Source organism: Dasypus novemcinctus, chromosome 3 (genome assembly GCF_030445035.2).
Source record: "Dasypus novemcinctus isolate mDasNov1 chromosome 3, mDasNov1.1.hap2, whole genome shotgun sequence".
NCBI lineage: Eukaryota > Metazoa > Chordata > Mammalia > Cingulata > Dasypodidae > Dasypus > Dasypus novemcinctus.
The window spans coordinates 19,894,430-20,182,787 of record NC_080675.1 but is presented as its reverse complement, the minus strand read 5'-3'; the positions used below and the strand labels follow the sequence as shown (position 1 = coordinate 20,182,787).

General features: G+C 38.8%; 1 long non-coding RNA gene across 1 annotated transcript; it reads right to left on the bottom strand.

The window, feature by feature from the left end:
• Positions 1-92,786: 92,786 nt before the first annotated feature.
• On the bottom strand, positions 92,787-247,672 carry LOC139438637 (uncharacterized). The gene is made up of 3 exons (XR_011648284.1): positions 247,592-247,672; positions 103,733-103,829; positions 92,787-92,922 (listed from the first exon to the last, which is right to left on the bottom strand). It is a non-coding gene; the product is annotated as an uncharacterized lncRNA (long non-coding RNA).
• Positions 247,673-288,358: the final 40,686 nt, after the last annotated feature.

The window sequence follows — 288,358 nt, the reverse complement described above, 5'->3', positions numbered from 1 at the left end:
GAGAACTGGATATCCGTATCCAAAAGAATGAGAGAGGATTACCATCTCATGCCCTATACAAAAATTAACTCAAGATGAATCAAAGATCTAAATTTAAGAGCCAAGACAATAAAGCTTCTAGAAGATAAGGTAGGGAAGTATGTATGAGATCTTGTAGAAGGAAATGGTTTCAGAACTTTACACCAAAGTGCAAGCAATAACTGAAAAAAGAGATAAATGGGACCTCCTCAATATTAAAAACTTTTGTGCTTTGAAGAAGTTTGTCAAGAAACAGAAAAGGCAGCCTACTCAATGGGAGAAAATATTTGGTAATTTATCTGATAAGGGTCTAATATCCAGTATATATAAAGAAAACCTACATCTCAAAAATAATAAGACAAACGACCCCTTTAAAAATGGGCAAGAGATTTGAATAAACACTTTTCCAAAGAAGAAATATAAATGGCTAAAAAGCACATAGAAAGATTCTCAACATCACTAGCTATTAGAGAAATGCAAATCAAAACTAGAATGAGATATTATCTTACATCTGTTAGACTGGTGGATATTAAAACAAAAAACATGATAGAGAACTACCAGTGTTGGAGAGGATTTGGATGAAAGGGAACCATTATCCACTGCTGGTTGGAATGTAGACTGGTGCAGCCATTGTGGAGGACAGTTTGGCATTCCTCAGGAAATTAACTATAGATATGCTATATGATTCAGCCTTTCCACTGCTGGGCATATACCAAGAAGAACTGAAAGCAGTTCAGACATTTGCACACCAATATTCGTGGTGGCATTATTCACTATTGTCAAAAGTTAAGCATATTGAGCAGACGCACAGAGCTAGAATCTGGAATATAGGTTATCAGGAGAGAGAAAGGGAGTAGAGTGTAGTGAGCTGATACTCAATATGGGCAAAACCTATGATAAAGTGGAAAGGGATGGTTTATCAGTGGATGGGGTGATAGTGGTACAGGGATGTGAATGGGGCCAATGGTGCTGAAATGTGAGGGGTAGTAGAGTGGTGGGTTTGGATAGGACTATTCAAGGAACTAGAGGGAGGGCTGGCAGAAAGAACATGTGAATTCTGGGGATCTATATATCTGTAGTTGAATTTACAATGGTGGAAATGTTCTTCCACTAAATATGGCAGGGAAGGGTTGCTGGCGCATGGTGTCGGGAGGGTGGATATGTGGGATAGGGCACAACTGGGACTTCCTTCTATGGAATAAGAAAGGATCTCATCTTGTCATAGGGTGTTAGGTCAGTGAGTGGAGTCCCACACAAAAAAACAAGAAAATATTAAACACTAATCCTGAGCAGTCCTACTACGAGGGTCAAGAATCTCTTGAGAAAATTGCCAGTACCTAATAAAAGAAAACAGACAAATATGTCAAGCCCTCAATATGAATGCATGTAACTATGAACCTTACTCTCCAAAAATGTTTACCATAGTTTCTGAAGGGAGGAGGAGGGAAGAATAGATGGAACATAGGGTAATTTTAGGGTACTGGAATTGTTCAGCATGATCTTGCAATAGAGGTCTTTATACATTTTGTCAAAACCTATAAACGTGTACAGTGCAAAATGTAAACCACTGACCATGGTTAGCAACAACGCTTTTATATTTGTTCATCAACTGTAGCAAATATACCCTACTCATGTAAGATGTTATTATTAGAGGAAAATGGGAGATGGGGAGAGGTGTCATTTATGGGAAATCCCTATATTTTCTATGTGAGTTTTCTGTAACCTAAAGCTCCTTTGAAAATACAGTGAAAAAAATAAGACACTGGGGGAATATACAGAAGAAATTGTCACTGTACATAAAAGATAACAGATCTTACAATGATGAAAGACAAAATGCAAAATATGTATTTTGATATTTTATTATTATTATTTTTACTATTAATTTTTGGCTTTGTTTTTGGGGATGTTTTGGATGGCAGAAGGATTGCAACTGTTGCAAGGGAGGATTTTTGGTGTGGGGTGTTGATGGTAGGGGAATGTGTGGGGAGGGGTACACCTAGGGCTTGCCTCTCTTGAATATGAATGTGTTCAAGTGGTCATGGAGTATTGTCTCAGTGGGTGGAGAACCACACGGTACCTGAAAGAATATTAAATTACCATCCTGGGAGTTGTTCCAGCCCACTGTTTAGGAAGAGAGAGAGCTCCATACACACAGAAGAGAAGAAACCTCTGTCATGTTTGATCCTGGGGCCCAGAGGAGAGATGAGCCATTCACCTGATAGGTGGCAGCTGAAGAGAACAGAGCAGGAGTATCTGATAAGGCCCAGAAGGAAATGAGCCCTATGCCAGCCTGTAGCTGACAGAGAGGAAGGCTGAACTCTTTCAGAGATCGGCAAACATCTTTGGTAAGAAAGTAACCTTGAATAAGACTCTTTAGGGCCTTGTAACTGTATGCTTTTAACCCCAGATAAATACCCTTTATAAAAGCCAACAGATTTCTGATACTTTACATCAGCACCCCTTTGGCTGACTAACACAGAAGCCCTGCTACATTCTCTAATAGAATGACAAGAATCCTTACAGTACATGGGCAAAGGAGGACAGATCAATATGCCAGGACCTGATATTGATGCTTGTACTTAAGAACCTCATTCTTGTGAAATTGAAACTTAGCTTAGCATTACATATGGCCTAAGAGTTACCTCCTTCCTCCTTATTGTTCAAATGTGCCCTCTCTCTAAGCCAAACTCAGTGTATAAACTCATTGCCTCCCACCAGCATGGGACATGACTCCTGGGGATGAGCCTCCCTGGCTTGGCTCCAAGGGATTATTACCAAGCACCAACTAGCACTATATTTGGAAAAAGACCTTGACCAAAAGGAGGACGTAGTAAATACAAATGAGTTTTTATGACTAAGAGATTTCAAAGTGAGTTGAAAGATCATTCCAGAGGTTATACTTATGCATGCCTCAGGAGGATTTCACTTACTGCCACAGTAAACAGTGCCTCAAACAGAGGGCCTCCTGAGGGCTCTAGTGACATCTAGACACAATAGGCAGGGCAGACAATCCCTGGTCTTCGACACCCTGTCAGGGGACCTTATTGCTTATTTAGCCCCTTCTCAATTCAAAGCAGAGTGGGCATCATCATCCTAAAATCCTCAATATTGAGGAATGAACCAACTTACATGGGGGATGCAACTATGGACTAAAGCAGAATTATTATTTTTCTAATAATGGAAGAACTTGCAATATTGATATAAAGGCAGTGATTGCTAGAGTTTCTGAGGGGAAGGAGAGGGAAGAATAGGTGTAACATGGGGCATTTTGGGGACATTGGAATTGTCTTGCATGGCATTGTGATGATGGACACAGGCTATTAAACATTTTGTCAAAACCTATAAGATTGTGCAGTGCAAAGTGTAAACTATAATGTAAACTATAGACCATGCTTAGTAGCAATGTTTCAATATGTGTTCATCAATCTTAACAAATGTATCACACTAATGAAAGATGTTGTCAATGGGGAAAAGTGTAGGAGGGGGAGGGGATAGGGGATATGGGAATCCTCTATATTTTCATTGTAACAGTTATTCAATCTAGAGCTTCTTTAAACATAAAAAATTAAAAACAAATTAACAAAAAAATAAATAAAACAAACATACCATAAATAAAAGCATTTTATCAAGTAAAAAAAATTGTGTTAGGAAAGATGTAATGAAATGAACAGTAATATTCCATTTCTCAACTTATTATAGATATGTTAGGTTAAGCAAGGTATTTCTAGATGAAAGACTCAGATATAATTTTCATGTCATAAATCTTGGTAAAGTCTTCTTGATACAAAGTAACAAATCCTTTTTAAAGTCAAATAGTTTGTAACTTTTTGCATTCAATATCTGTAGACATAATTGAGTAATTATAACATGGAAGAAGTTCAAAGATTTGAATGACATTACTGTAATGAAACACTTTTCCTTCCTTCTACTTATTTCTAGGAATAAAATTAGACTGTGATTTCATCCAAAAAACATAAAATAAAATTTTTAAAATGATGCAGAACCTATGTCCTTCTAGTACTCAATAAAATGTATCAGTGAAAACAAAAAAATAATTTTAAATCTCATTTGTTTATTATGAGATGCATGTCTAGTATTCATTTATTATTTAATGCTTAAATTTTGGATCAAATGTGTTTTAATAATAATTGCAATAATACCCAGGACAGAGTACTTTTTAACATAGAACTTCATGGTCACAGGATATTAAAAAAAAGAAAATACTTTTCTAAATGATAGTTACTTATTTATTAGTTTAAGGAAACTTTTAAGCATAAAAATATATAATTTAGGATGAAATTCCTGGGGGTGGTGGTAATGGAAATACAAATTTAAAAAGAAAGAACTGAGATGTAAAATTTACAAATGCTAAGAATAGTTCATTCACGTATTTTTAAACAGATTATTGTAAGATAAAGTAATTATGGGTAAATTTCATTGGATATATTTTTAAAATAATATAGCAATTCTTTTAAAAATATTAATAATTATGATATAATAGAAATCACATATTTTCCAAATATTTGAACTAAGAATGAAAAGTCATAGGTATCAACTTAAAAATATGACAGGGCTACTTTAATTTTCAAAATTCTTCTAAGGATTATTGGGGCAGAAAAGCAGATGGTCACCAGTTGACAGCACTGGGTACACAAGTGGTTGTCTACCTCATTAGCCTTTTTCTAAAGAAGGACTCCATGACATCCAACCATATTCATCATCTCCTGGCTCAGAGAAAGATCTGCAATATCCAGAATGATATCGTGAGCCTCTCCCCCATTTTCAGGCTTTGTCGTTATTATTGTTGTTTTTCTGTATTCTTACTCCCAGAGTCTCAGTCAGCACAGTGAATTGAAACCTCAACTCAGTCAAACATTTAATTCCACCTAAATTCATGGTAAAGAATTGTCATCTACACAAATGAGATTATGTCACTACCTGTTTCAATGCCTTCAAATGATCTTTTTCCCTTTTAATGAAATCTGAAGTAGGTAGAATAATGGCCTCAGAAGATGTCCATGACCTAAGGTTGTTGCCTATGAATTTGTTATGTGAAAAAAGGGACTTTGAAGATTTGATGGCCACAGACTTTAAGATAAGGCAATGATCCTGGATTATCTGGGTTGACCCAATCTAATCCCATGAGCTCTTAAAAACAGAGAATTTTTCACAGATGTTAAGTGGCAAGAGATGCAGTGCAAAGGGAAGCCAGGGAGATTCCAGGCATGAGAAAGATTTGCCATGCCATTGCTGTTCCTGAGATTTATGGACCCACATGCAATGACTGGAGAGCAGCTTCTTTTAGCAAATGAAGACTCTCAGATGAGAGTGAGCAAGGAAAAAGGTACTTTAGTGCTACAGCCAGAAGGAACTTGATTCTGCCAACAACATGAACTAGTTTGGAAGCAGATTCTCACCAGTCTTTTGACAAGGGCCCATGCAGCAGATACTTTTATTTAGATCTGTGATACCTAAAGCAGAGGGTCCAGATGAGCCCAGATTTATGACCCAGGAAACACTATGAGATAACAAATGGGTGTTGTTTTAAGCCTTTTAGATGGTGTTAACTTGTTACACAGCAATAGAAAATTAATACAAAATCCAAACTTTCTGCAGAGCCCTGCATTAATGAGCCCTTGCCTACCTCTCCAATTCCATCTTTTGCTATTTCTCTCTTGCTGCTTTGTGTTACTCCTATTTCTTCTTTCTGGAAATTGCCTTCTGACAGTTTCCAGAGCTCCCTGAATCTCCCTTACCCCAGGGTGTCTACATTCACTACTCCCTCTGACTCTGAGATGCTTTCATCCCCATTCCACACTTTTTCATGGTTCGCCCCTTCTCATACTATAACCTAAATGCCCTCCCACAAGACAGCACCCATCTAGTCCCATTTAAAGTAGGACATTTCTTTTCCACTAGATTAGAAGCTTCTGAAAACAGTTAATCATAAGTACCTAATGGATTAATTGGCATGTAATAGTTGATCAATAAATATTGATTCATCAAACAAGTGAATTAAACCATAAACTATATTATCGGTAAGACTACCAATAGCTTTAGTCTCTTGGGAAAAAGGATTCATGACAGAGCGTATGAGACAGATCTTAACATGGGAACAATTCTACCAATTATTTTTTCCATATATCTATTTGCACAGAAGAACAAACCAATATTATATTATTATTTTTGCTTGTATATTTTGTATGGTTGTAAAGCAATTTGACCTTTTAGATTTTCATAAACATCTCATACGAAGAGGTCTAATATTTTTAGCCCTACTTTATTTTTAAGGGCATGAGTCATGCCCTAGGTCATAACAGTAAGTAGGTGACAAAGATGCTTTTATTTCATTAGCATTTTCTCCCAACCCGGGAATTGCAAATGCCTTTGAAGCCCAGGAGAGCCCCATAAGAGATCCACACGTAAGGCAAGGGGAGTGATGAGAACTGTACTATTCTGTAGAGTGAGTGTCCTGACTAAAGGCATTCAAATGTTGTTTTAAAATAAGCATGCTCTGATGCAGGGCGTCCTTTTCAATACACTCTGTCTGCTTCCTGGAAATTTCCCAAGTTGCTATTAAAGCCCCCATGCTGCTTCATCAATAGCACCTTGTATCTCCACATTGATTAAAATAATGGCTGTGGAGAAATAAAATTTGTATGGTATAGATTGTAAGCACTTAGACTGGGTTGACAACTTCAGAATGCTTTCCATTTGCAATAATAATAAATACTAAGTCTCAATAAAGAGAAACACTACTTATTTACTCAAGAGCAAAGAATAAAAGAGAGAATCAACAAGGAGTCCTATACCAAAAATATGTCATACCAGTGGATATGTTGGAAAAGTCAACCAAACAATAATAGTTTGGCATTCTCAGCGATTTTCAATTTATAAAAATTTGGGTTTAAATTTTTTTAAAAATCCCGACAAGAACATGCTAGGCATTTTACTACATAATGTATATTTTAGATGGGACTTCAATTCCCAGTTTAGCAAACCAAGCATGTTTTAACCAGGCTGTTAACAAATAGAGGGATGTCATTCCACCACACTATGAGTTGAACAGGTGTTGTTGGGTGGGACTAGGAAATAGTCAACTATTGATTTTTTTAGAAAAATACACTGCAAATTCTACTGCAGAACTAACAAATATATCGTCACTAACTATTGATTGAGTTGAGTGGAATTTGCAATTGTGTTCAATTGTTTGAACACAGAACAATTTTTATTGAAGTATAATGTTCTGGTAGAACACCAGCAAGAATAATGTCAAATGTCAGCTAGTCACTCCCCAACAAAACCACTGAAAAATCTGTTGCTGAAGTAAAGCAAAGTTTGTGAAGTTTGCTACAGTATGGGAGAACACTACTGAAAGAAGAAATTATGAGAGGGTATCTGTAGGGTTAGTCCTGAGTGGGTGAGATGGTTTTATAAGACAGAGAACTAACTGGTTGGAATTGGGCAGAATTTGTGATCTACTAGCTTTGGATTGATTGGAACAGCAAGGGGAAGGTCTAAAAGTAATCACTGACACCCTACTTGTTACTCTTGATAAGTAGACTATTTAAATTGGTTCATAGTCATATCTTTCAGGAGCAAGCTTTTACTGGAAAAGTATCTAAATTGTTTTTTCCAGATCCCAGTATTTTTTTCTCACAAGAGCAGGAAAGTTGTTTGACCCAATTTGTTCAATTCAGGAAACACAAAATTAATTTTGTGTTAGTTCCCAGAGGTAATACATGCTGAGATTAGACAGCAAATAATCCTTCACTGATTTGTTGCTATAAGAAATTATCAAAATCTAATATCTATTTTATCCTATGATTAAAAAATATCAAAATACAATTTAATTAAGAACCTTCTAAAAATTCATTTCATGAGACTACCTTGCAATCCTACTTGTGACATACAATTTTTAAAAAGGCAAATTACTATATGGTATACTAATAAGAATCATTGTATAAAAATATAATTGTTTTGATATATAACCAAAATACCTTGAAGAATGAAAAATTTTGTTAACAGGGATCTTTTTTTTTCTTCTTCATAAAACAGTCAACATTTCACAAGCTGCTTATGTGTGTTTCATAGAACAATGTCTGAAAGATGGTTAGACAAGAACTCCATCTCTCTGGGGGTTGTGAGCATCACTAACAACTTGTTCAGAAGAGATGGTAAAGCACAACCAGGATGCATGGCAGCCAAATCCCATATCTCAATTTCCTGGATTACCATGGAAGTGCCTAGCCAACTCCCCCCGGTATTAAATATTCTTCAACTGGGAAAACCTCTCCTATATCACCTGCTTCATCTTCCCCCATGCCCCTCCCTTAAACTCTCTCTTGCAAGCATGTTGTGCAAAAAATGCTGTGTTGTGATTTATTTATTATTAATAAGAACAAGCAATTATGCAGTGCTGTGTAATTTACAAAGCATTTTAAGAGAATGCTCTTAAATTCCTTAATGTTTGACAACCTCTCAGAGAGTGGCATAGAGCAGATGCAGAAATACCCCCTGACTTTCTGATGCCTGTGTTCTTGGCACCCAATATAGTGTCACACACCCTAGGGCTGTATTTGCCTCCTCCATACAGGGGACTGTATGTAGGCCTGTATGTAGGCCTAGATCATACACCCAGATATACATGTTGGAGTTCACAAAGGCACCTCAAATATAATATGTCTTAAGCACAATTTTTAACACCTGAGCAAACCTTCTACTCCTCCAGTTTTCTCTAGTTGGGGAATGGCAGGAATGATCCTTGGCACATTCCTCTCCTCAACTCCATATCCAGTCCATCTCCGGGTCCTATTGATTTTGCCTCCTAAACATTTCTTAAATGCATTTATTTCTTTTCTTCCTTGAAAATATCAAGGAAAGTATTTTTTAATATGCAAATTGCTACTACCTTTTTCATCAACAAAACAACAACACAGGTCTCTCTTCCACTCCAGGGAACAGAAATTGACCACAGCCACATGACTTGTTACACCAGTATCCATAGGAAGGGTGCAGCTAGGAATTACTAAAGGAGATCCCTCTTTTGAGAGCTTCGTAGGACTGGAACACAAATCAGCACAGTGCCGTATGTACCGTGTCTTAAGAAGGGCGAAGACAAGGATGCCCACTTTCTCCCCTTCTATTTAACATTGCCTTAGAAGTACTTGCTTGAGCATTGAGGCAAGAACCAGATATAAAAGGCATTCAGATTGGAAAGGAAGAAGTCAAAATTTCATTATTTGCAGATGACATGATCTTATGCATAGAAAACCCTGAGAGGTCTACAACAAAGCTTCTAGAACTCATAAATGAGTTTAGTAAAGTCGCAGGTTATAAGATCAATGCACAAAAATCAGTAGCATTTCTGTACACCAATAATGAGCAAGATCAGGAGGAAATCAAGAAACAAATACCATTTACAATAGTAAATTAAAAAATCAAATATTTAGGGATAAATTTAACTAAAGATGTAAAAAACTTATACACCGAGAACTACACAACACTGTTCAAGGAAATAAAAGGAGACCTAAATAAATGGAAGAATATTCCCTGTTCATGGATAGGAAGACTAAATATTATTAAGATGTCTATCCTACCAAAACTGATCTACACATTCAATGCAATCCCAATAAAAATCAACACAGCCTTCTTTAAGGAACTAGAAAAACTAACTATAAAATTTATTTGGAAAGAAAAGAGGCCCCGAATAGCCAAAGACATATTGAAAAAGAAAAATGAAATTGAAGGAATCACACTACCTGACTTCAAAACATACTACAAAGCTACAGTAGTGAAAACAGCATAGTATTGGCATGAGGAGAGACACACAGACCAATGGAATGGAATTGAAAGTTCTGATATAGAAACTCATATATATAGCCATATAATATTCGATAAAGCCACCAAACCCTCTCAACTGGGAGAGAATGGCCTATTCAACAAATGGTGCCTGGAGAACTGGATATCCATATGTAGAAGAATGAAAGAGGATTACCATCTCACACCTTATACAAAGATCAACTCAAGATGGATCAAAGACCTAAATATAAGAGCCAAGACCATAAAAACTTTGGAAAGCAGTGTAGGGAAACATCTACAAGACCTTGTAATAGGAAATGGCTTCATGAACATCATACCAAAAGCATGAGCAGCAAAAGAACAAATAGATAAATGGGACTTCCTCAAAATTAAAGCCTTCTGCACCTCAAAGGAGTTTGTCAAGAAAGTAAAAAGGGAGCCTACACAATGGGAGAAAATATTTGGCAACCATATATCCGATAAGAGACTTATAACTTGCATACATAAAGAACTCCTTTATCTTGAAAATAAAAAGATAAGCAACCCATTTAAAAAATGGGAAAAAGATTTAAACAGGCACTTCTCCAAAGAAGAAATACAAATGGCTAAAATGCACATGAAAAAATGCTCCAAATCTTTAGCTATCAGGGAAATGCAAATCAACACTACAATGAGATACCATCTTACTCCCATAAGATTGGCAGCTATGAAAAAAACAGAAGAATACAAATGCTGGAGAGGATGTGAAGAAATGGGAACACTCATCCACTGGTTGTGGGAATGCAAAAGGATCCAACCATTCTGGAGGACAGTTTGGCGGTTTCTCAAAAAATTAACCATAGATTTGCCATATGACCCAGCAATTCCACTGCTGGGTATATACCCAGCAGAACTGAAAACAAGGACACAAACCCATATATGCACACCAATGTTCATAGCAGCATTGTTCACTACCGCCAAAAGTTGGAATCAACCCAAATGCCCATTAACAGATGAATGGATCAATAAAATGTGGTATATACGTACAGTGGAATACTACTTGTCTTTAAGAACAAATACACTACAAACACACGTGACAACATGGCTGAATCTTGAGAACCTTATGTTGAGTGAAGCAACCCAGGCATTGAAGGGCAAATATTACATGACTTCAATGATACGAAATGAGTAAACCAAGCTGCCTCAGAAAGCTAGAGACTGGAAGATAGGCTTACAGGAAATTGGGGGGTAGAGGAAGGATGTAGGCTGACATCTACATGGGTGGAATCTATGATAAGCTGGAGGTAAGTATGTGTACAAGGAAGGGATAAAATGGGGGCACAGGGTTACCTTTGGGTGGGGCTTTGCGGGCTTGAGGGGGGCTAGGGATGGGTGGATGGGTAATATTGCCCAAGAAATTGGGGGGAGGGAGGTGGGGCAACATATGAACATAGGAGATTGTCAGGTGTTGGTTGAGAGTAAGATGTTGAGAAAACCTTTTCAAAATATAGTTACCTGTTTAAGATACTCAAAGGGGATAATCTGATGTAGGACAGACTCCTAGGGAATATGTGAATGTTCATTTTGCCAGAGTGGGTTATATCATTGGGTAGAGACCCATATAATGAGAGGGAAGGTAGACCCACATCCTGGGGAGGACTAATGCCATCAAATAGAGGGAACTGTATCTCTCAAGAGAAAGGGTGGCTCCCAGGGCATTAGGGCAGTTGAGCAAGTCAAGCCCTCAACACTGTTGCAAGTATCTCTGAACATGGCTCCTCAAGAAATGAAGATTGACTGCCACTGTGGGCCCCAAGGGGAGGGGGAAATAGATATTGAATAGATGGAACCAATGTAACTGTGAGGGCAAAAGAAGTGTTTCACAAGAGTACACAAGGATGGATATAAAACATGTAATATTACAACAAAAACATATAGGGGCCGACAGACTAATAATGTAAATCATAATGTAAAACATAGGATAACTAAAAATTTAGAAAATTGTATAGCCAAAGTATAAACCACAATGTAAACACAAATGTTACCTTGTTTGAAAGCAATTGCCTCAATATCTGTACATCAGTTTCAGTAAATATGGTATGAATATGTTAAAAGATTATCGCTGTGGAAGGGAAAAGGTTTTATATTGGATATGTGGGAGTACTGTATATTGTATATATGAATTACTATGATCTATAGCTCTTGTAAAGAGAAGTTTAATAATTAGGAAAAAAGAAAAGAAAAAGATAGGATATAGAATTTTTCCATATCAACATATATTCTATATCTAACCTTTAAACTCATCACTATATTCCATTTTACTATTAAAGGAACCTGGCATTATATTGAGCTTCACTTTTTGGGAAGTTTTGGATTACAGAGTGGTTCAACAATGGCAGTGGAGGAATACTGGTATGGGATGTTATTGACAGGGGACATATGGTTGACAGGGAGTTATACAGGGCATGTGTCCGGGGTGCATGGAAATGTTTGGATATACTTATAGTGGAAACAATTAAAAACAACAGTTGGGGGGGTGCTGGGTTCCTGGCCGGGGGGGGGGGCTCTGTCGTGGTCCCTAGGGGAGCAGCGGCAGTCCCCCGGGTGCAATGGCAAAGACCAGGAAGGAATGAGTGTCCAACAGTGAGCCCCTGATACTAATGACTATGCTTGTGAGCCTATACACCTGATATAAGAACAAGGCCTAGAGCAGCACTGTGCCTAAGAGTTCCCTCCTGACAGCCTCCGTGTTACTCAAATGTGGCCAGTAGCGAAGCCAAACTCAGCATATCCCCAGCATGGGACATGACACCCGGGTATGAGCCTCCCTGGCACCAAGGGAGCACTACCAAGTACCAGCTGATGACGTAACTAGAAAATGACCTTGAATAAAAGGTTCAACGCAGAACAGCAGAATATCCCTGTCTACATATAATAACAGGAGTTAAAAATGCTGTTTGACCTAAATTAAGGGGGAAATGGAAAGGATAAATGAGTGTATATGGCTGCGAGTCTCTAAAAAAGAGTCTGGAGGTTGTCAGAAGGATTGCCCTTATTTACACCTGAGCAGAGTCTCAGAGACAGATAAAGTAGATACAACCCCAGGTATTGGTTCTTCTGAGGGCTAAAGAGACCCACAGGTTTTATGGTCATGGCAGATGGAGTTCACAGCCATGTCAGTTGGCCCTTCTTTGGAGTTGGTGTCTCTGTGAGATGGAGCTGGACTCAGATGTGATCTCTTTTCACAAACCTTCCCTGTTACTTTACTGGAATTGTAGTTGGTGCTGGGGTTTAAGATATATTTAGGGGATCTGAATCTCTGGACTGACAATATGATAGCCAGACCCTGAGCCTCAACAGACTTCAGGTTTATTGGACTTACCCCACTCAGCTAACATGGAGTTGAAGAATGTCAACCACCACACCATGGAGCCAGGAGTGCCTACAACTGAAAGCAGGAGGATGGCATCCAGTATCCATGTGGAATCTAAGCCCCCTCTTGCCGTAGATGTGAAATGGACACAACAAATCCAAGGTCCACAGAGAAAATGTGGCATTGGTGTGGAAAAAGTGGTCATGGTGGCTGCAGGGTGTGGGGAATGGGAGGAAGAGATGAGATGTGGAGGCGTTTTCGGGACTTGGAGTTGTCCTGGGTGGTGCTGCAGGGACAATTACCAGACATTGCAGATCCTCCCATGGCCCACTGGATGGAACGTGGGAGAGTATGGGCTATGATGTGGACCATTGACCATGAGGTGCAGCACTGCCCAGAGACGTACTCACCCAATGCAATGGATGTGTCATGACGATGGGGGAGAGTGTTGCTGTGGGGGGAGTGGTAGGGTGGGGGCGGTGGGGGTGAATGGGGAACTCATATTTTTTGAATGTAGTATTTTTTAAAAATGAATAAATAAATAAAAAAAAAAGAAGGGCAAGGTAGGTACTTCTTTCATCGCTCTCCATCACATTCTTCCCAAATCTACCCCTTCAGGATGCTGGTATCTAATATTTTACCACCTGAAACACATTCCTTTACTTAAGCCTTCATCACCTGTTAAAGGCAATAATCCAGAAAAAAAAAAAAAGTAGTAACTTAACTTTTGTTAATTATATATGCCTTAGAACCAACTTGTGAATAATTTGTTCTCTTAGTTTAAATGATCGTGATTTTAGTCCAGCTCTCCCACTTGAGTATGTGATTTCTGTAATAATTTCTCAGTTGGAAAATGGGGTAACATTCGTACCTAATTGCTGAAAATTTTACATGAGAATATATATTTAAAGCCCTAACCAGTAGGCCTGATTCATGGTCTACTTCCAATTAATTCACAATAGGCAAAATTTTGTCTATTTGATTCATTCCTGTTTCTTGATGACAAATATAGTTCCTGACACATAGAAGGCACTCAGAACAATCAAGAATGAGTAAATGACTGAATAATATCATCATATAATTTCCAGACACTGGCTTTGTATAGAGAAAAAAGACAATCCAGTGAGCATGGTTGCACCTAGAGAGTATGCAAAGAAGCAAAGAGCAGAGGCAAGAGGAAGGGGCCACACACAGCTGCACACATACCACTTATTTCTCAAAGCTTCCAAGGCTTGCCTCCAGCAGTGTCATCAGTAGTGTCTTACATTTACTCCAAGCAGGATCTCTTCCTGTTAATCTCGCCTGCATTGGAGTTTTCTCTTGTTGTTTATTTATTTTGACATAAACTGGAGCAATCTTGGAAGATAAATATTGTACCAAACAGCCAGAAGGCTGTTAAATAAGAAAAGACACCTCTGAAGAGTCCACAGCTCCCAACTCGGCAGCTCCTCTGTGAAACAGGCACCTTGATCGCCATGCACTGCTCCTCACTCTGCACGTCTTTCTCATTTAGTTGTTTTGCCTACCAAGAGGGAAATGTGAGAGTTAAGATCAAATTGTGTATACCAGGGAGTGGTTACTATGCTGAGCAAACCATGAGAACCACCTAATGTTGTGCTGGTTACATTGTTTCAGACAGGGAGGTGTGGGTCAGTAGGGCACTGTGTTTCCCTATCTGGGAATAGAAAAAATAGAGGTGATTTTTCATTATCATGGCAAAAGCATGCCTCATTGAAAAAATTTCAAGTGGCTATTGGAGTCAATAGGGTTAGATGCTTCCCACTTTGAAGAAGAAAACTGGCGGAGGCAGGGCTGGGAGGGAAGTGTACACCTAACTTTGCACAAATACTGTTGAACAGTTTTAAAGCTGTAAAAAGAGCAAAACGTAGTAAGTGTTTCTCAGAGTGTGTGGTATACAGTCCACCTGCATGAGAATCACTTGTTTGTTAAAACACAGATTCCTGGGTCCCATTTTAGCCATAATGTATCAGTATATATGGGATTGATCCTAGGAATTTATATTTCAACAACCTCCCCAGGGGATTCCTTAGTATTCTAATATATATATATATATATAATAACTCAGACTTAAGAAAATAGAACAAGGGTCGAAACGTTATAGGACAGAGGCTCTCAAATTTTCACAATTTATGGTATCTTTAGTGTCCAGAAGATTTTTCAATACCAAAAGAAAGACTTGGTTCCATTTATTAAGTAGTTAGGTACAAACAACCTAAAAATTATTTACATCCAAACAACTTAGCTGTTTGAAAAAATAATAAGATAAAGTAAAAGAAAAAAAACTTATTTCATACTTATCCATAATTACTGACTTATGAGATGTGTGCCTCTGTTGGGGACTGCACAATTTCCCAGCTTTGGATTGGATACCTCCACTCTCATTTCCTGTGACATATTAATTTTGTTTCACACATTTCCTGGCTTTTTAATCACAGCAACCACCAAAAATTAGTTTCACAAAGAAAGAATGTCACTGACTAGAATTTATTGCAATCTAATTTTAATACTATAAACTACCTTGAAGTAGTTTTCACACAATGTCTGACAAATATTAAGAATCCATATTTCCCTGAAATATTTAAACTATCCCAGCAACACCTTTATGAGTTTATCTGCACCCCAGTGTGCCTTGATACACAGTTTGAGAATCAAGACTACAGAAATCAGTAAGTTGGGTTTTAGTCAATGAGAAGACTTGTGTGGGCTTAACAAAGTATTTTACATTCTCAGATGGCAATTTCTTTAATTCCAACTCTATCAAGCCAGTAATGAAAATCAATTGGATGACTTCCTAAATCCTAATAAGTCATACTTTTTCTGGAGTGTACTCCTGGGTTCTGTGTTTTATGACCCTGCAACTCTAATCATAGCTCATTGACATCACCTCAACCCAAGGCAATGAGATTATATCTCTAGGGAATCTGTAAATGAAAATAGACACAGAGCAAAGGCTAATGAACCAGGTCAGCTATTTTTCTCATAGTCACAATGTTCAGGTGAAGGGGAAGGAACCAAGGGATGAAAGTAGAAGTGGCCCCTTTTTGGTAACATTTAACAAACCATTTTCAAATTTTCACTTTCTGTTTTCATCATCTTAACTTTGCTCACATAGAGGTGCTAGTGGATATTGGAGGAATGTTTTCACCAAAATGGCCTGATAAAGAGTCCACTAATTTAAACAGCGACTGTTTGCGGTATCCCTATATCCACTACAAAATATCTTACTTTAGAATCCCTCATAAAGACCACCAAAGAAACCTGAGGATCAGGTACAGAAAATTTTAAACTCAGAACTGCAAAAGAGATCTTCACAGAGTCTCTGGAGAGTCAAAGAAGGGGAGATTTTGTCTAGGATCTAGATAGGGTTTATGATTTGGGCCCAAGGAGTATAAGGCAAATCTCTCAAAGAGGACGTCTGGTTGGAACTGGGCAAAATTCATCACCTCATAGTTTAGTACTGGTAAACCCAATGAGGTGAAGATTTTGAGACAAGTCTCAAGAAGCAACTTCTGTGTGGGTAAGAGCTGTTTGCTAAGCTGAGCAAGCTGTTGCCCCAGGTATTTGGTTTGCAAGAATTTTCTGAAGTATCAGAGTTATTATTTGTTGGTAGACAGCTTTATCTTCCTGGACAAGGATTGCCTGGGAAAACAGTTAAAACATATTGACGTAAGTGGCATTAATCTTCAGAACCAAGTTTAAGGAAAAAACATTTCACAGCATTGACTAGTGTGGTAGATCCTGAGTATCAAAGGCAGATAATGTTGCCACTATACAATTAAGAGGGAAGTCTATGGGTAGAACCCAGCAGGAACCCTTGTTATAGTAAGTCCTGTTTTAAAGCATAATGAGAATTACTATTAGCCCAACTGGATTACTAAGACCTCAGACTCCTTAAAAGAGTAACTATGGGTCACACCACTAGGAAGACTCCCAACCAGCAGAAATGCTTGGCAAAAAGATGAGAAAAAAATAGGTTGTAAATGAAGAAAGGCATTATAGGCTGCAAAAATAAAGACTGTAACCTATGCTATGGTTTATTTGATTGTTACAGTATCATTTAAAATCTTCCCTCTTTCCTTATGCCATCTCTCTTTTTGGTATATAAGGTGTGTTTTGGGTGCTTAAATTTACCATTTTATAAACAGAATGTTGTGATGGGAGATTGTCAGTAAACATTAGACAAAAATCCTGGACTCAGAGAACAGAAGCTACTGAACCTTATTCAACAATTATTCATTGAGCTCATACTCTGTGCTAGGCAAGAACTAGGAAATGTAGTTGATAACTTCTCTTGTAGAATAATGCAAGCCTCCAGAAGTAGCATTTAAGATTCTACTAGAGACCAATTTTGTGTTTGAAACCATATCCCGAAGGACTGCCTCTGATCAGATAACTCTTCTCAAAAACTCACCTTATCTCAGTGTGGTTTTCCACCACTGATATCCCTTAACCACAGATTCCACCTCCAGATCACTGAGGGCTTATGTTTTCCATAAATCCTTGGGCAATGCTTAGAAATCTTCAGGTGAAGTAAGGGTTATGCATAGGCAGTCACAAATTTCTGGGTATTCCCTTGGGTTTCCTGGCATTTCACAAGAAGACTGCTGATTCTGCATCTCACTTTATAATTTCACTGAATCATTGGAGACTTGGTTCCAAATGGCTCCCTCTTTTAGCCTCTTCTGAAAACTTCACCCAGAGTAATCAACCCATAACAGCAATAAAAGTAAATTGACTACTCCCCGGGGCATGTATTTGTAGTGGATTCCAGTAATACAATGACAAGAACATTCCTTAACTCTAATGTTTTGCTTTTATATGCTTTTATACGTTCTGTTATTGATTTGTTTATATTCCATTTGCTTGTTAATGGTTTAGAAATGCACCATACAGTATCTAGCACACCATTATCATACTTAACTCTTCTCTTTTTTTCTAAGTTTATATTTATAGTCATATCTGGGATTTCTTATGAAGAATAAGATGGGGATACAAGTAGTTTATCTTCAGCAGTGATGAAGATGGATATTCACCGGAGTATGTCAATGAACAGACAGGGAAACTAAAATGTTGAGATAAACTAGGATTTAAGCCATAGCTTCACACTGGCTATAAAAATGTTATTAGGGATTTGCTATAGAAACAAAAGAAAACTGCTGTTTCTAATTTTTTTCTTGGCTTAATCATCCCAAAGTTTAATAAGCAGTGTATGTAAATGGGAGATAGATTTTACAATTTTGGGGTAACAGTATATTTTTATATCCCTTTTTGTACTTCCTTTGCAACCAAAGCAATAGATCTATCATTTTAATTGGGTTTAAACTGGACATACATTCTTACTTTCTTTACAAATTCATTTATTTAAGGAACCACAGGTGAAACAGTCACTATGTCTATGTGGTCATATTTTTATTTACTCAAGGATTTGTAATGTTAAGGACCAGGAGCATGTCTAATAGTCTTTTCATTCTTCACAGATCCAACCATGATGCCTTAACCAAAGTTGGGGGAATTTAATTTAAGGCTCAGAGTTAAGTTTCCCTATGTGCCCAGTTCCAAGATGCATGCACATTCATATTTTAGCACTTTTATACTGAATCCCTACATTTATTTTTTATGAGTTTTTTCCTTCCAAAATCTATGCTTCTACTGACTGATAACTTAAAATTCAGGGAATATGAAATCTGGAAAGATAAAAATTCTTTCAGACATCCCTCTATAATCTCTGGATCACATTGAGACATTTCTCCTCTACACACCAATAAAATTACTATTTATTTAGCTCTTTTCATTTGTCAGACTCTGTTTCAGATTTGTTCTTGATTGGGTATTTTATTTTATTCTATGTTTTTGCCTTTTCAAATACCTAACTGGAATGATTAGGTTTGGGTTTTCTGCTTGTTTTCCTTTTTTTAAATTGAGGTGTCAAACTACTTCTCACAGAACCAGTTTCTTTCTCTAAGAAAGAACATACTCCAGAATTAGCAAACACTGGCCCTTTCAACGCTAGATTTTCTCCACCTTTGATGGGTATGAGTCAGAGCGTGGATTCTTTCATGGCCCAGCCTCAAAGATTTTGCTTTCTTTCTTCCTCCCTCTCTCCCTTCCTTCCTTTCTCCTTCCAGTTGTGCAAGACCCAACTGGAAAGCATTCAATCTAAAGCTACATTATTGTGGGCAGGATCCATTACATAATACACGACCAGTATTGAGCTTGATCCTAGAGCTTGGCAAATGAAGGGGAGGGCTTGGGTTCTTGTCTTGCAATCACCGTTCATCCACATTTCTGAGCGGTTGGCTTTGTGGCACCTTGTGCTGCCCCAAATAGGAAGCAAACAGTAGCTTTGAAACATTTTTGCTTAAAATAATCTGAAACACATAGATAGGAATTTTTTAGTATTCATCCCACCCAACCTCCAACTTAGGTTTTTTTATATTCTCTTAGCTTTGCTGTACCGGTATATAAATGTTATAAGAGGGAAGGAATACAAAGTAAAGAGGCAAGTGCTTCTCAAATGAATGACTTCCTTTCAAAGATGTGAAACCATTATGATACTGCACTTTCAAGTTATTACTTCAGAGTCAGGTGGCTGGGATTTGAGCCCCAGTTCTACTACTTACTAAATGTGTGACCATGTTCAAGTTACTCAATCTCTCTGTATCTCAGTTTTAATATGAACAATGATTTTTTTGTGGCAGAATGGCTGTGAGGATGAGATATGATATTGCATACAAGAAGTTTAACACAATGCCTGGCACATAGCAGATATCCAATATATGTGATTACTATTTTTAATATTGAGTTTTAGCTAATTCATCTATTTCTTCTAAAGGTTCATGTCAATAAGTTGCTATCCAAAGGAGTTTAAGTTTACGATAATTACAGCAGTTTGAGATTATTTTATGAATACCAAAAAAACGATTGCTTATAAACTAATCTATTCTTCTGGGTGTAATAGCCTTTGATTGTGTTAAATTAAAATGAGGGACCATTGATTAGATTACCTGTTAAGATTGCTCTGGGCTTTTGATTTGACTATGTCGATAAGCATAACTCAGGTTGAGTATCTGCCCTTGCTGGGTCTGATATAAATGAACATACGTTTACACAGACAGACAGACACATGGGAAGAGAGCTTTGTCAATTTTGATCCTGACATGTTACAGAAATGAGAAGGCCCAAACACCTAAAGCCCAGGGGGAGAGATGATAGCTTAAAGCTGACTTTAGGAAGAGAGCGGAGACTGATTTTGGAAGCCCTGAGAGACAATCCCTATGTCAGCCTGTAGCTGAGAAAGGATTAGCTGAGCCTGAGAGAGGAAACCCAGAGGGAAAGGCTGAAACCTCATAGGGACTGCCGCCATCTTGCTTCAACACGTGGCAACTGACTTTTGTGCTAATGTACGTCTTATGGTACCTTGAGTTAGACTTTCCATGGCCTTGTGACTTTAACCTTTTATCCCAAATAAATACCCTTTATAAAAGCCAATAGATTTCTGGTACTTTGCATTGGCACCCCTTTGGCGGACTAATACCATAAACAATGAGAGTGATTCGCTGATTGCCAATATTAAGTTGTCACAGATCTCTGTCTTATTGGCTAGGATTGCTTTAACAAAGTACCACAGACTACTTGGCTTAAACAACAGGAATTTATTGTCTCACAGTTTGAGGTTAGAAGTTGAAATTTAAGGTTTCAGCAGGATCATGCCTTCTCTGAAGTCTTTAGTGTTATGGGGATAGCTTGCCAGCCAGCCATAACTCATTGCCTGCCTCTGTCACATGGCCATCTTTCTCCCCATCTATCTTCTCCTAAGGTGTCCAAATTCCCACTGCTTGTGAGGACTCCAATCATGTTGGACTAAGGGCTTCCCTGATCATGTTGGACCTTATCTTACCTAAGAACATATTCACAGGGAAGCAGACTTGGCCCAGTGGTTAGGGCATCCATCTACCACATGGAAGGTCTGCGGTTCAAACCCCGGGCCTCCTTGACCCATGTGGAGCTGGCCCACACGCAGTGCTGATATGTGCAAGGAGTGCCCCCCCATGCAGGGGTGTCCCCCACGTAGGGGAGCCCCATGCACAAGGAGTATGCCCCATAAGGAGAGCCGCCCAATGCGAAAGAAAGTGCAGCCTGCCCAGGAATGGCGCCACACACATGGAGAGCTGACACAACAAGATGACGCAACAAAAAAAGAAACATAGATTCCCGTGCTGCTGACAACAACAGAAGCAGACAAAGAAGAACATGCAGCAAATAGACACACAGAACAGACAACGGGGTGGGGGGGAGAGAAATAAAAAAATTTAAAAAAAGAACATATTCACAGATCCTACTAACACATGAGTTCACATCCGCAGGACCAGGGGTTAGGACTTGAAAATGTCTCTGTGTGGGACATGATTGAATCCTTAACACCATCTCCATATATGCACACATACAAATACATGGATATGAGAAGACAATATGCCACAGGATTTGAGAAGGATAATGACAGTACTTACACTAAAATTTAATTTTGCAATGCAAGAAATTTTTTTTGCAAAAACCTGACCTAACATAATCAATAAATGATATTCAAAAGTATTATTGCACTATATTATAATTAAGCATTTTATAAGTAGTTGACCTGCCTTTGATTTTGACCTATGTCTGAAATTCCCTTACTTCTTCAGCTATTCCTCAAACCATTATTTCATCCAACTTCTCATTTACACAATAATACATTCAAACATCTCGAGCACATAATTCTATGGAAGCACAGTTCTTTTCATCAAGGAGCTCATAGTCTCTTATTCATCATTCTAGGTTTCCTTAAATTGTCATCATCCTTCAAAAACTTCCCTAATCCCCTACCACTAAAAATAAGCCACCTTCATTTGTACTCCACAGTATTTTATCTGCAATTTTCTTATAAAATTTATATCAACTGTCTACACTGTGATGTAGCTTTTAAGTTCCACTGTTTATTTCCTTTTTTATATAGAAAATCCCATGAGTACTTGTCAGGCCTGATTGGTTGTGTTTTCCTCCTATAGAATTTTTATTAAAATGCCTTGAATATTATAGTTATTCTATAAAGATTTACATACATTTATGTATTTTTATATTATATAGATTTTTACTCCCAAGCAATTTTTTTAACATTTCCCCCTTTTATTCATCTTCAGATTTTATTTCAGTGTTCTTTTTTTTTTTCCAAATTCTACTCAATTTATTCATTTTTTAAAAAATATTACATTCAAAAAATATGAGGTCCCCATTTACCCCCACCGCCCCTGCCGGCGGGTGGAGAGGAGCCGCTGGAGGCCTCTGCGACTTCTCTCGGTGGCTCCGAGGCGTGGAGGGCGCGTGGGATCCGGAAAGAAACCCCGGAGACAGGCTGATGGCACAATTCTGGTTTATTCTGGAAGGGTACACACTTTTATAGGGTTTAGGGTGGCGTAGAGGGTTCTGATTGGCTTAAGCTAAAGGCGACTTGTGGTTGGTTGCCATAAGCAGTTACTAGGGACGGGGGCAGATATCAGGTTAGCTCTGCTATCTATAGGGACGGGGATTGGTTGGGGACTGCATGGAGAGATTTGATAGGTGCAGGCGGGTACTGCTTTCTGATAGGTGGTTGTAGGCAGTTGCTAGGCAGAGGGCAGGCAGAGAAGTTAGGAATGGGGGAGGGGAAAGGGGAAGTGAGAGCCGACCAGATGTTAGGCTAGGCGGGAGACAGTGGGAGGCGACCGTTATTGATGTATCTTGCCCGGGTAGGCTGAGGGTGCTTCGCCCGTACCAGGCTGAGGGCGTGATCGCCCATTCCAGCCACCCTGAACTGCGGCTTCAGGCTGTGCCCACGCCTGTTGCTGGGTCGGCTTAGCAACGGTGGCTTGCACTCCCACACACCCCCACCCCACCACTCCCCCCCACAGTAACACTCTCCCCCATCATCATGACACATCCATTGCATCTGGTGAGTACATCCCTGGGCATCGCTGCACCCCATGGCCTGTGCTCCACACCACAGTCCACACTCTCCCATGTTCCATCCAGTGGGCCATGGGGGGACATACAATGTCCGGCAATTGTCCCTGGAGCACCACCCAGGACAACTCCAAGTCCCGAAAATGCCTCCACATCTCATCTCTTCCTCCCATTCCCCACACCCAGCAGACACCATGGCCACTTTTTCCCACCAATGCCACATTTTCTCGATTATTAACCACAATAGTTCATGAATAGGATATCATTAAGTCCACTCTAATCATTACTGTATTCATCCTTCCTGTGGACCTTGGCTTGGTTGTGTCCATTCCATGTCTATGTCAAGAGGGGGCTTAGATTCCACATGGATACTGGATACAATCCTCCTGCTTTCAGTTGTAGGCACTCTAGGCTCCATGGTGTGGTGGTTGACATTCTTCAACTCCATGTTAGCTGAGTGGGGTAAGTCCAATAAACCAGAGTGTAGGAGCTGAAGTCTGTTGAGGCTCAGGGTCTGGCTATCATATTGTCAGTCCAGAGATTCCCCTAGATATATCTTAAACCCCAGCACCAACTACAATTCCAATAAAACAGCATGAAAGGCTTGTGAAAGAGATCCCACCTGAGTCCAGCTCCATCACGCAAAAACACCAGCTCCAAAGAAGGGCCAACTGACATGCCAGTGAACCCCATCTTCCATCACCATAGAACCTGTGGGTCTCTTTAGCCCTCAAAAGGACCAAAACCTGGGGTTGTATCTACTTTATCTGTCTCTGAGACTCTGCTCAGGTGTAAATAAGGGCAATCCTTCTGACAACCTCCAGACTCTTTTTTAGAGACTCATAGCCATATGAACTCATTTGTCCTTCCCATTTCCCCCTTACTTTAGGTCAAACAGCATTTTTAACTCCTGTTATTATATGTAGACAGGGATATTCTGCTGGTCCGTGTTGAACCTTTAATTCAAGGTCATTTTCTAGTTACGTCATCAGCTGGTACTTGGTAGTGATCCCTCGGTGCCAGGGAGGCTCATCCCTGGGTGTCATGTCCCACGCTGGGGGGAAGGCATTGCATTTACATGTTGAGTTTGGCTTCGAGACTGGCCACATTTAAGTAACACGGAAGCTGTCAGGAGGGAATTCTTAGGCACAGTGCTGCTCTAGGCCTTGTTCTTATTTCAGGTGTATAGGCTCACAAGTATAGTCATTAGTATCAGGGGCTCACTGTTGGACCCTCATTCCTTCCTGGTCCTTATCATTGCATCTGGGGGACTACCGCTGCTCCCCTAGGGACCACGACAAAGCACCCCCTCCCCGGCCAGGAACCCAGTACCCCCCCAGCTGATGTTTTTAATTGTTTCCACTATGAGTGTATCCAAACATTTCCATGCACCCTGGACACATACCCTGTATAACTCCCTGTCAACCATATGTCCCCTGTCAATAACATCCCATACCAGTATTCCTCCACTGCCATTGTTGAACCACTCTGTAATCCAAAACTTCCTGAAGTGAAGCCCAATATAATGTCAGGTTCCCTTAATAGTAAAATGGAAGATAGCGAAGAGTTTAAAGGTTAGATATAGAATACATATTGATTTGGAAAAATTCTACATCCTATCTTTTTCTTTTCTTTTTTACTAATTATTAAGTGTCTCATTACAAGAGCTATAGATCACAGTAATTCATATATACAATATACAGTTCTCCCACATATCCAATATAAAACCTTTTCCCTTCTACAGCGATAATCTTTTAACTTATTCATTTCATATTTACTGAAACTGATGTACAGATATTGAGACAATAGCTTTCAAACAAGGTAACATTTGTGTTTACATTGTGGTTTATATTTTAGGCTATACAGTTTTCTAAATTTTTTAGTTATCCTATGTTTTACATTATGATTTACATTATTAGTCTGTCGGCCCCTATATGATTTGTTGTAATATTACATGTTTTATATCCATCCTTGTGTACTCTTGTGAAACACTTCTTTTGCCCTCATATTTACTTTGGTTCCATCTATTCAATATCTATTTCCCCCTCCCCTTGGGGCCCACAGTGGCAGTCAATCTTCATTTCTTGAGGAGCCATGTTCAGAGATACTTGCAACAGTGTTGAGGGCTTGACTTGCTCAACTGCCCTAATGCCCTGGGAGCCACCCTTTCTCTTGAGAGATACAGTTCCCTCTATTTGATGGCATTAGTCCTCCCCAGGATGTGGGTCTACCTTCCCTCTCATTATATGGGTCTCTACCCAATGGTATACCTCACTCTGGCAAAATGAGCATTCAGATATTCCCTAGGAGTCTGTCCTGCATCAGATTATCCCCTTTGAGTATCTTAAACAGGTAACTCCTAATTATATTTTGAAAAGGTTTTCTCAGCATTTTAATTCCAACCAACACCTGACAATCTCTGATGTTCATATGTTGCCCCTCCCTCCCCCCAATTTCTTGGGTAATATTACCCATCTGCCCATCCCTAGCCCCCCTCAAACCCGCAAAGCCACACCCAAAGGTAACCCTGTGCCCCCATTTTATCCCTTCCTTGTACACATACTTACCTCCAGCTTATCATAGATTCCACCCATGTAGATGTCAGCCTACATCCTTCCTCTACCCCCCAATTTCCTGTAAGCCTATCTTCCAGTCTCTAGCTCTCTGAGGCAGTTTGCTTATTTCATATCATTGAGGTCATGTAGTATTTGTCCTTCACTGCCTGGGTTGCTTCTCTCAACATAAGGTTCTCAAGATTCAGCCATGTTATCACGTGTGTTTGCAGTGTATTTGTTCTTAAAGCTGAGTAGTATTCCATTGTATGCATATACCACAATTTATTGATCCACTCATCTGTTGATGGGCATTTGGGTTGATTCCAACTTTTGGCGATAGTGAACAATGCTGCTATGAACATTGGTGTGCATATATTGATTTGTGTCCTTGTTTTCAGTTCTGAAAACTGTCAGTTCGCCAAACTGTCCTCCAGAATGGTTGGATCCTTCTGCATTCCCACCACCAGTGGATGAGTGTTCCCATTTCTTCACATCCTCTCCAGCATTTGTATTCTTCTGTTTTTTTCATAGCTGCCAATCTTATGGGAGTAAGATGGTATCTCATTGTAGTGTTGATTTGCATTTCCCTGATAGCTAAAGATTTGGAGCATTTTTTCATGTGCTTTTTAGCCATTTGTATTTCTTCTTTGGAGAAGTGCCTGTTTAAATCTTTTTCCCATTTTTTAAATGGGTTGCTTATCTTTTTATTTTCAATATAGGAGTTCTTTATGTATGCAAGTTATAAGTCTCTTATCGGATATATGGTTGCCAAATATTTTCTCCCATTGTGTAGGCTCCCTTTTTACTTTCTTGACAAACTCCTTTGAGGTGCAGAAGGCTTTAATTTTGAGGAAGTCCCATTTATCTATTTGTTCTTTTGCTGCTCATGCTTTTGGTATGATGTTCATGAAGCCATTTCCTATTACAAGGTCTTGTAGATGTTTCCCTACACTGCTTTCCAAAGTTTTTATGGTCTTGGCTCTTATATTTAGGTCTTTGATCCATCTTGAGTTGATCTTTGTATAAGGTGTGAGATGGTAAACCTCTTTCATTCTTCTACATATGGATATCCAGTTCTCCAGGCACCATTTGTTGAATAGGCCATTCTCTCCCAGTTGAGAGGGTTTGGTGGCTTTATCAAATATTATATGGCTATATATATGAGGTTCTATATCAGAACTTTCAATTCAAATCCATTGGTCTGTGTGCCTCTCCTTATGCCAATACTATGCTCTTTTCAATACTGTAGCTTTGTAGTATGTTTTGAAGTCAGGTAGTGTGATTCCTCCAATTTCATTTTTCTTTTTCAATATGTCTTTGGCTATTCGGGGCCTCTTTTCTTTCCAAATAAATTTTATAGTTAGTTTTTCTAGTTTCTTAAAGAAGGCTGTGTTGATTTTTATTGGGATTGCATTGAATGTGTAGATCAGTTTTGGTAGGATAGACATCTTAATAATATTTAGTCTTCCTATCCATGAACAGGGAATATTCTTCCATTTATTTAGGTCTCCTTTTATTTCCTTGAACAGTGTTGTGTAGTTCTCGGTGTATAAGTTTTTTACATCTTTAGTTAAATTTATCCCTAAATATTTGATTTTTTAATTTACTATTGTAAATGGTATTTGTTTCTTGATTTCCTCCTGATCTTGCTCATTATTGGTGTACAGAAATGCTACTGATTTTTGTGCATTGATCTTATAACCTGCGACTTTACTAAACTCATTTATGAGTTCTAGAAGCTTTGTTGTAGACCTCTCAGGGTTTTCTATTTATAGGATCATGTCATCTGCAAATAATGAAATTTTGAGTTCTTCCTTTCCAATTTGAATGCCTTTATATCTGGTTCTTGCCTCAGTGTTCTAGCAAGTACTTCTAAGACAATGTTAAATAGAAGGGGAGACAGTGGGCATCCTTGTCTTGTTCCTGACTTTAGAGGGAAGGATTTTAGGATTTCTCCATTGTAAATGATGTTGGCTGTAGGTTTTTCATATATGCTCTTTATCATGTTCAAAAAATTTCCTTGTATTCTGATCTTTTGGAGTGTTTTTATCAAGAAAGGGTGCTGTATTTTGTCAAATGCTTTTTCTGCATCTATAGATATAATCATGTGATTTTTTTTCCCTTCAATCTGTTTATATGGTGTATTACATTGATTGATTTGTTGAACCATCCTTGCATACCTGGAATGAATCCCACTTGGTCATGGTGTATAATTCATTTAATGTGTTGTTGAATATGATTAGCAAGTATTTTGTTAAGTATTTTTGCATCTAGTTTCATTAGAGAAATTGGTCTGTAATTTTCCTTTCTTGTGGTGTCTTGGTTTGGCTTTGGTACTAGGGTAATGTTGGCATCATAGAAGGAGTTAGGCAATGTTCCTTCTGTTTTGGTTTTTTGGAAGAGTTTCAGCAGGACTAGTGTTAGTTCTTTCCGGAATGTTTTGTAGAATTAACCTGTGAATTTGTCTGGCCCTGGGCTCATCTAAGTTGGGAGGTTTTTAATGACTGATTCTATCTCTTTCCTTGTGATTGGTTTGTTGAGATCATCAATTTCTTCTTTCCTCAATATAGGCTGCTTATGTGTTTCTAGGAATTTGTTCATTTCCTCTGAATTGTCATTTTTGTTGGAATATAGTTTTTCAAAGTATCCTCTTATGATAGTCTTTATTTCTGTGGGGTCAGTGGTGATATCTCCTTTCTCATTTCTTATTTTGTGTATTTGCATCTTCTCTTTTTTTTTTCTTTGTTAGTCTCACTAAAGGTTTGTCAATTTTATTGATCGTCTCAAAAAACCAGCTCTTGGTCTTGTTTATCTCTTCAAGTGCTTCCTTATTTTCTATTTCATTAGTTCTGCTCTTATGTTTGTTATTTCCTTCCTTCTTCTTCCTGTTGGATTACTTTGTTTTTGTTTTTTTTTTCCTAATTCCTCCAAATGTGCAGTTAGTTCTTCAATTTTTGCTCTTTCTTCTTTTTTGATGTATGAATTTATGGCTATAAATTTCCCTCTCAGTACTGCTTTTGCTGCATCCCATAAGTTTTGGTATGTTGTGTTATCATTATCTTTTGTTTCAAGGTAGTCATTGATTTCTTTTGAGATTTCCTCTTTGATCCACTGTTTTTGTAAGAGTGTGCTGTTTAATTTCCATATCTTGGTGTGAAATCTGGGCCTCTGGCCCTTGCAGATTTCCAGCTTCACTCCACTGTGGTCAGAGATATTATTTTGTATGATTTCGATCTTTCTGAATTCATTAAGCCTTTCTTTGTGGCCTAGCATATGGTCTATCTTGGAGAATGATCCATGTGCACTTGAGAAAAATGTATATCCTGCTGGGTTTGGGTATAATGATTTGTATATGTCTATTAGATCCAGCTCCTCTAATATACTGTTCAAGTATTTCATTTCTTTAGTGATTCTCTTTTGAGATGTTCTGTCCAGAGTTGATAGTGGTGTATTAAAATCTCCCACTATAATTGTAGATGCATCTATTCTTTCACTTAGTTTTTCCAGCATTTGCCTCACATATTTAGAGGTGCCCTTGTTAGGCGCATAAATATTTATGATTGTTCATTCTTCTTGACAGATTGTCCCTTTCACTAATATGTAGTATCCTTCTTTGTATCTCACAATTGTTTTGCATTTAAAGTCTATTTTGTCTGATATTAATATAGCTACTCATGCCTTTTTTTGGTTATTGTTTGCTTGTAAGATTGTTTTCCAACCATTCACTTTCAGCCTCCGTGATTCTCTGGGTCTAAGATGTGTCTCTTGTAGACAGCATATAGATGGGTCATATTTCCTTATCCAATGTCCCAGTCTGAATCTTTTGATAAGTGAGTTTAACCCATTGACATTCAGTCTTATTACTTTCAAGGAATTATTTAAGTTAGCCATATTTTGATTGGACTTGTGTTTGTCATATTTTGTTTGTTTGTTTTTTCTTCTCTTTTTGTCTTTTTGTTGCTCTTACACTCTCCTCCAACTCTGCCTGTCCTGTTTTTTCCTTTCTTCCTGCAGAACTCCCTTTAGAATTTCTTGAAGGGGAGGTTTCTTGTTGGCATTCTCTTTCAATTTCTGTTTATCTGTGAATATTTTGAACTCTCCATCATTTTTTAATGCTAGTTTAGCTGGATAGAGTATTCTTGGTTGGAATTTTTTTTCTTTTAGTACCTTGGCTATATCATACCATTGCCTTCTTGCCTCCATGGTTTCAGATGAGAAATCAGCACTTAATCTTATGGAGCTTCCCTTGTATGTGATGGTTTTCTTTTCTCTTGCTGCTTTTAGAATTTTCTCTTTGTCTTAAGCACTGGACAATTTGACAAGTATATGTCTTGGGGTTTATGATGTTTGGGGTGTGCTGTGCTTCTTGGATATGTACATCTGTCTCTTTCAGTACATTTGGGAAGTTTTCAGCCATTATTTTCTACAACACACCTTCTGACCCCTTTCCCTTCTCTTCTCCATCTGGGATGCCTATAATATGTATGTTTGTGCATTTTGCGTTGTCATTCAGGTCCCTAATTCCTAACTGGATTTTTTCTATCTTTTTATCAATCAATTCTACTATCTGTTTGATTTCCGATGTACTGTCTTTCACATCACTTATTCTCTGCTCTGCCTATTCTAATCTGCTGTTATTTGCTGTGAGTTTATTTTTGATTTCTTGAACTGTGGTGTTCATTCCCATCATATCTGTTATCTTTTTGCATATGTCTGCAATTTCCCCTCCAAGTGTTGTCTTCATATTTTTAACCTCTTCCTTTACTTCATTAAATTTGTCTGTGATATATGTTCTGAGATCTTTAACTACTTGTGGGAAGTTCTGCTCCCTTTCCTGGTTTTTAGTTTGTTCATTGGATTCAGCCATGTTTTCCTGATTACTGGTTTCGTTTGTAGATTTTTGTTGCTGTCTGGTCATCATTTTATCTTGATGGGTTTAATCAGTTCCTTAGCTTCTTTGTCTACTCTTGGGGATTAATTAGCTGTTGTTTTTGCGTAAGTGTTATATCTTCTCTTTGTCACTTTGTTCTTCTTATTCTAATTTCTTATTGCTGGCTGAGTTCACTTTGAAGGAAAGTATTAGGGCCAGGTAAAGGCAATTGTGTAAGCAAGGAAAATGTGTAAAGTAGTATTGGTAATAAATATTAACAGAGCAACAATATGAGATCTGGGAGGATGGATATTAGATTCATCTAAGTTGTGTAGAGTTATAGCAGTAGGTACAGTACCTATAATGAGGTAGTCAACTGAATATGGGAGGAATATGATATGAATTAAAAAGCTAGTGTTTTCATGAGAGAGGGAAAGAGAAAAGAAAGGCAATAGTTTCAAGAGTGGATAAAAGATAGAAAACAAAACAAAGGTATTAGAAATTAAGAGTTAGACAATTTGGGGATCAAAGAAAGGGAGGTGGAATGTAGGAGAGACAGTAGATGATGGAGGATATCAAGATGTGGGGTAAAGGGGATAGTGTAAGTAGCCAAAATCAATTCACACAGAAATGAGGCAACAGAGGATGAGGAAACCCAGCAAATGTGAGGTGTTCCCTGCAGCACCTTCCCACCAAAGCGATGTCCAGACACCTCCTGCCCTGCAAAATCCTGAAACAGCCTGGTTCCGAAGAATTTCCAATGCTGCCCATCCACTTCTTTGCAGGAGAGATTATCAGGTGTGCTCACTCAGCCACCATCTTGCCCCGCCCCCCCAAGCAATTTTTAAATAAAAATTCTCAACTCATCTATTTATGGTCTAATGTTTAGCTTTTATCATTACCAAATTTTTATGGCATCACATATACAGAGAAATTAAAATTCCATATATACTTTTATATCCTAAATGCAATACCACTATAACTGAGGTTCCTTAAACTTTGTGTGATTAAAAGTCTGAGGTTTTTAGGAGGCTTGACCCCACCAGTTTTATTGTCCGTTTAGTAATTCTTATCTCCCCTTTGCTTAATGGACCTATTGAAGAAATGCCACCTACTTTCTCCTTGGGTATCCTGGATGCCAGGGAACTTGCAGTTCAGGAATTCCAACTCATTTAGATGTGGAGAGTTTATCCTTGGGTCTATAATATAATCTCTTCAATCATATCTCATGAACAAGGTAGAAGATAACATATTTTGACTCAGTATTAGGAAGAACATCATAAAGAGTTGAACACCACTAGAGTAGATTTTTTAAGGTGGCAAAATCCCTCCTAATGAACAGGTTCAAGAAGGACATAGAATAGTATCCATCAGGGGTGTTCAGGGTGAACTGGAGAGACTGAATAAACTGGACTGTAACTATAGCTAAGATATAGTTTACTCAGATGTTTTTGTTATTTTGCTTCAATTATGTCCATGTGTGGAAACTTAGTATATATAACGGGAAGATCTGGATCTAAGACGTGTTTTGATTTGGGGTTAGAGAAGAGAAGAGAAGGGAAGAAAATCTTTTAGGTTGAGGACAATATGGATTTGACGCATTCAAAATAGGATGAAAGGTAAGGGAGATAGCACCAAAGCATGTTAAGGATGGCTCGCGGTGGACGAAGCTAATGAGATGCTTCCTCTCCACTGTGCTGCTGTGCCCTAAACAACCATTACACATGTCCAGCTAAGTGCTTTGCAAGGCACTGCCCTCGGGTTTGCTATATCCCTGAAGCACTACCCAGAGAGAAACAAAAGGAGTAAAACGTTTTGACATGAAAGTGAAACTTTGATTTTCTTTTCTTTTTTTAAGAAAAATGTTGTGGTTTTCCTCAAGTTCATCAAATAATCAGCTTCAGCATTCTTTCCCTGAGTGAAATGTATTTTGAGGTTCTCCTGCACCCTATCATCACTTTCCAGGTAAGATGTGATGCTTCATTCAGCTGGACAGCATTCATTGATCCCCAACAATGTGTCAAGCACATCTCTATATGCTGAGGATAAGATAAGTCAGACATGGTTTCTGACTTCTGGAACCAAGTTCTCAGACTTATGAAAGAGTTAGCCATGTAATAAAAAGAAGATGAATAGCAATGTAGCATGATAAGTACTGTAATTAAACTATAGAGAAAAATGGAAAGTCTAAGGAATCAATTCTTCATCTACTAGCTACTTCCCAAGAAAAAAATATTACTCTACATAGATATTTAAATTTCCTAACTTACAAAAGGAGTTCTGGGGTCAGGGAATATGAAAACTACCTTATATTTTTGGAATAAATCTGAATTGCTTACTGTTAAGACTTTTTAAATTATTTTAAGATAGAAACACCTCCCCATTAGGGTAATGACTTCATTGAAGTAAAAGAATCATACCTAGTTGAGGGTGAATGAGTTTGTTTTTTGTAATAATTCATAATTACTAGTTATTTTCCCAGTTACATGAAACTGAAACTAACTCTTACATGATTCTGAAGCACTCTCCATGTATTCTTTCTAATAAATTACTTACAAAAATACAATAAACTTATTTTCAAGTACAAGTGCATCTGCCAAAATCTAGGTGCTATAATTTCCAAATTTCTAAAAGTAAAGATTGTGAAGGACAAGAAGACAGCTTTGGCAGTGTTATTAAGGCAATACCAAAAGAAAAATTTTAAATGTAAAAGTGAAAATCAGTTAAGGATATTTTTAAATCCCTTGAATTAGTAACTTTAAAGGTAAAATTAACATTTGTTAATATTATTAAAACAAATTAAGAATTGATTTCTCAGACATCCAACCTAGGTACACGATCTTAGATTTAGCTGACAGAGTATTGCTTGACTTCTAATGGAAACATTATGTTGGGTTGTCTTCTTGGTTCCCTTTCATTAACTTAAAATATTCATTCAGTCGTTCTATGACAATTATCACCAGATTAGAGTTGTGAAATTTTTTAAAAATTAGGACCCACTTATGATGAATTTGAGAAAAAATGCCAGGGAATGCCTTTTGACTGAAGTGGGAAATAGATGCACTTCTTGAGTCTTTAAAAGTCAGAGTAAGCACCAAGATGTTTTATGCAAATGCAAACAAAGGAAAACATTTCCTTAATGTCACCCCAAAATTTTATCTGGTTAAAATTTTGTTTAAGATTAAATAATGGCTACTTTATTTAGATTAATTAGCAAGAAGATCGCAGTAGGCAATAGGTACCTGAAAAATTGCCATCTGTTCCCTTTTCCAATTGTATCTCTGGGCTTTGCATTGTTATACCAGGGAACATGGGAGAATTAATTAGGCAGCAAATGAAATCTTCTCACAGATGGCACCCATTTACTTCTTGCAAATGCTTACCATCCCATTTGTGTGCTTTTGCTTTAGTCTCGTTTAGTCTCATTTGCCTCCTTGAAAGTTCTAAAGGACCACTGGAGGATGACAGTCATTTGCCCGTTTGTGAAAAAGTACAAAAATATAGAAATGCAGTGAAGATGTTAACTTTGAAAGAAAATGCCTGTTTGAAAATAGTACCATGGGAATTTCACAAAGACTTACTCAAATTATTTATGTTTAACACCAGATTGATATCTGTCTTTTTGTTTTTATCATTGTGTGGCTTTAAATGCACAAGGATTCTTTCTCTAATGTCTTTGCATTTTGATACAATGATTTGACTTATCTTCTAAAAACTGTCCTACAAAGTTTGTATAAATATAATTTATATAATACACATTTTAATGTGGCTTTAGATATTTGTGAATCCCTGGATGTAACAGTATAACAAGACTTCTGGATTCAGTTTTATCTTAAAAGCTGTTTCATCAGGGCAAAAGTTTCTGTGATTTGAAAAAATATACATTGTTCCAACAATTATCCCCTCTGGAATAGCACTGTCACCTCATTATTGTTCTCTTTTTTCCCCTTAAGTCTTCTGAAAATAACACTCTAAACTCCCCTCCTCCACCTCATGATATTCCTTCATCTACTACAATAGGGCTTCTGTGCATTCCACTCTTTTGAAATTGCTCTTTCAAAGACATGACTGACTTTTTAACTTCTAAATGCAATGGTTTCCTCTTTGTAGTATCTTTTTCTTTCTTTTTTTTTCTTTATTTATTTTTTTAATATTACATTAAAAAAATATGAGGTTCCCATGTACCCCCTACCTGCCTCGCCCCACTCCTCCCCCCATAACAACAACCTCATCCATCATCATGAGACATTCATTGCATTTGGTGAATACATCTCAGAGCACTGCTGCACCTCATGGTCAATGGTCCACATCATAATCCACACTCTACCACGTTTCACCCAGGGGGCCATGGGAGGACATACAATGTCCGGTAACTGTCCCTACAGCATCACCCAGGACAACTCCAAGTCCCGAAAATGCCTCCACATCTCATCGTTTCCTCCCATTCCCTACCCCCAGCAGCCACCATGGACACTTTCTCCACACCAATGCCACATTTTCTTTGATTACTAATTACAATAGTTCATGAATAAATATCTTAACATATAGGCCCACTCTCTGTTCTAACTTAAAGTCATCATTATCCTCTAGTAGGTATCATAAAAATCCAAGTGTTCTTTGATCATCTTTCTAATGGGTCCATTACTTTCAACAGTCCCTTAAATGTGGATACTCTGTGGGAATTTTATCACACTCCATGTGAGAGGCAGAATTCTAAAAATGTCTCCCCAAGACTCCTGTCCCTTGTTATTCAATGAAATACTAATCTAGCTTTTGCTGTGAAGAGATTCTGCAGATATAACTAAGGTTATTAATCTCTTGACCTTAAATAAAAAGGGAGATGATCCTGAATTATCTGGGTGGGCCTAATGTAATTGCAATGAAAGGCAGAAGTTTCTATGGAAGAGTAGATAAGGGCAGTCCTATAGCAGAATGGAAAGTCAGAAGGATTTCAGGTGTGAGAAGGATTCAACATAGTGTTGCTAGCTCTAAAATGTTGGTGACCCATGTGCAAGGATTGGAGAGAGACCTCAATATCTAGGGAAACCCCCATCTGAGAGACAGCAAAAAGACTGGGGCTTCAGTTTTACAACTGCAAGGAACTGGATTCTGCCCATGACCTGAATGAGCTAAGAAATGGATATTTCACAGAGCATCCCAATAAGAGATCAGACAACTGACACCCTGATTTTGTCCTCATAAAACTCAGAACTAGTCAAGTTCTTCCCAAACTTCTGACCTTTAGAACTATGAGATCATAAATTTTCATTGTTCTGAGCCAAACAATGTGTGGTCATTTGTTATAGCAGCAATGGAATACTAATGCACTCTCAATGATATAGATATATACTTCATGATCCCACATCTATATCTCTACCTTCTGAGACCTAATGAGCTCCAGAAGCATATATGTGATCTCCACCTATTTTAGTTTGCTGAAGTCTGCCAAGGCAGATTGGGTTGGTTTTTACAGTGGGGATTTATTAATTTATAGCTTAAGTTCTGAAGCCTTAAAAGTATCCAAATTAAGGCATCATCAGGAAATGTCTTCTCCTCCAGCTGCATCTGTGGGCAATCAGGCATATGGTGGTGTCTGCTCAACTCTCCCCTCTTTTCTTGGTCTTGTTGCTTTCAGCTTCTGGCTTCAGTGGCCACCTCTCAGCTTCTGAGTTCCATTGATATTAGTTTCTGGCTCCTGAGGCCTTCTCTCTCAGCTTTTTGGGGTTTCTCTCTGTTTCTGTGGACCCTCTTTCCATATTCATAAATTTATAAAGGACTGCAGTAAGAGCATTAAAGACCCACCCTGGGTCACACCTCACTGAAGTAATCTAATCAAACAGTCCCATTTAAAATGGGTTCATACCCACAGGAATGTACCAGTCCAAGAATATAATTTTCTGGGGTCCACAAAAGACTCAAACCATCCCACAATCCTAATGTCCTGCAGACAATGCAAACTCATTGGCTTTAAAATAATACATTATTTATACTCCAAGACTCATGCTTTATCTGGTATTTCCTGTGTAGATTAGTGTGTCACAACCACAAACCCTGTCTTATAAATCATTCTCAATCCCATACACTTCCTCGGAGACTTCATCCAATTGGCCACCGCTCATTCATCACTAAGAATTTGTTATGTGCTGGAGTTACAGACAGACCAGATCTCTTTTCTACAGGAGCTTTTATTGTCATGAAGAATAAAGTTATATAAATAGATAAGATAATTTCAGAATATTATAATTGCTAGAAAAGTTTAAAATAAAAGGTGATGTGTTTAAGAATAACTAAAGGAGCAAACTTCTGATTGGCAGTTAAAGTCAGATCTCTGTGGAAAAGATATAACTTAGACTTCAAAAAAATAATGGGACTGGAATCTTTGCAGAGAGTGGCCACATTTTCCTGCTTCAACAGTACTTGATCCAAAAGAGTGCTTCCCTCACTCTGCTGGTGGATCAGAACCAGACTCCTCACCCCCACTCCCACAGCACCTTTGGACAATCCCAAGGCCCAGCTACAGCCTCTTCTCAGCAGCCCCCAATGACAATCATGTCTTGTTGAAGAGGTGCCAGAACTACTTTGACCTTAACAATGTGGCTTTGAGGAACTTTGCCAAATACTTCCTTCATCAGTATCGTGAGAAGAAGGAATATGCTGAGAAATTTACAAAACTGCAGAACCAAGAAGTTGGCCTAATCTTCCTTCAGAACATCAAGAAACCAGAAAAGGACAATTGGAAGAGTGAGCTGAATGCAATGAAGTATGCATTAATGCATTCCCTGAATCAGCAAGTGAAATCATTCAAGGAAGTAGGTGACTTAGTTTACCAAAGGGCTGCTGATGCAAAGTACCAGAAATGGGTTGACTTTTACAATTGAGATTTTATTTAGGTTAAAAGCTTATAGTTCTGAGGCTGTGAAGTGTCTAAATCAAAGCACCATCATAGGCACTTTCTCACCAAAGTCAGCTAATGGTGGTCTTGGTGTCCTGCTAGATCTCTGCCAAGGTTATAGCCCTCCCCTCCAGAATTTACCGTCTCCCAGAGCTTGGCTGTGGGTAACCAGGTATAGGGCTTGTCTCTATCCAAGCATCCTCCTTCAGTCTCGGATGCTCCACTTTCTTCCCAAGTTCAGCTATGGGTGATCAGGCATATGGTCATCTCTTCAGCCTTTTGGGGGCTTTGTGCTTAAGATTTGGCAGCTAGCGATCCTTGAGTCCTCTCATGTGACAGGGTTAAAAATGGAGGCTTCCTTCCTCTGTGTCCCTCTCTCTGTGTCTCCATTTATATAAAGCTCCAGTAAGATGGAGGAGACCCAACCAGAGTCATGCCTCACTGACATAGTCCAATCAAAAGGATCCTACACCCATAGGAATGGATTAGTTCAGAACACAGTCTTTTTTATCTTTGGTATTCATAAAATAAATTCAAACGATCACAGTAACCAACTTGTGCAAGATAGGAGCCCTGGAATCGGGCCTGGCTATCTCTTTGAAAAGCAAAACAGTGATAACAAGAGCTGACTCTTATGCTGGCTTCCCCATAGTCATGGGAATGGCTTCCATGGTCATGAAAGCAGTGCATGCATGTTGGGTTTTCCTTTACCTTTTCTATAAGCTGTATCAACATCCACCAAGTTCTTTCATTTGTACCACTCGTTTAAATAAAGTAATTTGGTGTCTGCTCAGGAAGTAACAGGTATACTTAGCAGCCTCCCAGTCCTAGCCTACCCCTGCTTCCCTTTCAGCTGTGTGCAAATGTATCCACTCCCCAACACAGGAGTGATGTTGGGTCTAATGAGAAGTCCTGACCATACCTTAAACTTGGAAATCTGGAAAAATCAGCTCCGGTGCTTGTCAGGCAGGCATTCTCAGTGGCAGGGGCTCCTCATCCTGTGGGGTATAAATACCCCACCCTTGGCAGCACTGATTTGTCTCTTCCTTCCAAGGTAAAGTAGGATGTCAGAGCTGCTACTCACCAACCTGAGCCGGTCACTATGGAATCTTTCCCTGCTCTTTGGGTTCTTTATGCTACTTAAGTAATAAAGTCCTCATTTGCTGGAAGATTCTGTGTACCTGAGCCTGTGTTCCCATGACATATCATATAGCAACTCATTCCACAATACCCTCCCCCCCGAATATAATAAAATAAGAATGAGCCAACCATTCAAAAATGGGAAAAGTATTTCAGTTAGAAGAAGCTGCAAGTCCAAAGACCTTAAAGCAGGAAGAGTTTGGCAAGTTTGAGGAGGGGAAGAAGTCTGGGTGTTTTCAGAATAGAAGGCAAGAACAGGAGAAAGGCATGAGATGATAAGAGAATGGGGAGGTGAGCAGGAAATAGAACATGTGAAGCTATGTAGATGAGAGGAATGAGTGTAATTTTTTACCAAGAGCTGAATAGGAAGTTATGAAATATCTTTTAGCAGAGATGGGACATCATCTGATCTGTCTTTCAGACTGGTGGGGAATGGGCTATAAAGATAAAGATGGGGAAGGACAAATCCAAAACCAGTAATATTTATTCATTCAACAGATTTTTATGAAAGTCTTAGTATATTCCATACTCTTTTCAAACTTTCTTGGACTAGGGTGTTGGTGATGGAGCTAGGGATAAGTGGAAAGACACCAGTCATATTCTGAAGCTAAATCAGTTAGAAATATGTTATGCATTATAATGGTAGGAAGGAAATGTATTAGTCAAGCAAAGGGATGCTGATACAAAATACCAGAAATCTGTTGCCTTTTATAAATGGTATTTATCTAGGTAGAAGATTACAGTTACTAAGTCATAAAGTATAAGTTACTTTTCTCATCAAAGTCTGTTGCCATGTGTTGGAGCAAGATACTGCTGACATCTGCAAGGGTTCAGGCTTCCTCTTCCTCTTAAGGCTCTGTGGTCCCAGTTTCTTCCAATATCAGCTGTAGGCTGGGATAAATCTCATCTCTCTCCCAGATCTCGTTCCTCTCCCAGCTCAGCTGCTCTCTACTTTCCACAAGGAGAGCAGTAAACTCTCAGGCAATGGCTCATCTCTCTTCCTAGGACCTCTGCTGTGTCTAATAGAATCTTTTATCCTTCCTCATGTATATGCTTCTCTGTTTATTTTCTTCCTGGGACTCCAGCATTAAAACTTCAACATCAAACTCAAAATTCCACTCTGCTCTGCCATGTGGTTTTCTCTGTGAGTGCTACTGATGTGGACCAATCAAAGCTATAATCATAACTTAATCAAGTAAAAGTGAAAGCTCTGAATCCAATACAATCTAATATGCTCAGAGGAACATAATCCCATATCTATTTTTGGAATTCATAAATAATGCCAAACTGCTACAGGAAAGAAAGAAGGAATCAATAATGATTACTATTTTTATTTGTTTGTTGACTTGTTTGTTTGAGCATCTACTATCTTTTTGCTGTCTTTCTACCAAGATAGGGAATACATGGAGTGGGTTAGGTTGGAGTCTGAAGCAAATAATCAAGGGCTTTGTTTAGATATAACAAGTACGAGATGTTTATTAGTTCTACTTGCTTATTCCTAGATGCTTTATTCTTGTTTCTGTTGAAATTGTGAAAACATTTTTACTGTAGACTTGCCATGTTATCCTGTAATACCATTACTAGGTATATACCCAGAAGAACTGAGAGGAGAAACATGAACAGACATCTGCACACTGATGTTATAATGGTGTTATTCACAATTGCCGAAAGTTGGAAACAACCCAGGTATCCATCGACAGGTGAATGAATAAACAGATTGTGGTATATACACATGATGGAATATTATGCAGCAGTAAGAAGAAATGAAGTCGTGAAGCATATGACAATGAGGATGAAGCTGGAGGACATGATGTTGAGTGAAACAAGCTAGACACAAAAGGGCAAATACTGTATGATTGTGCTATTATGAACTAAATATATTGTGTAAACTCATGGAATTAATAACTAGAATATAGATCACCAGAAAATAGAAGGTAGGTAGAGAATGGAAAGCTGAGGGTTAATCTGTGCAGAATTGGTAAAAAGGTTGTTTGTAAATCTTTGGAAATGAAGAGAAATGGTGAAAGCATATCATCGTGTTTGAAACTGGCAGAGCTATTATATGGGCATGAAAGTGGTTGAAAGGGAAAGTCTAAGGTCATGTATATTACTAGAAGGAGAGCTAAAAGCTGTTAAAGGATAGTAAAAACTCATGTAAAACATGAATATGGGTGATATTGCATATATGACTGTTTTTACAAAACATAAATACCGATATACTAGAGAGAAAGAAACAGAATATGTAGGTACATAGGGCAGGGGAAACAGAGAAAGATTGAGAGGTGATGTGTTTTGTTTGTTTTTTGTTTATTATTATTATTGGAATAATGAAAGTGGTCTAAGAATGACTGAAGTTATGAATACACAAAATGTGATTATACCGAATACTATTGATTATACACTTTGTATGGATTTATGCTTTATTAATATGTATCAATAAAATTGATTTGTTTCAAAAAAATTAAGAACAATTGAAAGCAATGTAGTGTTACTTTTTACCTTAATTAATGAGAAAAAAGGAAAGAAATATCAAAATTAAATTGCAAATTTAAGTTTTTAAGCAAGCTCTCATGTAGTTAAACCTCCTGACTTATTTTTCTAAGGTGGATGAATTTAACTTTTGTGTTAACCATTAATAAGTCCCCAATCAAAAGAGCCTGCATGATTGGAGCACAGTAATCAAAATCCATTAAAGTTTTTAAAAAAATTAAATGTTTTTCACTATCTCTGAAACCGAGTTAACTGGTGATTAGAATAGATATTTCTTGGGTAGCAGACGTGGCTCAACTGATAGGCATCCACCTACCATATGGAGGGTCCAGGGTTTGATCCTCAGGCCCTACTGACCCATGTGGTGAGCTGGCCCATGCACAGTGCTGCCATGTACAAGGAGGGCTGTGCCATGCAGGGGTGCCCCCACGTAGGGATGTCCCACGCACAAGGAGTGCACCCTGCAAGGAAAGCTGCCCAACATGAAAAAAGTGCAGTCTGCCCAGGAGTGGCACCACACACATGGAGAGCTGATGCAGCAAGATGACGCAACAAGAAGAGACGCAGTTTCCTGGTGCCACCTGATGATGCAATAGGATGCAGAAGAACCCACAGCAAATGGACACAGAAAGCAGACAACAGAGGGAAGGGGAGAGAAATAAATCAAATAAATCTTTAAAAAAGATTTTTCTTGAAATTTGCTGAGAAGAAATCTAATAGGATGCAGAGAATGTTTCAGATGTTAGAGAATATCCAGGATTTTTTTGCAATAATACATGTATGAAATGTGTAAACTTTATTTCATGTAGTAGAAATTTCCTGGACAATTTTATTATTTTCAGCATTCTGTAGGTCTATTAGTTATTGTGATGGTTAGACTATTGTGTCAACTCAGCCAGGTAACTGTGCCCAATTGTTCGGTCAAGTAAGCACTGGGCTAACTCTAATACATGGGCATTTGTGGACTTTAGTCACCATTATCTTTACTGCAGTAAATCATAGATAGCTGATTACAATTACATCAGTCAGGGAGATTGCCATCAGCAATGAGTGACCTTTATCCAATCAGTTGAATGCCTTATAAGGGGAAGTGATTCCAGCATAAATAGAGAATTTCCCAGCTCATCTTTGGACAGCCAAGATCTCCCAGAACTCGTCAAGAACCTTCACTGGATTTTCATAAGAGCTCCTGGTTGCAGCCTGCCTGCAGAAACTGGACTTATGTATCCCCACGGCTGCATGAGAGACTCATAAAATCACATATTATTTACAGATATTTCTTGTTAATTCCGTTTCCCTAGAGAACCCTAACTAATATAGTTATTAACATGTTCAGCCCATTCTTTTTTGATCTGGTGAAAAAACTTATTGTACTAAACCAAGAAACTTCATTTTCAGACTACACTAATTCAGTTTATTTTTATGTTTACGTTTTGTAAAATTAGCATCAGCTCACCCAATGCATCACTCTCCAAGTTTTTCTTGTGAAGGAAAACAGACATTTTCCACAGTTGAGAGCACTTTTCCCCCCAAATATTATACAGAGCTTTTATGTTTTCTTTGACAAGTAAAGGTTCATGATAGATGGATGTATCTTATCTGGTAAATTTCTGGAGACTAGTATATATCCAGCCTACATCAAATAAAATATTCTTGGTATAATTTGTCTCCATAAGTTTTCAAAAACAAATTTTGAAAAATCTTCCATAAAACTATATCTCTTGTAAGCTGATAAACAAATGTCATTTCCATCCCCCTCCTCCCCCCATTCTTCTTCTTCTTATGTTGCAATTATTATAGACAGGATATAATTGTTTGTAAACAATGATTAAGGTTCTGTATACCAGTAATTAATTTTGCTGCAATAAGGACCAAAAATAAATTAGTCTTTAATGATTCCATTAAGGAAGGGAATATATCTAATTCATGCGAGTATATTTAATAATATATTTAATAAATATCTAACATGCAATAAATATATATAAATAATAATTATACTCTAGTTAACAATTATAATGGCCCTATTTAATAATGACATCTTTCATAATATAATATTTAGTAAGATGCATAACTGTTTTTCAGGGAAAGTGAACATTTTCTACACACTATCTTTAAAATATATCTCCTAAATGGACCTTTATACAGATCCACTGAATGATGTATTATTGAAAAAGTAGAATAATTGTAGTTTTTTTGCATATTATAGGCAGGACAAAATGTCTATACTAAACATTTTATACCATAATGCCATTAAAATGTGCTTATTGACATGTCCTCTTTAACATCTGGGATCAACTTATAGGTCCTTTTAACTTCATGGATGAAAAAGAAACACCTAAAACATAATTTGTCTTGGGTTACTGCCAAAATAATGTTTCATCTTGTGAGTTCGTTCTTTTGATATGGTTCTCTCTCTCTCAAAACTTGAAATTTTAACATATAGCCAAATCGTGTTGTATTTTTTTATAACATATAGCTAATTATATGATTTTGGAACATAATTTTGTTTTTAAAACCATACAGCTAGGGAAAATATATTAAATTGCTCTTTACCCACCAGATGAAGCAGAAATAGAAAATGAGCCTCCTAATTCCACTTTTGCCAATTTACTTATAATATCATTTAATAACTCATTTATATAATATCTGCTTTTTTCATATTCCAAGTTGAAATAACTTCACACAACAATGTATACATTGAATGCCCATATTTAAAAACAATTCAACACAATTAAATAGTTAAATAATGAATTCTATGAACACAGAATTGTTTCAAAAGTACATCTTTAAGAAGACAAAATATATATACTTAAATTGATCTATCTCTTTCCCCAAGAAGATAGGGCCTATGTTTTTTGTTTTTTATTTATTTCCACTGTATTAAGAGCAGAACCTGGCACCTAGTAAATATATGTTACATGGATAATGAATGAATAACTAGCTATAATTTGCTGATCATTTCTATTTTGATGCATTAACTCTCTTAAGATTATGTGAACTTTTTAGCTTTTTCTCCGCTAGACTATAAAGAGGGTCCTTGAGGTCAGAGACCACATTTTACTTATCTTTGCTTTCTCAGTGCTTTGCACATAGAGAATACTCAAGAACTGGTTGTCAAATAAATGATGATTTTCAACAAACATAGCTTACAAAACAATGGCAGGCATATATCAATGGATTTCACAATAGAAAATGAGAAAAAGAAAGCTTGTGGCAGCTCTAGGCTTTATATGAGATCCACTGGTGTGTTTGCATGAGTGTGTAAATGTGCATTAACACACTGTTTATCAGATGATTGATGTAAGCCAGAGTATCTACTGATTTGTTTTTTTATTCTTTTGCTAAATGAGTAATCTGAGATAAGAAATTTATTTGCCAAATTAAGTATCACTATGATTCAGGAGATAAAAAGAAAAAAAAATTAAATGAACAGTGCCAATGCTTACTCTCAGAAAAACAATGTACCTATTGTGTATCTGTCTCCTCATAATAAATGGTAAACATTTTGAGAAGAGGAGGTACAAGCTTATTCATCTTTATAACTCTAGTTCTGAGTCTGGTAACCACTAAGTACTTGCACAAATAAACATTAGAAAAATAAGTTGTTATAGTGTAAGATCTCTCTTGGGTATCTAGATTGATGACTTTTTAACCCATGGAAACAATATCATGTTTCCCTTGATTACAAAAGTAAGACCTTTGGGAAAGAGCAAAACTGCCATACATAGATATGTAAATTACTATAACTTTTCTGGTTCAATCTGCAAGTATCAATCAAATGACTTAAAATTATACACACTTTTAAAAATATCAACCCTACTAACAGAATTTTCTTTTTGGTATATCATGTATTATATTTGTGAATGTATTTAGCTACAGATTTATTCTGGCAATATTATTGCAATAATAAATTTTAGTTATCAACTGGTATATCCAATATTATATCCTGGTTACAGTTAAAATAAAGCAATCCACATAATGGAGCAAAACTTCTTATTAAATATTACATAAAAATAAAGGAATGCATGTTGACATGTATATGTTATTCATGATACATTGGTTAGTGTTAAAAAAAGTATATACCTTATAATATGACCCCTACCAAAAATATAATAATAATAAATTTTAAAGGAACATATGCAAACTATTAAATAGCACTCACCTCTGCTTAGCTGTATTTTGTAATGTTTTTAAAATTAACACATCTTGTATAATAAAATATATTTATTTTAATGATAAAATAAAGTATGGCTTTTACAGAACACTTGGAATATACTGAAGAAAAAAAAAATAGGAAAAAAAACAAAACAATCCATAATGTAATTATCTAAGGATAAACATTATAAAGCTTCATATGTATCCCTGTAGTTTTTCTCTTGTTAAATATATTTCAACATAATTGAAGTCATACTGTGTCCTAGATTACAATTTGCATTGTAACATTGTACTTTGATGTCACTGGTATACACATCTTTTTCAACATGATTTTGACTGACTGCATCTTATTTTACCATATTATTTCATAAATCTTTAAGTAATCCCTAGGATAGGACATTATGATTGCTTCCAAGTTTTCACTATTATAAATAATATTAAAATGAGCTTTTGTGTAGCTAATTTTTGCTGATATTTTCTAAAAATAATTATCCAGGAGAAGTTCTGCTAGTTCAAAGAATAAAGACATTTTAAGACATTCGAAATGCATTACCAAGTTATCTGGCAGAAAGCTTGTAGTGTACAAGATTAGTACATGAGAGATAGAACCTCTTCATCTGCATTTAAAAACACCACTTCCTTAAAATGTCCTTAAAGTAAAATTATTTCTATAAAATAATGCATTATCTTGATTTAGAATGAAATTTGAACAGAGTGAGCTTTCTACCCATTTCATACCACCAGTCTGTATCAATGTCAAAAATTACTTAAACATTCATCAAGGAATTTTCTATACAAATACATGCATCTATTTAAGTACAGATATACACATAAATGTGTATGCATATGTATATATGTATGCATGTATGTGTGCATGCATGAATATGCATATATATGTAGATGTGTATCTGTTACACATACACACACATATACATTCATTTTACCAAAATGCAAGTATGCTACCTCCTATTCTGAGCTTTACTTCTATCACTTAACAATGTGTTACCAATCTCTCTATGTTGGCATATAGTTCTGCTTCATTCTTTTTAATGGCTTTTTAGTGCTACACAAGAAATTTTAATCTTTTTTATGCGGTACTTCACAGGATAGACATACATAATATATTTAACATTTTCTTATTTATGAGAATTCAGGATGCTTCTAGAAATCATTATTGTTTGAATATTTTATATGACAGACAAAAAGGGGGTCATGATTTTTTACTTAACTTGGTAGTGGACTGTGTTTGTTGTTACTTGTCATTTAACTCCTTTTATATGTGTGTTAATTACCTGTTCTCATAGAACCTCTTTTTTTTTTTTAGGGTATGAATCTTTCCCTTTATTTTTTATAAGTTATTCTATATATTTAGAATAACTTTTTATCACATAACTCACACTTTTTCCATTTGTATTTTGTTTTTCTTTTAAAATATATTTTGAATTTTTCTTTTATCAAATGTATAAATAATTTCCATTAAAATTTTTGCCTTTAGTATTATGCTTATAAGGACCTTCTCCACCCAAAAGATTAATCAGTCACGTGTATTTTGCTGTAGTCCTTTTGTAAATTATTTAAACAATTAATTAAGTTTAAGTGTAAAGCTACTTTTCTAGGCTTCCAGATCATGATATAGCAATGGCTTTAATATCCTAGCAACACATCATCTAAAAGGTGACCACACATATGATGCCATTTCTCTGTTGTGCATTGAAGAAAGTCACCCTAATTTTCTCGTCCTTGCTGATGTTAAAAAAAGTGGATATAGTCATCAAAAGGGTCATGTAATTTTTAATGGGGTAGCCTATAGTCATATCCAAATGCCAGCTGAGGTAATTACATTCTACCTATAAGTAGTAGCAGTATAATTTCAATTAGAATAGCATAAAATGGACTGACATAAACCTAGGGATTTGCAACTCATTCAAGTCACCAGAAGATAAATTAAGACATATGACTTGGGGTATGTCCTGAGGTGAAATTAATTTTTAGGCTGTTTCTAATGGTCAAAAGTTATGGCCTAGTTCCAAGACCTACCGATATGGGAATGGACAAAAGGAAAGGGAAATAGAAGAATATAAAAAATATGAGTCATACTTGTAAAGGTCTTTTCCATTCCAGACATTGTTCTGAGCGCTTCACATACGGTAAATGCTGGAATGCCCATAACAACCTACCTGTAAATACTGTTATTATTTCCATAATACAGATGAAGAAAAGAAAGTTCAGAAAGACTAAATGATCAGTCACTAAGAGGCAGAAATGACATTTGAACCTGGATATACCAGCTCTAGTGTCTGCTGCTCACTGCCTCCTCATCTCTCTGAATATCTCCCTCAGACAGAAGTTTTTGGCTGTCAGTAATAATTCTCCAATCTACTTCTGGCTTATTGCATTCCCCCCTCAATTACTAAGCAAGTTATTATTTATTAAGTACTCAAAACTTTGCTTGGCACATAGTAAGCAGCGTAAAATTTCTATTAATAAATAAAATTAAAATAATTAGATTTTTCAAATGCTTATTATGCTGCAGACACTCTGCCAGGGCCTGGAAATAAAAAATGGAACAACAAAAAATGACAAATTCTCTTTGATCTACAATACAGTTAGAAAAATACACCGACATTTAAAATAGAATTTCATAAATACATGTTTCATCACTCTTGTGAGAAGTGCAATGTAAAAGAAGTACAATCCACCATGAAAGTAAACGACAGGGAAACCTAACTTTGAATGGGAGGTTAGACATGATCCTAAGGTGCTGACAATCGATCTAAGATGAGAGGAGGATGAAGGGAAAAAAAAAAAAAAAAGCAGGGGTAAGAGCCCTCTGGACAGCCGGAAACAGCTGCAGAGATCCTGAGGCAGTAGGGAGTAAGGCAAAGGCAAATTGGAGGAACTGGAAGAGGATTACTGAAGAAGGTTCATACGAAACAAGAAAAAGAGAGGCATACTGGAAAACTTCAGATAAGACTTCCACTCTCCCAGGGCCTGTATCTGCCGGTGCCTCAGCACTTATTCAGCTATGCCTAAGCCTGTGGACCTCTCCCTCTAGCATCCGATTTCCTTGTCACTGCTCTTTCAGGGTTCTATAGGTGGAGCTCTGACTGCAACTTCTCCTCTCCCTTTCTGTGTTGGGCATTCCAAGGTTTGAATATGATGATTGGACAGTCTCATTTAGTTTCACTACAGTTGCATGTTTCAACTATTTCATTCATTCAACATTGAGTTACTGCTATATCCTGTAGGCATCCAAACTACCTAAATAAGGAAGACATTCAAGACACTTTGAATACTCATGGATTAGCTGGATTGAAGTAGAATTTTTTGCCTTGTTCTTCCAGGTCAAAATAGACAGTGTTGGCCCCATTCACCTGTACCCACGTCAGTGTGAGACAAGAGAAGAAACAAAAGAGAAGGAAGTGTAACTGGAGCGCTACCCAGTCGTGATTCAGGATGTTTTCAACTCAAAAATCTCCTTTTGTCTCCCATTCTGCCTTTAAATTGTTTTCCCATGACTGAGTTTCACTGTCCCTAGATGAAAATACAGTCAGGATTTATGATTATCTTGTCACTCATAGGTCACATAATATTCTATGGTCACTCTAAGTCACATAATATTCTATGGTCACTTTAAGTCACAAAATATAATCAAGAATTATAATATCCAGCGTAATACATGTCAATTTTTTCAATTTCATTCAAAGCCAAGATTTCATATTTTAACCAACTGGCCTATGGTAGATTTGATATTTGCCCTTGAGGAAGGGATTCTAACTGGCTTCTTCATCCATATATACTTTCTTCCCATAGACTGCCCAATCCACATCTTACTGCTCTAACTGACCGCTCCTGGGTGGTAGAATGGGGAGAAAAAAGAGGAAAGGGAAGTAGGGCGTTTTTATTTAAATCCTATAAACAAAACAAAATAAAAACAACTCTTATAGTTGAGGACTGGTAACTGGCCTGGCATCTAACTTTGTACATAAGCATAAACAATTTCATACATAGCAACATCAGAAAAAGGTTTCTCTGTGATTTTAATGCACGGGTTCTTAACCTTTTGTGTTCCATGGACCCCTTTGCCAGTCAGGTGAAAACCACAGACCCCTTACTACGTCCACACTATACTATGTATTATTTAATAAATATATCACACCCGCACCAATACGTCCCCACAAGAATAAGGTTTTTTTTTCTCATTTCAGTTTAAGTTCATGTATTCCTTGTTAAGAACTCCTGTTTTAATGGAATGACATACTAACAAGAACAAAACTAGGCAACCACAAAAAAAGACCAAACATCTGCCTCCCATATCTAACATCAGTGACTGTGCTTCTTTATCAGTGACAACTCTATCCCACTTTGTGACTCCCACCCCATTACAAAAACTTCCAAGAGTCCCATTCATCAAACTACCCCTACTTTCTGACAGTTCCTAATCTACGAAAATCCTCACTTTCTTAAGCCTTCCCCAAAGCTACCCAGCACAAGCCCAAACCCTATCATAAGCACTTCCTAAATCCCTTTTATTGATTGACCGACCCCACAGTCCTCCATTGCATGAGGTTTCCCTTGCTGCAGCAAGTCAAGAAATCTAATTTTGTTTGACTACAAATGTGCTCTTCCCTGAACTTTATATGTGTTATATGATTTTGCACTCTCTGAGCCTGGCAAATATTAAGAGCTGACTCTCTTGTGAGCAGGTCCATGGCTTCCTTGGAGTATCTCATGCCACATTCCTCTGGATACCACACTTGTTCCTTGGGATGGGTATTCTGTACTTCACCTGACATTCCCCCACCCTCAGCACCTGTGTTTTCTTCAGAGTTCCACTCCCAGGGAGCCCCATGGGTAGAAGTTGAAAGACTTTAAGCTCATTAAAAGTGAGCTCTCTGGGAATCGGACTTGGCCCAGTGGATAGGGTGTCCATCTATCACATGGGAGGTCCGTGGTTCAAATCCCGGGCCTCCTTGATCCGTGTGCAGCTGGCCCACTCACAATGCTGATGCGCACAAGGAGTGCCCTGCCACGCAGGGGTGCCCCTCGCATAGGGGAGCCCTCGTGCAAGGAGTGCGCCCCATTGCCACCCGGCGTGAAAGAAAGTGCAGCCTGCCTAAGAATGGCGCCGCCCACATGGAGAGCTGACACAAGATGACGCAACAAAAAGAAACACAGATTCCCGTGCCTCTGACAACAACAGAAGCGGACAAAGAACACGCAGCAAATGGACACAGAGAACAGACAACTGGGGTGGGGTGGGGGGAAGGGGAGAGAAATAAATAAAATAAATCTTTAAAAAAAAAAAGTGAGCTTTCTCTCCTCAGTGCATCTCAACTTCTTATGGGAAAGAGCCATAAGGACTGTCTCCCTCATACACTTTGGCAGTGCAGGCAAATCCCAATGCAGTATCAGCTCTCACTCACTCTGCCAGCAAAGAGGTTATAATGGATTGAATTATGTCCCCTCCCACCCCTCCAAAAAAATATATTCAAATCCTATCCTTGGTCTTGTGAATATATTTGGAAATAGGATCTGGATGATGTTATTAGTTAAGATGAGAGTTAACTGGATTAGAGTGGGCCCTAATCCAATATACCTAACATCTTTATAAGAAGAGGAAATTTGGGCACAAAGATAGCAACTGAGAGGAGAGCAGTGGCCTTGTGATGGAGGCAGAGATTGAGTTACGCCACAACAAGCCAAGGAAAGGCTATGGATTTCCAGGCACCCACCACAAGCCAGAGAAGCATCTTGGGTTGTTCTTTCCCTTTGAGTGAGCATAACCCTGCCAATACCTTGATTTTGGATTCTGAAGTCTGTTGTCCCTTTTATGACTGTCTGCTTGTTCTCAGGAACCTACTTGGACATTTCCACTTGTTCGTCATTGATATTGATGTCCCTTTGGAATTTTCACTTCTTTTGTATATAGTGGCTGGAGCCTCAGTCAACATGTCTAATATAATATCTTATCTTTTCCTTTGATGCTATAGTCATGTTTATGGTTTATCTTTTCCATAGTGTATAGAACTCAGAGATTCAAAAATAGAACTTTTGAAAAAATTCTATCCCTAATCTTACATTTTAACATTGATCCCTCACTTCTAACAACAGCACAAATTTTAAGCACTATGCTTTCAAAGAAATGTAATGTCATATACAGAGAATATTTTCAGTCAAATCAAGATCATTATTTCAACCACAGTCAGGATCATAGGTGCCATTTAGGCTTTCCTTCTTTCACCCCCTTCCTCACTATCCTTTCCCTCCAAAAAAAACATGCCTTTTGACCACTACCCATTTATGTCTATGAACACGATAGTCTGTACATGGGCCAGCAAGTTTCCTTCTGGTATCCTGAGCTTCTTTATAGCCTTGGAGTGAATCTTGCTTCTCTCTTGCTTTCCCGTTGCTGATGTGTTCACCTGGTCTGGCTCCTAATGTAGCTGTTTCTCCTCTCTCCATTGGCAGCGGTCAGTATGACCCTTCTGAACTCCTTCCTTTAGGCTGATTAGTAGTGTCTTCAGCCTAGAGCTTAACCTGAGTTTCAACTCTGGAATTAAAGGAAAATTATAGCTCCTTTGACTTCAGTCACTTTTGCCAGGATAGGAATGGGATGGAGAGGAGGGAGGTTCTCCATTATGGTTTACCTTTAAAATCTATTCCTCCACTTTTATGTTCTATCTTAATGAGTGGCCTCCCCGCCCAGTCACCCCAGGCAGAACGATTTCTTTTCACTCAGTGGCCATCTCCAAATTCTCAGATCCTATCTTTATATGTTTATCTCATCTCTGCTGTTATTTCACTTCTCATCATTTCTCCAGTCTTGCCCATTTCCAATCCAACCTCCACTCTTAGCCCTGAATCTTCTTTATTTAAGTATTTATAAAATGCAATTCTATCTTATTATCTACATGTTTTAAATCTTTAAATCTCTCCCTGTTGGTTTTGAGGAAATTCAAAACACTTACCATAAAGTTTCTTCCTTGTTCTGGCTTCTACTTCCCTCTCTGTCTTATTTACTTCCCGTCTTCCATAGGTACCCCATACCGCAGTCTCTTAAATATGCCAAGTTCTTTCATACCCCCTTGCTTTTATTATTATTGCTCTTGCTGGAGTGTATTTTATCTTTTTTTTTCTCCCTAACATAAAGGTGGCTTTTATAAATAGGAAAGGATATTTAGGTGGGTTTTTTTTGCAAAATTAATGCTAGATTTATTAAAGTTTCCAGTTCAAATTCTTAGTTCCTCATCAAGTGTGTAGGTTCAGTTTGTACAGTCAATTCTAGCTGATTGTGGCATTAATTTTAAAGGACCATTTGAATAATTTTTGTTCTATTTTCAAACTTTAAAAATTAAGTACTTTCAAATACTTGAGGATTTTTTTAACTTTTAATATTCTTTAGTTCCTTTTTAACTATTTTCCCTGAACTAATAATTACAAAGAGTATTACCATTTTCAATCTAAAATGGTGTTGGTTAAAGGAAGCAGCATCATTTTATATGCCTCTAAAAATTGAAAGCTGCCTATTAAACCATGACATACCATTGACTAAAAAATACATCAACAATAAACGCTTCTTAAAATATATGAAAACTCTCTCAGAATTGATAAAATGTGATAAATAATGCTTATAAATCTATTAAGTTAAACTTATAATTGGGGTGACCCTTAAATATTCTTGGATCCTCCATCAGTGAGCACAAATTTCAAACTGTTTTCAACTTGAATTCATGAGTCTAAATAGACCATTTAATTACACAATTTTATTTGGAGAGTGTAGCAGTTTGATATAATAGATGAATTCCAAAAAAGAAATATTAGATTATGCCTATAATCTAATCTGTACCTGGGCATGATTGATTTATGATTAGGGCATTGTGTCCCCACCCCTTGGTGGGTGGGGACTCACAGATAAAAGGCATGGCAAAGAACAGAGTTGGGGATTCCTAATGTTAGAGTTTGATGCTGAAGACCAAGGAAGTCAGCACCCAGAGGAAAGAGAAGCCAGCACCAGGAAGAAGGGAGCCTTGAACCCAGAGAAAAGCAAGCCCCAGGAACGTAGGAACCCAGGAAGCCTGAACCCTCACAGACATCGGCAGCCATCTTGCTCCAAATAGACTGTGGTGAGGGGAGTAACTTATGCATTATGGCCTGGTATCTGTAAGCTCCTACCCCCAAAAAATACCCTTTATAACACCCAGGAGATTTCTGGTATTTTGCATCAGCACCCCTTTGGCTGACTAATACAGAGAGTTTATTAGGCCAAATTCTATTAAAAGTATAAGAAGAAGAAATGTCAAATATACTTAAATTCTTCATAACACACCTTTATTTTAATTGTGTGGTTTGCAATAGAAGGTGTCTTAGATTTGGTGAAATCTTTATTGACCCAACTGTCTGGAAAAGGCCCTGCTCCCTTGTCCCTAAAACACTTTCACAACTCCTTCAAGGCTTTAGATAAACTCTACTTGTGTCTTTGGTCTTTTCTGATACCTTCGAACAGAGTTAGACACTGTCTCCTTTCTTTCATCCCCATAAATCCATTGCATTTGATTTGAGTCTTCAAAGTCATATTCATGTATAATTATCTACTTACATGTCTTTCCTTCCCATTGTATGAATGTTCCTAGGGAAAAATCTTTCCTTGGCTTTGAATCATCAGTATCTCACATAGTGGAGCTACACAATAGATACTCACAACCTAATCCTTCATTCTCACAACAATAATTTGGCACCTGCCACGTACCAGGGCCCTGTAGGCAAAATGTCACTGAGCCTGGCTCTGACCTATAAGGGATTTCAGTTTAGTAGGACAGAACAGTTGCCACATGTGAACATATCAGGGGGTCCAAATCAGATTGGGGTGGAGAGGGATAACAGGAGTGTACAGGTGAAAAAAATTATCTGGGACAACTGAGTTGCATGTGAGTTAACTTGCTCAAGAAGATGTCAATAAAATAAACTCATTAGTTGTGGCTACAAGTCAGGAAAATTTTCATGCAGTATCGAGCATTCAATCACATAGTCTAAAAATAAGAGAGATCTGCTCTAAATTCATGAAAAAAAAGCAAGCTTTCATGAAACTAAAGTTTGTACTGTTAGAAATATAAGTGAGGAAAAGAGTAATACTTGATTAGGAAAAAATTGGTAGAGAATGATGCCTAGGCTTCTGGCACAAATGCCTCATTGAGGTAATTAATTTTTAAAAATCTAAAAAGAGAAGCAAAATTAATTGTTGTTGGTTTGTTTTTCAGGGCAGATGGAGAAGTCACTGGCAAAGGCAATCGGGAAACTTGGAGGCAACAGAGAACACACAAAGCAGTTTAGAGAGCAATTCATAACGTCATCCTAAAAGAAAATGCATTAACTTTTATTTGGGGCTAAAACATCGATTAGAGTTAAGAACTGAACAACTGCTGTGTCCTTGCTTCTGACTCTCAGTGTGCAGTTCACATTGAAGAATGATGCCCCAGGGAAGATTGGTGCACTGGCAACATTTGTATGCAGTGACACTCCCCACCTTCAGAAAAGGGAAAGGCTTAACTACTTGAAATGGCTGAGTTTCCCTCTTGACAGTTTTAGGATCTTCCCAGCTACCCAGCCGCTGAAGAAGGGTTAGGGCCAAAAGAAAATGTTCCATAGCATTCGTGATATCTGCCCAGTTTTGGGGTTTTTTTTTTTTTCACTTGTTTATTCATATCTTAACTCGCAAATATTTATAGAGGTCCTACTATGTGTCAGGTGCTCTAGCAGGCTCTTGAAAAAGAAGCCTGAAAAATATCACCCTTTAATTCTTAGGCTACTGCAACACAGACATGCCAACAGTTGTAGTAAAAATAGGTAATTACAGTAAGGGAGGTAGGTTTAAAGTGAGGTGAGGCATACAGGATCATTTCACTTGGTCTGTAGCCCTTAATGTAGGTTAAACAGGGGAGAGATTTAGAAAATAGGGCTTATTAATGAATTCCCATTTTCCCCTCCCTTTGGTAATTTTGGGTTTATAACTTTTCCTTGTCTCTTCTTATATATAAGTTTCGAAAATGTGGTCTGGGGAGTCCTGGGGGTCACATCCCCAACAGACTCAACAGACCCCACCGAGGGAAGGTAGGACTAAGTAGCACTTCAACCTGAAGAGACCCACTTTTATATGGTTTAGGTTTCATTGGAACATTTCACTGGAACAGATAGTCCCATGGTAAAAACATGGGAATGATTATTTTCAGCCCAGCACCATGGAGTAAGTCAGACTCCAGGCTAGCCTGAGAGGACCGTGCTATGAGGAAGACCTAGCCAGTTCCATCGAGGGCCATGGGGAGAGAGACAGCTGCCCAGCAAGCCCCAGCTAGTCCGGCCATCACACTGAGGTAGCAGACAGATGAGTGAAGACATCATCTTAGACATCCAGCCCAGTCAAGACTCCAGCCACCTCCAGCCCCACCCACCATTTGACTGCAAAGCTCTAAGAGACAACTGCCCAGTTAAGCCCAGTCAACTCATAGGATCATGAGTGAAAATGAAACACTCTTGTTCTAAGCCATTAAGTTTGTGGTATGATTTCCATAGCAATAGATAATTGAAACAATTGGTAATTTAGTACCACAGCCCTCTGTAGTAGGCATTAGCCTCACCATTTAATAGATGAGGAAATGAAGTTCAGGGAGGGAATGTGGCTCAGCCAGGTTCACATAGCCAGCTGGAGGCAGCAGGTGGGGTCTGAACATAGGCAAACTGATACTGCAGCCTAAGAATAAAAAAGTATTAAGAGTATAAATTATTATTTATATTCACTCTTAATAAAGTAATAAAGGGCCATGATTTTCATTTAGGAGATAACAATGACAAATATCTCTATCAGGTTTAGATTTGTTTATAGTCATCTATGATGACTATTCAACACATATTTAAAGAATTTGTAAGTCTTACAGGTCCTGTATTAGTCAGCCAAAGGGGTACTGATGCAAAATACCAGAAATCTGTTTGGCTTTTATAAAGGGTATTTATTTGAGGCAGAAGCTTACAGGTACCAGGCCATAAAATGTAAGTTACTTCCCTCCCCAAAGTCTATTACCACATGTTAGAGCAAGATGGCTGCCAATACCTACAAAGGTCCAAGCTTCCTCTTCCTCTTAAGGTTCTGTGGTCCCAACTTCTTCCAGTATCAGCTCTAGGTTGGGATAAGTCTCATCTCTCTCCTGGGGCTCATTCCTTTTAGGGTTCCTTTTAGGGCTCAGGGAACAGCTTCTCTGTTCTCTCTGCAAGATCATCTGTAGATTATCAGGGTCTCTCTCAGTTCTCGGGGCCTCTGCTGTGTCTATGGAGCCATCTCTATTCCTCTGTGTTCTTCTCCTGTGTGTTTAGTTCTGAGGGACTCCAGCATCCAAAACTCTAACCTCCCTTCTCTGCTGTGTGGTTTTTCTGTGAGTCCTCACCCTCCAAGGGGGCAGAGACCCAACGTCCTGCTCACATGGCCCAATCAAAGCCATAATCATTATTTAATCAAGTAAAAGTAAAACCTCTGAATCCAATATAATCTAATTGCCCAGAGAAGCAGACCAGTTCACAAACATAATCTAATATCTATTTTTGGAATTCATAAACAATATCAAACTACTATAGGTCCCAAATGGTTTCTACCTAGGATTAATGATGTGGACAGGTCTTAGAATTTAAAAAAAAGAAACCAATACCAGAAAAATCAAATATATTTCACAGACATGGAGAAGCAAACAATTTTGGAGTACTTTTCTGTTTTTGCTTTTTAACAGAAGAAAAAAGTTTGACAATTCTGCATTATGTATATTAATTAATTGTCACAACTGTGACTCATTAATATACCTGGCTAAATATAAAAATCAAACAAGAGTTAAAAAAAAAACCCTCCACACTATATTTGCAGAGGGGATAAAAGGTATAGGACTTAGAACATGTCTGCATATTAAAATTTAATTTAAAGAGTAGATGAGTTAAGAAAGTGCTTTAAAAATAGTCACAATAAATTAAGTTGTTAAATTTAACTGTGACCTGGACAACCTCACTCCTTCCCAGAATTGACATCCACTTTCTCTCTATTGTGCCTGTGATTAATGTAACATTTATAATACATGCAGAAACTGTGGAGGTACAGCAGTATAATGAGCTGAGGTGCCTAAATCTTGTAGAGATTCTATAACTAGCAGCTAGAAACTAAAATTAGAATAAAGTCATTTAAGTCCAAATAATGTAACTTCCCCTAGCATCTGTCAAAAATGTGGCCTTTACTCTGATGATTGGAAATGGATATTGCCTCTTGAGCTGAATCTTCCAGGTGAACTCAGTCATTGTCAGCGTTAAAGTGAATTTTATTGTGACTTAATGGTAGAATTTCAGCTAGCTCTCTGCAGTTTCCACCACATGGGGACAGAGGAGGTATGTGAAGGCAAGATTTTTATGTTTTGTTTTATTTATTTTCTTTATTTTAGTGCTATGTTCTATTATCTCTGGTGAATTCTTAAAAAGGGAGAAGTTATTTCTGCCAGTTATGATTGTTGCTCTGAGTAAACTAGAGAGGGTCAAGCAGAGGTTCTTTAAGATACCGTGGATGTCTTCATGAGGTTCCTTACTTTCCCTTCACCTATATCTGCATCTCCTAAAAACCTTCTGGAGATGAGTGGCACCAATTAGATGGAGGCACATTAAGCATTTCTTCCAAAGGATGTGAGATTAAATACAGGATGCCCAGTTAAATGTAAATTTCAGATAAACAAGGAATAATTTTTACCATTAAGTATGTCACGTGCAATATTGAAAACAAACATATTTTAAAAGTTATTTGCTATTTTTCTGAAATTAAAATTTAACTGGATATTAGTATTTACTAAATCTGGCAATCCTACTGTTTACATTGCTGGTAACATGCATTTGCACTTTTGGCAGCATGATACTCTGAGTTTTACCCATGATATGCTTAAACCCGATTACATTACTGAGATAACTATATTACTTTCCTCATCAAAAAAACATAGTGATTTTTATATTATTGTCCAAACTATAAGTAATTTTTAAATTATTGTCCAATTTCATATCATCCATATGATTTTGCCCTTTAGTATTTCAGAAAGCAAAGCAGTTTAGTTCTGACTTCTTTGATATGATTTGGTACAACTAGAAATAAAACACTGACAATAACTCACTGAGATTACAATTTATATTTGCAAATGCTTCAAGATTCATAGATGGAAAATATTCTAGAAATCTCTGGTATTTACATTATAGTTTTTCCATTTCCTTACAAATGTCAACATCCCATCTTAGCTCAGAGAGAAAGATGATGGTCTCAAGCTTGGGGGCTGCAAAACTTTTAATTTCCCAACAGTAAATTCAGCTATAAATCATTTATTAATCTTTAATAAATCTCTTTTCCACAAGCACACACTGCTCCACTGGGTATCAACATCATGTAACAGCTAATTATGGAATGTGAAGGGTACATATTTTTCAGTCCAATAATTTTAAGATGCTAAACAAAAGATCAAAAGATTAATTTCAGTAAAACTCAGTAAACCAAAAAGTGTAAATAATGTGGGTGAAGAAGCCTTGAAATGTCAATATGTTTTTTTCATATGAGATTTTAAGTCTGTTGTAAGTAAAGAAGAAAAAGAATTTAGACAATACCAATTTTTATTAGAATTCACTAAAACTACTCAGATTTAAACAGTGGAATATAGTATCTGATAATAACATAGTTAAAAATACAACCTATATTAATATATTAATAGTAGTGCATAATTTTGGAAGTTCTTAAATGATTGTCCTTATATAAATTTAAATATTTTGCATATATAAAGTATAAAATATATAAAAATTCCATGCCCTCATATTTATCTGATAAAATAAAAAGTAAATTAGATTTTAGCAATGAATAGGAGAAAGTAAATTAATTTACACAAACCTACATTAATTTTACTAATTACAGAACTGGAATTTAAAAAGAAAATATCCTGAGTTTGATCTTAGATAGACTAGACAAAAATAATCCATAGTACTCTATAAAATGCCTAGCATGCTAAGGGCAGCTTTATGCCATACTGATCCAAGCTTCATAAGAGAGCAGGCTAAGCTACACTTATCTGGTGGCAGGTCACACTTTGAAGTCTATTGGATCCTTGCTGATACAGAATACACACCTCCAGCTGGGACCAAGAACAATCTGGACTCAAAGAGAGAGTTTAGTTCCAGGGAAGAGCCACCACCCTCATGATTACAGCTATCCATGAAAACAGAAGGAATGATCTCCTTCCTAGTACAACATGAATTTTTCACATCTATTTATTGTTATGTGGAGGAATTCATTGTCTCATTATCTCAGCTCTAGAATTATCGGTCTCATTTGACTGTGCAAATGCTTCTAAACTTATCTGGGAAATTAAATTGAGTGTAACTTGCATAGGAGGAGTGGATGTAGGTCAGCTGGTGAAGATTTTGAAGCAAGGACTCAGCCATGTATTTAAAAAGGTTCTCACTATTTGAAACGCTTTCTTCCTTCTAAAATTCCTGTGAGTAAATGGCACCCTCTCTGATATCCACATCTAAAGTGGATAGCTGAGAAGACACATTAGTCACTGAAATCAAAGTTTTTAAAAATCCTTTTAAAATGTATCTGGTACTTTTAAAGGAATGGGGTTTTACGATATATGGAAATTGTGTGTTTAATTTTTCAAAACCACAGTGTCTTAACAGAGGGCAACATTTTTTGTTTGTTCTAATAAAATCTTATTGACAAGTTTTAATTTCTCTCCCTGTAGATTCTATAGAAACAACTAATAAAAATGGAATTATTTTACAGTCAACTAACAGCTTCTTTTTTTCCTAATTAAAATTTTAAAGTGTTCATATATATAATTTAAGGTTTTGTGAAATATTATCCTTTTGAAGATAAAACAGGAAAGGACCAAAGTAATTAAATAAAAACATGTACTGGGAAGCAGCTGTGGCTCAATCAGTTGGGCTCCCATCTACCATATGAGAGGCCCTGGGTTGGCGTCCTGGGGTCTCTTGGTGAAGGTGGGCTCGCCCACAGGCCACAGAGAGCCGCTGGCCTGCAGACACCACAGAGAGCTGACTCAGCAAGTGACACAACATAAAAGGGAGACAAGTGAAAACACAGAAGAGTGCACAGCAAATGGACACAGAGAACAGACAACAAGCAAACTGCAAGGGGGTTGGGGAAATTAAAAAAATCTATATTTTTATTTTATTATAGATAGCATTAAATACATCCTTTCAAAATGATTAACAGTGATTAGAGGTTAATAATAGATAAATATAGAGGTGTAATTCACTACAATGTAAATAGGAGTGCTAAGTAATTCTAAATACATCAAGGAAAGACAAGAAGAAAACTCTTGGGGTAAAATGATACCAGACCTTCAGCAGCAATTTGTACTTGGGGATGATGCTCTGAGAAGATATTACCTCACCACTATATGGTGGATCGATTAAGCAGAGAGTTCAAATAAACTGAGAGGGTTTCTGGAGACACTGGAATCAGAAGGAGATGGGAGCATTGCACAAATGAGAGAGCTGCAGTTAACACCTGCCTCAAAAAGTCCAAAAAGCATCTAAATCTGGTTTTCTTTCTCCAACTGTCCCCTCTATCTTTGATTAATTCCTAACCCACATCTCTAGGCCCCATTCCTCCTTGATGACTCACACAAATTCTTTCTTTTTCACTTCATGAAGAATTCAGCTGTATTACTAGCTGGAATGAATTATTTTTCTTACAGGATTCCCTTCTCATAATATATGTTAACCTATGCTAATACTGTTAAGGGTAAAGTTTATATTTTTGTCATCTTTCAATGCCCCATGGTCCCATTTCACAAAAACCTGTGCATAGTATATGATAAAATGGTAAAACTTTGGAATTTAGAAATTTAAAATGCCTTGTTCCATCTATTCATAAAGTATCCCAAAAGACTATGACTCACAATAATGTGCTATTTTGATGGGGTTCAAATTTGAAGATGATTTTTGTTTGGATCACTTAGCCAATGAGTGGAATTAGACAACTAAATAGCTACTATAGCTCAGCCTTACGGTGAAATGTCTACTCTTCACAGTAAAACTAGTTAATGGCACTCAGATAAATTATTATGCAAACTTATAGGGCATCATGAATATTGAAAAATCCTTAAAGTTCCAGGAGGTACCCTTTACAAAAGCCAAGAACCCACTAGAAGGACACTCACAGTTAAACTGAGTGTTTATTAAGTATATTAAAGAGAGAATATTGAATAACTACACTTATTCCAAGTGATCAGAAAATGTATGTAAGTTGAGTCTGTTCAGATTGTTCATATATTAATTTTTTCAGGTTTCACTGAATCAGACTTCAAATCCAGCTGATTTCTAATACATAATCCAAAAACAATAATGAAAAATACTTTAAAAAATTTCCTCAGTGCATCAAAGTATACTAAAATTTTTGCTTTAAAACAAATAATTGGTTAAATTCAATAAAATTTATTAAGAACCTGTTGAATGCAGTATTCTGAAATAGATACTCTGGCAAATTAAAAAAATAAGTACTTGAATGAGACACGATTATTTTCTCAAGGGTATGACAAACATTGGAAAATAAGACAATCACAAAAAGAAATAATGTGAATAAAATATTCAAAATGGTAAATATCCTTTATTTTTTTATTGTTTTTCTTTCTCTCCCCACCCCCACCCCCACCCCACCCCATCCCAGTTGTCTGTTCTCTGTGTCTATTTGCTGCCTGTTCTTCTTTTTCCGCCTCTGTTGTTGTCAGCAGCACATAATCTGTGTTTCTTTTTGTTGTCTCATCTTGTTGTGTCAGCTCTCCATGTGTGCAGTGCCATTCTTGGGCAGGCTGCACTTTCTTTCACGCTGGGCGGCTCTCCTTACGGGGCACACTCCTTGAGCATGGGGCTCCCCTACACGGGGGACACCCCTGCGTGGCTCGGCACTCCTTGCGCGCATCAGCACTGCACGTGGGACAGCTCCACACGGGTCAAGGAGGCCCGGGGATGTGGTAGACGGACGCCCTATCCACTGGGCCAAGTCTGCTTCCCTAAATATCCTTTAAGAAGTAGATACAAATTAATGGGTTTTCAGGGAGAACTTGTAGAAGAAGATTTTGAAGAAAAATGTGACTTTGAAGGATAAGTGTGGTGGTTTGAAGCTGTACGCTCCCCAGAAAACATGTTCTTACATTTAGTCCATTTCTGTGTGTATAAACCCATTGTAAGGAGGAACATTTGATGAGATTACTTCAGGTAAGGTGTGGGTGACATTAATCAGGATGGGTCTTAATCTTATTACTGGAGACCTTTATAAGTGGAGTGAAATTCACACAGAGAAAGGCACAGAGAACAACCAGAAGCAGAAATTTAATGGAACCCCATACCTGGAAGAGAATGGAGAGACCAGGCCCCCTACCGTGTACTCTGTCATGTGACAAGCTCAGGACTGAGAATTGCAGGCAGCCAGCCCCAGTATGCCACAGTATTCAGGAAGAAAGCAGCACCTTTATGACTCCTTGATTTGAATTATCCCCTAGCCTCAAACCATGAGTGAATAAATGCCCATTATTTAACCCAACCCCTTTCATGGTATTAGCTTAAGCAGCCCAAGAAACCAAAACAATAAGTAAAAACAAACACAGAGGAGATGGCATAAGCAAAGGTAGAGAGGCAGGGAAAAAACGTACTCAAGGAAGAACATGTTGCTTTCTTTGGCCAAATTTGGAGTATGTGTCAGGTAGTGAGTGGTGCCTCCCCCTACCATGCCAATTTGGATGGGACCATACCAATTTCGATTCAATAATACTTTAAAACAGGCATCTGATATGAGGCATGTCATCTGTCTTGGTTTGCCTGAACTGCTATCACAAATACCACCGAGTGGGTTGGCTTAAACAGCAAAGATTAATTAACTCACAGTTTCAGGGGCCAGTAGACCAACATCAAGATAGCAACAAGTCCTGCTTTCTCCCCAAAGACTGTAGCATTCTGGTGATGGCTGCCAGTGATCCATGGGGTTTCTTGGCTTGTTTCCCTCTGCTTCCTGTCACGTGGCAATAAGCTCTTCTTTCTTATGTCTGCTCTTCTGGTTTTCATGGACTTCTAGCTTCTGGCTCTTTATAATATTTCCAATAATCTGGATTAAGACCCAACCTTTTTCAGTTGAAACCACAATAACTAAAAATAACATCTCCAAGAGGATCTATTTATAATGGATTCGCATTTCACAGGAATAAGTATTAAGATGAAGAACATGTCTAATTTGGGGTACATAATTCAGTCTACCTCAGTTCATCCTCTGTACCCCAGAAAGACATGTTCTTCCCACATGTCAAATACGTTCACTCATCCTAGTATTGCAAAAGTCTTAAGTCAACTCGGAAACAACCCTAAAACCAAAGATTCATCAAAATCAGTTACGGGTGTGCTCATCACACAACTTCAACACTTAGCTGGGATATCTTCTCAGCTAAATATCCAAGTTCATCACTTCAAAGTTCTGTCTTCCATCCAACATCAGAGCACACTTTTACCACGTTCTCTGACATTTTATAACAAGGATCACCTTTCTTCCAGTTTCCAATAATACACTCGTCATTTCCTTTAAGGACTCCCTGGAAGTACTTCAATGTCCATATTTCTACAAACAGTCTCTCCAAAGGAATCTAGGCTTTTCCTATAAAATGCTTCAAAATCTTTCCAGTCTTTTCCCATTACCCTATTCCAAAGCCAATTCCACAATTTTAGGTATTTGCAAAATCAACACTCCACTTTCCAATAACAAAAACTGTATTAGTTTGCCTGTGCTGTTAACACAAATACCACCCTTTGGGTTGATTTAAACAAGCATTTATTGACTCATGGTTTCAGAGGTCAGAAGTCAAACATTAAGATCTCAAAAAGGCCTGCTTTCTTCCAGAAGACCATAGAGTGGTGGTGCCGGCTGCCAGCACTCCTTGGGATTCCTTGACTTGTATCCCATCACATGACAGTGCTCTCTCCTTTTTAATGTCTGCTCTTCTGGTTTTTGTCAACTTTTGGCTTCTGGCATTTTATAAAGGTCTCTAGTAATCTGTATGAAAAAAAACAAAACAAAACACAAAACACATCATTCCATGGGGCCACAACTTAACTAAAAATTTACATTTTCAAGAAGTACTATTTATAATAGTTTCACAGCCACAGGAATGTGGATTAAGATGAAGAATATGTCTAAATTGGAGCATATAGTTCAATCTAACATGTACTCCTTACAGATATACAAATTTGTGTGTTTTCTCTCTCACTGGGTATTTTCCTTTGCATCTTTATTTCCAGATGTAGAATGAAAGGCTTAGTTACATCTTATAGGCCATTGCAACTAAAACTGGCAACTAAAACTGGCAACAGTTTCTGGGAAGGAAGAGTTTCTTCTAGGACACCAAAATTATGACATTATATCTCATAGGTAGGTGTCTGTCATTTTTTATTCCAATTCAGAGACAAACAAGGGAGGAATAGGGAAGGGTTTAAGACAAAAAGAGCCATTGGAAAGAAAATGACAAAGGCAAGCTGACCTGTATATATGCATAGAAATTATGGGAACAACTTCATCTCTTCTTTGACTGACCCTGAAAAAATAATGTCCCCAAACAATATATTCCCAATGTGAAAAATCAATACAGCTCCATCTTCAGTGAAGCTGCAAGGGTTGGACATCATGTGAATATCTCAAGGGTGCACCATATTGGTGACTGGTGGAGTACCTACATCCCTGAACTTAGTTCTGTGCATTCATTGACAGTGGGTATGGGAATCTATCCTACGTGTCATTTTACACAGTAAGCTATAGGTGTTTACCAGACAAGAATGCCTATGATATGAAAGCAAACTATTATTTAAAAAAAAAAACAACCAGGAATGTAATGGCATTAGGGAAGCTTCACAACTCAGGAAACACTGTGCTATTAGGTATCATTTTAAATTCAGTGAAATGTCACAATTGTCCCCACCCACCATATGTCAATAAAAACTATCTTTAAATGTAAAGTTTGAATTAATCTGATTATGAAGAGGCATTGACAGGAAATGTAGTCTTCAGTATTAAAAAGACCTGAATTCTGCTCCTCAATAAGTTATTTTAGGTAAAACAGGTAACCTCACTGAGCTGCAATTTTGTCATCTGTAAAATGGGGGAAATAATACATACATAATAGGCCCATGGTTTATTATTATGCTGTGTAGCTTAAAATGCTATACGTTAACATTTTATGACTATATTATTTATTATTAAGGGAACATATTTGAATTATAGTCATCATGTTATTTTAAGAAAATAATCTTTAAAAATTATTTTTATGAGAAAAGGAAAGCATCATTATTACCGTGTTCAGAAAGGACAAATTATGCTGCTTTTGCCAGGTAACTATTGCAATATATTACCACAAATATTCAAACAAATGTCTTAGGTGGCCTAAATTTCAGTTTCTGACCCATCTCTGGAAAGCCCAGTCTTCCTATTCTACTGAAGTTGAAAGGAAACTTTCAGATGAAAGACGTCTTATACTGGCTCAGAGAATGGACTCCTGGCTTTTCAAAAAACAAACTAAAACTGGATTTTCTGTATCCCAGCCTCTGAGTACTAGCTTTAACGGTTAAGCTGCCCAGTTCAAAGACAATTAAAATTTATCTCCTCTCCACCGATTTCCAAATTGGAAAACATACGTGGCAATACTTAGTAACACAACCTATGTCAGAAGTTTCAAAAAATATATAATACAAAAAGCCAGCTGGATTTTGTTGGTTACAATAAAGTTTTGATGCCATAAAATGCACTGATATTAGCCTTTAACTCAGCAGGATAGAAAACGTCTCGAGAGAGAACACGAATGAAAGAGAGAATGCAATACAATGGTAAATCAAGGTCAAGAAAAGAGGTGCAGAAAAGAAAGTGAAAAGAATTTACTGTTGTATCAAAATTTGGTTTCATTTCTTAAAGTTGGTAGTTAGTATAATTCCCAGGAGTGAAGGGAATGGCATTATTCCTTCATTCATTTGTTCATCCATTCATGCCTTTGAAATAATGCAATGGGGAAGCGGACTTGGCCCAACGGATAGGGTGTCCGCCTACCACATGGGAGGTCTGAGGTTCAAACCCCAGGCCTCCTTGACCCGTGTGGAGCTGGCCCACGTGTAGTGCTGATGTGTGCAAGGAGTGCTGTGCCACACAGGGGTGTCCCCCGCATAGGGGAGCCCCATGCTCAAGGAGTGTGCCCCATAAGGAGAGCCGCCCAGAGTGAAAGAATGTGCAGGCTGCCCAAGAATGACACCACACACACGAAGAGGTGACACAACAAGATGAAGCAACAAAAAGAAACAGACTCCCAGTGTCGCTGATAAGAATAGAAGCGGTCACAGAAGAACACAGAGCAAATGGACACAGAGCAGACAATGGGGGAGGGGCAGGGGGGGAGGGGAGAGAAATGAATAAAAAAACAAATCTTTAAAAAAAAGAAATGGCAGCAGACTTGGCCCAGTGGTTAGGGTGTCCGCCTGCCACATGGGGGTTCTGCGGTTCAAACCCCAGGCCTCCTTGACCCGTGTGCAGCTGGCCCGCGCGCAGCGCTAATGCGTGCGGGGAGTGCCGTGCCAAGCAGGAGTGTCCCCCCCGTGGGGGAGCCCCACGTGCAAGGAGTGCGCCCCATAAGGAGAGCCGCCCAGTGAGAAAGAAAGTGCAGCCTGCCCAGGAATGGCGCTGCACACACGGAGAGCTGATGCGGCAGGTTGACGCAACAAAAAGAAAACACAGATTCCCATGCTGCTGACAACAACAGAAGTGGGCAAAGAAGACACGGCAAATGGACACAGAGAACAGACAACGGGGGTGGTGGGGGAGGGGAGAGAAATAAATAAATAAATCTTAAAAAAAAATTTAAAAAAATAAAAAATAAAAAAAGGAAATAACGCAATACCTTCTTTGTGAAGGGTCCTCTGCTAGTCCCTGAGGATACAGGATGACTAAAACAGGATCCCAGGATTGGATGAGAGCATATAAGACCACATGGCCAAGTTCCCCAGCAGAGTGTATTACGTTTATGAGTTCATCATAGAGAAAGACCTGCCTGGGGGAGACAGAGACTTTAAAACAGCTCATGTAAAATTTAGGATGCTAATCTTATTCCAGATCATGTAGCTATTTACTTAGTAAGAATATCAAACAATAATTAAAGCTTTTCACTGGCCACATGGTCTTCTTATGCCCTGTTGCAAAAATTAAGGAGATAAATGACCCATTATAACATCAAGTTCATGACCATTCCCCCCACCTAATCTATGAACAATGGGTCCCTAGAGTACTTTCTAACCTGTTGTTCGTGGAGTCTTAATAGCTCAGAGGATGAGGTTTCTACCACTTCCCTTGGATGATAAGTCCAAGAAATAATAAATTTTGAAGTCAGGAAGTATATCCTGATATAAATCTTCATTTGGATTTCTTTGCATTACATGAACTTGTGAGCATATGAATAATGAATTCATTTGCTAAGGGACACATAAGTCACAACATACTTTTTTTTTAATGGGACAATACTACTCTACTTTTATGCAGGGATTATGGGGAATAACATAGAGGCACTGTATACACAGCATGATTCACAGGTAAGGCGCATTTCTCCTGGAGAACCTAATACACAAATCTGCTGACTTCATAGGAATCTATCTGGATAGTTTAAAACAGTACCTGTCAGATGTAGAGCCTGAAAACCACAAGCCTTCCAGATGGAAGGGACTGTGCTCTTTTGAATCATCACTATAGTTATAAGGGCCTTCGTTACCCGACGATACTTTTTATTAACTATTGATTCTGATATTTTCAAGTAATAGTTATTAATTCAATGGATATATATTGAACATAAGTAGTCCCCACAATCATGGAGTTTCTGTTCTAAAAAGAGAATCATCAGTGAAGATGCACATAAATGTATGTAAAATTACAATTATGGTTAATGTTTCAAAAAAGAGGTAAATAGTAATGAGTAAGAGTAAGGTAAACTAAAGAGGATTTCATCAGGTCCAGGATGTCTAGGGAATGTTGCTAAGGCAAGTGAGATAAGAAGTGTAAATAGGAGCTTTTTAGGGAAACTGAGAAAAGGGAAAGCATCCCAATGACCAGAACATTCAAAAGCCTTTAAGAAGAAAGAAGAAGTCACAATCCTGAAACCTGAAGTGTGTCTGGGGTGCAGACAGCACTGTGTGAGATTGGCGATAGTGCAGCAATCACACCAGGTGGGCTGTTTAAAAGGGAGGCAGCACAATCAGGTTTGTATCTTAAAGAGGCCATTTAGCTATTCTAATGAAAGGAGTTTGGGTGTGTGGAGGAATTTTTATATAGAAAACAATTTTAGGAGGTATTACAATAATTTCAGCTAGCAATGATTGGTGACTGTGAGGAATAACCACAAGAGAAACAATAATAATAATTGTAGAAAAGATTTATTGATTCATTTGAGCCTTTAATTAGTACTATGCTCATTAAATATATATCCCAGAGACTTAAATCTTCAGTCTGTTCATTTGCTGGTTGAGCCCTGAATCTCAGCAGAGTTGCAATACCTACTCTTCAGTCCACTGGACTCGCCCAGGACAGCTAACAAAAGGAAGATGATGGACAACATGCATCCCAAAAAACAGAGAGTATCTACAAATGCAAGCAAGACAGTTCTATCCATGTGCCCCATGGGATCTGTGCCCCCTCTCAATCTGAAACAGAGTGGGTGACACCATCTCAAAATCCTCAAGGTTAAGGAACGAACAAACATAAAGGAAAAATGCAAATACGGACTAAAATAGACATTATTATTATAGCGATGGAAGAACTTGTATCATCGATATAAAGACAGTATCCACCAGAGATTCTGGAAGGAGGGAAAGGGAAGAACAGGTGTAACATGGGGCATTTTGGGGACATTGGAATTATCCTTCATGATGTTGCAATGACAGATGCAGGCCATTATACATGGGAGGGGGAGGGGATGGGTATATGGGAATCCCCTATAGTTTTGATATAACACTTATGTAACCTAAAGGTTCTTTAAAATAAAATTTTAAAAATTAAATTTAAAAAAATATTTACTGAGCACTTACTTTGTATCTGGGAGAGAAATGAGATGCTTTAAGAATTTTTTAGAAGATAAGATTGGCAGACTTACTGGTGGATTGCAAAGGGGTGGTCAGGGAGAGGAAGGCGTTCAGAACATTACTAGGCATGCTGTTTGCAGGCCTATAGAATGAGTTGGTACCATTCACTAAACTAGGAACCAGTATGATGGATCTTCTGTCCACCTCAATAATAATAATCCTTAACATCAAACAAAATTACATTTTTTAATATGTCAATAAAAGGATCTGGTGCTTTGTCAATCCATCAGTATCAAAGAATCACTGGTGACTTCGACGAACAGTGTCACTGGTGTGATGTGGAATTTCTGGACAGCTATCATTCAAGACTTTCCTAAATATCATTAGCATTAATTACATTGTTAATCCTTCCCCAAAGGCAATGAGTACATAAGGCATGCATCTTTTCTTAGACTTCTTGACACAAGGACAAGGTGGATATTCTTTTTAATGTTCTAGGTAAGACGTTTTTCTAAAGTTTATATTGCTTTTGCTTAAAATCTGTCTTTGAGCTCAGTGAGAATAAATATATGACAATTCTTTCCATGAGTTCAGTGTGCAATTCCCACATTATTCCAGGTGCTAGGCTAAGTCCATGGAAATAAGGTACTGATAAACCCAATTGGGATGCCAGTCTTCCCCTGCTGGGTTGACAGTGTGCCTGCAGATCCAGAAGAGCACAGGCTGCGGATTAGACAGTCCTGGGTACAAATCTGGGTATCCTTGGGGTTAGTTATTTATATCCACATAACAAGTTCCTCATCTATGAAACAGAATGGTAGGCTATACTATTAGAAAGTAGATTCTACTTCTAAGGGTTGCTGCAAGAAATGCCTGCAAAAAAATTTCAAAATTCTAACACGGTATCTACTCAAAAATAAGCAGTTGTCATTATGATAGTAAATGCCATAAGGTGTAAGGAAGAAGTATGTCATAGAGAAGAACTAATGAGAAGCCATATCTGTCACCCAGAATATTTTGAACAAGTTGAGAGAGAAAATGTCTTACTCATAGCAGTATCTAGAATCCAAGCAGTACCTTCTGCAGTGAAGATAGTTAATGACTATATGTTAAATTGAAACAATCGACTTCAGTCGTTGCATATTTTCATATTTTAAAATATTTTCTTCTTAAAATTGAGTAATCTGGAAAAAGAGCCTGTATTTTAAGCAGCAAAGTGCCAATAAGTAGAAGCTGCTAGTCTCTCATTCATACTTCTTGGGAAAGCTTAGCATGGACAGACTTACCTAATATAAACTGTCTGCCTCTGCTCAGTCTGTGTGGAGGAACTGGCTACTATTTCTAGAAAAACTTTACTTCAGGACATAAATATCTAGAATAGAAGTTAAGGACTGGTGGTTTGAAGATAAAGTTTGTTTATCTCACACACAGTTTGAAAAACTTGTAATTAGTTGCCAATTTCAGTTAAGAGACTTCACATCATAAACTTGGATTTCTGGCTTCTCTGGAAAAAGGAAGATCTGGCAACATTGGGACCAGATTGAGGATTCCCCCAACATCTGGTATTGAACTCTGGCTACAATCCTTTAAAAAAGCCATGCACCCTCCAGTGTTCTACAGACAATAGCTGAGCACCTGGCAGCTCTAGGAATATGAAACTGAGATCCCTAACCCAAAAAGTCATGTCTATACCAGGCATTATGAGAATGAGAGATAAGTAATGTAGAGAGGAGAAGTGTTTTCTTATAGAATTTACAAAATGATGAAATGAAGATAATTAGTTTGAGTTACAGGATATTAGGTTAGACACTAAAACACAACATGAACCTGATGATCTAAGGTTCCTTCTAGTTTTAAAATTCAATGATTTTACACTATGTGAGAAATAGTGTACATTTAATAAGGTAAGTTATAAAAATTATTAAAACACGTTTTCTTAAATATGTGCCATCTTCCATTTACTGTGTCATAAACAACTTATATTGCCCAATCAACATTATGACTTAACTTACGGATTTGAGAAGCAGAAAATGTGCACACAATGATTTTTGTGAGATTTTATGCTTAAAGTGATAAAATAGACTAATAAGAGTGCCTCCATTTCACTCATCTAATAGGAGCTCCCTCACAACCATTTCTTTATGTACAGAGGGAATATGTGATAGTGAAGATACTGCCAATGAATTTGCAAATGGCACTATTGAGTATTGCTAGAAATACGTACTACAAACTGATGGGATACATTTAGAAAATATTATTCAGGATCTGACACTTGCTTTATTGAAATGACATAATTATCCACATGACATTCTTGGGTTGTCTTGGCCTCAGGTACAACTAGAGTGCTAAACTATTACCTGACAAACACCATTTTTTGAAGAAATCTTCCACATGACTACTGTGCGGAAAGAAGTTTGACTCTGGAACTTTCAAAATGTTACTTTCAAAAATTTAAGCTATAAAAGTGAACTTTTGTAGTCAACACTCCCAAATATCAGAAAACACCCAAAACACGCCTGAATCATTTGAGCTGGAGTATTAATAACTACTGCTATATCATTAAATCTAAAATAAAATCAATAGTAAGATACATCACTATTGTATGCACTACAAATTTTAAAAACACTGCCAGAAATAAACTATGATATAATGCATTTGTTATTTAGAATCTTGTTTTTATAGATATTGAAAGAGATCTTTTAGATATGGATTTTGATCACACAGCATGACTATACGCACTTTAAAAATGCAAGCATAATAAATTATTTCAAGTTTTCCTAATCTTCCTCGTGTTCAGGATCTACCTCTTCCAAGTCATATTTAAACCGAGAGTCTTTACTCCATATCTTTTTCCACAAAAGTTGGTCCTCTATGCCATCAAGAACTCGTCATCAAACATTCCCTGAAAGAATGTGTAAAAGAAGTAAATTTCTCTGATACTGAATTCTTCAGTAAGGCATGCAATTATGTAAAGTAAAACCTAACTTTGACTCCAGCTTTGGGATGTGGCTGAAATTATAAAAAATTCATATCTTTTCCTGTCTTTTCTCCAACTCTTCATTTCCAAGGAATTAAAAAATTATTCCATGAGTGTTTCATCAAACTGCTGACACCTAGTCTGCAAGATTCAATGCTAACACTTTGGGGGGTTGTGGATTTCCTGACTGACAATGACTATAAGATGTTACCTATTTCAAAAACATTTTCTCATTTCTAAGATGTTAAAATGTGGGAACATCTGGATGAAATGCAGTACTTGCTAACAATACTAAACACTTTTATGAACCTATTTAATAACCAAAACAATACTACAAAATTAATAATTTCATTGTCATGATTTTATATGCTAGAAATAATGGTGGTTTAGAGAGGTTAAGTAAGTTGCCCAGAGGAGCAGTTGTGACTAAGTCCCTAGACTTGTCACTGCATTTGTCTGACAGTGTTGTCCATACTTTGTGGTTTCTGGTCTGCTGTGCCATTCTAAGTCTGAGAGCCATGCTCATTATTTGCCCCACGAGCTTCAGTGACCTACTCTGCTCCTGGAACTGATGTCTACAAGCTGCATCACCCAGGCAAGTGGGAGGAAACAGCAGAAGGTAGAAGTTTGGGAGCAAAGGCAAAGCAGTGTATATATTTCCTAGGTTTTTTCCCAGCCAGGCCACAGGTTGGCATTGGCTACACATGTCTCCTTAAATTTCCCATTGGGCGGCCTACCTCCAAGTGCTGCAGCTCTTGGAGCACTTCTCGGTTCCCATACCTTGATGCTATCTTTGTAAATAATCCTTTGATTAAACTTTCCTCAGTTGTTACTTGAAGTCACTATCTGTTTCCTAACAGAGGAACCAGACTACATAGTTTTTCACAGACTGGCAGGCTTTGCCACAGGCTCTTTCAGTTGCTTAGAGCACCTGACAGTCTTACCGTCTTTAGGGGAAACTACAAGGCAGAAATACTATGGCAAAAGTAGATTGGCTAATAAGCAGTAGTCAGACTTATTGGGTGAAAAATTGAGTCTAAGTTTCAAACAGATGTTTAAGAATTCTTCATATTAGAACAGTATTTCCTAATCTTTTCACCTTTTATGAAATTTAACTCCCATGCCTCAAGGCCCAAGATTTTGAAGGTTTTTATTTCAAGACTATTAATAACATAATTAATATTATCCAATCAATATAACCAAGCCCAGTTTTTATAGTGCAAGGCAAAAGCAAATTAAATAAGTAGATAAATAGTATTTTAAACAGACTCAAAAGCCTAGTAGAAGGAAAAGACTTGATAGAAACACTATCTCTTCAACCCACCACTCTTCCTACCCTTGTCTTAATTCAATCTTAATTGGCTCTTTGGGATCTGCAGTTCCTTTTGGGAACCATGGAACCAATTCTTTAGACACCTGCAGAAGTTTTGAATGCATGGCTATATAGTCAGGAAATATTAAGAATTAGTATGTAAATTACACATTGAATATTAGAGACACCTTTATAAGGAATATCAAAACTGGCCTTACAGTGATTGTCACTAAGAAATGGACATGGAGTTTAAATTTTTTCAATATATACCCTTTCTCCAAAACTTTGGACTCTTTCTGCATTGCTAGGTCAAAGACCATTGCTTAAATTGATACCAGTTACATATCCAATAAAACATTCTGCCCAAAGTAGATAATATGTCTCCATGGACAGTGAGATGAAGCAACAATTTCCGAGAAAAATAATTTTATTGCTATATTTTCAAGAGAAAATTTAGAATGGTCTTCTAATGAAAGTTTTATTTCAGAAATTATCTTATTGTTTTGTCCTCAGAGCAAATTGCCTTCCTTACCAATTCCTTCTGCTGAAGGAATTGTTAAAATGTATTTGAATTTTAGAGAAAGATTCAGGGGAAATTCAATCTTTATTGCTAACATTTGGGTAAAATTCCATTTAGTTTCAACTTGCAAGAAGTTTGATTGATTAGATATCACTTGAAACCAATGTATGAATATCACACATCTGTTAAAAAAATTCAATGCCAGATACAATTAAAACAAAACAGATTGTATAAAAACAAACAAACAGACACTCTTTGCAGGTGTTAGAAAGTATCTAAATTCACTTATATATTCTCCAGAGGGATTTAAGTTAAATTCTTTAAATGTTTATCCTTTGCAGAACAATTTGAATACTTCAAATTAAGCTGAGAAACTTTACACAATGCTTCACCATTGGTCCATGTGTCTGAAGGAATATTCATCGGAGGTAGTCCAATTCAGAGCATGAGATGGGAAACAGTATCTCTAACCAAACAGCATAATGCCTTCCATATTTCTGCACAGGTCTCTTATACTCCAGAGGTCACACCAAGTTCTCACAATGACCTTCTTTCCTGTGACAGCACTGTCTAAATTGACCTAGCTTCCAAGATGACCTACATCAAATTTACCAGTCATCAGAGACTGACCCCTGGGCCAGATCCACACTGGGCATCTTATCAAGCCCTGGGATTTAAAGAAGCCTATATCTCTCCTCAAATTCTGGTTGACAAGACATGTTAAATGGCAAGTTACCCCCCAATTCATTTATCAAACAAAGGGACATTTGTCCATTTATTCAGTGATTGCTTCTATCACTGAATAAGGGACTCTAAGGGATAAACCTCAAAGAAGGAGGAATCCTATAGCTTTTGCCACCTAAGAACTGGCACCTAAGAATGGTCCATATTCTTTCTTTGTTTAGGACCCATAACTCATGATCATTTTAACCATTTCTATAAAAATAAAGTAGCAAGATGAGGTAGCCTGACATGACCAAGAGTACGTACCTTTTTTCCCTCCAAGGCAGAGCAGAGATACCCTGAAGCCACAAAAATGGAGCAATCTTATACTTCTCCTATTTCAGCCTAAATGTGAGTTTCAGAAACATTCACCTTGGAAATATTCCTCTTTGTATCTTTCCACAGCTTGCTTGAGCACCCATCTGCTATGTTTCAGCTGGTTTTAGTGTGCTGACTACAAAGGAAATCATTGTCTATCTCACCAGACACATTGGAACATGAAAAACGTGTCCCAGTAACAAAACATGAGTAGAAGATAAAAACCCGTTAAGATTCTTTATTATTTTAGCATTTGCTTGGCCATTGCTGCATGCAAAATTGCAAATGAAATCTACGCAGAACATGATTTTACTCAAGAAATAAACTTCTGGAAAGATAACTGTTCTCTATTGTATAAGCAACTTGCGCCAGCTGTTTATGAGAAATTATACCTACAGTGAGGGACACATATATCCTAGTTGGAACATTCAATCCTGAGTGATAGGAAAGCTAAGAGGAGAACCTTATTACAGCACCAAGAGTAATGTAATACTAAAGTGGTAGAATAGGACTGCAAACCCTTTTCCAAAACTTTTGGGAAAGATGTGTTTCAGAATTCAGATTTTTGTTTTGTTTATTGTTGTTTTTTGGGGATTTAAACTAAAGCAATATGGTGTATATATAGGATATTAAATATCACCCCAAAAAGGGGCTAGGATAAAAACCCATGAATGAACACATTAGTATTTCTGCAATTTTATGTATGACTCTTCCCACTACAGAGAGCTTCACATCAGTTCAATCAGTTTTGCTACAAAAACAGTCAAGGGAAAAACAAAGTCCTGTCTCAGTCCTTGGTGAAATTTGAAATTGTGAATGAGGAGGGATGCTGGACATGTAATATTGTAATGTTAGCATCAGCAGCAGCAAAATAGTAATGGTAGCACTGTAACTGCCATATTGAACATTTATTTCATGCCAAGCAATTATAATAAGCACTATGGGTACAGTATCACTAATTCTTATAACATAGTAAAAGATTACTATTATGTCCGTTGTACAAATGAGAAAATTGAGAATCAGACAAATCAACTTATTCTTACAAAGTCAGCTATATTGATTCTAATTCAACCTAGGTCCTTATTACAGCACCTATCAATTCCACAGCAATTTATAAAAGTCACATTTGCAACCTTGTCCTCTCATTCCATGCATTGAAAGTGTAACATAGTATCAAGGAGTAAGCTTAAATTAGTTCTATCTAAAGAAGTCCCAAGAACATGGCCTGGCATATAATAGACACTCAGGTTTGTTGAATTTATTTATTAACCAATTAGCTAACATTATTTCATAAATTATTATTAAAGAAAACTCCCTTTTCAGTAGTTTCCATTCATTAATGTAAACAAGATGTATCGCCAAGCTTCAGAGTGCCTACTCCAAAACATCCTACATTCCTCTTTTGTGCCTGTGACTAGCCAAGTGCCAACTGTGCCATCAAGGCAAGGGAACCCTAAGCCCAGAATGAGAGTTATGGATCCTATTGTCTATTTCTTTCCAATGGAATGCCCTACAACCTTGGTGCAGGGGTTGACCAAAAGCCCTGGGAGCTCTGGGATTTGTGCTTATGGGACCATTCCAGGACCTTACCGTCAGGCCCCAGGTCCAGGTAAGCAGCCTTACCTGGACCTGGTAAGTGGGCTGCTCCCACTGGCTGGTGCAGTATTTTTTTCACAGGATTATGTAGGATTGGGCCAACCAGATTGACATGCTGATTTTCAGTGACTCTCACTCATATTGGATATAGGAGCTCTGGGTTACCCACAGTCCACCAGGAACCTTTGCGCTCAAGTCACAGGTGTGGGCACATTCATTGAACTTGCTTGTCCATGTTTCTATTACAGTGCTGTCTCTAATCTATAGTATCTGAGGAAAGTGAGAGTACAGTGCTCATCTCCTCCAAGGACTTTCTGTACCATTATTCTGTAGTGCCAATGAGTCCTGCCAATCAATGTCCTCTCTTTCCTCCAATAACATGGTGGTGCCATTCTTTCCCATGCCAGTCTTTAGCTTTTCAGGGTGAGTGACAGGTTCTCCTTGTTCAAATGGAATCTCTCTACTCTTTTGCCCAAGGACCTTCACTCCTCCTTCCTGTTGGTGAAGACAAGGGGTGTGGTCAATAGTGAAAGAGATCACACTGTACGAATGTAGTGAGTATACCCTAAAGAGTTAGAGAGATGACAGAGTTGGAAGATACATTGTTCTGTATTTATGTCCTAAAATTCCTAATAGTAAATTTAACATGACCATAAAATAAATTATAGTTTACATTTCCCTGCACATTCTGGGTAAGACTTGCATTTATGGGCATCATCAGTGAAGTGCAGTAACAACCTTTTCATTGGAAATTAGTATTCAAGGAAGGCACAATAGATGATGCAGTTTCATGAGTAAAGATATAGCTAGTTTTAGCTATATGGTCTTAGGGAACTACGGAGGCAAGATCGATACTGTTTCAGTAGAAATAGATTCTGAAAATCCACAGCACTGTGAGTAATAAGAGTGTTGCTTCCTTTATGTGTTGTGTGCTGGAAGAAAGGAAATTAGCCAGAAATTGAGCATTTAACATTAAAACACACAAAGAGATGGTTCCTGGACCTGAACAGGAAGAGAGGTTGCCTAGAAACTACAAAGAATTTTCATGTGCACTGACTGGATAATAAACAAATATGTAAGTACCCATTCTCTATTATTCTGATCTTCATCAGTAAATCACCTTACCTCACATAAGTCTATGAAATTTTGGAATAAAAATTATTATAAAATTATACACAAAGATAGGGGCCCTGAATAAAATATTTCTCCAGGGCTTTACATACCATGCGACAGCCTCAATTATCACCCTCTACCATATCCAAAATGATCTGGGAGCAGAGGATACAAAGATGAATAATGCAGAGACCCTACCATATAATTACTCTTGGTCACAAGGAACAGACATAAGGCAACTAAGTGGTTCTAGCAGTGTTAAAACACAGCTTAGAGAATGCAGGGTCATAGGGAATCCACACCCTTTTCTAAACCCATGCCATATTTATAGACTTGGCTACAATTTGATAGCACGTAGAACTGATACATCAGGCAAATGCCAGACTATCTTATTCAAGAAACTTTTAAGGAAATCCTGCATGCTCATTCAACATTTGTAATTGATTTCCTCCTACGGTAGATTACAAAAATGGTTGTAATCCTATCGCCTATACCGCATCTTCTTCTAGAATCTTTTTACTCCCCCATCAAGAGGTTGAGTTATGTTCTCTTTTCTTGAGCCTAAACAGGCCCTTGAAACTGCCTAATGCGTGAAAGTGCTGTACAGCTTGCAATGCTAGATCACAAAAATGTGGTGCACTTCTGCGTGATTTCTTTAACTGCTCACTGAACCCAGCCATCATTCTGTAAGGGAGCCCAAACAGCCATGGAGAAGCTGGCCTGGAGAGGAAGTAAGATTTCTGTTCCATAACCTATAAGCTCCGGTCAGCTAAGAGCCAGTATCAATTCATCACCCATATGAATTAGTCATCTTGGAAATGTATCCTTGAGCACCCAGTTGAGTTGTTCCTGCTGACTCTTCATAGAGTAGATACAAGTCTTTTCTGCGGAGCTCTGCCCAAATTTCAGATTCATTAGGAAAACAAATGATTTCTTTTTGTTTTAGTCATTAAATTCTGGGGTTGTTTGTTACGCATCACTAATAACAGACACACCTACTATTTTCAAAGCACTGTATTTACATGAAGGAGAGCAAAAGAAGTAAAAGATCTAGAAAAAGTCACTTTCTATAACTGAGTCAAGCAGTAATATTAAATGACTTGTCCACATTTTCTGAGGCTAAAAACTAAAACTAAGGTCTTCTAATACCTAGTTTGTGTATGGTATAGTGTTTCCATTAAATTACAAGCAAGTAAATAAGAGGGGGTGTTTAATCTTGCTTTGCATATATTCTAACCACTTTTCTCACTTATGGCACAGTAGCATAAACCAGTATTTTACAAAAGGTAGCTTGCAAATTCTCATTGATTAACTGAGAGTTTCCAGGAAGTTCACATGGTTAAAGACTACCATGATTGTATTTCTCTTTTTATTTTTTTAACATCAATGTGTAAGATCATTATTTTGTTTTTTTCCTATAAAATATTAAGACAATGACTATATTTCAGGAAGGATGATGTTTTGAGGAAATTAGATGAGCAAGCTTATGACTCAGTAATTCAGTTTGTTACAAAAATTTCTTCAAATACAACCACCCTACAAGTTGGCTCTAACCATTGCACAAATATAAATTATTTTTATTTCAAGCCATAATCTATTTATTTCAATTATGGATGCTTGATTTAAGACAGGAGATGTAAGGAACATTGGTATTAAATAAAACATAGTAACGAAAACAAAAGAAAATCATTTTGCAAATGTGCTTCAAGATTAACTTTATCATATTTGTATTTAAATAATTGAAATTGTCATCTAACATAGCAACACATTTCTAGTACTTCAGTAATTTTTTTGAAAGAGGAAAATGTTGACAATTAAGTTTTTTAATCCTGGAAATAAAGACTATCCATATTTGAGGATTAATTAGCTAATGCCACCACCACCTCCTCCCCCAAAAAAACAAAAACAGCTTGGAATATTGTCTCTAATTTCATGATTTAAAAACAGAACACAACTAGTAACACTAATCTGATTGTGTTTCTAAAGAGGAAAATAGAGAAAATCCAAATAAATGAAATCAGATTTTTAAATATTTTAATACTGAAATAAGTCATTAAATTTCAAACTATATATTAATAAATGTTTAGTCATAAAATCAAAGCTGATATAATGTAATTAAAATATTTGTTGACAAATCATGCTTGCTCTTATACATTAAAGGTAAACCAAATAGAATGTGTCAGAGTTGAATGGAGAAAACAATTAACTATGTCTACATAAGATAAATATTATTAAATATTATTTTAAAATGAATTTTACAGGATTATTTTAATACTGTACTAATTTTTTTAATTAATCTTATTTCTTTATGAAAAACAATGGAAAATGTATATCCTAAAGATGGTAATGAGATTGTTACTTACAATGAATTCTAAAGTTAGGGAAATTTTGGCTCAAAAAGCTCTCATTGTTTGCATTGTGTTATATATGATAATGCATTAAGGAAAAAGTGCCAAACTTTGTGCATTACAGGCATGTAAAGAAGAAAACCTAGAGATTTATGCAAACATTTCTTGACATTTCTGTACAATGTCTTTTATTTTTTTCTCCTCCTTTTCATTAAATTGTGTTTTTTTATTTGCATATAATTTATAAAAAATATTTTTCCCATATAACCCATCTCCCTCCCCTACCACATCATTTTTATAAATTGTATTTTTTGGAGATATATACAGCACATAAAAAATATTACATTAAAAAATATAAGAGGTTCTCGTATATCCCCCACGCCCCCACACCAACAACCTCCCCCATCATTGTGGCATGTCTTTTAATGGAAGTGCCCCATTTTAAATATTTCCCAATTTTGATCATAGTTTCTGTTGCCTCCTAATGAATGTCCACATATTCAAGCCAAGGCTGTACATGGGAGAACTTATTTCACACTTGATGGGTGCCATTCAAGGGGACACCATAAGAGACAAATATATTCTCCCACGAAATTGCCAAACAACACTTAAGTCTCTTTAAAATCATGCCAGAAGGGATTCACCATTCCTGGAAAGGACGAAATCTCTGTAGATATGACCATACCAGCTGCCATTGTTCCAAAGCGTCCATGGCTGAGAAGAACAAAGGTGGGATATATGTTGGACATAATATGCCGCACATGATGTTTGAAAGCCAGTTCCACCTTTTAGTTGTTGCGTTGTTGGGAGTCCTTTGATTAGTTTCCTTTATCTAAGGGCAATAATACATACCTTGCAGGACTGTTACAGGAATTAGATAAGATCATGTACATCAGGCTCCCAGAAGAATTTCTGGATTTTAAAATGTTAAATACCACTACCATTTCACATATTAACAATTAGCAGGATTGCTGCTTCTTTCTGACTTCTCAAAAAAATCTGCCCGCCTTAACTCCTACACTATTCCAACAAACCGATTCCTCTCTGTACTAGTGATTCATTTTATCTCATCCCCCTTCTCTTAAATGAATCATCAGTCTTCAAGACTAAGTGAAAATTTACTTGTTACATCCAACATCAGCCAGAATCTAAAGCATTTATGAGGTTAAAAAAAATAAACAAATAAATAAAACATACATTATTAAATGAGTAAGAAGCTTAGAAACCAGAATTAAATTTCTCAATAAAATCCATTTGACAAAGCAGCAACAGAGCCAGAGTTGGAATAAATATATTTTACAATCTGGGTCTTCTCACAATGGTATTTATTTGATAGTGTAGTATAAAAAATCATCACAGAATGAGCCAGTATCAAAGCAAGGAACTCAGGTTCATCTTGATAAAATCAGTCCTGCAATTTTACCAAAGAGGAAACCAGGGCTCAGGAAAGCTAATTTGATTTCTATGGTCAAGTCATTGGTAAGAACATAAACCCAAGAGGATTTAATTTCTTAAAACATGTACATACTTTCCTTTTCTGCTTCAAACTTTTTTCAGATTCTCACAATTGAAAAATTTTGAAACCAATATTGAGGAAACTTAAATTTACAGTAACATTTCATTAGTTAGTTATACTTTTAACTATTCTGGATTTATAAATTATCCCAAATGTATTGAAAATGATAGAGAATAAGGTAAACACCAATGAATTCATAAGTCTGCTTACTTAAATATTAATGTTTTCCTATATTTGTTTATATTTCTTTTTTATCAGTACTACATCACAGAGTTCAACCTGCTGTATCATCAATTCCAGTCCCCTTTCCCTTCTTTCTTTTCTACACTCAGAAAAATCTCTAACTCTAAATGGATATTCAGAGAATTCAGACAGTTCCCCTAAGTACTGTTACGCTACATCACTCTGTATTTCCATACTCTCTCTGCAACACAGAATGTATTTTTGTACACATTGGGTGTGCTTCCTACAAGGAAATTTCAACTGGATCTTCTACTCCCTTTTAATCCAATCAGAAGACTATCTCCTTGTAATAGATGAGTTAAATGTTTCTATTTATTGTGGTGCCTGCTATATTTTACTTAGATACACAACTTGGTTACCCTTTCCTTCTATTTTTTTAAAAAATTCTGTCTTGTCTTTTGTTAAGGTTGTACAATCCCCAGTCTTTTTCTTCACCTGCCAGTTAGGAAGTTATAGAAGATATCTCTTTTGCTTAGTGTTAACAATAATATTTTTAAAAGACATCTACCTATTATATTTTACTCCCCTAAAATATATTCAGTTTTTTATCCTCCCAAATATGGCCTGGATCTCAGCATGATTGATGACTCTTATTGCTCCTCCTCTACCCATCCCTTGTTATTTTTTTTCTGATGCTCTAAATTTGTCTGTTGCTACATATAAAACTAATTATTGTGATTTTTATAAATATTATTTAATTAAATTTATTAACTTTTTAAAAATAAGTCCTTATCTTATTTCTTTCTCCTCAGTCTTCTCTCTGGGATGACTCTCTGTTTTTCTGAAGTATATTTTTATTTACCCTTCTAGTGATAGCCTGTGTGTGGGAGATCCTTTAGTTTTGTATCTTTAAAAACTTCTTTATTTTTCTCTCTCTTAAGTCTGTGTTTAGCTGCATATAGACTTCCAGGTTAACAGTTACTGTTGCCATCATATTGAATACATTACCCACTTTCTTCTTGTCTTTATTATTACTTAGGAGAAGTCCTCTATCAATTTGTTATTCCCTTATGAATAATTTGCATGTAAGAATTTACCTCTCTATTTTAATATTCAATAGTTTCACTATTTGTTTATTCAACAAATATTTACTGAGTCTCCTCTCTATGACTTCCACTTCCTATGCTCTGAGGCTATCCAGTGAACAAAATGTATGAACACCCTATTTTTATGGCACTTGGGAGACAGATCATAAACAAACAAAGAAGGAAATAAAATTTCAGGTATTAAAGACTGTTAAGAAGGAAAATAAAACAAGGTAAATGGGATAAAGAGAGACAGGGGATACTCTTTTATATCCTGTGGTCAGGACAGGCCTGTAGGAAGATGAAGTGTAAATATACAGATATCTGGGGAAAGTGTGTTCCAGGCAGTGGAAACAGCAAGTGCAAAGGTCCTGGGGTGAGAATGTGCCTGAATGGATCACTAAATGTCTTTTTTATTTTAGCCATTCTGGGAAGTGAGTATGTCATTGCCATTTTAATTCACATTTAAGGAAGTAGGTTTGTTTATTTTTTATAAGGAAGAAAATGAAGTATACTGAACTATGGTTTGAATGGCTCAGTAAAAGGGGAAATTTTGATGATGCTGGAGGGAATGGATCACTGTAAAAGATAATCCTAAAGGAGATAAGATGGGATCTGATGCACAAATGGAGAGGTTGAACTTTGATTGGAGTACTGCTGGGTACACCTAATGGGATAGATTTTTTGATGAGTGTGTGTGAATTTTTCTGTTCTGATGGGTTATATTTTCTCAGTGAAATAAGAAGCAAGTTTACTAACTGGATCTGAAGAAAGAAAGGGGTTATCAAAATGGAGCTAAGAGGTGAAGAAAGGTATGAAGTGCTTGTCTTGGAGAATGCACATGCTAAGTCTGGTGTTAGACCCTCGGGACTAGGAGTTCAGGGAGGTCCCTACGATGTGTTAGTAGATGACATTATTTCTTCTGCCTAGAACTCAGAATACTTCTCTCTCTCTTCAATGCTGAAAAATGCACAGCTTTTATAGTGTCAACTATTATTTCTTCTCCATTAGGTCCACCATTCTTCTAGAATTCCAATAAGTTATAATTTAGAACGTCTCAATACTACCCCCTCGTCCCTTCTGCTATTAATGATTTACTACCTTCTGTCTCTTTCCTACACTCATGTTGACTTTTGTAGTAACAGCTTCCAGTTCTCTAATTCCCCAACCGTCATGTTGAGAGTTTATGCCGGTATTGAGGGTTTTTAACATTGTTTTTATAACTACTTTTCCAGTTTTATATTTGTCTGAATTAGTTTAATGGTTTCTTGTTCTTTTTTTGAATGTCATTTCTACATTTATCACATTGAACTTCCTAAACAGTGTTTTTAGATTGTTCCATGAGGCCAATTTCAGCAGGAGTGAAATCTGATCATTGATTCCTTTTTGTTGTTTTCATTGTTGGTGGGTTTTTTTTTTTCACTTTGCATTCAACCTTCATTACTCATTTTATTTGTCTAATATTTTCCTGTGAGCACCTCCTCCCTTTATCTTAAAGGCTCTTCCACATCTTCTCCTAGATTTTATGAAATCATTGTAGAGACCCTGCCTCCCAGAAATATCAAGGACACCAAGGATGCAACAGGTAAACCTGTCACAAACAGGCTGATTCAGGTCCCAATTGTGACTGTGTCTGTGTCTTCCCCAAGTCTGAAGCTACTTCTTTCTGTAAACTATAGTCCTAAAGCAATGAGCCATCAATTCTACATTGGCTAAGGTGGATAATGCCCTGCACCAGTTTTCAGATTCAAGGGGGAAGCCTGATTCTGGTCCCATCTCAAGAAGAGCATTTTAAATTCTGTTTAATGTGCAAGAGTTGATCTCCTGCCGCCGCTGCCTGCTTCCAATCTTCCAGGACCCCAGCCCCACACGAGCCATTTTGCATTTCTGTTCTGTGTCTGGACCACAGAGCTTTTGTTTTATTTTGTTTTTATCATATTTTTAAGTCTTCCTATGTGTTTCCCATATTGCTTTATAATTTCCTAATGGTCGTCTATGTTTAGAGTAGAAAGGCACATCAAATTTCTGATTCAACTTCACCAACTTTGACTTGAAGTGAATTTTGTAGTATGCTGCACAATTATTAGAAGAGAAAAATGATGAAAAAAACTAGCTCTTATCAGAATGCTTTCCTGAAAGAAAAAAAAAAAAAAGAAGAAGAAGAGCTTCAGAAAAACACATTCAGGCAAGTTCCTAAACTTTTCACATCTACCAGTCTGTGCTGACTTTGCTTGTATGTACAGTTTGTAAATGATGTTATTCATTTGTCCATTCATTTAGTTATGAAAAAAAGCTATTACTGAGAATCTCTTACATCTGCTTGGCAAGGTGGTAATGATGTAGCAGTGAACGAAGAAACACAGGTCCTCCCTCAAGGAGAATGGAAGCATGGCCAAACAGGGGTCATGACACCAACGAACAAGATAATTATCCCAATAATAGTCTTAAAATAATGGCTAACATTCATTTATTAGTGACTGCATTCCAGGCTCATTACACACTCACTCACGTTTCTGCACATGTAATTTAATCCATATGCCACATTATGAATAAAGCATTATTATTATCCACATTTTATCAAGAATCTGAGGCAGTCAAGTTAAGTAACCTGTCTAAGATCACACAGCTCAAAAATGATAGAGCAGGGATAAAATCCCAGGCTCTATATTCAGGCTTCACAGTCCATGGTGCTTGCCCTGACGCTCTGCCTCTGTGTTCACAAATATTCAGTTTTATACATGCCTGTGGATCCATGGAGGGCATCCACGTGTGGGACATTCGAGGTTAATGTACTGAGCTTCCCCTCAAGGATGTGTTGCATCTCTTGCCTATTCCTCAATATGGGTTTTCTATTGCTGCCATAATAAATTACCACAATTTAGTGGTTTAAAACACCACAAATGTATTAACTGACAGTGGTTGTAGGTCAAAGTCCAATGGACTTAGCTGGTTTATCTGCTCTGAGTCTCTCAAGATATCAGGAGCCTGGGCTCTTAATGGGAACCCCTGAAGAATCCACTTCCAAACTCATTCAGGTTGATGGTGGAATTTAATTCCATGCAGTTATAGGACTCAACTCAGCAAATAGGTCCTTATTTCGTTGCTGACAGTTGGCCAGTTTCTAGAGGCCATCCACATTCCCTGATTCATGGCCCCTTCCTCCATCTTCAAAGCTAGTTAAGTGTTGGCCAAAACTCTCTCACATTTCAAATCTTTCTCTTCTAGCATATCTTTCCTCTGACTCCCTCTTCTGTCACATTTTTGACTAATTCTTCTGTCTTTCTCTTCCATGATGATGTTGCCTTAACCTGCAAAATTCAGAATAATCTCCCTATGTTAATATTGGTTTATGAGTGATTAGTTACCTTAAATCCAACTTCAAAGTCTTCTTCACAGCAGTTCCCAGATTAGAGTTCATTTGAATAACCAGGGGGTGGGTATCTTGGGGAGGCATCTTTGGGATTCTGTCTACAAAACTCTCTTTGAGAACTATCAACGTGCACCAATATCCTACCTGGCAATGCAAATATTCTTCAGGGACAAGCAAGGCGAGATAAGCTGGGTACACCTCCAGAGCATGACACACTCAGGGCATAAGGCAGAAATGTGGGGAACTAAATAACAAAGAAGGGTCCCAGGTGTCCCAAGAAACCAGGAGGCAGCAACAGTATAACTGAGGTAGAATCTGGGGCAGAGGTGGCAGGGAGGGAGGGGGAGGGTTTAGAACACTTAAAGCAGAGAGGTCAAAGGCATAGGTACATGGACTTCACCATGTTGCCCCTCACCCATCCTGATTAGGGTCTTTCTATCAACCGCTATCAGACTTACTGAGGAAACTAGGCGGTGACCCTTTCCCTCCTGCACCTCATGGAATTGCTCTTCAGAATGTTAAACCATCAAAGAATGTACTGATCTATAAAAATATTGATTGGTGGGGTATAGGGGAACCTCTGATGCTTTTATTGTAACATTTTGTGTGATCTATTTATCTTTAAAAATAAAAGGCAATTAAAAAAAAGACAGAAAAAAACTATTGGCTGGATAACCACTGTTGGCAGAGACACCTGGGACCCTTCTTTGTTATTCAGTCTTGCTCCTTATTTGTTCTCACTTTTCTTTGGGATCTATCTCTTGTTCATTCTTTAGAGCATTAGCTTTTGGTACTTAGCCTTTGCTTTCCCCAGCACCATGGACAATTGCTGAGCCATGGGTATTTCTTGGTCCTACTGGTTCCTTGAATATATAAAAGATCCCATCTTCCCAGCCTGCCATCCTGGAAAGGCTGAACTTTACAGCTTGATGCCATTAGCATCAGCTGCTGAACAGAGTAGATCCTGCGTGGGATTTTTTGCATGTTTGGTTTTGTTTAATCCACACATCCAAGGTTCTGGTCCTCTCCCATAGTAGCCATTCTTCCAGTAACCACACTGGTTTAGATACTCCCCCATTCCCAACTAGTGACCGTGTGTCCTGGTTTCCAAGGGACATTCCCTGTTTACTCCTGTTAGCTCTAGGTATTATTGTTCACGGCTCTTTTTTTTAAATCTCAGAACTAGTCTATTTGGGCAATAAATTACAGGGTCGCCACTGCCCATTAGCCACATCAGAGGTGATGTCACCTTTAAGAATGCCAGGCCCTATTTTTTTTAGCTATGCTTCCAGTATCCTACAATGACAAAGAAGCTGCGCTTTTCCAGATCGTACTTCCCATCCACCACAACTGATTTTTGTTTTTCAGTATGAGACTCTCAAGCATACCCCCTTCCATTCTTACCTGCTTCTCATGCTACTTGTTTCCCTATAATTTTTCCCATTGTGTCTTGATGGCCCTTCCATTTTCTGTCTCTTAAATTCACCTGTCACACACATATTGATATTTCATTATTTTCCCTATACTTTTGGATTATGGATTTCTCTTTCATCTCAACTTTGAATTAATATACCCTTCAGAAGGCTTCAGAGAATGTGAACTCCTGTTAGCCCTCATTTCTGAGTCCATTAGAACTTATTCACTGACCCCTTGTGCTGGCCTAACTCTGCTTTTCATGGCTGTTTCATCCTTTCAGTTCTATCCCTTCCCTTTTCCATTCTAAGGCTGATGAAGTCCATTATTTTGTGATCAATCGCACTTCAATTACCTCAGCTTTTAGTGTCAGACTTTAGATGGTCACACCCCACCCTCTCTTGTCTCTCTTTTATACAAATTTTGCCTTTGACTGGTGCTGTGCTTACCACACCTGCTTTTAATTTGGTTCAATTTTATTTCCAAAGGATACCTAAGTAATTCTTCAGTTTTGATAAATATACCCATGCCATCCTGAACATTGTGTTGGGCAGGGGAGAACTATCAATAGATGATATGCCTTAAACATAATTTCATTGGGGGTGAGATGGAGAGAACCCATTCTAGGCAAGCCGAGTCTTAAGTCACCGTGATGGATGTGGACAAGTATTCAAATGGAATGTAACCCACCACAGGTTTCTGGGCACAAGGAATACCCCTCCACCTTTCTCTCCTATTCCCATGATAAATAATCAGTCAGGGAATCCCATTTTTTAGACTCTCTTTATCACACATGGTTTCTAGAGCAGCAGTTGTGCTGGCAAAGTAATTGCATACTGCCCTGTGCATACCAAAGTTTGAAGTCATGTATCTTTAGCTACATGGGACACACCCAGGGTCCATGAATCATGGAAGAAGGGACAGCTGCCTATAATATACAGACCTCCTATCATTCCTAATGCTCGAGTCAAAACACCCTGGTTGAAAACCATTGTTCTGGAGTCATTGTTTACTGGTTTTTGTATGATTGTTTGCGTTTTTTAAGAAAACAACACCCAACTACTCCTTGTCTAGATCTCTCAGAATCTAAACAGGAAAACAGAAATCACTGCAGGTATTTCAAACAAAAAGTATTAAAGACAGGTATAGGTTATAAGCCATAGATTAGAGGAATAAAACCAATAAAAGTTTTACAAAAAGACCGTGATTGATCTGTTATTAAGGGGTTTGTATTAGTCAGCCAAAGGGGTGCTGAGGCAAAATACCAAAAATTGGTGGGTTTTTATAACGGGTATTTATTTGGGACAGGAGCTTACAGATACCAGGCCATAAAGCATAAGTTACTTCCCTCACCAAAGTCTATTTTCATGTGTTGGAGCAAGATGGCTGCCGACGTCTGCAAGGGTTCAGGCTTCCTGGGTTCCTCCCTTCCTGGGGCTTGCTTCTCTTTCCTCTGTGTGCTTACTTCCTGGGGCTCCAACTTAAGGCTTCAGCATCAAACTCCAACATTAAAACTCCAAAATCAAAAAACCCTCAACTCTGTCCTTTGCCATGCCTTTTATCTGTGAGTGCCCACCCACCAAGGGGAAGGTACTCCACACCCTACTGAGAGAAGAGTTACTTGTTTAAGTAATCAAGTAAATCCAACATAATCTCATATGCAAAGAGGAAAAGACCCGTTTACAAATAGTCCAAAATATTTTTTGGAATTCAGCAGTAATATCAAACTGCTACAGCATTTCCTGTGGGAGAGTATGAACCACCTGAGCAGGTCCCCAGGAGCCTGGAGAATAGGCCACTGCTACTGGCCCAGCAGCTGCCCTCCCACTGCCACCCTATGACTGCTACCACTGTCACTGCTACTAGACACAGCCAGAAACCCTCAGGAAGAGAGTGGCTTCTTCTCTCTCATCTTTCACACTCCCTCCAGCACCCCCACTGGCAGAGCCTGTTCTGAAGCCAGTTGACAAGGGAACCTGGAGACTTTAATATGTGGAGTTTTAGGCCCCTATTTTATAGAGTGAAATTCAGAAGCATCTGAATGGAGCTGTGATTGAACAGAGCAATGACCAGTACAAACTCTGTCTCCATCTCTGCCCCATTTTATTTTTCCTTTTTCTTTTGTTTTGTTTTAGAACTGTGATGTGGAATCCTAATCTATAATGCCAGGGAAAGCCAAGCCTCTCCAGAATGGGTTTGGGGGGATCTGGACCTACACCCAATCAGTCTCCCCCTCCCCTTCTGTGGTTGTCTCTATTTAAGCCCTAGGGTCAGCACAAGGCAGTGTGAAAATAAAAATCTAATGGTTGTTTTTTTATGTGATATGTGTAGAATATTTAAAAGTTAGTTCTCTAAGAGCATAGAAGAGATGTGGACCATTTTCCTTATGTAAATAAGGATTAATTACAAGGATACAAGAGATTAGGAGAAACACCTCATCTTCTACAACAGTGCCTAGTAAATAGCAGATACTCAATAAATATGTTTTGACTGAATGAAGGTCACTGATACTTTCTAAGATATGGTCAGTCTGAGTCACAGCAGTTCTAATATCAGCGCAAACAACTAGTCTTAGGGAGGATGGAATCAAGAGCTCATTGGAGTTTGCTGTGTATGTTGGACCCAAGAGTCCTTTACTGTCTTGAGGAAAGGCTAGGAAGGGTTTGGGCTACTTATACTGAGTTGCTCTTGTGCTGCACAGAGTGTGCCATACCTGAAGGAGATCAGGCTCCTTCTACTACAGGACATTTCTGGTTTGCTACAGATTTGAGCAATGACTACAGGGTCAATCAGTAAAGATCAGGATTAAGTGGCTGAATTTTAATTGTGCTGAATGGAAAACTCGGTGGCAACCTCATGCAGAAAGGTCCACTTAAGTCAGTTTTAATCATGGGGCTGTATCTTGGCAGACCTTTAGCTCATGATGGACTCTTCTCCATGTAAGGATGGAAAACATTTCAGGTGAATAATGTGGGCCCAGAGCAACAGTTTGTGATCATGATCTCAAGTCTCAGCACGAATATTTGCTTTTTTATGGAGCTTTACCCTGGACTAACTTCCCCTCTTTTATGTTCCTTTGAGACCTATACTACACCTTTATCGTATCCCATATATCCTGTTGAAATTATCTGTTTTTGCATCTCTCTTATTAGGCTGTCAATTCAGTGTCTTATTCATGTTCTTAGACTATATGTAGTATCTGGCTGGCTCCTCTTAAACTAAAATGAACCTTTGACCTTAAATTAATTGTCCCCACAATAATTATTCTCTCCACCTTCCATAGTAATAGTATTTCAGCAAGACATATCACTGCCAAAAATATATATATATATTGTAGTCTTCCTTCACTTAACTGCAGCCATGAAACTAAGGTTATATCTATGCAATGTGAGTGGAAATGAGGTATGCCATTTTGGGGTCTTGCTCTTAAAAGGATCTGGTGTGAGCTCCAGGGGTCATTTTCTTTACTTCCACTGGCTCAGTGATGGTGAGACCAGGAGAAGCTGTGTCAAGGAGAACAGAAAGGGAGAAAGAAATTATCACCAGTTAAAAATTATAAGAGATGGAGTCTCATTGCTAATTTACATGCTAACTTAATATAATTCTCTAGGTGCAAATTCTTAATAAGCAGATTATCCATCAGGGTTCCAATAAGAAACAAATGACACGTACACAGAAATTAAATTGGATAACTCGAGGAGCAGTTGTTTATTAAATGATCATTTATAAAGATGTGCTTTTTGAAGAACCAAGGAATAATGCAGGACTTAAAGCAGCACCTGAGCTCTTACCATCCCTAGGTCCTAAGAGCAGTTACTCAAACCTTGAGGGTTATTGTTATGAAGAGTAGGAGTCCTTGAGAGGCAGTCCTTTGGTCCAGGGACCATTAAGTCCAAGGCAGCCTCATAGACAGCGAGCCAGGGAATCAACAACCTGACCCCACTCTCAATCCTCATTTTTCTCTCCCACTTGGGCTCCTTTCTGGAAAATGCAAATCCAATAGGAAGCATAGCACACAGGAACTTCTTGATGCAGTCCATTTGAGCCAGCTTCCTGGGAAGAAAGCAGCCTGTAGAGGGTTTTAAAAAAAATGCTTCTGGAAGAGCACAGAGAAAATACCCAGCTTAAAGAGCATCTCAACTATAGAAATAAGAGAAATATAGGTACAGAGCACTATGTTCTGCTTTTATGTTCTCATCTATGTTTAAACATGGATTTTTGAATTAATTTCTAAGCTGCCTAATTAGGAATTAGTTTTCTTCTGTTGCTGATACCACAGTAATGGGGTCAATAAACAATTCAACCAACATTCCTTAGACATCCATTATATAGAAAGCACAATTTTAGGCACTGGAGACTGAGTCTCAGGATTGGTTCCTGAGGCACTGATGGATTACACATATTTTTCATCTAATCTTTTCTAGCAGTTTAACTCAGAGTATCCTTAGTGGCTTGTACTGTCTTTTTAATACTTTTCTTGCGATAGATGAAGCATGATAGTGAAAGCTGCCCACATATTTATTAAACTCATCTTTAGTAAATGTGGGTCTATAGAGAGAAAAGTTAGTGTCTGGCAATAGTGTGCCTAAAAATAGTGAACAAAGAGTCATGCTTATTGCAGCAGAGGTTCCAGGGGAAACAAAAATCACTCTAAGTTATATTATGATGGACGCATGTCAGTCAGAGTTCTTGGTGGCAAGCAACAGAAACCAAATATAAATATCTTAATCAAAAAGAGACCTTTTTGAGGGGATGTCAGGATTATGTGGAACTGATGTAGCCTGACAAGTGAGGACTGAAAAAACATCTAGCTATATTAGCTAGAACAGAGACTAAGCTGCTGTAATAAAAAGATGCCCTAATATTGTGGGTTTTGCTTGTTGAACTTTATTTCAGTCTTACCTAATAGACTAGTCCACGGAGGCAGGCAGGGACCTTTCCAAAAAATCAATCAGGGGACCAAATTTCTTCCATTTTGTTGCTCTGCCATCTGACCTGCCTTGTCAGAACTTTGCTGCTGTCATGATCTCATTTATATCTGTAGAAAAGAGGAAAGAGAGGAAATACAGGGCAAGAAAATGGGTCTATTTGTTGCATCCATCATTTTTGCTCACATCCCACTTACATCACTCAGCCACACCAAGCTGCTAAGAAGGATAGAAATTTGGACCTGTAATTGTCAGCCATGTGCCAGCTTAAACTCTCTTGCCAAAATGATTAAGAGAATGAATGCTGTGGGAGTGTTAGCTATCTCAGCCGCATTAAGGAAGCTCCAAAGGGTTAGCCAAGAAGTCACACAAATATCATTCTGAAGAAAGTTTGGTTCATGTGCTTTTTTTGCCACTACAACGTATCTAACCTCTTACTGTCCCCATATATTTACTTCATCCAATTAAATTTCAGAATCGCAGGAAAGAATGCCTTATTGATGTAGCTAAAGTCAACCAGAGCCCACCAATGGGTACACTGAAACAGGGAAAGATGTGGTCTATTCCCATTTTCACTTCCACAGTGGGGTACAGCACTAACACCTCCAAAAATATACATGATGAGGAATTTCCCCATCTTGGAAACCAGGGAAGAGGGGGTTTGATATTGAAGAGCTGAAATCTACTACAAAATAGATCATAATCAAGAAGACTAAGTTTACCATAGAATTATTCTATTAAGACTGTCTTTCATTTACTTCATTCATTCATTCATATATTACAAACTCATTCATATATTACAAACTGAAGTATTGGTGGGAACATGGTGAGAATATCATTATAAGTTCTAAACCAAAATTCTTGACACTATCACAGGAAGAAAACAATGGTCATGGTAAATTATTGAGTTTTCTTATTTATCTAATAGCTTCCAGGTAATATCAAGGAAATAATTCTCAGGTACAATGCTAAAGTGGTAGAAAGTATATGAACTTTGGAATCAGATAAACCTGGATTAAGCCCACATAATATAGCTTAACCAAATAACTTTACCTCTTTGAAATTCAGTGTTTCATCTGTACAGTGAAGATAAAGATCTTACCATATAGGGCTATTAAAAAACTAAATTAGAGCATGAATAACAACTGCTTAGCATATGATAGGCACTTAGCAATTATCTATTTCATTTTGTACCACTTTCATTCCCCAGATACGCTTCATTTAGTTGCCAAGATAATGTGATGACTGCTTTAGGGATACAACATGTATTCTAGTTAAAAGGCATCATTTCTGGCCAGAAAACATATGGCCAACACACATGAATACACTGAATTGCATAGGCAGGTTTTCTAATGATTACTTCTTCCTCATCCAAATTATTGTTTAAGCCTGTCTGGAATTCTAAACAGGTAATCAGGTGCGATCTGATTGATTTAAGAGGGGAGCCAGGGAGTATTGTATTATCCATTCAATCGTTATTGAAATATAATTTTCAAAAAGTTAAAAACCTTTCTGTCATACAAACAGAATAAGTATGTGTCTAGTATTTTACTCAACCAATTAATTAATAAAGGAACCAGATGATAAAGCTAGTTCAAAGCATCTTGAGTACTGGTGATTTATATAGTCAGTTGGTCAAAGGAATACTGAAATTAATTTGATAATAGATACAAAATTGACCTATAGGGCAATGAAACAGTCAGCTTTGAGGATATCTATTCTATTAGAGAGACATCTACATACTAACTTATAACTAGTTGGTATCTGGGCTTTAATCAAACAGTGAAAAAGCAAAGTCAAATATGCATTCTCCTAGATCACCAAATAAACCCATGTAAACCTGTTAAACCATGCCCCAATATGACATTGAAAAGACATGACATCAGTCTTTTGCCTTACTTCCAAGTTTTAGATATTTTTTTCTTAACACCATTAAGCCCATTGTTGACTGAATATTGTATATGTTCTCATTGAAAGCCTTATTGGTTATTCAAAAAGAATCCAACTGCACACATCACCATTTCCAACTTTGAAATTAACTAATGCAACAATCATTTTTCTAAGGGACACAATTATCTCTTTGGCCTCCTCTTCTTAATCATAATTTCACAATTCGTTAAAAAATGACACATCTGCAACAGACATTTTGAACAATAACAGAAATTATTAAATACCTGAGAAATTATTGGCACTGGGTAATTCCAAGACGTTTTGTACCAGAAAATGCCCACCCTTTGCCGTATCGTCCCACACAAACCATTCCAAATGAAGAGAAGTATATTTTTAAGGTTGATATCCTCTAAAAGTGGAAATTCAGGTTTTGAATGTCAGTCAAACTGTCGGTAGCTTTGGGGCTGCCTGAGGCAGAACTGTAAAATCTGCTAAGTATGATTACTACATTCTCTAATGCTCTTCCTGAGTTCTCTCTACTCTCTCTGCCCATCTGTCCATATCAGTATTCACTGAGCTTGTCTATCCAAGCTACTCTCCCATGGTACCCTATACAGGCTGTCCTTTCTAACAAATGCCTCATCCTTCCTCATCTCAGAAAGTAAGATAATACAAAAGAATGAATATATATATGTATATATATATATATATAATATTTTATTTCACTTATACTTATTAATGGGAAGTATTGCCTGTTGGCCTACTTCCCTGACATTGATATCAATTTGGACACCATTCTCCTGATTTCTTGTCCCGTATTGACATTTTGTACCACAGCAACTGCCAAAATATCAGTTTCACAAAATGAATCAATAGGAATACAGCATGATCTGATATTGAAATTGTGAACTATTTGAGCTTGTTTGTTCATGACCAACAGATATCAAGTGTCACTGTTTCCCTTGAAAGTATAAAACATCCAGCAGCACCACTTTAAGTTTACGGTGTTGCTACAGGGAACATAAGTACAACAGTTTGGGAACTGTGGTGGCTTGGAGCTATATACCCCAGAAAATCAAGTTCTCAACCTTAAAGCCATTCCTGTGGGTATGAACCCTTGTGAAGAAGACCTTTGATGAGGTTAACTTCAATTAGGTGTGGTGCAACTGAATCAGAATGGGTCTTAAGCTTATTAGGGAAAGTCTTGTAGGGAAGACCCCAGAGAAAGAGAGAAAGCCAAGGAAGGAATCAGAAGATGGAAGTCAACACAGCCCAGAAGAGAAAGGAGAACCCAGGAGAAGCCGTCATGTGCATTGCCACATGACAGAAAAGCCAGGGACCAAGGATCGCTGGCTGCCAGCCCCAGAATGTCACCCTCTTCTGGGAGAAAGCATTGTCTTGATGATTCCTTGGTTAAGGACTTCTACTCTCAAAACTGAGCCAATAAATTCCTGTCGTTTAAGCCAATGCATGGCATGTATTTGTTTTAGCATCCAGGAAATTATATATGCTAGAATTTATATTCTAGCCAATATATGCTAGAATTTATATTCCCAAAGAGTTTATTATCAAATATTAATTTATTAAGCATTTGTTTATTATCCTCAATAACTATCATGAAAATCAAAAAATACATTTTGTAAGGTCAGCATTTGGGTCGATCAAGTCTGGTTTTCAAAAATGAAAGATGAATTTTTGAAAGAACCTTAAAATAAGAGTAGTGTTTTTGACAGGTGAATTTGGAGTCCAGGGGAATTGTGATGTCAGAGTTATAGATCATTCTGAATTGTTTTAATGCAACTTGTAAACAAAGTTCTGTGGATGAAATGATAAGTACAACAATGGTCTTCACTCAAAGAGGCGTTTGCAAGTTGCCTAAGATAGTGAAGGATGTATGGTGGGGGGGGGGGTAGAGAATGGGATGGAATAATCAAAACCAAGACCAGAATATGGATTGGAGCCATATTTAGAATGCCTTTGATGCCTGCATAAGAAATTGGTATACAGTAAGAAAGAATGTAGATCTCTATAGGTATCATTACTACCAAAATAGTGGGAAATACCAAGGACTTCTCTTTCTACATATGCAACTCTAAAAAATTGTCCAGAGCAGTATTCATTTCTTTCAACACAGATCTATCAGATTAATGTGCAAACGTTCCATACCAGATGAGCAACACATCCTGAAACTGAAAAGAAAATCATTTTCCTGGTTTAATTCCCAAATGAATCAAATTTCCCAAATGACTGATCCCTACTTTTGTCAGACCAGAGTAAATGTATGGATTCTGCCATAAAAAAAACTATTAATTTTCCCCAGACCTTTTAAAGGTGCTTTCTAACACTAGCACAATAATTTAGCAGCTACTGACTGATATGGTTTTAAGCTTAAGTGGAAATTATTTTACTCATATATCTAAACTTTATTAAGACTTATCAGAAACCCACACAACCTAGAAACATGCATATACTGAGTAAGAAATTAATGTACCTCACAAAAGATTACAGTACTCATTAAAAATAGCCCACTACCCATGAAGCATTATTACCAACTGGTCAAGTAAAGTGTAAGTCCTTAACAAGAATGACAAAATATTTTAACAGGGCTTTCTTAATTTAGGATGAAGTTCTTGATAGTTCATAATATTTGCCCTGAATAGATATCCATGGAAACCCCAAAACTGACCTGCAAAGTATAGAATTTAAAATCTGGTATAAACTCTATTTCTAACAAGGACCAGCCTAACTAAAATATACAGGGTTCATTTCAAAATACAAATAGATGCCAGATTTAATCTCCACAACTACCCAAAAAGGTCTTACTGATTTTACCACTTTATCTGATGAGAAAACTGAGGCTCAGAGAGTATAAATGATGGCTAAAGATCATAGTCAATAAAAGATACAATTCTCTAATCCAGGGCTTCTGACTCAAATGGTATATGTTTTCTAATAACTATCTTACCGCAGATGACATAGATGATTGACTCACGAATATGATTTGAGAGGCTCTTTCATGTTTTCCAGCCAACACATATATCCTCTTCCCCTGCCAGGAACCCAAAGGTCAGCCAGTTTGGCCATTTTCTTGGGTTTAATCATTAGATAACTTTCAAAATGAAAATGTTAATTTGGTTGGATATAATACATGCAAACACTTCTAATATATTTTCTGACACATGAAAAGCACTCAATAAATGCTTATTATTTTTTAATGAATGCATTAACAATCTCTTCAATACATCATTTGTCAAGTTAACTGTCACTTAACACAGAGTAGAATCAGAGAGATCAGGACAAGGACACATAAATCTGATTGGGGTAGGGAAGTCAAAAAGAATCTGTTCCAAACTGCACACTGATTCATAGATACTGGCAGATGAATTACTGTTATTTTTAGTATTGATGTTGTTAAAGAGAAAAGAAGGATACTGCAGGCATGCTTTAACTTCTTCACAGTGTTGCTTCAGGGCAGCCCTAGGGATATTTATTCTTCTGTGCACTCCTCTTTTCAGCACTGAAGTGCTGGCAATCTGCTCTGCAATGCTGGATGGGTGTTAGAGCTAGTAGCAATTGGAAAGTAGTGCTAAAATTGAAAGAAAATACAAGAATCTCTATACTAAGTTGCTGAGTTCCAGATCTCCACTGAATCACTTCTGATAGTTTTAAGGTTTTGAAAATGACTCCTTAAGAAGTTAGATGTGAAGGGTTCTGTGTATCCATCTTTGTCTGTCTTTACACTCAGGGTAGCTGCATAAACTTCCATTAACTATCGCTCAAATAACACTTCCTAGGGCAAGTCCATAATCTGTCTTCAGTTAGGAACTCTTTCATAGCTTATAATTCCTTGCCCCCAACTGTCTGGACCATCTGCATGCTTCTCTCTTCCTGAGGAAGGACTCTTTGTGCCAAGTCCTTCTCCACCTCTCGCACCTCACTCGGTGGAAAGAACATACAGATATAACTCTAAGTTGGCAGGCGATTTTAAAACACTAGCATTTACAATAACTCTAGATGATATATTCTAAATCTGCTTTATTTCAAGCTGCCTACAGTGAAAAGCACTACTGATATGAAGCCAACACTAGAGAGACAAATTTTATAGTAATGGACAGCATGATCATCTTGGAGAATTTTAATGCATTCTTTCTATCAACTTTTCCAAAGAGCCCAGCTGACTAATTTTGTGAATTTTACAGTCATTAGAAATATTTTCTCAGATCGCTGAAAACTTATGTACTGCCCAGAGTTGTCCTATTCTCTCCCTCTTTTACTTCAAATGCACCTCACCTTGAGCACTTCAATACTTGGTTTATCATACAAACAATGAGTATATGTGTGAGTGTGTGCTCAGAAACCATTAAACTTAGTGGCTTTTTATGAAAATTGAACAAGTCACCTGGAAAGTTATATTCTTCTCGATGGCCATCCAGAGTTACTGGGGTATAGAGGAACCATCCTTCCAACTCAGAGGACCCATTATTCTGAGATTCTCTATTTTGGTTGACATTGGACTCACCTGAGAAGCTTTAACAAATGAAGATTTGGAGGTTCTTCCCTGAGATTCTGATATAACTGGATAGGTGGTAGCCTGTGTACCTCAATTTATACAGGGACATCAGGTGATTTTACTATGTAGCCAAGGTTGAGAGTCACTGCCACATAGGGAAGGGCCTCTACCTTGCGCCTTGCTTCCAGTGGTGGACACCCACACACACCAGCATGCCAGCGGCATGTTACACTTCTTTGAAATGTAAGATACTTAGAATGTGTACCTACTATGGGCCAGCAGCTGCACTAACTACGTTGCATTGTCTCATTTCATTCTCAAGACAATCCTATAAAGATGGTATTAAATTGCTATTTTTCAGATAGTGAAACTAATATGCTCCTGTCAAGATGACAAACTAGCTACAACTGTTGGCTGCCACCCGTCAAAATAAACCCTGGAGAAACTACTAAAGCAAGAGGGAAGGAAGCCTGGATCTAAAGAACTAACAACAACAAAGCTGCCAGAAACTCTTGGGAATTCTGAAGGGTCTTGTGAGCTGACATGTATTTATGAAAGATGGGAAGGGGTTGCTTTGCTGCAGTCTGAACCAGACATTAGACAGAGGTAGCAGGGGAGGAGAGTTTGAAGTGTTTTCAGTCCTGCTCTTGCCTCTTCACTCTCCACGTGCACTCGGGAGCTCTACCATCACCTCAGAAACTGACAGCCACCAGAGTCCACAGAGTAGCAACAGAGCAAGAAGAGACCCTGGGGGGTGGGGTGGGGGACAAGGTGATGAAATGGGTCTCCAGGGGCCGTGGTTCTCCGTCTTGTGTTTTTCCTCCCCTAAACTTCAAAAATTAAAGAAAGGGATCTTGTAACTTCCAATGCTGAAACTTTCTTAGAATTTAAATGAGAATTCTTGACCAGTGGAGATTTATTAGTCATGTTGCTAATATTTACTGTATTAATGAAAAGATATACACAAATATAATGATATTGTAAAAATATTTGGGGAACTTTATTTCAATGTGATTGATGTCCTTTGTAATCACATATTTTCTCTTATGCATTTAAAAGTGGTATTCTAAGAAGGGTTCTAAAGACTTCCCCAGATTGCCAAAGGGGCCCATGCATACAAAAGATAAGGAAGACCTGCCTTAATTTCCCTAGAAGGAACACAGAGAGGATTTGGCTTTTGGCCCTTTCATAATACATAATACTAGACTGGCAGACTCAGTATTCATTCATGCCTCTGTCTAATTTGCCTTCATATTCTGCAAAGGATGGAATGTTATATACTTACATTTCCCAGTTTTCCAGGAGAATACTTTCTAAGTCATAGGCTATGTATGTGTGTGTTCATGCATATGTTTGTATACCTGTAATCTATACCTGTATCTATCTACCAATATATGTATGTGTGTGTGTATATATATGTGTATATGTTTACATGTGGATAGATAGAAAGTAGTTAGATAGAGATTGCTCTTCAGAGTGGGCATGCCTAATTGTCCCCCCACCAGCAGGGTGTGAGGGTTCTTTATCTCTTATCTCCCTGCCAGCACTTGGAAATGTTCCATTTTCCAATTTTTGCCAGTTCAATTGGAGAATTGGAGGCCATCCAGGTGCCCATCACTGGAAGTATAGACAGAGAAAATATTGGGGAGGCATGCAATAGAATAAAATGTAGATTTTTGTACACAGTGATACAGATAAAACAACAATTGGCAATGTGTGGAAAAGATGACAGATAAGATCTATTGGGCAATATTATATATGGAAATTAGACCTCTGTGTAAGTAAAACAATAATCCATGGATTACATAAATATGTACAAGTAAAAGGACACATAGCAAGCATATTAGAAGGTTTGCCTACAGGAAACATGGATTTTGGGACTGAATAATGGGCACAAATAGCAAATGGAAAAATACAAGAGAGGAGCTTTGCACAGAACAATGATAACAGTGTCCACTGAACTGAGAAGGTGATTAACGCACCCTTCTCATGTAAGTGCTCCTTCCAAAGAAGACAGGCGCTAAATCAGAGAGTAAGTAATTTTTCTAAACTTACATTTAACCAGTGATGGAGATAAGTATCAAAGATAGATCTTGCTTCTCAAATTATGGCTAGTAAGAAGCCAAGGAAATATGCATGGCACTATGTGTATTTACATTTATTCTCTCAATTAGATCATCAAAATTACTGTATGAGCTATATATCAATATTTTTATTTTCTAGAAGCAAATACTAAGGCTCATAGATATCGCATAACAAGTCACACAGCCAGGAATTCAAGCCAAATTTGAAAGCTCTCTGATGTCGAAGTTCATGGTGTCTGATGTACATCATGGCCTCGATTAATCCCCCACTTCTACATTCATGGTTTACTTTATTAGCATCTTATTTAAGGTGCGATTTTCCTAGTAGCTATTCTGATTATTTAAGCATCTGTAGATTTATAGCCCTACCACCATACAAGAGTTCCCTGTTCTCTTTTTCCAAAATGTTCACTGATAGTAAGATTTCCCTGTGTCCCATCTTGAAATGAAACAACCAACTGTGGCTGGAGAAGCATTTCTTTTAACTGCTATGATCTGTCCTGACATTTTGTATGGCTGTTAACATTAAAAAAAAAAAAAAGCTCAGCTGCTTTTAGAGAGCTCTGAATTAAGAGTCTTATAACGTTGATAAAGCATCATTTATTCCTCTAAAGTATATAGTAAAAATTCAGTCTTTTCATTTACTCAAAATGAAAACCATTAGAAGTGTTTCAGGTATCTCAGGTGAATTGTGAAGTTAATTTCAAAAATAATGAACCACTTTCTGAACAAATAGGTCTGCATAAAGTGACACTTTGAGAGGTGATGCACTTCATTTGTTTGCAGACCACACACACATTGCTATTCATGGAAGGAATGAGAAGCTTCTAGGAACGGATGGAAAGTTACTGAGAAAATTTAATGTCATCGCTTCTCTGATTAGTGTGAAAGATAGAGGTGATTTCCAAACCTTGAAGGAATAAGCAGCTTCAGTCCTGCTAGCAACAGCTGTCTTCATCTGACGTTTAAGGAAGACAGATCTAGAAGGACTTGATTTTACCATCACCTGACAAAGGATCTTCAAGACAATTAATAGTACCGCACTTAGGAAAGAAATCAGAATGATGTGATTCAGCTTTGCTTTAATATCTTCTGACCACCATCTTCCCCAGGATATTCCCTCCAGCAATGGCTCCAGAGTTTAGCTGTAAACACAGAACAAGCTGAACTTTTTGAGTTCTAAAAGGAAAATTACATTTGCAGGTAATATTTCTTCTCCTGTTGGAAGAAGCGCATCTTTCAGATAGAAAGAGCCAATCAGCCAAACACAGGCCATTGCAGGATCACAAATAGCCTTCCCCCTGTCTCCCTCAATACGGATCTCAACAATCCACACTTCAGGGGGAAACCCAGGAAAATGGAAACTAAAAGCACTGAATTAATTAAGTCCATAAACAGTGCCTGGTTATTATATCCAAAACACAAGCAGATTCTTAGAATAACAGATGAACAGGGATAGACAGAGTTCTTGTCCTAATTGAGTCTATCTCATAGGAAAGAAATTCTACAATTATCTTTTTAATGAAAATCTTAATAATGAGAATCTATTTTGTGCCAGATGCTATGCTAAGTACTCAAGATTATCACCTTTAATTCTCACAACTATTTGAAATAGATATTATTTGTCCACTTTACAAATAAAGAAATTAAGACTTAGAAACAATAAATCAATTTCCCAAGACTGCAAAATAAGTAAGCTATAGAGTTTGAATTCAATTCATATACAAATTAAAGTATTTCAAGATTTAATTTCCTTCTAACATTTACCTGCTAATATGATTCATTTATAAATCAGTGCTATTCCTTTCAGAAATTACTACCAAATATACATATAAAGATGATCTACCATGATCATATCTGATTCTATGCCTATTTTCTTTCAATCTATCTATTCCATCACCTATATTTTGGGTTGCCAAATCTAAGTCAGTAAGGATTTATCCAATAGGATTTTCCTTTATTTTTACTTCAACAGATATTTCGAATAGCACCTTAAAACTAATATTTGAAATAATTGCATTCAATTATCTCTTAGGCTCTCTTCATCTGGAATGTGAGGGTTGTTAGGATAGCATTTGTATCTCTGCCATAGACTGGAAGATTTTCTTCCTTCATCCCTGAGATTGAAACAAGACTAACCATTCATAGTGCTGCATTGTATCCTTGGATATTATTTTATTTCCTGAGGGAAAGTTTATAATCTACAAAATGAACTTATTTCAAGGATTAATTTTCATCTAAAATTTAATAATATGGTTCATTATTAAATCAACTGTTATCCCTTGCAGAAAACCTCAAATATAGATTTAAAGTTGATCTACCATGATCACATCTGGTCACTCCAAAGAGTAAAGAAACAATTCTGATCTTTATAATCCAACATACGCATTATGAACTTGAAAAAGGGTAAGGTACCAGAGATTCAATAAAACATACCTCCTTGTATCTGCCCTCCAAATGCAAATTTCTTTCCAGGCTTTGAACTTAATCCAGCAGTAGGCAGGACCACCTACTGTTTTCTCTCTTTGTTGACCTAGGAGAGATGATTCATGCATTGATCAAGAAGGAAACAACCATCCATCAAGTTAAGAGCCTTTGGCTGCACCAAACATCAGCAAACCCAGCCAGCATGCTCCCTACGTTAACGTTCTCTTGCACATTAATTTCAAACCTGCACCCTGTAGATATATTTGGAGCAGTCTCAGGCTACTGTTCAACAGACAAATAAATCACATTTAATAGGCACTGTGCAGCATCGAATACAATCCACATAACTAATCCATATAAATCAACGCCTCAGGGCAAATGTTTCAAACACCCTGAACCTGGAGGAGAAAGAAAACTATATATAGAGAGAGATGCACACACACAATATTAGTGATAGTAGTATTAACACAGTAAATTAAACAGGACCTGACCTGAGCATCACTCAGACATTTAGGAAGAAAATGAAATCATAAATTGGAAAAGAATTTGGAACTTGTTTTTTCTTGCATCCTACCCAATTCAAGATCCCCTTCTGCAATATTAAAACCCATAAGACATCTGACCTCTGTTTTAACAATTCTATGATGGCAGTGAAAGAAGGTTGTAACCTTTCATTTTTGGATAAGTCTAATTCTCAGAAATTTCTTTTATGTAATATCCTCAAACCCATCTTTTTATCTTCTCCCCATTGGTCCTAATTATCCATTAAACAGATACAGAGGAATATCTAATCCCTCTCTCAAATAACAATATGTCAAAAACGACCACAATTATTACAGTGGCAATTTCTCTGATTTTTCTCAAAGCCTTGCTCAAGGTGGCTATTTTCAGGAAATCTTATAGCTTTGTTCTGAAATCTTCTGTTTGTAATGTACTTCCTCTTCCCCCAAAACATAGCTTCTTTTTTTTAAAGATTTATTATCTATTTCTCTCCTCTTCTCCCCCTCCCCCAGTTGTCTGCTCTCTCTGTCCATTTGCTGTGTGTTCTTCTGTGTTCCCTTGTATTCTTGTCGATGGCACTGGGAATCTCTGTCTCTTTTTTGTTGCATCATCTTGCTGCATCAGCTCTCCATGTGTGCGGTGCCACTCCTGGGTAGGCTGCACTTCTTTTCACATGGGGTAGCTCTCCTTACAGGACACACTTCTTGTGCATGGGGCTCCCCTACACAGGGGACACCCTTGTGTGGCATGGCACTCCTTGCGTGCATCAGCACTGTGTGTGGGCCAGCTCACCACACGGGTCAGGAGGCCCTGGGTTTGAAACCTGGGTCTCCCATGTTGTAGGCAGACACTATCAGTTGAGCTGAATACGCTTCCCATAGCTTCTTTTTTTGCATTGTCATCTAGCCTATGTAGATTTAGATTTAGGTTTGTTGAGACACTCAGCTTCCATGCTGGATGAAATCAGAGGGAAACGGACTTGGCCCAGTGGTTAGGGCATCCGTCTACCACATGGGAGATCCGCAGTTCAAACTCCGGGCCTCCTTGACCCGTGTGGAGCTGGCCCATGCGCAGTGCTGATGTGCGCAAGGAGTGCCGTGCCACGCAGGGGTGTCCCCCGTGTAGGGGAGCCCCACACGCAAGGAGTGCATCCCGTAAGGAGAGCTGCCCAGCGCGAAAGAAAGTGCAGCCTGCCCAGGAATGGTGCCGCCCACACTTCCCGTGCCACTGACGACAACAGAAGTGGACAAAGAAACAAGACGCAGCAAATAGACACCGAGACAACCAGGGGAGGGGGAGGGGAATTAAATAAATAAATAAATCTTTTTTTAAAAAAGAAATCAGAAAGCTCTGGTGAGAAAATTGGTTTTAACCTTTCATTTGAAAAAGTTTCAGGCCTACGAAATAGTTGCACAAATGGTACAAAGAATCCCCTATCCTCTTCACCCAGATTCTCCAAATGTTAATATCTTATGTAACTATAGCATAATTTTCAAAATTAGGAAATTAATATTGATATCATACTATTACCTAATCTTAGAACTTTGTCCAACTTTCATCAATTTTCCTACTAATATGTATTTTTGATCCAGAATCCAATCCAGGGTCATCTAAGTTGGGAATCTGAAAGTTCACTAAAAGTACACACTGAGTGGAGATAATTGTATGCATCCCTTCCTATAGTTGTACTCTTTCCCCTTCTGAAAACAAAAAAAGTTCTTCAGCAGAAGTCTCATTTAAATAAAACATTACTAGAATAATAGCAATGACAAATTAGTCCGGAGCAATTGACAGAGTCAAGGTGGTAACCATGATAAGTAGCTTTTACATGAGAAGAAGTCAAGGCTATTGCATGAGAATAAAGCCAATGTCTTCCATCACTACTGGAACTGATTTGCACAGAGACTACGATGTTATCATGGCTATACAGAGGAGCACAGGGATTTCAAAGAAACCCAAGGCATTAATTAAAGCAATTAAAACTTTCCTTGTCTACCATTACTAAAGGGGAAAGAGCAGCCTTCTGTCTCAGTGTGTGATTGCCCTTGAGCAGCTCTTGCACCAAAATCTACTGAAGGATCAGTACTTACTCTTACACGTGTAAGTCAGGTGGGCTCAGGTATTTAACTTGTTGCATGGCCTCGGAAGTGAAATGTAGAAGGTTAGTCTTCAAGCAGTTGTTCACAAATTAGTGTTATTAAACTCCTTCAAAAACATTTCTAGTTAAAAGATTCATACATGTTCATAAGTACACACACACCCACATTCCAAAAATGCCAAATGCATTCTGTAGATTAGGTTTCACTACACAAAAGTGATATAATTAAGAAGACCTGATAGCAGAAAATGCCAAGCCAAATAGGGATTTTGTAGAAGAAATTAGAAATAGCCTCTCACTAGCTAGAGGAAAATAGTTGATTTATGTTGCATCTTGATCTTGCTGATGACAGGCACTGAAGACCCGCAGATGTTTATATTCCAAAAGGAGGGATAAAATCATACTGTGACTAAATGGTCATAGTTATTTAGTCATCATGACTAAATGGAAAGACAGAGGCTAATCCTGAGTGATAGAAGACAGGACCTGGTAAAGGGAGCAGAAACTATCGATAGAGTAGATTCTAAGTATGCAGTCCAATTAATGACAGGAAAGCTTGACTGAGCACACTTGGTGTGCAGTCAACTTTTTCTTTGTTACTGTGAATGAATTTCTGCTCTTATAAAAGGCATATCAAAGGCTGGTATCTCTTTTGGGGCACAGATGCTGTTTCTTCTCTCTTTCTCAAGGACATAGCTTCAGCAATTGTCTCCTCTATATTTTTCCTGCATCAACAGCTTTTCTCACTTTACACTCTGCTCTACTAGATCATTCTCATTGATATACTTGCAACCAATAATTTCCCCATCTCAATAATAGTAATAATAATAACCTTTTATGACCCCACAATTTCCTTCATTTTCTTCCCATTTTTTTTTGTTTTCCTTATTCGCAAAACTCTTCAAAAAAAATTATCTGTATTTGCTTGCTATCTCCAATTTTCCTTTTCCTCTTCTTTCTTAATCACCTTTACAACAGGCTATCAACTATCAAGATCACCAATCACCTCCATGTTTTTAAATTCAGTGGTCAATTTTTCAGTTATCATGTTATTTAATCTATATTACAGTAACTAGAAGAAGGTCTGGCACATAACAGATGTCCAAGAACTATTTGTAAATTAGTTAATGAATTAAATGGAGCTAACCAATAGTCTAGAAGACTTTTTTAAACTATAAAACATTGGATTAAATATATTCAGAGTAAAAAGTAGGGGTAAAATATATGCCAAAAGATCTTTAAAATATGATTAATGCTTGAAAGAGAAAGTTCACCAAACAATCAATTTCTAGACATGTTTGCAAAAAGTCAGTGTCATATAATAATATTCAATAAAATAGAAAGAAAACGCCTTTCACATTAAGAAAACAATGCATTTAAACATCAAGAAGATAAAATACAAAATTGAAATAATTATAAATTCACCTTTGCCATTTTTGAAACATTTAAAGGAATATTCAAGACTCCAAGATTTACAGAGAATGAAATGGGAATAAAGAGGAGAATTCAAAGGTTAGGAAGGGGATTCTAAGAGAGTTAATTAATAAAAATAAAAGGAACAACAATAACCTAACATCTGGTGAGCCCTTAAGTATGCATCAGGTACTAATTTATTAAGCACTTTATATTTTTTTATTTCATTCAATCCCCTCAGCAACACTTTGAGGTCATTAGAATCATTTTCTCCAACTTGAAGATAAAGCAAGTGAAGCCCAGAAGTTAAAGAAACTTGTCCAAAATCATGCAGGTCATATGCAGCCAATATGATTTGGATCAGGATTCAATCCCAAAGAGTCTGATGACAGTCAGATGGCAAGGCATGGGGGTCTGCCAAATGCTCAGAGCATTCTATACAATGCTCCCAAAGAGAGGTCTCAGCAAACAACCTCAGACTTTTTCCAGTGATGAGATCAGTTTCTCCCTGAGCCAACTGATGCTTTAGTATCAGAAGACACTAGCAGTAACTAAAACAAGGTACCATGACTCACATTATTTATGACTCTTATCTAACTCAGGAGCTGGTTTCCAAACATGAAAGGCTGTGTCATTAGCCCACATTATCATTATAAAAGATTCCTCTATCAATACATCCAGGCATAATTAATTAGAGAAAAAATAGGTGATGCTTTCAACCTCCACAAATTAAATTAATTCATAATTAATAAAATAACAGCAACCCACTAAGCTATAATCATTTAAACCTGTAAAGCAGGGTAATAATAAAGTAATCCACTTTATCTCTTATAGCAAAGAGACCTTACAAAATAGTATATTTATATGAAAGAAACATCAGTAGCAGCTTGTATGGAGAGAGTGTAAGAACTGGATTAATCAGAGGGATCCTGGGGAAAGAAATGTTCTTATTTCAAAATCAAAGGATTTTTTAAAGATGGAATTGACATCCCTGTTCTTTACAATGTGAATATAGATAAAAAGTGAATAAAGTACCACCTTATAAACAGCATCTGTGTATAGTACACATTATAGAATTTCTATGGTATAGGATTTAGTTGAGGGCACTGTCAGTATTGCTGTGTAAGTATCATTTTGGAAGAGCTGATATTCTGCAAATAAATAATTATATAATTATTTCTGAAAGCATTGTATCTAAGAGTACATCAGGCGGTGGACTTGGCCCAGTGGTTAGGGCATCCGTCTACCACATGGGAGATCCGCGGTTCAAACCCCAGGCCTCCTTGACCCGTGTGGAGCTGGCCGACGCACAGTGCTGATGCACGCAAGGAGTGCCGTGCCACACAGGAGTGTCCCCGGGATAGGGGAGCCCCATGCGCAAGGAGTGCACCCCATAAGGAGAACCGCCTAGTGCGAAAGAAAGTGCAGCCTGCCCAGGAATGGTGCCACACACAAGGAGGGCTGACACAGCAAAATGACGGAACCAAAAAAATGCAGATTCCCGTGCCGCTGACAATAACAGAAGTGGACAAAGAAGATGACGCAGCAAATAGACACAGAGAACAGACAATGGCGGGGGGGGGGGGGGGTGGAAATAAATAAATCTTTAAAAAAAAAGGAGTACATCAGTACTCTTTGTAATAAGAAGAGTCCATGAAAGAAGAAATTTTAGAAGGAATGATGAAAAATATGCCTCAAGAATAATAACAGCTGGGCTGGATTCAGGGCAAGGAGAGGTTAGTTAAATGCAAAGTCACAGACCATCTCAAAATTCTGAAACTTTTGTTTTAGGGAAACTGGAAGCAAGATGTGACTAACAGAAGAACTCTATCTGGAAGAATCAGTCATAATAACCCAAGTGAAAGATAGTATTTTTGGCCAGGGGGAGAATTTGCTTAAGAGGTCAGGCTAACTTTCCACAACTACAAACTCATGATTCAATGCTAGGTTAATGACATTAATCAGAAAATCAGGAATATCAATGCCTTCTCTTGCCAAACCATGTGTTCCTTCGCCATTACATGTGCGAGATTGAGATCTTTCAATTGCATCTTCTAAGTATGTATTTCTTCAGACAGCACTCAAGTCCATTTTCTTCCCTTTTTTCCTGCTCTTAGAGTGTTCTACCAGAAGAAGGAATTGATATGCTGGCTGTGTTCTACTGAATAATTACTTAGTATAATTACTAAATTATTAAATAATTAATTATTAAATTATTAAATTAATAAAATAACTGCAATTTTCCACTCAGTTTACTAAAGCTCTGTGTTGGGAATTGTGTCCTGAAAAGTTTCATCAATGCTCTTCCCCCAGATGTTACCTTTAAATTTCTAGGGGAAATTAATTATACCCAATCAAACCCCACACAGGAATAGAGTTTTGAAAAAGCCTTTGCTACAGGTTGGAGCAGGAAAAGTACTTGTTTCTTCTTTTATATAATAGCTTTATTGGGATGTAATTTACATGCTATAAAATTCATCCAGAGTTCTGTGTTTTTTTAAAAATTCATACAGCTGTGCAACCATCCATATAATCCAGTTTTACAATAGTTCTATAACCCCCAAAAGTTTATTCATTTCTCTTTTTAGTCAATTCTCATTACCTCCCCCATCCCCAGGAAATTACTGATATGCTTACTTTCTCTTTAGATTTGCCTTTTCCAGCTATTTCATTTAAATTGAATCATGCAATATGTGGTTTTTCATGTTTGGCTTCTTTCACTTAGCACAATGTTTCAAGGTTCATCCATACTGTAGTTGTTCATTTATTTTTTATTGCTGAATACTATTCTCTTGCATGAATATACTGCATTTTGTTGACCCATTGATGGACATTTAGGTGTTTCCAGTGTGTGTCTATAATGAATAAAACTACTAAGAAGATTTGCATACCAGTCATTGCATGGACATAAGCTTTCATATTTTCTAGATAAATGTCTAGGAAAGGAAGAGTTGGACTGTATGGTAAACATGTTCAACTTTTTAAGAAACTTCCTAGCTGTTATCTAAGGTGATTGTACCATTTTGTACTCCCAGCAGCAATATAGGAGTGATCCGGTTTCTCTGCATTTTTATCAAAACTTGAAATTTACCCATTCTAGTGGATATTTAGATATATTTCACAGTGGTTATAATTATTTCCATAATATTAATAATGCTGAGCATGTTTTCATGTGCTTATTAGTCATTTTTATATTTTAATCTATCTTTGATAAAATATCCACTTAAATCTTTGTCTCTTTTTTACTTGAATTGCTTGTCTTCCTTTTAGTAAGTAGTAAGAATTCTTTATATTTCAAATACAAATTATTTTTCAAATATATGATGTTCAAATATATTCTCCCTATCTGTGGCTTATCTTTTCATTTCTTACAAGTGTATTTTGAAGTAAAAAGTTCTGAAATCAAATTTATCAGTAGTTTTTATGGATTGTAATTTTCTAAGAAGTTTTGCCAAACTCAGTGTCACAAAGATTTTCTCCTATGTTTTCTGTTAGATGTTTTATAGTTGTAGCCCTTAGATTTAGATCTATACCCCAGTTTGAATTCATGTTTGTATGGGGTTTGATTTACAGATACACACTAATGTTTTTGGATATAGAAATGCAATTATTCCAGCATCACTGGTTGAAAGGACTACAGTTTCTCTGTTAAAATGCCATTGAACCGTGGTTGAAAATCAATTGACTACGTAAGTGTAGTTCTATCTCTGGACACTATTGTGTTCCCTTGATCTATCTTCCTATGTTTTCTTCAATTAAGACCACAGGATCTTAATTATCATGACTTTATAAGAGGTCTGGAAACCAGGTAATATGAGGTTTCTCCTGTACATGCACATAGTTTCCCATGAGTCAGGAGTGTGTAAAGAACTTGTCTAGCCATTCTAAGGCTCTCACAGTCCCTGTATCTCCTGATTGAATTTCTGGCTGATCCACTCTTTACTCTTTAATAAAATAGTAGCCTTAGCCTTTCAGAGTTATGGATTTTCCCCATTTATTTCTTAATAAGTCAGCTACTTTCCCCAACAATGCCAATGGGCCTAGGTTTTCACACTCTGCTTCAAATCAAATTTGCCCACACTGGCAACATAACTGCCTCTTTTTCCAAGAAGCCCCACCCTAGTAAAACTGCTTTGACAACTGAATTGGGAGGGAGGAGAATAGTGTCAGTTGTAAGCAAAAAGGACAGACTCAGTTTTACCTGAATTTCTAACACCTTCTCATGAATAAAGCTTCTCAATTTGTTGTTTTCCTTAGTCAATTTCTAAAGAACTAAATGATTGTCTTTCATAATTTTGCCCAGTTTTATACTTGACTTTGTTCCAGAGAAATTCACTGAACTCTTTACTGTACTGGCAATGCTAGAAATCCAACCCAGGAAAAGACTCTGAGAGTTGATAGTGTTCCTAGAGACACTTCATTCCTAGGGACCCTCCTTGTTTTGCATTTGATGGACAGGCTGCATGCACATTCCCTATTCAAGCAACCTGAAGTATAACCTCCTTTAAAAGAGGAAGTCCTCCTGCTTGAAATCAATAGTCATTAACTCATAAATATGAAGGCATAACCAAGTATCACCAGATATTTGAAAAATAAGTAGCATCACAAATTAAAAGGACTAAAATTAACAAACCAAATGACTTGCTTCAATGTGAAAGGAAGGATGGAGATAACATTCTATTTTGAGCCCCAGAGACATCTGAGAAGATATTACATCTGTGAAAAAGTTGCTGTGGAAAGAGAGCAAGCAGGCAGTAAGAGTACTGGTGAACTTCAAAAATGGACATGGTAGAAATTTTTCAGGACATAGAACAAAGGGATAAACAGCAGAATAAGATAAGACAAAAAAAAAAATCAAAGGATATAGAAGTTTAAAATCCATACTATAATATGTTAAAAAAAGAGAACAGAGAAAATGGAAAAGAAAGAAATAATCCTAGAAATAATTGAAGAACATTTCCAGAGTTGAAGAAACAAGTGTTCATGCTGAAAGGACCCACAAGTGCTGAGAAGAGTGAATTCAGAAAGACTCATGGGTTACAGACATTGATAAAATTATAGAGTATCATAGAAGAAAATATCTGTACAATTTCCAGAGTTGAAAGAGAGCAGGTTATCTAGACAAAAGCAAGAAGTGGATTAAGATGCAATTTCTCATTAGCTATACTCAGTTGCTCAAATGCCAAATGTTACTTTAAATTTCTAGGAGAAATTAATTATAACCAGTCAAACCACAATAAAGCATGAAAGCAAAATAAAGACCTTTTTGTAACCAAAGCACACAAAATTCTCCGCTCCAACACACACACACAAACAAATACACAGATGAGCCCTACGTTACAGCATTATGTGATAAAACTCAAAAAAACTGTATATTCAAGAAAAAATTAATTTTTACATCAACTCTAAATATTAAAAATATATGATTTTATTAATAAAACAAACAAAATCAACAAACCCTTAGCTATACTGATGAAGAAAAAAGAGAGAAGACACTCATAAATAAAACCAGAAATAAGAGAGGGGACATTACCACTGACCCTGTAGAAATAAGAGAGGTCATCAGAGAATACTATGAACAACTATACACCAAAAAACTAGAAAATATAGAGGAGATGGGCAAATTCCTAGAAACACACAAACCACCTATCCTGACCCTATAGGAAATAGAAGACCTCAACAAACCAATCACAAGAGATTCAAACAATCATCAAAAACTTCCCATAGATGAAAAGCCCAGAACCAGGTGAATTCTACCTGTCATTAAAAGATGACCTAATACCCATATTGCTCAAGCTCTTCCAAAAAAAAACTAAAAAGGCAAGAATCCTACCACACTCATTTTATGAAGCCAACATCACCCTAATACCAAAACCAGATAAAGATACTACAGAAAAAGAAAATTACAGACCAAGATCTCAAATGAATAAGACACAAAAATCCTCAATGAAATATTTGCAAACTGAATCCAAATTACATTAAAAGTATTGTATACATTAATCAAGTGGGTTTTATTCCAGGTATGCAAGGGTGGTTCAACATAAGAAAATCAATTTGTGTAATAAACCACATTGATAAATTGAAGAGGAAAAAGTCACATATTCCTCTCAATTGATGCAGAAAAAGCATTTGAAAAAATACAGCACCCGTTCTTGATAAAAACTCTCCAAAAGGTAGAAATAGATGGAAGCTTTCTCAATATGATAAAGTACATGTATGAAAAACCCACAGCTAACATTGTGCCCAATGGTAAATGACTGAAAGCTTTCCTGCTGAGATCAGGAATACAAGGATGCCCACTGTCACTATTATTATTCGATATTGTGCTAGAAGTTCTAGCTAGAGCAATTAGGCTAGACAAAGAAATAAAGGGCACCAAAATAGGAGAGGAAGAAGTAAAACTTTTACTATTCATTGATGACATTATCCTATATCTAGAATATCCTGAAAAGTCCACAGCAAAGCTATTAGAATAACAGACGAGTTCAACAAATTGGCAGGATACAAGATTAACATGCAAAAATCAGTAGCATTTCTATACACTACTGATGTGCAATCTGAGGAGGAAATCAGAAAAGAATTCCATTTATAGTAACAACTAAAACTATCAAATATTTAGGAATAAGCTTAACCAAGGGCATAAAAGGCCTGTATTCATTAAATTACAAAGTGCTGCTAAAAGAAACTGAAGCAGACTTAAATAAATGGAAGGGTATCTAATGTTCATGGATTGGAAAACTAAATATGTTAAGATGTCAATTCTACCCAAACTGATTTACAGATTCAATGCAATCCCAATAAAAATCCCAACAGCCATTTTGCAGAAATCAAAAAGCAAATAGCCAAATTTATTTGGAAGGGTAATAAGGGGTCCAAAATAGCCAAAAATGTCTTAAAAAAAGAAGAACAATGTTAGAGGACTCTCACTTCCTGACTTTAAAGCATACTACTTAGCTACAGTGGTAAAGTCAGCATGATACTGGCATAAGGACAGACAGATTGAACAAGGGAACTAAATCAAGAACTTAGAAATAGACCCTCACATCTATACTCAAGTGACTTTTTGACAAGGCTATTAAGCCCATTCAACTGGGCTAGAACTGTCTATTCAACAAATGGTGCAGGGAGAACTTAATAGCCATATCCAAAAGAAAGAAAGAAGACCCCTATCTCACACTTCATATAAAAATTAACTCAAAATGGATCAAGGACCTAAAAATAAAAACAACAGCCATAAAATTCTTAGAAGAAAATGTAGGAAAACATCTTCAAGATCTTGTGGTAGGTGGTAGTTTCTTAAACCTTGCATTCGAAGCACCAGCAACAAAAGAAAAAAAGAGATAAATGGAGCCTCCTCAAAACTCAACACCTTTGCACCTCAAAGGACTTTATCAGAAGGGTGAAAAGAGAGCCTACTCAATGGGAGAAAATATTTGGCAATCATATCTGACAAGGGTTTAATATATAAGATATATAAGGAGATCATACAACTCAAAAAGACAAACTTTCCCATTTAAAAGTGAGCAAGAGACTTGAAAAACAATTGTCCAAAGAAGAAATACAAATGGCAAAGAAACACATGAAAAAAGGTTCAACATCACTAATGATTAGGGAAATGCAAATCAAAACTACAATGAGATATCATTTCACACCTAAGAGATTGGCTGCTATTAAGAAACTGTAAATGTTGGAGAGGATGTGGAGAGATAATAATGCTTATTCACTGTTGGTGAGAATATAGAATGGTAGAGCCACTGTGAAGGATGTTTTGGCAGTTCCTACAGAAGTTGAATATAGATTTGCCATAGGACCTGGCAATACCATTACTGGGTATATACCCAGGAGAACTGGGAGCAGTGACAAGAATAGACATTTACACACTGAAGCTCATAACAGCCTTATTCACAATAGCCAAAATTTGAAACAACCCAGGTGTCCATCAACTGATGAATGGATAAATAAATTACAGAGTAAACACACAATGGAATATTATGCAGCAGTAAGAGGAAATGAAGTCGTGAAACATATGAATGAAACTGCAGGACATTATGTTGAGTGAAGCAAGCCAGGCACGAAAGGAGAAATACTGTATGATTGCCCTATTATGAGCTAACTATATTATGTGAAATATAAATCTATTATGTGAAATATGAGTATGGATAGAATTGCATATATTAGCCAATTTTTCTTTGAAGTTGAACAAATGTAATTTAATACTACAAAATATTAATATTGGACAAGAAGCAAACAAACATTATGCTAAGTGAAGGAGACCAGATACAGAGTACTACATGTTGTATGATTCCATTTATATAAAATGCAAATATAAATCAATTCAGAAAAATAAAACTAGATTAGTGGTTATGTAGATCTGAGGAAGGAATGCTAAAGAGTGTGGAGTTTTTCTCTTTGGAGTAATGAAATTGTTTTAAAATTTTTGAGATGATGAATGTACAACATTGTGATTATACTAAAAGTCATTGATTATATACTTTGGATCGATCATATGATATGTGAATATAGCTCAATAAAACTCTTATTAAACAAATACATAATTGTCAAAGAATAGCCAGAAATGGCAGCTATGTAAAGCAGGGGAAACAGAGATTGAGAGGTGAAGAAATTTCTTGTTTATGTTTTGTTATTATTGTTAATGAAATAATGAAAATGCTCTGATGATGATTGAGGTGATGAATGCACATCTAGGTGATTGTACTGACTACCATTAATTGTACACTTTGGATGAACTGTATGCTTTATTAATATGTATCAATAAAATTGATTTGTTTTAAAAAATAAAAATAAATGATTTTATTAATTAGGTAAACACAGATTAGATTATTTTTTATCTCACAATTTGTTATATTTTATTTACAGCCCATTTAAATGTTTATCCAGTATAAATATTATGCCTAATACCATATTCAGTTAAGTGTGTGAAGTATAGTTAGGTATTTTTTAAACAGTTTACAGCAGTTAGTTTAATTAAGCATAAAATAATAAGTACAAAGACTAAACTAAATAAACAGACTGCCAAAAAATAAATAACACACAAACCACAAAAAACACCCTGGCTGGGACAAAGAGATTTGCTAACAGTTGTAGTACTGTTGTAAAAGCTAAGATAACAAGCAAGGAGTGGAGGTAAAGTAAAATTGCATTTACAATTAAAATCTTTTAGTCCAAAGTAGTGGCAACAACAGCTACAGAGTTACATTCTCAACTTTGTTCTTAAGAGTGTTTGCTTAATCAGCCCACCCAGATTATCAAGGGTAATCTCTTTTACTTAAAATCAACTGATATTATCTCTTAATCAAGTCTACAAATCACCTTCAGGGCAACACCTAGGGTTTTATGAAAAACTAAGATTAAAGTTTTAAAAACAGAAAGACTCCCTTTCCTTTCCACTCAGATTTTTTTATTTTTTTAATTGTATTAATTAGAGAAATTGTAGTATTACATAAATATCAGTTTAAAAACTTACATTCCCATATAGCCCATCACCCTATTATTAACACTTTGCATTAGTGAGACCTTTGAGTGAATATTACAATGTACTATAAACTACAGCCCATAATTTACATTAAGGTATTTTTTTTCCAATAAATCACTTCATCATTAACATAGTATAGTATTAGTATACTATAGTACATTTGATACGAATTATGAAAGAACATTTTTTATACTTGTACTATTAACTACATCATTACTTACCATAAGGCCCACTGTGTTCTACAGTCCTAGGCTTCAGCTTTTAAATTTTATTCTAGTTATATATATGATGTAAAATTTCCCCTTTTAACCACATTCACATATATAATTTAGTGTTGTTAATTACATTCATCATGTTGCATTACCATCACCACCATCCAGTGCCAAAACTTTTCAATCAACCCAAAGAGAAATTCTGTACAAATTAAGCATCAAGTCCCTGTTCCATAGCACCAATCAAGCCCCTGTTAAGCTATATTCTAAATTCTAACTCCATGAGTTTGCTTACTCTAATTCTTTCTAGGAGTTTAAGTCTAAGAAACCATTTCCTAACACAAGATCCTGAAGTTGCTTCCCTATATTTTCTTCTAGGAGTTTTATAGTCCTGGTACTTATTTGTACTTCTTTGATGAATTTTGAGTTAATTTTTGATACGGTGTATTTTTAATTGCCATTATTGTGCCTTTCATTCCCATAATTTGTTATGTTTCTTTTTAAACTTTCAAATTCTTTAATCTCACACATTCTCTTCTTACTCCTTAAGCCATATATCCATATTTCCTTCATCTCCTTGAATTAATTTAGGAGATTTGTATGAACTTCTTTGGTTAGTTTTTCCAAATTATGCGCCTCCTCTTCAGTTTTGATTTGTTGCTTTGGGGAAATGGACGTGGCTCAAGTGATTGAGCTCTCACCTACCACATGAGAGGCCCCAGGTTCAATTCCCGGGGCCTTCTGGAGAAGGGGAGCTGGCACAACAGCAGGCGGGGCTATCTGACGCAACAAGATGATGAAACAAAGAGACCAAAGAGGAAAGACAATGAGAGACACAACAAACCAAGGAGTTGAGGTGACAGACAGCGAGGTCAAACAAAGCGGGGGGGGGGGGGGGGGGGGGAGGGGGGGAATAAATAAATAAATCTTTTTAAAAAGTTACTTTTTTAAAATGTGCTCACTTGACTGAACCATGTCTTCCTGTTTTGTAGTATAGCTTGTAATTTTTTCTGATGTCTGGCCATTTGATTATTTTGATGCTTTAACGTTGAAGGTCAGTTTTCTCCTCTTGTCTAGGGTTTCATTGATTGCCTGTGTGTTAAGTCTCTTCTTTCTTGCTTGGCCATTTTATTCTGGACCTTTGAAGTAGTCTTGGTTTAACTGTTCAGATTTTCTCAGCTCTTCTTCAACTGTTTCTTGCTGTATAAATTTTAAGATTGCACTTTTTGTGCAATTGCTTCACTTACAGGAGAAACCTTTCTTTCCTCTATTCTTTCTCTGGAAATCTTAAATGTTTTGTTTGATTTTGTGCAGAATTTTCTCCACATCTCCTATGAGTTCTTTAAATTCTCTCCCTCATTCAGTGCTCCCTTTTCCTTACACTTCAGTTCTGGTTCCTGTCCTGACTTAGAGCAGCTCAGTCACCTCTCCTTTTTTTTTTCAGTGAGACTTTCCTGCCTCTTGTTCCTTCCCCATTGGGTATGCTGTGCCAGGCACTCAGATAGGGTCAATCCAGAAAGGTCCATTTTGCATTTAGGTGGTCCAGCAAACAGAAACTGAATGGAGGGTGTTCACCTCTTGCCAACAGTTCTGTCATGATAGCTCCCTTTTCTTTCTTCTTCCCTGGGAACCCTTTTGTATCTGGCACTCCTCAGCAACTTGATGTTACACCCTGGGTCTCCGCAGGCTTAGGTTGCTACGCCTGTATTTGAGTGAGCAGAGTTCTACTGGAGGCCCCCAGGCTGTGCTGCCTCTGTGTGATTCCCAAGATGCATGGGGACCAGTGGAAGGGGAGAGACCCATACAGACGAGTATGGGAGGAAAATCTCCTACCCGATCTTGGAGGTTATTTTTTTCTTTTTCTTCAACATTTGTGGAGTCCTGCTCCAGACTCTATCATCCTCCAGAGTTCTAATCAAGTGGGATTTTTCCTTTTATTTGTTGATTCTGAGGGAAGATGCTTCCAAGGTGTGACAGTTCAAATTTTCTGGAACCCAGAAAAAGATTATATCCTTAAACTAATCTATTCTTGTGAGTGTGGTACCATTCTGGAGCAGAAGGCAGTGACTATGCAAAGGTGGTTCCACGTCTTGTTCTCAACATAGCAGGACCCTAAGAAAGCATCTCTACAGCTTCAGAACTATGAGGTTTTATCCCTAATAAATTTCCCATTATAAAAGCCAACCAATTTTGGTACTTTGCGTTAGTAGCCCTGTGGCAAGCTAAGTCAGAAATTGGTACCAGGTGAGTGGAGTGCCACTGCTTGCAATTACCAAAGTGTTGAAACAGCTTTCTAAATGACTAAAGGGCATTTTTTTTGGAAGAATTGTGAAATGCTTGATAGGACAGGCCTAGATTGTTTTGAAGAGACTGTTGGTAAAAATATGGATGCTAAAGATCTGATAACATCTTGGACAGAAATGATGTACGTGTTATTGGAAACTGGAGAAAAGGGGATCTTTTTTTTTAAACTGACAGAGAACTCGGCAAAATTGACTCCTGATGTTAGATGGAAGACAGAAATTGAAAATGATGAGTTTGGACATTTAGCCTAGAAAATTTCTGAATTAAATGTGGAAAATGTGGCCTGGTAGCTTATAGCAAAATGCAAGAGGAAAGAGATCAGCTGAGAACTGTACACCTGGGTACAAAGAAACCAGAGACTGATGATTTGGGAAATTCTGAGCTTCCAGAAAACAAGTCCCCAGATGATACACTCCATGTAAGGACTCAACTAAACTTGGAAACAGGCAGCCATTTCAGTGCAAGTCAGAATTGGAAATACAGTTATCCAGGAAGGATTTGTGGAAAAGTCTTACAGTCTGATAGCTTAGACCACTGTTAACTGCATGCAAAATGGATGAGTTGTGAGATCTTATGAATGAAACTACTGTTAGCCTTGACTAAAAGGGACAGATAGAAAGATTAAAGGAAAATGGCTTCAAAAGGAAAAGCATGGCAGCTGAGGTCTGGACTTGGGACATCTTCTCAGGCCAGGAGAGGAACCCCACCCATGTGTGTGGAAAGGGGAGTATGTCCCAGCATTGAAGATGGTAGATCTTATAGCCCATTGTTCAGGGAGAATTTGGTCTCCCCAGGCTACAGAGAGGATGGAGCACATTCCACATAGATTAGGGAGAGTTAGGTCCCTACTCCACTGTTCTGAGGGGGTTGGACCTGTATGCCAAACATTAGGGAGAATGTTGCTGCCACCACATAGTACTAAGGGGGTTGAGATTGTCTCAGAGATTGGGGAAAGTGTTCTTGGAGGGTGAGGTCTAGAACTTGGCTGTCACCCAGATGCTTGATGAGGGTGAAACAAAGGAAAAAGCCATTGGGGAAAACTGTGGAAGGGGTGGGCCTTCACGAGGTCCTGAGGAGAAGAAGACATCATTCTAACAATGATTCTCAGACTTTGAAATTTAATGGAGCATACTCTGCAAGTTTTCAGAACTGTTGGGGACCCATGATTCCTGTTTCCCCTGCCCCAAATTCTCCTTATGGAATACAAATTTTTTAGCCCATATCTGCTCCTCCTTTATACATGGGAAGCAGATAACTAGTTTTGTAAGTTTCACAGGTCTACATCCAGAAGGGAATTTTAACCTGACAAATTACATTTCTATAACTGATTTTTATGAGATTTTGTATTAGCATTGCTACTGAAATGACTTAAGGCTTTTGGAATATAGTGATGTAATGAATGTATTTTGCATATGGAATGAACATATCTTTTGGGGATTCAGAGGGTGGAATGTGACCATTTGAATTTTGTGAGTTCCAAAAGAGATTATGTTCTTCAACTAATCTATTCCTGTGGGTGTGGTACCATTTGACGGCATTAGATTCACTTTAGATCACTTGATTAGATTGCTTTTGACTGGGTTACCTCAGTAAGGCATGACTCAGGTTGAGTCTGGGCCCTCTTACTGGAACTGATATAAATGGAGACACAGAGAGAGAGACAGAGAGACAGAGAGACAGAGACAGAGACAGAGAAAGGAAACCACCATATTGATCCTTCCATGTGTGAGAGAGGACAGCAGGAAAACAGAGAAGTCCTGAGGGCTGAGAGAGGTTCCAGAGTCTGGAGTCAGTTGAGAAGAGAGACAAGGAAAGAGGTCCCTAAGGGGCTGGGCACATGGAGCAGCTCAAGGCTCAGGAGAGAAGTCCTGCCATGTGCCTGATAGCTCACAGCTGAACTTTGGAAGAAAGTGGAGCAGCCAAGACTGAAAGAGACAAGCTATCTGTCTTGATGCTCACAGCTGAGCTCTGCAAGCTGGGCTCCAAGAGATGGTAAGCCTGGAGGGGAAGTCATGCAAAGAGACCATGCAAAGATCCCCTGCCATCTTCTTTACCAACCTGAGAAAGCATTTCTGCTCATGCCTTCATCTGGATATTTCACAGCCTCAGAACTATAAGCATTAAACCCTAATAAATTTCCTAATATAACAACTAACCCATTTCTGGTACTTTCCATCAGCAGCCCTGTAGCAAACTAAAAGACACAGGGAATGGGATGTCTTACTTCACCATGTCTATGACATCTCTACCATCCAGTTTTTATTAGTTATATTTCTCCTCAAGTAGCACATGTTTAGTGATAAAATTTTGCACCTCCAACATTATTCTTCACTGAAATTTTTAAAAACCATTAAGTTGTATATGCCAGTTATTGGTTTCCAAATTTATAATCAATCTGTAGACAAACCATAAAAGATATAATTATGGAATGGGTTGCAAATGCTATATCAAAGTATACTCACATGATGGACAATGTTATAAAGGGGGAAAAATATTGGGGCACTAAATCCAAAATTATACATTATGGGAGGTCATGTACTACCATATAAAATAAATAGGACAAGACACAGAGATTTAGGTCTATAATATAAAGCTCTATGGGTAGCCAATGGAAAGCATAACAATAAAAATGTTACTGGCACTGTCTGAAATTGGGAGCAAGTTAGTGTAAATGAGATAAATTTCTCATACTTCATAGAGAAAAGTAAATAGAAGCTATTTAAAAAATAAGCATAGTATTTAGGTTGCACATATAACTATCATAAAACTCAGTTATGATGCTTTTAGATGCAAACAGAACATGTAATTTAAAAATGCTTAAACAAAGTAGGAAATGCATCATGCCATGAAACAAGAAGTCTGGAGATGGGTGGTTCCATGATGGGCTCATCAGCTGAATGATATCATTAAGGACCCAGGTTCTTTCCATCTTTTTTTTCCTCCACCCTCCCCAGATGCTGACTTTTGACCTTAGCTTATTTCTTTAGGGCTACAATTCATATGCTGCTGTTCCAAGCATCATGTTCTCACCAATCCTTACCAAATAGCAGAAAATGGAAAGCTTTCCTTGTATGACATTCATTTTTGAGTATGACATTTCCTTTCCCACAGGTTTCCCAGAGATCACATTGAGTGTATAAGATTACACGGCCTTACGGCAAAAGAGTATGGTAAAACAAATATGAGATAGTTAAGTCTATTATGGAAAGCAGACTTAGCAACTAAAATAAAGGAGAAAAAGTACAACCATTGGGTTGGCAACAAACAAGATTTACTACAAAAACTGAGCAGAAATGCTATAACAGGTTAAAATTGTTTTAGTGTTACAGTTAAGAGTGAGCTGTAAATCTAATGGACTGTTTGAAAAGGTATACAGCCTACTGTGCTTCAATTTTCTCATCTTTAAAAGTCAGGATTATAATCGTGTCCAACTTCATAGGGTTGAAGTGTAGTATAAATTAATATGTATAAAACGAGGATAGTGCCTAAAAAACAGTAAGCACTATAATAGTATTTGCCATTATTCATTTTGTTTACTTGGACTGAACCAATTCATTCTCTCTAAATTGTAAAATATGTTAAGGATACAAAAAAGCATATAATTTATACCTATGTGCACACCATATAGCTACAATAATTTTAAAGAAATAGGGTATTAAATTTACAGAGGTGTATTCTCTTTCTCTCTCCCTCTTTCTCAGAGCTGTTTGAGACAATGGTAATAGAGACCAAAGATAGTGCTGAAATGGAGATAATCACTACACAGATTTGGGCATTCATCATTCTAGTACATTATTGTCTTCCATTGCTACTACGCCTTCCTAAATAATTTAGTATATGCTTTTCATTGTTTTTAAATTTCAAGTAAATGGTGTCAGCAAGATATTCCTTGGAAATTTGCTTTTTTATCACCATACTTTTGAAATGTCATCCATCCATATTGATACATGTTTCTGTGGTCAAACTGTTTTCATTACTGTTTAGTAATCTATAATATGAATATACTTCACTTGATTTATTCATTTACCCATTGATGCATAGATGGCATTTAAATTTTTCCTTTTAAAAATGCTATTACAAATACTGTAAGTAACAATAAATATTTTGCACATGTTTCCTTAATCGTAATCAAGTATTTCTCTAGAGTATATACCTTGGAGTGGAAATTCTGTTCAAAGAGTATGTACATTTTCAATTTTACTAAATTGCTACCCAAAGTGGTTGTAGCAACTTAAATTGAGAATTTCTGTTTTGCTATAATCTTGGCAATACTTGGAACAGCTAGACTTTTTAATGTCTGTCATTCTTACGGGTATAAAACAGGTTTTAGTTTTTTAATCACCTTGCTCTTATTATAAGTTAAGTGATGTTTACTTTTTATTGTCATGTATATGTATCACTTTTCAATGCATATTTTCAGTGTAAACTATAAAAGTAAAAGTTTGAGACTAGACAATCTCTAAAAGTCTCTCCATTTCTAACAAACTCTAATTTCATGGAGATTACCTTGTACTAGTATTCTTATATATCAATCACATTACTTCATTTTTAAACATTTCTCATGGCCCATGATTTTTCAAAAGCTACTAGTCTCCCAAGGGAAAAATATCATCTTATTTTTATACATTTTTATCATGTAAATGTTGTTTCTATAAAAAATAATTCACTGGTATGTAAAAAATTGTATAATGTTTAAAATCAACCACACTGAGATTCTGATAGTTGATTTTAACAGAAAGCAAATAGAGAGATAAACAATGCTGATCTCTTTGATAATATGCTCAAGCAAGAAATTTTACAAGTTCAATTTGGATCTTTTATAGGAAATGGAGTCTTAGGAGAAAAATATGATTAATACCCAGAGATTCAGGTATACGGAATCCCATAAACAGAATTATGAAACTACAGCAAATTCCCTTCAGAGGAGGCATTCCTTAGAATCCAATGTCTCCAGAATCGGAGAGATGATTTTGTTCTCACATCTTAATTGTTCACCAAGTGAAAGAGACAATTAAGATGGTCAGCATTCAGAAGAGTATTTTTATTTGTGTCCAATTTTTGCATCTCAGAGGATCAGGCAAATTGGTCTTTATATTTTCCATAACCAGTACTTGTGTGATTAGAAAAAGGAAAAAACAAAAAAGTTTCATAAATATAGTACTGTAAGATCGTTGTCTTTTTTTTTCTTTTAAATTTGAATTCAGATAGCAACCAGGAATACAATCTTGTTTCCAGGCCAAAAAAAATGAAAAGGTCACCAGTGAAGTGGTTTGCTTATAAAACTGCACTTCATTTGGCCATTCTTAGAGCTGTTTGAGACAATGCTAATGGAGACCAAAGACAGTGCAGAAAATGGAAATATGATGCAAAAAAAAGGCATTCTGTTGATTAGCCATAGTCTTTCATACATTGGGGAAAAATCAGTGATAACTCGTTATGTTTATTAAACTGTTGTTTCTTGAACACAACAAAATCTGGGCAAAATCTATTACCTTAACTTCAGAGAAGATTATTTTCTATTTCACCTATTACAGAAATGCATGTGTAATCTCAAGTTGTTTTGCCCAATTTTCAGTTACTAGAAACTCTCAAAAAGTGATTTTTCTTAGGAATACAAGTGTAGGGTAAAAGACTATCAATTCGCCTAGAGAAATAGCAAAGTGGGGCAGTTAGGCCTTGTCAACCTTGGATTACCAAGAGACACATCACAATCCCATTTGGATAAATATTCAATACCTGATATAAGAAACCTTTATTTCTAGAGGTGTGTAGTCAATTTTCAGTTGAAAAAAAGATTGACTTTGGTCCAAAAGCATCTTTAAGGCTGCCATGCACCCTGAGGTACACATAGAAGGGAAAGGACATGGAACATGATTAGGGTTTCCCTAGAGACAGTGTGCATGGAGCCTTTCACCTATGCTTTTGTTTAATCCCTGTAACATCTATATGAGGTAAGAGCTAGTAGTCCTATCATATAGACGAAGACATTGAGGCTCAGAGAGTTTAAGTAATCTATCAAAAGGAGAGAAATCTGGGATTTATAGCACAGTTCTTACTACATGGTATTGAAAACCTGCTTTGCCTTCCTTCTTTATTACATTATCAGCTGTGTCAGAACAGGAACCACATCTGTCTTGCTTGACATTATAGTTCTAGTACTGGCTAACAGTATGCACAAAATAATTATTTGCTGATTGAATGAGTAGTTGGGAGACACCTTAAAGTTCCAACTCTGATTCATTTATGTATGCCACCCATCTTAACTCCCTTGTTGGCAGATCAAACTCTAAGATGGATTAAATGGCCTCATACTAAAAAATTAATTTTTAAATTGGGAAATTCCATAGAAATTTAATTGTTTTGGTTGTTGGTTGCTTGTCCATCCACCTGTATTCTTTGGAACGTTTTTAGTGAATATTAACAGCAAACCAGAAGATCGTTGTACCCATTCACCTTATACTCTCTCTATCCCCACCCTTCATACTAAAGGTAAATTCTCTCCTGATTTTTAACACCATAATTGTGGCATTGTCTGTATTTTAATGTTATATAAATTGAATCAAAAAGTGTATCTGGCTTCTAGTGTTAAGTTGTTTGGATTGTTCCCAACTTGGGGCGAGTACAAAGAGTGTTACTATGAGCATTCTTGACCTACCTTTCTTTGAACATGTGTATGCATTTCTGTAGGCATATTTTTATAGCTACTGTTGCCAGATCATGCAGTAAGTGTATGATCACCTTCAGTACCTACTGCAAATTAGTTTTCCAAAGTGATTGGCACCAATTTACACTCACACCAATGATATATGAGGATTCCAGTTGCTCTACACTTGCTATTGTCAGACTTCCAATTTTGGTATTTTATTTGGCACATAAGGATATCTAATTTTGGTTTTGATTTTTATTTCCTTCATGACGAATGATACTGAGAACATTTTCAGATGTTTCCTGGACATTTGCAATCCCTTTGTGTGAATTATTTGTCTTTTTTAAATTGATTTGTAGAAACTCTTTATATATTCTAAACAATCTTTATGTACCCAAATGTTAAAGATATATTTTCCTATGTTATTTTCTAGATGTGCCATTCTTTTGCCTTTCATATTTGATTTATAATCTACTTGGCATTGATTTTTGTGTATATTATTTTCTTTTTATTCTTCTTCACATATAGATCTGTGACAGCATCTAGCATAAAACCTGGCATATGCTACACAGTAAATAAATAATAATTTAATCTGAGATATATGTGTGAACTTTATGCTCACATACCCCTAAGTCTATGAAAGGTGGTAGGAAGAATCATGGTGATAAACGTCAAAGCTTGTAATGTATCAATCCTTTTCATTTTGCTCATTTTTTTAAAGGAGAACCCCAAACTTTTGAGAAGCTACCTATTATCTGTTGTCATTCTTCAATACATTTCCAATCAACCTAAAATAAAGACTGGACACAGTGCCTGAGAATCTTCCTTTTTATTTTATCTCATCTTCTTTTAACTATTTTTTCTAAAGTCATATAGAATATTAGCAAGTTATAAAGTTACAATTTCTAGGTTCAGTAGAATGCTTCTGCTATGATAGACTGAGTTGCAAATTACAAAAAGAAACCAATTCAATGTCCAACTCCAGTAAAACCAAGGGAGCTTAGCACTGAAAACAACCAGTTTATCACGGACAACAAAATCTCTTTCAAGAGCAAACTGTATTCTTAGTAATAAATGTAATACAGGAGAGGGGCAAGATGGCGGCTGAGTGAACATCCCTGTTAGAGTCTTCTGCAGGGAATCGGCTGGGCGGCGTTGGAGACTCTTTGGGACCGGATTGTTTCGGGATTTTTGCTGGTCCGGAGGTGTCTGGACATCGATTTGGAGGGAAGGTAACAGAGAGGATTCATCTGTGAAATATACACGGAGATCCCAGCTACCTGTAGAGGATTCCCTTCTTGGGTAGGCGGAGACGAGGCATCTAGCCCCGCTCGGTGGGGCTGAGCCAGGCCGGGCCGCAGCGGCGGACGCCAGAGCGGGGCCGGGCGGGGCCGAGCCAGGCCGAGCCGGGCCGCGGTAGCGTTTGGAGCCGGGCGGGGCCGGTGCAGGCCCCGGCTGCGGGCCGCGGTAGCGCTTGGAGCCGGGCGGGGCCGGTGCAGGCCCCGGCTGCGGGCCGCGGTAGCGCTTGGAGCCGGGCGGGGCCGGTGCAGGCCCCGGCTGCGGGCCGCGGTAGCGCTTGGAGCCGGGCGGGGCCGGTGCAGGCCCCGGCTGCGGGCCGAGGTAGCGCTTGGAGCCGGGCGGGGCCGGTGCAGGACCCGGCTGCGGGCCGCGGTAGCGCTTGGAGCCGGGCGGGGCCGGTGCAGGCCCCGGCTGCCGGCCGCGGTAGCGCTTGGAGCCGGGCGGGGCCGGTGCAGGCCCCGGCTGCGGGCCGCGGTAGCGCTTGGAGCCGGGCGGGGCCGGTGCAGGCCCCGGCTGCCGGCCGCGGTAGCGGTAGCGCTTGGAGCCGGGCGGGGCCGGTGCAGGCCCCGGCTGCCGGCCGCGGTAGCGCTTGGAGCCGGGCGGGGCCGGTGCAGGCCCCGGCTGCGGGCCGCGGTAGCGCTTGGAGCCGGGCGGGGCCGATGCAGGCCCCGGCTGCGGGCCGCGGTAGCGCTTGGAGCCGGGCGGGGCCGGTGCAGGCCCCGGCTGCCGGCCGAGGTAGCGCTTGGAGCCGGGCGGGGCCGGTGCAGGCCCCGGCTGCCGGCCGCGGTAGCGCTTGGAGCCGGGCGGGGCCGGTGCAGGCCCCGGCTGCCGGCCGCGGTAGCGCTTGGAGCCGGGCGGGGCCGGTGCAGGCCCCGGCTGCCGGCCGCGGTAGCGCTTGGAGCCGGGCGGGGCCGGTGCAGGCCCCGGCTGCCGGCCGCGGTAGCGCTTGGAGCCGGGCGGGGCCGGTGCAGGCCCCGGCTGCCGGCCGCGGTAGCGCTTGGAGCCGGGCGGGGCCGGTGCAGGCCCCGGCTGCGGGCCGCGGTAGCGCTTGGAGCCGGGCGGGGCCGGTGCAGGCCCCGGCTGCGGGCCGCGGTAGCGCTTGGAGCCGGGCGGGGCCGGTGCAGGCCCCGGCTGCGGGCCGCGGTAGCGCTTGGAGCCGGGCGGGGCCGGGTCAGGCCGCGGCGGGTACGGAGCCGGGCAGGGCCGGTCCAGGCCGCGGTGGCAGGAGGTGGACGCCGGAGCCGGCTGGGCCGCTGTAGCGAGCGGAGCTGGGCGGAGCCAGGCCAGGCCAAGGCGGCGTGAGGAGCCGGGCAGAGCCGGTCCAAGCCTCCGCGGCGGGCGGAGCCGGGCCTGCGGAGGGGTTTCTGGTTTTTTTTTTTTGTTTTTTTTTTGAGCATCTGCAGTACCGGGGAGTTCGTGGGCCCTGGGTGGCCTATTGGGGGTTTGTGGGAAGGGAGGTGCTTGCAGACCCATTTGGGCAGACAGACGGGGGGGTTTTAGGGCAAAGCGGGGGGAAGTTGTTGTTTTAGATAGTGTTGCAATTGTGACACGTGTGTACCTGTATCTCTCTTCTCCCTATCCGTTCCCCACCGTTTGCCCATCCTCTTTTTCTTTCTTCCTTTCTTCTTGCCTTTCTTTTTTCTTTATTATAATTAGTTTTTTTTTTTTTTTCTTTTCGGTTTTCTCTTTCCCTCTTGTCCCTCATCTTCCACTTATTTTTACTTTAATTCAAGTATACAATAGGTGCTACAGGGAACACCTCACATTTGCTGGGTTTTCCCATCCTCCACTGCCTCATTTCTGTGTGAACTGATTTAGGCTACCTACACTATCCCCCTTCCCCTGCATCTTGATATCCACTATCATCTACTGTCTCTCCTATATTCCACCCCCCACCTCCCGTTCTTTGATCCACAAAGTGTCTAACTCTTAATTTCTAATACCTTTGTTCTGTTTTCTGTCTATTATCCACTCTTGAAACTATTACCTTTCTTTTCTTTTTCCCTCTCTCATGAAAACAATAGCTGTGTAGTTCATACCATATTCCTCCCAAATTCAGTCATCAACTTCATAAAAGGTACTCTACCTACAGCTATAACTCTATACAATCTACATGAATCTAACCTCCATCCTTCCAGATCTCATATTCCTGCTTTATTAACATACATCACCAATACAACTTTACACTTTTCCCTTGCTTACACAATTGCCTTTCCCCAACACTAATACTTTCCTCTAAAGTGAACTTAACCAACAACAAGTAACTAGAATAAGAAGAAAAAAGTGACAAAGAGAAGATATAACACCTGTGCAAAAATAACAACTAATTAACCTCCAAGAGCAGACAAAGAAGCTAAGGAACTGATTAAATTCGTCAAAATAAAGAGATGACCAGAAAGCAACAAAAATCTACGAACCAAACCAATAATCAGGAAAACATGGCTGAATCCAATCAACAAACCAATAATCACGAAGGGGAGCAAAACTTGGCACAAGCAATGAAAGATCTCAGAACATTTATCACCGACAAATTTGATGCAGTAATGAAAGAGGTTAACAACATGAAGACATCACTTGGAGGGGAAATTGCAGACATACGCAAAAACATAACAGATATGATGGGAATGAACACCACAGTTCAAGAAATCAAAAATACACTTGCAGCAAATATCAGCAGACTAGAAGAGACAGAGCAGAGAATTAGTGATGTGGAAGACAGTACATCAGAAATCAAACAGATAGTAGAAGGGGTCAATAAGAAGATAGAAAAAATCCAATTAGGATTTAGGGACCTGAATGACAATGCAAAACGCTCAAACATACGTATTATAGGCATTCCAGAAGGTGAAGAGAAGGGAAAGGGGTCAGAAAGAGTGTTGCAGGAAATAATGGCTGAAAACTTCCCAAATCTACTGAAAGAGACAGATGTACATATCCAAGAAGCACAGCGCACTCCACAAGTCATAAACCCCAACAGGCCCACCCCAAGACATATACTTGTCAAATTATCCAATGCTCAAGACAAAGAGAAAATCCTAAAAGCAGCAAGAGAAAAGAAAACCATCACATACAAGGGAAGCTCAATTAGATTAAGTGCTGATTTCTCTTCTGAAACCATGGAGGCAAGAAGACAGTGGTATGATATAGTCAAGGTACTAAAGGAAAAAAATTTCCAACCAAGAATACTCTATCCAGCTAAACTAGCATTCAAACATGATGGAGAGTTCAAAATATTCGCAGACAAACAGAAACTGAAAGAGTATACCAACAAGAAACCTCCCCTTCAAGAAATTCTAAAGGGAGTTCTGCAGGAAGAAAGGAAAAAACAGGAAAGGCAAAGTTGGAGGAGAGTATAAGACCAACAACAACAACAAAAAAGACAAAAAAAAATATACAAACAAAATATGACAAACACAAATCCAATCAAAATATGGCTAACACAAATAAATCCTTGATAGTAATAACACTGAATGTCAATGGATTAAACTCACCTATCAAAAGATTCAGACTGGGACACTGGATAAGGAAATATGACCCATCCATATGCTGTCTACAAGAGACACATCTTAGACCCAGAGACGCATGGAGATTGAAAGTGAAAGGCTGGAAAACAATCATACAAGCTAACAATAACCAAAAAAAGGCAGGAGTAGCTATATTAATATCAGACAAAATAGACTTTAAATGTGAAACAATTGTGAGAGACAAAGAAGGATACTACATTTTAGTCAAAGGGAAAATCTGTCAAGAAGATCGAACAATCATAAATATCTATGCCCCTAACAAGGGTGCCTCTAAATACGTCAGGCAAACGCTGGAAAAACTAAGTGAAAGAATAGATACATCTACAATTATAGTGGGGGATTTTAATACACCACTATCAACGCTGGACAGAACATCTCAAAAGAGAATCACCAAAGAAACAAAACATCTGAATAGTATAATAGAGGAGCTCGATCTAATAGACATATATAGATCGCTACACCCAAACACAGCAGGATATACATTTTTCTCAAGCGCACATGGATCATTCTCCAAGATAGATCATATGCTAGGCCACAAAGAAAGGCTGAACGAATTCAGAAAGATTGAAATCATACAAAACATTATCTCTGACCACAGTGGAGTCAAGCTGGAGATTTGCAAGGGAAAGAAGCCCAGATTTCACACCACGATTTGGAAATTAAACAACACACTCTTAGAAAAACAGTGGGTCAAAGAGGAAATCTCAAAAGAAATCAATGACTACCTTGAAACAAATGATAATGATAACACAACATACCAAAATTTATGGGATGCAGCAAAAGCAGTACTGAGAGGGAAGTTTATAGCCATAAATTCATATATCAAAAAAGAAGAAAGAGCAAAAATTGAAGAACTAACTGCACATTTGAAGGAATTAGAAAAACAACAACAAAGTAACCCAACAGGAAGAAGAAGGAAGGAAATAACAAAGATAAGAGCAGAACTAAATGAAATAGAAAATAAGAAAGCACTTGAACAGATAAACAAGACCAAGAGCTGGTTTTTTGAGAAGATTAACAAAATAGACAAACCTTTAGCAACACTAACAAAGAAAAAAAGAGAGAAGATGCAAATACACAAAATAAGAAATGAGAAAGGCGATATCACCACTGACCCCACAGAAATAAAGACTATCATAAGAGGATATTTTGAAAAACTATATTCCAACAAAAATGACAACCTAGAGGAAATGGACAAATTCCTAGAAACACATAAACAGCCCATATTGACAAAAGAAGAAATTGATGATCTTAACAAACCAATCACAAGCAGAGAGATAGAATCAGTTATTAAAAATCTCCCAACTAAGAAGAACCCAGGGCCAGATGGCTTCACAGGTGAATTCTATAAAACATTCCGGAAAGAACTGACACCAATCCTGCTGAAACTATTCCAAACCATCGAAACGGAAAGAACATTACCCAACTCCTTCTATGATGCCAACATTACCCTAGTACCAAAGCCAAACAAAGACATCACAAGAAAGGAAAATTACAGACCAATTTCTCTAATGAACCTAGACGCAAAAATACTTAACAAAATACTTGCTAATCGTATTCAACAACACATTAAACGAATTATACACCACGACCAAGTTGGATTCATCCCAGGTATGCAAGGATGGTTCAACATAAGAAAATCAATCAACGTAATACACCATATAAACAGATTGAAGGAAAAAAATCACATGATTATATCTATTGATGCAGAAAAAGCATTTGACAAAATACAGCACCCTTTCTTGATAAAAACACTCCAAATGATTGGAATACAAGGAAATTTTTTGAACATGATAAAGAGTATATATGAAAAACCTAAAGCCAATATTGTTTACAATGGAGAAATCCTAGACTCCTTCCCTCTAAACTCAGGAACAAGACAAGGATGCCCACTGTCGCCGCTCCTATTTAACATTGTCTTAGAAGTACTTGCTCGAGCACTGAGGCAAGAACCAGAAATAAAAGGCATTCAAATTGGAAAGGAAGAAGTCAAAATTTCATTATTTGCAGATGACATGATCCTATACATAGAAAACCCTGAGAGATCTACAACGAAGATTCTAGAACTCATAAATGAGTTTAGTAAAGTCGCAGGTTATAAGATCAATGCGCAAAAATCAGTAGCATTTCTGTACACCAATAATGAGCAAGATCAGGAGGAAATCAAGAAACAAATACCATTCACAATAGTAAATAAAAAAATCAAATACTTAGGAATAAATTTAACTAAAGAGGTAAAGAACTTATACACTGAGAACTATACAAGATTGTTCAAGGAAATCAAAGAAGACCTAAATAAATGGAAGACTATTCCTTGTTCATGGATAGGAAGACTGAACATTATAAAGATGTCTATCCTACCAAAATTGATCTACACATTCAATGCAATCCCAATAAAAATCAATGCAGCCTTCTTTAAGGAACTAGAAAAACTAACTATGAAATTTATTTGGAAAGGAAAGAGACCCCGAATAGCCAAAGACATACTGAAAAAGAAAAACGAAATTGGAGGAATCACACTACCTGACTTCAAAACATACTATAAAGCTACGGTGGTGAAAACAGCATGGTATTGGCATAAGGAGAGACATATAGACCAATGGAATCGAATTGAAAGCTCTGATATAGAACCTCACATATACAACCACATAATATTCGATAAAGCCACCAAACCCTCTCAACTGGGAGAGAGTGGCCTATTCAACAAATGGTGTCTGGAGAACTGGATAGCCATATGTAGAAGAATGAAAGAGGATTACCATCTCACACCTTATACAAAGATCAACTCAAGATGGATCAAAGACCTAAATATAAGAGCCAAGACCATAAAAACCTTAGAAAGCAGTGTAGGGAAACATCTACAGGACCTTGTAATAGGTAATGGATTTATGAATATCTCACCAAAAGCACGAGCAGCAAAAGAACTAATAGATAAATGGGACTTCCTCAAAATTAAAGCCTTCTGCACCTCAAAGGAGTTTGTCAAGAAAGTAAAAAGGGAGCCCACACAGTGGGAGAAAATATTTGGCAATCATATATCTGATAAGAAACTTATAACTTGCATATATAAAGAACTCCTACATCTTGAAAATAAAAAGATAAACAATCCATTTAAAAAATGGGAAAAAGACTTAAACAGACACTTCTCCGAAGAAGAAATACAAATGGCAAGAAAGCACATGAAAAAATGTTCCAAATCTCTAGCTATCAGGGAAATGCAAATCAAAACCACAATGAGATACCATCTTACACCCATAAGATTGGCAGCTATGAAAAAAACAGAAGAATACAAGTGCTGGAGAGGATGTGAAGGAAGGGGAACACTCATCCACTGCTGGTGGGAATGCAGAAGGATCCAACCATTCTGGAGAACAGTATGGCGGTTTCTCAAAAAACTAGCCATAGATTTGCCATATGACCCAGCAATACCACTGCTGGGAATATACCCAGCAGAACTGAAAACAAGAACACAAACCAATATATGTACACCAATGTTCATAGCAGCATTGTTCACTATTGCCAAAAGTTGGAATCAACCCAAATGCCCATCAACAGACGAGTGGATCAATAAAATGTGGTATATACACACAATGGAATACTACTCGGCTGTAAGAACAAACACACTACAAACACATGTGATAACATGGATGAATCTTGAGAACCTTATGTTGAGTGAAGCAACCCAGACATTGAAGGACAAATACTACATGACCTCAATGATATGAAATAAACAAGCTGCCCTAGATAGCAAGAGACTGAACGATAGGCTTGCAGGAAATCGGAGGGTGGAGGAAGGATATGAGCCGATGTCTGCAGGGGTGGAATCTAAGACGAGATGGTGGTAAGTATGAACACAAAGAAGAGATAAAAGGGGGGCGAGGGGTTGCCTTTGCTTGGGGCTTTGCGGGTTTGAGGGTGGCTGGGGAGGGACGGGTGGGTAACGTTGCCCAAAAGTGGGGGGAGGGAGGGGTAGCATACGAACCAGGAGAGGGTCAGGTGTTGGTGGAGAGTAAAATGCTGAGAAAATCATATCAAAATATAATAAAGAGGGTTACCTGTTTAGAATGCTCGGAGGGGAGGGTCTGGTGCAGGACGGGCTCCTGGGGAATGTCTAAATGCTCATTCTGCCAGAGTGGGTGACACCATGGGGTAGAAACCCAAGTAGTGAGAGTGGGGGTGGACCCACATCCTGGGGAGGACTAATGCCATCCAATAGAGGGAACTGTATCCCTCGAGAGAAAGGGTGGCTCCCAGGGCATTGGGGCAGTTGAGCAAGTTAGGCCCTGAACACTATTCCATCTATCTCTGGAAGTGGCTCCTCAGGAAACGGAGGTTGGCTATCACTGAGGGCACCAAGGTGGAAGGGAAAATGGACGTTAAATGTGTGGAACCAAAGTAAATGGGGGGTAAGAGAGGAGTTTCTTGAGAGTACACAAGGATGGATATAAAACATGTAATATTACACCATAACATATAGGAGATGACAGACTGATAATGTAAACCATAATGTAAAACATAGGATAACTAAAAATGTAAAGAACTGTGTATCCTAAAGTATGCACCATAATGTAAACACAGATGTCACCTAGTTAGAAAGCTAATGTCTCAGACTCTGTACATCACTTTAAGTAAATATGATATGAATAGGGCGTAAGAGTATCACTGTGGAAGGGAAAAGGTTTTCTGGTGGATGTGTGGGAGTGCTGTATATTATATATATACATTGCTGTGGTCTAGGACTCCTGTGAAGAAAAGCTGAATAATTATGGGGGGGGGGGGGAAAAAAAAAAAAAGAAAAAAAAAGAAAAAAATAGGATGTGGAATTTTTTCAAGTCAACATTCTTTATCTAAGTTCTTTATCTAACTTTATCCAAGTTCTTTATCTATCCTTTAAACTCATCGCTATATGCCATTCCCTAGTAAGGGAACATGACATTATATTGGGCTTCAAATTTCGGGGAGTTCTGGATCACAGAGTGTTTCAACAATGGCAATGGAGGGATACTGGTATGGGATACCAATGACAGGTGATATATGACTGACAGGGAGCGGTACAGAACATATGTCCAGGGTGCATGGCAATGTTTGGATATACTCATAGTGACAACAATTAAAAACCACAGTAGGGGGGGTACTGGGTTCCTGGCCAGTGGTGCTCTGTCGTGGTCCCTAGGGAAGCAGCGACAGTCTCCCAGGTACAGTGGTGGGGACCGGGAGGGAGTGAGGGTTCAACAGTGAGCCCCTGATACTAATGACTATGCTTGTGAGCTGATAAACCCAAAATAAGAACAAGGCCTAGAGCAACTTTGTGCCTGGGAATTTCCTTCTGTCAGCCTTCATGTTACTCAAATGTGGCCAGTCTCGAAGCCAAACTCAGCATGTAAATGCAATGCCTTCCCCCCAGCGTGGGACATGACACCCGGGGATGAGCCTCCCTGGCAACGAGGGACCACTATCAACTACCAACTGATGATGCAACTGGAAAATGACCTTATACGGAAGGTTCAATGCGGATCAGCAGAATATCCATGTCTACATAAAATACCATGACTTTAAAATGCTGTTTGACCTAAAGTAAGGGGGAAATGGAAAGGAGAAATGAGTTTATATGGCTACGAGTTTCTAAAAAAGAGTCTGGAGGCTGGCAGAAGGTTTGCCCTCATGCACAACTGAGCAGAGTCAGAGAGACAGATAAAGCAGATACAACCCCCAGATATTGGTTCCTTTGAGGGCTAAAGAGACCCATGGGAGTTATGGTCATGGCCAGTGGGGTTAACTACCAGGGCAGATGGCCCCTCTTTGGAAATGGTGTTTATGTGTGATGAATCTGGACTCAGATGGGATCTCCCTTCATAAGACTTTCATGCTAATGTGCTGGAGGTGCAGTTAATGTTGGGGTTTAAGATATATTTAGGGGATTTGAATCTCTGGACTGACAATGTGATAGCCAGATCCTGAGCCTCAACAGACTCCAGCACCTACAATCTGATTTATTGGACTTACCACACTCAGCTAAGATGGAGGTGAAGAAGGACAACCACCACACCTTGGAGCCTAGAGTGATTACAACTGAAAATGGGAGGATTGCATCCAGCATCCAGGTGGAATCTGAGCCTCCTCTTGACATAAAGGTGCAATGGACACAACCAATCCAGTGTCCACATAGAAGAGGTGGCATTGGATTGGGAAAAGTGGACATAATGGACAAAGGGTATGGGGAAAGGCAGGAAGAGATGAGAGGTGGAGGCGTCTTCGGGACATGGAGCTGCCCTGGATGGTGCTTCAGAGGTAATCACCGGACATTGTAAATCCTCACAGGGCCTACATGATGGAATAGAGGAGAGTATGGGCCATGATGTGAACCAATGTATATGAGGTGCAGAGGTGCCCAAAGATGTACTTACCAAATCCAATGGATGTGTCATGATGATGGGAACGAGTGTTGTTGGGGGGGGGGGGAGAGGGGGGGTGGGGGGGTGGGGTTGAATGGGACCTCACATATATATTTTTAATGTAATATTATTACAAAGTCAATAAAAAATTAAAAAATTAAAAAAAAATAAATAAATAAATAAATGTAATACATAGAGTAGAACTATTTTTCTTTAAAATGGTTTTAAGAAAAGGGAAGAGAGTAGAAAGGAATAGAATGGCAGGGAACCAATGGGAAGGGAAGGGTAGGAATTCTTCCAATTCAGGCACTAAAATATGAAGCTAGAAAAAGAAACAAACTCAGCATTTAGGCTTCTGGGAAAAGGAACTGCAAACAAACAAAAAAAAGTTTAGAAAGAAGATGTATTTGGCCTTTGCCTTTTAAATAATGCCATGGTATTACCCTGCATTTAGTTCTCACTGTAAAAACTTATCTAACCCAAGTTAATTACATTTCCAATGATAGCTGTGAGAGCAATTGCCAAGATTTACTACATAAATGACATATAAATTTACTTGCAGAATAATTAAGTCAGAATTTAAGTCTATACATTAGGCAATGGGAGCGTAATTACATTCTTACAGATGCTTAAAAAAACTTCACTTGCAATTCTTTAAAAATGGGTTCAACATAGATTCAGACAGCATTCACTTTCACTTATGTTTTTTTTTCTTTCGATCCTAAAAGTAAAAATAAACTATAATCTGGGTAGTTCTTTATAAGCTATCACACATTTTTACATATATATTGGAGCATCTTTATACATTTCCAATTAACAATCACAGTACAAGGGGTGGCTTTGGAGTTTTGGATGGGAACAGGAAGTTTTAGAATCCCAAATAATCATTCTATGTTTATAAAATAGAATGCTTACCTCATTAATGTGGTTTGAAGACAAATCTCTTGAACTTCAAACCATATTTCTGCCCCTGAGCTCCTCTCTCCTACATAAATGGATATTCAGGACCACATCTGGAGTTAAGATTCCAACGTAAGTCTGTGACCTCATGTTTCCTACTGGTCTACCCACTTAGCCTTAATCCACTTTACCTTTTTTTATTTTTATTTGTCTTTTTTTTTTTTAAAGATACATAGATCACAAAAAAAATGTTACATTAAAAAATATAAGAGGTTCCCATATACACCAACCCCAACCCACCCCACTCCTCCCACATGAACAACTTCTTTCATCATTGTGGCACATTCATTGCATTTGGCGAATACATTCTGGAGCACTGTTATGCTACATGGATTATAGTTTACATTGCAGTGTATACTCTCCCCCAGTCCATTCGGTGGGTTATGGCAGGATATATAATGTCCAGCATCTGTCCCTGCAATATCATTTAGGACAACTCCAAGTCCCAAAAATGCCCCCATATCACACCTCTTCTTCCCTTTCCCTGCCCTCAGCAACTTTATTTTTAATTTTACATTTCTGACTCTCATCATCATCACTATTATTTCCAGAAAGCAAGATTATCATTTAGATCCTGGAAGTAATAACTGAACTGGTGACATTCCCTTATCTCTGGTGTTTCATCTTTTATAGCTTCCAAGTCCTACAAGGTAGGACACAAAGCAGAGGCTTCATACTCAGAGCAGGATATTTTAGAGTCCACATCAACTGCTATCCATTGATAACCAACTGTTCATTCACCCTCAAAAACAAATCTGTAGCTATTTAATTAGTTTATAACAAGATTAAGCAATGCCATGTCAATTAACATATTTAATGTGGAGGAAGATGGTATCTAGCCGTTAATTGATATCCTGTTATTCTTATAAGTTATATGATGAATAGGAATAAATCTAGCTAATAATTTACTTTTCTATTTTTCTCCCTTGACTACCTAACAGCTGAGTTTTCTATCTATTCCCACTGTGAAGTCTCATTTACTATTTCTCCTAGCAAGCAATTTATACTTAATCATGTATAAGATCAAATTTGCAGAGGAAAAAAAAATTAATGTTCATCTCTATATCACAAGAAAAGCCCAAGAATGAATTTATGTGCTTGCTACATGTAGAACTGAGTGACTGACTCTTTGGGATTATAATTACCATAACTTTGCTATCAAGAGAGTCTTGTCAATCTTTTCATCCTTGCAGATCCTTGTTTTTTAAGAGTTGTCCTCAATCCAGCAATATAGACATCACCTGGAAACATATTAGAAATTCAGGCTCTCAGGCCCCACCAGAACCCTACTAAAATAAACACTTTGACAAGATACCCAGGTGATTTGGATGTCTATTAAATTTGAGAAACTCTTAACTCTTCAGTTGAGAACTCTTCATTCTAAAATGCCTTGGCGATGGGTCTTTCACCATTAACAACAGAGTAAAAATGCAAAGTGCTTGGTAGTTATTTCCCCAACAGTACACAACCCTTTATGTGCCTGAGTATAAAAAATACCCCAGGTACAATATTATTCCCCCACAATTTAGTCATCATAAGGTGATTATTCCTTTGTTTTGACAGTCTCTTCAAATAATTGAATTAAAAGATGTTAAATGTATTAGTCACCCTGGGATGAAAAATAAAACTTTATTCCTTTTCCTACTATTTTAAATGTTCTACAGACCCACTGGATGATTCATTTAATAAATTTGGGGAGGGATTCAATACACATTTGGGAACATATACTCTGAGTCAGACCTTATTTTCGGGGCTGCAGGTGCCTACCCAGAGAACACATCATCTATTGTTGTAAGCCTCCTCAACAGAGCATCACTACACAGTGTGATCAACTTGTCTGAGAAGGAACAAAAAATGTCCTTCTGAAATGATAGCTGAGCTGCAATTCTAGGAATGAATAAGTGTTTGAGTCAGATTAAGAAGAATTTTCAAACAGAAAGGAAGGCAGGTGCATATAATAGGTATAATAATTGAAGATATTTAGGAAATTTCAAGTGTTTTGGAATGTGGGTGGAAATTTCAGCTAGAGAGATAGACAAGTCAATGAAGATAATTCCAATTAAGGAGGCTAGGTGTCTTTTAAACACCTCTAAAATATTTTTAAGTTCTTTTTTTTTCAATTTAGGGGAAACTGCAGCACAGAATTAAACTCTAAGCTCTTTAGAAAATATTCAGACTTTGATTCATCATTATCAGAAACATTCATCAAATCTTGGTTTCTCAGACCTTGAATCTCTAGTTTCTGACTTTTTAGCTATCTACAATTTTTTAATTAAAATAACCTTTATATTTGGAGTGTATAGGATTTGAGAATTCTATAACCCGATACTGACTTAAATCCCCAAGCAAGAATAATTAAATATACAGGCGAATGCCATTAATTACTTCAACTTATTGAAATATTTTTTAAAAAATAATTTTTGAAGCTTTACAAAGACTTGGAAAAAGTATCCTTGAGCACACGTATATTTTCACATTGAAGAGAATCTTGAAAAGGGGGGAGGGGATACATTGGTTCCAAAGTAAAGAGGTATCTACCAGCTAAATATGCCAATTAGTCCATTGCAAGTAATGCATAGGCTGAGAAAAAATGCAGAGTATAAGTATCAAATTCTTAAGGATTATTAATTTCTAAAACTTTCAAAGGGAAAGTTTGGGTAATATATAATAAATTAGTGGTTTTCTTTGCCTGGAGGAGCCCCACCAAATCTCTCTGTATATTTCCATTTCTCCCATTTCTCAGCAAGCTCTGTTCTTTCCCCCATTTCTCAATAAATTATTTTTACTGGACTAACTAAAAATAATAATAACTATAATAAATTAGCATCATCTAAAACCATATATTATTGAGGCTTCTATTCTGGTTACATCAAAGTAACTTGTATCAGATCAATCACCCCACTGTATACAATAATAAAAGCTGTATTAAAATTTTTTTAATTAATTAAAACAAGATCTGAGAGACAAAACCTACAGGGAGAAGAGTCCAAATTTCTCCGTTGTACTTTCCCCCTCAGGTTTTTTCCCAAGTGTGACATAGAGGCCAAACAGAAAACAGAGACCTCAAGCTTTCAGAAATCCCTGGAAAACAGTGCAATTCAAGAATAAAAAGGAGCTAAGCAAAGGCCAGGAAAAAAGGGAACCACAGAGAAGTGAGCCTAATATTTCTTTTTAAATCCTTCACAGACCTCATGTTTCTGAAGATTTTTTTTTGTCTTAAAAACTATACTGAATGAATTAAGCATATCCTTTATGATCAAACAAGGAATATTTGCATTGCTGCATAAGAATTTTGGAAATATATAAAATGATGGGTAAAAGCCACCACTACCATCCCCTTCCCTCATGAATGCATCTGAAGGGTTGGGATCCATTGATACCATCTGCCAACCCTCCTCTCAGTATTGAATGCTCCCTCCAGCTCCCTGAGCACTTAAGAAGTTCTCTCCTCCTAGCTCACCCACCTGTCTCCTGATGCCAGTATCCAGATATCTAAAGTGGCTTGAACAGTAAACCTGTGTAGAAGAGAGGGCTCAAGAAGATAGACTGCTACGTAATAAGATGGAGAGAAGCCAAACAAGCAGAGAGAACCAACATAGATCTCAGCATTCTCCTCCTTCCATTCCCTAAGGTGCTTTAAGTAAAGACCCCTTTGGGTTCTGACTCTGTAGCTGTCAGAGTATTTTACTGTGAGATTTGGAACAGGAATCACTTGCCTTCAACATCTGGTATCTCTAAAGGTGGCAGGGTGTGAAGGAAAACAGGATTTCTTCTGTGTACCTCATGTGTGAGGTTGTACTTCTTCTGAGCATGTGTCATTTAAAATATATACATATATACATATATATATTTTTAAAGATACTTAGATTACATAATGTTTCATAAAAAATAGAGGGGATTCTCATATGGCCGACTCCCTCCACTTCCCACATTTTCCCACATTAACAACGTCCTTCATTACTGTGGTACATAATTTACAAGTGGTGAGCACATTTTGAAACATTGCCACTAAGCATGGATTGTAGTTTACATTGTAGTTTACACTCTCTCCCGCACAGTTTTGTAGGTTATGTCAAGACAGATAATGGCTTGTATCTGTCATTGCAATGTCATTCAGGACAATTCCCAAGTCCCAAAAATGCCCCGTATTACACCTGTTTTTCCCTCTACCTGCCTCAGACCTAGAGTCCACCAAGCAGTGTTCTCCTCATGAGGACGCCAGTCCCCTCTTGGTTGCCAAACTGAAGGTGCCTGGAATGGTTCATGAGCTCATCATACGGCACAGTGGAATGGGCAGACACACCAAACTAGGTTAGGAAGGAAAAGTGGCTTCATAACCAGGTGGAAGACAGGAGATGTAACCAGTCCTAAATCTGCCCCAAAATTGAGAGATTTTCATACAGCTTTTATATAGGTTTGAAAAACAAAGAAAGTTAATTATTGAGTTGAGATGTCTAGGAAGGGGCTGGGGAGTTTTTCAAGTGTTCTGCTCTAGTTAACATCAAGATACAGATCATGCCTAGTGCCTCTAAGTCTCACGGGAATAAGGATCAAAGAATGAGTGAAGTATTCCATGCTTATAACATACATTTTTCTTTACAAAGAGGAAGTAAAGGATCTGCTTAATGTCAAATTAAACAGGCCTATATACTTTCTTATAGAAACTTTTAATCAACCCTGAGGAGCTTGGTAGGTTACACATACATTTTATTTTACCAATGCTATAGAAATTAGGCTGAAAACAGATACGGCTCTGTGGCAGTTTGAGATTACTTATGAACCCCCAAAAGAGATTATGTTTGTAAACTAATTTATTCTTCTGAGTATAAGAACCGTTGATTGTATTAGATTCAGCTGAGATGTCTTTGTTTAAATTATGTTAAGGTTTTGATTTGACTACATCATTAGGGTGACATTAGCCTTGGTGGGCTATATAAATGGACACTACTCAAGGAAAACATAGAATAAGGTACACACTTGAAGAGAGAGCTCCATAGACACAGAAGAGGAGAGGACTTTGATCGTGCAGCCCCAAAAGAGAGATGAGCCATTTGCCTAAGAGCTACAGCTGACCTTGTGAAGCGAGCAGAAGCAGAAACAAGCTCAGGGGAAAGAGGTGAGCCCTATGCCAGCCTACAGCTGAGATCACAAGAAACTGGGCCCATGGAACCTTAAGAGGAAGAAAAAGGCTGAACCTTCACAGACATTGCCTGCCATCTTGCTTCGACACGTGGCAAATGACTTTGGATAAGAAATCAATCTTAAGTTGGACTCTTTAGGGTCTTGTAACTGTAAGATTTTACCTTGAAAATATACCCTTTATATAAGCCAACAACAACAGCAACAACAAAAGACCCCTGCAGAGAAGAAACAATTTTTAAGCCTCTTCTGAATCTCCAGCTCTGAGCACAATGTTTGATATAGCAACCACTCAGTACATTTATATTGAGTTAACTGAATAATAAAAAATGCTTAATAGCCCAGATCACATCATTGCTTACTTCTTTTGTTAGGTATGAGTTGCCAGGTTTAAGTTATATTTTGTTTTGATGTCTTCTTTATGTTTGTGTCCATTTCTTATTTTCTTATGAGAACGGGAAGGCAAAAACGTATTGAAACAAATGTAGATTAATAATAGTTCTTGGAAGAGATGTTTTGAATCAAATGTGTGTTTAATAAAACCACTAAATGCTTCAGGCCCCTGCATCATAGGAGAGAATGGAAGCTCTGAGGTAGGCCTTTGGTCCAGAAAAGAGACTAAGGAAAGGCCGCAAGTAGTGACTTCATAAGGTATGCAAAGGAATGAGTCAGAGATATAAGTCAGGTTGCCCAGGAATCCTCCAGCCCAACGCTGAAATGATAGAGCACAGCTTTACAATCCTCGAAGATACTGCCTGGAGTCTGAGAAGGGGAATTTTAGGACAACTGAAGAGAAGTACTCCTTTACACAGCAGAAGTGGATTTTTTTAATTGATAGACCCATAAGGCAGTGCAGGCAAAGAATATAAATAGACTCAAGGTTTCCCATGAACTATATCTAATAGTGCTCACACATTTATATCATGCCTCACAGTCAAAATGCTTTCATGTTCTTTATTTTGCTTGGATTCTAAGACTTACAACCTAACAAAAAGATAGATTGTATTAGTTGGATTTTTCAGAATAACAGGACTCACAGAATAATAAACTACCAAAAAGATAGATTGTATTAGTTGGATTTTTCAGAATAACAGGACTCACATATATATACATATGTATATATGTATATATGTAAATATTAGGAGATTTATTATAGGAATTGGCTCATGTGATCATGGGAATTCCATACAGCAGATTGTAAACTAGATAACTCAGATAAAGAGGTTAAATTCCCTTAGAGAAGCTGGCTAGCTGAAGGAGAGGCAAGAATTCTTTATTTGTTGTTTGCTTACAGAAAAATCATGCATAAAATTCAGGGATCCCATGTACTATCCTTTTATAAACACCTTGCTTTAGTATGGTACATTTGTTAAAACTGATGAAAGCACGTTTTATAATAGTACTATTAACTACAGTCCATGGGTTAACTTAGGGTTCACTGTGTTTTACAGTTCCATGAATCTTTTAAAAACAATTTTCAAAACCTGTATACAGCCTAAAATTTCCCCTTTTAACCACCTTCAAATATTTAATTCGGTATTTTAAATTACATTCACAATATTGTACTACCATAACCACCATCCATTACCAAAATGTTTCCATCATCCAAAATAGAAACTCTGTACAATTTAAGACTCCAATTCCAATTCCCTACCACCACCCTATCCCCTATTAACTTACATTCTAGATTCTGACTTTATGAGTTTGCTAATTCTAATCATTTCATATCAGTGAGATCATACTGTATTTGGCCTTTTGTGTCTGACTTCTTTCACTCAACATAATGTCTTCAAAGTTCATCCATGTTGTTACATGTATCAGAATGAAATTCTTTTTTACAGATAAATAATATCATTGTGTGAATATACCTCATTTTGTTTATCCATTCATTGGTTGATGGTCACCTGGGTTTCTTCCATCTTTTGGTAATTGTGAATAATGCTGCTATGAACATCATTGTGCAGATATCTGTTAAAGTCCTTGCTTTCAAAACCTTTGGCTATAAACTAAAAATGGGATTACCAGACCATATGGTAATTTTACACTTAACTTTCTGAGGAACTGCCAAAATGTCCTCTTCAGTGACAACACCATTTTATACATTCCAACAAGTAACGAATGATTGCACCTATTTCTCCACATTCTCTCTAGCACTTCTAGCTTTTCATTTTTAAAAATAGTACTCATTTTAGTAGGTGTAAAACGGCATCTCACTGTGGTGAGTTTTTTTGTTGTTTATTTTTAGGAGGTAGCAGAGACTGAACCCAGGACCTTGTACATGGGAAGTAGGCACTCAACCACTGAGCTCCCCATCACTGTGGTTTTGAATTGCATTTTCCTAATGGCTAACAATGTTGAGCATCTTTTCATATGATTTTTCACCATTTGTATATCCTCTTTGGACAAATGTCTATTCAAGCCATTGGCCCACTTTTAAATTGAGTTGTCTTTTTACTGTTTAATTAGAGAATTTCTTTATATGTTCTGTATATTAAATCCTTAAAGGATTCCAAATATTTTCTCACACTTTGTTGTTTTTTATTTTACTTTAGTGGTAAAGTTCTTATAAGGGCAATTTATTTTGTTGCTTGTGCTTTGGGTGTAAAAGCTAAGAAACCGTTGCCTAATACAAGGTCCTGAAGATGTTCCCTTGTATTTTCTTCTAGAAGTATTATAGTTTTGATGCTGTATTTAGATATTTGAGCCATTGTGAATTGATTTGTGTTTATGTTGTAAGGTAGGGACCAATTCCATTATATATCATATGGAGATCCCAGTTTTCCCAGCACCATTTATTGAAGAGATTATGCTTTCCCAAGTGAGAACTCTGCCCCATTATCAAAAATCATTTAGCCAATGAGAGGGTTACTTTCTGAACTCCCAATTTGACTTCATTGGTCTATATATCTGTCTTTGTGCCAGTGCCATGCTGTTTTGATTACTGTGGCTTTGTAATAAATTTTGGGTAGGAATTGACAACTTAACAATATTTAATTTTCCGATTCAACATGGCATGTTCTTCTATTTATTTAGGTGTTCTTTAATTTCTTTTAACAATATTTAGGTATTTTCTGTATACCAATCCTTTACATCCTTAGCTAGATTTATTACTAGATATTTGATCCTTTTAGTTGCTATTAAATGAATTTTTTTTCTTGATCTCTTCTTTCAACTGTTCTTTATTAATGTACAGAAAATCTACTGATTTTTGCTTGTTGGTTTTTTACTTCACCACTTTTCTGAATTCATTTATCTGCTCTAAGAGCTTTGCTGTTAACCATGGGTTTTTCACATATGACCTTTATCATTGTGAGGAAATTTCCTTCTATACCTAGTTTTCTATGAGTTTTTATAAGGATGAGGTGCTGTCTCAATGAAGAACCTTTTTTGTGTCACTTGAAATGATGACTTGTTTTTTGTCTTCATTCTTTTAATATTGATATAAATATAAAATTGATATAAATATAAAATTTAATATAAATATAAATTGATATTCTTACATTGAGCCATCCTTGCAGAACTGGAATGAATCAAACTTGACCATGGCACATAACTTTTTTAATGTGCTGCTGAATTTTATTTGCTAGTATTTTGTTGAGGATTTTTGCATCTATATTCATAAAGGATATTGGTATGTAGTTTTTTTTACTGTAAGCATTTAGAGCTATAAATTTCCCTCTCAGCACTGCCTTTGCTGCATCCCAAAATATTTTGTCTGTTGTATATTCATTTTCATTTGCCACAAGACATTTCCTAATTCCTCTTGTTATTTCCTATTTAATCCATTGGTTGTTTATGCTTTCTCACAAAAGACTGACCTCTGGTCAGATCCTGGGCTCCCTGCTACATGTCAAGGAAACATGGTGGATCTCCATCTCGGTCTCTGCCTTCTCCAGACAGCTTCATCCCCAGGCTCAAATGTGGGCATTCAATCACGTGGAAGGACTCATCTCTTCAGCCTTGACCTGCTCTGTGTGCCTAGCCTCTTGGGGCCTCTTTCTGTGCCTTTATGCTCTGCTTATTCCAGCCTCTGACCACCAGGACCTCGCCCAGTCTCTTGGGGTTTCTTTGTATTTTGCAACTGCAGGCAATTCTCTGTCTCACATGGCAAGGTCAAAGTGGTGGATTCCTTTATCTGTGTGCTTCTGCTTTCAGTTCTTGATTTATATAAGACTGCAGAAGAGGGCAGAGACCTGACCTGGTCCATTCCTCACTGATGCAGCCCAATCAAAGACCATAAAACAGTCTAATTAAAAGTGATTTATTTGAAGGCATCTAACTGAATCTGATGCAATCAATTGGTCTCACACCCATAGGAATGGATTAGTGTAAGAACATGATCTTTTTTGAGATTCACAAAAAACTTCAAACTGTCACAGATATATTTTTTAAATTTTCCATTTTTACCTCTGTTATTGATTTCTAACTTCATTCCATTGTGCTTTGGAGAAGAAACATTGTATGATTTCAGTATTTTTTATTTATTGAAACATGTTTTGTGACCTAAGATACAGTCTGTCCTAGACAGTGAGCCATGTACACTCAAGAAGAATGTGTATTCTCTTGTTGTTGGGTGAAGTGTTCTATATATGTTGGGCAAGTCTAGTTGATTTAGAGAATCATTCAAGTCTTATATTTCCTTATTAATCTTCTGTCTAGAGGTTCTATGCATTATTGAATGTGTTATATTAAACTCTCCTCCTATTAATATAGACAATCTATTTCTCCCTTCAAATCAGTATTTGCTTCACATATTTTAGAGTTCTTTTGTTAAGTGCATATAAATTTATAACTTTTATATCTTCTTGTTGAATTGACCACTTTATCAAAGTTGAGGACTGTCTTTGTACCTTATAACAGTTTTTGATTTATATTCTATTTTATCTGATATAAGTATAGTTACTCCATCTCTTTTTGGGTTACTGTTGCATGGTATATTTTCTTCCAACCTTTCACCTTCAACCTACTTATGTCTTTAAATTTAAGATGGGTCTCTTTATTTTTTTTATTTTTATTTTTTTATTTTTTTTTATTGACTTTGTAATAATATTACATTAAAAATATATATGTGAGGTCCCATTCAACCCCACCCCCCCACCCCCCCCTCTCCCCCCCCAACAACACTCGTTCCCATCATCATGACACATCCATTGGATTTGGTAAGTACATCTTTGGGCACCTCTGCACCTCATAGACAATGGTCCACATCATGGCCCATACTCTCCTCCATTCCATCCAGTGGGCCCTGTGAGGATTTACAATGTCCGGTGATTACCTCTGAAGCACCATCCAGGGCAGCTCCATGTCCCAAAGACGCCTCCACCTCTCATCTCTTCCTGCCTTTCCCCATACCCATCGTCCACCATGTCCACTTTTCCCAATCCAATGCCACCTCTTCTATGTGGACATTGGATTGGTTGTGTCCATTGCACCTCTATGTCAAGAGGAGGCTCAGATTCCACATGGATGCTGGATGCAATCCTCCCATTTTCAGTTGTAATCACTCTAGGCTCCATGATGTGGTGGTTGTCCTTCTTCAACTCCATCTTAGCTGAGTGTGGTAAGTCCAATAAATCAGATTGTAGGTGCTGGAGTCTGTTGAGGCTCAGGACCTGGCTATCACATTGTCAGTCCAGAGATTCAAATCCCCTAAATATATCTTAAACCCCAACATTAACTGCACCTCCAGCACATTAGCATGAAAGTCTTATGAAGGGAGATCCCATCTGAGTCCAGATTCATCACACATAAACACCATTTCCAAAGAGGGGCCATCTGCCCTGGTAGTTAACCCCATCGGCCATGACCATAACTCCCATGGGTCTCTTTAGCCTTCAAAGGAACCAATATCTGGGGGTTGTATCTGCTTTATCTGTCTCTCTGACTCTGCTCAGTTGTGCATGAGGGCAATCCTTCTGCCAGCCTCCAGACTCTTTTTTAGAAACTCGTAGCCATATAAACTCATTTCTCCTTTCCATTTCCCCCTTACTTTAGGTCAAACAGCATTTTAAAGTCATGTTATTTTATGTAGACATGGATATTCTGCTGATCCGCGTTGAACCTTCCGTATAAGGTCCTTTTCCAGTTGCATCATCAGTTGGTAGTTGATAGTGGTCCCTCGTTGCCAGGGAGGCTCATCCCCGGGTGTCATGTCCCATGCTGGGGGGAAGGCATTGCATTTACATGCTGAGTTTGGCTTCGAGACTGGCCACATTTGAGTAACATGAAGGCTGACAGGAGGAAATTCCCAGGCACAATGTTGCTCTAGGCCTTGTTCTTATTTTAGGTTTATCAGCTCACAAGCATAGTCATTAGCATCAGGGGCTCACTGTTGAACCCTCACTCCCTCCCGGTCCCCGCCGCTGTACCTGGGAGACTGTCGCTGCTCCCCTAGGGACCACGACAGAGCACCACTGGCCAGGAAGGATGGGTCTCTTTAAAACAGCATATAGTTATGTTTTTTATCCATTTTGAAAATCACTGTCTTTTGACTGGAGAGTTTAATCCATTTACATTTAAAGTCACTTTTGATCATTCAGGCCTTTCTTCTGATATTTTGCTATTTAGTTTTTGTCTTATTCCTTTTTTTGATCCCAATTCTTCCATTAATTTATTTTTGTATTGTATCATATTGAGTCCTGTCTCATTTTATTTGGATATATCTTTAATAAATTTTTGTTGTGGTTTCCATGAGTGTAATTTAACATCTTAAATATATAGCAATCACATTTGATACAATTATAATTCACTTCACTACAGAACAGGTAAACTGCCCTTCATATACTCAACTCCTTTGTATTTGTTACAGATTATATCCCTGTACATGGTTTGTCCAAAGCCATAGATTTATTGTTACTCTTTTGCATATTTATTTGCATTTTAGTACCTGTAGGAAGAAGTAAAGTTACATATAAAAAAATACAATACAACAGTACTGACATTTATAAGTACCAAAATTGTTACTTTAGCAGAGGTCTTTACTTCTTCATGCTACTTTGAAATACTATCTATTTTCCTTTCTTTTAAGTCTGAAGGACTCCCTGTAGCGTTGCTTGTAGGACAGATCTAGTAGTGATGATCTCCCTGGGTTTTTTATGTAGGAATGTCTTAATCTCAACCTCATTTATGAAAGAAAGTATCACCAGATATAAAATTCTTGGTTGGCATTTGTTTTCTTTCAGCACTTTAACTATTCCAACCTGTCCCCGTCTCCTTCCCGCCCAGTATTGGCAGCTGGCGCTGCCCCTCCTTCTCCCCTTCTCCGTCTTCTGCCTAGCCGTTATCTAGACAGCCCACACTTTCCCCTTCCCCTCCCTTGCTCCTAACCTCTTAGCCAGCTTACTGTCCAGTAACCGCCTACTGTCCAGTAACCGCCTACTGTCCAGTAACCGCCTACACAAGCAACAGCACCTGCCGGCACCAATCAAGTCCCTTCACGTATCCCTAGCCCCTATAAAACCATGTCCCCTTCAACAATAAAGTAGACTTGTGCCTAGACCTTGTCTCCGTGGTGTTCTTGCTTGCACCGCGCGTCCCCCGTGCCTGAGCGGAGAGAGCGAGGGCCCAACGGCTTTGTGCCGAACCCCCTCCTCTCCTTCGACCGCGAGGCAGCCCCCATCCGGAGAGCCCGCCCGGCCAACCACCGACCCTCCCGGAGGCCCACCGCTGCCACATTTGGCGCCCAACGTGGGTGGGGCCCACTCTGACGCCTATCCCCCACGCTTCGCTTAAGGTAGGGACTCTTCGGCGTCTTCCATTCAAACCAGAATGGGTGCTTCGCTCTCCTCCCGTCAGGTCCCGCAGGTTCCTGCCCTGGCTGCCCTCCTGGAAACTAACCAGGTTAGAGTTTCCGTCCGCCAGCTTCAGCGCTACTGGGACTTACTTCTCCTGTTCAATCCCTGGCTCATCACCTGCCCGCTCTGGAGTCCTCAGACTTATGCCCGGCTGATCGAACGAGTAGCCTCAGCCATGGAACATGAGGGCCGGGTCTTTCCCCCCAGCCTCCTCCCCGCTCTTGTGGCCATTCGCGCTTGTTTGCAAGGTGTGCCCACTCCCGAGGCCAAGGCCTTCCCGTGCGATACCATGGATGAGTCAGGGGAAGGGCGCAGCCACCAAGACGGCGCTCCCGGTAACGACTCCGATGCCAAATCGCTCTCGGCTCAGTTGGAGGCCGCGCTTGAGCTTGACCCCCCTTGCGCCGCTGATTCTGACTCCGACCAAGATGGCGCACTTCCACCTTCTTCCTCACGAAACAAAGGAAAGCCCACCCAAGAGGGCGCGCTCCCTCCTTCTTCCTCCCAAAAGAGGAAGAAGTCGCACTCCCCGCCCCTTACTGCTTCTTCACGGAAGGACTATCCGCCGTTGTACCCTCCCCTTCCTGCCTCGGCGCCATCTTGCCCCTACCCGGAACCGGTGTCATCTTGCCCTCACCCGGAACCGTCATCTTCTGATGACGACCTAGATGATGCGTATGAGCGCCCGCCATCTTATGTGCCGCCGAATAGACACCCCCTCCCGCGCTCTAATAATCTTCTCTTCGAGCCCCCCACTGCTCCAATCGCTGATATGTATCTGCTAAATCCCAATTGTTCTCGAGCGAACCCCCAAATATGGGTTCCCTTCTCCCCGAAAGACGTGCAAACCCTCCGCAGCGCTATCCGAGAGGATGGTCTCGCCAGCCCCCATGCTCAAGATCTCCTTGAACGTATGACCTTTGCCCGCTGTCTCCCCTACGACTGGATATCCCTCGCGAGAGGCATACTTCCCTCGGGGCAGTTTATTGACTGGCGCGCACATTTCGCTGCCGAGAACAAAAAACAAATCGCCGAGAACGCCCGCGACGGCACCCGATATCCTGCCAACGCGTTCCTCGGACTGGGGCGCTACGCCATGCCACAGAGCTACGTCGCCCTCCCTCAAGGCTTCTTCCTCCAGCTAAAGCAGTGTGCCCTCCGTGCCTTCCGCAACTGCGCCGCCTCCGCGCCCGAGCCACTCACCAGACTTTTCCAGAAACCAAAGGAACCGTTCTCCGACTTCATGGCGAGTGTCCAGGCCGCGGCCGAGCGCAAGGTTGTTGGCACGCAGGCCCAGACCTCCTTCATCAAGGACATTGTTCAGGAGGGTGCAAACCCAACTTGCAAGGCGATCATCAGGCCGCTGAGAGACAAGCCCCTCCACGACTGGCTCCTCGCCTGCTCCGGAGTCAACGCCCAGGCCTCCACCGTGGCCCAGGCTGTCCTCGCTGCCATCTCGGCCTCCAACGAATGCTTCCGCTGTGGCGAACTCGGCCACTTCGCTCGAGACTGCCCCAACAAGCCACGGCCACCGCCAGACGTGCCCAACATAGGCCATCCACCACAGCCTCCTTCCACTCCGTGCCCACGGTGCGGAAAAGGATACCACTGGGCCCGCGACTGCCGCATCCCTAACACCAGCCGCAAGCCTTTAAACGGCCATGGGGGCAGGCCTCAGCCCCGCAACAAAGAGGCCACAATGACTCAGCGCCCCCGCCCATGAAAGTACTCTGGTCTGTTCCCATCGCACCCTCCACCAGGCCTCTTCTCTCTATCCAAGTCTCGGGCCGCTGGCTCACAGGGCTACTCGACACAGGAGCAGAAATTTCCTGCATCCCACTCGACCAGGCCGGGCACCTCCCTCTGACCAATGGCCCCCTAGTGGTGGGAGCCACCGGCCAAGCGCCCTCCCAGCAAGTTGCCCAGGACGTCGTCTGGAGAGACGCAGAAGGTCGACAGGGAACCTTCCACCCCCTCGTTCTGAAGGAAATCTCGCAAGTTCTTTGGGGCCGTGACATCCTGCATCAATCGGGGGCCGTTCTCACCGCATCGCCGCCACAGCTGCCCCTCCAATAGCTTCGGCCATTGTTCGCGTTCAACCTCCGGCACCCGTTCCTCTGCAGTGGGATACAGAGGAACCCATCTGGGTGGAACAATGGCCTTTCTCAATCCCTAAGTTGGACATTCTCAAGGGACTGGTAAGCGAACAGCTGCGAGCTGGGCACATCGAGCCCTCCACCAGCCCCTACAATACACCAATATTCTTCATTCAAAAGAAAAGTGGCAAGCCTCGCCTGCTACAGGATTTGCGAGAGATCAACAAGCACATCAAACCAATGGGGTCGCCACAGCCTGGCCTGCCCCATCCCACAGCCATCCCTCGGCATTGGTTCATCGCTGTCCTGGACATCAAAGACTGTTTCTTCTCTATACCGCTCCACCCGGCCGATCGGCCGAAGTTTGCCTTTACGGTCCCTCAAACCAACCATCGGGAACCAGCTCAGCGATATCAGTGGTGCGTGTTACCTCAAGGCATGCGGAACAGCCCCGCCATCTGTCAGTTATACGTTCGGGAAGCCGTCCAGCCGCTCATGCAATACGACAACATCATCCACTATATGGACGATCTGCTTGTCGCGCATCCCTCCGAATCGGGATTGCGCACCGTGCTCGACCGCCTACTGAGCCACCTGGAAGACTTGAACCTCAAGGTCAATCCACAAAAACTGACCACCTACCCACCCTATCAATTCTTGGGGTTCTCCATCACCTCCACCGTGGCACCACAAGCGCCCAGCATCAGGATCCCCGATGTGCTCACGCTCCATGAGCTAGAGCAACTTTGCAGTCAAGTCAACTGGCTGCGCCCAGTGCTTCCTATCACCACCCAGCAGCTCCAGCCTCTGTTCCGGCTCCTGTGCTCCGGTGGTCCGCTCTCATCGGTCCCCAACAAAAGAATCCACCTCACCGAAGAGGCGAAGGGAGCTTTACTACAGCTCAACCAGGCCCTCGAGCGCTGCCAACTTCAGCGCTATGACCCCGATAAGACATTGCTGGGACTAGTTCTCCCCACACGGGGCATGCCCACTGGCCTGCTCTGGCAGGATGGGCCCCTCCTCTGGGTACATATGGCAAAGAGCAAGCTCAGAAAGATCTGCCCGCAAACCACCCTCATCGTCCAGCTCGCTACCGCCCTGGTCGATCAGGCCACCCACCACTACGGCTACCCACCGGACACTCTCGTGTGGCCACTGACTGTGCAACAAACTACCACCTTGCTGCGGGAGTCTTCAGATATGCAGGCGCTCATGGAACTCTACCGAGGGGACTTCGATAACCACTTTCCACAGCATCGGTTACTGCAGGGCCTTCCCCTGCTAGAAAATCGCCGCCCCCGGCCATTTCCCTTTTCCGTCCAGCAAGCCTCTTCCAGACACCACCATCATCTTCACAGACGCCTCCAAGACTAAGTTTGCCGCCGTTGTCTTCGCACCCGGCGAGCACCAGCCACGTTCACATGTGCGCCTCCATCAATCCTCTGTGCAAGTGGCTGAACTGCGTGCTGTCATCTTAGCACTCCAAACCCATCCCCACTGTCCACTGAACATCTTTACAGACAGCCTCTACTGCCTACAAGTCTGCCAAGTCATCGCCTTTTCTGCGTTTTTTCCGCCCGACAACTCAGCGAGTGAAAGCATCAACGTCGCTCTCCTGGACCTTCAAGAGCTCATAGAGAACCGCCGACAGCCTTGGTTCATCGCTCACATCTGCAGCCATTCCGGCCTTCCCAGGCCCCTGGCCCACGGCAACCACCTTGCTGATCAGGCCATTCACCTGCTTCCAGCCGAGACCACCGTCGCAGTCGGAGACCTCATCAATCAGGCCAAGCTGCTGCACGCCAGATTTCACTTCTCAGCAGCTGGCCTTCACAAACTCTTTCCAGACCTCCCAATCCATACCTGCAAACACCTTGTGCGATCATGCCAAACATGCGCTCCATTGCTGCCCTTGGGGCCGCTCCAACCGCAGGGAGTTAACCCTCGTGGGCTCCGCCCCAATTCCAGATGGCAACTGGACGTCACTCACATCCCCCAGTTTGGCTGATGGAAATACCTCCACGTAGCCATCGACACCTTCTCTCATCTCTGCTACGCAACCGCGCTCACCGGAGAAACGGCCAAGCACGCCATCCAAGCGCTCAGAGAATCTATTCTTTTCATGGGCGTTCCATGGGACATCAAGACAGACAACGGACCTGCCTACCGGAGCACCTCCTTTGCCGAATTCCTCAAGCTCTACGACATCACCCATCACTTCGGCATTCCCTACAATCCGCAGGAACAAGGCCTAGTAGAGCGTGCTCACCAGTCTCTCAAAACCCTCATTCTCAAGACATCTGCCGACCAGCCGCGTCGCACCCCTCGCGACGTCGTCACAGAGGCCCTGATCCGACACAACCTGATGACCTTCAATGCCCAAGGCTTTTCACCGGTCCACATGCACTGGGGGCCTACCTTCCGGCCCACCCCTGCACCGCTTGTCCTCTGGCGTGACCCGCAGACCACCCAATGGCATGGACCTGCCCCTCTCTTAGCCCAAGGATGGGGATTCGCCTGCGTTTTCCCTGAATCAGAGCCGCAGCCCATCTGGGTCCCAGGACGTCTCATCAAGCCCCACACCGCCGAGGCTTCCGCTAACGCTGACCAATGATCCTCCTAACGAGTTGCCTACCTAACTTGCCTCCTTCCCATCGCTGTTTCCTTTGTAGTTTTCTCTCTCTCTTTTGTCTCCACAGATGATTCGCCGCCACACGGGTAGTTCCGTTCTTCCCATTGCTCTCATCGTCATGCTTCCCTTCATCTCCCCGGCCGTTGTCAACTCGGCCCATCAACGCTCCAATTGGACCCTCCAGCACTGGCAAGAGGAAGCCTTCCTCATCATCAGAAAACTACTGCCCACGCCTGAATCCCCACCCCTCGCCGTTGGCCCCAATAAAGTCCTCAATCCCCCCACCTTCCCCCCCTTCCAGCGGCACCCCCCTCCTCGTCCATCGCTCCCCAGCCATGGCCCCCCCTACCAAGTATTCCAGTCCCCTTCTCGCATTAATCTATGCATCCTACTTATCTCTAAATACTTCTCACCCCAACCTCACCAAGAACTGTTGGCTCTGCCTCTCCCCCTCCCTTCCTATCTATGAGCCTGTCGCCGTTAACTTCACGTTCAACGAATCCACTTCAGTATACCCAGCCGAGTGCAACTGGAACACTTCCTCCGTCCCCCTAACCTTTCAATCTGTTTCCTCCACAGGACGCTGTGTTCATTCTCGTCAAGTTTCCCACCCCTCCCTTAGTGCTTGCTCTAACTACTCCTCTCCCAGTGCTTCCGCCAAGTTCTTAATCCCCCTTAACACCTCCCAATGGCTTTGCACCTCCACCGGGCTAACCCCCTGCCTCAATGTCGCCACCCTCAATGCTACCCATGAGACTTGCCTGCTCATCCTTCTCGCTCCTCGAGTCGTTTACCATTCTGACCACGAATTTTTCCGCCACGTGCTGAGCAGACAAACCTCCCTCCACTTACAAAGGAGAGAGCCTGTCACCGCAGTCCTAACAGTCGCTACCCTTCTAGGTCTTGCAGAGGCAGGCACAGGGATCGCCGCCCTCACCACACAGTCCTCTGCCCTCTCCTCTCTCAGACAGGCCGTCGACGAAGATATCACCTACCTTCAAAATGCTGTAAAACATCTAAAAAATTCTCTCAATTCTCTCTCTGAGGTAGTCCTCCAGAACCGCCGCGGCCTCGACCTCCTCCTCCTTAAGGAAGGGGGTCTCTGTGCCGCCCTTGGAGAGGAGTGCTGCATATACGCCAACTCCACCGGCTTAGTCGAGGACAACCTGAGAAAGGTCCAGAAGGGACTGGATAAGCGCCGCAAAGAGCGAGAAAATGCGAACTATTTTTCCAGTGTTCTCCATACCCTCCTCCCATACCTCCTTCCATTTTTAGGCCCACTCATCATCATCATCTTAGCCCTCACTGTAGGACCCTGGGCCGTCAAAAAAATAGTCCGCCTCGCCAAAGACCAAGCCAACGCGGTATTCAGCTCCTTTGTGCAGGTTCATTATCAACGCCTCGCCACTAAAGAGCCACCACCAAGCCATCCGCCGCGCTCCTCCCGCCTCCGCCGCAAACACCGAACCGCACGCCTGTAACCTCCTGTCTCCCTTTCCTCACTCATCTCCCTCCTTCTCCCCCAATCGGGCGAGGGGTTCAGGAATATCACGACCCCGTTTTGCTGGCAGAGCTCGGCGTGCGCCGACCCCAGCAGCAGGCACATGCGTCCTGGCCAGACGCTGTGTCCTCTGCAGCTGAGAGCAGCTGGGAGGGCCCTCTGCTTCTCGCCGCCAGCCGGTCCTCGTGGTCTCCCTCCTCCCCTCGTCTTACCCCAGTACCCCGTCCCATACTGCCCCTGCTGCCACCAGTTCACCTCCCCCGAAGCACATACTTTTAAACAAAAGGGAGCAATTGTCCCCGTCTCCTTCCCACCCAGTATTGGCAGCCGGCGCTGCCCCTCCTTCTCCCCTTCTCCGTCTTCCGCCTAGCCGTTATCTAGACAGCCCACACTTTCCCCTTCCCCTCCCTTGCTCCTAACCTCTTAGCCAGCTTACTGTCCAGTAACCGCCTACTGTCCAGTAACCGCCTACTGTCCAGTAACCGCCTACTGTCCAGTAACCACCTACGCAAGCAACAGCACCCGCCGGCACCAATCAAGTCCCTTTTACGTATCCCTAGACCCTATAAAACCATGTCCCCTTCAACAATAAAGTAGACTTGTGCCTAGACCTTGTCTCCGTGGTGTTCTTGCTTGCACCGTGCGTCCCCCGTGCCTGAGCGGAGAGAGCGAGGGCCCAACGGCTTTGTGCCGAACCCCCTCCTCTCCTTCGACTGTGAGGCAGCCCCCGTCCGGAGAGCCCGCCTGGCCAACCGCCGACCCTCCCGGAGGCCCGCCGCTGCCCGCACCAACCCATTGCCTTCTTGCCTTCATATTTTCTGATGAGAAATCGTCACTCGTTTTAATTGTGACTTCCTTATATATAACACGTTGCTTTTCTCTTGCAGCTTTTAGAACTCTTTCCTTGACTTTTGCATTCAACAGTTTGATTAATAAGTGATGGGTTGCATTTGTCTTCAAGTTTATCCTATTTGGCATTCTCTGAGCTTGTTGGAGGGGCGTGTTCACTGCTTTTGCTAAGTTTGGGAGATTTTCTGCCATTATTTCTTTGGATATACCTTTTGCCCTTTCCTTTTTTCCCCTTCTCAGACTTCCATAATCCATATATTGGTATCCTTGATGGTGTTCCAGAGGTCTCATAGATTATTTTCACTTTTATAATCATTTTTCTTTCTGGTACTCAGCCTGACTCATTTCAATTGTCTTCTGTTCAGGTTTGCAGATTCTTTTCTGAAAGCTCCAATTTTCTGTTGAAACTCTCTTGGGAATTTTTCATTCCAGTTTTTGTGGTTGTTTTGGTTTGCCAGAGTGCTACCAATGCAAATTCCCAGAAATGTATTGGCTTTTAAAAAGGATATTTATTTGAGGTAAAAGCTCACAGTAATAAGGCTGTGAAAAATTCAACTCAAGTCACCAAAAGAGGTGTTTTCTTACCAAAGTCACCTACTCTTGATCCTGGCATTGTTGTCACTTGGTGAAGCAAGATAGCCACCAATCTCTGCAGAGGTTTCTGCCTTCCCCTCCAGAATGTAGTGTCTCTTGGAGCTCAGCTGTGAGCAAACAGGCATAGGGCTTGTTTCTTTCCAGACCTCCGGTATCTGTCTTTGCTGTGCTACTGTCTTCCCAAGTTCAGCTGTAAGCTGCCATATAGCAGGTCTGGTCTCCTCTGAGCTGCAACATGGGCTAAGCCTCTTGGGGGCTTTGTGCTTAAGAAATCCACTCTCTCACGCTGTAGAATCAAATATACCACTCTTTTTTCCATCTATCTGTGCCTCCCTTTATATCAGACCCAGCAAAAGTGTGGAGACTCAACATGAATCATGCCCCACTAATATAATCCAGTCAAATGGGTCTCACACCCATAGGAATAGATGAGTTTAAGCCATAATACTTATCTTTTTTGGAATACATAAAATAATTTCAAACTGCCAGAGTGGTCTTCTATTTCAGCAGTTCTGTTTGCTTGCTTTTCAAAATTTCTACCACTTCACTGAGATTCTCATTTTGTTCATTCATTATTTTCCTGACATTCATTAGTTCTTTCTCTGTATTTTCCTTTCTCCCCTTGAATATATGATGATCACTTTCTAAAGTCTTTGACCAGTAGGTGCACAGTCTGGTCTTATTTATTGTCATTTTTGGAATTTTTTTTCCCTCTGCCTTTTGATGAGCATCATTTCCTGATTAATTATTGTACTGTAATTTTTTATTATACACTGTAAATTTTAACATTTTAAAATGTAAACCCTGAGATTGATTTCTTGAGATATGTTTCCTCAGTGTACATCCAATTGGTGGTATATCAGAGAGTTCTTGAGTGTCAGTAGCTAACAAAACCAAGCAAACCTTTTACTATCTCTGCAGATTGGCCTTGTATTGGCCTGTTATCAGGAAGGTCAGACCAAGGTAGATACAAAGTATAGGGTTCTCTCTGTCTTTTCTGGGCCTGTATCTTGTCTTGGGTTTGTGCTTGTTAGTGACCTTAGGAGTTCCCCTGTTTACAGGAATTTGAATGACCACTCTACTTCCCAGGAAACAGAACTTCTTTCTATCCTACTGCAGGATTTAGAACATGTGAACCTTTGCTCCAGACTGCCTTCCTCAATTGTTTCTTGCACTGTTGCCTGTTGTCTCAATGTGCTTTTCTCTGGAGGGCAAATTCTGGGTGGGGTTGGGAGTCATTGGAGAGGGGTTTCCCAAGTCCATCTTTCCCAGCCCAAACAAGGCCACGTGTCCACAATGAAGCATCTGCTGACTCCAAACTGCACTGGGCTTGGGCTGGGGGCCAGAAGGGTGCCAGGAGCTTCTTCCATGGATCCCCAAGGCTGTGCTTTCTTGTCTCAGCACCTACCCAGTAAATGCAGCCCTTAAACTGTCCACCATGGCCCTGAGGAAACATATTACCCCTAAGTCACTTCCACCCCTTTTTCAAAGGTGGGTTGGAACAACAGCCTCCCTCAAGGTGGACCCCTACCAACTGAAGTACCTAATCAAAAGCAGTAATCCACTTTTGGACCATGACCTACTGCAGATCTTAGAAAAATGGATTTGTCTTTCCATTAACAGCAAGCTATACCAGGGGCCTGACCCCACTGCTACCTGCCATGACAATGAGGCATAGGGGATGGCGATTTACTTTTATTTACTGTAATTTACCAGTATCTTCCTCCCACTCTTCCCTGGATCCTGTACAATGTTCTACCAGACTCCAGAGTTCCAAAATAGTTGATTCAGGCATTTTCTGCTTGTTTAATAGTTGTTTTGGTGGAGGGACTGGTTCCTGGAGTTCCTACTCCCTCATCTTCCTACAGTTCTGCCAGAGGCAAGAATTCTTCCTCCTAACTTCTAAAATCCTCAGTCCTGGCCTTAATACCTCAAACTGATGGGTTAAGAAACTCCCCTCATTGCTGAGAGCAATCTCCTTTGTTGATTGCAGATGCAATCAGCTGTAGATGCCATTAACTGGCTATAATTTTATAGTAAACCCATCTATGAAATACTCTCACAGTAACAATCAGGCTGTGCTTGATCAAACAACTGAACACCATAACCTAGACAAGTTGATACATGAAATTAACCATCACACAGATACTCTTTTCTCCATGTTGCAGATGAGGAAACTTAGGCTCAAAAAAATTAAAGAACTTGCTCAATAAGTCACAGGATGGAAACCTGGGTTACTACCATTAATCCATTAAGAATGTTGAGAGAAGCAGGCAGGGAGACAGCTATGGGCAGATCACAGATATCTCAGGGAAGAGCAGAGTCCCTTCTCACCTTTTATGGTTAATTTAGGAGGAGATGACCATTATCAAGCTTCAAGCTTGCTCAGTATAGATCACTAGTGTCTGGAGGATTTTAAGAAATATTTTGTTGAAAAGGAGCTCCATACCAAAATTAATAATTAAACCAAAATAATCTGAGATATCTATTAAATAACTTCTTTGAACTTTTATTATGTAAAATGCATTGTACATGTTCAGGAGGATGCATATGTCATGTTCAGCATTTCCCAATCATTTTATTTTCATTAATGTCTGTAAACATCTAACAAAAATTGATGAAATCAGGGGAATGATATGTTGAAAGAATGATAAATCCAAGCATGTGTGGCATGATGCTTTGAAGACAGACTTTGAAGCAATGATTCAATGCTACCATCCTGTAACACAGAAAGCTTGCAGAAGCAGGACTCCTCCAGAAAGCCTCTCTGAAACCAGCTTTGCTTGCCATGTTCTTTCTCTTATTCTCTGGCCCAACACTACCAGAGTTCTCTGACTGAACCACCCTATCAGCCACTACACCTTTGAGCTCCAGCTAAATCCCAAGTGTCCTATGGTGAGAGAACTGTCTTCATTTGTTCTCCATACATGAAGCTCCTGAAGAAAAAATAAGCTATTTAACATTTATTGTTCAGCTACCTCTATGCCAGATAGTGCTGAGTGCCCTCACACACACAGGAATTCCAAAGACAACGAAAGAATCAATCAATCAGTCAACAGCACTGTGGTTAAATACATTACAAAATGAAGTCCTCTGTCATTCACAATTAATATAAAAATGCCACTTCCTTTGTTTTTATTTAATGGAGCAGAAAAGTGGCCAGTGATAAGAAAGTCTTCTCAATGATGTCTGAAAAGTTCAGGCTTCAGATTTAGTCACTACAATATACTGCACTTCTTGATGATTCAATTTCAGTTGAATTTATAATTGCATTTCTTTGTTCACAAACACCGAAGGCCAAGGGCTGTCGACAAAAGGGACAGTCCAGGGTCTCCAAAGGAGGTTACGGGTAACTTATAGTTTAATCAAGTGCTTTAAGAATGGGCAATGGGATGTCTCATACCTCTACTACTAGTAATAACAACAACAACAACAATAATCACAATATTATTATAATAGGTAACATTTCTGAGGACTTATAAGGTTCAGACACTATTGTAAGCAATATGCTTGGGATGAACTCTTAATTCCTGCATCAACCAAAATCAATTAGCTATAAGCCCTTTTAAAAAAGGAAGGACACTGAGGGTCAGAGAAGTCAAGTAATTTGCCTGAAGTCACACAACCAGTCAATGCAATCCACAGGCTTATGCAAAGATCCAAATGCTATGGAACAAAATGTACCTGCTATACAGCCAGGGGATATCCGTTCTGGCTTGAATCAGCACCAATGGCTCTGTGTCTTCTCTCTTAGCCTGTTTCTTCATCTGCAAGGTGAAGTTTAGACAAAACTAATATCCTTAGAGATCTAAAAATCACACCAGCAAACAAAACTGTATGATTTTAACTACATCTAGATTGAGGGATCAAGGCTAAGAGAGCAAAGGTATAGAGACTGTCCTCATGAAAAGAACTTCTGATGGGAAAGAATGCAAAGTTCCTCTGGGGCTTTATTTTTATGATTATTATATTTTTTAGAAGGTGACACTTTGTTTTATAAAGGTTCATCATTTTTCTCTTTTTCAAATAAAAACAAATGAAATGCCTATTGTAACAGGTGGCCCTTTGTAGGAAAAGCATCAAAACAGAAGTAGCAACAGCTGTGGAGGAGGGCATTTCAGGCCACATATTAAAATGAAGTATCATTTGTTTTTATAAAGAGATGTTTATTTTGTGATAATGGATTCAAATAATAGCAACATATGCTGCAGGGTGCCTACCTACCAGTAATTAATGTAGCATTCATTTATATGCTTTTAAGAAAATGTAATAAATTTGAAAAAACAAGCCAGCTTCCTAACTCCTCTCCAACATAAACCGGCTCCACGGAATCAGTGCAAAGCCTCAACCTTATTTGGCTGTGCCACATGCAAGCTCTGCAGCCTGAACCTGATCCTGATAACAATGATGAAGAAAAGCACTTTGTGCTTCTAATTGAATATCGCAGGCATTTCGAACAGAGATCCAAGAGAGTGAGCAGTAATTATTTAACTTAAGAACAGCTGTGAACTGACACCATTAATGTTCATCTACCTTCATTTACACTCACAGCAATATGGCTGTTTTCAGCAAAATTTAAATGAAAGAAAACTGGATTTAAATATGAAAGTAAAGATCATCACATGAAAAATGGTACCATAGCTGGCGATAAAAGGCACATCCCAGCTGGAGTAATTGGGCTTAAAAGTTTAACTCCGTAACTCAAAGGCAGTGAGGCGCAGGATACTAAGTAGAGGTTTAGCTGGGACCTGGCCTTCCTGTTAGGACCAGATCAGAACTTGGCCTAATGTTTTTTTGGTTTTAACAGTGAAAATGATAACTCTCCCTTCCATCCTTTCCTGTTCAATTTTTTAATTAATTATGCCTGATGCAAACTTTTCCTTCCCCCAACCCTAACCCAGGGGTGTCTGATCCCAGATTGTACTCATGCTGGACAAATTTCAGGACTAAGAACCCTGCCTGGTGTGGCACATACATGCCCAAGTCTTGGAGGCAATGTGACTTCCATAAGTCTCCAAAGATACAAACTGGAAGAAGTGGGTGGAGGCAAGCACTTGACTGTGAGCCAGGAGACCAGAGGCCCTGTCCTCTTCTGACAGTTTCTTTGGGTGTGTCAGCTCCCCTTTCTGCAAAAGGCAATTGCATTATCTGAAAAATAGGGAGCTAGATCCCAGGGTCAAAAAGAGTCCCTTCTAAGATCTGAAAGTCTATCACTTGAGGCTCCACCATTAAATATCTCATCTCCTTTCACTTACTCTTAGTTGTAGATCTAGATTCAACATGGATGGTGAAGCAAATACCAAATGAGAGAAGGAAAATCTCTTCTCCATTGTTGTCCAGCAGGAGCTACCTCACTTGGGGTTGTTTTGTTTTTTGTTTGTATCTTTGTTTGCTTTTTAGAAATGCAGAATCCCACCACTGAATCAGAATATGCAAGACCCCAGGTGATGCCTTTGCACATTGAAATGTGTTAGGGGATGCAACCATCCCAACCCTGCCTCTGGCTGACGAGGGATTTGGCAAGTTATATAGACTTTCTTAAATCGCAATTTTATTTTTAAAGAGATGAGCTCTGTTTGATCTGTGTTGCAAACAAGACATTGTTCTAGTGAGCTAATGTATATGGAAAGACTGGAAAAATTGAAGTGTTAGGCTGATGAAAAAGAAAATGAACTATAATATTTGATGAGATTGATTCTGAGATTCAGATATGAGCTCACCAGTTGTAATGAGTTCTGTTAACCTTGAGCTGACACCTTCATCTATTCCAAAATTGGAATTACCACCTATAAAGAAGCTCACCACCCCTCAATCCTTCTACCAGTCCGGATGGCTCCCTGAGTTCCAGACTCCTAGATGAGAACTTCTACACTGGGCATCCATCGGGTTTTCCCACAGCCACCTCAAACTCCGTGTGTGCACATGGAACTTGTCCCAGTCAAGCCTTAAACCTGCTCCAGTCCCCTGCCTTGGCAAATGGCTCCCTTCTGCCCACTTGTTCAAGCCCCAAACCTGGGAGCATCTTCATCTCTCTCCATATGTCATGCTCACATTCAATCACATTTCCTTTTGATTTACCTCCTTTCGTTGCATCACTTCTCTTTACTCCCCTTTTCCACATACTATTTTTCAAGTTATTATTGTCTTCTCATTGCAAGAGTGGCTGCTTGCCTGTTCCATACACCTGCCAGTCTTTGGTCTTGGCTGCCAAGCTAGAATGATCTTTCTCAAACATAAATTTGACTGTTATTGCTTGGCTAAAATCCCTTCAAATGGCTCTTCATGATCTGAACAAGATCTAGACTTCTTCTCATGACAGGTAAACACCTTTCATAACCTGGCCAGGACCTAAATACCACCTCATTTTTTCCATTCCCCATCCTGTCCTGTGCTACAGCCAAACAGAACCACTTGCAGTTCCATCAAACAATCCATGCCCCTTCTTGCCTCCAAGTCTTCCCCTGGGCTGTGGCTGGGCTGGCATCCTCTCCCTAACACTTTACCTGGCCCATTCCTGACCAACCTCAGGATTCAGCTCAAGCCGTCCTCTTAGAGGAAGCCTTCTCTCATCCCTCCTCTCTGATGAACATGACACATTGTCCTTGTGATCCACCCACAGCCCTCCGTGTTTACTTTTCCTGACATCAGAAAGGCGACAAAGAGAAGAGGTTAATAGTACCGACCATAAGGACAGACTGCCTGCCTCCAAATATTGGCTCTGTTCTTCACCAGCTATGTGAATTCAGACAATCAAAACTGTGCCTCAGTTTCCTTATCTGAAATTTAGGATAATGAAAACAGTACTGTCTTCAGAGAATGGTTGTCAGGGTTGGATGAAGACATCCACAGAAAATACTTGGCTTGGTTCCTGGCACATAGAAACCACACAATAAATATTACCCATTTTGCCTTTCTTTTCTTTTTATTTATTGTGTTCCTCATGAAAGCCTGGATGGAACTTGAGAAGAGGGAGACCACAGCCAGACTACCTGGTTCTAATTTCTACTCTGGAATTTACTAGCTCTGTGACAGTGGACAAGTTACCTCTTCTGAGCCTTGATTTCCTCAGCTGCACAATGGGGCAGAAATAGCACCTCACCTGTGAAAATTAATTATGTAAAGTGCTTAGATAACCATCTGCAATTTGGTAAGGGCTTAATAGAGTTTAGCTATTATTATTGTTTTAATTGTTATTGGTAATGTTTTCCATTTGTTATACTTGTTGTCTCATAAAGTACACAATAAATTCTCAATAAATATCTACAGAATGGATATGATTGGATTAATTGATTAACCAACCTACATGCTCAAGTCTAAAATGGAATCAGTTTCAGGAAATCCAGTTTCTTCTCTTCCCCGTTTACATTTTCAGTGGAGAGTAATCAACTGCTGAGACTGAAGCTGCACTTCCCTGCTTGGAACCACAGAGAGGATGAACGTATCTGTTCCTCCTGGAGTCTGACTTGAAGATCAGTCCTTCAACAAGGCCGACTCCTTGGGACCAAAGCCTGCATGTAATCCCTAGTCTTCACAAAGATCCTTTGTCCTGTACAACCATCTTTTTAAAAGCTTCAGTAAAATAGATTCTATCAAAGCTGTATCCATGAAGCTGCACAGTCTGACTTGTGAAAATAAACACAAGGAAGATTTGAAAAACGGTCTTGAAAAGCTATGGGAATGAACTTATTTTCACATGAAAATGGTGCTTTATCCACCTGGTACAGTATAGTTCATATCATACTCACTGTAGGTCTCTTCAAAGGAAAAAACTGCCATAGCACTGCTGTGTGTGTATGTGTTTATGTGTGTGTTTGTGCTAGGCTGCAGCATGAAAATATCCAGCTCCCTGGACCCTCAGGCAAGATAAATCTGGGAAGCCACCCAATGTAGCAACTTGTTTGACAACAAACCCTCTGTTGCCTGCCTCTCCTTCCCTACTTTCTTACACTCTTTTCTGGAATTCCCTTTAAAATAAACCTCTTGCAATTGAATCCCTGAATCAGGATCTGTTTTCAGAGAACCCAAATGAGACCAGTAGATGATAAAGAAGTACCCCAGTAAAATACGTCCTTAAATCTAATCCACTCCTCTGCATGTAAACTTATTGTGAGTAGGACCTTCTGGAGAGGTTATATCAGTTAACGCATGACTCACCTCAATCAGGATGGGTCTTAATCCTACTACTGGAGTCCTTTGTAAGAGAATGAAATTCAGACACAGAGAGAGAAAGCCACAGGAAGCAAGAAGATGAAACAGAACCCAAAAGAAACTAGATGACACTACCATGTGCCTGGCCATGTGTCAGAAAAGCCAAGGATCAATGGCAGCCAGCCCCTGAACACCACAGTCTTTGGGGAGAAAGCATTGTCTTGATGATGACTTAATTTGGACATTTTCCTGGCCTCAAAACAATGAGCAAATAAATTCCCTTTGTTTAAGCCAAACCATTTCATGGTATTTGCTGGAGCAGCCTAAGAAACTAAAACCCCCAGGCACTATTGCCAAAGAACTCAAAGTCTGGTGCAGGTAACAGATAATTAGAAATGTGATACAACATGGCCAGGGCAATGATAGAGGCATGTCCAGAAGGGCTGAACTTGCAGTGCACCTCAGAAAGAAGAGGTGGCTGAGAGCCTCACCAGATGACACACTAAGTTCCCCAAGCTCACAGTCAAAACTTTACACCTGGCACTCTCCTTCACAATTGCATAGATTTCCGGGTACATCCTCTTTGTGTAGTTGGTTGATTAATACGCCCCAAAGTTATCCTGGTCCTCTTCCCAGGAATCTGTGGATGTTACTTTACATGGTCAAAAGGGAGGATTTTGCAGATGTGACGAAGTTAAGGATCTTGAGGATCTTGAGATAGATCCTTGTGGTCCCTAAAGGTAATCACAAGAGTCATATGTGGAAAGCAAAGGAACATATCACTTCAGAAGAGAAGGCAAGGCTACAACGAAGGCAGAGTGGAGTGATGCAGGCACAAGCCAAAGAATACCAGCAGCCACCAGGAGCTGGAAGAGGCAAGGAACAGAACTGCCTCTAGAGCTCCTTCCTTCCCCCCAAAGGAAACAGTCTGGTGAGAGACAGATTGATTTTAGACCCATAAGACTTGGTTCAGACTTCCATCCTCCAGAACTGATGCATAACTGTTCTTTTACGTCACTAAATTTGTGGAAATCTGTTGTAGCAGCAGTAGAAAGCTAACACACCCTGCAAAGATCCCGGGGTGTATAGAAAAATGGAGGGGATGCTGGGTTGCCAGTTTGGAACTCTGAGACGCTTGGTGAGGCTTTGAGGAATTGCTGACTTTAAAGCCCCAGAAGGCTCCCTGGGGTATCACACAGGGTAAAGTATCTACCTTAGCTCCTTTGCCTTCTCCATGGAGACAGCTGGCTTTTCAGCTGCAAACTGTTTGACTCATCTTGAAATGACATTTATATGATAAAAAATCTTTAGAGTATATAAAAGGTTTTTGTGGTTCAAAAATTCAGTGACAAAATCTAATTTGACACTGGACAAATTAAATTTCTATTGAGGCATTTTTAAAAAACGAAATGTTATTGTAACTTCTAGCTACACACAGCAAACCATCTATATAAATAGATTCCAAAAGGATTTTTTCATGATTCAAACAACATGAAGTTCTTCTAAAGTTATCTTGACATGTTGTAATTAGTTCTTGATTTCATTAAGTTTCTGGACTGCAATTTTCATTCTTTCTTTATAATGTCTCCCTATAATAATGTTTGAAAAGGAACTAAGAACATAAACTGAAAGGAGGTATGGGAGTGAACATTAACTGAAAGTCTCTTGATCTTTACAAAACTCTTTAAAGTAGGTTTCATTATTGCTATTTTGCAGTTTCTTTCCTTCATTCACTCAACAAATATTTATTGAGCCTTGACTATGTGCAAGGAACTCTGTGGACAAGAAAGACAGGTATTTATAATTTGTAGTAGATTTTTATTTTTGTACCATATTTCTTTAATGTACACTTAATGTATTAGTTGAAATAAAAAGAGAAAGTTCAAAACGCAAATTTAAGAGGAGCATAAAACATTTCGCAAAATTAACGTCGTCAAATATGTAAGTTAAAGTCATCAAATCAAATATTTATGTTGCCCCTTAAAAAGCCTGTCATGCTATAAAATGCAATGCAAAGGAGAAGATGTAGTAGTTATTAAATCCAATTCAACTTTTCATTTGTTAGAAGTAAAGATTATCTTTGCTTAAGACTTAATTGGAGAAGAATGCAAAAAGTCACTCTCATATTCTTATTTAGAAAGTAAACAAGCTTCTAGGCATGAATCACCCTCTACTTTGAAATTCCTCCTCTCTCTCTCTCTCTGCCTGTCCAATCATCAAAAACTCCTTTCAAGTTAGCCCTCTCTGATAAATTCCTATGTATCTCCTTCCACAATCCCTAGTAAATAAATCCTTCTCTCCTCTTTCAAAGAACCTCTTTGACTCCAAAAGGATTAGATGCATTTACCCTTTTTTGTAAATACATTGATGTTTATGACTATTTTGCCATTTCACCTAGAGGTGTGGGATTCCTTGAGGGCAAGACTAAAGTCATTTTTCTTTCTTTTTCTTTTTTTTTCCTTTTAGCAAAAGCTTGTCTGATTGACTAAATGAGTGGATACATAAATAATTGAATGAATGTGCCTCAAGTTCCTCATCTGGAAGTTAGAAATACCTTCCCTTCCAACTTCAGAGGGCTGTGCTGCAGATGGAGATGGAGGATTATAAACACATACACATAAACGGCCACATTATTTTTATAAAATACCATCTCCTTGAGGTGTAATGATTATTTGACAATTAGAATGCTCCTGAAAACAAATTTTTGTTTTTCCCCAGCCTTTATGTAAACCAGCAAATGCTTTGAAATTCTCGGTAGAACTAATTCTCATGCAGTCTTTAACAAAATATTTAGTGAACTACTTCTATGAGCCAGCATCCTGGGTGCTGGCACACAGGGAGTCCCAGATTTACTGGGATTGCTTCCTGGAGTGGAGTGAAAAGAGCCCTGTCTTTACTTATGTGTTTATTTTCTTTTACTTTTTTCCCCCAAACTACAGGTTTTTTTCTAATTGGAACCTAATTATCAGTAATGAATTGTACAGCAGGTTATTTGTATTATATTATGAATATCTAGTATGGTTTGCTAAATCTCCAAAATTTCAGTTTTGACTAACCAACCACAGGGTTAGGGAATACTCTATATTCTTTTCCTTGTGTAAATTTCTTTAGAGAATGTCACCAACAAATTTCCAAATTAAAAAATAAAATGGAACTCTTTAATAGCTGATAAAGTGACACATGCCTTTGAATTTTCTGTTCATTGGTTTCCAGTGGTATTCATTGATTTTTTCATTCATTTGTGCCATTGAAATATTAGTAGTATGAAATAGACAATATATTTTAAAAGTCTCTTAAATAGGCACTATCACAGATTAGACCAGACCAGGACCAGTATCTCTAAGAGCATTTTATATAGATATTTAATATAAATGGCTGAGTTTCAAGGCTGATGAGTTTTTCATTTATTTCTAATGAGCATGATGTGCTTAACATTTCATAGCACTGTAGCCCAGAGTTTTATAAAATCTGATTAAATGATTCAGTTACAGTGAAATAGACTAAAAGGGTCAGACCAAAATCTTTTAAATCTGCCTCCTGCTACCTAATAAGAAACTTGGCAGATTGTTTCAGCTAAATGTAAACCCATTTGGATACTCAGTAAGTATTTTAAATCTGTATTTGTCATGATAGACCACATGTCTAATAATTAGCCATGTAGTAAAATCATGGGATTTTTTTTTACATAAACAGAAGAGACAATTCTTACATAATGTTAATCTACATCTCTCTGAATGAAATGCCCAGTCTATCAAATGTATGCATGGTAGAGACAAGCTATGCAAGGGAAAAGTGACCAGAATTTCCACATCAATCCATATTTAGAAATAAACTTTAAATGTGCTATCCTCATGTAACTTCCAAGTGTTATACATATTCTAATCAGTGTCTTTACTATATCTTTACATTTAGAAAAACAGAGAGTAAGGGTGATATTTCATTATTCAAAGATTGCCTATTTTTCAAGATTTTAAATAGTCATCTAGTTCGTGAGATTATTTCTAAGGTTGAAGGGTGAGCTATCAGTAAAAATAATGCAGAGTTTGTGGTAATTACAGGGGCATGTGTTAGTACACACTTCTTTTTCATTCCCCTGAAAGGTCATGCAATTATTTATAAATAAAGTGAAAGAAATGGCTATTAAAGCTTTATTAAAGAGATTGGGGGCAGGTTATTCTTCCATTAAAAAGTTTAATGGTTTTTAAACGAAGCAACCTTTAAAGTGTGGTGACAAATTGGTAAACTAATGAGACTCAGTAGGATGACTTATAGGTTAGTAACAAATTGTGTGTCCCACCAGCCTCAAATGAATAACTCTTTAGATGCAAACACCCTACATCCTAAAGAATTCAGTTTAAGTGGAGACTTTAATGCACACAATCTTTCATTCATTTATTCACTCTTTGAACAAATATTGATTGAGTTCCTATTATATGCCCAGCATAGATACCAAGAGAGGAAAATGAATGATGTTACCTTTTCAGTATACGCTATACATCGAATGGGAGATAAAACATCTTTCATGGAATAGATAGAGGCATGCAAACTATATTATAAAGGCAAGAGTGGTCATCAATGAAGAGGGAGACGTTGGTGAGTACCTAATAAGTAAGTTGATTTTTTAACCTGAAATGGAAAGATATGTATAATCTTAGCATTATATTCTGGAAAGTATTTGGTATGATTGGTGGAGCCAGGGAAGAGAAGGTAATTAATGAAGGAGAATAGAAAAGGATAGCACTGAATAGGTAGAGTGACATCAAATTACAAAAGACTTTGAGTGACAAGGTATGATGGTTAAGTCCATGGGTCAAAGTGGCTAGGTTATGCTGTCCAGTTGTTTGGTGAAGCAAGGACTGGCCTGATTGTTACTGTGAGGACATTTTACAGATTTAAATCATTAGAGAGTTGATTGCATCTATGACTGATTATATCCAAAATCAACAAAGGAGACTGCCTTTAGCAATGAGAGAAGTCTCCTAGTCCAATCAATTGAAAGCCTTAAGGGGAAAACTGATGATTTCAGCAAAGTCAGAAAGAAGCAATCCTATCTCTACTTCAGCCAGCCAACTTCTCCTGGGGAATTCATCAAAACTTTCATCGATATCCCAACTTGTGGATTCACATTTGCCAATCCATATGGTTATGTGAGCCAATTCCTATAATAATTCTCATTATATTTTCATAACTTTATATCCAGTCAGTTCTGTTTTTCTGGAGAACCCTGGCCAACATACAAGATAGTATATTACGTTTTTTGCTTGTATTATATTAAAAAAATCACACTAATTCTGCTACTAACCTGTGTAACCGTGAATAAGTACTTCAATGTGTCTAGAAGTCCAAAATTTTCATATACACATTCATCTAGTCACCTAAAGATAAATGCTTCTGTAAAAGTCTGCAAACCTAAAATGCAAAGATACCTACACATTCAACGTGAGAGTCAAAAGGACATTGACCCAAATACAGTGCAGGCACATAAAGATCTACTTGGTCTGGTACAACTTGCACACAACATAAGAAAGAATGGAATCATGGAGAGTCATGTGTAAGTTATCTCCTCCTCCATGGTTCCATGGCTCTATCTCTTACTGTTTACCAAATGCACTGACCCCTGTTGTATGCCAGGAACTGTTCTAGGCACTGTATGTGTTAAACTCTTTTTAGAAATGGTAAACAAACCAAGGCTCAGAGAGAGTAACACCAAAATCATGCAACTAGTAGTGAGTCAACCTGTGATTCACACTCAGTAAAATTCCACTTTAAAGTCTATTTATCCTAAATCTTTTAAGGTTCTTTAGTGAAAGTCCATTGTAGTAAATTCTCTGGTTTTTTACTTCAAAATTCCTACATCATGTCCTTATTTTTGACAGAAAGATTTTTCTGAGTTCACAATTCTAGGATGAGAACTATTTTCTTTTAGAACTATGAAGCATTCACTTTCTTTTGGCTTTCATTGTTGCTATGGAAGTATCTCCTATGGATAGAATTCTCTGTAGCTTTTTTTTTTTTTTTTTTTAAGTAATGGTCTCTTTGCTTTGGGTTATCTGAACTTCACTACATCGTGTAGGTATGGGTTTCTTTTTATTTATTCTACAATGTAAATGTCATACTGTTCAAAATTTCAATTATTACCTCTTTTCCATTTTCCCAGTTTTCTCAATCTGGAAATCTGACTAGAAGTACTGCAGGCCTTCGCAAACTCTCTTTCATGACTCTTTACCTCCATTCATATGTCTTCCATTTTATAGTCTTCCTGTGCTGCATTCTAGATAATTTCTTTAATCATAAATTTCCTCAAAATCTGTGTCTAACTGCTTAATTCACTCATTGAGGTTTTTTTTTTTTTGAACTTGCAATAAAATATATTTGATTTAAAGATGTCCTTTACCTTTTTTTTTTAATCTGGAATTCTGTTCATTTTATTTTATTTTTTTTAGTAAAGTTAATAGATCACAAGGAACGTTACATTAAAAAACATAAAAAAGCAAAAAGCATAAGAGGTTCCCATATAACCCACTCTCCACCCCCCTACCTCATCATTTTTGTAAATTGTATTTTTTTAAGATATACTGAGTTTTAAACTTCAACAATTATATTTTTCATGTATAAGTTCCAGTGGATTCTTTTGCAAACCTCCTTGATAATTTTTGGCAGATTTGAGTGTATTGTTATTTAAATCCCATATTTTGTGTTTTAAGCATAGACATTTCATATATCTGAAGACTTTGGAAGTTGAAACCAGTTTTTTGTTTAATTCTTTTAACTGTTACCCATGGCACCTTGTTTCCTTGTTTGGGTAATTTTCTGAGGATAGGTTACAACTTTATTGAACGTAATTTCTGGAAACCTTATAGTTTTGGGTGAGGGATATTTTTCTCTAGAGAGGGTGACTTTTTCTTCTACCAAGGTACAGGTAATGTTCCTTAACCTGGACCACATCACTTTCCTATGTGGTCCCAGTTTAATCTGGACAACTCGGAATCAATTCCTTCACTTCATATCAGATTCAGAACTTAGTCATTTGAACTTCATTACAGAAGTGATAGTCTTCTGACATACAGCCCCATGGTGCACATTTATTCTCGTCTTCTCTTAGAAGTGCTTTCCTGTATTCTTCCTTTCTTAGATTTGCCTTCTGATAAACATTGCTGTCTCCTCTCCCTCACCTCCACATTTGGTCAGCTGCCAATTATTATCAATATTTACTTCAGAGTAGATTTTCTTTTCTCCCCACTCATATTTTCTTCTATAATACTGTAAACCTCTCCATGGAAAAACCTAAGTAGTCTTCTTCACTTCACTTATCCCTCTTTCCCATCACTAACATAAGACTACCAGGTCAAACTTTCCCAAACACCTATTTGTACCTTTATTGTTTAAATGCTTTAAATTTATCACCATTATCTATAGGATGGGTGAGCTGAATTTTATTGGATTGTGGCTTCAGCTATTCATTTACCTACTGTCTAGGATAATATGTCTATCACATATGTTTATGTGCTACAACAGCAGAGTTTAGTAGTCACAACATGCATCACACAGTCTGCAAACCCTATAATATTTACTAAACTTTCCAGAATGTTTGCTCACCCTGAACTGCAGAATACAATCTGAATTGTAATCTTAAGCATTTAAGGATCCCAAGAAACTTTTTTGATCCTTTTCCCCACCATTCTCCTAAAAGAACCAACACTTAGGTTAAATAATTTCTTTAACTAGGCACAAACAATTCTAGGCCTTCTGCATGAAATGTGCTCTTCACCTGTCCTCCAGCCTATCCATTTATCTAAGATCTGCACATCCTTCAAGGTCCACTTACACAAATTTTCCCCCACAAAGCTTTTTCCCAACCATCCTAGCCCATAGCTTCATTCACATTATGATTCACCAATTACTGGGTCAGAATATTAGCCTCTCTTGACATTTCCCCTTTGAGGTATATGTTCCATATTTCCAACAAGATGGTAGACTATATTTTCAGATCTTTTGAGTGGTCTGCTCTTAGCACCTTGAAAGAGGACAAAGCAGATATGCTTGGGTGGGAAGAGCAGATTTTGGATTAGGCAAAACTGGGTTTAATCTCTACCACCGGCTTGAACAATTTCCTTAGTCTAACCAAATCACAGTTTCTCATCTGCAAAATATATATATATAATTATATTTATTCAGTGCTCAACATTTCACCTTCCCTTTTTATCACACTGGTTTTATTTGGCTTTTCAACTTTGTGACTGCCACAAGATTGCAAAGTTGATAAGGAAGGAGCCAAGTGACTTGTCTGTGGCACTCCCAATTCTTGGCATAGGGTCTAGCAGCATTTGTGGAATGAATGGATAATAGTGTCCATCAGAGAAGGTTTTTAACAAGTGCTTGCCCTTTTGCATTTTTCCCTTCTATTTTTCCATACATTATATAGTGAAAGCCAATAACCACAATGACTTCATGATGCTAGGGTGCAAAGAAACAGTTTATAAGCAATTGATTCTTTTAGGAAACAAATCAATGGAAACAAATCAATAAAAATTTGTGAAAATCATGTAATTACTTCAGAGTTCACAGAAGACAATGATCATTTATAAAGGCCTTTCTTTTAAAAAACCCATCCTCTGGAAGTCACGAAAAGGTACACATTTAACCTCAAAAAGTAACTGGTACAAATTATGAAAGAATAGCATCAAGATCTTACTACTAACTATATCTTAGTATCTTACAACAATGCAGGGTGTTGGTGGTGGGTTGACATACGGGACCACAGTATGATGTTATACATGTTTGCTTTGTAAGTTCACAACTTTTTCTATATAGTTACTGTTTATGTATGTTCATGTATAAATGATATAAAGATAATAGTAGGGTGGCTTGGAGGAAATATACACCACATGTAAGATACTTTGGTTATTAATAATAGTTTGAGGATGCCCTTTCATCATTAGTTACAAATGTTTCACAACAATTAAGGTATTGGTGGTGGGGTGAGTTATGAGAGCCCTGTATGATGTTACATACATTTGTTTTGTAAATTCACAACAATTACTATACAGTTATTGTCTATATATGTTTTTGTATGAGTGATATACTTCAATAAATTTTTTTAAAAGTAACTGGTATCACTTGAAACTGATGTTCATCAACCATGCGTACTAAACATTAACTCTACCAGTGTTTAGTACATACCATGTGTCATCCACTATCTAGGTGTTAGAAATTCTGGATATGTCAGAAAAATGTCTTCTTAACCCCAAAGCAAGTCCTTACAAACTTCCAGGCTTCCTAATCAATTTTTTTTTGGCTGATTCCCCACAGCCTTTCTTTATTCAGTGCTGGGCTGTTATATACCAAGAAAGACATGAGATGATTTTCCATTAATCCAGTATTCACTTTCTTTTTACACTGTTCCTACCAGACTTTTCAGTGGAAAGTGCAAATGATAAGATTAAGCTTGTCTTTGGTAGAAGTATCTGTGGTTAAGAGGCTCAGTTCAACATTAAAGCAGCATCATACCCAGGTCAAAAATAACCTTGGAGCCTAACTTGTGATGATGTGTTAAGTCACTTAACCTCTCTGGATTCCTCTTCTAAATAACAAGTAGATTGGACTGGATGACATCTGATGCTCCTTCTAGCACCAGACATATCAATGAGTCTTCGTAAATGCCTAGGGCAATTTGGATTCAAGAGTCCTATCAGCCTTATTTTTCTTTCAATAACACTGTACTTCTTTTTACTGCAAGAAATCAGTAAACATTTTTTAGAAGAGAAAATCCAAGAGTGCAATGGCTTGCTTCCAGACAGATTTATTGAGGATGGAGAATCCCAAACACACAGCAGTAGCAAGAAAATCAATGCTTAACATTTCTCAGGGTTTTAAGGTACAATTGTTTTATCCTATATTTTGGGAAGAAGAATTTGTAAAAAAATCTGTGTGCTAATAATATTGAACAATAAAGTAAATTCTTCTTCAGAAAGGTGTTTTTCCCAATTTTCTACATGTTTTTAGAGTCAACAGTTCTATGAGTATTTCTATCCAGTGACAGATTTTTCCACTGGCTCTTTTGTCAGCAACTTACTCTAAATTTCCAAGTTTTCACTGCACTGTGGTCACAGCTGCTTTTTTTTTCACCCTCATTTCTAGCTTTGGCAGCAGTTCTTGTGCATTAGTTAAAGTAAAATAAGTAATATTATTCATAAATGCCTATAGCTTCCTCCCTTCTCCCACTCTTCACATGATGATATTAGGGTTGGAAGGAGAGTAAGTCAGGTGAATCACAAAATAATTTATTATACTTTATAATTCCTCAAAGAGCATTTTATCTCTGCTTTCCTCCCACACACATTGTATACACACCACTGCCCTGTGGGTCACTTCAGACACCCGAAGCCAAGTCAGACAAAACATATATTACCTGCAAATTATCTCTGTAAACCGTGCAAATCAGATAGCACAAAAGCAAAGGGCACAGCAACTGGAGACTGAGCCTGCGATTAATGAATTGGAGAAACAGAAGGCAAATAATATAGATGATTTCAATAAACCTCTGACCCACCTCCAAGACTTGAGAAGGGGCACCCACAGGCAGGACTTAGAGGAAAGCAGGAGCAGCATATTTGAGGGGGGAAAAAAGGCATTTTAAGGATCCAGCACTGAACAAGGTACAGGCAATCAGAAATAAAACTCACTTTACCTTTGGGACTATAGACTATAAAGGTCATAGTACAAATGTCCACTAATCACTAGCCTGCGGTCATAAATAGCCTCAGAAAATTAAAATTTCACTGGATTGTTGTCTCCAAAAAATGATACAGAAAGTCCATCATATGCAAAATTACCTCTCTCTAGCCACTCAGGCATGGCTGGTATATCCTAGGGGATAGTTTAAACTTGTTCATAAATACCAGATACCCCTGCCACTGCTTCACCATATCCCACCATGGTACACTAATCTTGCCTGCTACTCACCTGCCCCACCTGTCCCTGCCGGTAGCCCACACCACTCCACTATGTCCCACACCCCCTAATGCTCTTCTGTACCACCAGTACGAGGCAGCATCTTCCCACCAGTGGCTACCCCTGGCCCCCTGAGCGTGCAGCCCTCTGAAGCTGGCTGTTGTTGATCTACCATTCATTTCTCTTATCAAGTCAACAAATGTCCGGTATCTGCTCTGTACCAAGTACCATCTGAGGGCTTGGAATATAGTGGTGAACAAGTCCAACTGCTCTTGAATTCACATGAGGTAAGATTGTAAAAAGTAAACAAAAAGCAAGCAAAACAAATTCAGCAACTGTTGTGTATTACAGAGAAAATAAAGCATGATAATCTGATGCCAGACCTGGCTGAGCCACTGCACAGAAAGAGCATGGGCCGTGCCCATGCCCAGTGCTGAACTAGCCCACCTGCCATGGCCTCCTTTCCTCAGACTTCAGCACGGCTGACCCCTCTCTAGCACATGGACCCTCATTCCAGTCAGCAGAGGGGAAAACAGGGAAAGGATAAGCACGTGGCCAGCGCCTTTGAAAACACATCCCCAAAGCTGCGTAGACCACTTCCCTTACATTCACCTGCCCAGAATTCCCATGGCCACGTGGAACTGCAGCAGCGGGGGTTCAGAAACACAGTCTGTATTCCAGTTGGTTGTCTGGCTAGCTAAAAGTCTAGATTTAGAGGAGAGGAGTGGCAAGTTTGGAAGAAGATGGCATCTTATGGCAAAATTTATTATCCCCATTTAGCATCAGAGAGAGAGATGACTTGCCCTAATTTACGGAGCCAATAAGTAGCAGAGCTGGGACATGTACCGATGGGATATGAACCCCTCTTTGGGATATTGGGATAAAGGTGCCTCAAGAAAAGAGGAAAAGTGGGAAAAGGAGAAGGAAGGGGAGCATCAGGAAAGAGGAGAGGGGGACCCACCAGTGATTTCCTGACTTTGGTAGCTTCAGCACAGAAGGAATATGTTAATTTTTAAGAAAAAAAATCAAATCCCTCAGGGTAAAAAGTCACACCCTCGCTTCTTTGAAAACTAACCTGCCTCAGTGAAAGACCAAGAATGTTGACAAGTTAGGCTGACAACAATGATGGAGTGCAATCTCAACAGTCATTTGGGTACAGAAAGAGGTCGGAAGCGGGAGGGGCAACCTCTCACTGCCAATTTTCAATCCCCTTCAGCATGAAAAATGAGAAAGGTAACTCTTAGATGACCCATGAGCTAACAGGATCTCACCTGCTTTCTCTGTAATAAGCAGCAAATGGAAAAGCAGACAGGACCGAGAGAGCCAGAGTTTGTCATTCAAACATATTCGCTCACCAAAGTGATTCTGAATTCTCACAGCCACTGAGAATCTTTCCAAATTATGTTTACATTCTGTGGATAGGAAAGGGTGCATGGGGCTCCTGATATAAGAAGAGTTATCAGTTTTTACCATATGATCAACACATGGCTTGGCATTTTCAAGAACACATGTGTATCAAGTTCAATCAAGGATGCTGCAGTGTGTTTCCCAGGGTGTCTGTGGGGGTGTGGGTGGTGAGGCAAGTGTGGGTAACAAGATTCTGTGAAGGTGGGGGAGGGGGGTAACAGCTATAGTGAATAGACCCTGAGGGGGGATAATCATACACAATCACCTCTCCTTTCACCACACAGGTCTCCTTTCCAGCTACAAATTCAAGAAGTGCACTCAATGCTTCCCAAAGGAAGGGCCTGATGGCAGGTAGCAACAAAATCTAAATATCCCTCAAGAATACAAGGGAGCCATGGGCAAGTGAAATCAGGAATTTGCACGATGCATGGTAAGTACAGGTCTTAAAAAATTTGGAGCATTTCAAACCAAAGTTTTCTCAATCTCTGAGTGATAGAAAATAACCAGGTGATTTGTGTGTTGCCTCAGAAAGTAAAGCACAAAATCTGTACTGATAATAAACTCTGGTACTTTTGGCATTTGGAAACTTAATTGGTTACTTTGGTAGCTGTGTGACTAGTAGGCACTATGTTTAATAAGGAAGGGAAGGCACGGGAAGGAAAAGAAAGTAGACAGAGAAGAAGGGAGAAAACTAGTATTGATTACCACCTACTATGTGCTAGGCTATGCGCATTTGTCTTAGTTTCCCAGGGCTGCTATAAAAAAGTACCACAAAGCAAGTGGCTTAAAACAACAAAAATCCATTGTCTCAAGTCTAAATCAGCAGGATGTGGTCCCTGTAAGTTTGTAGAGAAGAATCTGTTCCATGCCTCCCTTGGTTTTGGCAGTGGCTGGCTGGCAGTCCATGGTATTTCTGCCCATCATCATGTGACACTCTTCCTTGTCTCTTTCGTTGTGTCCAAGTGTCCTCTTCTTATATGAACACCAGTCATATTAGACTAAGGGCCCATTCTACTTCAATATGGCCTCATGGTAACTTGCCTAATTCCATCCTTAACAATCTTATTTCCAACTAAGGTCATATTTTGAAGGACTGGGGATTGGAACTTTAAACTATCTTTTTGGAAGACAATTCAATCCATGTAAGTAACCTCTATTTTCTCTCATCTAATTCTCACAACAACCCTGTGGAGGTAGGTCTTGCCCCAGTGTATAAATACTAAAACTGAAACTCAGAGAAGATAAACATCATGCCACGTGTCACCCTGTTTAGAAAGGAGAAACTGCTTGAGAAGGCTAAGTGTTGGCTTCTGACTCAGAGTTCCAACAGATCCTTGGAAGCTATCACTTCCCTTCTGAAGCCCTTGGCAATCACTGGAGGTCAATATAAATTCCAAATGACCAAGTCTCAATAATGGCACCATAAATCAGAACAATAGGCTATGGTTCACCCATAAATTGTCCTGCTTCCATCCAAACCAAGAAGATTCAATTTTCTGGCACTAAAAAATTGAAGGTGTTCAAACTCAATTCAGACTTACCAAATTGTCTTTATCTGGTCCTTTCTAAAAGGAACAAAATGTCAAGACAAAGTAAAACCTTTAGAACAGTGGCCGAGATTCAACATCAAATCATCAGAACACTTGCAGAATACACAAGTCCAGACCTCCCTTCTGGAAATTCTGATTCACTGAGCTCAGGTGGTACCAGGAAATAAGTATTTCTACAAAGCTTCACACAAGATTTTTATACATCATCGTGACTCTGGTGTAAGCAACTCAACTGAGCACTACTGCATTAATTCAAACTAAAAATAAGTACATCCAAATGAAGGAAAAGTTTATTTGAACCATTCATAATAAAATTTAGTTTCATTTCCATGGGGATTGGTAAGAAATGCAAATTTTCATTTTTAACTACCAAAAGGAGTTTCAAGAACAACCTTTTGGTATGTGATAATTTCCACATAAGCAAACACTGATCCTTGTAAGATTATCTCAAGAGAGGAAATGTTGGTTCCTCTCTAAAACATTTAGAGGCTGGAAGGCTTGCTTCTTCTCAGCATCTGTATATTCTGACAGGTTGGCAATCCTTGGGGTTCCTTGGCTTCCATTACATGGAAATGTCCTCTTCTTTCTTTTTTTTTTTTTTTTTTTTTTTTTTGTATTTTTAGGGTTTTTGTTTGTTTGGTTGGTTGGTTGGTTTCCAGTAATAGGATTAAGTCCCATCCTAGTTCAGTTGGCCACACTAACTAAAAATAACATCTTTAGAAGGTCTTATTTACAATGAGTTCATACCCACAGGAATGGGATTAAGATTAAGAACATGTTTTTGTTTTGCTTATTTTCCCCATGAGATATACGGTTCATCCTACCACAGGGAGCATCTTTCCACTTCTTGAGTGTAGTTACATAAAAGAGCCTATCTACCCACTATTGGCCTACGCTCATTACCTGTGTAAACATGTTTTTTGTTGTTTATTTTTCCCCTGAGTATTATAAACAATTTACTGTGAATGGTGGCTGAGTGCTTAATCTCTAGAGGCAAATTACTTGGGACTGAACACCAGCTCCAATTCTTACCAGCTGTGTGAAAGAGCCCCTAGCTATGGGCAAGTTATTTAAGTATGTTTGTGTTTCTGCTTCCTCCTCTGTGACAACAATAAGCACTAATATATCTACTCACTGTGCTTCTCAGGTATTAACTCACTTAATACCCTACACAAATACACTGAGTAGGCACTTACCACAATATCTGTTACATAGTAAGTGCATATTTGAATACACAGCAAGGGAATACACATACATTATATATATTTATAAACCCAATACAATTGTCTCTTGGTGTCTACATTTCTTGTAAGAATCTGGTGAAACTCGAGTGTTTAACTCAGGTGATGGTTCAAGAGAAGAGAATAGCCTGAATTTCTCTCAGAAGATGTTAAAAATATCAAGGGCACCTAGAAATCCGGAAACCTGTGATTGTTTCTGAAGAACTGTAACCTCTCATCCCAAATCCAAGAATTGGTTATGTAGAGAACAATGGAGATATTAAAAGCTAGTGTTGAAAAAAATAAGAAGAAGAAGAATAAAAACTCACACCACAAATTTTAAGCCAATATTTAAGGTTACTAGGAATGTTCTTTCTGATCAGGCGAGAATATATCCAAAGAGGAAGAAGGGCCAGGCTTGCAAGAGAGGCAGTGAGACCTAAGCCAGCTCTGTGGGGTGGGAGGAAAGCTGTGGCTGGGCCTGCTGAAGAGGAACCCTAGGCTCTTTGCCTTCATTTTTCACTTGTACCAACTTCGGGTCAATGTGTCATTTCATGTTCATTGGACTTATCCTTCTCATCCATCATTTCATTTCATATTGCATTTTATATTAGATATTCCTAAGATCCCAAACATAATGCTTTAAAAGATTCTGAGACATCATTAATGTAGAGATAAATAGTTGTCCTTCAATCTATCTTGCATCTTTGACTGTGCAACAATTTGAGTAGACAGTGCAAATTAAAACTTCCAGATCCCTACCTTGATTATCACAAATATAAATTCTTGATAATAGAATTAATAACCTTTACACATTTAACAAAGCCATGGAAATTACAGATCTACAAGGCATACTCCTGGAGATAGGTGGCCTGGACATGAGCAATAAACTAGGGAATTGAGCTATATTATGAGTTACTTGTTTCTCACAGAAGAAAATTGACATAAGGCTAATGATTGCATGATAAAAGGATCAATTCCTCTTCTTTGGGGTAATGGACATATTTCACCAATCTTTGCTTTTACCTCCATTATGTGGAGGAAAAACAAATTTGTCACATCATAGGGGAAACTGGACAGCTGACAGCTCACTTGAAAGGGATTCCACCTTCCACCCATCCCATGCCCATCTAGACCTGACCCATCCTCAAGATAAGTTGCATGATCAAGACCAAAAAATGAATAGGTGAAAGAGGATGGGGGTAGAGAAGAAAAAGGAAAAGAAAGAGAGGCAGAATTAAGAGAAGAAAAAGAGAGAAAGGAAGAAAAAGGAAGGAAGGGGCGGAGGAAAAAGAGAAGAATAAAAATTCATTTTTGCTAAGTGCCCAAATTCCTGACAGCCCCTCTCTACTCTGAATTATTATCTGGGGTATACAATTACTTTATCTAGTTAAAAAATGGTTGATGAAACTATAGAAGTAAGCAAATGACCCTTAGTGAAGTGTTAAGAAAGATGGCCATTGTCAAGGGAATTGACATTATTAACAATTCAAAGCATTTTTCCTCAGGTCCTGACAGTACAATTAAGGGCCAGTTATCCCATAAAATGACACTGCTGATATGAGCTTCTCAATTTAATGGTAAATCATTTTTCCCCTTGCATTTTTGCTTCTCTGACAGATAAAATTTAGTTTTGGAGCTTCTGAAAACAAGGTAACACACACGGGCTGAGCACTCCCTTTCTATTATTAATATGAATTTTTTGCTGTTATTTTTTTCATATTTTAATGGATGAGATCTCTGAAAACACACCCTTAAAAGTGACTGACAATGTAGGTAGAAAAGTGGTATTAGCAAATCAGATTTTTTCCTTATAGGGAATGAAATAAAAAATAATTTTCACATACTGGATTTGCCATATTTATTTTCAAGTGCATCTTTACCACTTTAACATATGAAAATAAAAATTGTGGGAAATATTGCATTTGTAATATATATATATACACACATATACACATACATATGGATGTTCTTTACACATATGTGTACATATACACGCAAGTATATATATCTGTGTGTACTTATATTTGATATGCATATATACATGTTTCTCTATATAAATTAAATGTGTGTGTGTATATATGCATGTGTGTATTACACTAGAAACATGACACAAATCATTTAAAGTGTTTCCTCAAGGATGATTATATCCTTCTAGAGAATAAGAACAATTGTCTTCATCATGTTTTTTTAATTTCCTATATCTTGAATTCTTAATCTTTAATACAGGGATTAATAAGAATAATCACATCATAAAATTGGTGTATGCATTAAATTTCAAAATGAATTTGAAGCATTTAGCAAAATACTTGCAATATGGTGAGACCCCCATAAATGCTAGCTAGAATCATAGCCAAGGGAGCTGGTGATCAAGATGTACTCTGGCATCTGCCACTTGCTAGAGGTGTGACTTTGAGCAGGAGTCTTCATCCCTTCCAGTCTTAGTTTTCTCAACTGTAAAATGCAATCATAGTACATTTGTCATAAGGTTGTGTTGAGGATTAATTAAACTGATGTTTCTACATCAATTTAGTATAATCTTGGCACATATTAAGAAATCAGATATTGGATAATCTTGTTATCACAAGAGCAAACATACTTTACAAAGAGATTTTAACATTATCCACTTATTTAAACCTCAAAATAAATAAGGCAGTTGGTTAATATTATGATGATTATTTTACAGAAATGTGAGTCTGAGAGAGATTGAGTGACTGGCGGTGGATCACCCAGTGATCAGTATTCCTCCCTCATCTCCCCAACTTGCTTTCTTATTCTCTCTGCAACTGCTTCCCAGGATGATCAGAAGTATTTGGAAGAGCTCTGGGTCTTAAGCATTTTGTTTTGGAAAAATCACTTATTTACTCAGGTCTCTTGACTGAAGAGCAATAAGTTTAGGCAAAATATGGTAGCAATAGTGTGCCTTTCCCACCCTTCACCTTTTATAGACACCACTGTGCCCCCAAACTCACATACCACACCACCTGACAAATGGTCGTTCTTTTTTTTTTTGTACATTATATAGCCTTCTCCTAAGCCCTTTACATATATTATCTTATTTAATCCTTATTACATGCTATGATTTAAGGATTGTTATTGTTTCCTTTTTTTTAAAATCAGAAATGAGGTATATAAGAGGTCTGTCCATAATCACAAAGGAAATGGAAAAGTTGGAAACTATACCTATTTTGTGGTGTCTCCAAAATGCTCTTCCCAGTAGCTATGCCCATCCATCTATTCATTCATTAACTCAACAGATATTTACTGAGACTTGGTATGGTGCAGTGTTGAGGTGAGCGTTAGGTATACAGGGCAGAATGGAAGAGACTATGTCCTGGATTCAGGGAGCTTACATTCTCCACAGGGGTCATAGTTCCCTCAAGGGGATAGAAGTTATTTCTTGGGAATGAAAATTTTATTTTTTTAATGTAAAAAATGGAGAGATATATATAGTACATAGACAGTATATCTGTGGTATCAGTATTTCATGGAGGAGGACAATTAGGGAAAATATGTATAAAAAGGCTACTTAGGTAGGTGGTAATGAAAAAAAACATTGAGAAACACTATTCTAGTTGAAGATTTTAAACAAAAGTTACACAAATAAATATGTGATTACAAGCTGTCATATGTACTATGAAGCAAAAGTAGATGGTGCTATAAAAAGAGAATTAAAAAAAATATCATTTCCTTTGGAAGGTCAGGGAATGCTTCCCTGCATCAATGATATATAACCTGGGACAGTGAAAGATGAGAAAGAATTAGCCAGAAGAGCTTCCCAGGCTGGGAAGAGCCTGGGATGGGAGATGTCTTGCCTTTTTGAAGGACAGAAAAAACACCACATAGTTGGATGTCAAGAGCTACAAGGGGCATGACAGCATCAAGATGTAAAGGCAGCAAGCAAGATGGTACTTTGTAGGCATAATGAAGATTAGAGCCGATACCCTAAACATGATGCTAAGCCATGATGGAAAGTCACTGAAAGATGAGGACATGGAATGGGGGTTACCTGACTCACTTTGTTGTTGTAGATGTTGCTTCATTGGATTGGAGGATAGGAAAAGTAGATGTGGGAAAACAGTCTGAAAGCCTCTAGGGGAAAATTTGTGATGGCCTGGACTAGAATAGTGACCTCAGGTTGGAAATAAATGCTTGGATTAAAAATATATATAATATCTATATATATATTTGGTGGGGGGTAGGGTGGAAGCTGCATGGGATTTATTGATGGATTGCACATGTGGGAGAAGGAGAAAGAATCAAGGTTTATTCCTATATACCTGGAATTCTTCAAGAATTCCCTCAAACACCACTTTCTCAGTAAAGCTTTCCTTGACTTTGTCAACACATGGTTTATGTATATATTGCAACACTTGTTTGTATTTTTATATTTCTTTCATGACAGTCTTTCCAAAATAGTTTATCATTGCCTCATCTATTTACTTTGTGTGATTAATTGACATGGACATAGTTCTCATTAACTACCAAGTAAATGTGTGACAGTGGAAAACAGACAGAATCAGAGATCCTAATTCTAGCTTTAATCTTCAACAGATAGCTAGTAATCATACTACTTTTAGCTTGATATGATTGTGCGTCAGTTTCTTCTTTTATTTGAAAAAATAGATACCTATTCTGTACATCTTTTTAAGGTACTGTAGGTATCTCTTAAGAAAACACTTGTGAAATACGCAAGAAATGTACCATTGCTTAGTCATAATTAATATTTCATTTTAAAGGTAAATGAAATTAAGGGCATATAACAGTTTTTTTTTCCACTTATGCAAGTAGGCTATTAATTTCACACAATGAATATCCTGTAAGTGTGTACAGGTCAGAGAAGAAAATGAGGCTTAGAACCATTTGGGATTTTCAAAGAAATGAAATATACATAAACATAAAAGGGAAGAAAAGCCAAGAAATATAGTTAAATGTCTCTGACCATTAGGAAGATTTCCATTTCTGTGCAAATCAGTAGAAACACTCTGACATTTGTTCTAATACATCTTATTCTTTCAAGGCACTTTGTCTTGTTTCATTTAGATTATACACCATGAAGTGGGTATTCCCATTTTACATTTTGAAAGTTAGATTAAATAGCTTTCAGAAATAAATAGGGCAATACCAGGGTCAGAACTCATAATTAATGTCACTAATTCCCTATCTCAAAATTTGAACATGACCACTCTCCATTATAAAATTTGGAAAAACACAATTACCTCTAGGTTGCCCTGTTTGAAAGTTAAAGTACAAAAATGACTTCTTGTAAGTACTGAGCATTAAGGATAAAATGTACAATCATTCTGTTTCTTTCAGACCTTTGTTTTTATTGATTAATAAGGATTATCAAAGTGGGTATTTCTACAAGTTCTCATTATAATCATGACATGCATGCTGGATTATGCCCATAAACATATACCCACTGTATCCTTGTATAACCTACTATTGATTTAGCATTTGCTTAAAACTAAGCAATAAAGTACTGTATATTGTACTATATATTGTTATAGCCTAAAGAAAATCAATAAGTAATCCCAAAAGAAGAATGTCCATTCTATTCCCTAAATGCAATATATTATCTATAAAACATATTTATGGTAGGGATCTAAAACTTGCAATAAATGTCTATGTTCTCTGAAAACTGAATGTATTAAATTTTTACATATTTCTGAAAATATGCACACATGTAAATGCACATGTAAACATCTTATGAATAAAAACCAAAATCAGCTAAATAATCTTATAACTTTTAAAGCCTCCAAGAACTGGACTATCCAGTTTTTTTATTTGTTAATATAGTTCTGAATTCACCAGTTAAACAACATATATTCAAGATCAGTCTTCTGATTAATTCTTAGACTTCAAAATTTACCTGGAAATAAAATAATTCACAGATCCAATTTTATTCTCTTATTGATCAAATCAGTTTTACTATTAATTAGGTCATTCCATCACTGAATGACTCAACTAATATTTTTCACCTGCCAACCATCTGATTGAAGGAAGCAGCAATAGGTATATATATAAAATGAAGATTCAGATTTTCTTAATCCTGATGTTCCTCTAAGATGTGACACATATTTTTTGATGTTATTAATTTTATATATTAACAAAAAATGTGAAAAAGGAACTAACTCGTTATTACGAAACATAACTTTTTTTTTTTAAGATTTATTTATTTATTTCTCTCCCCTCCCCGCTGGTTGTCTGTTCTCTGTGTCTATTTGCTGCGTGTTCCTCTTTGTCTGCTTCTGTTGTTGTCGGTGGCATGGGAATCTGTGTTTCTTTTGTTGCATCATCTTGTTGTGTCAGCTCTCCATGTGGGCAGTGCCATTCCTGGGCAGGCTGCACCTCCCATGTGGTAGATGGACGCCCTAACCACTGGGCCAAGTCCGCCGCCCCATAACTTAGGTTCTTAGAATTCTACAAGGGCCTGGGAGGAAAAAATTTAACATCTGGTTGGAATGAAAAATAATGCAACTATTTTTCTCTGATAAATCTTAGAAGCTCACAATAGGTAATTGCTCATATGCATACTCTCCTAAAATTTTTGCCCCTTTGGCTCCCTAAATTTTTATTTTTAAAAATGCACAAGATGGTAAGAGCTAGTGGTTTGCTATCTTGGGAGTTGAAGAGCTGTGACAAGGTCTTTAAGGCCCTTTACCACAATCCCATGGCTTTCTAACCACCCAGAAGAATCATACTTTGTACCAGATTAGAACTATATCCTATCTAATGCTCAAAACCGGCACACAAAAGTTCTCAAGCATAACACATTAAAACAAAACTCTAAGCAATCTAGAAGAAAAATAAATGAAATGTTTTAGAATTAAATATGTTTGATCAGTCACTTAACTATCGTTTGCATTTAAATTCTGGAAGCTACGTCTTCTCTTTTCATACCGCACAGCCACCATGCTGAATAGGTTGGGAACAAAAATTGGTTAGAAAATTTGAATGCCATTATCAACCCAAGATTGTACATCTAATTTTATCCTATGAAGCCAATCAAACTCTCATTGAGCCAGCAAAATTAATTAATCCTTCTATATTCTCCTGTAAGGAAATTAGAGCACTAATTCAGAAGAAAATTTTTCTGATCATTTCCTTTAGCACAGTTTTTAAATTGCCTATAATAGACATTGTGTTTCTTTAAGGTCACAGGAGTTCCTAGGGAATTGAAATTCTTTCTCTTTTTTGGTGGGGGTCGGGGTGGGATAGTACAGAGAGGGAGGTCATTACTGCTGTCCTCTTACTTGTACAGCTTTACGGATTTTACTCAGCAGCCTGGAGAGCAGATGAACAAGAAAGCCCATGGCATTTAATTACATAATTACTGTAGTCATATCCATGGCTACAATCTGGAATGCCCTGGCACAAGACAGACTTGCCTTTTATTCCGTGTGAACTTTAAAAATCAGCTAATAAATCCCAAACCAGTTTTGGAAAGGGAATTGTGAAACTAAAACAGGGAAGGCTCTCCTACTGCAGGTATGTATGAGCATGTGTGTGTGTGTTTGGGAGGTTTTACTTATATGCATATACACATTTATATGCATATACATACATACAGAAGTTGTTTAGCTAGAGGTTTATTCCTTCATTCATCTAACAATATCTATTGTATATTTGATAAATGTTAACACTCTAGCATCCACGAGCTCCTGCCACAAAAATGCTTAGTGAAATACACAGAACATAATGGTTTAAAACATCAATTGTTTACTCCTCTAGTTCATGTATCTGTGGGTCAGTGGGGTTCCTGGTCTAAGGTGGGCTCAGCTGCTCTCAGTTGTGGGGCAGGTGTGCCTGTGGGCTCACAGACACGCATCTGTAGGTAAGCTGCGGGCTTTAGGACAACGGCAAACGGATAAGAGGGAAAGCAGAAGCTTGCAAAGGCCTTTTGAAACCCATGCTCAGGACTAGCAGGTGCCATCAACTCTGCCTCATTCTGTTGGCCACGACAAATCACCTGGGACAGGGAAATAGATTCTACTTCTCTGGTGGGAGGAACTGCAACATAACATGTCAAAGAGTATGCTTCAGAAACAGACAAAGAATTGGAAGCATGGATATAATCTGTCTCAACTCCTAATCCTCCCTTTGATGTGAAACTCTTCAGTAGCAGCCTAAAGAAGCATAACAATCATCTGGGGAAATACTACTTGAAAATTTTTATTTAAAAATCTAATTATCCAAAGACACATTTCCTGATCCAACACAGCTGATAAATCTTCATGTATTCATGGATAGAAAGAAATTTTCTCTTGATGCAGAACATCAAGAAAGGAATTATTTCCCTTTCTTGCCCTACCCATAAATTGCAGGCCAGTGTAAAGGAGGGTGTTTGTTAATAGGCAGGGCTTGTGTTTGTGGACACCTCCCCCTACCTTTTATTCATGGCTTACATCCATCCATTCAGGGTGATGTAAATATTTGCTGAACTTCTGTCACTGTTGTTTTCTCTAAATTTGCAAATATCTGATCCCACACAGAGAACTCTCACCAAGAGACAGCAAAGATCTTTATCCATTTCAGGAACTTGACAGCTGAAATAACAGAATGTAAATCCAAATTTTTCTAGCATGAAACTCATGACATTTGAAGTCCTCATTCCTCTCCTTCTGCTTAAACTGAGCTCTAGGAGGGAAAGCCCCTGGGAATGCCAGTCCCTGACTTCTTTGGCTTACATTGCCAACTGCCAGATGCCACCCACGATACTACAGTCAGCTCTTGCCATAACATTTTGCTTTGCACCGACTCAATTTCAAATGAGCCATGAAGTATGACATTCTTGAGAAGCAGAAGAACTTTGACAGGGTTTTCAGAGGCACGCAGCAGAAGTCATAGACGAAGCAGCAGAAGAGGCCATAATGGATTCAGGGCCATGTTTATAACTTGGGAAACAACTGTCACTTTGTGTTTGGAGAGTTATTCCAGAAAACAAAAGCTGAATGTGAAGGTGCAGAAGAGTAAGATGTTGTCATACAAATAGAAGAGTTAGTTTCTGATCAGAGCAAGAAGTAGAAGTTGTGATTAGTTGATATATACCCACCACCTTCCCATGGGTAGAGTTGTTTAATTAATGATTAGATGTTCAATTGGGAGTCTGCCAAAAATGGATCTCCTATCACATGGAGCTGCCCTGGATGGTGCTTCAGAGGTAATCACCGGACATTGTAAATCCTCACAGGGCCCACTGGATGGAATGGAGGAGAGTATGGGCCATGATGTGAACCATTGTCTATGAGGTGCAGAGGTGCCCAAAGATGTACTTACCAAATCCAATGGATGTGTCATGATGATGGGAACGAGTGTTGTTGGGGGGCGGAGGGGGGGGGTGGGGGGGTGGGGTTGAATGGGACCTCACATATATATTTTTAATGTAATATTATTACAAAGTCAATAAAAATAAATAAATAAATTTTAAAAAATGGATCTCCTATGTGGTATTTCTTTGCATCAGTTCTAAAATGCAAAAACCAAACACAAATGAATAATTCTTTCCAGCCTTGTGTGATTGGTGTGTGTTTTAATATCTAAATATAAAGATGCACATGACACTTAACTCACAGTGGAAAATGCTTAGCAGCTGGCCCTAACCATCAAATGCAAATAGAAAAATTCAGCTCAGCACACTTATGATATTATAATTGGTGTGTGTGTGGAAAATGAATTCCAACATGAAGTTATCATCTGCTGCTCCAACAGAAGCTGATAAAATACTTAATAGACTTTTAATAGAGCGTCTGAGACCCAGATCATGAAAAACCAGGCATGCCACACAAATCATTCCTTAACTTTCTACTGCCAGCATGAGGGTTTCCAAAGAAAAAGATTCACAGAGGTTTTTCTGAGGAGTTCATTTATAGATTGGAGGAAAGGCTCTCACAGCCGACAGCTTTTGTTAATAACTTTCCTCAGTAGAGAAGCAGGGTTCACTAGACAGGAAGAGCCAGAGGGAATCTTGTAAAAACAGGCAAGATGCTAAGAAGTGAGCTAGTTTAGAAAACTGTTTAGTGCCACAAAGGTGAATTAAGTCCTTCTGCATTCTGCGTGGTAACATGGAACAAGGCAAATTTTCATTAAACAGTGGACCCTAGAATTAGAGAATGAAAAAGGAAAGAAAAAAGAAAATAAACTTGATCTAATAAATTATTTGCATTATAAGAGTCTTTTACTCAAAATGATAAAATTAAGGCATTATTTCTTAAATATTAATCATTGTTGGTGGGACTGTGGATTAAATTAATCTTGGGACTACCTTATATCTTTGTGGTAGGCAGAAGGATGTGTCTCCTCCCCCAGAAGTGTCCTTATCCTAAGCCCCAGAATTTGTGAATCTGTTACCTTGCATGATAAGGTTAAGGATTTTGAGATGGAAAGAGTATCCTGGATTATCCAGGTGAGCCCAGCCTAAACACAGGAGTCCTTAAAAGCAGAGAACATTTTCCAGCTGAAGAGGAAGAGATGTAACAGGGAAGACTAGTCAGGGTTGCAGTGTTGCTCACTCTGAAGGTGGAGGAAGGGGCCATGAACTGAGGAAGAGAGGAAGCTGCTAGAGGCTGGAAAAGGCAAGAAAGTAGATTCTCCCCTCAAGTCTCCAGAATGAAACATAACCCTGCTTAATTTGAGCCCAGTGAGAGCTCTGTCGAACTTCTAACCTACAGAATGGTAAAATAAATTTGCATTGTTTTAAGCCACTAAACGTGCGGCCCTTTGTTATGACAGCAAGAGAAAACTAATACAAGGTGTAACTTTGACCAACAAATAAATATGTCTTGTATTACTGTGTATCCATTAATACAACTAAGTACTAAAATCAACTAAAATACAAAGGTAAGTATAAACTACAGAAAGGATATAGCAGCTATTATAGTCTCAGTTCCTTTGCTTATGTCTAAAACGTTATTTGCTCTGTCTTGCTTGTGTATCAAAAACATGATTGCATTTCACCATATTTAGAATGTTTTTGTTTGAAAAAATTGGGAAGATAGTGAAGAATGTAATGGTCTTGAAATTAAAGTGCTCTTATTAGGAATGATGGAAATGTTTTGCAATGGATGGTGGTGCTGGTAACACAACACTGTGAATGTAATTAACAACACTGAAACATATCTCTGAACATGATTATAAGGGGAAATGTTACAATGTATATATGGTAATAGAGTAATTTTTTTTTTTTAATCCATGGAACTACACCACACAATGAACCCTAATTTAAACCACGGACTATAGTTAATAGTAAACAACTATAAAAAATGTGCTATCATCAATTGTAACAAATGTTCCGTACTAATGCAAGGTGTTAATAATAGAATGGGATGTGGGACTCCTGTATTTAATGCACAACTGTTCTATAAACCACAACCTCTGTAATAAAGAAAAAGGAAAGAAAAAAATGAAAATGAGTTGAGTTTGCATTATTGAAGAGATTCCAAAGGCTTTAAGACAAACAAAAAATAATTAACCAAAATATCAATATACATAAATATCTGAGTCTTAGTTTTGAAAACTTCTTACCTAATGGAATTAAATTACTCCCTGTTGTAAATTACAAAATGGCCCCCCCAAATTTTCTCATACCCATGTGCATGCTCCTGTGCAAGGTAACTTTGTAAAAGCTCCTCCAATCAGGAAATGAAGTCTATTTCTCCACGCCTGGGCTTGGAGGTGTGATTTGTTTTAGCTGACAGAACAAATATGAAGAAAAATCTTTAAGAACACTTACGCATTGGACTTTGTTCTTTTTTTGCTGCTACAAACTCTTGTGCCAGGCTCGCTTTTCTAGAGACTGAGAAAAATTACACCGAGAGAAGTTCCAACCATTTAAGATGACCAGTTGTCCCAGCCAAGGCCATGACCTATGAGAGAAGTCTTTTCAGGACACTGAGCCCCAGCTGAGCTGGCCCAAACCAGAAGAACCACTAACCAACCCACAGAATCTTGAGAAATAATAAAGCTTGCTCTTTCATGTCAAGTTGGGGTTGTTTGTTACTCAGAAAAAGCTAACTGATAAACCCCCCTAAGGTATTACTGCTAGAAATGAATGAAGAGGTGAGACTCAAACCCAAAATATTCTACTTTTGCTTCATTCCATGGGTTCCCAACCTGGAGCTTGAATGCTCATAAAATAGGACAGAATGTATGTGAGCAATCTGTAACACACATGCACATCACACACTGTCTGTAATACCACAATAACTTATTTTGTGCTCTTGCTGTGTGTCAGGAACAGTGCTAATGCTATACCTGCATTATTTCATTTCATCCTCATCACAAACCTAGGTGGTACATTTTAATCTGCTTTTAGAGATGAGGAAGTTCTCAGAGGTTAAGAAACTTGCCTGGTACCCCCGAGCTTGGCCATCTGACACTTGAGCACGTACTTTTTAAGAATATATCTCACTGAATATAAAATGCCTTGTGCATACATGTGCTATGATTTTTCACATGTATGTAGATTTTATTGTGATACATAATGGTATTCATGATTGTGTAATCATATTTAAATATGATTTTATATTAAAATAACTATTTTATTTTTATTTTTTGAAGATACATAGAACACAGAAAATGTTACACTAAAAAATATAAGAGTTCCACACCCCACACCCCCACTCCTCTTCTTTCATCATTGTGGCACATTCATTGTATTTGGTGAATACATTTTGGAGCACTGCTGTACTGCATGGATTATAGTTTACATTGTAGCTTATGCTCTCCCCCAGTACTTTCAGTAGGTTATGGTAGGATATGTAATATGCAGCATCTGTCCCTGCAATATCATTTAGGACAATTCCAAGTCCTGAAAATGCCCCCACATCACATCTCTTCTTCCCTCCCCCTGTCCTCAGCAACTACCATGGCCACTTTCTCCACATCAATGCTACAGTTTCTTCCATTACTAGTCACAATAGTTCTATAGTAGAATACCAGTAAGTCCACTCTAATCCCTATTTTATTCCTCCATCCTGTGGACCCTGGGATAGTGATGTCCACTCCACCTCTATATCAAAAGGGGGCTTAGAGCCCACATGGTTGATGGATGTGATTCTCCTGCTTGGAGTTATAGGCACTCTCGGTTCCCTGGTGTGGTGGTTGACCATCTTCACCAACTTGTTAGCTGACCTGGGTAAATCCAATGAACCGGAGAGCAGGAGTTACAAGTCTGCTGAGGCTCAGGGCCCAGCTGGCATATGGCCAGTCCAGAAATTCAAGTCTCCTGAGTATACATCAACCCCAGTGCCAATCACAGGTTCAGTAAAAGTGACAGAAGAAGCATGTGCAGAAAGGTCATATCTGAGTCCAACTCCATCACACTCAGGAATACAAATTACAAAGTAGGGCCCACTGACAAGACACTGAACTCCGGAGCCATTTGCCATGACTGTAGAACCTGTGTGTCTTTGTAGCCCTCTGGAGCACCAGTACTTGGGGTTATATCTACTTTGGCTGTCTCTATTCAAATAAGTTGTAAAACAATTTGTCTTTCTTATATCAATACTAAGAGTGAGGTAACTAAGATTCTCTAATTCATACATTTATTTATTCAACAAAAAATTATTAATCCTCTCCCATGCAAGGAGACTGTTGGTTGTTTGTGGATGTCTTTGAAAGTCTCAAAGTACATCTGTCAGTGAAAAATTAATTTTAAATAAGATGTAATGTTTGGTGAGCATTCATCATATGTTGAATAATTACAAGACACATGAAAGGGTCATACACAGGACTAAGCACTCTATACATACACATTTTTCTTTCAAAATAATCCAATGAGATACTATGACTAATTCCATTTGCCCAGTGAGAAAACTAAGGTACAAGAAGTTGGATAAAGTACTCATAGTCATACAGTTAACAAGATGAAACCAGGAGCTAATCCCAACAAGCTGATGCCAGCTCCACACTCCAATATGCCTCTCAAATATCACTGCTGAATACCTACTGCAGTCCATCAAAGCCTAGATTAGTCTTTCAACTTGCTAGAAGGCTCTTGTTAGAAAAAGGATGCGTCACTTTCCCATCTCTTTTTATGAAAAACTGTAATTGCATACAAATTTTAATATTGCCTTAAGTCTTAAAATTATTTAATTGGACTTAATTGTACACTGAATCTTCTCTTTTGTTTGCATGCCTAAATAGAATTTTTTAGGAAAATTTTTATAAGTCTTCCAGACATTTGTAGCTAGATTGGGTCCTAAGTGCAATATTCTTCTGAAATATTTGAATAATGATAAAACTAGGTTTCCCTGTTCTATTTGTGCCCTTTTTCCATTTTTTGGCTGGATTTCATATGGTAAGCAATTCATCCTAAAGCAGAGATCTGTTTAATATGTCTGCAGCTGTTTTTACCTGCAACAACTCTGTTCAAATTACTACCATGGAGAACAAGCAGAAAGGATGGAATGGGGCCCAATTCAGCTTAAATTTTTTTTTTTTTAATTTAAGCACTTCACTAACCTTTCCATTTTCATAACATTAATCTTATTCAGATATGCTAATTGCATCACCAATACATTAAAAGCCATATTATTAAACCTAATGCACAATTGCTGGCTAGTGGTAAAAGCTATGGGGGGGGGGAGGGGCGGGCACAGAAGAGCTCTCAAGAGAAAAATGTTATCTGCATATGCTGTTGGAATTGAACTGATAGGATTTCTCTCCCTCCTCCAGATGTTTTGAAAATAAGTTTTCTTTCCAAATGTGTTCTCCATGCAATCTCCCTGACTTAGTCTGAATGAAGAACTGCAGATTATAAAATTGATGGATGGCTCCCTTTTTCCCATTCTCTCAACAGACGAACTGGCCAAACACAACAGCTTTGAGAAACTGATATATTTTATTGTTCAGATAAAAAGGGGGATCTTCTTGTCATATTCCTTTGTGATAGGAATTCCTTTCACAATGAGATCAGTCTCTATTTATCTTAATCAGTCCTCTACCTTAGTAGGTAAATCCTATTTTAAATACAATAACAGGATTCTGTAGCCCATAACGTGTCCTTCATAGACCAAGGTACTAAGTAAAATAAAGTCCTAGGGCACATAGTAACTCAGGGATCCTCAAGATTGAGTATTAGAGCAGACTTCATGGGCATCAGCCATTTCATTAAAAAGTCTCAATGTATTGGTATAGAGTTTCCATTTGGGGTAATGGAGAAATTTTGGTAATGGATGGTGGTGATGGTAGTATAACATCGTGAATGTAATTAACACTACCGAATTGAATACTTGAGAATGGTTAAAATGGGAAATTTTAGGTTTTATATATGTTCCCAGCATAAATTTTTTTTTTAAATCATAGAACTGTGTAACACAAAAAGTGAAACCCAATGTAAAGTATGGACTATAGTAAATAATATAATTACAATCATATTGCTTCATCAGTCATAACAAAGGTACTATACTAATGCAAAAATAGTAATAGGGAACTATGTAGAACTGGGTAAATAGGAACTCTGTACTTTCTGCACGATTTTTCTGTAAACCTACAACTGCTCTAATTTTTTTTTAAAAGTGAAAAACAAAACAAAAAAAGGCTCATTGCACCCAGCACACAGGTAACTTTATCCTTCTGCTTGGAAAGGATCAAGGTTCCCCTTTCCAAATTTTTTTTCCAACCCACAAATGCCCTTAAATGAGTCGACCCCTATCCTTTTCACTTCCCGATCTTTAAAATATTAAAATGAAATAAAATAGTAAAATAAAGTAGAAGGAAGGAAGGAAGGGAGGGAGAGAGGAAAGGAGGGAGGAAAGAAGGATCCGAAAAGACTTGAAGTAAATCAGTGAGAAGCTGAGAATTAATAGACTGCCTTGTACTCTAACACTCAGCACAGAACTTGACATCTAATAAGGACTGAATAAATATTTGATTGACTAAATCTATTTAAGATGTCTCTTAACAGAGGTATATGCAGAGCATCATGAGAGCTGAGGAAAAGGAAAGAGTAACTTTGTCCGGGAGGGTCAGGTAAATCTTTATCATGGAGGTAACAGGCCAAGAGCAGCAACTACTTGATGGAAATCTTTTATTAAGTAAACCTTTCAGTCTTTCCCCACCACTGCCAGGCAGTAATGACTAACGTGTATTTCAAGCTTATTGCAAATCACTGCCAGCATTACTATTCTTTTCTTGGTCTTCACCTTCATTTTTTACAAAAATGTGTAAAAGATCTCTGTCTAAAAATAACTTGACGATCATTAGCATGAAAGTAAAGCCACCTCTCATCTGCATTTTGAACATTAAGGCCTTGAGATTTTGCACTGTTAAAGAAAAAAAAAAAAAGGTAAATCAGTAAGCCTGTAATATCTTTAACATTTCCTAAATACCTGTGCTGCAACATCTTCAGGGAGCAACATCTTTGAAATGCAGGCATTTGGGGGAGGGGGGACGCACTGTCACAGAGTAGAGATTTTTCATTCCTTGCCTCCTGCCTCCCCTTACTCTCTCCATTTTCCCACAGATTGATATGAATAAAGATTGCCACTCCACTTCAGCCTTGCATTTTTTCTCCTGAATGATGCTAAGATTAGATAATCAGATCAATTTATTGTTAATCTGAAGGAATTTTCCTTCCAATGAGACTTGTCAGACAAATTTATGTCCTTTGAAATCACTATAATTGACCCAGCACAGGTAAAATATAGCATAGCACCTGTCTGCTCACAGCAAAGGCAATCAGTGACAAAGCGGGTGGCTCCTTTTCCAGCCTGGGTCCCTAAATTGTGACAGATGTGTGTGATGGATGTGGGTGGAGTCCTAGAACCTTCTCTGGCTCAGGTGCCAATGAATGGAAGTGTCCCCGTGAAACAGCATATGGATAACCAGTAAAGATGAAAGGCAATAACAGAGAGAAGAATCAAAACTCAGATCGATAGCCTCAGCCGAGAAGCTAGCTGGCAGCTAGCACCAACCATCAGCCATGTGAGGGAGGACAGCTTGGACTTCCCTGCCATCCCAGTACCCTAGCTGATGCTACATAAAGAGGAGGAAGTACTTGGTCAACCTAAAGAAGAAAGAGGAATAATATGCTTCCTGTTGTTTTACTACAATTAGGAGTAGTATGTTATACAACAATAGTTAGCTGCAACATAGAGAGCCTATGAAAGAAAATCTGAGGACATTAGAGGCTGATTCCAAGACAGGAACTGGCCCCAAGAACTATCTCAGTCTTCAGTGCCCTTCCTTTCTATTTCTAAGACTTGTTGAACCTCACCGTAAAGCCCTTTTGTTGCTCAGTTTGGCTTTTGTTCTTTGCAACAACTAACTAGCCAACATTCAGGGAGTGGCTGGGCTTAGGCCAACAAGTTCAGTTCAAAGTCCTGGTTATCATCCCTGGAGAGCAAAAGTGAAGCAGGCTTTATCCTAAATGGGTTCTGGGTCCTGGGTAGGAACCAGAAGGGGAAGTCAGGATTGGGACAGAAGACTACACAAGCATCAGGAAAGGAAAAGCAGAGAATGCCAAACCTAACAAATGGGGCAACAGCTGAGCAGATCTCTTGAGCCACAGATGCTGGGACCTGGGCACGTGGCAGAGGCTACATATTGCGATGAAACGACCCTGAGGTGGTGAGGAAGACAGACAGATCTAGAGGTAGATATGGATAGACACTTCGGCTTACCACAAAGAATTTAGAGGGGGAGGAAACACCTGTCCAAGCACAAGGCTGCAGGCACTGTCTGTCAACACCAAAACCCAAACCTTGCCTTGTCCCAGGCCCAGCCTCTCCCCAGAACTAGGCATGCATGGGGAGCTGGAGCAACAAGATGCTAGGCAGAGAATTAAAAGAAAGTGGAGGAATGAAAGCATCCCAGAGCCTTCCTTCCCAGCCTAGGCTTTTTCTTATATCTATGTACCACGTTTTAGTTTGACAGATTTGAGAAGTTTAGAGACTGAATATAGTAAATGGAAGGAAAGCACAGACTATACAGGCAAGAATCTGGCAAAAACATCAGAATGGAGCCTTTTCCCATCCATTTAACAGGCCACTGAATTGACAAGGCAACTTGACAGGAAGCAAAGATTCACATGGGTTGATGAGTCTGTTGGCAGATAAATAGACCTCTAACCCGGAGCTAGAGTTGAGGGAAATTGCTCGTATCAATTAAGATATGCTAGGCTATGCTGTTGTAACAAACAAATCAAGAGTCTCTTGACTTATAATGGCAACCTTTACTTCTGATTTACACTATGTCTATGATGGATCATCAAGAGAGCTCTGTCCATCACACTCGTTCAGGGACCCAAGCTGAGGAAGAAACCATCTAGAGGTGGGCTCCATGACTGCAGAGGCACTGGGGAAATGGCAGCTCACATTTGGTTCTTAAAGACTCTGCCTGGCAGTGACACACATGTTTTTCTTACCTTGCACTGGTCGAAGTAAATCACAGGTAAGGTTGTCTCATCCTCCTGCAGGGAAGGACTCCAGGATGGCAGAAATGTAAAAGCCTGCCGTGGTATCCAGGATGCAAGAAAACACCATGCCCGGACCCCAGACATCAAGAAGCTATGGTACTGAGCACACCATCAATTTAGGGATCCAGGTGTGGGGGGTGGTTTTAGACACATGCAGCTTTGTCTACAGGGTAAGCATCACAGAAACCAAGTGAAAACACAGTTGATGGAGGCAGTGATAAAAAGAAATACTATTAATAGCAGTAATAGCAGCTACCATCTATTGAACCCTCTCTTCTTTTTGAGCCAGACGCTTTATATATATTTTCTCACTTTATCCTTTTAAGAATGCTATGCTTTAAGTGCTTCTATCTCTGTATTACAGATGGAAGCCTAGGGATCAGAAAGATTAAGGCATTGAATGAGTGTCACAAAGCTAGAAAGTGGGAGATCCAAGATTTGAACCCCCCTCTGGTTGATTCCATAGTACATGATCTTCCCACAGTGAAATCAACACTTACTAACCCACTTTTCAGAGTAGCCTGATCCCTTACTGGTTTTTAGAAGTTTCTACTTCTCATTTTTTCAAAGGTCCACCTCCTTATGTGTATTCATAGGAGGCTTGCTGCCTCACAAGATAAGTTACTGTTTCTTCTCTACCTGGCAGTACCTGCTAAAGCCAGCTCCAACCAGTTCTAGTCATTGAGCATGCTAGACCTCCATTTTATAACCAAGCATAACTTACAACTGAGCATGCTCCACCTTTCCTAAACTGGATTGACCCACATCACCTCACTTCATCCTTAACCACACTCCATAGCAGGTTTTTTCTAAACTGAATTGGCTCACATCATTTCACCCCATTCTTAACCTCTCCATAAGCCTTCCATCCCCAGAAGGTATAAAACCCCAGTGCCCATATTGTTTGGGGAGACTGTTCTGAGGATTGCCTCCTCCAGTCTTCTTGCTGGTCAATTATGTAATAAACTTTTCTATTGAAATCCTGGTAACTCAGTAATGGCCTCTGTGCACATCAGGCAAATGAGCCCCCTTGGCAGTAACAACAGTACCATTCTACTTTCCTCATTACAAATACAAAGGAGAATCAGGAACAAGACACATGTGATCTGACCTGCCAAGCCCATGGTCTTAAATCTACAAGGATGTTAAAACAGTAACTTTAGTGTATTGTGTGTGTCCAATAGTGCAGTTGAAGGACATGTGGTCATCAAGGTTTTTCTATAGAATTAAACATACTACCTACATTTTACACATACATTAAGAGTCTAATACACAGAAATCAGCATCTAAAGAGTTATTTGTTACAAATCAGGGTCAAATTTTTCTCCTGCACACTTTATGGAGAGTCCAGTGAGCCTTATAACAAAAACAAATCCCCAAGTCAGATTGTGCTGCTGAGGAGCAGCTGTGAAGACTTCTGTCACATTTAGATCACCATATTCACTGACTTCACAGATGAGCTGAAGGGATTTCACTTTGCTAGACAATTTAAGATTCATTCAGAGCATTATTTCTGCTAAACAGCATACCCATAATGAAGGGAGTCACTTTCCTCCATCTCTCCTTTATGTCTTCTTATGCTTGTTCACTTCATGTAAGCCTTTTAGCCTAATAGAATTCAGATTAAAGTCCTATTTGTCATTAAGCATTAAAAATACTCCAACTAAGAAACACTGGGAGATCACCCAGTGGTTTTTTGTTCCCAAGCTAAAGAAATGATTCTCTTTAGAGCACACTACCTCTTTGGTACATGCACCTGGATTCCCCAGAGCACATCTGAATTGTGTGCTTTTTATTGTTTAATACAAATCAAGCAGCTAGAAGAAGTTTTGGATCAGCTCTTCAGATGTATATCTCTGGAAATCAAGGGATTTTCAGGAAAATGCATCATTTCATTCAATGATCTAGAGACATTCATCAACTGTAAACAAACATTTAAGTTCCCACTCTGTACCAGATATTGTGTCTAGCATTAGGAAAACAAAAGTGGACAAGGAATCATACCTGCCCTCAAAGTACTCAGTCTGCACGGGGTTGTAGACACAAAATCACTAGGCCATAGAAACAATACAAGGTGCCAACTGAACAATAGGGGAGCACCAATGCTGCGGACTAGTTTTCTTTTCTGCAAAATTCCCTAGCTAAATTAACATGAATCCTTTCAAAAGAAACCAAAGGATTTTTCTTACATGACACCAAATAACTAGACATCCAGATTCAATGAGTAATGGCATATCTGATTGATGTTGTATAGACTGTGCTGTTTTATAGGGTATGATCTTTCAATGGTGATAAATATTTTCCTAAGAATGAATCAACCAAAAAGCATAATATACCAATTTAGGCCGGAAAAAAAAGAGAGAGAGTTTGAAAGAACATCCACAACTACAACACAAGAAAAACTGCAATTTACCAATTTTCTTTAAGCCCATCAGAAAGTTTAGATAACAGAGAAATTAGACAACCTGATATCTGGGGAGAGACTGGTACCTGCAGAGAGAAACAGAAAGCAAGGATTTGTTTATCCCAAGCAGAGTCTGCTGGACACCATATGTATTAATAAGAGTTCTCCAGAAAACAAAGCCAACAGGATTTATGTGTGTGTGTGTGTGTCTAATGAGACTTATTATAGGAATTGGCTCAGGCAGCCATAGGGATTGGCAAGTCTCAATTCTGTAGGGCAGGCTACAAGCTGGGAACTTTGATAAAGGTAATTCTGAAATCTGGCACATCTGAACTACATAGCACAGGCAGTTACCTAGAAACTCCAATGAAGATTTTCATGAATTTCCAAGGAGAAGCTGGCCTGCGGAAGAAGAGGCAGCAATTCTTTCTGACTTCTGAAATCCTCCATTCTGACTTCAAGAACTCCAACTGATTGGATGAGGAGACTCCTCTCACTGTTGAAAGCAATCTCCTTTGTTAACAGTATATGAAATCAGCCATATACACAATAAACTGACTAGAGATGCAACTCCATCTATGAAATACCCTCACTGTAACTATCAGGTGAGAGTTTACTGCATCAAATAACTGGACACCATAGCTTAGCCAAGTTGAATTGACCATCACACTATTTAAGCTGTTATGAAGAATACAATTAAGAATTTTTACTGAATTGCTAAGGCATAACAAATTAGAAGTAATTAATTGCACCAGTATAAGAGTATGAAGCCCTTGGGAGCCATGGATATAGGAAGATTCACAGCCACATCATTTTATACACTTTCCCTCTAAGAACCCCGCCAGGTGCCCTCAGGGGAGGTTGGGGAGACTGCTGCGAAAGCCTCTCAGGTGATGTTGACTTGGGAAGGGAAATCGCTGCCACTGCTGAAACTCCACCCAGACCCATCACATCAATTACTCCTAAATAATAAAAACCTTCATTTGCAGAGGGAAGGTTAACAAAACTGTTACCATAAGATAATTGGGAAAGGAAGAGTAAAACAAGCTCCTCCTCTGGGAGAGGCCATGTGCCAGAGACCCAACAATGAAGGGCCTGGCTAAGACTGAGACTTCATAAGAACCTCGGAGAGCTCCGCTCGCCCTGTGCTCTACCACCAGGCTGGCGATCGCAAGAGAAACACAGCTGGGAGTGGTGCAAGAGGCAGATTCTATACAGGGCACAGCAAAAAGGAAACACACAAACAAAAGGAAGAATAATATTGAGAAAACAACCCCCTACCCATAAGACTATCAAGATATTTATGGCAGTTTGATATTATTTATACAAGCCCCCTCAAAAAAGGAAAGATTATGTTTGTAAACCGGTCTGTTGTTCCTCTGTGAGTGTGATACCTTTTGACTGTGTTAAATTCAAAGGTTTTAAGTTTGCTTGATAAAATCAATTTAGGGCTTTTGATTCAACCACTTCAGTTTGGCGTGACTCAGGCTGTGTCCCTACCCCCTTTGTGAGCTATATAAATGGATATTCACTCAAGAAGACACAGAAGAGGAGAGAACTTGGTCATTTCAGTCCTGTCATGGGACAGAAAAGAGAAAGCTCAAACAGCTAAAGCCCAGGAAAGAGAGATGAGCTATTTTCCCAATAGTTTGCAGCCAAAGAGAACAGAGCAGCTGAGAAAGCCTGGAAAGAAATGATCCCTATGTCAGACTGATACAAGAAGCCCTGAGAGATGAGCCTTATGCCAGCCTACAGCCAAGATCAGAAGAAGCTGGTATCCAGCAGACTCTGCTTGGGATAAACAAATCCTTGCTTTCTGTTTCTCTCTGCAGGTACCAGTCTCTCCCCAGATATCAGGTTGTCTAATTTCTCTGTTATCTAAACTTTCTGATGGGCTTAAAGAAAATTGGTAAATTGCAGTTTTTCTTGTGTTGTAGTTGTGGATGTTCTTTCAAACTCTTTTTTTTTTTCTTTTGGCCTAAACTGGTATATTCTTAAGAGGAAGAAAGAAGGAGAGACCAGGCAGAGACCACCCACCATCTTGCTTCAACATGTGGCAGCTGACTTTGGTGAGAAAACAGCTTTATGTTGGTTTCTTTAAGCACAGGGGTTCTTAACCTTTTTTGTTCCATAGACCTCTTTGCCTGTCAGGTGAAAACCACAGACCCTTTACTAAGTCCACGCTATACTATGTATTATCTAATAAAGGTACCATACCTGTACCAACAGGTACCCACAAGAACAATATATTTTTGAATTTCAATTCAAGCTCACAGTCCCCTGGTTAAGAACCCCTGCTTTAGGGCCTTGTAACTATAGGTTTTTACTCCAAATAAATACCCTTTATAAAAGCCAACAGATTTCTGGTACTTCACAACAGCACCCCTTGGGCTGACAAATACAATATCCTAAGAGGCCTTTGTTGCCTGAGGCACACTTTGGGAGGCCAGAACAACAGCAAACCTCAAAAACAGCCAGACTCTAGACTAGATCAGCACAACCTCCCAGCTAAAAGTCTACCAGGAAAAAGAGCATGCTCATCTCCAAACATAAAGAAAAATATACAGTTAGCTCATTAACCATCATCTTACATAAGATGTCTGGCTTTTGACAAAAAAAAGAAAGAGAAAGCACATTACAAAAAGCCAAATGATCAGAACCAAACTCATATATGATGCAGAATTTGGAACTATCAGACAGCAAATTTTTTAAAACTATGATTAATACCTAAAGATTCTAAGATTCTAATGCAAAGGAAAACAACATGCAAGTTCAGGTAAGTAATTTCAGCACAGTGATGGAAATTTTGAAAAATAATTAAATTTAAATGCTTGAATTGTAAAACAGTAAATGGAGATGAAGAATGATTTCTATGGGCTCATTAGAATCAACAGCTGATGCAGCAAGATGATGCACCAAAAACAACAACAACAAAAAAGAGACACAGATACCCAGTGCTGCTGACAAGGACACAAGCGGACACAGAAGAACACACAGCAAATAGACACAGAGAACAGACAACTGGGGAGGTGGAAGGGGAGAGAAATAAATAAAAATAAATCTTAAAAAAAAATACATTTGAAGATAGAAATCACCAAATTGAAATATAAAGAGAAAAAAGTGAAAATAAAAACAGTACATAACATCTAAGAACTATGAGAAAATATGAAATGGTCTAAAATTTGCATGATTAGAAGTACAGAAAAAGAATAGCTAGAGATGGTCATGAAAATATTTGCCCAGAATTAATGACGGATATTGTTTTAGCTTGCTAAGAAATTCCAGTGCAAAACACTAGAAATAAGCTGGCTTTTATAATGAGAATTGATAGGGTAAAATCTTACAGTTCTGGGCCTGTGAAAATATCCAAATCAAGGCATCATCAAGAAACACTGTTTTACCAAAGGTCGGCAGCTGGCAGTCCTGGTCTCCTGCTAAGTGGCGAGGCAAAATGGTGGCTGGTCTCTGTCTTCTCTTCAAGGTTCACTTTCTCCCTAAGCTCGGCTGTGCACTATCAAGCATATGGCTCATCTCTCAGCCTTCAGGACCCTTCCCCCACCCCCAGCCCCAGCCTCTGGACTGCTGGTGATACTGGAATCCTCTCTCATATTGCAGGGTAAAATGGCAGCTCTCTTTCCCTGTGTGTTTCTACATGTTTCTCCAATTTATATAGGACCCCAGCAAGAGGGCCAAGACCCACTGTGGGTCACACCCTACTGAAGTACTCCAGTCAAAGGCCACCAGCTGAATTCAATCCAGTCAAAGAATTCCACACCCACAGGAACAGATTAAGTCCAAGAATATGATCTTTGTTAGGATTCTTTAAAAGGTTTAAACTGTCACAGACATCAAACCACAAAACCTAGAAGCTCAAAAAACACACAGGATATATGTTTGTTTAAATCCAGGCATATTATATTCAAGCTGCTAAAAACCAAAGACAAAGAAAAATTTAAAGATATCTAGAATAAATAGACTATGTAAACAATAACCAAAGAATATTATAACCAAGAAAATAACCCAATATATTATCAGAGATAAAGAGTGATATTGCATAATGATAAAATGATCAATTCTCCAAGAAGACATAATAATCTTAAATGTGTATAAATTTAACAACAGAACTCCAAAACACATGAAGTTATAAATGATAGACTAGAAAGAAAAAGCAGAAAAATCCACAATTTTAGCTGTTGATTTCAAAGTTCCTCTATGAGTAATTGAAAGCACAAATAGAAATTTGTGAATATATAGATGACCTGTACAACACTATCAATCAAATTGACCTCATTGACATTTTATTGGATCTACACAAGGAAATTAAGACTGTTGGAAATAGAAAAATATGAAAGTAAAAATAAAAGATTTTCCCTTATTTTTTTAAGACCTATTTATTTATTTATGTCTCACTGTACCCTCATTGTTTTGTGCTCACTGTCTGCTATCTGTTCCATTAGCTGTGTGTTCTGTGTCTGCCTGTCTGCTCTTTAGGTGGAACTGGGAACCAATACTGGGACCTTCTGCAGTGGGAGAGATGTGCTCAATCTCTTGTACTACCTCAGCTCCCTGGTCTGCTGCATCTCTTATTTTCTCTCCTCTGTGTCTCTTTTTGTTGTGTCATCCTGCTGTGCCAGCACTCATGCATGGGTCAGCACTCCAGCACTGGCCAGCACTCCTGCATGGACCAGCACTCCACAGGGGCCAGTGCTCTACATGAAACAGCACTCCATGCCAGTCAGCTCTCCACGTGGGCCAGTTCTCCACGTGGGCCAGCTTGCTTTTACCAGGATGCCCTGGGAATCGAACCCTGGACCTCCTACATGGTCAACGGGAGCCCAATTGCTTGAGCCATATCCACTTCCTTCCCTTATTTTCAATTGCTCTAAAATATAACTATCTGTATTTCTTTCCTAGGGATGCCCATAACAAATTACCACAAACCGAGTAGTTGAAAACATCAAAAATTTATTCTCTTACCCTTCTGGAGGTAAGAAGTCCAAAACCAAGCTGTTTGCAGGGTTGGGTCCATCTAGAGACTGTGAGGGAAAATCCATTCTATGCATCCTGGTAGCTACTAACAATCCTTGGCATTCCATGTCTTATAGACCCATCACCCCAATTTTCTGCCTCTGTGCTCACATTATACTTTCCATCATGTCCCTATATTTCAAATTTCTTTCTCTTATAAGGAAAGGTATAAAAATTAGGGCCCACTCTAATCCAGGATGATCTCATCTTGAGATCTTTAATTAAATCTTCAACAATTCCTTTTCTAAATAAAATATTTACATGTCCTTGGATTTGAGTATGGATATATCACATGGATATACCACAATTCAACCCACTACACTGTATAAGGCAAAAATAGTGTTTCATGTGTTCATAGTATATACCCAGTGACAGCAAAATACATACTCTTCTCAAGAGCACATGGACATTTACCAAGAGAAGCCAAATCCTGGTCCATTAAACAAGTGGTATAATTCATACAATCTATAGGCATAGATGATAGTTTTAAACTAACAGAAATATATCTGGAAATTTCCCAAATATTTAGGAATTAAATTGCATACTTTTAAGAACTTAATGGTCACATACTTCAAAGCAATTAGTGGGTCAAAGAGAAAGTCTCAAGGGAAATTTTAAAAATATTTTGAAAAATGGATGAAAATTTTAAAAATAACATCAAACTTTGTGCGATGAAGGTATGACGGTGCTTAGAGGGAAATTTATAGCATTAAGTACTAACATTAGAAAAGAAGAAAAGTCATGGACTGTAGAAATTTGTTAAAACCCATAGACCTCTATACCACAAAGTATAAGTGTGTACAAATTATAAATGAGTCAATAGGAATGTTGTGGGAAATCCAAGATAGACTGAAGATTGTGAAAAATGAAACTATATCATAAACATAAGACATAGCCCTACTGAAGAGAGGTGGGAAGGTAAACTAAGCAAGTCTGAAAAACATTTTTGCTAGATACTGGAGACTAAAGGAAAAAAGAGTTGGACACAAATACTGGAGTTGATATATTTGTTTCTCATGGGGGTACCAAGTTCACAATTCTGAAACTACTTTATTATAATTGAACAAAAGAGCAAATATAATTATAGGTAATAAGTGCTGGGATAGAGAAGTTATAAATACAAAAAGGAGAGGACTATGGTGTGGGACTGGAGTCAGAAGTATTAGTATGAACTCATTTTTATTTTAAGATGTATGCAGATATATTGATACAGAAATATAGTCATATATGTATGAACATATTAATGTATACATGTATAAATACATATATATGCTAGCTCTGTCTTCTGAGAGGTCTAGAAGCTGTGACGCCCCAGTACCAATTAGCATACCTAGCAGTCAGATCTTGTTCTCCAAATATTTACTTCCCAACAAAAGTAACCAGGGATAGTTAGATAAATGGTTGATTTTATGGATAGGGATGGGTAAATATAAGATATGCCCCAAACCATCTTATGGTACAAGAAAGTAAAGAAATGTTCAAAAATAAAAAAGGATAAAGACCTTCCAAGAGGACCCTGAAGGAGTTCCCAATAACCAAAACTGCAACAATTTGAGCAACAAATTATATAAAAATTAAATAAAAATAATATCGGATTATAACACAAAGTATAAAATTATTAGATAGAACAGTATAACTGCTGGTGGAGAGTGAAGAGTTGGTGGGGGCAGGGGGTACACTAGCCCAAAAGGGAGAACATCTTGAGTCAGAAAGCAAAAGTATTCAGAGATGAAAGAAGCTTATCAAAAGGACAAAGATACCAGTTTGAATGTCTCTCCATGACCAAATGGGGACAACATGAATATCACAAAAACGAAGAAATAGATTACAGGACACTGAAAAAATTAGGAAACCATGAATCTAAACATATATAAACAAATTAATTAATAAATCCTCATTAGGAATGGGATTTTTTTTGGTTTACCTCACCAAATATGTTTCAAATAAAAAGGGAGAAAGTAACTTTACAATGAAGAATCTTGAATCAAATAATCAAAGTGAACATCATTAGCTGTGGAACAAATTGAAATTATATGCCACCAGATAAGAATGCAACATCACTTTTGTGGTATTCCTGCTAAAGATGCATAAGGAATTCAATTATGAGGAAGCATCAAACAAACACAAATTGAGGAATTGTCAATAAAATTCCACTGAAATAACTAATAAATTATACAAATAGGACAATAAAAGACTTTCTACTTTTACATACATCTACCTTCTTAGGAGATGGATAATGTTAAATGGAATGATCTTTTGTGCTGCTTATGGGTTTGGATTTGAAAATGAAAGAGTAGGAGGTGTGGAGAACAAAACTGTTATGAGTAATAGAGAGAAAAAAACGTTTCTAAGGAAATCTAGGAAGAAGGAGTGAAGAGCCAAGAAAAAAAGGAGGAAGATCCAGAAAGATAACAAAGGCTTAAGAACTTTCTGATTTGAAAAAAATCTACTGGGATGGGATTTCTGAAAGGAATGTTAAGAAGAATGACTCCCAGCCAATTTTAACCTGCGTATTATATAGTGTCTTAGTTTGGCATCTGCCATGACAAATACCACAAAATAGGTTGGTTTAAACAACAAGCATTTATTATTTCACTGTTTCAAAGGTTAGAAGTCCAAAACTGAGGTGTCAACCAGGCCATGGTCTCTCCCGAAGTCTGTAGCATTTTGGTGTTGCCTTCCCTCAGTCCCTGGAGTTCCTTGATTTGCATCTCTGCCTCATTACATGGCTAGCTCTCTCTTGTGTGTCTTCTCTTCTGTCTTCCACTGAATTCTGGCCTCTGACTCCTCTAATAGTATAGATAAAGACCCACCCTGAATCAGTTTAGCCAAACATAAACAGACATTAGAAGATTCTATTCACAAATGAGTCCACACCTTAACTAAGAATAAATCTTCAAAGGATCCTACTCACAAGTAAGTTCACACCTACAAAAACATAGATTAAGAACATGTCTTTTGGGGGTACATATATCAATCTGTCACATGTTGTGTGCAACATATCCCCATTCCATGGCCACCAGATCATAAACGTTTTGCAGGGGTGTGATCTGTAAAGGTGGGTGGGAGAGAAGATGATTTTTTGGAAATTGAGGAAAGGGCTAAGTAGCATGTCTGGAATGATGCAATGCAGAGCAGAAATAGCATGCACAGAAGCAGAAACTTGGAAAGATGAACCTCGAGGAATTTGCAAAAGTCTTGGGAAAGATAATAATTCCAGATGATGTCAAATTAGAATTTAAGATGACTTTATCTAGTCAAGAGGTATGAACTAATACATGTATTATAAAAATGAATAGACTATATCAATACTGGAAAATAGGAAAAGAGACTAGTAATAAGGGGCAAAATATCTTGTAGGATTTATTAGGAGAAATGATGAAGTTGGCAATAAGTGAAGATGGACCTGTGGTAGGCATAATTCTAAAAGTATCCTCTAGCCCCCACCCCATTCATGCCCAAATCCCCAAAACATTTGAAAATGATGAGAAATCAATCTCATGAATGTTAATTATGTGGCATAGCTGACTTCAATAAGCAATTTAAAGCAGAGAACCTTCTGAGGCTGGTAGTAGAAGGACATAAGAGATAGTTAAAGCATGAGATGAACTTCATGTGCCATTGATGCTTTGAAGGTGCAGAGTGCAACAAAAGAAGGAGTGGTGGGGGTGTCAAGGAGTTGAGGATGACCCTCAGATGACAGTCAGCAATGAAAAGGGGATCTCAGATCTAGAGCTACAAGGAACTGGATTTCACCAATAACCTGAATGAGCTTGGAAGTGGCTTCTCCCCCAGAGCCTCCAGATGGGAACTCAGCCAAGGCAACATTAAGTCCACTTGGATTACTAATTTTTGGTACTATAAGGTAATAAACCAATGTCTTTTTAAGCTTCTAAGCTTGTGGTAATGATTTATACAGCATTAGAAAAATAATACATGTCCAATCAATGTGGGTAAAGAAGAAACAAGCTAATGGATAAATTTTATATATATATATATATATATACCAGCAGCGAAAAAATCTTCTGAGCCACAAAAGGCATTGCCACAGTAAGTTGGAAATAAGGAAGTTCTGGTATATTCCCAAATAATTTTACTCCAGCATAACCAATATACAGGAACAATGCAAATTTCATTCCACAAATTAAGCCTTTATTCTTATTTTGTACAAACAATAGAAGCTCTGTCCTGATAAAGATGTCCCATGATCAAAATGTCAGGGCCAATGGAAAGGAAGACCATGGAGGATGTGAGAGAGCAGGGCTGGGACTTTCTCACCTTAAGTGAAACACAGTCCAAACTGAATAGCTGCTGGCATAACCTGGACCCTCACTAGTTAAAAGAACAAGACTCCCTGGAGAAAAGAGCATACAGATAGTACTACAAACTCTAAGCTTCTCATGGCTGTAAACCCCCTTCCCAGCCATAATATCACCAAAAACCTCACTTGTGAACTTTGCAGAAACTCTTCTCATGCCCTATGGAATATCTTTGTTCTGGGACCCCTTATATTGCCCCATATTTTCCCTCCTCTTTGTGGAGCACTATCTTCATTCTCTGACCAGCTATCCTAGGAGAACCTCTCTTGTTCTTAAGTCCCAATAAAGCTCAGGCCTAACCCTTTGCAAGGTGCGTTCTTTGGTCTTGCAGCTGCCCCGACCTGTACAGGAGTTGGATTAAAACAAAGTGTTCAATTTTTTTTTTTTCTTGTAACCAAGGAGTTTTTTTTGTCCCCCTTCCCTTCCCCCTCTATCCCCCCTCCCCCTTCTCCTTCCCCACTCCCTTCCACATCCTGCTTTTTGGCTATCTGTGTCCATTTGCTGTGTGATCTGTTTCTATTTCTCTTTTTGTTTTCTTGTCTTTCTCCTCTAGGATTTGCTGGGATTCCATCCTGGGGACCTCCAATATGGAGAGAGGTTCCCTGTCAATTGCACCACTTCAGGTCCTGGTCTCTGCTGTGCTTCACCTTGACTCTTCCCTTCGTCTCTCTTTTGCTGTGTCATCATCTTGCTGCATGACTCACTTGCATGGGTACTGGCTCACTGCACAGGCACTTGGCTTGCTGGGCACTGGCTCACTGCACAGGCACTTGGCTTGCTGCGCAGGCACTTGGCTCACAATGTGGGCACTAGCTTGCCACACAGGCACTGGCTCGCCATGTGGACACTCACACAGGCACTTGGCTTGCCATGCAGGTACTCACGCGGGCACTTGGCTCACGACACGGGCGCTGGCTTGCCACACAGGTACTGGCTCACCATATGGACACTCATGTGGGCACTTGGTTCACAGTGCAGGTACCCACATGGGCCCTCAGCTTGCCACACAGGCACTGGCTTGCCACACAGGCACATTTTCTCTTCTTTTTTTCACCAGGAGAGCCCAGGGATCGAACCCAAGTCCTCCCAAATGGTAGATGGAGGCCCTATCACTTGAGTCACATCTGCTTCCCTAAACAAGGAGTTTTTAAATGGAAAAATATTTTTACCCCATAAATGATTTTGGAAATAGCATTTCAGTGTTGATAAAGGTAAATTTTCCTTATAATTGTATTGAATCTAGGTTCCTCCAATCCAGGCTGTTACTACTATGCTGCCAAAGATCTTCTCCAACAAGATCAATGTTGTGGTGTTAGAGTGCACATTACTCAGTGCCACAATGATGCTGCTCCTAAAAACTGTTGACGTTATTCCCAAACCACTGGTGACCGAATGGTACTAAGGACTATAGTGAATGTGACAATGCAAAAATTATCCATATGAAGGTAATGCCTTCTTCCTTTTCTATGATCATTAAAGCTTCCCATCCTCCTCCAACACACTCACAACATGCATACACACTCACACACACAGCAGAAAACCATGAAGCACAGTGTAAACATTGGCTTCTACAAGGCTAGTCCACATTGCAAGTCAGATGAAACATAGACCCAGAGTGAGACTCCTCCCTGGATGCATTAAAGAATGGCCCAGAGTTTTTCTGATTTTGAAGGCTGTAGCACCAATAGTCAACACTCTTCCCATATTCTCAATGACTTCAGTGATATGGCAGGGAAGGACCCAACTTAAAAGATGTAAAGGAAAATAGTGCAACAAAGGAACATTAGATAACAAAAATCACTGGGTAAATCAGAGAATATCTTTGATAGAAAATTATTTTCTAGTGGCTCCATTACCATACCTATCTAAAATAAAATGAAACTTATTTTCCCTTTACTTCTGAATAAAGTTGCAACCACCTCTGGCTGTATATAAGAGCAGAGAAAAATCACCAGGCACGGTAAAAGAATAAATGGATCACAAGAGGTTGGCCCTTTTGAGTTTTCAGGGCAAATATTTCCTTTTGATAAAAGTTCTATCCCATAAATAAAGAAATATAATATTATTTAAAAATTCTGATTCTTTTCTGAATGAAGTTCAAGAGAAGCTTGATCATTTGAAACAGGGACAAGATTTAGTTCTTGAAAGACATGTCTAGCAAAATTCAAAATACTTTGGGGAGCAATGAACAGTAGATTGTACAATGCAGAAAACCAAATCCATTATTTTAAATATCAACTCAAAAATTCTCCCAGAGCATAAAGGCAAAGGGAAAAAATGATAATGAGGAAAAGTTAAGAGAATAATGATGGATAGCTCCATGATATCTAGAACATGTAGAACTATAAAATATCCATATGTAAGTGTATACAAGTTAGGAAAATATTGTATAAGCAGCCAGGGATACAGGTAGGAAAAAGAAAAAGGAGGGGGAGAAGGAGAAAAAGGAATAAGAGGAGGAGGAGGAGGAGAGGAAGAATAAGAGGAAAATAGACAAAGGCACAGTTACTAACAAAAACAAAAGAAGCTTGTTTTGAAATCAAAACTACAGTAACATTGAATGCCTTTATATTTGAGTTCACAAACTGACTTTCACAAGTGAGATTTGTCAGCAAATTTATTTTGTGCAAAAATTCTAAGCTCTTTGAAAAATGAAAGGTCTGACAACACAAATCCTGCATTCCCTGTATCTTGGCAAAAGGGGAACTGAGAGGTGAAAAAGAGCCATCTAGAAACTAAACTTAACCCTCTTCACAACTTTTTCAAAGGTCAATCATGTTCTAAAGTATCCAGAGAGCATTCAGTTAGCTTACAGAGAAAACTGTGAGGGTCAGTTGACTAATTCCTGGATTTGGAGCTAGAAGACTGAATTTGAGGCCAAACCCTGCCTTCTCTCTGCCTACCCATTAGATGACTTCAAGTAAATTACTTTTTGTTTGGGGCCTTTGAATTCTCCTGTCATGAGGTGGACATAATAATGGGTTCAGGGTCCATGTTCTGCCCCACCATTACTGCCATTAGGATATATTAAGATAAGAAAACTGATGACATGTCTAAAAAGATAAGATGAGATTAAAAGGACGTTTTCTAACTAAAATTTTTGGGTTAATAATAGAATACAGACATTGAAAGGAGCCATAAGATGTTCTACCAAATACTGATGCAAGAAGAACAGCTGTACTGCCCTGTCTATTCATTCACTTGATCAATAATTGATAATGTACCCAATACATGCACAAAAGAAAGCTTGGCTCTGAAGAAATTAAAAAACTGTATGACATAGCCACTGCCTTTCTAGCACTTACAAATGTTAATGGAAAAATAAGACATACACCCCTGAACAGAATATTTACGAAGATATGTATGGAATATGTGAATTAATTACTGTAGAGTAAGTGCTGTAGGAATTTAGACAGTGAGGACATCACCCAGTCTGAGGCAGTCCAGAATGAGAAGGAGCCTGTTCTTTTCCTCCATGCCTATTCCATAAAATTCATGTACAATATTCAATATTCTTGCTTTCTGTTTATTGGAAGCTCAAAATCCAAGATCTAGTGAAGAACTGTGAAGTCCCTGGGAATAGGAAGTCACTCTATAGAAGGATTCTGGTCCGTAAATGACTGTACTGGGAAGAGCACCCCTCCTCCAGCCCACAATGGACGTAAAGATAACAAAGAAAGAAGCTTATTTTAAATCACTGAGATTTGTGATGGTTCTTTGTGAAGATGAAGATGCCATGATGACTAATTTTGTGTCAACGTAGCTGTTATGTGTGCAGTTGTTTGGTTAAACACTGGCCTAGTTGCTGCTGTAAAGGTATTTCATACATGGGTTTAGCCTCTACAATCAGTTGACCTTGGGGAAAGGGGATTCCCCTCCATAATGTGGATGGCCTCATCCAATCAGGTGGAGGTCTTAAGAGCAAGAACTGAGGTTCCAGAGATCAAAACAATTTATGCCTCAAGACTTCAGAATCAGGGAAGCAGACTTGGCCCAGTGGTTAGGGCATCTGTCTACAACATGGGAGGTCCAGGTTTCAAATCCCGGGCCTCCTTGACCCATGTGGAGCTGGCCCATTCACGGTGCTGATGCGCGCAAGGAGTGCCGTGCTACGCTGGGGTGTCCCCCGCATAGGGGAGCCCCACGCGCAGGGAGTGCACCCCATAAGGAGAGCCGCCCAGCGTGAAAGAAAGTGCAGCCTGCCCAGGAATGGTGCCACACACACGGAGAGCTGACACATAAGATGATGCAACAAAAAGAAACACAGATTCCCGTGCCGCTGACAACAACAGAAGCGGGCACAGAAGAAGACGCAGCAGGTAGACAAAGAGAACAGACAACCGGGGCGGGGCCGGGAAAAGGGGAGAAAAATAAATAAATAAATCTTAAAAAAAAAAAAAGACTTCAAAATCAAGTCTTAGAATTTCCAGCCTTTCAGACTCCTCTAAGGAATTCAGACTCAAGACTTCAACATCACTTTCTTTACCAGAATTCCAGCCTGCAGCCTTCCCTATGGAATCTGGACTTACCAGTCCCCACAATCACATGAACCAATTCTTGATAATAAATCTCTTTTTATATACAGACACATACATACATACATGTACACATACATATGCCTGTTGATTCTGGTTTTTTTTGAGAACTGACTGATAAAAATGTCTACCTATCCTAATATATAATACGATTTGGTAGAGAAGAAAAGGAATAATAGGAGTCAACAGTGCTCTATACCTGTGCTTCTCAGACATTAATAATGCAAACAGATGATCATGGAATCTTGTTAAACCGCAGATTCTGGCTCAATAGATTTGGCATAGGGCCTGAGATTCTGTATTGCTACTAACCTCCCAGGCAATGCTGATGATGCTGGTCCTCTGACCACATTTTAAGTAGCAAAGAAAATGAAACTGCAAGAATGACTTTCTTCCTCAATAAGCCATTTTAGGTTCATGTATGAGAGTGGGCTTTGTTTTGGAAGTGAATTCTAAATATTTTAATTCTGTTGGGAAAATTGCAAACATCAAAAAAAATGTTTGCTGAATGATAAAATAATATGCTCTGTGTTCACTAATCAAATCAATTTGGATAAGAAAAGTCTCTTTAAAAAATCAGAGTCATGACTAGAAATAAGTGCCACTTTTCTTTGTTGTTTATACTAACAGTACATTTAAGGAGTCTAATTTTGTAGCTCCCAATTAAATAAGCACCTGAATTTAAATGCATAAAGTAAAGCTCTAGAACTTTTGAAATTAGTTCATCTTTAAGAAAGAATAGAAAATTCCAACAGGCATTGAAGTGTTTTCCATTATTAAGCTACTTTGACAAAAGGTGGGGTGACAACCCACACACCACCATTAACATTCAGAGCAAAAAGGAAATTAAGTTGCCTTTTACACTTAACTTTCTATTATTGCTTTTCCATTTCTACTTAATCATTACATCTTTTCCTAAATGAGTAGGGGGACAAAAAGTAAAAATAAAAAAAGACTAAAGTTCCGCCCAAGTCATTTGTGAAAACTGGGTATAAGAGTTTTAAATTTGCATTGTAATTACTTACAAAAGGAAACTTAATTCATTTGCCTCATATAAGCTCTTTTACAGATACAATTAAAACGACCCCAGGAAGCAGGTTAAAATAGCAGAGTCAATTTGCACAGAGTGGATTCTAGACATTTCATAGTCTTAAATTCTTATAAGTTTTGGTTTTTGAGAATCAAAAAGCATACTCCTACAATTCTCTTCTAAATAAGCATGGTTTAAGAATGCATTCCTTTATTCTAAAGGTATCTGCTCAAAGAGTCTATCAAGCCTGAGTACAGGCTCAAGCCCCTGGAAGTAGGTTAATCTCTGTGCTATCTTTTTTTTGTGTGCCTTTTTTTTTTTAATATTTATTATTTTTTTTAAATTACATTAAAAAAAATATATGAGGTCCCATTCAACCCCACCGCCCCCGCCCCCCACTCCCCCCACAGCAACACTCTCTCCCATCATCGTGATACATCCATTGCACCTGGTAAGTTCATCTCTGAGCATCACTGCACCCCATAGTCAATGGTCCACATCATAGCCCAGACTCTCTCACATTCCATCCAGTGGGCCCTGGGGGGATCTACAGTGTCCCGTAATTGTCCGTGAAGCACTATCCAGGACAACTCTACGTCCCGAAAATGCCTCCACATCTCATCTCTTCCTCCCGTTCCCCACACCCAGCAGCCCCCATGGCTACCGTTCCCACACCCATTCCACATTTTGAGGGCATAGGAAGAAGCAGAGATTTTAAAACACCTCCACACATTCACATGCCCCACTTGAAATGCCTAAATTCTGCAGATGTCAATTTCCTGATCACTAGGAAATCGCAAGCCTCTTTTGGAAATTTCATCTGATCAGTAATTTCTACAATATCAATGAGTTTAATAAATAACTTTTCAGAACTGGCTTTGGTCAAGCAAAAGTGGGATTGTGTGAATGCTGAAATTCTAGAAACTGGATGGAGGAGAGAGAGGTACACGGGACCAAGAAAGGGAGTCTTGGGAATATCAGAGGTTATCTGACCCACTCCTTATTTTCACCCAGGCCCCTACCAGATACATACATATCCTGGAGATGGGAAGGATCAAGAGGAACTAGGGGGTGCATGGAGTTCACAGGTTGCTCAACCTGATTTCTCACAGGGTCGCCATGCACAGTATTGTCTCAAAACTTTACATGCAGCTCCAAGATTTCCCAAAAATGGCATTACCTCGTTTCCAAGGTGGTGATTCATGCAGATAAAGTGTAGGTTCTCTATTGCTATATCTGCACAGCTCAAAAATTGTCTCCAAGACAGATGAAATTAAGGTTGCTAATCCTCTAAGGTAGGTACATTAGCCTGGATAACTCATGTGGGTCCAGTATAATCACAAGGATCCTAAAATGTAGAAGAGGGAAGCAGGAGAGAGTCAGAAAAAGAGCTGTGATGATGGAAGTAGAGTCAGAAAGAAGTGATGTTGCTGGCTTTGGATATGGAGAAATGAGGCTATGAGCTGAGGAATGCGGGCAGCCTCTAGAGGCTGAAAAATGCAAGGAACTCCCCTACAGCTTCCGGAAAGTAACACAGCCCTGCTGACACCTGGATTTGTGCCCAGTGAGACGCGTGTGGGACTTCTGATCTATAGAACCATAAAATAATACATTTGCATTGTTGTAAGCCACTGCGTTTGTGGTTATCTGTCATGGCAGGAATAGAAAAGTAAGGCAGTCAGGATGGAAAGCTACAAATATCTGGAGCAATGGGCACTTTGGAATTTTTAAATGGGATGGTTGAAGGAGCTGCTGTCTGATGGAAGAAGCCTCCCAGAATAAGGTTTTGCAAACTCTTTGTTCTTACTGCATCTGCTTTTGCCCAGCAAACACATTTAGATTTCAACCAAGCACGTATTTTCATTTGAGATATAGAGTGGTTGGGGATGATAGCTGAGAGACTGAAGCTCTTCCCCAAGCTACGCCTTAATGTCTCCAATCATTTCATTGCTTGTCTAAGTGGAAAGGTTTTAGATGTTTTTGTGTGAATGTAAGAACTAACATATATATGGTACTTCGTAGTTTACAAAATATTCTCCTGTGTGTGGCTTGGAAGGACAGAGCTGAGACAAAAGGGTGAAAGTTATAAGGTTGCAGATAACAGATCAATATAAAAAAAGAAGTAACAACCTTTTCCCCAAATGAAGGCGCTATCTCTTGAGAGAGTACATTACACATTCAGGGACAAGTTGATACCTAGTTGAGGAAAGAGAAGGTGGGCACAAGGAAAGAAACTGACAAAAATTAACCTCTGGGTGTTGCTTCTAATTCTGATTTTGTATGATCAGAATTTCTCTTGAATATATAAGACAACCCAAGATGCTTTTCAGAGCCCCACCCATCATCTCCCACAAAGCAAAATAAGATATTTATGCTTTCCGAAAAGGCCAGGAGAACACTTTTATAGGATTCCAAAAATGGTGCCAGTTAGTTGAATAGAATGAAACCCACTTGTAACATTTTAATGTTTCCCCAAACTGGTGTTTATCTTTAATTTTCCCATTTAATGTAAACACCAGAAGTCAGATGGTTATAAAGATGACTTTAACTGGAAGCATCAGCAAACACTCACTTTCTATGTTTATTCACTGGAGCCCAGCCTTTTCTCCTTTTAAATTGCGTGTCCTAGTTACTCTTCAGCCTTATTGTAAATTATGGAATGCATCAGATGAAATTTATAATGCCTGTAAATGTAAAAGAGCCTCTAATCAACTATTAGTGAGCTTAGGAGCCAACACAGGATAGTAAAAACACCAAAGTATTTGAGTTCAGACAACTGGGTTTTGAATCTCAGCCTCTTGTGACTGTAACAATGGGCAAGTCATGCCACCTTTCTTGATGTCAGCTTTTTCACCTGGAAAATGAATTTAAAATATAGCATTTCCTTCACAGTTAGAGCCCCAAAGGACATCATGGGTATGAACGTGTGTTAAATGCAAATGATGGCCCTGATCCCCTTCACTGGAGTTTCTATCCAGTTTGTAAAATATTCTTATGAAATGCTCCTCAAGACTAACTAGGCGAGAGCTTATATTCTGTGTTAACACTCTTATAAGCACTGCGGATCACCAGCGTCCTGATGGCTCACAAAATCAGCTCTAGGGAGAGAAGAAGGCTGAACCACTGTGTTAGATCAACTGAAAGCTTGCCATCAGATAGTAAATATTATAAATAAAAATGTGTGCACTGAAACATAAAGAAACATTTCTCTATAAAATTGCTAATGAATTTAATCCCTTATGCTTATAGCTGACAAGATTTGCAGAGGGAATGAGAGGAAATAGGAGCATTTTAGAGAGCATATAAAAGCAGAATGAGGACTAGCAGCCAGCTCTCAGGTGATCACCAATAGATAGTAAAGTTTCCATCACCCCTGCACACACAATAATAAAAAACAAGACTGCCCTTTAAATGTTTTATTTAAAATGTATGCATTTTTTTAAAAATTTTATGATAGCATATAGACAATATTAAAATTTCCCTCTTTAACCACTTTCAAGTCTATAACTCAGTGGTGTTAATTGCATTCACAATGTTGTGCTACCATCCCCATCAAGGATGGATATATTTGTTTAAATGTTAGAGATAAGAATAAAGATCCCTTTGAGGGCCATCCTCAGTCTTGGTCTTCCCCCCAATCCTTCCTAAAGGGAAACACTGTTAGGGTCAATGTGCATCATCTTAAACGACTTCTCTGCATCCATATATATATCACATATATATATCACACATCCCTACTTGCAGAAATCGTATTGGTGTTGTTCTGTAAGAAAATCTTTTTCTGTTAACATAAATGTTATACTGAACGTATCATTCTGAAACATGGGGATGCATATTTTAAGTTCAGTCTTCCAGATTCAAACATCCAACTTAATAGATACATGACTTTGGGGGAAATTACTCAGCTTCTCTAATTCTCAGTGTCCTCATCTGTATAACGGGGATAATAATGCAACCCGTCTCATGTGGTTTCTATGGAGATTAAATGAGCTCCTTAGTGTGAGCACAGTGTCTAGCAAGTCAGAAACATTCTGTAAATGTTAGCTGCTGGTTTGCCATCACCCTTGACCCCATAGGCTGGCTTATGCACAGCCTTATTAAAGAGTTGAACTCTGTGCTTCTACGATATCTGGTGAACATAATGGATGTGTGGCAAACACGTCATCCATACTAATGTGTTCAGAGACTAAGTTTCTCATCTCTAAAATAGATTGTTGGGAGAAATAACCCAGGATCTGGCACATACTAAATACTATAAGTTTTAAAACTTTACTTTTCATAGATGATATCAGCAAATAAGACTAGAAATTAAAATAGGCAAGAGAGGAAGTCATGATGACAAGACCCAAATATGATGTCAGGAAAACACTTGAATGATGAGAGGGAGTCAGCATGAGGAGATCTGTATGGCAGACACTCCATACAAAGGGCAACAGAAGGCAAATGCCCATGGAGGGAACAACCTTAACCTGCCTGACCCAGAACAGAAAGCAGCCAAAGTGGTGATGGGTAAAGAATAAACAGGAAAACAGTGCAATGTAGGGTCAGAGGGAAAGTAGACCAAACTGCAGAAATAGTGCTGGGTTTGGAGTTTATTCTAAGGGCAAGAGGCTATCATTGGAGACTTTTAAGCAAGTGAATAACATTTATTTACATATTTAGAAATCACATATAGATTGTAGAGGAATGGGTATGAGGGCAAACTGTTTAGAAGGCCTTTACAATGGTCCAGGTGAGAGATGCTGCTACTTGGACTCAGATTAGAATTGAAGCTGAAGAGAGGAGAACATATTTCAGATTTATCTTGAAGCTAGAGGCAACATGCTAATAGTCTGGATGTGAGTGGTGAGAGGAGTAAATGGTTTAGGTGGAGAAACTGGGAGGATGAAGGAGCCAATTACCAAATGTGGACGAGAGAGGGAGGAGCAGGGTTGGAAAAATGCAAGTGAATAAGGACTGAGACTGATGGCAAACCCAATATCAAGAGATTTTCTGGAGTATGTAGAGCTGCCAAGGATTCCTAGTAGGGAAGAATATCAAGTTGTGGAAGTCTTGGATATAAAACAAAGTACTCCATGGCAGGAAGAATGGTCAACTTTGTTGGACATGTCTGTAGATTCCCATTAGAAGAGGACAGGCCACAAGATTTGGCTATGAGTTTGTTAGTGGCAGAGAAGTAGAAGTGACAGAAGTCTGATTACAGTGGGAATGGGAGAAGTAGAAAGGAGAGAGAAAAAATACGCGACACTTTGAAGACATCTAACTCTAAAGGAGTCTAGAGATGGAGGTTGATGTCACTGGAGGGGGAGGTGGCGTCAAGAAATAATTTTTGCAAGATGGTCACTCTAGAACTTGTTTTTATGCCAATGAGAATGGTAATGTACAGAAGTAGAAACAGATGATACAGGAGGATACAGGAAAGAACGTATAGCAAAGCCTGCCGGGGAGTGAGAGAGAATGGGCTTCAGGACACGAATAACAGGGTTAATCTCAGACAGGAGAAGTGCCTGATCAACCCCTGCATCAGGGGAAGTTAACTTTGTACCTGCATCAGGGGAAGTCACCTGTGTATCTGGGGAGGTAGGCTGATGGGCAGGATGGTGGGAAGATGAGCGCTGTCTTGTCTTGCTCTCGTTTTTATTTTCAAGTGTTTGCACCTTGACCCAAAAAATGTATATAAGCTCCTCAAGGGGAGGTGCCTCTAATTTGCGCACTGCTCCCTTACCCTACTTATCTCCAGCACAGGTTTCATAAGGACCTCTACCTGAAAACCCCAGTACGTTTCCTTAAAGAAATGAGACCCGCCTCACCCCCCACAGTCATGGGGGAATTGTTTTAGGGCCACATGTTCTCTAATCCCCAAACCTTGCATGTACTTTTTCCTCTATCTAGAATGTTCTTCACCACTCTGAACAGGTCCTTCGCTGAGCTCAGCTTCACTTGCAGAAGGCTCTCCCTAAGTCCTTGAGCCCACTTCTGGAGACAGGCTTGTGACCATGGACTGCCACAGGCTTCTGCAGACGCCCCCATGCGCTCCTTGCAGGGCTGTCTGGGCACTGTCCCACACAAGTCACACTGCATCACTGCTGCTTCGCAGCTGCTTTCTCCTCTCACAGACAGCGGGGCTGAGGGTCAGAGCTCTACACTGCTCTTTAGTGAAGCCCAAAGCCTAGTAACACTTCTGGCAGTCATCAAGCAAAAGCTTCTTGAATTCTGAATAAATAAATGGCATTAATGGGGGGTGGGGAGGGACAATATGAAAGCATATACACCTACATAATATAATCATAATTCGGCAACTATGCATGGGCAAATTAATTAAAGGAAGGAAATTGCTAAGTAAAACGTTAAACTCAGTTGACCCTGGTGGGGAGAAAGGCAGAGATCATGCATGATTTCTTTTTTCTTCTTCATAGTTTCCTGTACTTTCCAAAGTTTCTGAAGTAAGAAAGTTTGACTTTCATAAACAGAAGAAAAATGAAATAAATTTCATTTAAAAATGAAATTCCCATATTGCTCACCTCAAACACCTTCTCTGGATCCAATCCCAGCACTCGTCCCTCCCTTATGCTTCATTCCACATTTATAGCTGCATGTCACCCGCTGCAGTCCTAGCAGGCAGCTTTTTCAGGTCTTTATTCTGCCTCTCGCTGGGCCTGGCTGTTTTCACTGCCCCAGGTCAGCACGCCTCTTCGAATGCCCTGCTTCCAGAAGCCTTCCTTGGGACAGACCCGCAGGGCGTCCCAGCCCAGAACAACGGCTTCCTGTCTCACAGCCCTCACCAGCCCAGGTAGTCAAGAGGCTCTGTCCTAGCACTTGGTGAAGCAATGGGGAAGGCATTTGTATGTAACAAAGTAAGCTTTTATTTTCTATACATCTCCCAAGTATTTACCTAAAGATGAGCACCTGGGATTCCCTCTTACCTACTATATTAAATTGCAAAATTCCATCTGGCAAACTCCCCGCAGAAAGCACATTCAATTAAGTTACAATGCAGAGGTTACAATATGTAGGGAACTAGCTGAACAATAAAAGGCTCAACTCCAGGGAAGAAGATAGGAAATAGAAAATTTCGTGTACCATCTATCCTTACCAGATTTTCTCACCGTGTAAAGTTGCTTTGCAGACAACAGGAGGGTAGAAAGGATAAATTTAAAAAGCCATATCATTTTACAGTGCCTTTAAAAGTGAGGAAAAAATGCTATTTCAAATTTACTGTATGCTTTATTTTAATGGAGTATATTGTTAGTAATAAGTATTTTTATTTTGTATTTTCACACATATATATTGGTGGTAGTTTTATGTTTTAGTTCTTTCTCAAAGACATCGTCTTGCTCTTGATAAGCATTTGTCCTTGAAATCACAACCCAAAAAGCAAAATTGAAATACATGGTATCATTGGAAGAAACTGCCTTTCTTAATCCCATATGCATTTGCAAAGTGTTGTGCTTGTCTCTGGTGTCTGTGACATATATATTTTGAAAGAAAGAATCACGTCACGAAACAATTATATTGCTGGTCATTCCTGATCTGGGAAAACATGTAAGGGAGGTTTCTATTTTCTCCTCATTAATTTCTATAGAAGAGGGTATAACGCTGCTCATCTCCTTTTTTAAGACTCTCTCCCATCCCAAATAGTCCTTGTGGAAACAGATTTTTAAAGTGAAATAAAAAAGACCAAAGAAAATTCTGGGGGGGGGGCAGGGGGGGGCAGGAGAGTAGAGTACAGTGCAATAAACCCTGCACACTTACCTCCAAATCTGATACCTTCAAAGGTGCCACCAGCAGCTGGAACAATCTTATTTAGAATAATGTTTATAAATGATTTTATCTAACTTTAATTGTCACACATTCACGGCAATCTGTTAGCGTTTAACCAGGCTAGATAGACATCATCACAGCTGGAGAGGACCCTCTAATCACCAGAGAACCAAACAAACAAACGCAAAAGGAACAAGGCAGGGAAAAAAATCCTGCATGTTTGCTCTCCCCCTGTTGGCCTCCAACCTGTTGTGGGGAGAAGCAGCTTCCAGAGAGCCGGAGCTGTTGTGGGCCCAGTTGTGCCTGCTCCACAGCAGCCACCTCCAGTAAATTCCTCAGGCCCCGCTCAGGGTATCGTTTCAGTCGTGGGACTCTAAGTTTCTGCTCTGCTCTGTCTCTGGCTCCTGGGGGCTCATTCCAGAAAGGATCTCCTCAATTGGCCTGTGACCTCCAGAGAAAGAATTTTCAGTGTTCAGCAAGGCCCTTTGGCAATCAAAGGAAGAAATCTCCTTTAAGAGCATAACAAGTGCAACAAACTCTTTTCCCACCACCAACTATCTGCCTTCCCCTGCTTACCATTTTCCAAATTTCATACTGCCTTTGTAATTCTGCATTTTCTATCAGCTCCATTCTCTTTAAAGACTACTCTTAAAAAAGCACAACACAATTATTTTCTGGATCCTCCATGAGAGTTTGAATGTGCTGACTCTGCTCTCATTCCCACCCCAGTAAAACCTTTTATAACACAAATAAACCGGGTGTATTACTCAAAGAAGACACCAGTGGAACATAGAAAGAGTATTAAGAAGCAATTAAAACATTTACTGAGGTTCTGAAGAGTGGAAAACATGGTTTTCATTTTCATGAAACACATAGCAAAATTTCCTAAGTATCCTCTCTGCTGATCTTTACCCTGTAGCTACTCAGTCTCTCCTCCAGAAATTAATTTTTCCAAATTTCATTTCTCTGCCCTTCTTGATGTCGATAAATTTAGTCTTTCCCAGTCACTTCTAATTCTGCAGCTTTCGACGTCTGCCATGGGCAGCCCAAAAGAGCCTTGGCCATACAGTTGACCAAGCATCAAAGGACTCATCATGATGAAAAGGCAGAGAGGCTAGAGAGGTCTGAATATTATGCATCAGTATTATTATCCCAGTTAAAAGCAACAAAAGGGGTCCAACTAGTTAGAAGCCATCCTTAGCCCATTTTGGTATGTTTTCTTAATTCCTTCCATCTCTCCATCCCTTCATTCTTTTCTTTATTCTTTCCTTCCAACCTTTTTCCCATCCCCAAACTCATAAATCATCAAATATTACTACTGGAAGAAATCTTATAAATATCCCAGTGCAATTCCTCATTTTACTAATGAAAAGCATTTATTGCTAATGAAGAACCTTGCCCAAGGTCCCCCATCCTGTCATCCCCAGCAGAGACTGGAGGCATGGGCTGGTCTCCCAATCTTGTGCTAGTTCTGTGAGACCACCTTAAAGAAAGAATGGCTCCTAGGTTCAAACCTACAGAGCCCAAGTCCATTCACTTTAGAATCCTTGTGAGACTGGCACAAGTGGCCATTTTGAAATCAAAGCCTGAGCTTCCAACACAGATGTCTAAAAATCTTTCGCAGAATTATTTCTGGAAGAAAAGGAAGATGGGCCAGAGAGTCTGAAAGGTATGAGCAGCGCATGTAAATTATTGAAATTTGATCCTTGGATGATCTAGTGATTATTACCCTCAGTTACAGTAAGTATTTCCTCAAGTGTTTCAGGCATTTTGACACACACACACACACACACACACCTCCCCCCCCCCGCCCAGTGCTGAGTGACTTGGGGTTGTCAAGCCCAGTGACCACGTATGAATCTCAGGTCACACTGGCAGCAGACAGCAGGCCGTCCAGTTTAGCACATAGCTTGCTGGAATATTCGGTTGGTTCCAGAAGTCTTTCCCTCTGCCTCAGTCTGCAACAGGAAAGGCTTGGGTGACACTCTTCACTCTGAGTGTGGAGAGTTCTATTCTCCCTCTCTGCTTGTCTCAATGTCCTCACTTGTAAAACAGGAATGTTAATAATATCTTCCACATATGGTTACTGTGAGGATCAAATGCAGCCCATAGTAAGTGACACAACCACGTTAGCAATTGTTCCTGCTACCATCTGCCCTCAGTAGCGTTGGTGCTGTGTGCTGTCCTGAAGAGAACTCGCATTCCAAAGCCTGAGAGGTGCTTAAAGAAAACAACTACAGATAAATGAAGTCTTGGTCTCTCTCTCCCTCTCTCTTCCCGCCCCCTTCCTCTTGCACACTTTTTGTTCTCTCCCTCTCCCTCTCTCTCTCCCTCCCTCTTCTTTGCCCTTTTTATAATGGTTTTAGATGGAATGACTTCCCATTTCTTCAATGTTTTGAACTCATAATGACTTCAGTCCACATATATAAGTTGCCCTATCAATCCTTTCAATGTTGACATCTAGGCAAGGCCGAATGCCTGGAAGGTGCCAGGGCAACACTGCCCTATGTCATATTAGGATTCAAACACACTGGAGGGTTACTGGAGGGGGGCTCTGTAGGAGAAACACAGCCCATATTTGGGGGCTCCTGGTCAGAACCCTCCCTCATCATGATGATTTAAACTGACACCAAGGAAGTGGTCCTAATTGGTAAAGGAAGTAATAATGCCCTCTCCCCCCCCCCCCCCGCCACCAGTCTTTCTCTCTTGCTCTCCCACTCTCTTTCTCTCTCTCTTCCTTTCCTACTATCTTTTCTTCCAGCTTTTCAGCTTCCAATTTTTTTCATATCTGCACCAAGCTGTAAAACTACAGACTGGGAAGAAAAAGCAAACTGCCAAATATGGTTTCCCACCTTCCATCCTTGTGACTTAAGGAAACATTTGAAAACTGCCCATGAAAAACAGGAGGTAAATCAAGATAATCTATGTACAGTTTGGAAGATCAAAAGGAAGACCTGGACAGAACTGTCAACACTCAAGAGATAAGTAAATATTTTCAAATGTGGGAGAGAAGACATATGCCAATATATATATATATATATATATATATATATATATATATATATATATATATATATATTCTATAATACCACCATCCAAAAGAGAAGAAAATAAAAAAACCAAATAAGTGACATCAAAGAGAACAACCTTGGAAAACGGACCCCCAGGAAAGAGAAGAAATATTTAGACAATAGTGATTCATATTCTCAAGGAAATAAAAGAAACATACTCTGTAAAGCCAGAAGAAAGAAGAAACAACAAAACAATGATTTTCCATGGAAAATAAAATGGAATTGAATCAATAGCAGCAGCAGCAAAATACTGAAAGAGCCCTGCAGGGCTGGGAGGGGGAAGGAGGGGGAAGATTGGTACTGGCTTTAAAAGAAATGAAAACAAAATGGAAAGAGTTCACAGTACTCAGAAGAAGATAATATACACTGGGAACAAACCCCTGAGGTTTGACCTTGCAGAGAAAGAGAACAGAACAACCTGTAGAGATACAATATTCAAAGACATAGTGAAAGACAATGTTGCTGAACTGAATTAATTTAAGAAACTGTAGATTAAAAAGGCTCATTACACACTGTGTAATATTTATAAACATTGAAGAACATGCCTTAATTTCTTAAACAAGTTCATTGAATTTTAGAACTGCCCCAAGATTTCTTTAAATAAGTAAAATTATTTGAGTAAATGTAGTAAATTCTGGAAAAATAAAGGGAGGTATGATCTAGGACATTTTTCTGAAAGTAGTTGTAACTCTTTATGATAATAACCAAAAGAAATTCTCAAACATACAGGAATTCAGAAAGCATAATTCATATATATACTTCTTAAAATATCTTAAAGACCCAATACTGATCAAGATAAATAAATCACAAATAGACATACTTTTCTATGAAAGGACTGAAAACTTTGAACTATTTCAGCAAAGAATTATGTCTAGATAACTATTTTGATTCTGGTTATAAAACAGAATATAAATATCATAGTTCTTAAGAAAAGAAATATTTTCTTATAGTTTTATGCCAGATGATTATAATTAAAATTTATTACAACATTTTAGTTTTATTATATTTATTATAGTATTATCAGTTATAGTTTTATTATAGTTCATTACAGTTATTTATTATTTTAATTATAGTGAACTATAATAAAAACTCTCAAATATACCAATATAAAACAGAAAGTGAACAGGGGTAGCCGGTATATTGTGAGTCATTGTAAAGGAACTAATTTACTCATCTTTCTTGAAAGAAGTCAATAGTCAACATTATTTTCAGAACTGACACAATTTAGCTTAAGCTTTATAAATATTCGAAATAAATAATTTGAAGAACTGAAAATTTGATTACACATTCCAAATTGCTAAAAGGAAAAATATTAAAGAAAACAAGCAAATAAAAGAAGAACACAATCAGTAAAAAAGCAAATGCATGGCACGCTAGGATTTTCCTTTACCATTGTCCTGTTTTAGGAAGTTTGGGCTGGCAAGTAGAGGGGAATAGGATGTGGAAAAACTTAGTTCTCTACATCTATTATAGAAGTCATCAAATAATGCCATAAATAGTAAATCAAGAAATAGTGACACAAGCATATTATTTAGTAATAAACACATAAATATAACAAGAAATAATGAATAGAACTACAGGCATTTATATCTGTTATGTGATTAGCATGGCATGGGTTGTGGGTAGACAGAAGACTGGTTTTGTCATTTGTAATTGTCATTTTAATGCATTTTGATCTTGTACCATTTATTTTTGTGAATGTGGTACTTTGAAAATTTTTTTAATGTAAAGGGAAAAAACACAAATATATTCAGGCAAATTCAAACTTCAATATAAAGAAGATATTTTATTAATAATAATTACACTTAACAATGTAAAGAGCATTAAGTGAGACAAAAAATCATAATTTTCAAAAGGAAAAGAAGACAAAGATTTGAAATACTGTATTTGCTGAAAAAGCAAAACTAACTGGGGACTAGCCCTGCAGGTATAAAGCATACTACATAGATAAAATTAAAATAGTTTGGATGTGGAGCATGAATATAAAAATTGACCAGAGATAATCTCAAATACCAGGTGGAAATTTAGTATAAGCTAAAGGTGATATCTCAAATCACTGGGATAATGATGGATTTTTTAAATAAATGGTTCTGGAACAACTGTGTAGTCCTTAAGAGAAAGATCCACACCTCACATCATACACAAGAATAAACTGCAGAATGGATCAGATACCTAGATGCAAGAAATGAAAATAAGCAAAGACCAGAGAAAATGTGAGTGAATTAAACTTTGATCTCATTGTAGCAAAAGGCTTTCTAACTATGACTCAGAATCCAGAGACAATAGAAGACAAGACTAATAAATGTGATTACATTTTAAATTGGATGGCAAAACATATCAAAAACAAAGTCAAAAGGCAACTAGTGCACAGGGAGAAAATATTTGGAATACATACCACAAAAAAAGGGCTAATATCTTTAAAATTAAGGGACACAGGACCAAAATCCCAAAAGAAAAATGTGAAAATGATATCAACAGACAATTTATTTTAAAAGATATAAAAATAGTCCTTAAACCTATGAAAATTTGTTCAAAACCACTCAATTAGAGAAATACAACTCAAAATAACACTGAGATATGACTTGTTGCCTATAATTTTTGTAAAATTTAAAATGCATGAGAGCACATTCTGCTGGTGAAGCTGTGAGGAAATAGACACATTCATATCCCAGTGAGAACGCAAACTGGTACAACCCTCTGAAGGGGTATCTTGTAATACCTAACAAAACTACATATCCAAGTACATTGTGCACCAGCTATCCCACTTCTAGGAATTCACCCTGAAAATATGCCTCTGTCAATACAAAAATACATAAGCAAAAGATTATTATGGTTATTTCTAGTCTGCAAAATACTGGAAACAACCTAAATACCTATACACAGGAGAATGACTGAATAAATTATGGTACCTTCATGTAATGCAGTACTATGCAAACACATACAAGAATGAGGGGGCACTCTATGAAGTCATCAGCTGTGATATTTTATTACTAAATGGAAAAAAAAATGTAAAGCACAAAATAGTTTTCATGGCATGCTGCTTTTCCAGTAAGAAAGAAGGGATATAACAAAATATAATATTTCTGTGCATCTGTAGCTAAAGATTTACAAGGATGAACCAGAGATTAATGGCATCAGTGCTTACAGAGGGTTGGTGGGAACAAAATGGAAGGAATGGGAAATGTGAATGGATAGCAGGGATGGAAGAGGTTTACCTTTTTACAAGCTGTGACTTATAAAACTATGGTTATGTTTCATATACCCAATAAATAAATAAAAGAAAAACCCATCAGGATGTGTGGGAAACACAAATGAAATGCAAACAGTAACAAATGCAAAAACCTAGCTATATTACAAATGAATAACATAAGTGTACTGAAGGGGATGGGGAAGGAAAGAACTAACCTAAGGAACTTTGAAAAAAGTACTTTGTCTACATACCATCAGGCTAAAGAAAAGCTGGACACTACATAAAAATTGTACTTTTGTTAGTAATTTAGTAATTTTTTTTACAGGGGATCAGGTTAGCAACTCTGAAACTAAACTGTGTATATATTAGGATGGAGAAAAAAGTAATACATTATGAGTATTGAGAATTGGATTTTTCACTATGAGAGAATGGAGTTACAAATAAGGAAAGTGAGAAGGCTTGAACAAAGCTCTGTCTGTAGTGTGAAATGAAATCAGAGGTATCAGTAGGAGTTCGTGGTTTTTGACATATACACCTATGGGTAGATACAGGAAAACATATAAATGTGTGTGCTATATTTTCTACTTCTGTCCACTGAGAAGACCTAGAAATAATGACATCTAGTAGCAATGAGCACACTTAGAATCCAGATAACCCAACTTTCAAATAAATGGAACCAGAACTTTCTAGGAAATTGGTTGATGCCATGTCAAGGTGAACCTAGAACATTTAATGTTGCCAGAAAGTAAGGAAATGCTTACTATAATGATGAGTACAGCATGTTGAAAGGATACACATGCCATTTTAAGGGAAACTTCAGTGCTCCAATCTGGGACAATTTGAGCATCAAGATAAATAACAATATCAGTGGTTTATTACCCAGAGGAAAGAAAAACTAAATGTCCTTCAGTTCATGGTGGTATAAATAAAGTAAACAAATAAATAAATGCTTACTATAGAATTCCAATTAATAAATATAGATGGAATGCTGAATAGACTCCAATAGCTGGTAAAGGTATTGCAACTGGTAGACCCAGAAAGCAGGATAGGTATATTGAAAATCAATAGCTAAAGAAGCAAATTCTGAAACATTTAGGGGAAATTTTATGAATGCCTATGATTTACTTTGAAATGCACTGAAAAATACAATAGATTGACAGATAGAAGATAAATTGCCAAATGAATGATAAAACAAGCAAAGAAAATGGTAATGGTTGAAGCTAAGTGGTGTTCACTATAAGATTCTTTCATTTTCCTGTGTTTAAAATATTTATAATAAAATGGATAAAAAATTAAAATAAAATAATTGGGAATTCAGTCAGCCAGGTCAGGCCCATAGGCAATAACTAATTCAATGGAAATATTCAATCATTGTGGTTATTTCCAAGAATCTCACAATAATCAATGCAGGTTGTATTTGTCATTAATCTTTTTGGGACCTGTTCTACTTGATTTCCTCAGTTTTGTTTGACAGGCATTCATTGGAGAATCAAGTTTCATGGAACTATATTTTTCCTAACTTAGGCTCAAAGATGGGGATGATAGGTATTTGTGGGGCAAAATTGTGGCTGAAACATGAAAGATCAAAGGTTCATTGATATAAATGGTAAAACAAAAGTTGTGCCATTATTATTTCCTTGACAGCATAAAAGTACTCATTTTTGGTCAAGGTAAATAAAGCCTACTCTTTCCATATTTAAGTAAATTGTGTCTCTCCTTTCCTACCCAAAACAAATGATTTCTGCCATGTCTGTGTGGCATATAGAGTACTCTATAAAATGATGGTTGGCCCTTTGACATTTCTTTGTCTTTCTAGTCAGGAGTCTGTGTGAATCTCTCCTCCCAGCCCTCAAGCCCACCACCTTCACTTTGACCCCTAGAGTTATTTCCTTCATCTGACAAACTAGAGTTTAATTTTTATTGCATGTAATAATAAAAGATGGGCCTTGGTTGTAACTTGAAATCTGTATTTTCCATTATTCCATGATGCAAAATTGTTATTTTACTTCATATGACTATTTGGGGGGAAATAAATTCAGGCTCAGGAAAGTCACAAAAATAATACAAAGAATTTCCACAGACCCTTCACGTGCCTTTCCTAATACTGACAACTTACATAACCATTAGCATATTATTGTACTCGCTTTATCATTTATCTATCCATTTATCCTACTTCTATCCCATCTATCAATCCACCGTATTCTTTAACCATTTCAATATAAATGGTAGATATCCATACTATTTCCTTTAAACATTTCAGAATGTACCTCTTTAACGAATTTCAGCTTACCTGTCGGGCTTTCTGGGTCTACTCTGCAATGTGTCTTATTAGCAGCTACTGAAGACTATCTGCACCTCTGCTTCTGACCTTAGGTGTATGTAAGGGTCTCCTGAGGGACACAGCTGGTCTTGTCAGAGAGTCCTGAACCCTCAGTGCTGGTCCCACCACTGTGCCAGGCAGGCCCTGGCAAAGTCATTTAGACTCATTATGCTTCAAGAAACCATTCATCTCCCTACTGTCAGGTAGACTGAGAGAACAGGGAGGTTCATTTTTCATGGGTGTAGGCAGGGCTAGGTAGACAGGAGGTGTTGAATGTTGAATGGAGACTTGACAGTTCATTGACCCAGGCACAAACATTTACCCCATAAGTTTGTAGAGGACTTTTTCTCAAGAGATTTGCATAACTTTCATATTTTCAAAGAAACCCCAGTGACTAAAAATCTTGGGGCCATGGCTTTAGCAAGCACCATGCATTAAGGATCTCTGATTGCATTATCTCTTCTGCCTGCTACATCCCACCATGGACTTATTTTTAGCCTACTTCAGGCAAAACCCCAATTTATTTTCCCTGCATTTCACTTTTAGTATAGATCATTTTTGTTTATTAGTCTCTCCTACTGATTAGTGAGTAACTTTATCCATTAAGCGTACTTAGATGCATCATTAACCAGAAAAAAAGAGAAAACAGATAGGGAAAAGTCAATAGCTGGTGATATTTACAACATCTCTCAGAGTGCGAACAAAAAAAAAAGATGGTTCTGGCACCTTGACTCTAACCCTCTAACCCATTATTTGCAAGATTTCAGTGAGTTATTTCATCCAGCTACCTTTTTGTGCAGAAAAATCTCTCAAGAAGTGATAGGTACCTCAAAGCAGTATGATTCATCTAGCACCCACTTACTTCTATAGCCATTGTGATGTTGCCTCCTAAACCTCTTCTACACTGCCTGAGTTTCCCACAGAATCCAGCACAGTGGCGTGCACAGAACAGGGGCTAAGTAAACCCTTGTTTTATGGGAAAGTCCAGTTGAGGGCTAGTTTGGAATTTAATGTATTTGAATAACATTAAGCTTCTTAAGGACCGACACTTTAGGAATAGCAAGACCCCAAAACTGCTAATTCGCGACAATATTTGCTTGCCCGGCTGAAGTGACCATTGGACTTAAAGATAACAAAACTGTCTTTCCCAATTTCACTATCTCAAATCCATTTCCCCAATCATATTTAGAGAACGGAATTCTTCACGACCTTAATTCCTTCTCATCTCAGCTCTGCCATTGACCAGCTACGTCATCTTTAACAAGTCACTTCCCTCTTCAGAGACCTGGCCCCCTCATCAGAGAAACATCATTTGGGAGTGATTGCCTGGAGCTCGAGTACTGGGGGAAGGAGAGCTGTGAACTAGCTTCTGAGCTCAGAAGGAAACAGGGCTATTATTGGTGACAAACTTTGCTCTGGACCAGATAATCTGAAGAAATTCTAACCTGAAAACTCTCTGAAGCAGCTCAGGCACATACAATCACAATTATTTTCATAATGGCAGTGTTTATTAAGAGACTCATGAGTGCCAGGAGCTTTGGGCTTAGCTCTCACAACTCTTTGAGGTAGATACTATTCTTATCTCCACTTTACAGATGAGAATATTGAGGCTTTTGTGCTGAAATGCCCTGAAAAGTAGTAGCCCAGGAGAATCCAGTTCTGGGAGCAGAGTCTTGATCTGACCCTGAGCTAAAAGGGACACTGGCTCTCTCATGCCGTAGGGAAGAACTTTGGAGAGTTGAAGATCCTTCCAGCAGGAGCGTCCCATCTGTACCTAGCCCTCTGCTGCCCTCTTGTGGCTTCTGGCTACACTGTTTTTCCTCAAGTGTAGAATGCCCCTCGCAGTATAGTGGGGCAGTTTGCCAGATGTATGTCAGCTATTATTTTAAATATACACATAACAAAATAAGACACAAGAAATTATTTATCCTGCCTTCTTTATCATTATTAACTATTTTGAAGATTTTTGCCATTAGTTGTTTTTTCAGGGAAAGCAGTTGTTTGCTTCTTCCTCTCCATTTGACTTGACATGCCATTCAGATATCTGAAAATTACTTTTTCTGCCATCTTTAATTTTCAATTCTTATTAGTCTAGACTTTGAATTTCACCTTCGTCTATCACTTCCCTTCCTATATATCTTGCCCACTCTCATGCTAATTTGCATTCCAGAAATTTCCCAAGCTGCTTTTTTCAATAGCAATATTAGATTACATCTAATAGTACCATATAATCTCCCTGTTCTGACTTAAATACAAAGGAACACAGCAGTGGTTGATAGTAATGACTATCTTTGATCTTTTCCATAAAGTCCAAAAAGTCTGCAACATTAAAGGAAATAAAAAGAGCTAGGGATAATAGAATAGTGACCTATAGTAAATGACAAGACATACTAAATCAATAGTAGGCTACTGAAAAGATGGGTCACTTTCAACTTTATTTAAAGATAGATAAGAAAATACATCAGCTCTAATTTACTTCTTGCCTCTAGATGTTTAGTGATTTTTGCAGCTAATGAGTAATAGCAATATTACCTGATGATAAATATTAAAACACAATTATAATAAATATATTTCAACTTTTAAGATCTTTGAATATTTATTGTAATCTTGTTAAAAGTCCCCTAGTCAGCTCAGAACACCTCAGAAATGACCCTGCTTTCCTCTAAAAAGAAGGCATCTTATCTACTTAATCAACACCTCGCCTTACAGCTCTTTGGTGTATTGTATTTTTCTTTTCACTATCTCCTGGGAAGATGTTGCCTCAATGTAAAACTGTTTCAGTAAGAGAGAGGAAAGAAAAAAATGAAGTACCCCAACTTTTCTTCAGGGAGTTGGGGAAAGGAAGGGAACTAGAATTTCAAATGTTCAGCATGTGGATGAAAGTATTGCTGCAGCTGCTCGTTGGCCACCAGGGAACTTGAACAAAATATTGCTTTATAAAGATGACACAGGAGTAGTAAACGAGCAATCATGCTCATCCAGAAAACCTGACACATAGGTGGTTGCTCTGATTTAAAAGGGTTTAGAAGGCTCCCACTACTCCAAACAAAAATCCATTTTCTGGCTACAGGCTGGTTCCTAAAATTACAGAGGAGCGAGGCTACACCTTTTTTAACCAATGACCCCTTACGATAAACATATCACACGTCCTCCTCTACTAGTATTTAAAAGTTCAAAAAACAATGATTTACCTCTATATAAATAAACTTTAACAGTATCCTAGATGCCACTCTGAGGATGGCTCTCCCAGATTCTGAAGCAAAGATTCCCAAGCAGGAAGTTTACGGAGGGGTGCTTTCAGGATCAACCCTTAGATGTGTTAGGGAGAAGGCAGTGAAGAAAGCAGGAGTGGGCAGAAAGAGAAGCTGAACTGCGGTGCAGGTGTGCTGCAGGCTGCAGGCAATCCTACGGGGACCTCTGGAGCTGGGAGGGCCCTTCAGATTTGTCCTGAATGGAGGCAAGAAGCCTGGGCCTTTGGACCCTGGCTTCAGAAGTCGTTGGATAAAAGCTGTCCTTGGGAAAAGGGCATGACCTTGGGCATGACAGCTCTGGGCAATAAGTCCCTCGTACTCAGCTCTCCCAGAAGTTGGAGTAGCAAGTGTTCCCTCCTAAAGGGAGGGTCTGGTCCATTTAGCATCCTCGTCCCTGTGGCAGGAGGCCAGAAGCTGCAGATAGCAGCCCTCCCGTTAAAGACCTGTCACTTCCCTTATTTCCATTCTGTCATCTGCCATTCAGCAATCGAGGAGAGGAGTGAGGCACGGGGCTGATATCCCCAATTCCTATTCCAGTTCTCTAAGCAGCAGATGAAAACCTAGCCCTTCTTATTGGATCCTGTAGCAGTTTGATATTGGTTATGAATTCCAAAAACAGATTTTATAACAACTCATGAATTTATAATAGAACTACCTGGTTTTTCTTCATATTAATGTCTCTAAATGCCTTTTGTTTTTCTTGTTGAGAAAAAGATTAATAAACTGTTAAAGACTCATTAGATTTTTTTCTGCCTCTTAATTATAGTGCTATATAGAATCCCCATTTTACCCAAAGAAAACTTCAAAGGGTATTCCCATCCTTCTCCATATGCAGATTCATTGCTCTCTAAGCAGCTGTGGTAGTTTGGTATTATTTATGAATTCCAAAAATAGATATTGGATTATGTTTGTAAAATGGTTTGTTCCTCTGGGCACATTAGATTATACTGGATTCAGAGGTTTCACTTTTATTTGATTAAATAATGATTTCAGCTTTGATTGGGCCATGTCAGTAGGATGGTGAGTCCCCACCCACCAAGAGGGTGGTTCCCAGAGAATCTGCAACACAGAGAAGGGAGTTTGGAGTTTTGAGCTGGAGCCTGGGAAGTAAGCACACAGAGGAGCAGAGCAGCTGAGCCCGGAGAGAATCGAACCCCAGCGAGAGAGACATCAGTCACCTGATAGTCTACAGCTGGCCTTGTGGAGAGAGCAGGGCAGCTAAGCCCAGAGAAAAACAAGTCCCAGGAAGAGAGGAACCCAGGAAGTCTGAACCCTGGCAGACATCAGCAGCCAACAGACTTTGGTGAGGGAAGTGACTTGTGCTTTATGGCCTGGTAACTGTAAGCTCCTACCTCAAATAAACACTCTTTATAAAAGCCAACAGATTTCTGCACCCCTTTGGCTGACTAATACAAATCCCCTTGACCTATCAATAAATCCTGATGAATGCCCATTGCTCTAATACCTCAGAGAAGGTATTTTCATGGAACTTATACTTTACAGTTACAGAAAGCCACTTTATCTTCTGTGACCATTTTTCTACCATAATTCTTCCCTGAACTCAACATTCTGGAACTGAGTGACTTTAGTAAGAATGTAGATTCACTCATCATGTAGCCTTAAGTCTTCAATGTTCTAGAAGATTCATTGCAAAAGCAGGCAACTCTGAAGATCAGGCTCTTCTTGGAGGACACTGTGCTAATAGCCTATAGAGCAGGAGACTGGTAGTAGCTCTCATAGCTTAATCTCCTCTCCTGGGCTAGCATGGGCTTGTTATCTGCCCTTGAAACAGAGAGGTAGGGATCCAATTTCCTAATATGAGAATATTTAGGCAGATATTCTCATATCCCTTAACTGACCTTCTCTCTCCAGCTGTTTCACACGAGGCAACTCACAGAAACACAATTCAGCTCTCATTTTCCCCTCCTCTCCTAGCCCCTGTGAATTCTGTTAATATTGTGCTTATCATCTCATCAGAAACCCTCAAGGTCTGATTGGCTGTCAGAAATCGTATTTATGATCTCTTCCAAGAAGCTTCTCTCCACGTATGAATAATAAACCAACAAAATTGACAGTTTCTTGTGAAAATGGAAAATTTGTGAGCCAGTTAATAGGATTTTAATAGACCAGTGCCTTGCTTTGTGTCGGGCATTTGCTGAGGTTTCGCCCCATCCTCTTGACCCTCGGCTGAATTTTCCTCTTCAGAAAAGCACAGCCGCAGCTTTCTCTAACCCTCAGCAGGAGGCAGAGAAGGAGCTCTGCTTACAGCCCTCCTGGAGCTGTGCGCACTCCCTCATGTAAGGCCTCAGAATAAATTTGGATAAAACTCATCAGTAGCAAGAGAAAACCACGTGTTCTCCCTGTAGCCATCCTCGCGGATCACCGGCACCTCTTTGTTTTCAGTCAGAGGACCTGTGGAAGGAGTCAGAACAATTTGCTTCTTGGTTCAAGTTCAGGCTTTGCCGAGAGAGACAGAAAATCATTACCAGCTGAAACAACTTCGGTTATTTATAGAAAATGATTAGAAGCCCCTACCCTGGTCCTTGGGTCAGCTGTCCACAGTCCCCAGATCATCCCCACAATTTACACATTTGTCAGCAGAGGGTATTAAGCCATCCGAAGGAGCCTTTCACCCTGTCACAGTGGAGGCGAAGGCAGCAACTTGCAGCGCAAGGTGACCGTGGAAAACACTTTGAGGACTTGGAGGATGTGCAGAAGAGTCGTCGTTGATGCTCTTGCCCCGGGAGGAACTTAATCGTCTCGACAAGAGAGTGTTCAATGTGCAAGTGCCACACGGAGGCCTCTCTGACACTTTCGAAGCAGGCAGTGGATTCTGGGAAATGAATCGTCTCCACCTCACTTGCCACAGACATGCTTCTTCCATTTTGCCCAAGTGTGAACCGTCAAGAGCACTGACCTTTACAGCCCCACACGAAACTTCCCCTTTCCCACTTTCCACCAACAGCACCTTTGGCAATTCAAAGTCTATCCATGCCCAGCTCAAGCTCTGCCTCTTCCAGGAAGCCCTCCCTCCTGCCAGCCTGCCACGGTCTTCCGCTTGTAGTAGTCAGCACAGGAGGTGACACACAGGTACACCCTCCCACGCACGTTTTCTTGTCATACTGGAGTCATCGCTCTGGCCCTGTGGTCTGTCAGCCTCAGCAGCTCCAGTCCTGCTCCTCCCTGCCCTCATCCCCTCCTGCCCGGAGCTCTGCCACCTCGTGGAATCTGTTCTCCGTTGCCCTCTGTGCATCTCTTGGCTTCTGCCTTACCCTATGGTTTGTTGAGTCTTTTGTGCTTCATATTCATGCTCCAAAGAGAGTAAAGGGTTGGGGTCAGCCCCTCAGTTCCCCACAGAAAGTCTTTGCTGGACACAGCTCTCATACCAGGCCCCACTTAGGCCACTAGTGCTCTCGACCAATTAGCCATGGCCAGGATGCCAGAGCTGTGAGGAGCCAAGACTGGTGACCTCACCAGAGGTTCCGAGGGGAGAGAGAGGGAAGAATAGGTACAACATGGGGCATTTTGGGGACATTGGAATTGTCCTGCATGACATTGCAATGATGCATACAGGCCATGTATACATTTAGTCAAAACCTATAAAACTGTGCAGTATGAAGTGTAAACTATAATATAAACCATAGACCAGAGTTTACAAATAGAAATGCTTCGAATATGTGTTCATCACTTGTAACAAAAGGACCACACTAACGAAAGATGTTATTAGAAGGGGGAAAGTGTGGGAGGTGGAGGAGGTGGGGTATATGGGAATCCCCTATATTCTGATGTAACATTCATGTAAACTAAAGCTTCTTTAAAAATAAAATTTTAAAAAAGGAACGGTGACCTGAGTAAGGGTCCATTCAGACAGAGGTGAGAGGGTGGTAAGACATAAGTTCCTCAGGAGAAGAAGGTCCTCAAAACCACATCCCTGATTCTGGCCTCTTCTCCATCCCTCAAGGCACCCACCAACACAGTGCGTGGAATCAGGTACATAAAACAGAACAGTCCTTCATCTTTGTGGCAGACTACTAAAGACCTGCCTCCAAATCTCTAGTAAGTTAAATGACTGCCAGTTTTGATAAGAATGTTGTATATCAATATTTTGCCATTCTGTCATTTCTCTCATAGATTTCTGAAACTGAAGATCTTGCTTCATTCACAATCTAAGTAAATTTAAATGTCTTCAGGACAGCTTTCTTGGTTACATATTTTTGGTCAGTCATGTAAACTGTAAGATTGGTGATGGAAAAAATATTTTTGTGCTTGCATAACTCCTGGAGTGCCTACTTGAATGGCTGCCACAGAGAAGGGGACTGAATGGCTGCTAAATTTAATTGAATTTCATAACAACATTATGGAATTTTAGTGCAGGAAAGAATCATAGAGGCTGTATGGTTCAATCTTTAATCCCCGAAAAACAGTCATTTGGACTCATAAAAGACCATTCCAGAAATAGGGAAAGCCCTTTTGTACAGAGCCAAAACCCATCTGCCCTCAACTTCCACACATTTGTCTTAAATCCAAATAACACAGAGAAAGCCTAATTTTATTTTCCATGTAAGTCTGTTAAATATTTAAAGATAGCAATTGAGCATTTCCCAAGTGCTTTTTTCTGGGCTAAATATTCAGATTAGCTGACTCAGAATGATTTGTTTTGTTTTGGTATATAAGAATGTCATCAATTAGACTAGCACTATCAATGATAAACAGTTAAATAATTACATGTATTCATCATGTGACAGGGTTTTTTTGCCTTTATTATCCATCTCACCTTCCTCTAGGTGCACCTTACAACATTCTATGCTAAACCAAGCAGAAACCCTCACATTCAGTAGGACACAAACAACATAGCTATTGATGAGGTCCATGCTGGATTGGTATCAGTGTTTCCCGCCACCCACCTGATGATTGCACATGGCTGGCCATGTTGTTTCTGCCATATTCACCATGATAGTCCCCATATCTGGCAATTTCATGTGCCTGATAGCAACCAGCTCAATTCCTGGCACTAAGTAGGTATTAAGCAAAATATATTCTAAATGAGTGACTCACAGCCCATTCTGACCTTTAGTTCTTCTTTATCACAGGAGATCTGGTACAACTGGTATATTAGGCAGAGTTCTCTAGGGAAACAGAACCGACAGGACAGATCTGCAAACAGCATGAGATTTTATAAAATTGTCTCATTTGTCTGTGGGGATACACAAAGCCAAATTCTGCAGGGCAGGCTGTAAGCCAGGGATTTCAGTGAAGGTCCTTAATGAGTTCCCCAGAAGACACTGGCTATTTGCAGTAGAGATGGGAATTCTCTCTCTGAATGCTGAAATCATTTTTCCTTTTAAAACCTTCAGTTGATTGGATGAGATGTCACACATTGCTGACAGCAATCTCCTCAGTTGATTGTAGATGTAACCAGCCATCTATGTAATCAATTCACTGATGATTAAAGTCCATGAAATGCCCTTGTATTACAGTTAGCCCAGTGCTTGCTTAGCCAAACAACTGGGCACCATTACCTGGCCAGGTTGACACATTAACCTAACCATCATACCTTGTAAACCCCAGCCTGTGATTTTAATTAATATCCATATTAAATTTCATCCTGTTAATTTTGGATTTAGTTCATTATTCCAGCCTATCCAAATAATTTTGAATCACCTAAAGTTTTTACTCTCCTAACATTTCATCAGTCATGTATTTGATAAACATGCCTCATATGTCTTCAGGAAGTTGCTGATATAAAATATTAAATATGTCAGAGACAACAACAGTTTTCTGGCCTATCTGTGGGATCTACTCTCTGGCTGTTATAATCCATTAGACAAATTCTCTGAGTAAAGTCACTGAATTGACACAAATCTATCCAACTTACCATCAAGCCTCCATTTATCTTGTTTTCAAAAAGAACATGAAGATAATTTGCCAAATGCTTTCCTGAAACTAAGGTAATAGCATATTTGTTGTGTGCTCTCTTAAGTTCCTTTAAAATATGAATTTCTCTATAGAGGTGTAAAGCTTGTCCCACCTGGAAAATGTTTCCCATCTCTATGACCCTAGAATAAATACTAAAATCTCCTATTTTACAAGGTACATTTACAAGTACCACAATGATCATTGATCAAATGACTGCTAATTTTAAATGCCTAGTGATGGACATACAGTATCTTGTGGAATGATCTTCATTACAACCTCATTCATCATGTATTCTTATTTCCATTTTTGAGCTTAAGAAACCAAGGCTCAGATATAAATAACTCCCCCCCCCAGTTCTTATATTAAATTGTATCTGTTGTCATATGATTTATGCCATTACCAGGGCTAGCAACATAATTTGTGGTGCCCACTACCAAATTAAAATATAGACTCCCTGTTGAAAAGCAGGAAAGAAGCAAGTGCTATTAAATGTACTAAACTATAAAACTTTTTCCTTTTACTTGTGAGCTCCCTCTCAACTTGTTACATTATTTGTTATGTAATAACCTTATAAGAAAAATTAAAATTTTGAGCAAGCATGAATTTTAGCATTCATCCTTATGTTATGTACTGCCAGTTTTAAATGTAAATATAAGTGCATTTAACTTGTATGTGAAATCACAGAAATTACACCATCTGTGTTCAGTAGCTCATACACGTATATGTGCTTCATTCTCACCAGAAGAGTGGGAACACTGCACAAAACTAACTGTTTTTATTTCAAGTCTCGATATTTACACATTCAACCAATTCCAATGTCACTCCTCAGGCTTTCCCTGGGCGTCCTAGCCATTGTTCCCCATCACTCAATCACAGAACTTTATTTTCTTCTTCATGGTATGTATAACTGACTTTCTGAGTGAATCTCATTTATGTGTTTCCATGTTCATTGCCTGACTCTTACTCCAAATGAAGGCTCCAGGAAAGCACGGCCTTGTCGGACTTGCTTGCTACTGAGTCCATTTCCTGAAACCTTGCCTGTCACAGGGTAGGTGCTCAATAAATATTTATTAAATGTATGCACAAGTGAATGGATTATTCTGCCTATGCTAGACCACACCTCATAGTTTCTTAATAAATATTAATTAAATTATAAATGTACATAAGATGATGGATTTAGTGGAACTCAAGGACCTTGAAAGGAGGGAAGTGTGCAAAAACATTATTAGAGTGGTGATAAGGTAAATCACTTAAAAATAGGTATGTGGAAATGGCCTCATCCCCACCCCCTTTCCATTTCCCTTTTCCATTTCTTACAACAAAGTCCTAATATTGTGCTGGACAGCCCAGCGGTTGCCATAACAACCAGCTTTGCAGACACCAACTTTCAGCCGAAATGAAAGCACATGATGGAGAAAGAATTGTTTGGCCAAGGACTATCAGAAATAATTACAAAGATGACAGAGGAAAGAATTAGCCAAGTAAATTGGTTTTGAACAATGGTATCTCCTTAGGCAGATAAGAAAATAGGAGCTAAAGCTGAATCACACCTAAGAGTGTGTGTGTGTGTGTGTGTGTATATATATATATCTGTGGTAGAAAGTAATACAAAATAAAAAATTTTTTTCCTATTTTGTAAGGAAATAAAGTTACATAGAGGCTGATCTGGAAGAAATAGCACTCTCTCTGACACTTAGGTCACCTCTAATTCAAGTTGAAACTAAGTTGGCCTGGCTTTGCCCGAGTTTCAAAATGGTTTTATGCAATTGAAAGGTTTTTGAAAAATTGGGAGTAAATCAAATATCTAAAAATCAAATCTGAATTCAAGTGTACTGGCTGGCTTGGTTTTTAAAGCAAGTTGAAAAAATTCTTCTGTAAAGCAAATTATTCCTTTGTTTTAAGACTAGATATTCCTTCATGCATAAAGTTTGTAAATTTTCAAGTAATACATATTTTTAAAGCCACAGTTACCTGTGACCAAACCAGCATTATTTAGCTATTTTTTTAACTAGCTGTTTGCAAATGTCATCTTTCTGAGTCTCAGTTTATCTATGAGAAATTAGGAAAATGAGTAGTTGCCAGCTACCAACCTCATCATTGAACTTGTTTTTTCATACAGTTCTCTGACATCATTTCTTAAAAAACAAACACACACAAAAGTCACATACTCTGATGGCTGCCAAATCAGCTCTGTATTTTCTTTTCCATTCCCTTTTCCCTGCATTTTGTCTTTATCACTTCCAAACACAGACCTCACCTTTGTCCTTCTTGAACATGTAGAGTTTTTTATTTCTATTTGAAGAGTCTGTTTTCTTGCTTCATCTTGGGAAATTAAACAACAATAAAATCTTATTTAAACTAAGATGAAGTATTCTTTAGGTATCATTTTAGTATTTTTGGAAAAATGGGATTACAGAAATCTAATAAATATATAATTGCCTAAAGCACCTGTATTTACAAATTAAAATCTCTTTGGATGGACTCGAATTTAAAAAGCAGCAACTCACACATGGGTGTATTCAAACATGTTGTTCCTTTATCTGCTTCTAGGAGGGGTCACTGCTTAGCTCAGCAGTGTAAAAATGATAAATTCCTGGATATAGTTATGTTATATTAAGCTGATATTGTAAAATTCTTCAGAGACACTGCATGGTGACTCCTGTTTTCATGGAAAATCCAAGGTTTAGCTGCATTCATCTCCCATTCTCCTGATGCGTCTTTCCTTCTTAACTTCCCCTAAAGTTTTCTACCAGACACCCTGCAAAATATACCCTAACCCCAATTCAGTTCATTCCAATAACTATTTGGTATCTATGGTGTTCTTAGCAGTGTGCTTGGAACCAAGGATAAAAGAGAAAGAGTTAGAGAGCAATTGCCTTCAAGGAGCTTACAATCTATTTGGAAAAGGAACCAGGTACTGGAAACTGTTAACTAATGGCGTAAAGTATAAAGATGGATGGAACTGGCTGCAATTTAGATATCTGAATTTCAGAAAGGAGTGCTTGATGGAATTGAGAGCAACAGAGAGACTTCCAGGAGAAGGAAGAACCTGAGTTGGACCTTAAAGAATGAGAAGAATGTGGCAAGAGATGAATGGGGAAAGCATCCTAGGTTTGGGAATCGTATGCACAAAGATCCATTGCTGTTCACCATCTGCCCATCTCAGGGTTTCATTAACCAGCCCATAAAATGCTCATCATCTTTCCCCAATCTAGTCCACCCTTCCGATACCCAACCTTCTTCCAGACTCTCCTTCACCAATGATCCATCCTAATGATCACAAAACGAAACTATGGTCATATCATCTCCATGTCTGCCTTCAGTGCCTCCAACGTCCACAAGGAATTGAAAAACTGCAGAAGTTTGATGTATAACCCGTGGCAAAACATTTATTCCATTTTCTTTCCTCCTCTCATTTGGCTTCCATGTCCCACACGGCAGAGCACAGTGGCAGCCCATCATTCCCTTACTCTCTCCCCCAATTCCCAAAACGCTTTCTCAAAAATCCTCTCTGAAGTGCGCTCTTTACCCATTCTCCTAATGTGTGCAACCAAAGCAAGCAAGCAGACCAGAAATTTCCCTGAGGCAGTGGCTGAGGAGAGCAGCTCTGAAAACAGTTTAATTTTTTTCCTGTTGAATGCATTATCTCATTAAATACTCCCAAGGACCCTTTGCTGTAGAGTCAGTTATTACAGATAAGGGCATGGCCCAAGGCCTGGCAGCTAAGAAGGGAAGCAGGGCTTGGAACCCAGGCCCACTGGACTTAAAGCCCAAATGTCAACCCTGACAAATTAACTGTCTCCTTTTGTTTCTTGCACAAAATAGGTGTTCAAAAAATGCTTCAAGACAAAGCAGCTAAATGGACAGCTTGACAGTCCCTACTCCAAAGAGCAGCAGCACCTACCCATCACGGCGAAGTGGATTTTTCAGCTTCACAGTGAGTCTGTCAGCGAGGAAGCCCGGGAGTCCTGCCTCTGCAGCTTCCTCAGACAACTTGAACAGCTTTAAAAACTTTCCACTTAAGGAAATTAGAGGCTTAATATTGGCAACACTGAATGTTTCTCAGGAGCTTGTCTCCCTAGAATCTGTAGCAGCTGTGTGCAAATTAATCCGTGATTTGCAGGCTACACAGAGCTGAGATGGGGGAAACAGCTGGGCGTATTTATGAAAGTTTGTCAGGGACGTACCAGCGTGTTCGGAGGTACCTTCTTCGTTAAGTGTCATTTTGCTGGCAAAGAAAAGGAGAAAGTGAGACAGAGCCTGCCTGTGTCTAGAGGATTAATGAAAGCCTGGCAGAAATCTGAGGCTGAACGTCTCTTCTCATTCTAATTTAGGCAGAGATTTACGTGAGAGGATCTGGGGAGCCAGGCAGCAGCAGGCACGAGGCTGACGGCTGACTCCTCTGATAACAGCGGTGGCGAACAAAGTTAAATAAGCACTGCCTGCGGCCCCGGCCCGAGTTAGGGGCTGTGACACCCGGCTGGATGTTTGATTTGAAGTGCCACAGCCCCACTCAGCCCCATGCCTGTGTAATGAAAGTACCCTGCCCTCCCACTGTGGCCCGCGCCTCCTCCTCTCCCCCACCCAAATTTAGACATAGGATAAAAGAAAACCTGGCGGATAAATCCGCAGCAGGTCTAAGTGGGCTTAACATTTCACGACTCACTTTTTATCTTTAAATACATATGGCAAAAGCACAGACAATAAAAGGAAGTCAACAGCACACACGCTGGAAGGAGTGAACAAGCTCTTTGGAAAATCATTGGCAAGTGGGGATAGCTATTTTTGGAGCCCAAAGGTCTGGTTTTAAGTACATTTGCTCACCTAATTTGACCTTTTTGTGTGCCTTGGTCCCACTAATCCCATTTCCAGTCATCTTTACTGAACACATATTTATTGACCATTTCCTAAGATTTGCTTAGGACCTAACTGTAGGGCCTTCTATATTATTATAAATTTCATTTAACTATTGAACCTTACTGTAGATTGAATTAGATACCCCAAGAGAGCCAAGTTCTTAATCTTAATCCTCATTTCTGTGGATTTATAAATGGCACCTCGTGAAAAGGTGATTTTTAGTTAAGGTGTGGCCAATTGAATCAGGAATACAGACTAAGGCCCAACCTGAATCACAAGTCAAAAATTCACAGGAATGGGCCAGAAACTGGAAGTCTGCGGAAACCAGATGAGCAGACACAAGGAGAGAGAGAGAGAAATCACCTAGAACACTTTATACTGTTAAAGAGAAAAATATCCTTACAGTTAGACTAAGGGTAATCTTTGTAATTCATTGCATTTATGATCACTTTGGTAGATTGAATCATGTACTTCAACAAGACGTGTTCTTAAAATCATCCTCATTCCTGTGGATGTGAACCCATTTGTAAATAGAACCCTTATAGGTTAAGGTGTGGACTCCTTTGTGAATAAGCATGGCCAAATGGAATTAGGGTGGGTCTTAATCCGCACTACCAGAGGCCTCATAGAGAGAAGAAATTCAGACTCAGTCCATCAGATAAAAACCACAGTGGAAGCCCCAAGTCATCAGAAGCTAGAAGAGCTGATACAGGGAACCCCAAAGACGGCAGCAAGCCAGCACCAGAACACTACAGACTTCAGGGAGAAAGCATGGCCTTGCCAACACCTTGATTTTAGACTTCAGCCTCTGAAGCCATGTGCTAATAAATGCTGGTTGTTTAAACCAAACCATTGTACGGTGTTTATCGTAGCAGCCTGGTGAGCCAAGACAAGATTCTGCATGTTAGTGATTCTTGATCCGTTCAATTTTACAATCACATGAGATGTTAAAAATCACTTGTCCAAAACTAGGTGAGAAAACAAAAATATGCGAGACAGAGTAAATTCCAAAGCTCTTGCACCTGACTAGAAGAAGAGTTGCAGTTGTAATCTGATCCCCTGGTTCCTATCCAGGAAATAAGGTTGACAAGGATTCTAGTAGATTAGGAAACTGAGGGAGAGATTAATTGGTTAAAATCACCTGAACTAGAGAGACATCAAGAAGTACAGTTCTACCACAGGCCTATAAAAAGGGTTGCCAGATTATTGCAGGGACAAGATTATTTATTGTTATCTGAAATTCAAATTTAACTGGGCAGTCTGTATTTTTACTTGCTGAGTCAGACCACTTCACTTGTAAAGGAGGAAAACGAGACATACTTGGCAACTACACCAATTACAGTCGCAGTGGACTGTCACTCTGGTTTCCACCTCCACTGTCTGGTTCTGCCCACAGCCCTGTGTATGCCCTTGCCCGTGGCTCCCTAATTTACCATATCAGTCTCTGGTACTTTGTCTTTCTGTTTCCAAGCTTCCTATCAGAGACATTCTCTAAACCTTGGTTTCACATTAGCATTCTACAAGTTTTTCATGATTCCTTGGGGAATTCGTCTGTAAGTTGGGTTTATGTGTGTTGTGTAATTACTAATTTTTTTATCATACTCAAATGCATGTACAGATACATTTAATTCATTCCTGTATCGGTTAGAAATGTTCTCGGCTGCAGGTAATAGACAACGCAACTTAAACAAATAGTGGTTTACTTTCTCACATGACAGGAAGTTTGGAAACACCTTGTTGATGATGTCAATTCAGTGGTTCAGCAACATTAAAGCCGACATTTCTGCTGTTCTTTGGATCTTTCTTTCATGGTAGGAAGATGGCTGCTGCAGCTCCAATCTTTCTATTTACGTTCAGGTAGGAAGAAGGAGAAGGTGCAATGCCAGCTGTGCTTGTCCCTTTGCTTAGGAAAGTAAAGCTTCTTCAGAAACCACCTGGCCAGTGCAGATCTCATGGACGCTCTTAGCTGCTACAGGGACAAGAAAGGAAATAAGAGGATTTCATGAATGGCTGAAACCCATCAGCCTCGTGAGGCTGAGCATGTTACTACCCCACCAAAATCAAGATCTTCTTTGTAGAAAATAAATGAAAATGAACATTGAACGGGTAAGCAATAGTATCTGCCACAATTCTTTATCTCCAAATATAATTTATCTTCATCCTTTTGGGGGATATTTGCTCTTCTTACTATCCAGGACTTCAAAAAACTAAAACCTTGTAAGAAATGCCAACAATGGAGGAACATTCCATTGTATTGTTTCCATAAGTCCTATGTCCAACACAGTGGATAATTTATACAAAGTACTAAGGAAGTATCTGTTGCTCACTGACTAGGAGAATAAATGAAAAATGTGATTTAGATAAATAATAAAAGAGGAGTTTCATTGCCATGACCTCCATTGCTGATCATAGTCCCCTAATGGTTACATTTTTTTTTTTTTTACTTAAAATGGTTTCATTTTATATCGTAATAATACATAAGATGTTCTCATTGTACGGTATAGGAACACAATACGTGAAAGTCTGCCTTTAAACTCCTCAAGCCTGTCCCCTCTCCAACAGATACCCTGGATCAACTGGCCAGAGTACCACCTAGTTCTGGGTATGACCTTCCCCTTTTTAGTCTACAAACTTGCATTCAGCTATGTACACAAATGCTCACATTTTTCTTATGGTTTTGCTTTGCTTATAAAAAAAAATCACATACGGGAAAGTTACACTGTGCACATTGCTTTTTGGATTCTTTACTTTTTATTTATGTTTTACTTCTCAAGTCCTACAATTCTTTTCATGTCAGCATACAGAGCGCCTCCTGATTTTATTTTAGGAATTCCTAGTAGGAGCACCTCACTTAAGTCTAGCACTGTACAGTTTGTACAGTCCTTTCACATATATTGCTTCATCTGATCTTCACAACATGGATCATTATCCACATGTTTTATAGATAAAGAACCTTTAGATCAGGTAGTCTGTGCAACTTGCCCAGGATCAAAAGTTTCTAACAGTCGGAACTAAAACCCAGATCCAGCTACTCCTGATCCCCTCCTTTATTCTGACAATGTGAGTCTATATCTATAAACTCATAATAAATGTACCTTATGACCTTATAACTTGACACATGCTAATCATTAAAACATTACAGCATGAGCAAGGTTTTGTAATTATTAATACCCATAACTCCCAAAATACATAATATCCTGCTCTAAATTAATAGAAGGAGAGGGGGAGAAAGAAAAGAAGGTGTGGGAGAAAAAGGAGGGAGGAAAAGGAAGAAGCATCCTGGCAGCCAGCTTAGGAGGATCTCAAACTATAAGGAACAATTTCCGGTGAGTTCTTCACATATGAAACTGTAAAAATGTGTTTAAGCAAGCACATTGAGGTTTAACAGACCTGGGTTACAGTCCTTGGAGGGGAAACCCTGTACTTGATTGTGTCCCGTAATCATTGCATGCATGCTTCCAAGGAAAGAAGGCCTGTCCCCATCTCCTTCACCTCCTCTTACTAAAAAACATGCAGCTTTACATTGACACAGGGCAGGAACCCCAAGCTAAAGCTGGCTACATGCTTTCTTATCAGATTTGGACATTGTCAAATACTTTAAAAGGTACTGTCATGTGAGCTTCAAAACATTATAAAAGCAACATGGAATGCCTTTTGCAAGGGACATAAGAGGAAATCAATACATTCTGATTTCTCCGTCATTAAATTCTCAATGACTGAAACAGTGCTGTAGCAGGGGAGAGTTTAGTAGCTCAGCAACCACATACTAAATTCTTCTTATTCAAGATTATTAGGACCTTATTTAGGTGTCTCTTGGTAGAACTTTAGGGCTCTAATGGGTTCAAACATGCACCAGTAATCGACAAAAATAAATAGAGTGGTCACGTAAGTATGAAGAGAATTTTTCTGGAACCATCCAGCTTTATAGCTTCCCTCCTAGCTTGGTAACTAAATGCTACAATACTATTAAAGTTAATAAATAAGAGAGATTGTTATGTGAAGAGTTGCCATGAAATTGGTGAGCAAAGATTTCAGAGGCACTGTGAATGTTTCTCAGCTAGAACATGGTTAAGATGAGAAAATCTCAAGGACTTATCATCTTGAGTCCTCTTTTTCCCTACTCCCCACATCCAATCCCCCAACGAATTCTTTCAGATCCATTGCCAAAATACATCTGGATTTGGTCTACTTCTCCCTGCCTCCATAGCCATGACCACCATCCCTTTCTGCCAACATCATCTAAGACCTGGGTCACTATGAGTCCCAGACTAATCTCTCTCTTTCCACTCATTTACAATGTATCTTCACAAAGCAGAAGTCCACCATATGAAAATGCAAATCGTGTCACTCACTGACTTAAAATACTCCAACGGATTCCCAACCTAGAGCAAATTCCCAGAGCCTGACATGGTGGACAAGTTACCCCTGCCTCCCCACCTCAGCCCTTGCTCACTCTGCCCTGCCCATGCTGACCTCTTGAATGTTCTCTCAGCGTGTCGAGGTGCCTTGACAGCAAGGGTCCTGGCACCTGGAAGCCTCTTCTCCTGGGATGACTTCTTCTTATCTTCAAGTCTCCATTCACCACCTCCTCAGAAGAAGCATACCCAGGTTTTGAGGAGTCTGAAGCTTTTATTACTTAGGAGAGCCTCTTTAAGAAAAAGAATAGGGAAGCAGAATTCACTCAACTGATAGAGCATCTGCCTACCACATGGGAGGTCCAGGGTTCAAACCCAGGGCCTCCCAACCTGTGTGGTGAGCTGGCCCATACACAGTGCTGATGCACACAAGGAGTGCCATGCCACACAGGGGTGTCACCATGTAGGGGAACCCCACACGCAAGGAGTGCACCCAGTAAGGAGAGCTGCTCCACATGAGAAAAGTTCAGCCTGCCTAGGAGTGGCGCCACACACATGGAGAGCTGATGCAGCAAAATGATGCAAAACAAAAAAGAGACACAGATTCCTGGTGCCACTGACAAGAAAGCAAGCAGACACAGAAGAACATACAGCAAATGGACAGAGAGAGCAGACAACATTGGGGGGGGGGGGAGGGGAGAGAAATAAATAAAAAATAAATCTTTAAAAAAAAAAAGTAAAAGCAAACACAGTTACAAATGCAGACTTAGATAAAAGACCTTAGAAGGGGCCCAGGTGCAGGAGAGACCCTGAAGCTCAGTTCCATTTGTTTACCAGGAAAGTTGTCTGATCCCTGGAGAGACCCTCTCTGAACACCTTGATCTAAAGAAATCACCACCTACTCTCTAAAGATATCCAATTCTATCTCCTTCTTATCACACTTATTACTTATCATTAACACTTGCCACAATCTGAACTTCTCTTCTAAATGGATTGACTTTTTTGTACATTGTCTATCTCCCAACACTAGACTGGAATCTCTAAGAAAGAAACAGCCTGATGATCTCTACCAGTGGAGCCTAGGTCCCAAGACAGGAATATGTAGTTGGTCCTCACTGGATATTTATTTCAATCAGGAATGAGTGAATGCATGATAATGACAATATAAATAATAGTAGCTGCATGCATATGGTACTTACCTTGTTCCAGGAACAACCCATTATTTACCCCTATCCTACAGGTGTAGAACCCACAGCACAGAGAGGTTAAGCAACTTACTCCAAGCTGACTGATAGTAAATGGCAAAGTCAGGACTTGAGCCCAGGACTTTGCCACTAGACTTCATGCTCCTAACCTGGATACCATACTGTTTTAGATAGAAGAGCCTTGCTTTCCAGTCTCAATGCTCATGATATTGTCCCAGAGACAGCAAGCAAAAGACAGAAGTAACTTGTCCTCTACACCATGCAAGTAGAAAAAAGAAAAATAGACAAAGTCTTTTGTTCCAGAATTCCCATAAAGCAATAGAAAGGCCTTCAATAGAACACAACCATGTTGGATCATCCCTGCCTCTCTGAAAGGCTTTTTCTTGCTTAAGACTTCAATCTACTGTGAAACATGAAAAAAATTAGTGATCAAGTTCAAGTCAAATATGCAACAATAGGAACTCCAGATGACCTACCCAAGGTTTCTGAATTACTATAGTAACCTCTTCCTTCATAATTTACCTGCCTCTCTTTCTGAATCAGTGTATGTATCAATAATATATACACACATATAAAAATGACAAGAACTGATATGATTTATTCTTCAGGTAAGCTCACCTTCAGTGGCCCACTGCATTCCAATCACATCACAGCTTATCCACTCAGTTTCAGAAAAGGGAAAATATTCAGTTCTTAAATTAAAAAAAAAAAATTAAACAAAGACCTTTGCTTTCTTCCTGGCATAAAATAAATTCTCTTTGACTTCTCACCGATAAATCTGACAAGCTCTGTATGTTTAGGCTCTTGCCATCATAAATAAGACAAAAAGAGGAGTCTACAGAGGTCTCTAGCTTTTCTGAAGCATAGCAGCAGCCTCACTGAAAATGAGTAGAGGAGATAAGAGGTCAAAGGTGAAGGGAGGAAAAAGGGAAGCTCATATTTTTAAGCAAATCTCCCCTATGTAATGATAAGTCCCTCTGGATCCCTGCTTTCAAATATACCAGCAGAAGACCATCTAGTTCAATACTGCCTGCCCTGCTTGTTTTGCCCTGTCCTGTTTTGTAATCTTTGTCTAATCCATCATAACAATTCAGAATCTCAACTGACAAGAATGTAACGCTCTCTCCCAATACCATCTGGGCCAAAGGATGAATTTATTCTCAAAATAACCACATTCCCAAAATGATGTCAGAAAGATTAAGTGAGGAAGGAAGGAAGGAAGGAAGGAAGGAAGGAAGGAAGGAAGGAAGGAAGGAAGGGAGGGAGGGAGGGAGGGAGGGAGGGAGGGAGGGAGGGAGGAAGGAAGGGAGGAAGGGAGGAAGGACAGCCCACCTCAGTTTTATGTATCCTTCTTGGGCACTTTGCTGCTAACGATAAGAAAACACCATTGGGCAATAAGAAATAGCTGGCAATTCTCTCCCCTGCAAGTGGAGAGAAAGACAACACAAGCCTCTTCTTCCTTGCTTCAGTTAGAATTTCCTCAATTAGCTGAGATTTCTTTTATCTACCAATGACCTTGTAGAAAGTCTTACTAGCTGCCCATACTTAACTTCTGAATTTAGAATACACCATCAGAGAAAATACATGAAGGGAGAAATTTTTTTCTGTTCAAATTGTTATAATAAGTCCCAGGTAATAAAAAAGTTTTATATTATGTAGTAGTTTATTCCTCATTGTTGGAATAAGAAGGTGCTGAAGAACCTAGCATTTAATCATTTATTTTAGGCCTGAGCTGCTATTATCTCCCTGGAATCATCATTGAGACCTGTGGATTGACCAAGCTCAAAAACTTGTTCTTGTCTTCTTCAGAACCCATGTCGATTATAACCAAAGTCCCAGGTGGGGCTCAGAATACACTGGACCAGAAAGACACACACCAGAACCCTTGGGTGCTGGTTTTGCAATGAACTCAATATTAAACATTCTATTCTGAGACCAGGGCTCAAATCTGACAAAGCTGTTCCATAGTGGAGTCATTTGCACTATCCCTCACACCACTGCACAGGCCTTCCAATTCAATAGATTTTGATGAATAGTGGCAAAGATGATGTTCCCATCTTGGGAGGGGGCAGTACCCCTCTCTCTACTGTAAATAGCACTTTACATTGCAGCAGTTCCCCATAAATGTGGGATTGTAGGATTCTTCTGTCCATACTTGCCCCAGAACTGGCCAACACATCTGTGAAGCAGAGTCTGCATCTTCAGGCTCACTGGATGTGCAAAACAGAAAATGGTGCCTTGGTTAGCTGCATTTTTCTTTTAAGCTCTCCAGAATCACAGGTGATGGAACCATTCTCTCTTTTAAAGAGTAAGATCTTGGAGAACAAGAATTCTTTTCTTATCTTTATATCTCCAAGCTCTAACAAGCAAGATTTCAGTAAATGTCCTTGCATTCATCTAAAAAAATTCCTAGAATTCCTATTATTTCCTAGGATACAGTGGTGATAAAAAAAACAGACCAAGTCTTTGCTCTCCTGGAACTCTGGACCCAATATCAATGTCAACTGAGAATTCACATAAATGGGTCATGACAATCTGTCATAAGACATAGGGCAGTGAATGAATGACTGGATAATGATGCAAACTCTTACTTTCCAAAGACTGGCCAGCCATTCCATGGTGAGAATTGAGATCTCAAACAGAAGGAAAGGATTCTTGTTTTTACAAGTTCAATGCTACATTCCCCAGGCACCAAAATACACATGGACAATCCCCTTACTAAATTAACTGCATATGCACTGCTCCTGCTCCAAAACTCTCCCAAAGAGAAACAACGTTGTAACACCTCAATAGTGCAATTCCATGCTCATGTGAGGAGAAAACAGGTATTAAATTTCCTATCAAATAATTTTTATTTTTATTAGATCTATATCTTGAGAAAGCTTCCACCACCATAAATTTTGTTGCCAAACAGCAAAGAATTAAATATACTTTGGGGTTATTTAATATGAAACAGGCAGTTTCAAATAGCTTTACACATGTTGAAAGTTTAAAAAGTTGTTTGTTAAGTATTTTAGTTATAATTCATTTAAAAATCCCATTATGTTTGGTTACACAAGAGTGACTTTAATACACTTAAAGATGCAATACTCCTTAGCTGTGACATATTTATAGCCTGAACATTAAAAGGTTTATAAAATAAGGCTATATTTTCTCAGTGTCAAACATCCCTCAATGAAGACAATTATTCAGTCTGCCTGTTTGTAATTAGGTATGAAATAATTTATGATTATGGAGATAAGTGAGCAAAATATTCTAGAATAACTGCATATTGTATTCTATTATTAAAAGATTTTCATAATCTTTGCAGTATTGGAGGAGTCATAAATTGCCTGGATCTGATTTCCACTGGATTTCTCCTGGAATTAACAAACATATGGATCTAATCTAAGAATGTGTGTCAAAAATAATGAAGGGAATTGCTTTATACAAAGCTGAAAATGAAACGAGATTGACATAAGCTGACTTTGGTTTGGACAACTACAGCAATGAGTTGTTGATAGTCAGCCCTCAAAGACAGGGGCTGGCAATTCTGAGAAAGAAAGAACACCCCATTGGGGTCAGAAATGCTGCTTAGATTCAAATAACTCAGGGCTGGAAAACTTTTCCTTTGCCACACTTCCTTCCCCTTGACAGAGAACAAGAACACTTTTAACATTGTATTCCCACTCGTCATCTATAGCTTCCTGGGATATGAAGTTGGCTAAAAGGAAGGCGTAAAGCAAAGCCAGCTTTTTCCCTCACTCCCTTTGCCAGCGGAATGACCAAAACACAAGAGACATCAACCTGTTCCTTCTGTTTCTCTACTTTTAACTCAAAAGCAGTAGCGAGAATATGGAACTGCTACTGGTTTATTGCAAGCTTTATTCTGTCCAACGTATTTTCCCAAATAGCTTCTCAATTCATATCCATTTCTTCTAAAACATGAAGAGGGATTTCACTTTTTACCATTTTTGTTATAATTAAGTATAGTTCAAGCTTCCCAAAATTCTGTGTAAAACATGTTGTCGTATTCAAAGAACTGAATTAAAGAAAAATCTGTAGAAGAAATGTTGAGATGCCCCCAAAATTCTTGCTAATCCCATTAATTAGCCAAAAAATGAAGGCTTGGATTTGCAGTTTGGCGTTACACAACCCCATTCCCTAATCACCACACTATTCTAGAGGGAGCCTCTATCCAGCCCAAATTAAAAATTTGCTAAGCCAATTACGTGTGAGTGAATCTGAAATAGCTGTGTGGAAGTAGCCTCTGAACAAATCTTTTCTGCCAACTAACATTCAACGAGCGCTTACAGAGCCCTTAGCCTGAGGCCGTGGATAGAGGTTTCACCAGATGCAAAGATGTAGTTTCTAAGTAGCAAATCTAGAGCAGAGCTGCCCGGCACTACTGCCTTCTTCCACGGATGACCCCTAACATCTGCAATTATGGAAGTTCACAGGAAATGAGCCCCAGGATCAACTTTTTCAACCATTACTGATCTCATCCTAAAATTCCATAAGTTTGGAATCATGCAACCAGAACTAAAAGAATGCATTCTGAAATGATTTGCCACAGCCTTTTTTTATTAGAGATCACACAGAGCGTGCCATCTATTAGGTACATGGGCCTGAAGAAAAGTGAGGGTCATAAGACAGAGTGGGTAGCTTCAGGCTTCATCTAGCCATCTATCTGCATTCTGCTGCAAGAAGCAAAAGTCTCTTGGGCCTGGACAACTCCAAGAGACCATTTGGTATCATGCTAATTTAATCTTTTATTGATCTCTCTTCCATTAGGCAATGCACAAAAAACAAGCTTTTATATCACTCTGCAGACCAGTCTATAAAAACCCCCAGCCAGAACCTCTAAGCATTCTTCCCACATAGGTGTGGTAATGACTGTGGAGTGAATGAATTGTTATTCTTAGTCTGTTTCTTTGTTGAAATTTCCTCCCATTCGAGGATATAGAACAAAAACAAGACAGTAGAGAGAATGACATGGAGCAGTTAGGCAAAGGAACCCTAGACATGGTCTAGACCAACTCGCCCTTCTATACAATAAACCCGGCTACAGTCACATTTATCAGTCTCTCTTTGAAGATTTCCAGAGAGAGAATATTTACTTCTTTGAGAGCCAGACCTTTCCTTTGCTGTATAGCTCTAATTGTTTTAAAGCCCCTTCTGATATCGAGCCTAAACACCAGTAATTTCTAACCATCATTCTCATAATGCCCCCTTCAAAGAGAAGATATCAATTCTCCTTCACAGGCCTTCAACTATTCAAAGACAGGTATTAAATTTCCCCCAAATTTCCCCTTCTCCAAGAAAAATCATCCTATTTCCTTCAACCACTCAGTGTGGCTTCCAGATCCTTCCTTCATTACCCTGGTCACCATCCAGATAGTTAGTGACTGCCTCAAAGTATAGCACCCCAAATGGAAATCCATACTCCACACATATTCCTATAGTACTATGGTGATTGGCAAGGATTTCTCTATGCAGGGTTAATGTTATGAAACACCTTTTAAATTAGCCAAAGCAGGGGTCCACCTTTTCTGCTTGCTCTATGTCTCCTATTTAATTTAGATCATGGCCACCAGCCATGTGGGAGGTGTAGAGAATGTGATTGTTGCCAATAATTGACCATTCCCTGGTTCAGGAGAGACATAAAATTCTAATAGAACTATTATTCTCAAGCCACACAGTATATAACAAAAACAATAAAGTGATGCACTTGCAATATCTGCTTTTCTTTTTTAAAAAAAGATTCATAATGAAAACATCCATCCTCATTTTATCTCAAATGATGATATACAAAGTGCATAACTCAAAATGAGATTCTTATGTTAAGTATTAAAGAGGGAAATATACATAGATTGCATTCACACACATTCCCAGAGCACATTAACTACAGAAACATCTTATTAATGTGTCAGTGCCATAGAGGTAGATGATTTGGGGCATTGAAATCCCGCTTCCATAGCAACCTATTGTCCTTGGACACTTATTTGTTGAATTGAATTGTATGTGTGCATGTAGAGCTGTGCTAAACCTAGAAAAATATGCATTCAATCTCACTGAAGCAGCTTCAGTAGTCAAATCGCATGAGGCCCTCGAAGTTGAAGTGGTTTTGTTCCATGACCAAAGTAATCCACTTGCAAGGTTTTGTTTGCAAGAATAAGAACATGAGAACCTAGCTAGGGGCAATATGGACCCTAAACTGCTATAAAACTCCTGGGTCAATTGTGGTTTGGTAATGGAATCAGGATGCACTGGTAAAGAACGAAGAGTTTAGGATTGAGACTGTCAAGACTGAAGCAAGTCAAGAAGTAAAAATAATAACAAGAGGGGCAATACTAGTTAGCATTCTTAAGAATTTACTAAGTTTTCGTCTCTCTGATACACACTTTCAGTCATCAGCTCATGATATCCTTGGGAGAAAGGAGTTTGGAAAAAAAAATAACTTCATCTTTGGGAATTAAAAAACAATATTTAGTAGCTTTGAAAAGCTGAGGTCATCTTTATGATTATTTGTGAATTGTACAGTGTTAATAAAGATGGTTCCAGTGATGCATGGTGCCTTATGTCCCTGGACTAAATGGTCTCATGCTTCTATGCTTTTTTTGACCTTCTAATTCTGCTTTGTACTTGTTCTGTGTTACTTATTTTTTGCAGCATAGCTCTCCTTATTCTTTGTGTTAGCCTCATTACTCCAGATATGGTAATATTACTAAATATTCATCTTTAAGTGAAAAAAGCTATTAAGAGACTTCTTTTGATGAGAAGAGTTAGATTCCTACTCACCCTCACCTCACTGAAGAACCCATCTGTATTGTCAAGGCTCATATCTCCCAAATTCTTTTGACACTGAGACACTCTTGTAATTATAATTTTTTGATGGACTGATGAACTAGCACTCAAAAGATGTAATGTGCACTTAGATTAAATAGAAAAAATAGCTTTTGATTCCTGATACTACAGAATAAGAAATTACAGAAAGTAAATCATTATATGAAATACTACAAACAAATGTTGAAAGTATGACAAACTATTACCTTGAATATATGCTGTCCATCAGCTTAATTGGTAGTTGGTAAATTTTGCTTATATAGAATTGAGCAGCTGAATCATCCTGCATAAAGCCAACAGGTAATTATTCCATTAACTCTTTTTGAGGTCTGACATATCTTTGTTTAGTAAAAGATTATAGAATAAAAAGAACAATCATACACAAGTGTGTGATAGAGATTGCTAGTCACTTAACTGCAGTAGACACACCCTAAGGCAGAGGTTCTTAATCTTTTTTGTTCCAGTCAGATGAAAACCACAGACCTCTTACTAAGTCCACACTATACGGCATATTATTTGATAAATATATCACACCCGACCAACACGTCCCCACAAGAAAACATTTTGTGGAATTTCAATTCAAGCTCATGGACCCCTGGTGAAGAACCACTACCCCAGGATGATCCCTGAGGAAGCACTCCTTTGTGGAATCCCCTCCTCTTGTGTGTGGTGAGAACCTGTGACTTGATTGTAACCAATGGAATTTTGAAAAGTTGAAGGAATTTTGCAGATACCATTGAGTGGGAACTTATTCAGGTTATTCTGAGTTGCTCAGAAGGGAAATTATCCCAGGTGAGTCTGGCTTAATCAGGTGAGCCCTGTCAAAAAGGATCCAGACCTTCTCTGAAATTAGACACTCAAAGCAACAAGACTCTCTCCATTGCTATCCTTGAAGATTCAAGTTGCCCTTAACTCTATAGTCACAAGAAAATTAACTCGGGAGAGCTTAAAGGCAGATCCTTCCCTACCAGAGATGCCAAACGAGAATGCAGCCGAGGTGATACCTGCATTTCAGCTTTGTGTGACCCTGAACAGAGAACTCAGCTAAGCCGTGTCTGGACTTCTAAGCTGTGAGATAATAAATGGATATAGTTCAAGCCACTAAATTGTGGCAATTTGTTCATGACAATAGAAAACTAATACCAATACCTTTTCCTCATTAGTGGCATAATCAGCAGTGAAAACATTGCTGCCCAGCTAAAAACTATGTTTCCTAGACTTATCTGAAGTGAAGCATGACCATTGACCGAGTTCTAACCAGTCAGACTTAGGTTTAAATGATGTTGAGACATCTAGAAGCATTTTTAAGTGAGATCATGAGCCCTTCTTCATCCTGTCTTTCTGCTGCTGAAATGAGACTATGATGGCTGGATCTCCAGAAGCCATTTTGAACCATGAGTATGGGAGCATCATGCTAAGATAGTGGAGCAGTGAATTAACATATGCCTGGATCACAGATGATCTCATGGAGCCACTGTAACAGCTCAGAAAACCACCTTAAGGCTTCTTTTATGGGACAGAGAAACTTCTATTCATGCCATTATTCTGGGGTCATGTTATTCATAGCAGAATCTAATTATAGAATATTTTTATTTAAAAATAAATACATATACTTGAAATAAATATGTATAAATACAAAATAAAACAGCATGGTTTATTTTGATTCAACTGTTAGCAGCATCTTAGCAGAGAACTGGGAAAAGCAGTATGCTGGCCCAAGTATCAAAATGGACAAATACTGCTAGTAGAAATGAGACCCTTCTTTTAAAAGTGGCTCCAAGTAAAATAGGTAAAAGAGGTTGTGTATGAAAACATACAGGGTGAAATACACAAGTTAGTGCAGCCGTTATACTGAAACATGTAGTTCTTTCTAAAACTGAAAAGTTATTTAAAAATAGTAGTGCATTTGGACCGTTTGATTTATTCAGCTGTAACAACATGACAACCACTGGATGAACACTAATGTGGGTAATTTTAGGGTTCAGGGATGTCCCCTGTGCCCAAAACCATCATCCTGCATCTGTATATCAAACTGGCTGATGTCTGAAATTTTACCAGACCACAGTTCTTCCATTTGAAGATTTCTGCTCCTTGTTAATTGTAAATATCCATAACACAGGTAGCACTGTGAGTGTAAAAGCTACAGGTCAGAACAGTGGAGTACATGAAAAGAAAGGTACCGTTGTACTTCACAAGGAGGTTTCTGGTGGGGAGCACAAAGAGGAAAGAAGGATCTAAAGAGATAAACAGTGCTTACTGCAAAATGTTCACTAAGCCATGCACCTTTTCAGCAAATGTTTAATTAAGAAGACCCAGCCACTGAGGCTACAATGGTGAGCCAGAAAGACCAGGCCTTCATGATAATTTTGGCTACATCAGGGACGAGATACCACCCACAATTTCCAGGCTGAGTTTGAGGTCAAGATGTGAGTGCATCTTTAGGTTTCAGAAATCTAGATTTCAAAAGGAAGCCCTCAGATTGTCGGTCTGTTAATTCGGTCAAAACTATCCAAACTATTTTATACATCTGAGTAGACACAATTTGTAAGGGACGAGATACCACCCACAATTTCCAGGCTGAGTTTGAGGTCAAGATGTGAGTGCATCTTTAGGTTTCAGAAATCTAGATTTCAAAAGGAAGCCCTCAGATTGTCGGTCTGTTAATTCGGTCAAAACTATCCAAACTATTTTATACATCTGAGTAGACACAATTTGTAAAGCATAAATACCTAAAGTATATTAATACTAGCGGGGAAACTGCTAGTCATCCACACTTTCTAGCAAAAGCATCTCTTTCTAACCCAAAATTAAGCCTAAAAAAGTTTATCTAGACAGTTGTTTTTTTTTTTGGGGGGGGGGGGAGGGTGTTATTAGACATGTTTATATTGAAAAAGGCCATTCAACCACAAACGTTGCATTACTATAAGAGGCTATAATGTTCTGAGACCTAGTCCATTGCACGTTCCTACTTGGATGGTAGCATATTTCAAGATTATACACATCCATGACAAAGATGAGCATTTATATGCTAATAACTGCAATACGGGCAGCTGCAGCCTTTCAAGATAAGCCATGAGACTTTTAATCAGAAAAAGCCATCCGAGCAAAATTTATCACCAAAAAGTGTGCTTGGCTGGCTTAGTTGTTCAAAAACCATCTGTTTTTTTCACACATTTTAAATAATAGGAATGTGCATTGTACCTTCATGTCAAAAAAAAAAAAAAAAAAAACAAATGATAGTTTGGGTAGAAAAATATATAAACATATGTAAAGATATTAGCAAGTGCCCTGTCTTGTCCTATGCCCATCATCCACTTCAGTAAACACACAGCTCCATGAGCAAGTGGGACAAATGTCACCATAAATAATGACAATTCACAGAAACATACTAGAGTGTTTAAGGGAGAAATTACTATTGTACATCTAGAAGCAGGCTTGGTCTAATGCTGGGAGCACAATAATATAGCAGGAAAGAGGAAATAGTTTCTACTGACATCAATAATTGTTTGTAATAGCTCTGATGACATTAATAGTTGTTGATAATAATTCTGGTGTCTAATATTTATTGAATGCTTCCTGTATAGGCTAGTCACTCTGCTAAGTGCTTTACATATGTTTCCTCATTTACTTCTCACAAACATCCTGCTGCTTTATTGGTACTTATGAGCTTTATTTATAGCTGGGTAAACTGAGGCTAAAAGCAATATGATAAGTTGCTCAAAATAACTAAGTGGCAGATTTAATTCTTGGATCCAATTCTGTCTGATTCCAGTGTCCATGGGCTTGTTTCTGAGATGGAGACAGACCACTGGCCACAGACCATTGGACAGCAGAGCCACCCTGCAGGCCCAGGCTGGTCCTCAAGCAATGAGTGCAGCTTCTACTGGAGCAGGGGGGGCTGCTTGCCCCAGCTCAGAAATGGGTTTGCTTTTTTTTTATTTTAAAAATGTATTATTTGTATCAATGTTACAAGTAAAATACAGACCATAGTTAATAGTTTAACATCCTTGAATCAGTTGTTGCAAAGGTACCACATCAATATTAAGAATCAAAAATGGGAGGGAAGGAAGGTTATAGGAATGTTGCATATTTTATTCTTAGAAAAATGTTATATGCTACAGAATCAACCAAATGTCCTTGTCCATTATGCTGTTATATTCTGAGTCTCCTCTGAACATACATGTGAAGAACTTTTCACGAGAACCAAGGCATGTATATAATTTATGTTTCTACCTGTCAATTAACCTAACCCTGGGAAGGAGTGGGTTTTGAGGGAAGTGAATCCCTCAAATGCCTGTGGCCAGGGAACTTCAAAAGAGTTAAGGAGAGTAGAATGGATCCATCCTGAGGATAAATGAGAACCTCTTGGGGAAACTTGGTGGTTGGTGGATGGGTGGGTGAGGGAAACTGAGGAGAGGAGTCTCTGTAGCTATGCAGGTGGGGGCTAATGAGCTGGCATTTGGCCTCAAATGTGGCAATTTGGAAACATTCCCATGTAATCAAGTAAAAGTATAAGGAGCTTCAACTGTATCCCAGTCCTCTTCGGCCTGAAGAGATGCCTAACATGCTTTTATAGTTCACTCTCCAGAAGGATCTAGTCCATGATGATCAAGAATGCAAGATTAACTAGAATGCCTAAAAACCACAGCAAAAGGCTGCTTTGCATCTTTAACAATTCATTTAGTGGCATCCGAGACATTGCCAAAAGCAAGGAAATGATTTAAATGCATCATTTCGGTAATTAGGAAAAATTGTCGTAGGAAAAGAAGTGGTATTTCAGCTTTACTTCTATTTTCAAGCTCTCAAATTTGGGGTTTTCCCCCTATTTTCATCAAGTGTTTGTCCTGCTTCATTACTTTTTAATGTCCAGGCAGAGAAAGGGACTGATTGCTGGCAGGAATGGGATAAAAACTCCCAGATCTGTAATCTGCTTTAATAGCTAGGGTAGGTCAACAACCAACCACAAAATTTTAGAGGCTAAAAAAAATAAAGGTTTAATTTTTGCTTATGAAAGAGACCATACAAGTGTCCCTAAGTGGGTCTCTCTCCTGGGTAGCTCTACCCAAAGCAATGGCTCAGGGACCCAGGGTCATGTGGCCCCTGCCTTCTCTAGATTAGTGTTGTTCAAAGTCTGGTTGCCGACCAGTGCCAGGCCATGAACTGGGTCCAGTCTGCTGTTTTTTAATGTTCTACAAGGAAGTAAGTAAGTGTAATGGTTAGGTTAATGTGTCAACTCAGCCAGGTAGTTGTGCCCAGTTGTTTGGTCAAACAAGCACTGGGCTGACTGAATACAAGATCATTTATGGGCTTTAGTCATCAGTGAGTTCACAGCATAGATGGCTGAGTATATCTACGATCAACCAGGGAAACTGCCATCAGCAATGAGTAATGGTTTATCCAATCAGTTGAATGCCTTAAAAGGGGAAGTGATTTCAGCATTCATGGAGAATTTCCCAGCTCACCTTCGGACAGCCAATGTCTCCCAAAAACTCACCAAGGACCTTCATTGGACTTCATTGAAGCCCCTGGTTTTCAACCTGCCTCGGAACCTGGACTTGTGCATCCTTGCTGTCAGGTGAGAGACTCTTATAAAATCTCACACTATTGGCAGATATCTCCTGTTGATTCTGGTTCCCTAGAGAACCCTGACTAATACAGTAAGCATTTGGAAAATTTAGAAATTTAACAGTGCCCCAATATCCAACCAAAGGTCACTATTGTTTTGTTCAACAGAGTATAGCCCATTTTAGGTTGTTGTCAAACTCAGAGACATGTATGGCTTCTCAGTGGATGGGAAATTGAAGAAAAATATAAATAAATAGTGGATTGACAGCTAGATAGAGACACTCTACTCTTTAACCTTATAGACCTCAAAACTCACCTGGCAGATTGGAGAAAGGGGATGGTGAGTTTCACTTGGGAAAGTTTTATGGCACCCACCCCAAAGTTTCATACATAACTTCAGCCCATTCCATTAGCCAGAATTCAATCACATGGTCAAATCTCTCGGCAAGAAAGGCAGAGAAATGAAATCTAATTGAATGCCCAGTAGGCAAAGAGAAGCCATTTGACAAACAATTAGTCCATCTTCTCTCTACCTGTTGCTACACTTGGTATACCTATTTCACAGATTCTGTTGAGCAAGTGATACAAGAATGAAAAAGAAAATGCACAAGTTCAATTGCCTCCCTGCAGTGATATAATGAAGTAGATAGAGTGCTATTGCTAGGAGCTTAATGTGGTTTCTCCTACACAGCCTCCAAATCAGCCTTAATTTCTTTCTCCTTCCCAAGTCACCATCTTTACCTTCTTGATTTTTTAAGCCTTGAAAACCTTCCAGTAAATGCCCTTTTGCTTAACTTAACCAGAGCTAAGTTCTCTGTTAGTAGTTAAGAAAAATCCTAAAATGACTGAAGTTAAAAGGGGAGAAGTATAGGGGAAGGGTCCAGGGAAGCAGAGAGAGAGAGAAAGAGAAAAAGAATGACAACTGGCTAGGAAGATTCTTTGAATAAGAACATTATGACTCATTCAAATGGAATCAGAACTGACATTTAAACAAAGTCACTCCTATAGGTCATGGACTCTCCTTTAGCTTGAAATAAGATCAGTTCTACAACTAACACAATCATTCATATATCCCCCTAAACCAATCAATTGCATTGATTGTGCTAAAAGATGTAAGTTATTTTTGACATACACAAAGAGAAAAGAATGTCTGAAAAGCAAATCATTTCATCCAACCAAGGTTTTTGCATAATTCATGCTTAGTGGCATTCTTCACCAGAAGAACAGAGGGACCCCTGCTTTGAGTAATTGTTCTTTAAAGATGAGATGAGTTTTATGAAATTTTCAGAAGTATCTAAGGGGATATCGGCTTTCAGGGTCTCAGGAAAACTAGAAGCAGAGGTAAAGGCCAGGTCCTCTGCTGCTAATCCTGATTTTGGTAACGCTGGTAGGGTGTGACTTTCTGCATTCTGAGTTTGGTTCAAACATCAGGAGAATTCACTGTCTTAAAACCATGTCTTACATCAGAATGTACAATAGTTTACAGCAGATTCTTTCAAAATGGTGATTCAAACATGGATTATAAAAAGGCATTGGCATAGAAAGAACAGAATTTTCCAAAATGAGGAGAACCAGCCACACATGTCAGCAGCCACAGTGTGCTCACAATGATGATTGTTTATCATATGTGGCTCCGCTTATCTTATGTAGCTGCCACTCTGAGCAGAATGGTGCTTTAAACCAGGCTCTTTGCCTTTTTTGTTTTGTTTTAGCATTCCCCAGACATCTCTGAAAATAGTTTTGTTACTGTTACACAACAGCACACACAAGTGGTCCCACGTATTGTGTGCTTTCCCTGTTCTCCAATCCTGTGCTGATCATCCTTGGTGGGGAATCCAACAAGGAATGAGAGTCTGGATGCCAGGGGTGCATGCTGGTTTGTTTTATGGGACTTGGTGAGATACAAGGCAGGTTGGCATATTTTAATATCAGAATAAAGAGCCTTCTCAAAAGTGGGTTTGTGGGAAGCAGACTTGGCCCAATGGATAGGGCATCCGCCTACCACATGGGAGGTACGCAGTTCAAACCCCAGACCTCCTTGACCCGTGTGGAGCTGCCCCTTGCACAGTGCTGATGTGCGCAAGGAGTGCCGTGCCACGCAGGGGTGTCCCGCATGTAGAGGTGCGCCCCACCCGCAAGGAGTGCGTCCCGTAAGGAGAGCTACCCAGCACGAAAGAAAGTGCACCCTGCCCAAGAGTGGGGCCGCACACACGGAGAGCTGACACAGCAAGATGACGCGACAAAAAGAACACAGATTCCCAGTGCCACTGATAAGGATAGAAGTGGTCACAGAAAAACACACAGCGAATGGACACAGAGAGCAGACAACTGGTGGGGGGGAAGAGAAGAGAAATTAATAAATAAATAAATCTTTTTTTTTTTAATTATATGTAATTCCAACAACTTTTGCCCCCAAGAAAAATATTGGGAAAATTTAATAAAAATTCAAGAGGCCAATATCCAGATTCATTCTGCAATAAGACATAAACACACACACAAGCCTAAGTCCTCCTCAGTATCATTCACCCTAAGGAATTTTGAGAATAAAATTAAATCTGCATTATAATAGAGGGATTTCTTAAGGAAAGGTGTAAAAATTATTTCTCAGTGATGATAAGGAAATTCCCAGTCACCACAGTATATTCTGGAATTTTCTTGACTGCTTTGTGATCATCCGTGGTAGCTCTGCAGCTTTTCTCATTTGGAGGGTGGGTGGAGTAGAATAGGAGTCAGGCTGAATAAAGTCAGGAGAAAAAGTCACATGAGGCCTGAAATTACTTCCCTACCCTACTTATAAAGTCCTGGATAATAGTGAAAGACAGACATTGATTTGTTCTTGCCCCAATACAGAAAGTGGCAAAGGGCTAGCAAGGAAACCAGGGATATTCCCTCTGCTTTTCCAGGAGAGTAAGGTCCCAAGCTGCGATCTGTAACCGACCTTGACACTGTGGGAAGACTGCCGGCTTGGCCAACAAATTCTCTGCAAGTGCTCTGGGGAAGGATTCCTTATGCCACCCCTTCAGCACTATGAGTACAAGACTGGATTGGACAGAGGGAAATTTTGTTCCAACTACCCAACTGCCATAGCCAAAAATAAGCCATAGAAGGTTGGCAGATAAAATAATGTTTATAATAAAGGCTCAGACAATTCTTTATAAACATTAATTAATGGTGTCTTACAATGCCCCAGAGGCAAGGGAAGCTGTTACAATTTCCCTCTGATTATTCGTTCATTTATTAAAGATATTTACTTAGCATGGATCATGTAGATAGTGCTTTGTGTAGATATGAAGATGAATACAGGCTGTCCTTAGTTTTAAGTTCACAACCCAGTGGGAAAGACAACATGTGTCCAAGTAGGAAAGGAAGAGAAAGTCATCCTCACACACTGGCCCTAGGGGGACAAGGTAAACTCTCAACCACACATGTGACACATATACCCACGTTCAGGTCCCTACATCCCATATGGACCATGAGCTTATACAAAGTTGAAAAGAAGGGGAAAATGTCCCCTGACATGTTTTCCCTTTTTGAACTTGAACTTACTCTCTGACATCCCAACCCTGTCCACCCACCCCCGCATTGCCCATCAGCTCCTTTCTGTGCTGTACTCCTAATGTGCTCATTTGGTTCAGTCCATTCAAAATATTGGCTCATTTCCCCACTGAACTGTGTGACAGAAATGGACTATATGTTTTTGTATTCCCAACTGTAAAGGGTTGTATCTCAGGGAGGAGGCAGTAAAGACCCACTGTCTCTTAGTAAAATACCACCTTGCCAAGTCTTCATAGTTCTGGAATCCCTCTAGTAGAGTATAACAGCTTTCATTAAATATTGCCAGAGGACTTGAAGGTGCAAGAGTCAATGGGTGAAGAAGCACAAGTGTAAATGAATATATGCAATACTTTCTTGGAGCTGGTTTGAATAGGTGAAGGATTAGAAAAGAAGATTTTGGGAGCCAAACAAGGCAGGCAAATAAGTTTGCAACTAACTGACACAGGAAGTAAGGGGGCTCAGGAGAGGTCTGCATCTAGAAAACCTCACAGAAACCTCCCCTAACCCAGCCAAGGGCTCCTCAGTCCATGTGGGAGCAGGGACCTTACTCTGTAAACCGGTGGCTTCTAAACTTTACTTCCCCTTCCCTTCAACAAAATTTTTTGGACATTTGTTTTCAGCCAGGCATTTCTCTGGATGCTTTCACATGCCATCATATCACTCTCCAGAGAAAAGGGAGGTCCCACTGGCCCATAGAGGAAACACAAGGATGAAGAGCTTGATATTTCTCCCATTTTCAACTGTTACTGGGTTGCTCTACCCAGTCCCCTGGGCATGGACCACTCTTTTCTGACCACCCTCCCCCATTATTCTGTTAACTGATACCTTTCCTCTACAGCTCTTTTCAGGCAGTATGAGGACCTTCCTTTTGTGCTTCCATTGTACCCCTTAGCACATGTCTCTACCAAAGTTCCTAGCAAGCTGCTTCGTGATAGTCTAGCTCCATCTCTTTCCCACTAGGCTGTGCTTATTGAAGTCATTCACAGCATAGTACTAGGCACACAGTAAATGCTCAGGAAATCCTGCTGAATGAATGAGCTCACATTTGTACACACTGTATTTGAGTTTGGCAGGAATTTCTGGGAAGATATATAACAAGAAAGTGGGATCCAGAACTCAAGATTGGGGCTGTAAATCAAATTTGGGGAGTTATCAAAATTGAGGTGATGGCTGCATTCATAGGGGATAGTGAAATCATAAAGGGAAATAGAAAATAAATCCATAAAACAAGAGAAAACCAACCATGGAATTGACTAATCAGTAGGAGAAGAAACAAAAGATTACAGTGTCTTGAAAATGCAAAGAGGGAAAGTTCCAGGATGGAAGGCAAGGCCAACATGGTGAAATGCTACAAAGAAGGCAAGTCAGGTAGGAACTTTTTACGTAAAACAAATTGCAGGGAACCCAGGAGCAAAGTAGAGAAATGGCAATTGTGGACTATTCATTCAAGGAGTATGGTAAAAAAAGGAGACATATCAGGCAAAAAAAAAAAAAAAAAAGTAAAATTAGCAGTAATTTTAGGGAAGATATATACCTTTAATTTTTTTCCAAACATAAATTTCCCCCTGCCCACCTCCTTCCATCTTCTGGTAACCTCTAATCTACTTTCTATCTCTGCAAATTTGCTATTTCTAGTCATGTCTCAATGCCATACAATATTTGTCCTAATGTGCCTTATTTATTTCACTGAGCATAATGCTTTCATGGTTTTCCTGTGCTGCAGTATGTCTTACTTACTTTCTTTCTTATAGCCAAATAATACTCCATTGTGTATATGTACCACATTTTGTTCATCCAGTCATTTATTGTGGACACTTGGATTGTTTCCACCTTTTGGCTGCTGTGAATAATGTTGCTATAAACACTGGTTTACAAGCATCTGTTTGAGAGCCTATTTTCACTTTCTTTAGGTATTCCTAGAAGTAGAATTAGTAGGTCATATGGTAGCTCTATATTTAACTTTCTGAGGAACCACCATATTGTTTTCCACAGTGGTGGCACTATTTTACATTCTCACCAACAGTGCACTAGAATTCCTAATTTTCTGTGTCCTCTCCTACACTTCTTGTTTTCTGGGATTTTTGTTTTTAATAATAGCTATCCTTGTGGCTATATGACCTCCATAACTGTAAAACAAGAAATGTACACTGTTTTAAGACTCTAAGTTTGTACTAATTTGTTACAGCAGTAATGGGGAAGTAATACAGTTGGGGAACCAAAGAAACCGGCCCAACCAAAGAGGCAGTGGAATAAACATAAGCCAGGGACCCTTAAGACCCAGGTATTGACTTTCCTGTATATTAATACCTGTATTATCATATAGGAAAGTCAATACCTGGGTCTTAAGGGTCCCTGGCTTATATTTATATTTTTCAGACTATGTCCCCTTCAAATCCGGGTGGCTAGACTGATGCTAAATGGAACAACTCAGAAGGAAATAAACTTCTAAACTCAAGGGAAAACAGCAACAGATATTTTCCACTCAGTTTACTTCGGCAGAACCCAGCAACTTGTCAGTGAGGCAGGATATTATGTAATTAAATGCTAAATTAAACGGTGGCATTGCTTCCTTTCTGGAAGCTTGATAAAGCCACACTTATCTCAATGCTAAATATACCACTGAGCTACAGAGGATAAAAATTTGGCCCAATCTCTTAACCAGAAGATAGGCTGCACAGGCAGATGGCCACAATGTGGATTTCATAGAACTTATACATAAACATGAGAAAGTTCAGAGTCTGAAATGTCAACAGTTCTGAAAAAATCTGCTAAGTAACCTTACATTTTCATAAATAAAATATCTCTTGCCTGTACTCTGGTCTCTAGTGGGATGCCACCATCATCTCACAGCAGATCACATGCCACAACCTCAGAATCTCCTGGGAGGTAGCCAAGATAGTCTGTCCTAAACCTGATTAATAGATAAGGAAACTGAGGCTCAGAGAGGTAGGGCAATGGACCCCAGGTCACAAGCCTAGTCAGTCTCACTGGGTGGGGAATGGGGGGGCAGGTTTCTTCCACACCATGCTGTCTCCTTGGAATAGGTATTTGGACAAGGTCTGTAGTGTGCACCAGTCAGCCCCATAGAAGGAAACACTGACTCCTTGGGCAAGAAATTCTTAAGAAACTCTTTTCTTGGTTTTCACACTGCCTTGCTCTTCATGGGCTACTACCCCTTGCTGTGTATTGTGTTAATGAATGAAGGAGAAAAAAGACCTGCCAGCATCCTTGAGGTTTCCCAGTTCTATGAGCAACCATTTACAAGTATGAGGAATGGCTTGTGACAGATAGGCTGCAGACCATTTTACTGAAAGGCTGGGTCTATGTAAAAGTGATATTTTATGAGCCATGGAGAGGACTGGGTTGTACTCTCTAAAGAACCTTCGTTGAGTTAGAAGACATTTATATTGGTTAATAAGAGCCCAATAAGCATGGGTAGAAGTAAGAGCAGGAAGAGCTGACTTAAGTCCACACTCTTATTTTACAGAGCAGAGTATAGGACTAAGACTACAGCTCTCAAAATCATGGCTTCCCACCTGGCATTTCTAGCCTCTGGAACTTGGAGTTCACTAGGGTGAGGCAGAAGTGGTTCAAGAATGGGAGCATTTGTTGTTCCCCATAAATGTGGTAGTGAGGAATGATGTTGACTCAAAAGGTATCTTTGAAATTAGTAGGGATCCAAACACATTTAATAAAATAGGCTTGCCTATCTGCTTTCTTCATCAGGCCACCTCTGCATGGTTGTCTAATTTTATGCATGCATAGTAGCATAATGGAGCACAGGCTTTGGAGCTAATTGTATTTGGGTTTAAATCCTGGCACTGTCGCTTATTAGTGTCTTGACATGGATAATCACTTAATCTCTCTGTGATCAGTTTATTCATTTGCAAAATGGGCATAAGAAGCCCCATTTCTCAGAGTTGTTAGGATTTAAAATAACAATACTTATTAAATGTTAATATTAAATAAATATATTTAATAAATGCACATTATTTTATCATCATCATTGTTGCTATTATTGTCACCACAGTGTTTGACAATATTTTTAAGTATGAACACATCTGTACAATCTCTACTATTATATAAGTGTATGATTAACAAAGATAAAATAGAGTTAAAGAAATACTTGTACACTTATTTGAGATTAATGGAATCACATAATTTCTCTAGAGGGAATGAGTCACAGTATTCCTCCTTTGCTAATGTATTATAAATGATGATTTCCTTGAGATACATCAAGACTGGATTCAGGAGAGAGACAGAGAGAATGAGAATTTACCCAGCTCCGGCGTTCAATTAATCAATTTCTGATTCTGTAAATAGCCCTAAGTGAAAGAATCAAACTATTATGTTTTGTAGATGAATGATCAGCAAATGCTCAGAAACTCATCTGTCATGGTCTAGTTTTGCCACCTGACAAGAATAATGAAGCTAGCATATTCTGAATTCATAAAAAGCCTGGGTTGCGGTTTACATAAAATCCATGTTTAATTAGAGTGGAACCAACAGAGAGATTGACTGGCTGGCCAGCTTGGCAAGGGGGTGAAAGGGTTTATCATATGTCCTTCTCAGATGTGAGAGGTGAAAGCCAGGTGCTGAGGGGTTTCCAGGCAAAAACCAATGGTGCAGCTCTTTCTTGGGGATAGTAGAATAATTCTCAGATATGAAGAGACATTTTCTCACCAGGGATTAAAATGAGTTTCAGAGATGTCTGTTATTCTTATTAACTATGCCAAAGATACCATGGGAGAGACAAGTTTTAAGAGCTATTGAGGTTCCTTTTGATTTATTAATTTTTTATAGTGGTAAACAAGTAGGAAACCTCACCTTCAAATATTTTGTATATCAACATTGTATAAGACACAGGTATATGAGACATGCTGATTTTCTAAGATTTTGGGGGGACAAGAGAGTTTTGTTCATTTAACTACAGAATACTATGTACTAGAATCCAATAGGATTTCTTCCATATCTTAAAATAAAAGAGATAAAATCGCATAGCTAAAAAGAAATTCGTTGGTATTTGTGAACACTGATATGGATCAGGCAACCAAAACAACATATGTATTAGCAAATGAAGCTTCAGACTATATAGATCTGTAAAAACAAACATCAGTACTGAATTTCAGTGAATACTGCATACTAAATAGCATCCTACAATAAAAGTAGTTTGAGACAATTCTAAATACTAAAGGCAAAGTAAATAGTTCAGAAAAATCGGTACAAAGTAAATGTCAAAACCTGGTGAATTTGAATGAATTCTGTATAGGCAGCCACGATGCCTACAAAATGCCATCTTGGCTGTGATTTTGAGGCGGCCACATTGCCCATTGATGGGCCATTGGGATGCATCAGCATCTACTTTAGTAAATTCTACATGACAGTTGATTTTCTGTCAATATGTCCTTATTTTTTTTCTCCAAAAGCATTTTTAAATTTAAATAATATTTAAATATGTTTTAGAGTAAGCACAATAATTAATTAAATAGCTTAGGAAATGAATATGGCTTAAATTTTGAACCTTGAAAATCCAAAGGAAATAAACAGATAAAAATATCCTTCTGCCATTAGGCATGTGGTCATTTGTCTTTTTCAGTATTCACTATACTGAATATAGTAGTAGTAGTAGTTTTGCACAAATTTTTTGTGCTTAGGAGATTGTTGTCATAGCAACTCCCACTGACCTTTTATTTCTGCACTGCTTCCCTCCATCATAGGGCCTTCTAGCTGGCATCATGGTTTCCCATGTGCTCTGGGGTAAGGAAGAATGGCATAAATATGAGCAAGTACGTGAACATGACCTGGGTCTGTAACAATCACTTGCATGCTCAACACACACGTCAGGCTTACAGGGAGCCCACTTTGGCAATGCCTTGGCTAAGATGAGTTGAGTGGATTTTTCTGGAGCTCATCTTTCCATAAGATGCTGCAGCCTTAACAGCAGAAGAACATGAAGCTCTCTTTAAAAATTGTGAAAAATACCTTTTCATGGATATTTTTTTATTACACAGGCACAAACATGAAGTGCAACCTGTCTTGTGTTCCATGCCCCTTATGACAGTGTGAGATTATTCTTTGTGAATTCCCAAAAGAGAAAGATTACGTTTGTAAATTAATCCATTCCTCTGGGTGTGCTACCCTTTGAATACATTGGATTCAGTTGAGGGGCCCTTGATTCGATTACTTGATAAGATTACTTTGAGGGCCTTCTTTGATTCAACCACGTCAGATGTCAGTAGGGCATGACTCAGGTTGAGTCCCACCCCCTTGGTGGGTCTGATATAAAATGGAAACTCACCCAAGATATACACATGGGAAAGAGAGAGCTTTGTTATTTTTGATCCTGGGGGGCCATGGGTAGGATGACCCTTTGCCTGATAGCTTACAGCTGACCTTGGGAAGTGAGCCAAGACATACAGGGAGCCCAGAAAGAAATGAGCCCTATGCCAGGAGAGAGAGGAAGCCCTGAGAGACGAGCCCTGTGCCAACTTGCAGCTGAGAGAGAGGAAGCCCAGAGGGGCAGGCTGAACCTTCGCAGAGACCAGCAACCATCTTGTGTCAACACGTGGCAAGTGACTTTGGTGAGAAAGTAACCTTGAGTTGGACTCTTTAGGGCCTTGTAACTCTAAGTTTTTACCCCAAATATATACTTATTATAAAAGTCAACAGATTTCTGGTACTTTGCATCGCCACCCCTTTGGCTGACCAATATATTCTTCAATGAACTTTTTAGAGTTTTGAGATATTTGCTTTCACTCTCCTTCCCCTGTTAGTTCCATGAAGGAGTCAAAGGATTCCCGTTAAACTCACTAATCTGATTGTATCAACTGCCCCAGGGGGCATCGACATGAATGGTGTCCCTGGAGTGCAGTAGAGAGCTACCATGGGGCATTAAAATGTTTGGAAGAAATCCAAGTGACAATAAAGCAGCACAAGCCAGCTTTGTTTTGCCTCAATTTGGGTTCTATGGATATATGAGGAAGCCCTTTCTCCTATTTCTTAAACTATCTCTAACCCTCAGTTTAGTAAACTCTGTACTAGAAAACAAAATGAAATATTTTAAATGGTATTTGACTTTCATTGATCCATAAGAATTACAAAATTAAGACTTTGGGAGCAGATATGGCTTAAGCAGCAGTTGGGCACCTGCCTCCCCCATGGGAAGTACTGGGTTCAGTTCCTGATGCCTCCTAAAACAAGATGAGTGGACACAACAAGCAGACAATGTACAGACACAACATGCTGACACAAAAAGCAGACATAACAAGCAGACAGAGGAGGGAGTCCCTGCTCAGTCTTCCCAAATAATTGAATCAGAAACTGCTTAGAGGACTCCAGGCCCAAAGTGGGTGAGGGAGGTTACTTTCTGGTATTTTTTAAGGGACATTAGCAAATTTGGTAGACTTCAGAAAGAGAGAAATTCACCCAAATTTATAACTGCAGATGAAATCTGGTGAAGTGTCTCAGGATTGATTTCCTAGACTTTCAGTAGAAGAAAAATAACACAGTCCTTTAAAAGTCCAACCTGAGGTTCCTAATGAAAATTTCCAGTCAGAGTTAATTCTCGGGCATAAGTACATGCTCAGTACCATGTAGCTCTTGATTTACAAAGCAAATGCAACAAGGTATATAGTTAATTAACACTCTTGCCATATCTTTGTAAATCAGCATGTCAAACATAAAGAGACCAGCCTTTCTGTGGGATCAAAAATAATCTTTGAAGATTATTCATGATCACCGGGGACAATGGACGGACTATCAGTGAAATACCCCGAACTTGATTAAAAGCAAAAGAGATTACTGGGTGTTGTTTCCGTGCAATCCTGGGCTTCACTTTGTATTGACTGGTTTAGTTTTACTGCTTTGGAGGGGCAGAAGTTAATTTGTAGATTTTTGCAGATAGAGATACAATTAATTTCTGGTCAGTGAAATGGAAAACCCCATGGTTAGTGTTTATTGCCCAGTGAGATATTAATCAGTTTTATCTCTTACCCAGCAGTCTTATGCTAACTTTTTCTTCTTAGATGCCTATATATACCTAGCTTCTCAAATGCTCTTTGGACCAATTTGAACATCTTATTGGTTTGCACATTAATTAAACGTGTTGAATAAAATCCTTGACATGTATTCATTTTACATTTGCATGAGAGTCATGCTTTTGCCTTTTTGAAAATTATAGGTTAACACCCAAATACATTTTAAATGGAATTTCATTAAACACAAGTCAATAAACTGTAGAAAGTATTTGGGTTGTGAATACAAAGACTTAGATTTAAATTCTGGCACCTGCAGCAAGTTTTTTTTTTTTTTCTTTTTTCTTTCTTTTTTTTTTTTTTCTAAATACTTCTTATTGTATAAGAGTTTTAGATCACAGAAAAGTTGAAGAGATCGTACAGACTTTGCATATACCCCATACTCCATTTTCCCTATATTTAATGCCTTACATTACCATGGTGCTTTTGTTACAACTAAAGAACCAACATTGGTATGTTACTATTAACTAAATTCCACTCTTTATTCAAGTTTCACTAGTTTTCTCTGTCCTTCTTCTGTACCAGGATCCTACCTAGTATACCATATTGTACAATTAGTCATCATATCTCCCTAACCCTCATTGATCTGTGGCAGTTTCTCTGACTTTCCTTGTTTCTGATGACCCTTGACAGCTGGGAGGAGTCCTGGCAGAATGCCTCTTCATTTGGACATGTCTGATATTCTTCTCATGATTATGCTAAAGATATAGGTTTGGAGAAGGAAGACCCAGAAACAAAGTGCCATCTTCATTACATCACAGCCTATCAAGGACATGAGAGAACATGATTTATCAAGGATGAGGTTAAAATCTTGAAAACCTGGCCAAGGTCTCATTTGCCAGATTTCTCCACTGTGAGGCTATTTTCCCCCTTTCTATCTTTGGTGGCAAGTCGTTCAGTGCAGCCCACAGTCAGGGTGGAGGTGGGGTGGGAGAGGGGAGTTTAGCTCCAGCTTCTGGGGAGCAGCATACATACATACACTATTTGCATTATTGCTTCTGTATACAAGATTTGTCTTTATTCAATCATTAATTGATATCGGTATGGACTCATAGATATCTACTTTATACTTTAGGTTAAATACAATACTGTTATTTACTTTTATTGTTCAAAATTGTCCCAGCTTTGGCCATTGGGAGCACTTTCCAATTGGTTGCTGTGATCCTTTGACATGCCCCCATTTTTGTTTTTCAAGTGCAGCAAGTTTAAACCCCTCTGAACTTCAGGTTTCCCAGTAGCTAAGGAGGGATAGTAAAGCTGATCTGTTATGAATAATAATAATAATAATAGCTGCATTCCCTAGGAGTTTATTTTGTGCCAAACGCTATACTAAGCACTTAGCATGTGCTAACTCATTTAAAAGAATTAGTGCCTATAAAGTGAGTAGCACAGTTTCTGGCACTTAACCCATGTTTAGTAAGGTGAGTTCCCACCAGGACTGACCCAAATCCCAGCTAAACCATTTCTGGTTAACTTCACAGAGCTGCACTCACTGGTGACTCATACCAGTAGCAAACTGAAAATGACACAGTGAAGGCAGACATCCTATCCCACACTCTCTCTGATTAGTCAGCCTATCCTCAGAGGTTCTGCCTTCTTATTGGCAGTTTCATTAGGTGAGATGTCATTATTGGGGTAGTCAGCATCCTCTAAGCACCAAAGCAACTAACCTTGGCAACCTTGAAGGCTTGGTCCTTATCAAGGGTTTTCTGTTTTGCTGTAAGTTCAGCCTGGAGCCCATGGGCATTTGGAGATGGCCCTGAACACCTATGAAGTAGGCTAGATGCTCAAGTAGGTGACTTCTTCCTCCATCACCTCCAAGATTTTTATTTTCCTGAAGATAATTTTCTTTGAGGCTTTTTCTAAGGGAGTCATTTATACTAGAAGTTTAACAGCCCAAAATATATTAAAGCTGAAATCTTCCTCTCAACATGAAAACGTTCTTGAATAGTGAGGGTATCCCCTCTGATTTAGAGGAAACCCCCTCATTAATATCATCTGTCCTCTTTACAAGGGATAAAATGAGAAGACTCTGGCCTACTGGATGCAGCCATAGCCTCATTATTTAGGTACCAAATATTAAAAATGTGTTTATACCATCTGGAGTCTGAAGTGAATAAAATGAAAAATGAACAGGTCTGCTAAACCCTGCAAAATTCACCTACAGCAACATGTGCCTTTGGCAGAAAACTTAAAAGCAACCTACAGAAAGAGATAAAATTAAATTATTTGCTGTATTCCAATACAGAAGTACTGCAAGGTGGCTGCCAAATAAGAACTGCCAGAGGCTTCTTTTGCTCAGGTGAAGTCTGCAAATTACACATGGGATTTCAAAAGAAAACTCAAAGGTAACATGCCGACAAAAATGATTTACTCTCTTCAATAAGCCCTTCGGAGGTGAGGAAATAGGATTCAGGCCTGGTTTTGCACAAGAGTCTAAGAAAAGTCACACCTAAGTTCTGCAAAATGAAGAAGATAATCATGTGGAAATGAGAAACTGAGATGGCAATGAAGACTTAGAGAGAGACAAAGATTCATAGAGTCTGGTTAGGATTGGCTTCCTTACCCTTTCTCACCACCATCTCTGCTCCTGAATGTTGCCTGCTCTGCCCACAGCAAAACATGTACCTGTATAACCCTTACTAAGTTAAATACTAACCAATATTAGCCTCTCTTTCTGCCACCACATTTCAAAAAAGAGATGCCAGTAGTGGGTGGGTTTCTAAAATGCTTTAGTAGGGGATTGATTGTGCTGAGTCACCCTGAAGTGGCTAGGAGGGGATGAGCAAAGGAAGTGATTTGATAAGAGAAGAGGAAGCTTCTAGACCAGCTGGAGGGATAAAGTACACTCAGACTAGCAGTAGGAGTAGAGATGGGATAGTTCCATGACAGCTGGAGACCCCAGCCTTTCTTTCATGTCTTATCACAGCCCTCCTGGAGGTGACTTTGAGATGCTTGCAAGGACAGGGCCTGAAGGGTCAAAGGAGACATCTCCTTGTTCAAGTGTGAAGACAACAGGGTTGACTGCTGAGCATCTCTGGGTAGGGTTAGCAGTCAAAAGCAGTAGCTGGAAATGCAAGGAGTAGGAGCAAAAATGAAGAGCAGCCTAGACAAAGGAAGGCAGTCCTTCTTCCTGTTCTCCACACCTTATAAACTGAGATTATTATAGATCCCACAGAGAAGGGAAAGGATTCCCAATTATGACCGAGATTGAATTTCCCAACAACCCAGGTGAGTGAGGGATTTAGAGAAGTAAAAGACTAGGACACTTCTTGCAGTCTGGAGTTATGGACTAAAAATCACACATACAACTCCTCACTGCTGTTTCTGAAAGCAGCTACCAGAAAAACAGGGGAAGAAGAACAGGGGCCTGGGACCTTGTGGTCCAACTCTCACTTAGAATGTGCATGGTGGAGCTGAAACAACTCAAATGTACTCCCAAATACATAGTAATGATGCTTATTCACACATTCACTTGTTGTTTACCTCCTGTGTGTGGATGCTGTGCCAGATACTGATTACAAAAACAAGCTCTCCCTAACTGTTCAGCCCAGTAAGAAAGGCAGATATTTAAACAAATAACTCTACTCAAACTATAATGTGCTAAGTGTGGAGTGGCAGTACCTTATGCTGGTTGGAAGCTAAGATTCTAGAATCTGTTACACTTGGCTTCAAACCTTGGCTCTGCTACTTAACAGTTATATATTCTTTGATCAAGTTCTTTAGCTTCTCTGGACCTCAACATCTGCATCTATAGTGTAAAATTAGTAATACCTGCCTTAGAGTGCTGGTATGAGGATTAAATAAAAGAAGAATAATAGCTTGCACTTACTGAGTGCTAACTAAGGCCTCTTCTAAGCATTATATCTGTATTATTTAAACCTCGGTATTTCTTATGAGGTGCTTACTACTACTATCCTCCTTTTACAAATGTGGAAACTGAGGCACAGAGAAGATAGACAATTTGTCCAAGGCCAAAAAATTTAGTAAATAATGGAGTCATGTATATGAGATTTCATGTATTTTGAAAAAAATCGAATAAATGTAAGCACTTTCATTAGAGATGTAAAGAAAATGTTATAGTAAACCAAAGAAAAAAGTAGCTAGTCCGTTCAAGAGAGGCATAATATTTGAAATGGACCTTGAGGAATTGGTAGGAGTTTGCCAAATAGAGAAGAAAATGAAGAAAATTTTAAATAGAGTAGGAGTGTTTACAGATATCAACGGCCTGAAATTGGATATGGGGGGCAAGAAGACAAATGCAGGTGGAGTAGAGGTAGATTGTTGGGGTAGGGAAGTAGAAGAGCCCAAGTCAGTCTTATCTTCCATACACAGTGTAGGCTCTGTATGGCACAGTGAGAGTTTTATGCTTGACCTACAGCTAAATAGTGGCCATGGGATTCTTTGAGCAAATGAGGAACATGGGTACATTATTTTGTAGATGGTTACTTAGAAGAATGGGGAGGACAGACAGAGATGGGGAGACACTAGTGGTGACAGGAAGACCAGTTAGGAGATTGTTGCAATTATCAAGAACAGTTGGAGCATGATGATGTCTTGAATCACTGAAGCAGCAGTGGGAAAGCAAAAGAAGCTAAGTAGATCTTGTTGTGCTCAAATTGAAAGTAGTTGGGAACAAATTGGATGCATCCATTGGTTTACTCAACAAAGGTAGAGGTGTCCCTACTAAATGTCAGGTACTATGAACAGACCAAGAAACAGGAGACAGGACATGCTGCGTGATGGAGAAAAGGATTCAGCCTTCTGGAAAGAAAGACTCTGCAAGATCCTTTAATAGAATATGTAAAAATTGAAGTAGAGTTCGGAAGGGAAGTTCTTTTTGGGGAAATATTTGTCATGTCAGGTTGAGCCAAGCCTGGAAATATGAGTTTCAAACTGGAAAAATAACTCAAACTCAGTATCAATTCAGGAGTCATAGCATTTTCACAATGAGCATATCATTTGACTTGAGCATCCATTCAGTAATTTGATTGAGGCCATGACTTACTTCCATTTTACAGGGAATAGGGTGCTGTGTCATCCCGGCAATTGACTTCCTTCTTGCTCAATATGGAGTGATGCTACCACATAGAACACCCTGTCAGGGAGAGCTGGAGTCTTACATTTTGTCCTCCTTCAACCCTCAACATTCATGATAAGCTCTGAAGTAAACACATCTCAGATGGATGTCATGGAAAACAATCTTTTTCTTCCAACTTTACCCATTTATTGCTTTTACTACAGGTTTTGACATTTTAGACTTGTTTACTGGGCTTCCCTGACCCTTCTCTACATAGTTAGAGCTATTTTTATTACAAGGGTATTCTCAGACAAAATGTACTGTAAATCTTACTCTCCAGAATCCTGCAAAGGAATCAGCCTGGGTAAAGAGCACCCGACAGATTTCCAAAGAAATTAAATGCCTTTTACACTGAGAGCTGAGAAGTATGTAGGAATCTGACTCTTACTCTCTGTGCAGAACCGGTGGTTTACTTCACTCATAAAAATGTATTTCCTTGTCAAATATTCCCAGAGCCACCCAGCTGGATAAAGAATGCATCTGTAAAAATATTAGTTAACCTAAACTCCTGGCTGCACATTTTGGGTCTATAGACTCCTTCAGTCACACAACTTGTGCAAAGCACCTTCTACTTACAAAATACTCATCTATGTTTTGGGAAGAATAGTAATAATAATTTCTCATATTTATTAAGCACCAAGATCATCCCTTGGTGCTTTAAGAACTGTGCCACATGATTCATTTGCATTATTTTAAGTATCTTTGGTTTCCCAATGTTCAATAGTTTCATTTATCTATCCCCTTTGCACAATATTTGATATAGAGTAAATATTTGATAAATGATTTGGGGATAAGTAGAGTAGATGAATGAATGAAGTAAATGGAGTATGAATCTCTTTAGCAACAGAATGTTTGTTAATCGGTAGCATTTATTAGTCGTCAGCTCAGAAAAATGCTTATAATCAGGTTGAAAATACAAAATAAGCATGAATAAAACTGAAAATCCTTACAAAGCAATACATAAATGAGCATAGATTGCAAAGTGTAAACAAGTTATCTAAGTGCCCCTGGAGCCAAGGGTCCAGAACCTGAAAAGGACAATCGGAAAAAGTTACACGGCAGAGAGATTCAAAAGGAAAGATATTTGTACAAATGGGAAAAATTACCAATGACCACAGTTGTCTTATTTCTTAGCTAATGCTTCCATCCCCCTGCCAGCATGCCCCCTGGAGATCAATAACTCCTTAACTGTTGTTCTCACATAATTGAAAAACTATAGGGGAACTTTTGGCCCACCCTTAAGGACGAGTCATGACTTGACAGCTCTATAGAGAGAGGACTTGAATTTCCTCCAGAAATGCTAGTGCTGACACACAGCTGCCCAGAGTAAGCCTTTCAGTAAAAACTCAATAACCTCTTTGCTATACTTCATGAAAAAGGAAAAGTGAACACTTTTTCTGACAGTTACTTAACCTCTTCAAGCCAAAGTTGCCTCATCAGTAAAACAGAAATGTCCTCTATCTCTCAGTAGTGTTGTGAGGAGAAAATAAAACAACCAAAGATTCAGAACTTCCAGGGTAGGGGAAATCCATGATTATCTGTCTCTTTCCAAATATCCAGTGTTTCTCAACCTTGGCACTACTGACATTTCAGACCAGAGAATTCTGTTTTATGGGGAGGAGCGGTCCTATTGTTGTAGGATGTTGTAGGATGTTTAGCAGTACACCTACTCATTAGATCCCGATAGCATCATCTCAGTGGTGACAACCAAAATCTCTCCAGACATTGCCGATTATGCCTTGGTGGTGGCAGGGAGGTTCAAGATCACCCCTTGTTGAGAACAACTAGTATAAAACCAACAAATTCTAGTTCAATGTGTGCAAGCTACTTTCTCCTCACCTCAGCCCTTTAGGGCATTTGTCCATTCTCACATTCTGGAATGCTCTCCTATATAATTCTAGAAGATTTTAGGTGTAATATGGGGGGAAAAAATTAATCCAGTGGGAAAAGAGGTAAGAAATCTGGCAGAACTCTAACTGAAGTTGTTGCTGAAACTATGAGATAATGAAAAGCCATAAATAATAATAATACTTGCATTTGTAAATCATTCTACATCTTAAAAGATGACATCTTGTATACTGCTACATTGGATTCTTATAGAAATCTTATGAAGAAGTTATTATACCCACAGATGAAGGAAGTTTAAATCATGTAACCAAAAAGAAACAAAAAAAAAGGACTTGATTTATTTTGACTCCAAATTCCATGCTCTTCCCACACTGCTGGGCTGCCATGTGAACCCAAAACAAGTTATTGTTTTTGCAGTTGGCAGGGAAAATCTTAAACTAGCTCACTCAATTAGTCTTGTCAGGCAGTCCGGAAGTTCATGCTCCAAGACATGAGCAAATGCAGCCTCTCTCCTCAGAAAGAAGTGACCTCCCAGGAAAACAACAGCCTTGCTTTTCCCAACAACACTGCTTTCCCCTCTGCTCCCCAAGATTATCACTTTATAATCCACACCCTGCCCACACATAGAACTGCAGTATTCCTTTAGGTCCCATATCTCTGGTGGTTTCAAGCTGTACATGCTCTGAAAACCATGTCCTTAAATTTAATCCATTGCTCTGTGTGTGAACCCATTCTAAGTAGAACCTTTTGTTGAGGTTACTTCAGTCAAGGTGAGGCCCACCTCAATCAGGCTGGGTCTAAATCCATTTAATGGCATTTTTTATAAGCAGAGTGAAATGCAATCAGATGGAGAAAAAGCTACAGAAAGCAAGAAGCTACATCAACAGAATCCAGAAGAGAAGGGAGAGACCAGGAGATGTTGCTATGTGCCTTACTATGAGACAGAAGAGTCAAGAATTGCCAGTGGCCAGCCCCAAAACACTGCAGACTTCAGAAAGAAAACATCACTTTACTGATGTCTTGATTTGGACTTACTTTTAGCCTCAAAAGCTAATAAATTTCCATTGTTTTGCTTGAGCAGCCTAGGAAACTAAAGCAGATTTTGGTACTGAGAGTGGGGTGCTACTATTGCAAATACCAAAACTATGGAAACACTTTGGAATTGGATAATGGGTAGAGGCTGGAAGAATTCTGAGGTGTTTGACAGAAAAACTTAGATTGTTTTGAAGAGACTGTTGGTAGAAATATGGATGCTAAAGGTACTTCCAATGAGGCCTCAGAAAGAAATGATGACTGTGTTATTGGAAACTGGAGGAAAGGTGATACTGTTTTAAAGTGGCAGAGAACTTGGCAAAATTGAGTTCTGATGTTGGATGGAAGGCAGAACTTGACAGCAATGAACTTGGATGTTTAGCTGAGGAGATAACCGAGCTACATGTGGAAAGTGCAGCCTGGCTTCTCCTTGCATCTTCTAGTAAAATGCAAGAGGAAAAGGATAAGCTGAGAACTGAGTTTCTGGGCACAAAGAACGCAGAAAATGATGGTTTGGAAAATTCTAAGATTCCAGAAAGTGAGTCCCCAGATAATAGTGCTTCAAGTGAGAGTTTAACTGAACATGGAATCAGTCAGCCATTTCAGGGAAAGTCAGTATTGGAAATGTAGTTATGCAGGAAAAATCTATGAAAGTCCTTCTGTCTGATGGATTGGACCGCTGTGAACTACATGTACAACTGACAAGTTTTGTGCATAATTTGCCCGAATGGAACCACTGCCAGCCTTGACTGAAAGGGACAGAGGAGGGACAAATTGAAGGAAGAAGTACTTAAAGGGCAGACCCAAGACAGCTGAAGCCTGACTGAAGATATCTCCTCAGGCCAAGAGAGCAGGCCCACTCATATATGTGGAAGGGGTGAGTCTGCCCTGGTGCTCAGAGAGGGTGGGCCTTCAGCCCCATTATTCAGGAAGAGTTCTGCCATACCACTGGTCAGAGAGGGTGGGGCTATGCTTCTGGGATTGCAGAGAGTCTAGCCACCATCCTGATATTTGGAGAGCATGGAGCCTTCATCTCACTATTCACAAAGAGCATGGCCACTAGGCAAGCCTTGGAAAGGGTAGAGCTGCTGCTCCATCAGGTCCAGAGGTCAAAACATCAATTCTTAGATGACTCTCAGAGCCTGAAATCTAATGGAGTTTGCCCTGCTGGGTTTTGGAATTGTTTGGGACATGCGGCAGTTTGAATTTAGTGAATCCCAAAAAGAGAAAAATTATGTTTGTGAACTAATCCATTCCTGTGGGTGTGAGACCTTTTCATTGGATTACATCAGTGAGGTGTGACTCAGGTTCTTGCTGGGTCTTCTAAAAATGAAGACACAGAGACACACACACAGGAGAAGGGAGCCACCATATTTGATCCCTCATGGTGAGAAAGGTGAGAAAGGACTCTAGTTTGTCCACAGCTGAGTTGCATGGAGAGAAGCCCCAGAAAGACTCAAAGGGCTGAGGTTTAGGGAATGAAGACCCATATGCCTGATAACTTGCAGCTGAACTTGGGAGGAAAGCAGAGCAGCTAAGACTGATAGAGGATGCCAGAAAAGAGTCAAGCCGCATGCCTGGTTACACTCAGCTGACCTCCAGGAAACAGAGGAGAAGGCAGAGAGCTCGGCAGAGATCAGTGGTAATCTTGCACCTCTGATGATGCCTTGATTTGGACATTTTACAGCCTCGGAACCATAAGCTTTTACTCCAAACAAAGCCCCTTTTTAACTGCCAACCCATTTCTTGTGCTTTTCATTGGCAGCCCTTTGACAAACTAAAACAGGACCCATGACTCCTGTTTTCCTTCCAATTTTTCCCTATGGTAATGGGAATGTATACTCTAAACCTGCCTCTTCATTGTATATCTGAAGCAGATAACTTGTTCTCCAGGTTTCAGTGGTTGACAGATGGAGAATTGTACCCAGTATAGAATACTCCTATAACCGATTTTGATGAGACTTTGTATTAAGCATTATTTCTGAATGGACTTAAGATTTTTGGGATAAGTAAAAGAATGAATTTACTTTGCATATAGAAAGAACATGTCTTGTGGGGGTCCAGATGGTGGAGTGAGGTGGTTTGGAGCTATATATACTCCATTAAAACACGTTCTTAAATTTAATGCATTCCTGCAAGTAGGAACTTTGATAAGGTTGCTTCAGTTAAGGTGTGGCCCACCTTTATCAAGCTGGGTCTTAACCATTTTAGTGGAGTCCTTTTTAAGCTGAGTGAAAATCAAACAGAGAGAAAGCCACAGGGAGCACCCAGAAGCTGAAATTCAATGGACCCAAAGAGAACAGAGATACCAGGAGA